Here is a 273045-nt window from a genome sequence, read left to right on the forward strand (position 1 = left end):
TGTTTGTGCGTATCGGTGTTACAAAGCGGACAGACCTGAGCCTTACTATCCACCGAAATAACAAATGATTTTGATGTACTTGAAGAGGGTATATTTTTTGGCGAAGGTACTTTGCGTTGGCGAATATTTCTGTGTTCAATTGACGGTAGATGAGAATTTTCAGGAGTTCTAGCATTAATTTTGGCTTGTTCCTTTATAAATTTAATAAAATTATCAAATGTGGGTACCTTCTCAGAGCGCATATAATTTTCATATAAGCGAGCAGTCTCCTTATCTACCTTTTTTAAAGCTAAATATAAATAAATAAAGTCAGCTTTATTTTCTATGTTCAATTTTTCAAACGCTGCGATTGATGTTCCACAAACGTCTAAAAATGAGTTTAAATTTTGCGATGATTGTAACTGTTTAAAATTAAGAACTTGGTCTAAGTAATTATAACCTAAAGCGCGAACATCCTGGTATTTATCTACCAATGTTGAGTAAATAAGCTCATAATTATCTCCAGAGGGTTCAATCCCTGCTATGGAGGTTAAGGCGGCATCTGAAAGCTGGCCTAATAAATAATGTAATTTTTCAGCATTACTGAGTTCTTTATTTTCGTGAATCGTAGTATTAAAGCACTCATAAAAGATAGTCCATTGTTTTATATCTCCATTAAATTTATGTAACGTTATAGGTGGCAATTTTACTTTAGGTTTACATGACGTCACAGCTTGACAACAATCTGGAGTCTTTAAAGTCGATGTTGAGGGCGAACACTCATTCAACTTAAATTGAACGGACGAAAACAGCTCTTCGAATGCAATTAACGATTGAAAATTCGCGACATAATCTGGATTATTTTGTATACGAGCAATATTTAACTCCTTAACAAGGTTTATGTATTCTGTGCGTAAGTTATGTATATTAGCGGCTTTTGACAGAAAAAATCTAATTTCATCTTCACTTTTCGTATTTTGAGACGCGTTAAAAATAGATTGCATATTTGCGAAATAAGCTCCAACTTGAGCCTCCAATACCAACACTTCCGTACTGACCTTTGGGGTAGGACATTCTCCTTTCGGCATTTTGAACTACCGAAATGGGCAATCTCCTTTTTCGCGAAATAAAAAAGGTATTTAATACGTAAAGTGAAACGAACTTCGCGGACACACTACCGTGTGTCTTGATTATAAAATTATACAAAGTGAAACGAACTTGGCGCGGACACACTACCGTGTGTCTTTATTATAACATTATACAGGTAGGTAGATAAAAGAATTACGTACCTGGCTTGCGAGACAAAGGTATGTACTTACTTATTTAATTAATATGATACGTAGCCAGAAATTTACTTATTAACTAATTCTATAAGCAAGTAGGTAAAACTAGTAGGTAGGTATATATCGAATTACGTTACTAGTTAGTTAATTTAAAATATTCAATTCCTATAATATGACGCGGAAGGAATAAACTTATAAATTGTAAACTTTTAACGTGTAGGTAGGTAACGACAATCTGGCGTAAGTATGGAATATTCCGATACGATGTACCTATTACCTAACTCATGCGATTTAATGAATTTGTAAGCGAGTTAATTTAGATATACACTGCACTTTATCTAATATTGCACTGTAATTAAACTGTACTGTAAGAAAATCTTTCCTGTATTTTAAATACGATATATTTATCGTTTTATTGCGTTGCGTAATTAACTATAGTAAGTAGGTACACTCAAAACTCCACTGTAGTTTGCGTAAAGCGAAATAAATAGGTATACTAGAATAATGAATGATAGAATCGAAGGACCTTGCGTTTTTATATTATGATGAAATATGCGTTAATGGATTAAATGCGTAAATAGCGTGAATATTATTATAAAAAGGTACTGGGATCATCCAAGGTTCGAAGTGACCAAAAATTTGTTTGCGATTTGCGATAATTAAGGCGATATTATATTGCGAAGTTTCGAGTGTTTGTGAGATACAAATATGGCGGAGAGCCGATCGAGCGGAGTGCAATGCGATGCGGGAATAATGCGTGGGAAATTGGGTAAAGGCTTATGCATAGGTACTCACAGGACGTAAGGCTTCGAGTCCACAACACTGGAGTGATCACTGCACGTCACCTTCCACTTTATTTGCGTAGAACACAGATTTTCTTCACAGCTTGCGTGGCGTAGGTTTAGTCGCGGGCATGCATGCCGTTTGTTTCAAGATGGGTCAGTAAACGCCCGGCGCGTATGAGTTCAGATTGCAACTAACTGCGTGTGCGATTCTTTTTTGTAGATGCGAAGTGAAAGGAAGTAATTAGGAATGTAATGCGATAGGAAATGTGTATTTATAAGGAGCGTGAGGGAGAAGGTAGTAGGTGTTGGTTTGGCGCGTACAACCTCTTTATGCAAAATATAGAATAGATAAATTTAAAAAAAATTTATGTATACAAAGATTTATTCTATTTAATTTAGATATTAATATAATATTATGTATTAAGTAGGTATATTTTTGAAAAATAAAATATTCATCACCGCCAATGTATGATATAAATAAGAAGAAAAAGGCTTGTATTTAAATATTATAGTATATCACCATAGGAGCCCTAGAAATTTAACCGCGCGATTTCCCTGAACATTTCTGTGATAAACAGAAATTGAGTGCCAGTGGCTTCATACAATGTCCATAATAAATTGTCAAAGAATTCTACGGTAAAAATCGCGCGGTGAAATTTCGCAGTGTGGGCTTAACCGAATAGTATGCAAGCTACAAAAATATAAGGGACATCTATACCTACTCTAATAAAACTGTAACAGGTCCAATTCTGTACATTGAAGATATTTTAGATTTTTTTCGAGGGCACTCTATAATCGATAGAACACAAAAATGTAATTTTTCATTTTTGTCTGTCTGTCTATCTGTATCACAAATTTCAAACCCCTATTTCACCCCTTTAGGGGGTTGAATTTTCAAAAATCTTAGCGGATGCCTACGTCATAATAGCTATCTGCATGCCAAATTTCAGCCCGACACGTCCAGTAGTTTGAGCTGTGCGTTAATAGATCAGTCAGTCAGTCCATTTCCTTTTGTATATTTAGATTATTTATCAAACACACTGTACAGTCTCCACTTACCTATACCTACTATAAATTGATATCTGAGGTAGACAATTTTTCAGTGACAGTACCTACTCTAGGAAATCTAGATTATAGAGCGTCAATCGTTCTTATTTTACACTTTGTTAACCATGTCGCTTACAAAATAAAGTAATTAAGTAGGTAAGTAATGGTTAATTTTACGGTTTAAAGGGATATCTCTTATTTTTTTATCGTCTGTTTATTTGTTGTTCATGAAAATATTATTGTCAATAATTTATTTCGTTGTGAAATGTGTACATAATTATTATTATTATTGACTGCATAATTATTATAATTGCCAAAGAACAATTAAATATTAATAATCATCTAAAAATTGTTGTTTTTATTTTAAATCTTACCTTTAAGTAAAACAATTTGATTTACACAATATCATTTGATCTTACTCGTAGCTTCCTATTTCCTAGCCATAACTAAGCAACAAAGTGCTTTCGATAAAACTTTTCCGTTCGGCCGAAAATTGATTTTAATAGACTGAAATTAATTTTACAGCTTTAAACTAAAGTCGAGTACCAAGTAGATAATTATTACGACTTAATTATAGTGTCACATTAGAATTGATTTTATACCATTATACCAGAAATTACTTTTTGCTTGTAGGAAATCTGTTTTTTACCCCGAGACTGAACGAGTCCAAGGACTAAATTTAATGAAATATTGCTAACGAGGTTTTCTTTTTGACTATAAAATAGCTCACTTGAACTAAGTATTAAACATATTTGAATAAGGTTTTTTTTGGATGTAACATCGTGACACGAAGTAAAAATGACTGCAATCGATTCTATGACTGACTAGCTTATGCTCGCGACGTCGTCCGCGTGGACTACATAAATTTCAAACCCCTATTTCACCCCCTTAGGGGTTGAATTTTCAAAAATCCTTTCTTAGCGGATGCCTACGTCCTAATAGCTATCTGCATGCCAAATTTCAGCCCGATCCGTCCAGTAGTTTGAGCTGTGCGTTGATAGATCAGTCAGTCAGTCAGTCAGTCAGTCATTCAGTCAGTCAGTCAGTCAGTCACCTTTTCCTTTTATATATTTAAGATTCTCAACAACTTTCAGGTTTTGCGTAGGTATACTAAAACTAACGTTGTAAGTATATCTCTGATCACGACGCGATACAGTGACACGTTGCATGTAATTCAGTGGCCCTACCGCGGTTGTTTGACAGCTACAATGTCACGATCCCAATCATCTCTGATTGGTTAATGCTCGCTCACTATTGGCCACAATGCGTTCTTGCAACAAGAATCGCACAAATTCAGCCAATCAGCCCCCCAATTGTGTAAGAATAACCATTTCATGGCTATCCCAATCGTCAAGAATTCTGCCCTTTGATTGGCTGTGAAAAAATGTAAAAAGCGAATCAACCAATCAAAGGGCAGAATTTATTGACGATTGCGATAGCCATGAAATGGTTATTCTTACACAATTGGGGAGCAGAACAATTTAGATTGTAATAATGATTGATGCAGGTTTTAGACAATCGCCCTACTGGCTTTAATTGGGTAGGCAATAAATTGGCATAAGCCAGAAACATACACTCGTAACTTTCTAACGAATCGGCTTTACCTTTGCGTTGGCAGTTTGGATTTCTAGCACTTTTTATCACGTAAAGTAACGTGATCAAAACCATGTTTAACCTAACACGAGCATGTACCTATTACTTAAAATAAATAACGCAATAACAGGTACAGAGAAAAGGCTTTTTTACTTTTCATAATAGGTACCTATAGTTAGTATGAAAAGTATTATTTAGGGTCATAAATACTGGCAGCGCGGCGGTGTATAAAATAAGGGTAAGTACATAAAAATGATGTAGAGTCAACCAAGGAGTATTTCAAAATTCTCATTGGTAGGTACCTACATTATAATCAATACACACATAAATTTGACGACCTCCCTGACCCAGGGGTAAGCACTGTGGTCTTATTAGTGGGAGGTTCCGGGGATCAACTCCTGGCAGGGGTTTGGAATTTTATGATTTCTAAATTTCTGGTCTGGTCTAGTGGGGGGCGTCAGCCGTGGCTAGTTACTACCCAACCAGCAAAGCCGTGCCGCCAAGCAATTTAGCGAAGCAACGCAGTGCTGACTGCGGCAGCGGTGCGACACCGCAACGCAGCGGCAACGCATCGTGTGGCCTTCGCTTAGACGAAAATATCCGATGTAATTTCACCGAGTCCGGATTTTATATTCCGTCTGTCAACCCTAATCGTAAGGTTATTTATATATCATAGCTGCGTAGAATATAATCGCACGGTTCACTTCAAAACTATCCTCATTTAAACTTCAGAGTTGCCGTGCTAGTTCTACTTTCAAGGCTTGGAAGTGAATCGATGTCTGACTTCTTAAAAGTTTAATCACGGAACATTTATATTCGTGTTCTGTTTTATGAGAAAGAAAGTTTTGAAAGCAACGTAGCTATGTAGAGAACTTTTGGGAAGAAGAAAATGCATCGCAAACGACCACAATGTTGTGACTGACTGACTCACTGACTGACTGACTGACTGACTGATCTATCAACGCGCAGCTCAAACTACTGGACGGATCGGACTGACATTTGGCATGCAGATAGCTTATGACGTAGGCATCCGCTAAGGAAGGATTTTTGAAAATTCAACCCCGAAGGGGGTGAAATAGGGGTTTAAAATTTGTGTAGTCCACGCGGACGAAGTCGCGAGCATAAGCTAGTCTAATATGTAATTGTTTTAATTTAGATACAACTTAGGCCTTGACTGCGATCTCAATTGGTGGTAAATGATAATGCAGTCTAAGATGGAAAAAGGCTGATTTGGAACGGGTATGGCAGTTTCATTAAACTCATACCCCTGATCGGTTTCTACACGTAATCGTACCGGACGCAATTTGACGGCCCAGCTATCTTAGGAAACCAGAACTACAAAAAAGCTAGATGATTCTAAGGGCGGTTTCAGCCTAGCGTTTTATACGCGCGTATGAGCTCGTTTTTGGAAGCGCATGTAGGCGCGCCTTTTGGTACACGCTCAACTCGTACGAGCGTTGACGCGCTTCTAAGCTCGTATAAGCGCGAGCCGCGAGAGACACCTCCCCGCAACATCACCGGCTCGAGCGAACACGCCGAAATATGCCCGTATACGCGCGTCCGGTTTTTTGAAGCGCGTAATGTAGCGCGCGTGTAAGCGCGTATGCTGAAACGACCGTAAGTATACGCGCAAAAAAATACGCTAGTCTGAAACCGCCCTAAGAGGTCGTTGAAAAACTCGTGGACGGATTTGGTAGGTTATACCCTGGATTAACACATAGACTACTTTTCATCCCGGAAAATCAAAGAGTTCCCGGGGGATTTTGAAAAACGAAAATCCACACGGACGAAGTTGCGAGCATCACCTAGTAGAAAAATAAATGTCGGTTTCAACAAATAAAACCAATACAAAAATCTAGGACGAAAAGGAATCAAAGTTTACTGCCTGGTGGGATTCAAATCTTTTCTTTCAATGTAATAAAATGTGTCGAAAAGGTTTTCAGTTAAAGATATAAATGTTAGATCTTTTTACTTAAACTTTGTTGTATCAATCAGTCAAATCGAATGATAAGATAAGGTACATTCGGCAGGAAATATTGTACATCAACTATTAGAAAGAGATATCGGCTTCGTAGAGTCTCTGTCACTCATACCTCTACAAAACCGCTGGTCGTTGTACAATATTTCCTGCCGGCTATTGTATTTTAAATTAGCAGCAATGAAATCTAAATATGTAAAAGGAGAAGCTGACTGACTGACTGACTGATCTATCAACGCACAGCTCAAACTACTGGACGGATCAAGTTGAAATTTAGGATGCAGGTAGCTAATATAACGTAGATATTCGCTAAGAAAGGATTTGTGAAAATACAAGAGGGTGTAAAATAGAGGTTTGAAATTTATGTAGTTCACGCGGAGGAAGTCGCGGGAATAAGTTGGTATACGAATAAAACCAAAAAAATATTTCTACCTGTGTCTGTAATACACTTTGAAACCATCCAACCGATTTGCCCCAAACTATTTTCATTAGAAAGGCAATAATGAGAGGATGGTTTTAGAGTGTTTTTTTCTTTAGGTAGACTAGATTGCCAAGTTTCTATTAAGGTGGGTCCACACCTCATCTTTACAGCGATCAAGATCCCTGTTGGATCTCTCCAATTGGATTCAGGTCTTTAAAACCCATAGGAACTCTTTAATTATCGGATGAAAAGTACTTTGTCTCTCAGATGTTAAACTATAAACAATCACACACTGTTGCATTTTTTATTCACGGATGTGATCGGCGAATTACCTGTTAAGGCTAGAACAGCATGGAAACAATTATCGCTGCGTTTCAGATACGCGTATCTTAATAGGTACCTACCTACGGAAATTAGGTATAAGTATTTACAATTTAGATACAATACTAAAATCACTAAACCAATTAATTGTAAATGATTGGATGGATAGACAATCGAGCTTCGTACCTGTAGGTAAGTATAGAAAAACTGAGCATTATGATATGCGTGCTTGATACGATGATACATGATCGTGATTGCCAAAAATATCAGATGTGGACTCACCCTAAGTTTAAACTTACTTTGTACAAAGTTAAGTTTATTATGTTTCATAACTTGGCATCACAATGAAAAATATTTTTCTTTTTCATAACTTGGCATCCACTTATCGTATCTCAATTCTTTTACCAACAAAGCTGACTGACCCATTTATTCTCTGTACCAAACTAACTTAGATTTTTCTCGTTTATATTTGCTGCAATATGATTTACAGTTTGAAATCCATGGCTGTAGATTTTCCAATATATCACTCTAAAAGCCCGCAGGGTGCTGGATGTCAATATTTATAGAGAGAGAGCCTGTGAGGGCCAGGCCTTCGTTATTTTAAAAAAGCTGAAAGTTTCTCTGCGCATTGTCCCTAGCAGAAAGAGGAACGATCCGTGACTATGAAGTTTAGATCATGGTGACTTTGACAGATAACAGGTAATATAGGTGAAAAAAATCTTACGTCAAAGTTTATACTTTATAGTGTAAATTTTGACGTAAGATTTTTATACCTTTGTTACCTGTTATCTGCCAAAGCCACTATGATCCAAAATTCATAGTAGCTGATCGTTCCTGCCTGTAGGACAAAGCAAAGATTTTTTTTTAATTCATAGACTAGCGCTTGGCTGCAATCAGACCTGTTGGCAAGTGAGTGACCTGATAAACTTTGAGCTTTTATAAAATAACGAATGTCTGGCCCTTGCGGCTCTTAGTCGATTATAGAAGGCTGACATTGCAAATAGCTTCGAGGCAAAGTCCGTGAGGATTAATATCGAAGCCTTCGAATAGAGCCACGCTTTGCAGTTGTTTGTTTTGATTAAAGTCATGCAGGGATTACACCTACGTCTTTATTCACAACATAGAATCCAAACTAATAATTATAATTCAAAAGTGTTATGTCTGGCTTTTCCTCCTTTTTTCACGGCCCACTCGTTTAACCGATTTTGGAGAAACTTGTAACCCGGAGACGAACATGCAATATGCAAATGCAGCAATGTCGCGGCAGCAATGTAGCGGAACATTGCTACCTAGCTCAGAATGTAATGTCATATAAGCTTATAGAGATTGTATGGGGACCAGTAGTGCCGCGACAGGACTGTGACAGCTGGTGACAGCACTGTTGCGGCAGCGCTGCTGCGTGCAGCGTGGTTCGGAATCATACCTTAAAGAAGTTTTTCTTCAAAAATTCTTGAATCATGCTACGCCGTAGCAGCGTAGCCCAGTGCAAAATATAGTCTACAATGATGTCTAGTTGCCAAGAGACTTGTACAAATGCAATTTTCAAAGGATAAGAACGAAATGTAGGACAATGACTTGATGTTCTCTTTCTACTAGAGAAAAGGAAAGGTCACAATATCTTTATCTAGGGGATATAAACTTTTTATTAGTCACAGATAGGACAAAGAGAGAAAAGACAACAACAAGCTGCAAGTCATCATAATCATCGTCATCATCATAAGCCATCGCCGCCCCACCCACCACTACTCCGGTTACTCTGGTTTTCTTGCGGATTTACTCATTACTGATTTTATCACGTCATAGAGAATTTCCAAGCATAGTCTTTCCATTGCTCGCTCCAACTAACTATAACCCTCATGTCACGGTTTGACAACTCTACTTCGCTCAATAATGTAATGATGTAAGGAACAAATTAACACTAACATACAGTTAAGTAAAAAGAGGAGTATCAATATCCACTCTACTCATTAAAGTAAACATCTCTACGTAGACACGAAGATAAGAGTCAAAGAAAGTGCAGTAGTTTTATTACAGAAGCTGTGCAGCGAAGCGCTTATGTATGTGCTTTGCACAGTTCGACGACCGGGGAAATTGTACTTTGCATTCCCTATTGCGTTGTTTTGCTGCAGTTTTGTGCGACTGACCGACATAATAAAAACAAAAATATATAAATATATAAATTGCTGGCAATCTTTTAAAACCGTGTCAAGAAACACTATCGCTGTCGCTGTAAATTTAGATTTTCTGTCATAAGTAATATAGTATGTTGGCTATGTATTATTTATTTAATTATATTATATTGATTTAATCATGCGAGACCAATAATTAATCTATGGATTTAATATATTATTTATATACATGTATATAATATAATATATTATGTTTTATAGTGCCTGAAGACGAAAATCTTTAACCAGTGTGTTCTTCCCGTCCTCACCTATGGTGCTGAAACGTGGACACTGACAAACGGCCTTGTTCACAAATTAAAAGTGGCTCAGCGAGCTATGGAGAGGGCTATGTTAGGAGTTTCCTTGAGGGATAAGATCCGAAATGAGGAGATCCGCAGGAGAACCAAGGTCACTGACATAGCCCAAACTAGGGAAGGCCTATGTCCAACAGTGGACGTCCACAGGCTGATGATGATGATGATATTTTATAGTATGTATCTATTAGAGTGTATGTTTACCCATTATACCCATATATTTAGCTGAATTGCGACTCCCCGTCTTACAGTTCTATAAGTTCTTAAGTATGGGTTACCTGGAAGAGATCACTTTAGTGATAAGGTCGCCCTTTGTTTTTGTAAGTGTATCCTGTATCCTAACTCTCTGTAATTTTGTTAACAATAAAGCTGTTGTTTAAATAAATAAATAAATAAAAATATGCATTTAAGAAATTAATTGTATTTCTATCGCTGCTATAACAACAAATAAAAAGATTTTCAAAAGTACCACCATGAAAATTTATAGAAATTAAAAAGTGTTATTTATTCTACGATGGAATATAATAAAATACGTACGGGAACCTTCGTGTGCAAGTGTAACTCGCACTTGACCGACGAAAATGAAAGCCATCATGATCCAAACTTCATAGTTGCTGATCGTTTCTCCCTGTGTTGGGGACAATACGCAGATATAAACTTTCAGCTTTTATAAAATAACGAAGTTCTGGCACGCGCTGGCTCTCTCTCTCTAATAGATTTTATCCCCTTTACATTCAATGAAACATAGATTTTATACCCTTTACATTCAATGAAACATAGATTTTATCGCATACCGACATAAATAACTCTGCAGTGACACGCTCTCTACCGCTTAATATATTGCTCCCAGGGGTCACGGAAGTCAGAATAAGTTTGGAAATGGCCACTTGCAACGGAAAGCGCAGCATTAGAAAACGCCCCCACTAGGTGGACAGACTGCATCAAATGAGCCGCAGGGAGCCTCTGGATTCAGGTGTCATAAGACCGTGGCGTATGGAAATAATGGAAATTGCGGGACTTATAACGGTTGATGCCGATGAAATAAATGGTAAAGATAAGTGCGAGCTTATCACCGTGCAGTAGGTAGTTATTGTAAAGGCATATCTAGGCACTTATTGAATTGAATTTTCAAAAATCCTTTCTTAGCGGGTGTCTACGTCAATTTCAGCCTGATCCGTCCAGTGGTTTGAGCTGTGCGTTGACTGATCAGCCACTCCGCAGAACGCTAGCAAAAACTTGGCGTTATTGTTGTACTACCTAAACGCAATCCAATACCAATAACCATTTGCCTCATTTTGTAGTTTTCGTGATTTAGTATTTTTCAAACCCACAATACATCGAGTATTATGGGTTTAAAGTTGAGTAATGAGGTAATAGAGAAGTGTGTGTGTGGTTTTGAGCTGCTTACGAGTAGTAAACTCGTAAGTTGCTCAAAACGAAAATACGTTATCCGATATTGCAATGACAGATACCATATCTATACTATACATAATTTAAATTCTGTGGGTTACATACTAAAACGATCATGACTCGTAAGATACGAGTTAGGTACTTAGATTTAACTTAGTCTCTCATTACAAAAGAGTAACTTTAGTGCTTCTAGTACTAATGTATAGTGGGCCATGAAAGTAACTGGAATTCTTAGGTAAAATGCATACGTTTTGAGATCTCACTCGCCATTTTAGCTTTATGTGTCAACTGTCATGTCAACAGTACCCACTATCAATTAATGTACATGAAAGCAAATAAATAAAATCTAATCTAATCTAATCTAAAAAGTACGATTTTAGTCTTTAATTTAAAGGCGAATCGTACTTTTGACACAAAACAACAGTGAATAGGCACCTTTTAGGCAAACGCGTCCCATCTTAGGCTACATTATCATTTCCCATCAGGAGTGATCGTGGTCAAGCGTGCGCCTATAACCAACAATAAAAAAGGTAGAATCATTACCAAAATTAGGGAAAAAATTATAATTATGGTTATTAAATTATAATTATAATTAGGGAAAAAATTATGGGTCATCCGACCCATTCGTAATTAAATAAAAGCACCAATGCGAAGGGGTTGAATATTTTCTTGACTGGAAAATTATAATAATTTTAAGTTAATTAGTGTTACGTAGAAGCGAAATGCGTTTCCATTGTTCGCGTTAAACGAACCGATAACGGTTGGCATCATAAATTTCAAAGCCTCTACCCTGATATACTACATCCAGGATATACAGTAGTTCTTTACAGAATATCTTGAATGTAGTTCAACAGTACCTATAGTACGCGACAGGTTGAGATGGCAATTTTATAGGGGTATGAGGCGGGGGGACGCCCCTCACACCCGCACGTCACCCACGCTATCTCGCACTGGGTTAGTTACTATGTTGGACTACACTATCACTTACCACCAAGTAATGGAATAAAAAAGTAGGTACAGTAAATCTTCACCCCTTTTATTTTGTTGACGGGGGGAAAATCTTCTCAAAATAGGTACTTAACCGATCTCTTTCAAAGAGAGGTCGGATTATGGGGATTTCTACCCACTAAAAACTGCCCCTCGGTGGCCATCCTCTGGGAACTCTTACGAACGTGCGCCGGAGCCTCTCTTGCGTACCGCCCAATGGGCTCATTTCTTCACCCCTAGGAAGTTCTCGGCATTTTGGTCATGCAATTTGAACATTATTGAGATCTTAAGCTCTAAATAAACAATTTTCGGTGTAGTAAGTATTTCTTGGGAAGTGTACATCTACGGTTTTTGATAGCCGGTGCCGCTCATTAATTTGTTTCATTAAAACTCAACAGTGCACAATGATGAAAGCTCATGTTTCACGAAAAATTAATTACGATAGAGAAATGTAAACATAAAATCTATTTTAATATTATAAATCACAGTTAATTAGTTTCATTTTCTCTTAACCATGTTTTAAATTCTAACTTGATACCTAGAAGGTATTTGAACCTGGTAATATACTTAGGTACATTGATATTCAAACCAGGATATTATGTATTTGTACTCATTCGCTGTTTGAGTCTGACAATAACACCTATATCTTGATATTCAAATTCGAAACTCAGTTATTATGACTTATGAGTAGATTCATTACAATTTTAATAACGCATAAATAACACTAGCTTATGGTCGCGACTTCGTCCGCGTGGACTACACAAATTCCAAACACCTATTTCACCCGCTTAGAGGTTGAATTTTCAAAAATACTTTCTTAGCGGATGCCTACGTCATAATAGCTGTGTGCTTGCAAAATTTCAGCTCAATCCGTCCAGTAGTTTGAGCTATGCGTTGATAGATCAGTCAGTAAGTCACCTTTTCCTTTTAGGATAAATAATAATATGACACCATTTCTTGAAATATTCTTGCTTTATTCGAATTCAGTATGGAAAACTTCCTTTTTAAACTAAGAGCCAGTGCGTGCCAGACCTTCATTATTTATATTATGTACATAACGAGCGAACACATGAATGTCGATGCACGGATAAACCTGATCAGGTTTTTGATACACCGGAATAGTCATTGTAGTGTTGTGAAACAGGCCCTAATTATTAATTACTTGCTTCATCTTGATCAACCCATAGCCGGCTCACTACAGATCACAGGTCTGCTCTCAGTATAAGGGTTTGGCCATACTCCACTACGCTGGCCAAGTGCGGATTGGCAGACTTAACACACCCTTGAGAACATTTTATAAGAAGAACGCTCAGGCATGCAGATTTCCTCACATATTTAATTTTTCAAAACGCACATAGCTCCGAGGTGCGTGCCCGGGATCGAACCGCCGACCTCCCGAATAGGAGGTAGACGTTGTAACCACTAGGCTATCTTGTATACTTCATAATTTTGTGAAAAACTAATTTATAAGCATAATATTATTTTACTCAATAATTGAATTAAATACTATCTATACAAAGTCTTTGAACTTCAAAGTCGTGTTAATTGTACCAACGATACTTACTTAATTACATGAAGCTTACAATTTTACTTCCAATTAGGTACATATTTAATACATTTTATTTGAGATGATTAAGTCTGTAAGGGCATAAACAGATTCATTTGACTACATTTTGTTCAATTAATTTCATCAAAGAATTACGGTCGACTTGGTTTTTAGAAGGTCGGCAATAATTTAAATAATCATAATCAAAATATTATGATTATGGTAAAATAATATAAGATAATATATAGTTAATTAAAGAATAATAATAATATAGACTTAATTAAAGAATAATTAAGTTACTAGCTACCGTTTCGACTTGATTTTTTGAATGTGTATAGTTAAACACCCAGGTAACTCCAAAGTTACTTTTATCCTGAAAAATCAAAGAGTTCCCACGGAAATTTTAAAAACCTAAATCCACGCGAACGAAGTCGCAGGCATCAGCTAGTAGGCTATAAATTACGTCAACAAAGTCGCGGAAAAAAGCTTGTTTCTTATGTTTAGCTTAATTAACTACATATGTTATAGTACGCGACAGGTCGAGATGGCAATCGGGGTGGGAACACCCCGCACGCCCGCACGTCCTCCACGCTAACCCGGTGTGGAATAGCGCGGGGGCCATGCGGTTGTGCGGGGCGTCCCCCCCGCTTCATACCCCGATTGCCATCTCAACCTGTCGCGTACTTATGGTTATTATTAGTTCTAAATAAGGGTCATCATCATCATCTCTATATTTTCTATAGCTAATGTGAGAATATTTTATTACAATTTCATTCCTTAGCACTACACAAAATATTTGCCAAGTACAAGAACAAGTGTCCAAATCCCCACGTCCCTCTGAGAGTCTTTCTGTGTAGAGCCTACGTGACCACGGCGCAATGTCTCCTCACACCCATATTAAGATACGCTCAGCTCATACCGCACCCCCGACACTATGGGTGAGATCTATAGAGCGCACTCTTACTTTGCTTAGACTTAAGACAGAGTCAAAACGAGACAGATGTATATCTCTCACATAAATCTGTCTCAAACGCTCTATAGATCTCACCCTAAGCCTGGCCGCCCACGAGCCACATGCGACGGCCACAAACGCCGCCACCTGAAGTTAGAAGCAACAAAGGTGGCTGACGCGTGCGACAGCTATTTTTAATACAATTTTTTTGCGCATGAACATTTTAATTTTATTTTTGTGATGTAACCACAAATTCACAAATTCACGGTTTTCGGATTTATTTCTTTACTTGTGCTAAGTATAAGACCTACCTACCTACCAAATTTCATGATTCTAGGTCAACGAGAAATACCCTATAGGTTTTCTTGACAGACACGACGGACTGACGGTCAGACATACAACAAAGTGATTCTGTAAGAGTTCCTTTTTTCCTTTTGAGGTACGGAACCCTAAAAACGTAAAAGAAAAACAAAGTAAAGAACGATTTTTTTATGCTAACTAAATGGCTACGAATCAATCTCTTTACCACTGTATAGTATTACTTACAACTGCAAACATTTGTAAGGAATTTATTCTAATCAAGTAGGAAAATAGAGAAAGATTTTTTGTCGTATATTCAGAGATTTCTGTACCCAGTGACAATAGGAATCGGTCGCCATTACTATCTTAAGGGTCAGCTCCTAGAGATATAGTAAAGTCAGAAAATAACGAAAAGAAAAGCGCTATGAGCGATATCTTCAAGTATCCAATGATCAAATTGTATCACTATTTGTATTCCTTGCCCCGCTTTTTATTTTATACCTACACTAGGATGTTTATTACAGAAAAATAATAATAATTTTGTATCTTAATTGGCTTTAGATCCGCATTTATCGCAGATAAAATAGAATAGAAGATAAAATAGAAGAGAATAATTGTGGTGGTTGTGTTATGTAGATTTTTACAACTATACTTACCTAAACTAATAATATTAACTTGCAAAATCATTTCTTGCAATAGGTAACATAAAATTTTTTTGGAGCAGGGTATATTTTGAGAGAATAGAGTTTAATAAAATTATCGAGTCTCAGTTGCATGACAGACGGTTAAAATTACAGTAAGCGTTAATTTTTTCCTAACTTATGTAACCAATTTTGCTTTTATTGGCGATCTAATTTTAAATTGATATCTAATCCTAATATAACTTTCCCCGTGTTACCTGAAAGTAGCGAAGAGACGAAAATATATTATTTTCTAAGGTCATAATAGATCGTAAGATATTATATGCTGTTATTTTATATTATGTCTACACACATAATAATTTTATGCCGCTTTCAAGATAATGAGACTATTGTCTCTATATTTAATATGCGCATTATACGAATGATGCTTGTGTTTAAAATGTGCAACAATTAACACGGTTTATTGAAAACGACCCTTAAATCCTCGCCGTGTATTTTATTGCTTAACTTTGAGAATTGATGCCAGCCGATAGCAAACCCAGAGTTTTGGGTCGACTCCAAAACTAGTAATATAAGTGTTCAATATACATAATATTATTATAAGCTTTGAACCGGTATTGTCCGTATATTGTGTAAAAAAACCTTTAAGGACATAATAAAGCTAAATAGAGTTAGCTGTTTGAATAGTTAAGCATTAAGTATCATACTAAGAAAACTCCTACCATTGTGATTAATAGAAAGGGATCACGTCCTCAGCAATGAGAAATACGACGCAACGAGAGAAAGCCAAAAGCGCCGCAGAAAAAGTTTATCTACTTATACTAGCCTGCGACAGGACGAGATGGCAATCTAGGTATGCGCCGGAAGGGACGCCCCGCCCACCCGCACGTCACCCGCACTATCCCGCACCGGGTTACCGCAGGGGCTGTGTGGGTGAGCGGGGCGTCCCCACCCTGATTGCCATCTTGACCTGTTGCGTTCTATAGGTACCTAGGTGCGCCGCCTGAATCCAGCGGCTCCCTGCGACTCACCTGATGTCATCCGTCGACCTAGTGAGGATCTTCCAACGCTGCGCTTTCCGATGCGAGGTCGCCATTCCAGCATCTTGGAACCCGACGCATATTGGTTTTTCGAACTAAGTGCATTGCCCAATGCCACTTCAACTTCGTCACCCGCTGGGCCATGTCGGTTACTTTGGTTCTCCTACGGATCTTCTCATTTCTGATTTGATCGCGTAGAGTAACTCCAAGCATACCTCTCTCCATCGCCCGCTTAGTGACTCTGAGCTTTCTTATGAGGTCCATAGTTAGCAACCATGTCTCGGATCTATATTTCAGCACTGGCAACACGCACAGTTCGGTACCTATATGAATAAAAAAATATATTTAAAAAACCGACTTCCAAAACCACTACAAAGTAAAAACCGGCCAAGTGCGAGTCAGGCTCGAACAATGAGGGTTCCGTACTACAGTCGTATGTTTTCGACATTTTGCACGATAATTCAAAAACTATGATGCATAAAAATAAATAAAAATCTGTTTTAGAATGCACAGGTGAAGACCTTTCATATGATACCCCACTTGATATAGTCACTCACTTCGAAAGTTGAAAATACTAATTATTAGTCATGACCACAATTTAATTTTTTTTGTGTGATCCAACCCTAAATTCGCGGTTTTCAGATTTTTCCCAAATGTCAGCTATAATATCTACCTACCTGCCAAATTTCATGATTCTAGGTCAACGGGTAGGTAGGTACCCTGTAGGTTTCTTGACAGACAAACGGACAGACAGACAGACAGACAACAAAGTGATCCTATAGAGGTTCCGTTTTTCCTTTTGAGGTACGGAACCCTAAAAATAACTTTTGTTGCTAGTTTCTACACGTGCAGGTAATTTCTAGTTTCTTTTATGTTCGCCCGACTTCATACATAAGTAAATAAATAAATAAATAAAATAAAAAAATCCCAAATCTCTCCAAAGCTCCCTATCTCGAGCTTTCCTCATCCAGTCCGGTCCTACATTTTGGGCAAAAATATCATCTTACATAAGTACATACTAAAAAAAAATAAAAAAATAAAAAAAATTGTAGTGTAGAAAAAAATTTGCTGATCAGTCGAGAAACCTGGAAAAAATCGATGTAATACATTTAAAAAAAAGAGCCGAATTGAGAACCACCTCCTTTTTGGAAGTCGGTTAAAAATTAGATTGTAACTTTGTAAGTACGAGTACCTAACGCAACGGAAATTACCATTCATTAGATACGGAAGTATGAAGTATCAAATTACTCGACAAAATATGATCGCTCTTTATGAGGTGTCTCGCAATAAATCCTGTTGTGAACACACTGTTCCTCTGGCCCGCCGCCAGAAAATGGTGCGGTGAAATTTATGGCACAATACAAACAAAGTCTATCTCGACTGAATGCCGTATTAGGAGCTTGAATAAGTACATTTTACCGGTCTCTTGTGAACACGGAGCTGGGTTTCAGTGATTTTGGCATGAAACCTAAGAAATAGAAAGAAAAGACATTTATTTTCTAAATTCCGGCGCGTCTTCCCCCTTCACATTAAAATCACTTCGCCCTTCTGACCACTGTCGGAACTGTACGTCCGTTACCATTTACCACACGATTTGTTGACTGAGCATCAAGAGTTTTAATTCAGATAGGTACAAGTTAGTCCTTGACTGCAATCTCGCCTAATGGTAAGTGATGATGCAGTCTAAGATGGAAGTGCAGGGCTAACCTGGAAGTTTTTATTTAACCCATACCCCTTTGGTTTCTACAAGGCATCGTACCAGAATGCTTTACCGTTTGGCGGCACGGCTTTGCCGGTAGGGTGGTAACTAGCCATGGCCGAAGCCTCCCACCAGACAAAATAATGCAGTCTAAGATGGAAGTGAGCTAGGTTGGAAGGGTAAGATAGTCTTGTTAAACCGTCGACCAGACCAGAGAAAATTTGGAAATTATAAAATTCCAAATTACCCTTGCCGGGAATCGAATCCGCAACCTCCGACTAATAAAACCACAGCGCTCACCACTGCGCTAGGGAGATCTTCGAAAGGTTAGACTATGCGTAATGTTGTCCTTACATATTTTTTATCTTAGAAATTAGAATAATAACAAATTTCACGCCGACGAAATCGCTGGCATCAGATATACATTTTCTTAATATTATGTGTGTGAAGTGACCAGACAGCTTGATTAAGTATGTGTGCAGAAGTCTACTGTTTTTCTCAGGCCATACATCAAGTTACGGCCAAACCATTACTTACTGTATCCAGGTTACCGTGTTTAATTTATTTTACTAATAAATACATACCCGTGGTCAAACAAAAACATTTCCCCAACAAAAAAAAGCGCAAAAGTGCCCACAGCACTTCCTGCTTACCCTATACAAATATCACGGCTAAGAAATATTAATCTTAGGGCTTGTTTGTATAAATATCAATACAGCCCACGCTTTTTAGGACCGGAGCATACTGAAGACTTTTTGTTTTACATTATTTTGTAAGCTAGGTATGATAAGACAAGGGCAGTTCATTTTAAAATATATAATAGCGCGCTTTATCTAAATAGCTATCAATCTTCTAAACAGACACAATATCCAACAATTGATACACAGGGTATTTTATATTTACTCATCTGATGACAGAAGGGCGCCGCTGGCTCTTTTAATCCATAGAGAATCAACCTAGCTAAAGAAATGGAGGCAGTATTCAAATGCCACCATTCCACGTAGGTATAAACATAGGTACAGTACTTAATTAGATTAAGCTATCTGTAAGGTTTATTGTAAGTTTTGTAACATTATAACATCAACAACCTTTTAGTTCCTCAAACTTTCACTCTACATCAGTGATGTGGTTATCTCATGCTAGGTCTACGTTAGGACTACTGCAGTATGCAACGTAAGGAATTAGCAGTATTGCCCTTCTTGGCCACCTATAATAGAGATAAGACGTTATATTTTTATCCTATGTCATATCTAAATAGATACAAGGCAAAGGTCATTGACTGACTGATCTATCAACGCACAGCTAAAACCACACGAGTAGATATGGCTCAAACTACTGGACGGATCAGGCTGAAATTTGGCATGCAGATAGCTATTATGACGTAGGCATCCGCTAAGATTTTTGAAAATTCAACGGGGTGAAATAGGGGTTTGAAAATTGTGTAGTCCACGCGTACGAAGTTACGAGCATAAGCTAGTCGTTAGTAAAATACTAGAACATTCAGTCATATTTTACGTGTAATGGAACTTGACAAATATTAATTAACAGCACAAGTTTGAACCCTATGCTCGGCAAAGTACGAGTAGGCACCTACATGTTTTCGTGAGAAGGATTTGAGCAACTTTTGCTCAGTAACAACTGTTAGAAATCATGTTATAAATATTAAAATTTGTAATGAGTTAAATACTATGGCCATAATTAATAGAGCGCATTAAATATAATATGAAGGAAACATTTGATTGAATGAAGAATATTGCAACCTAAACTTCATGTGATTCATTCAATCAAATGTTGTTGACAATACACATCCCTAAATTGCATATCTATTTAAAGTAACTTACTTACTAAGCTTGCTAATCGTTAAAATTACTAAAATTATTTATCAAAGTAGTATTACATATATTTGTTTGTTAACATAATAATGACTTTAATTAAGATATTTTAAAACGACTCTTAAGGAATTAACCAAGGTAACTTCACGTCATTTCGATTAATATCTGAGTTCATTCATGATAAACGATATAAAAAGCCGTGTGGCCTAATAGGCAGGTAGTTCTGTAATGAAAATCGACAAATAAACTTGTGAAATCGTCTTCGAGTTATTTTTCCTTCGTGGAGGTACACAACTAACAATAATAATATGTCGTTAGTGTGACCATAGCGTTCGTTCGAAGTTGTTTGTTGAACAACTATCAATTATTATGTTTACGGCCTACATGTTCATAGTAATAGATCTTCTTAATACGCACGTATGAATGGGCCGTAATGGGCTTCATAAAATATGGCTACGGGGAAGTCTGCCCAATTATATGCTAATGCTGTGGTATGGCTGATATTGTAACAATAAACATAGTTTGCGGCGCGGGCGAGTAGTTTTCTTATTCTTTATTATTCCTTGAAAAATATTATTTTGTATTTTGTACTGATGCCCACGACATTTTTCAAAATCCCGCGGGAATTCTTTGATTTTCCGGAATAAAAAGTAGCCTTTGTCTTAATCCAGGGTATAATCTATCTCCATTCCAAATTTCAGCCAAATCCGTCCAGCAGTTTTTGCGTGATTGAGTAACAAACATCCAAACATCCACACTTTCACATTAATTATAATATTAGTAGGATTAGTATCATCCAAACCCCAATCATCCTAATCCTAATGATTAGGATTAGGATGATTGGGGTTGTTGCCCATTGCCATTTCAGCTTCGCGACCTGGATCTTATGGATCTTCTCATTTCTACATCACGTAGAGAAACTCCAAGCATAGGTCTTTACTAACTTTAGTATAGGTTCAGTGATCGCCTGGAAAATCATATTTTTTTTTGTAATACATATATTTGCATCTTAGTATTCAAATGTTATTGGGTACAAAATGTTTCTACATATTATGTACTTAAATGTTTTGCCGTGTAATAAGCCTAGAACCCGAAAGTTAAGCCTAAACAGATAATTGCTACAATCCAATTTCTGCTCCCTAATCTGCTCCCTCCTTGTGTTCCCGTTAGGCAGTTAATCCTACGCAATATAGGTATGTACCTACCGCCAAGTTACTTCAAAAGATTCAATTGAAATTTTGTACTTATACAAGCTTTTACCAGCGCCATCATCCATAAAAAGTGCACTAAATAAGGATAAATAAGGATAAAAACATAATCATCCGCAATACATACAATTTATACCTACTAGCTGATGCCGATAACTTCGTCCGAGCGAATTTAGATTTTATAAAATCCCGTGGGAACTCTTTAGTTTTCGGGAATAAAAAATTACTGTAATTATTTATCTATAGAAAGGGCATTCCGATTCAGTGGTAGATTCATTTGATGAATCAAACAAAAGCACTAGTATAATTATTGAATAAAAAATCTTTCTGTTTATTTAGCCTCAATAGCTCAACGGTTAGAGGAGCGGACTGAAATCCGAAAGGTCGCCAGTCCAAACCCCCACCCGTTGCACTATTGTCGTACCTACTCCTAACACAAGCTTAACGCTTAGTTGGATGGAAAAGGCCAATATTAGTCATAACTGACTAATATTCTTTAAAAAAAATTAGGACTTGGTAGCTGGTACTAACTTAGTTATACATAACTAGCCTATGCCCACGACTTCGTCCGCGTAAACTACATCAAATTTCAAACCCCTTTTTCACCCCTCTCGAATTTTCACAAGTCCTTCCTTAGCGAATATCTACGTTATAATAGCTAGCTGCATCCCAAATTTCAACTCGATCCGTCCAGTAGTTTCAGCTGTGCGTTGATAGATCAGTCAGTCAGTCAGTCAGCTTTTCCTTTTATAGATATAAAAGATATATAAATATAAACAGTTCGTCCGTAGAAGTCGAATTTTTAACTCGTTAACGGCACGTGTAAATTGGTTTTGGTCAAATCGAATTTACTTGCAGCTTCACAAATTGAGTTTCACTTTCAACTAACCTGTATTGTAATGTAATCCTATCTTGCCAATTGTGTTTGAGAAACTTGACGACTGACGGGTCCTGAGCAAAATGTAAAATGAGATTCAAGGATCACATTTTATGTTTGTCTTGTCGAGGCAAGGATATTATAAAACTCCAGCTGAAGGGCAAAATTTATACAATTGAATTTTTAATAATAAAAATAAAGACTTTGTATGTTTGTGTGTGTGATACATACCTACCTACTTGTAGCGACACAGATTATATTTATATAGATATTGGCGTTGGCGTTACGCTACTTTTGACACTTGAACCTTTTTTTAACGCTGGAAAATGCGTTTACGCATCACACCCTCCTGGAAGCCAGCCAGCTAACCAGCCAGCCAACCAACTGGAGGGAAGGTATGTGGGACTCGCCGGCCGAGAGGCAACCGGAATACCTACTTAAACCCAGCGGCGCTTCTGCGGGTCTTCAGATTTTATAAAATAATGAAGGTCTGGCCCTCACCGGCTCTTAGTCCATTAAGTCAAAAGCGGTGCGTGAAGTCCATAAAATTGCACCGAGTGCGATGAACTTCGGCAATTTATTTACGAGGGTGCTTTTACGGCCCTCTAACAATTCACACTCATTTCCTCTTGGGCTTAGGGAATTTCCTCAGTATTTAAAGAGCTTACCTTATTAGGGACTTATTGTTTTTACACGACTGCCCAACAAGAGTAGTAGGTATAATATTTTCAGGTTCATGTATGTGAGTCTTTGTTTAAAGAGCTTAACTTCGACAATTTATTTATGAGGCGCCTTTACGGTCCTCTAACAATTTCTACTATAATAAGTCAATGAACAATTATTTACACTCATTTTCTTCCTTTCACTCGGGCTTAGGAAATTTCCTCGGTATTTAAACAGCTTAGCTTATTAGGAACTGCTGTATGAACATTACTATTTATCCACGAATGTCCAAAAAAGGAGTGTAATGTTTCAGGGTTCATGTACTTACGTGAGTTTTTTCATTCCACCATAAATTCTAAATGCCTGAACTGATTTAGATAATAATATACGAGGTATCGTAAGAATCCTTACATCATTCCTAATGATACTGACTAAAAAAAAACCGAAGTCAGCGGTCACCATAAATTGGGTACAGAGGCTGCCTGCTTGCTTTTCTTTTTATACGGGAAAATCAATGAATTAGTTTTCACATAATTTAAGAAAAAACCCTTGTTTACGTCGCCAGGCATTAGTTATAAAATAAATCTTACATTTTGGAAATTATTGCACACTTTATCAATTTGATTAGCAGAATCAGCTGATGGGTTTAGGTTAGCGTAGAATATCCTACTAACATTATAAATGTGAAAGTGTGGATGTTCGGATGTTTGTATGTTTGTTACTCAATCACGCAAAAACGGCTGAACGGATTGGGATGAAATTTGGAATGGAGATAGATTATACCCTGGATTAACATATAGGTTTTTTTATCCCGGAAAATCAAAGAGTTCCCGAGGGATTTTGGAAAATGTAAATCCACGCGGATGAAGTCATGGGCATCAGCTAGTATATAAGAAATCATCTAGTCAAGAATTGACTTGAAGAAAGATTGAGTTGCCAAAACCAAAGATGAAAAATATTATATTTTGGTAGGCGTCAATAAGATAATTAAACGTAATAACACCGTTAAAAGAAGCCATTCGGTAAGAACTCTGAATACAAGTGGTCAATTTTACGAGCGTGTGGTCAAGCTATTCCGACAGAAGAAAAGCCATTAATACCTACGCACAAAAGAAAATCAGTGAATCATGTAGGTAGGTATACTATAAGAAATAAAAAAAAAATTACAAAAAAAATAAAAACCGACTTCGATACACAAACACTAAAAATTGAAAAATAATTTAATTTATTACCGAATATATTATGTATACAAGAGTTGATATAGTTCCATAATAATATTTTTGGTGCCGGTGCCAATTAGCTTCAGCTGCGCGAATTCGAAGTCTAGACGATTCGCGCAGCTGAAGCTAATTGGCACCGGCATTAGCAATTTGCGGGACCTATAAGAGCGATTACGCACTGCACTGCCGCTATCCGAGTTCTCTCCGTCATGCGTGAGAATATCTCGGATGTGCCTCGGATTCAAATCTGACATAAAAATAATAAAATAATATGACGTAGGTATGTCAAAGATGTCCACTGAACAGCTTGGATTCGGATCAGAGATCGGATTAGTGCATAAGCAATATCCAAGCTCGGTCCGATTTTTTCATATCCTTATTTTCACGGAATCGGATCGGATGAGTGTGTGAGATTTAGATAAAGAGAGAGAAGTTAAGACAGTGGGCTTTAATAGTGATGATAAATTAAATCCAATGATTACTAATGAAAGTTATCATTTAATTATTTGTCAGGTAAGGCCAAATACTAAGTAATTAAAAATCAAGCAAAGCATCTGCTGTATTATTTCAAAGTAAGAATCCTAATCATCTAAACAGGCTTCTATAATAATTAGAAGCTAACAACCTAGTGTTTACTTTTATCTCAATGTATAAAATAAATAGCACAAGAGGGTAGGTGATAAATACAGAAGTAAAACCAACCAAGTCGAATAATAATTGAATTGTATTGTTCAGCATTGATCTATTTATATTAAAATGAATCTACCACCCGTTTCGCTAAGGTGTTTAGTCATGGAGAAGAAAGGGCAAAGAAACTCCATAACACACATCTTTTTAAAACATTAGAACGTTGAGTAAAGTAGTAGGTACATATTTGGTACACAGTTACAACAGGTAACCTATAAAAGGCAAATGATTACATTACATTATAATAAAATATAAGAATACTTAACTTCAGTAAGGTCCGCTGTGTTTGCTCTGGGCTGTCGATACAAGACTGTCCCCTCTCTGTCGAGGTAGGGTACTTTTATAACACTGCCATCGCAAACAAGGCGGATATCGACTATCACATGATCTTAATATTAATCATTATTTATTTTAGGTTTGTTGACAAAAGGTATGTTGACACACCCAATTTACAATAATAAAATCAGTGACATTGATGGTCTACGTATTAATAATTTACAATAATAATAAGCGACTTAAATTGTCAGTTTACACAACATTATTATTTCACATAATAGCTATTGCCAACTGTATGTTGACAATAGCTTAATATAATGTCACTCTTAGTATATTGACAATATTTAATTTACAATGAATAATTAGTGACATGTATTGATAATTTATATAATATTATTTTTCATATTTTCATATTCCTAGATACCAAATTAAACAAGAATAAACAATAATAGTTTTACACTATTGTATTGTATGACGACAGTAAGAAACTAGGAACATTGACATTGTATCCGGAAACGGAATAACGATTCTGTTTTAAACATCACAACAAACATTTACTTCAGACTCCCAAGTTTATGATTAGATGAATTTTAGCATAATAATTATGTATCCAATTTTATCGTAATATAACACGGCCATACTGACAAGTACTTCGCTCCCGAAGTACATAGGGAAATACGGAGAGAAAGGAAAAAAAATCCTTATGTTTTGTTTTTTTTTTTTTTTAATACCATTCGGCAATAATAACATTTGTCCCTTTTAGGATTAAAAACTCTTGTCCCGTTTGGGAATCTCAACGTTTGTCTCATTCGGACATCTCAAATTATTTATTATTATTATTCATATTACCATTATAAATTTACTATAATAGGTATGTATTTATTATTACATTTACCATATTTATTTATTTTATTTTTAATTTATTTACCTTTATTATTATCAATATTTGTTCCATTCGGAAATCTCAAGCTCGTCCCATTCGGGAATCTCGATATTTTGTTCCATTCGGAAATCTCAAGCTCGTCCCATTCGGGAATCTCGATATTTAGTTCCATTCGGAAATCTCAAGCTCGTCCCATTCGGGAATCTCGATATTTAGTTCCATTCGGAAATCTCAAGCTCGTCCCATTCGGGAATCTCGATATTTAGTTCCATTCGGAAATCTCAAGCTCGTCCCATTCGGGAATCTCGATATGTGTTCCTTTCGGAAATCTCTCAGTTCGTTCCTTTCGGAAATCTCTCAAGTTTTGTTTTTTTTTTTTTTGTTTTTTTTTTTTGTCCCATTGGGAGTCTTAACATTTTGTCCCATTGGGAGTCTTAACATTTTGTCACATAGTGAGTCTTAACATTTTGTCACATAGTGAGTCTTAACATTTTGTCCCATTGGGAGTCTTAACATTTTGTCACAATATAGTGAGTCGTAACATTTTGTCCCATTGAACTTTTTGTCACATGGTGAGTCTTAACATTTTGTCCCATTGGGAGTCTTAACATTTTGCCACATAGTAAGTCTTAACATTTTGTAAATTTTTTTTTTTTTTTTTTTTTTTTTTTTTCTTTTTCTTTTTTTTTTTTTTTCCCTTTCCTTCCTCTCCGTTCTCCTTCTGTCATTTAGCATAAATTATTAGTATGTTTTATTATAATTCGGCCATCTTGATAAGTACTTCGTTCCCGAAGTACATAGGAAAATAGAAAACTGCAGCCCGTGAAATTAAATCAACTACGGCAACAAAAGCACCGACACAAAAAAAAAAAAATAAGATTGTGCCATTCGCAAAACAAAATTCAATGATTCAATGTCAATGTTACTGTCATAAAAACTAGGATAGACGTCAGACCGAAATTAGAGTAGAAGAGAATATGTTTTCTTTGTTGATTATGTCTTATAAACAAGTGTAGTGTATGCAAACCAACTCAAAACAAGAATAAATTGATAACACGTAACGTAGGTATTTATAAAATTAAAATGTTCTGATAGCATTACTGAACAGAAAAAACTTGAGCAGGTAATCTGCCTTACGTTGCTAAAAAAAGTAATTTAGTTAAATAATAAAAGTTACTTGAATGGACCATCTCTTTTGTGTTGTTTTAAGAGAAGATAAATGGTAGAGTTATTTTAAGAAGCAAAATAAATAAATAAATATAGTTTATGTTTAAGTTACATAAATCAGAATAAGGTAATTTCTTCAAGTTTCGAGTTGTAAGTACGATGCAATTTCTCAAAAGCAAACCTACTGATTTGATTATTATTATTGTTTCGGTATATCATAACTTTCTAAATGATTTCACATTGTTATATACTTTATCAAAAACCGTTCGGCCAATCTGACCTCTAACTAGACTTATTCTTATCCAAATAAATTATACCACAAACACGTGGTTTAACGTTAAAAGTTGCACAAAGTTCACTTTAAAGCAGCACATAAATACACTTCACTTATCTTTCAAAATTGAAGCGACGTTCTAACCAAAGGTGCCACACGAGCACCAAGTGCCGATGACAAAAGCGCTGCAGGGTGCTTTGGGATCATCGGACACGAACACCACGTGCCGCCGACGACAGGTGGCAGCCTGTCGCTTCGAGGAGAGGCCACATCCACGATTACTGAAAGCATTTGAAAAGTATTAGTATTGCGACAAGAAAAGAATTATCGTATCCCACTTCTGATGTGAGATTTAGATAAAGAGAGAGAAGTTAAGACAGTGGGCTTTAATAGTGATGATAAATTAAATCCAATGATTACTAATGAAAGTTATCATTTAATTATTTGTCAGGTAAGGCCAAATACTAAGTAATTAAAAATCAAGCAAAGCATCTGCTGTATTATTTCAAAGTAAGAATCCTAATCATCTAAACAGGCTTCTATAATAATTAGAAGCTAACAACCTAGTGTTTACTTTTATCTCAATGTATAAAATAAATAGCACAAGAGGGTAGGTGATAAATACAGAAGTAAAACCAACCAAGTCGAATAATAATTGAATTGTATTGTTCAGCATTGATCTATTTATATTAAAATGAATCTACCACCCGTTTCGCTAAGGTGTTTAGTCATGGAGAAGAAAGGGCAAAGAAACTCCATAACACACATCTTTTTAAAACATTAGAACGTTGAGTAAAGTAGTAGGTACATATTTGGTACACAGTTACAACAGGTAACCTATAAAAGGCAAATGATTACATTACATTATAATAAAATATAAGAATACTTAACTTCAGTAAGGTCCGCTGTGTTTGCTCTGGGCTGTCGATACAAGACTGTCCCCTCTCTGTCGAGGTAGGGTACTTTTATAACACTGCCATCGCAAACAAGGCGGATATCGACTATCACATGATCTTAATATTAATCATTATTTATTTTAGGTTTGTTGACAAAAGGTATGTTGACACACCCAATTTACAATAATAAAATCAGTGACATTGATGGTCTACGTATTAATAATTTACAATAATAATAAGCGACTTAAATTGTCAGTTTACACAACATTATTATTTCACATAATAGCTATTGCCAACTGTATGTTGACAATAGCTTAATATAATGTCACTCTTAGTATATTGACAATATTTAATTTACAATGAATAATTAGTGACATGTATTGATAATTTATATAATATTATTTTTCATATTTTCATATTCCTAGATACCAAATTAAACAAGAATAAACAATAATAGTTTTACACTATTGTATTGTATGACGACAGTAAGAAACTAGGAACATTGACATTGTATCCGGAAACGGAATAACGATTCTGTTTTAAACATCACAACAAACATTTACTTCAGACTCCCAAGTTTATGATTAGATGAATTTTAGCATAATAATTATGTATCCAATTTTATCGTAATATAACAAGTGCGTAATCGCTGTAAGCGTGTAAATATTCATAAATTTAAATAATTCAGAATATAGTATCAAGAGTGCATTGTGACAAGATTTGTCGGCCTTATTCTGTCTGAACTGAATTTGGCTAACTTCCTTTATACTCCGGAAGTAGATCTTGGTACTGGGCCAAATCTGAAATCTCGCCAATTTCCGTTGTGATAGCTAACATTAGAGAGCATGTCTCATGCCTTTTTTAGAGTCGCTGTCCTTGCACTATCAAACATTAGTATGGAGTCATTTATGTCAGCATTTTAGTTAAAGTATTCGGCCTGTGGGTACGGTAATGTTATCTATAGTCAAAAACACGCTACAGACACAATCTAAAATCTACTTAGGTCAGCTGGGGCAACTGCGACGTAGGTACCTACTTTTTAGGGATCACTTTGTTGTCTGTCTATCTGTCTGTCGGTCTGTCAAGAAACCTACAGGGTACTTCCCGTTGACCTAGAATCTCGAAATTTGGCAGGTACCTAGGTAGATCTTATACCTGACATTTGGGGAAAAATCTGAAAACCGTGAATTTGTGGTTACATCACACAAAAAAAATTGTGGTCATGGTCATGAATAATAATTAGTATTTTCAATTTTCGAGGTAAGATAACTATATCAAGTGGGGTACCATATTATGAAAGGGCTTCACCTGTGCATTCTAAAACAGATTTTATTTATTTTTATGTATCACAGTTTTTTGGATTATCCTACAAAATGTCGAAAAATACGACTGTACTACGAACCATCGGTGCGCGAGCCTGACTCGCACTTGGCCGGTTTTTTTCTCACATACACAAAAAAGTTTATTTAGCGAAAAAGCGAAATTGATTTTTTAAATAAACAGATGTTGACTGAAATCACTAAAATGCATTCGAATGCAGAAGCTTTTACGTACACGTCAGAAAGAGTGATTGTTTAAAAGAATATAATTGATGACTTACGTACAGACAGTCAGCTTCGGTACGGCACCAGTAAATGAAAAATTAAAAGGTATATTATTAACGTTCACATAATAATATTTACTCCGTGTTTTTAAATAAAATGTTAGACATACAGAAACACTTTTCTATTTATAATACTAGTATGTATGCTTGCTGCCCTGCGTTTGTCCCGGAAAGTAAAAAGTTTCCACTAGATTTCTGTCTACAGCGACGGTTTTATGGGCGTGATCTATTTAGTGCAGAGATAGCTTGCATTTCGGAGACTTATTAAGTAACATAGGCTACTTTTATCCACGAAAATCAAAGAAATCCTACGAAATTTTTAAAAACCCAAAACTTAAGTCGCGGCATCATTTAGTACATACATTCTTTTAATATTATTATAGCTCAGTGAGATTCTAACTACATCAAATTCGATATTAGAAATGTATGAAAAATATTTGCCTAATCTGAAGCATCCTAAAAGAAAGTGCAGAAGAATAATTGGCACATTTTCAAGCGGTTAAAGACGGATATAGAGAAGTAATGTCACATAAAATTACTGGAAACTCTGCTTTGAACTGTTTGTTGTCACATTCGGGCTGTCTGTTAGGATAAGAATCAGAGCAAGAGGTAGGTAATGTTCGCTGTGAATGGTTTTTTGTTAAATTGGGGATATTAGGATTATGGATTTGATCAAGGGGTAGGGCAAACGCTGCAAAGCTGTGAACGTTTACGAATATTAGGGATAATTAGGGTTAAGAATAAGATATAGGTGTAGGTATTTATATAATATACAAAAATATTTATAATATTTCAATATAAGATTTTTTATATTATTTAAATATGAGAGCTTAAAGCGTTTCAATACATTTTTAAACTCGATATTAGAAATGTATGAAAAATATTTCCCTAATCTGAAGCATCGTAAAGGAAAGTGCAGAAGGATATTGTGGAAAAATTGGCACATTTTCAAGCGGTTAAAGCCGGATATAAAGGAAGTAATGTGACATGAAATTACTGGAAACTCCGCTGTGAGCGGTTTGTTGTCACATTAGGGCTATTACGAGTAGGATAAGAATCAGAGCAAGAGGTAGGCAATGTTCGCTGTGAGTGGTTTTTTGTTGAATTGGGCATATTAGGGTTAAGAATTAAATCAAGGAGAATATTATAAAAACACGTTTTTTTTTTAAAATATAGATATATGTATTTTTTAAATATAAGAGCACAAAGAGTTTCTAAATATAATATTTTAAACTCGATATTAGAAATGTATGAAAACATCGTAAAAGAAAGTGCAGAAGGATATTGTGGAAAAATTGGCACATTTTCAAGCGGTTAAAGCCGGATATAAAGGAAGTAATGTGACATGAAATTACTGGAAGTTTGTTGTCACTTTGGGGATATTACGGTTATATCACTCGATGTCTTAAATGCCTGGGGACCCAGTTGAGGTTGTTTTGACCTAATTGCGTAAACAAAATATGGATAAAGGATTGGGCATTTAAAACGCTCGACGGAAATTACTTGGCAGGACGTGGCAATATACGATTTTAAATACAAGCAAAGAAAGAAATAAAAAAACCTGCCAAGTGCGAGTCAGGCTCGCGCAATGAGGGTTCCGTACTGCAGTCTTATTTTTTCGACATTTTGCATGATGATTCAAAAACTATGATGCATAAAAATAAATAAATATCTGTTTTAGAATGCACAGGTGAAGACCTTTCATATGATACCCCACTTGATATAGTTATCTTACTAAGAAAATTGAAAAAACTAATTATTAGTTTATGACCACAATTTAATTTTTTCACGGTTTTCAGATTTTTCCCCTAATACCAGCTATAAGACCCACCTACCTACCAAATTTCATGATTCTAGGTCAACGGGAAGTGCCCTGTAGGTTTCTTGACAGACAGACGGACAGACAGACATACAACAAAGTGATCCTATAAGGGTTCCGTTTTTCCTTTTGAGGTACGGAACCCAAAAAAGAAGGAATACTTATTTTTGCACTAATAGACTGGAATCACCACGCTGCTGGGCAAACGGATTGGTGATCGCAGTAGACGGTAGTAGTAACACAGAGGACGCTGCTGCATGTTCTCCGTTATATTCCCTTGTGGGAAGAGGAGGGGTGGTGACACCTGTATTCTGATCTTCCGTCACCACACGACACACAGGTCCAAATGTTATATGAGCTAATGAGTAAAAGAGACTATACTCCACAAAGCCAAAGCTGCGGATTTTTTTCTGAAATTTGATGTGTAATCTTTCCTGCCGGGTGGGCAAGTAACTGTTCATTAGTTAGTAGACTGTGCGTAACTACGGTATGACTCTATAGTCTATACCTACCAACGTAAGTACTTTCTGCCGTTTGATCGTCTTCACATAGTCCATTGTTAGAAATAACGTCTGATATTTCAACGTCGCACGTTGTGTTTATTCAAGCCTTTAAGATTAGGTCAAATTGCTGTTATACGCTCGCTTGCCTCAGTTGTAAGTTTCGAAGTAAACAAAACAGCATTAATCAGCAAAATTAACTTGTTTAAGTTAAAGGTCCATATTTCAAAGGTTTAGGGAGTCCGAAGGTCCTGAATGGTCCGAAGGTTAACCCAACCTATTAATATTATAGCTGGCAAAAGCGTATCAGGTCAGTCTCTCTGTCTGTTACTTTTTCATGACCCATAGTTACATTAATCAAGAGTATTGTTTTTACGAGATATTTAACCGCGATTAATACTCATCTGGTGACAGAAGGGCTGGCTCATTTTTTGCGCAACGGATCAGCCTGGCTGTCCAGCGCGGAAATGCAGCCAGTATTCTTGGCACCATTCCACGCAGACATAATTTATATAGTAATTAGATAAGGCCTAGCTTTATTAAGTTTTATTGTAATATTTTCATTTATAAAAAATCAAGAGTAGAAATTAATTTATTTGATACTTAGCTGATACCCGCCGCGATTAAGTGCGCGTAGATTTAGGTTCTTAAAAATCCCTTCGGTGTACTCTTTGATTTTCCGGTATAAAATAATTAATAATAAAAAAAACCGACTTCCAAAACCACTACAAAGTAAAAAATAACTTTTGTTTCTAGGTTCTACGCGTGTAGGGGTATATTTATGTTGAAGTCGGGCGAGCTGGACGCTTTGATTTCTAGTTTCTTTTATGCTGTTTATAACATATGTTTATACCCATAAAAACAACAGAGTGAAATCACACTCTTTGTTAAGACCAAGCCGTCACTCGGGCTGCCTACAAATTCTCGTCGGTTAATTTCCGCCTAATTTCGAGGAAATAAAGTATAAATTTTTATTGAGCCGTAAAAGTTCCCTCGTAAATAAATTGTCGAAGTTCATCGCACTGAGTGTAATTCGCACAATTTTATGGACTTTACATCTCGTTTTTGACTTTATTGGTCTTATGCCCTAGCTGCGTAACCTTATGAATCGTTATTTTCATAACAATAAAGAAAATACTGTTGGAAAATTGAAATTGAGTGTGATTTATTGTTATTATTACGAACTTAGGAAAATTTACCCTTAATGTTTATTTATAGATTTGCGCTTGGCTGCAGTCAGACCTGCTGGCAAATGATGATGCAGCCTCAAATGGTTATGAAACGCCTATTGACTATATTCACTCTTGTCATGAAGGTCCCATATCCTAGCCACACGAGTAGATAGTGTCTTAGCGGTTCGAATTAGAAACGAAGAATTAAATCTATATATATAAAATTCAAAGTCCTGACTGACATATATATCAACGCGCAGCCTAAACCGCTGGTCCTAAAGACTTAAAATTTGGATTGCATATTCTTTGTAAAGAGTAGGTATCCACTAAGAAAGGATTTTTCAAAATTCCACCCCTAAGTGGGTTAAATGGGGGATGGAAGTTTGTATGAAAGTCCGTCATTTTTCAAGTTATTTGCATGAAAATTGGTATTTTGATTTTCGGTTACAAATACAGAAATACGTGTTTCAGGATTTTTGGAAAATTCGTCCATAATGGTTGTAAATCAGGAGATGAAAGTTTGTGTATGTTTTAATTATTGATATCTTGAGATTAGGTGTCATCTAAGCCGCGAGCAGAAGCTAGTCGCTTATACGTGTCTGTTGCATTTCGATTACGTACGGACACAGAATAATATAATACTACGGGGGACTGCGGGGATTACGGACCTTGACTATACCTTGCGGTACTATAGTACCTAGGTTTACCTATAGTAGATTTTTTGCATGGTTAAAGATCTGGAGAGAACTTTTACCCCGCACTACTACTACTGGGTACTGTACTGTACTAATGTAGGCTACTTTTTATCCCGGAAAAACAAAGAGTTTCCACGGAATTTGTAAAATCCTAAATCGCAGGCATCAGCTAGTGTATTATAATACTATGATGCTATTCCTTGTGTACCATGGAGCTCCAATCCACAGTAGCGCCTGCTTCTGTTTTTCAAAACAATAATTTTTATTGCTGGGCAACATACTATAAATTGTCAGCAAAAACAATTTTATAGCCGGTTTACGAGACATTAAGGCCCAAGCACCACCATGGTAAATAAACGCACTAGGTACGCCTATGGTAGGTGTCACATGACATTGACGAGATGGGTCTTCGCATGGGTTATACATGATTGCACTATTCTTATTATACAGTCAGAATCTAAATATATAAAAGGAAAAGGTGACTGACTGAGCTCAAACTACTGGACGTATCGGGCTGAATTTTGGCATGCAGATAGCTATTATGACGTAGGCATCGGCTAAGAAAGGATTTTTGAAAATTCAACTCCTAAAGGGGTGAAATAGGGGTTTGAAATTTGTGTAGTCCACGCGGACGAAGTCGCGAGCATAAGCTATATAGTAACTTTTAATTTCTTGTTTCCTTGTTTAACTTACGTACACCCTTTTACCCTATCTCACTAGTCATTATATCCCCTGTAACGTGGTTGCCTGGCACAGATCCTTTCAAAGCGATAAGGCTGCCAAAATTGTACTACTATTTTTGATGTGTAGGTACCCTCGTACCCGGGTTTCTTGACAGACACAACAAAGTGATCCTATGAGAGTTCAGTTTTTCCTTTTGAAGTACGGAACCCTAAAAAGCCCATCTCTCTACAAATACCGGATGTTCCCCTACCGAGAAAAACAACTCCGACCTTGGCCAACCTTGACTTTCCGGGTCCTTGCAATGCCAAGGGCGTTTACGGGCGATTTCATTTGCGCTTTCCGGGATCCCTTCCTTGTTGTCAGAACAGTTTCCGATAGCAATATCTCCGTAACATGTTAGGGTACAAAATGAATGAATAACTGCTATAGACTAAAAGAGAAACATGTGAATCGAAATCACGTACTCTTAGTCGAGCTGTATAATGGAAGGATCAGGGAATCTAACGCATTATTATTCTAAGAAAACTCCTGCCATTATATGATTAATAGAAAAGGTTAACGACCCTCAGTAATGAGGAATTGCTTCTGTCGGGGGTCCAACAAAACCTCACGACTTTTTATTAAAAGAAATGAAAATCATCTCGATACGTCCATACCACTCACCATCACAAAAGTTATTAAAATAATAATAATATTTATAGTAATATCAATATTATTATTATTTTAATAACTTTTTATTCGCCTATGTCAAACGATAGACGTCCAGAGCTGGACGTAGGTCTGGATATTGGGACATAATGTCTCTTGTAAGCTTTCGACGGAACATGGTATAGGTAAGGTGTTTGTAAGTTTGTTTGTTGTTTGTGTTTGTGTTGTGTTTGTAAGTGTAAGTGTATGGCAGGTACTTATTTTACGTATCCGTATCATTAAAAGGTGACAAACAATAGACGGAGATATATTTCCGTTATTGAGATAAGCCTTTACAGTTTACACACGCATTCAATTTCTAATCTAAACTGCTAGGAGCATTATAATTTGAAATTCCTGAATCAATAATCCTTTAATTTGATAACTTTATAATAGGTATTATGATAGCCGCAAATTGTCCTTCAGTAATTTTACAAGTAGTTATGCATTAACTATCTTGTTTTAAGCCCTTCTATTAATAAACTTAACTAATACGGGGCCTAAACTAACAAACTATATATACATTGTTTACCCGTTATCAAGTTTTCGATATTATTAGACGTTGTTTTGTGAAGTGCAAAAAAGTTTCGGTTGACCTTATTAATTTAGGTAACATTATTTGGTTAGTACTTATTTTTCTTTACGATGGACAGACAGATGGACAGACTGACGGACAGACAGCGGAGGCTTAGTAATAGGGTCCCGTTGGCACCCTTCGGGTACGAAAAAGATATTCGCGCACGAAGTCACAAATATCAAGTAGTTTTCAAAGAAAATTTAATTGCATAGACAGCGAAATATAAATCATTGCGCGTGAAATGCACGAGTTATCAAATTGCTTGACAAATGAAGTCGCTTTACGAGGTGTCTTGCAATGATGCTGCTAATACCAGCTATAAGACCCACCTACCTACCAAATTTCATGATTCTAGGTCAACGGGAAGTGCCCTGTAGGTTTCTTGACAGACAGACGGACAGACAGACATACAACAAAGTGATCCTATAAGGGTTCCGTTTTTCCTTTTGAGGTACGGAACCCAAAAAAGAAGGAATACTTATTTTTGCACTAATAGACTGGAATCACCACGCTGCTGGGCAAACGGATTGGTGATCGCAGTAGACGGTAGTAGTAACACAGAGGACGCTGCTGCATGTTCTCCGTTATATTCCCTTGTGGGAAGAGGAGGGGTGGTGACACCTGTATTCTGATCTTCCGTCACCACACGACACACAGGTCCAAATGTTATATGAGCTAATGAGTAAAAGAGACTATACTCCACAAAGCCAAAGCTGCGGATTTTTTTCTGAAATTTGATGTGTAATCTTTCCTGCCGGGTGGGCAAGTAACTGTTCATTAGTTAGTAGACTGTGCGTAACTACGGTATGACTCTATAGTCTATACCTACCAACGTAAGTACTTTCTGCCGTTTGATCGTCTTCACATAGTCCATTGTTAGAAATAACGTCTGATATTTCAACGTCGCACGTTGTGTTTATTCAAGCCTTTAAGATTAGGTCAAATTGCTGTTATACGCTCGCTTGCCTCAGTTGTAAGTTTCGAAGTAAACAAAACAGCATTAATCAGCAAAATTAACTTGTTTAAGTTAAAGCTCCATATTTCAAAGGTTTAGGGAGTCCGAAGGTCCTGAATGGTCCGAAGGTTAACCCAACCTATTAATATTATAGCTGGCAAAAGCGTATCAGGTCAGTCTCTCTGTCTGTTACTTTTTCATGACCCATAGTTACATTAATCAAGAGTATTGTTTTTACGAGATATTTAACCGCGATTAATACTCATCTGGTGACAGAAGGGCTGGCTCATTTTTTGCGCAACGGATCAGCCTGGCTGTCCAGCGCGGAAATGCAGCCAGTATTCTTGGCACCATTCCACGCAGACATAATTTATATAGTAATTAGATAAGGCCTAGCTTTATTAAGTTTTATTGTAATATTTTCATTTATAAAAAATCAAGAGTAGAAATTAATTTATTTGATACTTAGCTGATACCCGCCGCGATTAAGTGCGCGTAGATTTAGGTTCTTAAAAATCCCTTCGGTGTACTCTTTGATTTTCCGGTATAAAATAATTAATAATAAAAAAACCGACTTCCAAAACCACTACAAAGTAAAAAATAACTTTTGTTTCTAGGTTCTACGCGTGTAGGGGTATATTTATGTTGAAGTCGGGCGAGCTGGACGCTTTGATTTCTAGTTTCTTTTATGCTGTTTATAACATATGTTTATACCCATAAAAACAACAGAGTGAAATCACACTCTTTGTTAAGACCAAGCCGTCACTCGGGCTGCCTACAAATTCTCGTCGGTTAATTTCCGCCTAATTTCGAGGAAATAAAGTATAAATTTTTATTGAGCCGTAAAAGTTCCCTCGTAAATAAATTGTCGAAGTTCATCGCACTGAGTGTAATTCGCACAATTTTATGGACTTTACATCTCGTTTTTGACTTTATTGGTCTTATGCCCTAGCTGCGTAACCTTATGAATCGTTATTTTCATAACAATAAAGAAAATACTGTTGGAAAATTGAAATTGAGTGTGATTTATTGTTATTATTACGAACTTAGGAAAATTTACCCTTAATGTTTATTTATAGATTTGCGCTTGGCTGCAGTCAGACCTGCTGGCAAATGATGATGCAGCCTCAAATGGTTATGAAACGCCTATTGACTATATTCACTCTTGACATGAAGGTCCCATATCCTAGCCACACGAGTAGATAGTGTCTTAGCGGTTCGAATTAGAAACGAAGAATTAAATCTATATATATAAAATTCAAAGTCCTGACTGACATATATATCAACGCGCAGCCTAAACCGCTGGTCCTAAAGACTTAAAATTTGGATTGCATATTCTTTGTAAAGAGTAGGTATCCACTAAGAAAGGATTTTTCAAAATTCCACCCCTAAGTGGGTTAAATGGGGGATGGAAGTTTGTATGAAAGTCCGTCATTTTTCAAGTTATTTGCATGAAAATTGGTATTTTGATTTTCGGTTACAAATACAGAAATACGTGTTTCAGGATTTTTGGAAAATTCGTCCATAATGGTTGTAAATCAGGAGATGAAAGTTTGTGTATGTTTTAATTATTGATATCTTGAGATTAGGTGTCATCTAAGCCGCGAGCAGAAGCTAGTCGCTTATACGTGTCTGTTGCATTTCGATTACGTACGGACACAGAATAATATAATACTACGGGGGACTGCGGGGATTACGGACCTTGACTATACCTTGCGGTACTATAGTACCTAGGTTTACCTATAGTAGATTTTTTGCATGGTTAAAGATCTGGAGAGAACTTTTACCCCGCACTACTACTACTGGGTACTGTACTGTACTAATGTAGGCTACTTTTTATCCCGGAAAAACAAAGAGTTTCCACGGAATTTGTAAAATCCTAAATCGCAGGCATCAGCTAGTGTATTATAATACTATGATGCTATTCCTTGTGTACCATGGAGCTCCAATCCACAGTAGCGCCTGCTTCTGTTTTTCAAAACAATAATTTTTATTGCTGGGCAACATACTATAAATTGTCAGCAAAAACAATTTTATAGCCGGTTTACGAGACATTAAGGCCCAAGCACCACCATGGTAAATAAACGCACTAGGTACGCCTATGGTAGGTGTCACATGACATTGACGAGATGGGTCTTCGCATGGGTTATACATGATTGCACTATTCTTATTATACAGTCAGAATCTAAATATATAAAAGGAAAAGGTGACTGACTGAGCTCAAACTACTGGACGTATCGGGCTGAATTTTGACATGCAGATAGCTATTATGACGTAGGCATCGGCTAAGAAAGGATTTTTGAAAATTCAACTCCTAAAGGGGTGAAATAGGGGTTTGAAATTTGTGTAGTCCACGCGGACGAAGTCGCGAGCATAAGCTATATAGTAACTTTTAATTTCTTGTTTCCTTGTTTAACTTACGTACACCCTTTTACCCTATCTCACTAGTCATTATATCCCCTGTAACGTGGTTGCCTGGCACAGATCCTTTCAAAGCGATAAGGCTGCCAAAATTGTACTACTATTTTTGATGTGTAGGTACCCTCGTACCCGGGTTTCTTGACAGACACAACAAAGTGATCCTATGAGAGTTCAGTTTTTCCTTTTGAAGTACGGAACCCTAAAAAGCCCATCTCTCTACAAATACCGGATGTTCCCCTACCGAGAAAACAACTCCGACCTTGGCCAACCTTGACTTTCCGGGTCCTTGCAATGCCAAGGGCGTTTACGGGCGATTTCATTTGCGCTTTCCGGGATCCCTTCCTTGTTGTCAGAACAGTTTCCGATAGCAATATCTCCGTAACATGTTAGGGTACAAAAATGAATGAATAACTGCTATAGACTAAAAGAGAAACATGTGAATCGAAATCACGTACTCTTAGTCGAGCTGTATAATGGAAGGATCAGGGAATCTAACGCATTATTATTCTAAGAAAACTCCTGCCATTATATGATTAATAGAAAAGGTTAACGACCCTCAGTAATGAGGAATTGCTTCTGTCGGGGGGTCCAACAAAACCTCACGACTTTTTATTAAAAGAAATGAAAATCATCTCGATACGTCCATACCACTCACCATCACAAAAGTTATTAAAATAATAATAATATTTATAGTAATATCAATATTATTATTATTTTAATAACTTTTTATTCGCCTATGTCAAACGATAGACGTCCAGAGCTGGACGTAGGTCTGGATATTGGGACATAATGTCTCTTGTAAGCTTTCGACGGAACATGGTATAGGTAAGGTGTTTGTAAGTTTGTTTGTTGTTTGTGTTTGTGTTGTGTTTGTAAGTGTAAGTGTATGGCAGGTACTTATTTTACGTATCCGTATCATTAAAAGGTGACAAACAATAGACGGAGATATATTTCCGTTATTGAGATAAGCCTTTACAGTTTACACACGCATTCAATTTCTAATCTAAACTGCTAGGAGCATTATAATTTGAAATTCCTGAATCAATAATCCTTTAATTTGATAACTTTATAATAGGTATTATGATAGCCGCAAATTGTCCTTCAGTAATTTTACAAGTAGTTATGCATTAACTATCTTGTTTTAAGCCCTTCTATTAATAAACTTAACTAATACGGGGCCTAAACTAACAAACTATATATACATTGTTTACCCGTTATCAAGTTTTCGATATTATTAGACGTTGTTTTGTGAAGTGCAAAAAAGTTTCGGTTGACCTTATTAATTTAGGTAACATTATTTGGTTAGTACTTATTTTTCTTTACGATGGACAGACAGATGGACAGACTGACGGACAGACAGCGGAGGCTTAGTAATAGGGTCCCGTTGGCACCCTTCGGGTACGAAAAAGATATTCGCGCACGAAGTCACAAATATCAAGTAGTTTTCAAAGAAAATTTAATTGCATAGACAGCGAAATATAAATCATTGCGCGTGAAATGCACGAGTTATCAAATTGCTTGACAAATGAAGTCGCTTTACGAGGTGTCTTGCAGTAAATCCTTGTTATAAACACACAGTTCAGCTGGATTGCCGCCAAAATGTGGCGCAGTAAATTTACACGATGATCCATTGAGTTCTAGACAGTGAAGCGTAGAGATGCAGTTCTCACGCATCAGCATCTGTTTTGTATCTTTATCATCATCAACCCATCGCCGGTTGACTACATGGCTTTACGAGGTGTCTTGCAGTAAATCCTTCTTGTAAACACACAGTTCAGCTGGATTTCCGCCAAAATGTGGCGCAGTAAATTTACACGATGAACCACTGAGTTCTACAAAGTGAAGCGTAGAGATGCAGTTCTCACGCATCAGCATCTGTTTTGTATCTTCATCATCATCAACCCATCGCCGGCTCACTACTGAGAACGAGTCTCCTCTCAGAATGAGAAGGGCTTGCTCATACTTAGTCCGTTTTGGGAACATTACAGGGAACTTTCACGAGACGCGAGGTCACGGGTTGAGGAAGGGTGCGGTTGATGTAAAATCAAATCATTCAACGTCGCTTTGTCACTCTATAAGATCGTTTGTGATAGGTTGGTCATTCAATATGGTTAACGCCCACTGACTTTTTTTTTTGTCATTTGTAAGGGATTACGTAATACCGACCAGTCACCTATCAAGCTACTTGGCACTGGTGAAGTGCATTGTGCTGGTCTGGCATTACAAAAAACCACCAAAGAAGTAAGAAAGAGAGAGCCTTATATCAGCTTCTCTCCATGGATAAAGTATAGTCAAGTTAACGTCATTTTTCGGGGCAATGCTTACTCTAGTATATGGCACCTCTCTGCAATGAATCCGAAAAAATTAATCATCCTGCGCGTCGTGTTTTGATTTTCTTGTAAAGAACAACAAATTATACATAGTTGTCTTGTCTGAGCTGAGATACTTTTAGATTCCATCTATTATTGTATGTTATTTAGGTGTTTATTTAGATAATTGGACAAATTAATTACTTTTCCTCTTAGTTCTGGCATGTTCCTTGAAATTAATCAGGTTATTGCGAACTGGGATACGCTAGGTTCTGCACGAAATGATTGTTATGATTTCTCAATATCATCATCATCATCATTTCAAAATGAGGAATATCCTTAAGTCCCAGGGGTTCCTCAAGTGCGGTACCCAGAGATATATATATTAGATATATATTAGAGGTATATATTAGATAGATAAACCCAGGTAAATAAAAAATATAAAAAGTTTCAACTCAATTTATGAACAAGGATGTGCGAATGCATACAACTTATATTAATTTTATTTATGCATATAAAAAGACTTAGTATCATGACCAATATGCGAAAGCCTGTTTGTTTGTTGGTTTGTCCTTTATTCACACCGCAAAGAAGCAAAATGGATCGTCGTGATTTCTTACATGGATGTAGTTAAAGATTGGACTACATTTTATCTCGCAAAATACCTACAGAGTTCCTATTGAATTATAAAAAATAGAATCCACGCGGACGAAGTCACGGGTATCAGCTTGTAAGAGGTATATAAAAGTAAGAATTGTTTTTAAAATTTAAAACCTTTTTTACAAAGCATGATTATAAAAAATACAATCATTATAGGTACCTACTTTCTTATCTAAATTTTTTTAAATAGAGGCATAATACTCGTAATATTCGAGGTGAATAAAAACCAAGGTGAACCCTAAACGTAAGAAATATTTCTCAATTTCCTTTTAATTAAAAATAAATGAGCCCTTTCATAGTAAAAGAGAGAGAGCCAACGCGTGCCAGATCTTCCTTATTTTATAAAAGCTGAAAGTTTCGTAACAGTGGGAGGAACGTTTGTTTGGATCATGTGGTGGCTTTGGGAGATAACAGGTAATAAAGGTGTAAAAAATCTTATGTCAAAGTGTATACTTTCAAGTAATTTTTTTTAAATGTTTTCTTCTGAGGTAGGTAGGTCATGCATTGCCAGACACTAAGTGTCGTGGGAACCCCCACCAGACACCTTTAAACGTTAATAATTTATTAAACTTTAAAGGTGTCTGGCAGGGGTTGCCAGCATGCTGTCTGGCAATGCATGACGTGATTTCTAATACTATGCTATTCTGACCAAAATATTTAAAAAAATAGACTTTATACTTTGACGTAAATTTTTATACACCTTTGTTAGGTACCTGATATATCCCAAATCTCCTCCCAGTGTTAGGGATAATACGTAGGGAAACTTTAAACTTTTATAAAATAAGGAAGGTCTAGCACGCGCTGGCTTTTAGGCCATAACTTTTATGTTAGACTCAGTTAAAAACATAAAAAATGAAACTATTACATTTTTAATGGCAAACTAACAAAAGTCACGCGATCAGCGTGACTTTATTGTTAATAACCTCCAACGCAAAAAAACGGGTGTTATAAGTTTGAGTTCAGGAGATAGGATAGACCTACTCTGAAATTTATTTTTTCAAAATTTTAATTTCACTGAGTGTAGCGGTAATAATAATTAGTTTTATAACTGCAGTAAATTTTTGTTTATTTTTAAAATGGTCGTGACACACAGACAGACGGACAGATAGATTGGACGAAACTTTAAGAGTTTCTTGTCGTACCTACTACAGGACCCTAAAAATGGCGTAGTCTCTTGAGAGTCACAGTTGATTGCAAATGTCTCAGTCTGGCAGTCTATAACGTATTATTTATTTATTCATACAAACTACAAAGTGAACCAATCCGTTTTCCTTCGGCGACTATCATGGAATACAACAAAATATAATACGAGTAATAAGCCTGAAAGATGATTCCTTTGATCTTGTCCTTCTTTGACGAATAAGTACGCAATATAAGAGTAGACCGTACAAGCTGTGATAGTCTAGTGGTTAGGACGTCCACCTCCTAATCGGAAGTCGGAGGTTCGATCCCGGGCACGCACCTCTAACTTTTCGGAGTTATGTGATGAGAATTTTGTCTTGAATGCGATGCGATGTCGCACCGCAGTGTTGTGGCCTCGACCTTAAGACGCGTTGCGGGCGACCGAGAGGGGTAGTCTGGGCTGCTCGAGCGCAAATTTTTTGCACACTTTTTATAAATATATTTTTTTTTTAATATATTTATATTTAAAATTCTATGTGCTCTTTTACCATAAAATAATACCGTAATCCCTTAGTTTATTAAACGTTGAACGTAAATGCGAAATTTTATTGAAATTGGTTTTATATCAAAACTGGTTTTTCTCCTAATGGTTGTGTAAAAATATATTATTATTTTGGGGAAACTTCGCGATTTTTTCTGTAATTATTTTTTTTATTAATTATAGCCAAATTGTGCCAATCGTGTTTTGGTTCTTGTAATTTACTAAAGAATATCTTTAATTTTTATACCTAATATTAAAAAATAAAAGACTTTGTAGTTTTTGAGGTCAAAACTTGATTCTTTGAACATACGATAATATGTGTCTCAAAACCGTTTTTTGGGTGCATATCGCCTTAAGTTCCTACCTTTGTTCTTAAAAAGTAATCTGTAGATTAATTTATTGACTGCGTGCATGGAAGAAAAAAGAAAAATAACACGAAATCTGAGTTATCATCATAAAGCCAGCCACTGTAACGATTTATAATATGGCCACTACCCGGGCCTTTTTATACTTATGTGGCCTCTTTATGGTCACATAGGAACTTTTATCTACGGATAATGTCTGGCCCCGCCCTTGACTGACCTTCTTAATGTATCCACATAGCATGTCCTGTCGGCAAGTTACAAAGGAAATTGGGGTCTGAGATATTTTTTTCGGTATCTATTTTAACGCATCGTGTAACATGTGGGACCGGTTTCTTTACTATCATTAGTAGTATTATTAGTATTATACAAATTGCGATAAACCAAATTAAATTTGAATTTCGCGGGCAGACCGTGTCTTCCACATATTTTAAGTTAGGTTATAGGGTATGACAGAGGGTGGGTGCACTCGCAGTGTTAAGAGCAGCAACCTCGCCTGTAGGATCTCGAGGGCGGCCTTGCGGCTCAGGTACGGCATGTGCGCCTGGGTGAGTATTTGAGATATCGAGAGTCTCTGTGCGCCACCCGCTGTCGTCGTAGGGCTGCCCCTTCTTGTCCTTGTGTTCGTCGCGTAGGTACTTGAGCAGCGCGTCAAGGCAGGCTTGGTTTTGGCCGCCCATGCTGTCGAGGCAGTGGATCTTCTTCTCGCGGATATGTCCACCTTCTTGGTCCACCTTTTGAGGCCAGCCTGGCCGCTCTGCATGAGCTTGGGGTAGAAAAATGTGTTAGTAGCGCAGACCCGCGGCAAGTGCTTGCGCTCGTCCCTCCGCTGCATCAGCAGGTTCATGTAGAAGTTAATCACTTCATCGTTTACTCAGTTTTGTCCTGCCAGGGTTTGGACGTCGCGCCTGTATATCCTTAAATTAAATTTCTCTACTAGTAGTAGACCGCCCGGGCCCGGTCCGAATGCCTTTTCTATGATTTATTCTTGTTCAAGAGTTAAAGTAGGTAACTCTACTGAGTCTACTGACAGTACTGGCTGATCTACTGGCTCCTCTATTTGACTCCATGGTAGACCAAGCAAATTTTTAATCTTATCCTCTAAATGCTCTAACTTATGTTCATAATTCACTTTGCCAACAAACAAACCAACAAACAAACGCAATTTCGCATTTTAATATAGGTAGTGGTTCTTTATTGAACACATAATATGAGAAGAACTGAAATAAAAGAAGATGCAAAGGCGGCATTATTGCTAAAGCAATCTCTTACAGGCAACCTTTATGATCAGCGGGGATGGTGCTCAAAGAAAAATACAGAGATAGTATGCATCCCGAGGAAAGACATAGGCTACGTTTCATCCCGGAAAACCAAAGGGCTCCCACGGGATTTTTAAAAACCTAAATCCACGCGAACGAAGTTGCGAGCATCAACTAGTCTTGTAATAAAATAAAATAAAAAGTTAAACTAATGATCCACAAAATTTTGTGCCAGTAGGTATAGATAATTTCAGTCGGACATAAAAGTTATAGCTTATTAGGACAAAGTTCAAGCCTGTAGCTGCTTATAGAAAACTAAATCTAGACCTATAGGTACTTTTCCACCCGGATATAATTCAACATTCAATAGAGGCCTGTCACACTATCAATATTTTCACGCGATAAGTGCGCGGTCATTCAATCACATCACACCATCGCTCGATGCATCATACTAACAATATTATGAAGGCGAAAGTAAGTTGTGTGTGTGTGTGTTTGTGTGTGTGTGTGTGTGTGTTACCCTTTCACTCAAAAATTACTGAACGGATTTGGCTCAAATTCAGAATAAAGATAGATGAGGTATACCCTGGATTAACACTAAGCTACTTTTATCCCGGAAAATCAAAGAGTTCCTACGCGATTTAAAAAAAACCTATATCCACGCAAACGAAGTCGCGAGCATTAGCTAGTCTTAATATAAGTAAGTTATAATTTGGTTTGTCAATGCTGAATTGGTACATTGCTCATTTAATATAGCAACATAGTATAGTATTATATCTAATATGATGGAAATGGCATATCGGTATTGGTATCATTCCGAACTCATTCTCTCTAATCTCATACGAAACTCTCTTGAAAAATTACCACCTCTTAAATAACCTTTGACTGCTCAACGATATTGCGATCCTGTATCGAGGAAATATTTATTTTTTTATTCATGTATCAATAACTTAAAGTTAAAACTAAAACATATTTTGTAGTGGATACATGTGACAGAATGTGATGTCAGATATTGATGGTATTGACAGTATCGCAATATCCGGATGTCCTTTAAATCCTGCGATACGGGGATATTGATTAACGGGGACAGTGAGAAGACTGAAAAGGACCAAATCTTTTGAGTTAATGTACCTATAGTGATAAGTGATAGTGTACATAGGGTAAATGCGGAAAGAACACGTGAACAAAGTGTATCTCTAATCATGAAAGACTAACATGCGTCAATGGACAATTTCTTAGTATAAAGATAATTTAGAAGTTTAGGTTAAAATAAAATTACTTATTAGTCATAAATTAGGCTAGATCGTAATACAATTGAGTAGCTAATTGGCACTCAATAATAAGGAAAAAAATACGGTATTGATAGTGTAACAGGCCCCATAGAGCGAACCCGGTACAAACATTGGAGTGAACGCACTTATTATTACAGGGAAAGTAATTCTGGAGTCCCTATGGGGCTTATCGTGGCCGGTTATTTGGCTGAAACGGTCCTTTTTAATAAGCTTAGAATTAGTGGAGATTGCCGTCTTGGCTTTACTTGGCCTGGCCTTGGTTTTTTCATGGAGTTCGTTTTATCTCAGGGTACACTAAGATAATATTGTAATATATTTTTATAATTTGTACCTATAAATTCAGAGTTCTGACTGGCTGACTGACTGGCTGACTTATATATAAACGCACAGCCTAAACCGCTGGTCCTAGAGACATGAAATTTGGAGGGTGTGTTCTTTGTAAAGAGTAGGTATCAACTAAGAAAGGATTTTTAAAAATAGGCTACTTGACAATTTTTTTAAGTTGGTCTTAAATGGTTAATATTTGTCCTATTATATCAAAAAAATTAACACTATATTTTTTTGCGCCCTAAAAACCGTAAAACTTTAATTTAAAAAAATATTTTTCTTAGACAGGTGAAAACACTGTCGGCCATGTTTGGCCGATAGATTATCTGTGCTCTGACGTCATGCATTTGTAAACAACAGTATAACCCTGTGGTTATACTGTTGTTTACAAATGCAATTTTACGGTTTTTAGGGCGCAAAAAAATATAGTGTTAATTTTTTTGATATAATAGGACAAATATTAACCATTTAAGACCAACTTAAAAAAAATGTCAAGTAGCCTATTCTATCCCCAACTGGGTTAAATGGGGGTTCGAAGTTTATGTAGTCCACGCGTAGCTAGTCATTGATTTTAGTTAATAAATCAATGAAGCTAGTAATCAATAGAAGCAGTGATAACCTAGTCACTAGTGGCTAGGCCTTTTGTTCAAGGAACCTGGAGTTTAGTATTGGGTACGCGCCTCTAACTATGTTATGTACGAGTTATGTCTGTTTTAAGTACTCACTTGCAACCTCATGTATAGGGGTCGGGGCTTCGAACTCAGGGTACCTATGTATGTACCTACTTACCTACATCTAACTAGCTGGAAATAAAGCGTTTTAAGCAACTAATAATATCACTGCTTTACATAATGCTGAAGGAAAATATTGTGAGCAAATAGATATGCATGCCCGAGAGGAGATCCGTCCTTAGCGGATTTGCGATTGGCGATGGGTTGTGATGAAGTATGACGATGTTTTTAGGGTTCCGTACCTCAAAAGGAAAAACGGAACCCTTATAGGATCACTTTCTGTCTGTCTGTCTGTCGGTCTGTCAAGAAACCTACAGGGTACTTCCCGTTGACCTAGAATCATGAAATTTGGCAGGTAAGTAAGATCTTATTGCTGACATTCGTGGAAAAATCTGAAAACCGTGAATTTGTGGTTACATCTGACAAAAAAAATTAAATTGTGGTCATGAACTAATACCTAATTAGTATTTTCAATTTTCTAAGTAAGATAACTTTATCAAGTGGGGTATTATATGAAAGGTCTTCACCTGTGCATTCTAAAACAGTTTTTTATTTATTTTTATGTATTGTTTTTTAATGTTTTTGAATTATCTAGCAAAATATAGAAAAAATACGACTGTAGTACGGAACCCTCATTGTACGAGCCTGACTCGCACTTGGCCGGTTTTTTTAAGAATTTTCTCACGTAATATTATTTCCACCAGGTATTTTTGTCAATTAGCGTTGACAATCAAAGCAGTTGATTGGACACAAATGGGTCAAATCATCAATTTTAATCTAGCAGCTACTGAATATTTATTTGCTACCTTTGCCTTGCACGAGTAGCCTTTATAACTATCAACGAATCTATGTGTAATGAAACAAAAATAAATATTTTCCAATTTTCTTTTACCAAGGCAATCAGTAGAAAAGTATCAAAAGAAAGACAAATTATTTTTCGGTCAAAGACTAAATGGTTAATTTTCTAGAATGCCTCGTGCGTCATTCGTTAGCCCAATCTTCTGTATATATAAAAATCAAAGTCCTGACTGACTGACTGACTGACTTATATATATCAACTCACAGCCTAAGCCGCTGGTTCTAGAGACATGAAGTTTTTAGGGTGTGTTCTTTGTAAAGAGTAGGTATATAGTATCGACCAAGATTTTTTTTTTGAAATTTCACCTACCTAAGTGGTAAAAATCTGTAAGTATAAGTTATTTTGGAAAATTCCCCGTTAACGGTGGTAAACTAGATGGATTGCTAACTTGAAATTTGGAAGGTAGGTTATTTTTAAGGGGTAAGTAAGTATCAGCTAAGAAAAGATTTAGCGAAAATGTCAAATGTTGGTTAAAAGGTTGTGAGAAAGTCATGTGTTTTTGAAGTTAGAAATAATATGAAAATCGGCATTTATGTATTCTGCGTTACCTCGTACCTTAAAGTAAGACAGGGTGTGTAATGTAAGTGAGGACTTTTGCAGCGGGAAAATTTCTTGTCTCATGAGAAACCAGAAATTTTACACAGACGAAGTCTCGGGCACCTACTAGTCTCACACAAAATTCAGTCCAAATGTTTCAGTCATTTTCATTCAATAGGTTCATAAAATATGAAGACCAGAATACTACGACTAAAGTAGTTGCGGACGAAATCTCATAATACGATCTATTTCATATACTTACAATATTATTTACCTACCTTCATTTCAAATTTCACATTCGAATAAATCCAACCATGATACCATAACAAGCTTAAAATATGAAAGACTCCAATCTTAATTCTGAAAGATAGGAGTATTTACAGAATATTATTCGCACAAAAGCAATCATTTGAAATCACTCGCTGTAAGAAACAAGTTACAAATGGGACCTATGGAAAGTTATTTGACTGAAATATTTCGGTTAGCGTGGTATGAATTTGAGACTACATTGCTATTATATAAGAATAAGTTGTTATTCATTGAGTGGAAAACTTTACGAATTAGGCATCGTGTTTGTAAATATTACTATGGAGAATTTAGGACAGGGAAGCGTAATTCCATTTACGAATAATATTGTATTCAGCGAACTGATATAAACCAATCTTGATTTACATTTTAAGGCCCGATTTTTCAATCACCAAATAATTTTTAACTGATAGAAATAAATTGATTTTTAAAATACAATTGTATGAACTTTGCCAGTCTGGAGTTTTATAATAATATCATTGACATAGATGTAATAGCGCTTTACTAGGGGATGTGGCCGAGTCTGTTCTACAAAGTTCGCTGATCCGTCGTATAATATATGAAATGGTCAAGCAAATGAAAGTTCATTTTAGCGCCATTTTATTATTCTGTGAAAACGTGGCTGGCATGACTGATGTTTGAATAAATAGTTTGTAAGTAGGTTATTTCATTTTATTTGCTAGGACTCTCTTGTTTCACTACAAGAATGTTAATGTCGCTATGTCGGTAGAAAAATAAAATATTTTTAGTATATTTTCTGTTATTCTTTCTGGCCACCTAACATCCCCGCTTTCCTTGGCTTTACATATGTTGCGGTTACAGAATTTTAATTACCTGGCAGTTATGAATCAAGTCCTAAATAATGTCAATTAACAGTAGCACTTAGGTATACAAATAGTAAAGTAAATTAAAATAGTAAATCTTTTTTAATTATACGCACTGCAGATGTCCCATTAGTCATCTGCGACAAGATCACACTCCATTACTATTTCTATACATAATCTAAATTCTTTGGTAGTGATGATTAATTAACTTTGTTATATCATAGCAGGGTTAACTAACGAACTTATAAATAACCATTATACAACTTATTAGTATTCAAGTAATGTATTCTCCCTTCGCAGGGTATGTTAAGATGTTATGACATCCATGTAAACAAACCTGGAATTTAGCAAGTGATTGCATTAATATATGTTTCATGCATGGAATATATCATACAGGGTGGTATATTGAGATTTATACCCAATCTATTATCATATTAAGCTGCAATAGCCTAGCAAGTAGGACGTTCGCCTTCTAATCGGAGGTCGGGGGTTCGATACCGGGCACGCACCTCTAACTTTTCGGAGTTATGTGCGTTTAAAGTAATTTTAAGTAATATCACTTGCTTCAACGGTGGAGGAAAACATCGTGAGGAAACCTGCATACCTGAGAGTTCTCCATAATGTTCACAAAGGTGTGTGAAGTCTAGCAATCCGCACATGGCCAGCGTGGTAGACTATGGCCAAAGCCCTTCTCACTCTGAGAGGAGACCCGTGCTCTGTAATGAGCAGGCGATGGGTTGATCATGATGATGATTATCATATTTAAAATACACAATTCCTAAAATTAACTAAAATAAATGATCTAAAAATTCAAACGTTTTTTTTAAGTATCCACTTTAGGTACACTAGTTACAGCTATTTCACCAAAAACGGTGATTAAGAAAGAACTACCTACTACGGTTTCAAAGTGTAAACCACTGTAAGTTTTAAGATGGCCATAAAACAAGTTGATCTTGTTCTGACAAGATGAACACTATTTTTATGTTCACCAGAAAGGTGTTGTGTACTAGAGGCAATGATGTCCCACAAAACCGCTTCACAGGTTCAAGTCACTGGTGATAAAAACCGGCCAAGTGCGAATCGGATTCGCGCACTGAGGGTTCCGTAGTACAATAGTATTTTATCGACATTTTGCACGATAAATCAAAAACTACTTACTAGATCTCGTTCAAACCAATTTTCGGTGGAAGTTTGCATGGTAGTGTACATCATATATATTTTTTAGTTTTATCATTCTCTTATTTTAGAAGTTACAGGGGGAGGGACACACATTTTACCACTTTGGAAGTGTCTCTCGCGCAAACTTTTCAGTTTAGATAAAATGATATTAGAAACCTCAATATCATTTTTGAAGACGTATCTATATATATATAAATACCCACACGTATGGGTTTGATGAAAAAAAATATTTTGAGTTTCAGTTCTAAGTTAAATTTTGGGGTTCCCCATAGGGAACCCCAAAATTTATTGTTTTTTTTTTCTATTCTTGTGTAAAAATCTTAATGCGGTTCACAGAATACACCTACTTACCAAGTTTCAACAGTATAGCTCTTATGGTTTTGGAAAAAAGTGGCTGTGACATACGGACGGACAGACGGACAGACAGCGACATGACGAATCTATAAGGGTTCCGTTTTTTGCCATTCGGCTACGGAACCCTAAAAAGGACTAGTCATACTTTTTGTCATGCAGATATAAGTGGTGCTGGATCTGTAGGCCTACCCTGGAACCCTCGTAGCTTTAGTTTTAAGTACGTAATTAATTAACCACCACATCATTATTTTGACCATCAGTAAGCGTAAGATACTTATTCTGAATAAATAATTTGACTTTGCCTTTGACTTCGACTTTATCGTCGTAATATGACAATCACACTCACCTTTGCTTATCGATTCTGAAAAAACTGCATCAACAATCTCAATTCGTGTAATTGATTGAATTGATGGTATTTTTGTTGCAAAATTAGATGTAAGCTTTTTTATGCCTTTTGTATGAGATCTGTTTCTCTATCGTTTTTAACTCAACGGTGTTCACCTCCATAACTCCGCGACATTATAGACTATTGTCTGTAATAGAAAGTTTTATTGGTAGCGTCTTGGTAGTTGGTAGTTTATTGGCGCATTGACCGGTCTTGTTTTCATGGAGTTTTAGTAGGTACTTCCTATTTAGAACTAAGAAAGTGCGAAATGTGATAGGTACGTCTATATATTTTACTAGCTGATCCCCGCGGCTTCGCCCGCGTAGATTTAGGTTTTTAAAGATCCCGTATAGCCTATGTCACTCAGGAATAATGTAGCTTTCTACTGGTGAAAGAATTTTTAAAATCGGTTCAGTAGTTCTAAAGATTACCCCCTACAAACAAACTTAACGACATTACCTCTTTATATAATATTATTAAACGGGCCGTGCAGCAGAAATCGTAATATTTTAATTTCGCCATAACTTCAAAACCAAACGTCCAATTTTAATCATTCAAAGACCAAATATTATCTCCATAAACTGTTCTTAGTGATGAAATCATTTATTTTGATAAGCATTAATAGCATGAGTAAAATAAACGCGTTTAAATGTAGTCCAAAAAAAATTCAAGATTTTTAAATAAAAAAATGGTTGCTGTGCCTCACTCGACATAGATGGGTATAGTGTGTCGCGGACTTTTTTGTAGATATTTATAAGATCTACAATTAATTAGAACATTTTATGGTTCTATCTTTTATAGTTTAGGCAGCGTACGCAAAATAAGTAACTTTTCTGGTTGATTTTTTACACCTTGTGTCCGAAAAACCCAAATATCTTACGGAACCCTATTTTTTTCCAAAATAAAATATAGCCTATGTTACTCGTGGATAATGTAGCTTTCGAATGGTGAAAGAATTTTTAAAATCGGTCCAGTAGTTTTTGAGCCTATTCAGTACAAACAAACAAACAAAGTTTTCCTCTTTATAATATTAGTGTAGATGTAGATGTAGACTAGCTGCCCTGGCGAACTTCGTTCCGCCTAACAGTCGATTCAATTTTTTTAAATTTTTCTCTTCATAAGAACCATCCTCGTACTTCAAGGAATATTATAAAAAAAGAATTAGCGAAATCGGTTTAGCTGTTGTCGAGATTTGCGATGACCAACACATTTAGTGATTCATTTTTATATTATAGAAAGAAGGTAAGTCTGCGCAATGATTTATTACTTAAGTTTTAAGGTATAAAAATATAACCTGTGTAAGTATTCCAAGATAGACATTTGAAGTCTATTTTTTTTTTTTTTTTTTTGTAGAGACAAACAGTTACAATTAGTTAACTAGATAGTCATTTTAAAGTCTCCATGTAGAGCTTATGTAAAATATGGTAAGTCTGCTAAAATAATCCAGCCGGTGCAGCCAGCCGGGAAATCAATCCTGCGACTTTTTTTTCCAGGGCAGCAGGCGGCGATCTCACGCAAGCCGCCGCCTGCGTCCGTTTTTCGCTTTCGTCCACTGTGCCATTTGCTAGTCAGAGGGACACGCGGAGAACCCCCGAAAAGGGATCAGCAGCACCCGAGCACGCTGGGAGATTACCTGGCTGGCACCCCAGAGCATGTACAGCTACCATATCTAATAAATAATATCTAACTAGCTTATATACGCGACTTCGTCCGCGTGGACTACTCAAATCTCGAACCCCTATTTTACCCCCTTAGGGGTTGAATTTTCAAAAATCCTTTCTTATCGGATATCTACATCATAATAGCTTTCTACATGCCAAATTTTAGCTAGATCCGTCTAGTAGTTTAAGCTGTGCGTTGATAGATCAATCAGTCAGTCAGTCACCTTTTCGTTTAATAGGTATATTTAGATTATAATTCTAAGACCAGCTGAGTTTATAACATTTTAATTTTAGCTGAGGATTATTAACAAAAATTAATTTGGAGTTGAAAATTTTCTTTATTTAGAAAATTTTTTCGAACAGAAAAAAATAGAAATGAAGTCGAGTATAATTAAAGGTGTAGTCTACTCTTTTAACAAGGAATGGAATCCTAGATCAAATAGATACCTAAGTGTTTAAAGGTTTAATTCTCTAAAGTGCTTCTAACGGGGTTTTAATGTGCCCTTTCACTAAGTAAACTTAAGGGTTATGACTATATTGTTATACCCCTTATCATTAAGCCAGTTCTTACCGGAAACATTATTTTCATACTAACTAGGTGCTTACGCATAATTTATTGAAATGAACAAGGTTTTCTAAATAAGCAAAATTTAATGGTATTAGCTTTTCTTAACTTATTTCCTTCTGTTAATATATTAATTTTAGAAGTGTGTTATTATATGGTTTGGATTTAAATTGTCTAAAAATGCTTGGACGCTTATAAAAGCTCCTTGCCTATATTATTTTTTAACTTACAAGCGCCACTGGCCGAGCCGAGGTAAACTATTTAGAAAAGAGGTAGACTCATGAATGAATATCAGTCACGTTTAAATTTTATGACTAAATTATATTCTTTAATAAAAGCTCTACAGATGAAATTCTAATAAAACAGAAAATATGTTTATTAAGAAGAAAGAGCAGTAAAACTATAAAACACAAACGGTAACAATTTACACATCATAGACACTTTTATATGATTCACTTCGACACTTCCAAGTTTATCTCTACGCAAGTATTTTAACTTTTTAGCACTACTTAAGGGCATTATTATCATATCGGAGCAAACAATAGTGAACTTTAACTACAGCGGGCATAAAGACGATATCAGTATGAATAAAAGGGGAAACTGCGCGTAGTCTATGTGAAAATAACCAGGGTTGTCAGTTTTAAAATAAAGCATGATTTTATTTTATTTGGAAGGAAAAAGGCACTTTTTGTTTGTTAAGAAAAGAAGTGATACATTTTTATATTCTCGCCAAAAAGATTAGTGTACTTAGGTACTTTACGAGTATACCTAAGTATTATACTTACTTAATAAAAAATGGTGATAAGCAAAAACTTATAAAACTAGTCAATTCAAGTAATACATACGGCATTATTAAAGAACTTACGTACCTACTTTTTACCAGAATAGCGCATAACGACAAAGGCCATAATCGTCATACTTGAAACAAAATAGTAGGAAAGGTAATAATAATTACAATAACTAACATTGATAGAGAATTGGCATAAATCACATAAAAATAGTCACTCTGACTCTACTCTTCAGCTTTTAGTTAGCAACCTTTATTACATTAGCCGGCTAGAAATATTGTACATCGACCTTTAGAATGAGATTTGAAGAGCGGTGTCTCCTTCACTCATACTTATGTGACGTTTTGTCGGTATCAACGAAAGAGACAACGCTCTATGAAACCGTTGTGTCTTTCTAAAGGTCGAAGCGATGTTACAATATTTCTGCCGCGCACTGTACTTTAATTTTTCTCCTTGGTGACAACCCTTATTTACTTCAGTTTTCAGCGTGAAGCGATTCTGAATACAGCTTTTGTAGACGACGCACGCATGCACCGTGGCGAATAGCGATCGCGAATTGAAGTTTTACGTAGTTGTATTAAAGAATACTTTCGCGGAAACTTTTATTAAGATATCCGTATATTGTGTGGTAACTCTATAATATTAAAATTAAAAAGGAAAACTATTTGAAAGAAAACTTGACTGTGTATATTTTGATTTGAGTGTTGTTGTATTTTTACTATAAAAGTGTGTGAAATAAGTTTTATTCATATAAATGTTTAAAAAAAACTTGTGTTATTACTAAGAATGTAATTAACAACAATTGAATAAACTTATAAATAATTTCTGCTCAAAGTGCTTGAAACTTTGAAGTTATTCTAAGGTAAGTTTGAATATATTAAATACTAATAGGTCAGTTGAAAACTGTACGACTACGGAAAACATTCTAAAGAAATTCATCTATATTATTTTCTTGAATAACCCGCTATTTAGCAGGTCGTTTAATTTCACAAAACACAAGCACCCTCCCCGGCTTTGCTCGGGTAGAATTTCTGGGAATTATTTACTTAGAATCAAGTCAACTGTGTAGAAAAAACGTACATGCAAAATCTGAACTAGAGTGTATAATGTACATGCCTAAGCGGTTTGAGCTTGTAGTAAGCGAGGTAAAAACCATTTAGACGGTGTATAAATTTTTATAAATATATATATATATATATATATATATATATTTATATGATAATTTTTTTTGTATGTTTTATAGACGAGAGATAGACTTTACTATGTGGATAGATACTGTTCTAAAATTATACTTTTCGGTGTATATATTATTATATAATTATTAGTGATAACATTTTTTTCATGTAGATATACCTATATATTATATAGTTTTCTTTTTTACCCAGCTACGGCAAAGCCAAAAGGAAGGGTTTATGATTTTGGCAGTCTCTGTATGTATGTTTGTTTGTATTTATGTGTGTTCCACTATAGCGGCTAAACTACTGAGCTGATTTTGATGAGTGAGATGTCAATTGATTCTTTGTCATGGTTCGGGTGACACAGGCTACATTTTATACGAAAAAAATCGATCTGACGGATTTTACATCCAAAAAAATTAGGGGTCTCAAATTTTTTTTTTTGCTATTGTATCGAGTGAAATGTCAAATGAAAGTGAAAAAAATACTGTGTTCATAATAAAATATATTATAGTATACTATTAAAATATACCAAGAGACCGAAACAGAATTTTACTATAATATTTCAGCGTTTATTAAGACGACGACCGTAGTCGGGTTTTGGTTTTCAACTTTTTATCTTATTTCCTCAGTATTGTTACAAACCGTGTAATCATCTATTACACGTGAGATATGAATTTTGGGATCAAACTCAGCCTGGTATCCTGAGTCCGGTACTGGGGATATAGAGCATTTACCGCAGTTGATGCACGTATCGTCATCCATAAGTGCCACCACTTGCTTAGTATTGCCCAAGTTCTTATACGTTTCTATGTAGGTATACTTATCGCGATGACTATTTATTTAAATATATTTTAAATATTTATTCATGAAAAATTGGTTTTTATCGGTTGGTTTTGGGTGGGGAAAAAATTGATTCTTTAAAATCCTTCTAGTATAGGTACTACTACTCTCCTTTACTTCTCCTTACCTACTCCTTTGTTATGCCGGAATAAATAGTATCCTATGTAGGTAGATTTCCTTTAGGTAGATTGGGATGCTAAGAAGGGAGTAAGATGCAAACAAGCAGGCATAAGTATTTTTTATAATTTTCATAATAGTGTTTTTCTACACTTCAAGGAAATTTCAAGGAAGCTTATTGAGCTGGCATACTTTCGGACTTATAAGAAGATATTTAGTACAGTTTACGAAGATTATGTCATATATAATATTATTTTGGTTGCTATTTCCTAGTCGGAAATAATAATGAGTTCATCAGATGTAATCAATACTCATAAATACTTCTATTACAACGCTTCTTTGATCATAATATCCTTGTATGTAATATTAAGGTATTCTTTTGAGAGTATCTTGCTGGCTCTTTCTTCTTTTTGGGTCTTTAATCTTTTCTCATGGAATGGAAACACGATTGGATACAATTTTCTCGATAGAAATAAATTACGAAAACTGCTCCAAATATTTATATGTTACTACTTGATGCCAGCGACTTCGTCTGCGTTGATCTAGGTTTTTAAAAAATCTCGCGGGAACTCATTGATTTTCCGGGATAAAAATTAGCCTGTCTTTTCCCGGGATTACTTGGCCAACTACCTTTTTAGGGTTCCGTACCTCAAAAGGAAAAACGGAACCCTTATAGGATCACTTTGTTGTCAAATGATTTTAATGATTTTAAGCTTATTTCGTGGTTTAACGATATATTTTAATGTATATAACGGGTACATACCACGATTAATTTTTGTTTTTATTTGTCGATATTTCAACCCAATTGCACGGGTCGTGGTCACGACGGGACTGCTGCGAGAGACGAAGTTCGAGCTGTCAAGGGCAGTAGCGAACTGCCCTCTTTCTTGTTCTTCTCGCTGGAACTTCACAAGCTGTCCGGCAAAATACACTCACAACTTAGACGGTTGCCATCTCGACCTGTCACGGATTATACGTACCACCGAAGTATATACCTACCTAAAACATGTATATGTAAGACCTCTTTACATGCATTTGCTTTTAACTAAAAAGTAATTCCCTTGTGGTAACAGAGCATTGATCCAAAGTATAGCCAGTAGATATACCTACATATCAAATTCAAATAATACAGTTAGAACCAAAAACAAGCAAGTAAAGTACAAAAAAATACCAAATCAAATAACAAAAAATAAATTTCAAGGGTGCGAAAATTGCGTCTCTGAAAATAAATACTTGATAGACCGTACTGAACAAAAAAAGCAAATTGTCCGAATAGCTCGCAAAGAAAAAGGCCAGCTGAAGTTGATTTTTCAAATACCTAAACCAAATCTTTTTAATCAAACCTCCCAAACGTTTCGGATGGTGAAAAAATCTCCTCACGTGACCAAAAAGGTCACCGAAACCAATTTGTTACGTTCCAATCAACTCGAGTGCGTAAACTGTTGGTTTTTGTGTTGCTTGCCTATTAATTAATACCTAATATTAATTAATTGTACCATAGATTTCAGATTGAAATACTTTTTTGGGGTTCCGTACATCTAAAGGAAAAAGGAACCCTTAGAAGACCCTCACTTCGTTGTCTGTCTGTCTGTCGTTCTTGTGTCAAGACCAATCAAGGAAATTAAAACCTATAGTTTACTTCCTTGACCTAGAATTATGAATTTTGACCGATTATTATAGGTGTAGTATCACTTGCTTTACCTTACAATGCACAATTGCAAAGCCAAAAAAAGCAAAAGCATAGCAATTGACTTTGCAATTGTGCATTGTAAGGTCTACATCTCCTGAGGATGCTCCGGTGTCGGGGCGAAACGTGCGTCGATTGTGTTTGGGATTTGTGTGGTGCTGCGTGGTGGTGGTGCGTATTGCTTGCCTGGTGGCTGCTTCTTCCTGCATGTTTAGCAGTGGGAGGGCGATACAGATTCGACCTGGTTCAGCGGATTACAGCAAATTAAGCTTTTGGTTCATTGGAAGTCATTTTCACCCAGCTATTATATTCAATAACGTCAAATGTCCCATTTCATAGTCTCGTGCATTTGTGAGGCCAGGGCCGGAATCTCATAATGAGTCGCTTACGGCTCCTCGACCTAGGCATTCAACGGGAAGCGCGCCGTTTGAGGCAAATTACGGATACAAATCGACGGACCCACTGACTCCGACAGCTATTAATGTTCTGTTGTTTAGATGTTTATGGTTCAAAGCCGCTTTTATAAAGGAACTAGCTGATGTCCGCAACTTCTTCGGCGTGGACTACAAAAATCCCTATTTTACCCCCTTAGGGGTTGAATTTTCAAAAATCCTTCCTGAGCGGATGCCTACATTATAATAGCTATCTGCATGCCAAATTTCAGCCCGATCCGTCCCGTGGATAGCTGTGCGTTGACAGATCAGTCAGTCAGTCAGTTAGTCAACTGTTGCTTTTATATATTTAGAAGATAAATAATAAAAGTATAATATAAAAATAAAATAAATATATTAATAATATAAAAACAAACTCACTAATTGGATGCCATTACTCATGTAACTCTGAATTATGTGAGTGATATCCAGTGATGATATCCCATCTATACTATAATTTTAAGCCAAATAACTGTATCGCGGCAAGGTACCCAGAGTCCAGACTACTAGAAGGGAAACCTCTTTTTTTTTTTTTTTTTTTTTTTTTTTTTTTTTTTTTTTTTTTTTTTTTTTTTTTTATTCTTTATTGTACACCAAAAAATAAAAAAAAATAAAAAGACACAAAAAGAAACATGTACAAGAAGAACATACAATCAGCGGCCTTATCGCTGTGAAGCGATCTCTACCAGGCAACTAGGTTGAAGAGGATTTAAGGGCTAGTGAAAACTGGGTTTAAGGTGTACGTAAGTACACCTTAAACCCAGTAAGTACACCTCATTGAATGTCTAAGCTGATTATGCTGGCCACCATAACTGGCAACTGCCTTCCGGTCACTTGTGTACGCAATGAAACTGAACAACAGAACTCTACAAAAGGATTTCTTTTCCACGCCCCACGATGCCGAGATTCAGTTGGTCTGTCTCTGTATTGTCCAATACAATTTTCCAATTTAAAATATATTGGTCTCTGCATAGAAGAATAGATGTATTATAAAAGACGTGTTTGAAGAAGGTCATCAGCTACCCGCTTCTCTTATTTATACGTTAGTATGATCGCCGATGCTGATGCTCTTCGACGCGTCTTGATCTTGAAACTCTACAACTTTTCGTACTTATAATTTTATAATTATCCATCATCGAAATTTGTCCGGTGATTTCAAAAATAAACGTTTTTTTCTTTCTGTGATTTATGAGCGTTTTTAATCGAAACTCTAATAGCGGTTCGGAAAGCAGATTCAATTTTTTTGACAAGAAAAGCCGGAAAAAATTTAGCAGTATTTGCTATTTCAAATAAACACACTATAATCATTGGGCTTATGCTTAGGTGGAAGAAGCGCCGGAATAACCAACACTTAGTTTTAAGAGGTGAAGTGTGGCACGGTTTGCTAAATAAACGTCTTTTCTTTCTTTGTTTCTTTCAATCAACTGACCTTACGTGATGTCAGCTTAGTGCTCAACGCTTAGCTCAACCCACAGACCACCATCTATAGACGCCTAATAGCCGGACATCCCCGATCGCCAAGCTTAGGCAGTTGCTCAGCATAATGGTACGATTACACCTAACGAGTACAGTGGCAAGTCAGTGTCCTCGGCCGAGTACTCGGTTGGTATAAACACTTTAACGAATGCAATTTCGCCAATTTCTCAGCCACAACACTGTCTCTGTCATTTTACTGTCTCGCTTAACTACTTGGTAGGTGTAATCCCGACTATAATAATATAATTAAGGCGAAAATTTGTATGTGTGTGTGAGTGTGTTTGTTACTCCTTCACGCATAAACTACTGGACGGATTTGGCTGGGAGATATATTATACCCTGGATTAAGACATAGGCTACTTTTTATCCCGGAAAATCAAAGAGTTCCCGCGGGGTTTTGAAAAACGTAAATCCACGCGGACGAAGTCGCGGGCATCAGCTAGTCGTACCATAAAAGTCAGCCCACGCCCGTTCGGTACGCTCATTCCGTACATTGTCTTAATTACGTGACTTTTGAGTCCATCAATCACAACAAAGCATTTTCCCCTGTCCCCCTCTAACATTTTACGATTTTGTTGTCATGCAAAACCTTGTATATACTCTTGAGGTACTTCTTTGTGGCTCAACCTCTATAATGAACGGATATAACGTAACCAGAGGCATAAATTAGTAAAATAGAATGTACCTAGATACTGTGTTATTTTGGCCAATGCAAATAAAGGACAAATAAGCAAACTAAACGGAAGAGACATAAAAGTTGGATAATAATCTGGAATCAGCTAAGTGTACGACCTACGCTCTTGGCATGGTGTTATCTGCGATATAGTACTCGGCTACTCGCAGAGTTCTAGGAAAAAAGCGAAGTATAAAAGAAAATAACGTAGGTAACAATATAAATAATTATCTTGATTTTTTACACAGAATAGATCGGAAAATATAAGAAGAAAGTTTAGGTATGTACCACGTTTTATTAGGGTTCCGTACCCCCCACTAGGTAGACGGACGACATCAGAGGAGTCGCAGGGAGCCGCTGGATCCAGGCGGCGCAAGACCGTGGCGTGTGGAAGTCCCTACAAGAGACCTATGTCCAGCAGTGGACGTCTATTGGTTGATGATGGTGCAAAGGATTGACGTGGTTTTTTGCATGGGTATAGATAAAAACCTGGAGAGTGACATAGGCTATTTTCATCCCGGAAAATCAAAGAGGTCCCACGGGATTTTTAAACTCCACGCGGACGAAGTCGCGGGTATCAGCTAGTGTTAATATGATATTCGTGGGTGAACTCGAAACATTACACATCAAGTACAGAATATGATCATTAGGGTGGCTTCCTCTGGCAAATTGAATTTATTCTAGAGAGAGATAAAATACGTTACAATTTCTGTGGAGTAGCTTGAAAGCGCTTCGCATAATTACCTCCGCCGCCGTGTATCATAATATGAAACAATATACCTACCTACCGTCATCTCGGGAAAATCCTTGATTTCCCGAGATAAAAAGTAGCCTACGTCCGTTTCCAAAATGCGGACTATCTCTGTACCAAGTAGTTGATGCCCCCGTCGACTCTTTCCACATGGGTTTAAGATATTTAGAAGTCCCGTGGAAACTCTTTGATTTTCAGCGACAAAAAGTAGCCTATCTCCAGGATGCAAGATCTGTACCTATACCAAGCATCAAAATAGGTTAAGCGGGTGGCCCGTGAAAATGTAACAGAACAGACAGACACTATTTCTTATTTATAATATTAAATCAATTTATGTAATACTAGATGATGATGATGAACTCTTTGATTTTCCGGGATAAAAAGTAGCCTATGTCCTTCCCCGGGATGCAAGCTATCTCCGTACCAAATTTCATCAAAATCGGTAAAACGGATGAGCCGTGAAAAGCTAGCAAACAGACAGACAGACGGACAGACAGACAGACAGACAGACATACTTTCGCATTTACAATATTAGTATGGATTGTGTTCGGAGCCAAAAAAAAAATTAAATTTTTCTCTCCGTAAGAACCATCACAATTTTACTTCAAGGAATATTATTAAAAAAAGAATTAGCGAAATCGGTTCAGCTGTTCTCGAGATTTGCGATGAGCAACACATTTAGTGATTCATTTTTATATCATAGATATAGAAGAAGAATAAAATATTCTTGATTGTCACCGGATATTAGAATACGCTAGCTTAGTAGAAAACGCCTTTCCTTGTAATATTCTTACGAGCACAAAAAATATTAAATGGATTAGAATGATAGAGATAAAAGCATTAAGCTAGATAAGGTACATATTTAGAGTAATACACGTCTATCTATATATTTGATTGTTTGATCTAAGCTTTTGAGCTACAGGAAATGGGAACAGAGGGGTTGTGTGACTAAATGACGCGTGGGCTATTTCGGTATATTTTCTGGGCAAATAACCCCATAAGTCCTGTACCTATTTAGTTTTAGAATACGGTTCCAAAAATTTTAGATTTGCCATTACACAAAAAAACATTGCGGAAAACACACTTATCAAGTCGAAGCTATTATCTGTATATATAAAATTCAAAGTCCTGACAGACTGACTGACTGACTTATATATCAACGCACAGCCTAAACTGCTGGTCCTAGTGATATGAAACTTGAAGGGTATGTTCTTTGTATCCACCAAGAAATAATTTTTCAAAATTTGACCCCCAAGTGGGTTAAATGAGGGTTTGAAATTTCTGAAGTCCGCGCGGACTAAGTCGCGCGCATAATCTAGTATTAAGTAAGTAAGATTCTTTAGTGACAAAATTGCGTGGAAGCAACCGGCTGAACTTTCAGTTGCAAACAAGATGGTGTAGTTGTGAAAAGAGCAACTACTGAGGTTCTTACCGGTCATAATAGCTATCTGCATGCCAAATTTCAGCCCAATCCTTCCAGTAGTTTGAGCTGTGCGTTGATAAATCAGTCAGTCAGTCAGTCACCTTTTCCTTTGATATAGGTACCTAATATAGATTTTATGTTTGATATTGAAGATAAAATTACCTATCTAAATAATTGAAATCTTCACCGTAACTTATCCGAACAAGATTAGATATTTCATACCAAATGAGAACATAAAAGTGGCTTAGTGTACCTAACTTCAGAAACAAAATAAATAAGCTTCTATCCTCTAAGTAGCCGAACTGGGAGTGACTTTAGCTAAAAGCCAATTAGTATAATATGATATTCTTGCTCTTACATTTCGAATAATTTTACGTCATTAGGAGGTTCCTTGTGGCTATTCTATATCATAAAATCATAATAAGTACTTTCAAACAAATTTGCTGTAAAATAACTCAAACAGTCATATTATAATATACTTTCTATATTAAGTTAACACAGTGCTCAGTAAAACCGACTATGGTTTTTGTGGTACTGAATGTAGCAGAAATAATAATATGTAGTTTTTATAAGTTTAATAATAATAAAAATAAATCAAATAAAATATTTATTCAAGTTATAATTTCTACAAAATCTAATTTGAGTTTTTAAAATCAATGCGTTGGCTAAGAATCTATCATTGGTTTAAAAATTCTACTTCTTCTTCTTCCTTACCTTATCCCACGCTACGTGGGGTCGGCACAACATGTCTTCTTCTTCCACTCATTCCTGTCATTCGTCAACGTATCATCCACTTCTTTTTTACGCATATCCTCTTTCACGCAATCCATCCACCTTTTCTTTGGTCGTCCTCTCCTCTTTTTTCCTTCCACATGCATACTTAACATTCTTCTAGTGACATGGCTTTCTTCCCTCCGCATTATATGCCCATACCATGCCAGCCTATTACCCCTCATCTTTTCTACCACTGGCGCTACTTTCAAACTACCCCTTTTATATTCATTTCTTATCTTATCCATCCTTGTCACACCACACATCCATCTCAACATTCGCATTTCAGTCGCATATACTCGCCTTTCATCCATCCCTTTTACCGCCCAACATTCTGAACCATACAATGTGACAGGTCTAACGACTGTTTTATAGATTTTCCCCTTAAGTTTAAGGGGCATTTGCGGGTCGCATGTAACACCTGAGACCTGTCGCCATTTCATCCATCCCGCATTCATTCTATTGTTCACGTCTCGGTCAATATTACCGTCTTTTTGGAAGAGCGAACCGAGGTACCGGAAATTGGAACAAACAGGTGAGGTTATGCCATCTAGAGCAATTTCAGAGAAACTGGAGGGGCCACCGAAGTCACAGAACAAATGTTCTGTCTTAGTTCGGCTGATCCTTAGGCCAACACTTTCCAATTTCTCTTGCCAGCTACATAGTCTGTTCTGGACTTCGGTCGCATCTTCTCCGACAAGCACAATGTCATCGGCAAACAGCATGCACCAGGGTGCCTGCTCCTGTATGTTTGACGTCAGAGCATCCATTATCAGGACAAACAAGTAAGGACTTAAAGCCGATCCCTGATGCAAACCTATTTCCACATTGAACCTGTCTGTAACTCCAGCTTCTGACCGGACCCTTGTGCTCGCTCGTCTATACATCGCTTTCACAAGCCTCACGTACTTCCCAGGCACTCTCTTTACTTTCATAGCCCACCACAAAACATCACGAGGAAAAATGGTTTAAAAATTCTACATACGACTAAATAAATTATATCATCACTAGCTGATGCCCGCGACTTCGTCCGCTTGGATTTAGGTTTTTAAAAATCTCGTGGGAATTTTCCGGGATAAAAAGTAGCTTACGTTCTTTTCCATCCTTTCAACTATCTCTATGCCAAAAATCAAGTTGATTGGTTGCTTAGTTAGGGCGTAAAAGAAGGACAAACAAACAAACACACTTTCGCATTTATAGTATTCGTATAGATGTATATATACCTCCAAAGAGAATTTGCTTTAAAATAAATAAATTAAAAGCACTGCTACCTACTACTAAATAAATTCTAATTCTAATTATTATTTTATCTGTTTATTACACGAAATTCAACTTTTACAACAACAAGCTATGATAGCCTAATGGTTAGGACGTCCGCCTTCTAATCAGAGGTCGGGTGTTCGATCCCGGGCACGCACCTCTAACTTTTCGGAGTTATGTATGTGCGTTTTAATTAATTAAATATCACTTGCTTTAACGGTGAAGGAAAACATCGTGAGGAAACCTGCATGCCCTGAGAGTTCTCCATAATGTTCTCAAAGGTGTGTGAAGTCTGCCAATCCGCACATGGCCAGCGCGGTAAACTATGGCCAAAACCCTTCTCACTCTGAGAGGAGACCCGTGCTCTGTAGTGAGTCGGTGATGGGTTGATCATGATGATTACACGAAAATATATTTATTGTACAGAAAATTTGTGTTTTCGGGTTAATTTTATACAAAAGTAATCTATCATCTTAAACTTTCCTCACTCGCTCATCTTACATTTTTCATGATATTAAGACAACGTACAATACTACGCAGAAGCTTTTGAATTTAATTTAGCCGGATGTAGTTGTTGGATATCTAGAAAGCATACCTACTTACTAGAATGACACAAACAGCATTCTTAGAAAACTTGCTCTATAAAGCATAAATAAATATAATTAAATAAAAATAGGTATAATTTGTATTTAATGTATCCTGTATTTTATCTAAACCCATGCAAAAAATCACGTCAATCCGTTGCACCGTTGCGACGTGATTGAAGGACAAACCAACAAACAAACAAACTTTCGCATTTATAATAAGGGTACTGATTATGGTCTGGTCATCGAATATACTTACTACTTGAGTACTTATATTGTTTCGATAGGTCTGAGTGAAAACAAAATCAACATGACGGATGTTATGTACCTACATCCAAAACAGTGGGGGTCTATATTTTTGTGCTATCGTATCGAGAATCTCGAGTCTCAACCTGTCGCGGGCTATAGATAGAAGTAAAAATTATAGACAGATGTATATCCGTCTATAATTTTCACATCGCGCTTCGTTGTCGAGATTTGTGTCCAAACCTTTATTTAGATACTAACTCTAATTTTGCACGAGGAATATTAAATTTTCATGGTAACTTTGAGCTACAAGAAACAATAATCTTGAAACCGTAATGTGGTTTACGCCCCCAAAGGGTTGCGTAATCATCACCTACTCCGTATCAAAACTGGCAGCCTGCGAAATGTAGCCTAGAATATTAAACAGACCGCATAGTTTAATACCGAAAATAACGGTAGAAAATAATAAACTTCGCCCTAGAGAACCTTGGACGATTTAAGAGAACTGGTGAAATAGTTACAATTTACGACTTTAAGTAATTTTTCATCTCTTTACGAATATTATAATTAATTAATTTTATCAAACAAGATTTTAAAAAAATAACGATATTAATTTACGACATTTATTTTCTTTCAATGCTTAGATTTTAGTAACCACACCCATAAACATGCACTGTAATTGAAAATTATTAGATAGGTACCTACCTGCTTAATTTAGTAATCAGCGCCCATGCGCTCTCAGGCATCTACTTACTTCGTGTTTTGTTTTCATTATAACAAGATCAACCATAAGTATAATGTCAAAGTACATTAGATTTAGTTCTTAAAAAAACTCGGGTCCACTCCATTTTCGTAGCCTTTCAACTCCAACTAGGCATAAGTGTCTACTTAAAATAAGTTTTGAAATGAATTTTCTTATCTTCTTCATTTTACTGATGAGTATGCAAGGAAGTAAGTAAAAACTCTTTATTATACACAATTAATTTACATTCGCAAATTTGAATACCTTCATGTGAAATGCTCATAGCATAAATAATTCCTGCATGATGACATGTGTGGGACGTGTACCTACGAGAGAATTTTCCAATTGCCATAACTACTCCTCGCTAGCACATTCCATCTTCAATTTGAATTCTCTTTGCTGAGGGTTGTTTTAAGGGGTTTTTCAGGGTTCAATATCTCCAGAAAAAAAGGTTATAGAATCACCTCGCTGTCTGTTTGTCGTGTCTGTCAAAACCCATCAAGGGAATCAAACCTAATTATTTTCAACACATCTTGTTGTCTCATATACCTACATCTGACAGGAATGCCTACAATTATTTATCGGTAAGTATCGATTTGCACCACATCAAAAAACAGGCAACACACGAAACGTCATTTTTGTTTCCGGGGTTAAAAATTGACATGCAGTGATATTACTTACATGCTATCGAAATATCTAATAATTCATCAGAAATATCACAATTAGGTACAGCTTTTTAGTACTGGGAGCCTTTGAGCAAGCGCGCCCCGAAAGTCGCGGGCGAACAGATGGATGGACGGACATGGCAAAATTATAATAACTCCTTGTAGACTACGGAACCCAAAAAATACTTGCATAATATTATAATATCGAATCTTATTTCGAACAAGTCATTTCGTAGTGACACGATGACTAACCAGAAGTCCTTATCAAAACAAACTGCAAACGTCCTACAAACATGGGTAAAATAAAAGAGAAAAAGGCGCGTGGATCCATCAACAAAGAATTTTTATTTGTACTCCGTCCCTTTTTCCGAATGCCCAGCTTGTCATTGATTAATTGTATGTAGGAGTATTTTGTTAATTTGATAAATACCAAGAACAACAGCTATCGCTTATGGCAACAGGGATGATGACTACTAGTTAAATCACCAACTTTTTATTAAATTTCAAAAGCTTGTTTGAAATACAGTGGAAACTCTATTAACCGGACAAATTGTTGTCGTTAGGGATTCCGATAATCGAAAATCCGAATAATCGAATGTATGAAGAAAAGCGGGTTTTGTGCATATTATGTACTTAGTTCACTATAATAATATTTTCAATTTTCAAAGTAAGATAACTATACCAAGTGGGATATCATATGAAAGGGCTTTTTGCCCGTACATTCTAAAACAGAATTTTGTTTATTTTTATGCATAATAGTTTTTGACTTATCGTGCAAAATGGCGGAAAAAATACCTGAGTAGGTACCTATGGAACTTTCGGAGCGCGAGTCTGACACGCTCTTGGCCGAAGAATTTTCGGTTGGTAGTCCGGATAATCGTGAATCCGTATAACTGAGGGCCGGATAATCGAGTCTCTACTGTACATAGATGTGACGTCATAAACATTTGACGTTATTAATTGACTTACTTACTTTTTAGTTTAATAGATAATAATTTAAAATTGTTTGCAAACTTAAAACTAGGAGTGGATGTGGATTTTATGAATTTTGGAAGATCCTCTATTTAATGATTCGAAATAATCTATTTTAACATAGACTTCCCCATTCTTGCTTCGTTATGTTCATTAAAGAGCTTTACCTTACTACCTTCAGTGGAAGTTAATTAGTAACAATTGTGTGGCAAAAACAATAACAGCTATAGTTATACGTAGGTACCTATAGTTTTTTTTGTCCTGTGTTTAAAGCTGCAGCGCAGATGAACGCGGGTAAACAATGAGGCAGATTAAAAAATAACCGTTTCTCGCTTCAAACGTGCTCTTTTCAACGTTTTCCATCTACGTAGATACTAACTTTTAGAATTTATTTTAGTATTTATACATGAAGAGGGTTAGTAAAATTACTTTCTACTGTCAGAATCTAAAATACACTCATCTAAAAAGTAGGAAGAAATAAAGAAAAATGTTTCAATTCGAGTCATTAGATAATATTAGGTACATGTAGGTACTAAAATAATCAGTTTATACATAGTGCGGGCAATGTCCTCTTGTACCGCAGTTCAACACCTCCAACATCTGAAGTACCTACCACACGCCCCAACTCAGATTTTCATTAGCCGCCATTTTATTTTTCGAAACGTCAAATAAATAAATTAAAAATTTATGTAAAATGCTTTATGGCAGGCCATAAAAGAATAAATAAAACAAAAAGACATATAATTAGTTTTTTTGTATAAATAATGAAAATAATAGAATAAGCTCACAAGGTAAGGCCTGATTGAAAAAGTGATATTTGGTAATTTTAAGTATAGGTGTACGTTTATCCAAAACTTGACGCGAGCTTTTCTGCACAATATTAATTATGCAGCATCTACTAATCATCTATCTTTGGCTGCACGTTTTCCTTATACAAATTAAAAATAAAAGAGGGCCCGCAAATTACTAGCTCCCGAATCTAATTTATCAACGACAACCGCCAGTCTTCAAAAGAAGGGTCCAAAACAAACAGATACCGAATATTTTTTGGATAATCACGCCCTTTTCTGTTTTATTTAGCCCCGTTATGATATAGATATGAGCTTATTTTGTTGAGAAGGGAGATTGCCTATTTTCTTAGGAACTTTGGGCCCCCTTATAAAATTATTATGTCACCATGGTTTTAATTTTATATTGTAGACAAATAATTACCTTTTATATTCTGCAAACGATTTTCATTTATTCACACTGGTTTTAAATAAATCTTATTTTTATGTTGCTGATATCGAGATTATATTATTTAATTAATACTTCTTCAAAATAAATGGATGTTTCAATTCTAACTGTAATTGTGGATATTTTCAATAATAGAGTAAAAGAAAAGTTGCCACGACACGATGCCACAAAAGAGGGTCCGTTCACGGGCGATCTCCTTTACACTCATACCATATTTTATTGATAGCATTATATGATTATATGAATGGACGATGAACTTTTCAGTCATACTCTAATCGATTTTTATCACATTCATCAGATCAGATCTTTAGTCAGTTTTTGATTTACAAACAACTCGTCTAAATAATATAAAAGGAAAAGGTGACTGACTGACTAGTCGACTGGCTGACTGATCTATCAACGCACAGCTGAAAATACTGGACAGATTGGGTTGGAATTTTGTATGCAGATAGCTATTATAACGCAGGCATCCGCTAAGAAGGGATTTTGGAAAATTCAACCCCTAAGGGAGTAAAATAGGGGGTTGAAATTTATGTAGTCCACGCGGACGAAGTCGCGAGTATAAGCTTGTTGAATTATAAATTTACATTATCATCAACAACAACAACATATCGCCGGCTCACTACCGAGCACAAATCTCTTCTCAGAATGAGAAGGGTTTGAGCTGAGTCACGCCAAGTGCGGACTGGCAGGATTTACATAATATGTTTGAGAACATTATGTTGAACTCTCAGGCATGCAGGTTTCCCTTCTATATCACACTTTTGTAATATAAGTAAGTTCCAAAAGAACTTTATTTTCCAAAATTGCTTGTCTTCAAACTTAAAGACACGTGACGACAAGTGCACAAACAACAAAACGAACTGCTCAATTATGATCTAACGCACGTTATCTCTGCTAATACGAGTACGAGTAACTAGTTACGAGTTGACTGAAATACAAATAAAAAGGAATGTGTTTTCCTAACAAACAGTTCTCTTTGTTCGTGCCCGTCCCTTCTCCAAAACTCCAGCAGTTGTCATTCGTTAATTATGTTTGGGGATAACTTTGTCGTATTAAATCAGATTTTTAATCTTCTTATCAAGAGCAAAGTTTTCACTGAATTATGTCGTCTCCGGCCTTCGCCCTGAAGCTCTTATATTATATTCTAAGCGCCAAACATAACAAAAGTTGTTCACTGTGATTAGTTCCATAAGTATTTTTTTGTGGTGAAGTACTATAGGCTTAGGCCAAACGTATGACATCTACATTGGCATAATCTCAGTCACCTCCAAAAGTCTGGCACTCTCACTACGCTTACTAGGTATAGTAGCAACGAGATTACCATACATTCAAATAATTTTAACTATTCCGAACAGTGGTAGATGTTAAACTTTTACAAGTACTTTTGCATCGTCCAAAGTTAAATTGAATAAAAAAGATTTTTATTTTACTTAATTTTTATTTTATGTAGGTAGGTATGTACCAGAATGTTCATAGTTTCAGTAGGTACCTAGAAAGGTCACAGTGAACAATATGAAAATAGTTTTCACGAGAAACCACATGAAGTACCGGCAATAATATAAATTAACTTTCTAGATGAGAAAATTAACATCCCTCCACGGAGCCAAGAACATTACAAACATTTCGTGAATATTGCTACTTTATAATAATAGAGATAGCTAATGTTAGATTTTCTCGTTATAAGTTAGAATAACTGTAGACCACAGACAAGTCTGTTAACAATGACAGAGGAAATGTCTGGAAGGCATACTAAACTTATATTCAGAATAGATGATGCCCACGACTTCGCGTGGATTTCGGTTTTTGAAAATCCCGTGGGAACTCTTTGATTTTCCGGGATAAAGAGTAGCCTATGTCCTTCCACGGGATGCAAACTATCTCTGTACCAAATTTCATCAAAATCGGTTGAACGAATGGGCCGTGAAAAGCTAGCAGACAGACAGACAGACAGACACACTTTCACATTTATAATATTAGTATGGATTTAAAATGAAAAATAAGAGGCAAACAAAATAATAAAATTTTCACTCCTCATGCTCATATTATCTTACACGAGTATCACGCTACGAGGCTTATTATTTATTTGGTACATCCACAATTATTCCACACCTAATCTCATCTTGCCGAGATGATGCGGACATTTTCTAGCACCTTATAATATAAATGTATCTTCTGCATATAATTTCACATTTTAAGGATTCCGTACCTCAAAAGTAAAAACGGAACGCTTATAGGATAACTTTGTTGTCTGTCTGTCTGTCTATCAGTCTGTCAAGAAACCTACAGGTTTGGTAGGTAGGTCTTATAGCCGACATTAGGGGAAAAATCTGAAAACCGTGAATTTGTGGTTATATCACACAAAAAAATTAAATTGTGGTAATGAATTAGGAATCGAGTGGGGTATCTTAAGAAAGGGCTTCATCGGTGCATTCTAAAACAGATTTTTATTTATTTTTATGCATCATAGTTTTTGGATTATCGTGCAAAATGTCTAAATAATACGATTGAGTACGGAACCCTCGTTGCGCGATCCTGACTCGCACTTGGCTGGTTTTTCGTTGTTACTTCTTATTTCGAAGCCGTAATTAATAGAATATACTAAGATTTACCATACAGCTTAAAACTTAGAGACTTGCGATTTACGAATTCTTTATAAAGTTCGTAAAAGTTTTAATCACGTTCAGCTCGATTGAAGAAACACCTAGAATGCAGGAAGCCAAGCTTAAGATTCTTACAAACACTTATATTAACTTTGAAACTAGTTGTAAGCACTTTTGTATATATTACACTATTCCTTTACACAATTTGCTACTCTGAATTTTTTTCAGTAAGGGGATGATGATTCATCGAAAAAACGCAAACCTAAAATTTATATATCTAAATAAACCTATAAAAGGAAAAGGTGACTGACTGGCAGACTGACTGATCTATCAACGCACAGCTCAAACTACTAGACGGATCGGGCTGAAATTTGTCATGCAAATAGCTAAGAAAGGATTTTTGAAAATTCAACCCATAAGGGGTTGAAATGGGGTTTGAAATTTGTGTAGTCCACGCAAAGTCGCGAGCATAAGCTAGTTTAATACACTATTCCTTTACAAATAGCACAATTTTGTTACTCTGAATTTTTTACATTTAAAAGGAATGATGATTCATCGAAATTATAAAAATAAAATGAGGATAATAAAAAAACGCTAACCTAAAATTTATAAATTATTTAATAATTAAATAATTTAAAAAAACACAAATCAGAGTTCATTCCAAAATATCGGTTATTTTTTACAGTAATTTTTAATTTTTTTAGAGGAAAGTCTACTCGTACTTTTAGGTCAGAAGAATATACGATTACAACAATTGTATTCATTTATTTACACATTTAATGTGAAGGTAGTTGTAATAATTCTCAATTAGGTCCCACATCGGGTACAGTCCCCCTCAAAACGGCCGTAAAGGGCTTATCCAAATTGAATTGGGATAGGTACATAGCATTCGTTAGTTTTTTACCTAGCGATACCAAATTTCTTTGAGGCCGCCATTTTCAGCATTGAAAGAAAAATAGTATAAGGTTTTTGGCGTACTAATTTTTTCCGAAATCTTAGTTTTTGAATTGAATTGTAGTTACAAAGTATTGGAAATGCTTCTAAACAGAGCTTTCTTCCAGCTTCCTATACAATGTTGTGCGTAAGGCTTACTACCCATCTAAATATAGGTATAAGAGAGAAATACCACTCACTCACTGACTGACTGACTGACTGACTGACTAATCACGAAATCTCAGAAACTGTAAAGCCTACAAACATGGGAATAAAGTCGCGGGCATCGCAGTTGGTCTAATACATATATAAAAATAAACTTTTTTCAACCAAATTAATATACCAACCTATGAATTATATGGAACTTTATCGGAAAATTAAGAAAGCAGTCATGTCTGAAATCCACAAGAAGGTCATAAGTCCCAACTTTGGTCCCAAATCATCTCTGATCTAATTCAATTTGGGGACCTCATTTCTTTTATGCGTCTGCTTTGCACAAATCATTTTTATATTTAGAACTTTGAATTATGTTCAGTATTTTACGTATATTTATTTTTATATTTTATTTTTGTTTTTACTTACGATGTTTTTACCTACATACAGAAAATGAATAGCATAATAATTTTTAAAGCCTGGGTAATAGACTAGATGATGCCCGCGATTTCGTCCGCGTGGATTTTCGTTTTTCAATATCCCGTGGGAACTCTTTAATTTTCTGGGATAAAAAGTAGCCTATGTCCTTTTTTTTTAAGAATATTAGCCAAGTTAATTGCTGACTAATATTCCCCTTTCCCCTCCAACTAAGCGTAAAGCTTGTGCTAGGAGTAGGTACGACAATAGTGCAACGGGTGGGATTCGAACCGGCCACCTTTCGGTTTTCAGTCCGCTCCTTTAAGAGTTGAGCTATCGAGGCTATAAGCTAACTCTGTACCAAATTTCATCAAAATCGGTTGAACAGTTGGGCCGTGAAAAGCTAGCAGACAGATAGACAGACAGACAGACACACTTTCGCATTTATAATATTAGTATGGAAGTATGGATAATGGGCACTGTAATTATAATTTTTAATAATCTGTAATAGTTATAATATTTTAGCTTTTACGAGTAGCTCAACTCGTTTCTCGCTAATCGTTGAGGGTGAGACAAGTGATTCATAATATGGGGATTTCATCCTTCAAGCTATGAAATCTCGACTCCCTCCAAACCTCCCAGAGTCCAAATTAACGAAATATAAAACTAAGGCTCCCATTCCTGTGCAAATACGGAAATTTCCGCAAACACCGTTTCCTAATCCGTATTTGTTCGCCCGATAGGTGATGAAATTAGGTCATTAAGAGCTGACACGTGTGGAATTAGCCTCAATAGCTCAATGGTTAAAGGAGCGGACTGCAATCCGAAAGGTCGCAATTCAAAGACCACCCGTTACATCATGATGAACCTTACTAATATCCTTTAAAAAAACACTAAATCATTCGTTACTTAGCATAATAATTGTTCTCGTTTAGTAAATTATTTTTCACGTTTTATAAATGCTCAATAGTTTCATTTTTAAAATAAAAATTCAGGAATGGCTAAAATGATGGGCTAAATGTTTTGAAGGTTTATAAAAAAAAAATCGAAAGCTTCAAATTGTCAAACCCAAAGCTACTAAGTTATTTAAAAATGACCATACTTTTTTTAATGTAGATTAAAAAAAGCGCTCAAAAGTTCCTATCTAGGTTGAATATTATAACATCCAAAGTCCAAACATGTCATCCAGTTTGAATCCCGAAATATTATAAAGTTTGGTCATTGACAAGCCGACAGACAGCATCGCACAATATCCAAAGTTAGTATTTAGTGACGATTTGAGTATATTTTGCTTACATTTCGCTGGACAGCTCGTGAAATTCCAGCAAAAATAACAAGAAAGCGGGTAGTTCGATACTGCTCGTGACAGCTCTAAATTCACCTCTCGCAGCACTGCTGAGTCCCGTCGCATCGTGACCACTGGGTCGAAATATTGATATTTATTTTAAAACCATTTAGCATTTTGCACTTAAAATAGATTTTCTGAAAATAAATTTTAGTAATAGTTTTCTAACAATTTTAAAAGACAATGCAAAAATGCAGTGCTTTTACGCCGTGCAATGCTTTTTTGTTTGAAAAATTCGTTTATAGTAGTTCATTACAGAAACATTGATTTTTAACCTGCTGCCGTACTAGCAACAGGTATCTACTGCGAATATAACACGTTACTTAAAGCACGAAATAAGAAAGTCTACCAAATGAAAGTGGGTCACAAAAAAATTAAACAATTACAGCAGGTCGATTCCGGAAAACCTGCATCAATCAATATTACAATCGCAATTGTTGTGATTGGCTGGCATCGATATAAATGACGAGATAATTGGTCAAGCGAACAAAATTTTTCACTGTTTAGGAACCAAAACATAAATCAGCGCCACCTCTTAAATACTAATGAATGACCCGTTTGAAATCCAGACGTCACTGAGCTTGCATTGGTGCTAAAGCACCACCGAGTCGGTGCCATTTTGTTTGTTCAATAAATCTGTCCATACGCAGTAATAATATAAGTCAATGTTGCCTGGATTTATGGTATTAGCGAGCGCGTGTTGGTCCATCAGACGTGATTGCGATCGTCACATTGTAGCTGTCATTTTTACCGTAATCGAACCCCGGACAAATCAATTAATCAATTAAATCATTCATTTATTATTCATTCATTAATTCCTAATTAAACGTTAAATAAATCATAGGCAATGTTAGCACCTGTTCCCCAACAGGGCTTCGAGGATGAAATTTGATAACATCGCTTTGTAAATTACCGATTGAATAACTGTCAAATTGATTAATCACATCGGCCGCGATTGTACAAAACATGGGAAAATAACTCATATGTTCTAGCAGATAAAGGCTATTATGCATATGAAAAGGGACCTATATTTGGATTTTATTTTACCCTACACACAGAATTAATAAGTAGGTACTAAGAATGATTACTTCCTAAATATATGTATTTACAATGCTTAGATATCTACCTATGTATTAAAATGTCAATAAACCGATTATTTGTGAGCTGTGACCTAGTTCATACAATAAATGATTATGATTATGATTACTATAATTATGATCACAATATTACCTATTTGATAGGTTTAATATTTGATAGATATAAAAACTTAACAAATGATTATTTCTGCCAATCCGTACTTGGCCAGCGCAATGAGCTATAGGTATATGGCCTAACCCCTTCTAATTGTAAGAGAAAAGCCGTGCTCAGTAATGGGGAAACCGATAGGTTGAGATTATGAGGATGATGATTATGATAAATGAAATGAAAATATTGTATGCACCAAAAGATTATTTCAGAGACTGTTTTTATTATTATTATTCTAGAGTTGCCTATTCAACCTTTTCTCAAAGGTTTTTATAGGTACGTGGTAGGAAACACGGATGTCAACGGCATTTCACAAACTTTGAGCAAAAAGTTTTATTGACCGTATGGTGTGAATTCAACATTTTGGGCCTGAAGGAGTACGTACTATTATATATTATATTCTGTGCTGAAGGGTAGATTGGATGGCGACCATGATATTATAAGGATGTCAACGTTCACGCAGAAAGAGATGTTATTATTTAGTAGGTATATACGCAAGTTGTTCAAGGAAAACCCTTACAGGCGTAAGTGCTCAAACATAATACACCGGCGAAGGGAAACCCCGTATCTATTACTCTTAACGTTTGCCTGAAATAGAAGCGCCTTGGCCGTGAACCTTACTAGAGCGCAATCATGTAGATCCTATCACATAACATAAATTTTGTTTTTTTTGCTAACTACATTTATTCCTTTTGTATTAATTAATAAAATATGAATACTTGCAAAAGTAGAATTTATTATGAAGATGCTCGCAACGTGAATTTATGTTTTTAATAAAAAATCCCCTTGATTCTCCGGAGTAAAGAGTAATTATTTTCTCTGTAATTATTTTCGTTCCTAACAGACGGACACACTTTCGTATTTTATGAGTACTATATACATAGCAATAATTATTGTGGTTTTTTTTTCTATCCAACTTCATAACTAGCTGAGGAGTAATAAATCTTGGTCGATCCTGTTATAAGTTTATTGATATTACAGATATCCAGGCTCATCGATAGGCACATCAAAAATAGGCAGGCTTCTTCGATGATGCCTAATAACCACTTTTATTGATTTTATTATATACCTAGATGTCCTAGATATATACCTAGCTAACCCGCATTGGCTTCATTTGGGTGGAAATTCCGAAAATATGTAGGTAGGTAGTACCTACTAAATTCTAGACACAGTGGTTTTAACTTACGTTTTTATTTAATAATAAATAAAATAATTACAAAAAAAAATAAAAAATTACAAGACATATTATGTACAACGTACGGTTCAAAGTTCAAACTACTGGACGGATCGGATTGGCACGCAGACAGCTATTATGACGTTGACATCCGTCTACATCCGCTAAGAAAGGACTTTTTAAAAATGTAACCCTAAGGGGAAAAAATAGGGTTTTGAAATTTGTTTAGTCCACGCGGACGAAGTCGTGGGAATAAGCTAGTTGATTATAAAGTCACAATAAGCCCGTTATTCCTAACAAAGTGGGCATTCCCTTGCATAAAATATATAACTGAACGAAATAATTCTCACTTATATTAAGCTCCAAAATTAAATGAAGCTTGCTACATTTTATTCCCAAACTAAGAGCTTCAATATTGCATTTTAATAATGTACTGCACTCGCTTATAACTCACGTCACGAAAGCGGTGCAATACCTACACCCGCTACGAAGAGTGACAGGTGTGATTTAATCAGAAGCAAGAAACTGCGTTAAACATTTAATGAAACCATATTAAACTCTATTGTTTAAAATTAAGGTTCATATTAGCTTGCATGTAATCCTGACTGTATCACTTGTCAGGAACATTTTCAGAGCACACTGCACTGTATAACGCGCTTAAATCGTAGCATTTCGCCGCGTGTATTTAATTTTAGCTACAAATGCAGATTAGTTAATTCCGTTGGTTATATTTTCATTATTGCTCACAAAGACTGTTCAAAATAAAGAAAAAGTAGTACCTATTGTATCCCAGATAAAAAAAGAGAAATAATACCTATAAAAGTTGTTTTAGTTTGAACTTTTAAGTTATGAACTTCACAACTTAAATGTTTAAAATTAAAATTGTTTTCAACAAAAGGTTGAACTTTCAGTTTCCGAGGCCTTTATTGCAGAAATGGAGACACAAGCAAAAAACTATTTTCTAAAAACCGAATTCCGTACAAACAATCGTGAAAAAAATTATTTCTTAGGAGTGACTGTCACGCGTCGATTTCTCTTTTCTTGCTCGCCACTCTTTAATTTTATTATAAGTAGTGTAGAAACATTAATTTAAAAAAATATTTTTTATTGTGTAGTTAATTTTTTTAATAATTATTCCAAAGCCAAAAATTATTATTTTTGCCATTGGAAGTCAGTTTTTTGAAAAAATATTAATCTCTTTAGTGTATGAATAAATTCACAATCAGCATTTTATCAGTTCCCACAGCTCAGTGCAGTAATTTGCAGAACTTTATCTGGTAAGTATTCATCATATTAATATTAGATCCTAGACTTTACATACATATTATTCTGTAATCAAAAACTTATTTGCACGAAAATCTCTATTAAGTTAGGTGGTTTATCCATTGTTTAAGTGTAATTACAAACCGGATGCGAAGTGCTTTATGGCACAATGTGGTACAGATTTATGCCTCGAATTAATCTCGTGGCACAAACAGAATTGTTAACAGCTACATTATACAATTTGGGGAAAACAGCTTGCAATGTTGAAAACCTTTCTTATATAATTAACATATTATACTACTGTTACTAAATAACAAAGTAATTGTTTGTATGTTAATAAAATAATAAAACTAGCCTTCTCGCATGACGAATGATAGCAGATATCATCATAATCATCAACCGATAGACGTCCACAGCTGGACGTAGGACTTCCACATGCGACGTCTTGCGCCGCCTAAACCCAGCGGCTCCCTGCCACCTGCAGCTGTCGTCTGCCCACCTAGTGGAGAGTCTTCCAACGCGCTTAACGGTGCGAGGTCGCCATTCCAGAAACACAGTGAATAATATTACAGAATAACACCGCAACTCATATTCTCTGTCTTTTCACTTTTTTTCAAAGAATATTAGCCATGTTAAATGACTAATATTCCCCGTTCCTTTCCAACTAAGCGTCAAGCTTGTGCTAGGAGTAGGTACGACAATAGTGCAACGGGCGGGGTTTGAACCGTCTACCTTTCGGTTTTCAGTCCACTCCTGTACCCGTTGAGCTATTGAGGCTCTTTAACATTAAATATTATGGAGAAATACACCATCCACTTAAGGCTTTTGTATGAGTAAATATCAAAACCATGTCGGTATGGTGTCTCTTTGTTTAAAACACTCCAAGATCACTCCAAGGAATGATATATTGCGGGTGCTCGAAATATGGTATGTATATACAGCAAAAATATTTTTGGTTTATCATCCCCAGTCGTTTTTGCTTTTGATATCATAACATGGAAATTCTTGTTAAATTATTTGTGCGATTTATTGTAGGTACTTACAGTCTTTATTATGGCTTTGCACGTTTGGGCTTAACATGGAATTATCTTAATTATCTAAGGGCCAATACAAACGATGCTTTTAGCATTCATCATCATTAACATGATCAACCTCTCGTAATGAGAAAGGCTTAGGTAATAGTCTGCCATGCTGAACCAGGTGCGGAACTGCAGACTTCAAACATCTTTGAGAACATTATTAAAACCTCAGGCATGCAGGGTTCCTCACGATGTTTTCTTTCACTGTTAAAGCAAATGATGGTCTTCTTAATAGCTTAAAACGTTAGCCGACGATGAGTTGATGATCATGATGATGTTGAAAATGAGACTGCATTAGAAAATAATATCTGAGTATTATAGTAATAAGCTGTGATAGCCTAGTGGTTAGGACGTCCGCCTTCTAATCGGAGGTCGGGGGTTCGATCCCGGGCACGCACCTCTAACTTTTCGGAGTTATGTGCATTTTAATTATTGAAATATCACTTGCTTTAACGGTGAAGGAAAACACCGTGAGGAAACCTGCATGCCTGAGAGTTCTCCATAATGCTCTCAAAGGTGTGTGAAGTCTACCAATCCGCACATGGCCATCGTGGTAGACTATGGCTAAAACTCTTTTCACTCTGACAGGAGACCCGTGCTCTGTAGTGAGATGGGTTGATCATGATGATGATTATAATAATACAACTAGAGGAAAACACCGGGGCCGAAGAAATCTCTATATTATTTATAAAATGCATAGGATGTCTGTCCGGCCGACTTGTAACTCGAGATCCCCTTGATGGATTCTAATGTGTTTTTCAGGATCGTGACTGTAGGCCATTTATTTTAGAACATCATTTGGATAATATCATGTTTATTTGAGCTAAGATTACGGAGTTAGCATGATATTTGTTTATTTAGCTACTTCTTCTTGAAATGCCGTCTCCTATCGGAGGTTGGCAATCATTAGGGCTATCTGCACCTTGGACACTGCTGCTCGGAAACGAGATCGGGTACTCTTCCCGTACCATTGGCGTAAATTCTTTAGCCACGATGTTCTTCTACAGCCTGGTGGTCTTCTGCCGGTCTATTTTCCCCTGAATAATGAGCTGAAAGAGGTCGTATTTGTTATTTCTCATAAAGTGGCCGAAGTACTCCAACTTCCGCACTTTTATGATCTTTGCTTAGTCTTTGTAGTACAGTTGCATTTTTGACACGCTGTACCCAAGAGATTCTCAACATTTTTCTGTATACCCACATATTTTCAATTTAGCTACCACTAGCTGATGCCTGCGACTTCATCCGCGTGGATTTACGTTTTTCAAAGTCCCGTGGGGACTATTTGATTTTCCGGGATAAAAAGTAGCCTATGTCACTTTCCAGGGTATAATCTATGCCCATACCAAATTTCAGCCAAATCCGTCCTGTAGTTTTTGCGTGATTGAGTAACATAAATTTAAACATCCAAACATCCACACTTTCACATTTATAATATTATATTAGGATTAGGATATTAGGATTAGGATATTAGGATTAGGATATTAGGATTAGGAACAGTATTTATAGACCGTACCTAATTCGAAGTTGTTTCAGTCCACCAAGACAAAATGCCTGTAGTCTAACTGTTATTCAGACCGTAAGAGATGTATTGGTAACCTATAATCAATCTCATCGCCTGACTCAACAAATTGCTAATGGTACCTACTGTCGAGTATTCGGTCCAGTAGTCAGGATTTATTGGAAAATTTTACCATAAATACCTATTATTCACTTGTCAGCGAATAAAAATTAATTATTATTGGACATAAAAATGTTTTTCACAAAATTATTTAGGAGGATCACAAACAGCTCTATGAATAACTGTTTATTATGTCCGAAATAATAGTTAAGCGTACTTCAGAAAAAGCTTTAGTTGTGCTAAGATCTATCTGTCAAATTTCACGATTCTAGGTCAACAGGAAGTACCCTATAAGATTTAGAAGACGGATAGACAGACAGACAACGAAGTGATCCTATAATGGTTCCTTTTTTCCTTTTGAGGTACGGAACCCTAAAAAAGGTAATAGTATTCTGTTGTCCACAGCTGAAGGCAGGGCAAGATGTGAGAACACGTCATGGAAGAGGCGTGTGACGACTGCGGCATCTACTCGCAGCTCAACGGGACCTTTTACGCGAACGATACCAAAAATGTCACACGCATCAACAAGTTTTATTTTTATCAGGTAAAATAAATAAATCCATACTTCTAAATATATAAAAGGAAAGGTGACTGACTGACTAACAGACAGACTGACTGACTGACTGATCTATCAACGTACAGCTCAAACTAGACGGATCGGGCTAAAATTTAGCATGCAGATAGCTATTATGACGTAGGCATCCGCTAAGAAAGGATTTTTGAAAATTCAACCCCTATCGGGGTCAAATAGGGGTTTGAAATTTGTCTAGTCCATGCGAAGTCGCGAGCATCAGCTAGTCAGTACCCTTATTATAAATGCGAAAGTGTGCTTGTTTGTTGGTTTGTTTTTCAATCACGTCGCAACGGTGCAACGGATTGACGTGATTTTTGTATGGGTATAGATAAAGAGCTGGGAGTGACATAGGCTACTTTTTATCCCGGGAAATCAAAGAGTTCCCACGCGATTTTTAAAAAACCTAATTCCACGCGGACAAAGTCGCGGGCATCAGCTAGTAGGTAATAATTATGAAAAGACCAAGAGTTAAGGATTTATTCAGAACAGAATTATTACAACTAGATTTTAATGAAACATAAAATATTCTTGGATATTAAAGTTAATACAGTTTATAAATTGAGCGTCGTAACGTAAGTTACCGTAAAAGGATGCTAAGAAGGTTAAGAAAGGGGCAATTTTCCATTAATTTCGCTCACTAAACCCATTTTGCAGCGAAACAGACTAGAAGTTAGATTAGAACATACTGTACCCTTAATAAAACTGTATCTATAAATAAACCTGTATAAGGATCTGCGCACATTAGTCTTTGTGACTGACTGACTGACTGACTGATCTATCAACGCACAGCTGAAACTACTGGACGGATCGGGCTCGGCATGCATACAGCTATTATGACGTTGACATCCGCTTAGAAAGGATTTTTGAAAATTCAACCCCTAAGGGAGTAAAAAGAGATTTGAAAGTGTAGTCCATTACTAGCTGAAGTCCGCGACTTCGTACGCGTGGATTTAGATTTTTAAAAATCCCGTGGGATAAAAAGTAGCCTATGTCACTCTCCAGGTCCTCAACTATACCCATACAAAAATCACATCAATCCATTGCTCCGTTGTGACGTTATTGAAGGACAAACGAACAAACCAAGAAACAAACACACTTTCGCATTTCTAATAGGGGATAGTAATAGGGGTAGTGAAGGGGTAGTGATAACATTGCATTCACATAAAATATCTCTTAGCGCAAATGTCAGTACTTAATTGGCATAATAATTTGAAGTAAGTACCTAGATACTGTACTGGCCTGGTGCTTAAATAGCAACGTACCCAAGTATCTAATAAAGGTCATTAAGAGGTCTTTCTCAGCACTAATTAAGCCGTTACAGGTAAAACATTTCTTGGACCCTAATAATGTGTGCACAACCTAAACGTTTGATCTTAGGTAGTGCCGAGTCGTAGAAGAAAGTCGTTTTGCTGATATATTATATTGGTCTAGACTTACATTCTGCTTTAAATCACTATTTAATTGTTAAATAAAGGTGCAGTAAGGTTTCAGAATCATTTATGGAGTTATTATTTATGTATGGTTGCAAGGTATCTAAAGCCTGATCTACACTCACGCCGCGAAAGCTCGCGAACGTCACGAAACAATAGTGCGGATGGTGTCGCTTTGTATTCGGGGTCCGCGACTTTTCCTACCTGCACGTCGATTCCGTAAAACTTGCATCATTCATTGTTACAATCGCAATTGTTGTGATTGGCTGAATTTATGGTATTCTTGTTCCAACAATGAATTGTAGCCAATAGTGAGTGAGCGTTAACCAATCAGAAGTGATTGCAATCGTGACATTGTATCTGTCATTCTACCGCAATCGCACAGCCAATGTTGGTTTTGTCATTCGATACAAAGGGACTGTCAGTTGTCACGAACATACATACCTACGCGGCAAAATAAAATGTACATCGGCCTTTAGAATGACATTTTGGCTTTGTAGAGCGTTGTCTCTGCGCTCTGTCACTCATAACTACATGATGTTTGTCGGTCTCAACGACAGAGACAATGCTCTACAAATCTGCCATCTCCTTCTAAAGGTCGATGTACATTACTTTCTGCCGCGTACTGTAGTCTGTACCTACATTCTATTTGGCAACGTTTGCGGGCTCTCTAGTTGGGCGGGAATTTTATACAAATCAAAATCAAAACTAGATATTTTTATGGAAATCTGGCAAATTATAGACAATTCTATTTCTTTGGGGTCTTTCTGGCTTAATGCTAATGACATCATTCGAATTTTGAGGACTAAAAACTCGACTTCTTGCTGTTATGTGGGTCTTGCGGGTCTTTAAATATTTTTTCAAGATTCCTTCATAATAAAGTTCCTCAAATTTGATTTGAGCTTTATTTTTTCATCTTAAAGTGGTTAATTTCTTATGCGAAGCACTTCCCTCGTTTAATTTACAACGGAAACCCATTAGCGGCACTGGTCTTTTAAGTTCTTTGTAAACCGCATGAAAACATGAATGACCTCGCTCTCGGCTCTATTAAACAAGCTTTGTTGTGGTTGAAAGTTTATAGAGTGCATGACTGTGAAATCTGAAAGTATTCGATTGTCTGAAATGAAACGTCAGGAAAAAACAACTAAGTATAATCCACGACAGGTCGAGATGACAATCGGGGAGGGAACGCCCCGCACACCCGCACAGCCACCGGTGCGGGTGAGCGCGGGTGACATGCGGGTGCGACCAATCCATACTAATATTATAAATGTGAAAGTGTGTCTGTCTGTCTGTCTGTCTGCTAGCCTTTCACAATGTCACTCTGCTGTCTGTATGTCTGTCTATTTTTATATAAGCCATTGTATTACTAGCATTTGTTAAAAACTAAATCCATACTTAATATTATAAATGCGAAAGTGTATCCGTCTGTCTGTCTGTCCGCCTGTCTGTCTGTCTATCTGTCTGCTAGCTTTTCACGGCCCATCCGTTCAACCGATTTTGTCGACGTTTGTACAGAGATAGCTTGGATACCGGGGAAGTACATAGGCTACTTTTTATCCCGGAAAATCAAAGACTTCCTATGGGATTTTTGAAAACCTAAATTTACTCGGACGAAGTCGCGGGCATCATCTAGTATTTCAATAAGTTTGTAATTATGTTTGTTTGTCACAGAGCACCCAGCTGGCAATACTGTGGGTACTGCTGGCGGCGATCGTGGCTGGCAACGCGACGGTGGTGCTGGCCCTCTTCCTCACCAAGTCCAGGAAGAGCCGGATGAACTTCTTCATCATGCATCTTGCGATTGCAGGTAAAACTATAAATATTCTACCCATCATCATCATTATCATCGGCCCACCGCTGAGCATGGGTCTCCTCTCAGAATGAGAACGGCTTAGGTCACAGTCCGCAACTCTGGTCCAGTGCGAAAACGTTATGGAGAACTCTCAGGCATGCAGGTTTCCTTGCGATGTTTTCCTTAATTATTAAAGCAAGTGATAACTTATTGCTTAAAACGCCATAAACTCCGAAAAGTTAGAGGTGATAAAATGTTACCTACTTTGTGATTAAGATTTTTACAAAGTTATTAGATTGTTTTCAAAGATTTTCAGGAGAAGAGAAGACCTTAAATTAAAAATATTGGTTGAATAAGCTTGAAAGTATATATTTATAAATATTAGACATTTCAGTAAACTTTAAGGATCCGACCTTGACTAAGGGCGATGATAATATTTACATACTTACCTTATTTTTTAGAATAATTTATTTACCAAAAATTGCAATCACACAGTAATAAATGAACTGGGATTGTGAGAGCTTATCTCTAATAGAATATTTATTCCAACTCTGCAAAACTAGTCAAATCTGCTTTAGTAACTAATTATACTTACTTCTAGTTATAGTTCAATCGACCTTTTAGCCTCATAATCTAATAATTTATCAAAATTCTACGAACTGGTTACAAACTGCTCGTAGAGTTATAATACTTTGATTAATTATTTTTAACGACATACTTGTCGTGAATAATATTCTATTCAAAAAGGTACCTATGAACAACCAATTTGTAATCGTAGCTTTTGGAGCCTTATTTTTGTTTCTCTTTGAAACACATTATTATTATTGAATTAAATACAATAGCTAAGCTGCGAAAGCCTAGCGGTTAGGACGTCCGCCTTCTTATCGGAGGTCGGGGGTTCGATCCCGGGCACACACCTCTAACTTTTCGGAGTTATGTCTTGCTTTAACGTTGAAGAGAAACATCGTGAGGAAACCTGCATGCCTAAAAGTTCTCCATAATGTTCTCAAAGGTGTGTGAAGTCTACCAATCCACACATAGCCAGCGTGGTAAACTATGGCCAAAACCCTTCTCACTCTGAGAGGAGACCCGTTCTCTGTAGTGAGCCGGCGATGGGATGATCATGATGAAGTACAATTTAGTTTAATATTCGTATTTTCTTACAGATTTGTGGGTGGGGTTAATAAGCGTCCTCCCGGATCTAATCCACAGAATAACGATAGCGTGGTACGCCGGCTCAGTGATGTGCAAATTGATGAAATATTTACAGGTAGGTTTTTAGGGTTCCGTACTCAAAGGGTAAAAACGGAGCCCTATTAATGTCACTCTGTTGTCTGTATGTCTGTCTATTTTTACGTTAACCATTGTATTGCTAGCATTTGTTAAAATCTAAATCCATACTAATATTATAAATGCGAAAGTGTGTCCATCTGTCTGTCCGTCTGTCTGTCTATCTGTCTGCTAGCTTTTCACGGTCCATCTGTTTAACCGATTTTGACGAAATTTGGTACAGAGATAGCTTGCGTCGCGGGGAAGGACATAGGCTACTTTTATCCCGGAAAATCAAAGAGTTCCCACGGGATTTGTAATAACGCGAACGAAGTCGCGGGCATCACCTAGTATTATATTTTCATATTTATTTCACACCCACGGAACTAGAATGCTGAAAATTTTATACAGATTCCTTCTATAAAGTTTTTTTTAACTCCTTCTACGATCTTATGACGGAGATTCTTTAACACTATTAGAGTAAAACTATTAGAGTAAAATGATTAGATACATATTATATTGTTTAACCAAGGTAATTTTTCTTACATTTTGTGTTTTCTCGCCAGTGTCGAAAAAAGTAGTGTCTTTTTAAGTTTAATTTTTTATTCCAATATCTCACACGATAGCAAACTTTTTTCCTAACTAAAACTGATGTTTTTGAATCTCGATAGGTTGGTAGGTAGGTACGCTGACTCTGTGATCAAACTAATGAAGTATTTGCAGGTACTTTGATCTAAATTGGCTCGAATGTCCTTTATTGGTTTTCTCTGTTAAACAAAGCCTTGTTTCTTTGACCTAACTTTGTAGTCAAATACAATGCCGTGCATTTAATCATTAGACAGTAATCAATTGCTTCGATCTATTTAGATATTTATTATAATAAGAACGCGAAAGAACTAAAGCAAAAACATTGCCAATATACAAAAATCTGTTTTTTTTACTATCAATTTATATTTTCTTAGTCTAGTGGCAACCGTAGTAAACACAGTTTATAGGTTTGTTTTGTTAATGAATATGTAACGTTGGATTCGTTTCTCAAAAGTGTTTTATATATTGCTATCTCTTGAGTGTCCTTGATGGTCTATATACAGTAATAATAATATTATGTGGATATGTGACCGTAAGCGTGAAATACAGAGCGCGATTCAAAATACGTCACACTCAGAGCGCGATTCAAAATACGTCACACTCAGAGCGCGATTCAAAATACGTCACACTCAGAGCGCGTGTATGTACTTATTTGCAAATATATATGTGTATGTTTGTGTGTGTGTGTGTGTGTTTTTAGCACTACTTTGAGACTTCGAGGTAGAGATAATATTGCCCTCTCACACTAACGCGCGGGACTTTGTCTAAAGGGTGCAGGAGAAAAAGATTCCAAACAGTTTCTTGGTTTACAACTTCTAGGAGCCATGTTCGTCACGTTACCAGTGCGCATTGTACCTATGTGTTACAGGTTTAAACTTCTTTAGAAAATTTTAATAAAAGTTTTAGTATCTTAAAAATTACAAGCTGGAGGGTAAGATAAAGCAAATTTTATGAAAATCGGTCGCGTCGGTTATCTGGGATATTTTAGAAAAAGCTGACTGAAGACTGCATTCTATGTGCACTCTTAGTGTGAGATCGTCACTGTTTTTTAGTATAACATTTTGTTATTATCACTTAGGAGCAAGCATAATAATAATTTTTGGAGTATAAAAATATCATAAAATACAATTTTATTTTTAATCGGAAGCTAAAATACCATCAGTTTTCATTGATATAACTTCAAAAATGACGGACTTGCATACAAACATCCATCCCCTATTTACCCCCTTTAGGGGTGGAATTTAAAAAATCGTCTCTTAGTGGATATCTACTCTTTACGAAGCCTTTCATGTCTCTAGGACTAGCGGTTTAGGCTGTGCGTTGATATGTATGTCAGTCAGTCAGGACTTTGAATTTTATACATAAGTATAGAAGATTTATATGGTGTTAATGTTTTAGGGTGTAGTTACATATTCCTCTACCTACGTGTTGGTTGCGCTAAGCGTCGACCGATGCGATGCCATTACACATCCGATGCGGTTCACTGGAAGTTGTAAGTATTTGTTTCATATCTATTTACTTACCTACTTAATAACTCTTTCACACAAACACATACACACACACACACACACACACACACACACACACACACACACACACACACACACACACACACACACACACACACACATACACACACACCACATGTATTTAGTGGTTAGGACGTCCGCCTTCCAATCGGAGGTCGGGGGTTCGATCCCGGGCACGCACCTCTGACTTTTCAGAGTTATGTGCGTTTTTAAGTAATTAAAATATCACTTGCTTTAACGGTGAAGGAAAACATCGTGCGGAAACCTGCATGCCTGAGAGTTCTCCATAATGTTCTCAAAGGTGTGTGAAGTCTACCAATCCGCACTTGGCCAGCGTGGTAGACTATGGCCAAAACCCTTCTCACTCTGAGTGGTAATACATTCTGTGGTAATACTAGTCACTTACTGGGATGGTCCCAATTTCTACGTACTAGAACCTAAGTAAAATTGTTCTGCCGAAATAAATATTTTCTAAATCAAGATTCCGTATCAGGGCTGAATTGTTTCAGTATAAGTTTGCACTAACGAAATGTTTACATACACACATTTTGAAAACCCTGTTTTCTGTTGATGAATCAAACGTAATTTGCATTGTCGTATAATTTGTTGAAGAGGAACTTGTTTGACATTTCAATTAAATCTGGTTTGACATTTCAATAAAATAAACTTGAAATGTCAAAGAATTTTCCCAATTTTCTGAATTGCGAACTTAAATTCAACAAAACAAGCTATGAGATTCGGTACATACGATGACCTGTCAAACATTCGCAAATGTTTTTTCACTCACGGTGATTTATGAAACATTTCGCAAACTACTTTGCATTAAAGAACTACTTATAGAATATTCACAGTTTTTCAAACCATAAAAGGGGTATCTTAACTCATCGACAAGTGAAAGTCTAGTGAACAAAGCACTGGAACAAAGCGTCAATATACCGGTTAAGTACATTGTTTTAGGTAGGTACCCCCACGACACAGGACAGTGTGGGTACCATCAGACTGTTAAAATTGACAAAACTGTTTTGTTAAATTAATATTGTTCATTTTTTCATCGTTATAAACAATTTTACTATAGAATCTCGCCTGAAATTAGGGAAAGTGTAATGCCCAAACAATTATTAATACAAATAATATAGCCGATAAAAACGGACCAGAAGATTTTATCACATAGCTAGCTGCCCCGGCGAACTTCGTACCGCCTAACAGTCGATTCTTTTTCAGGATTTTTTTAAATTTTTCTCTCCGTAAGAACCATCCCCGTACTTCAAGGAATATTGTGAAAAAAGAATTAGCGAAATCCGTTCAGCTGTTCTCGAGATAATAATAATGTTTAACTATGATGACAACAATGACATCTTTTTTCGGGCTCCTTTCTGACAGACTTCTTATCTTCTTCTTTTAATATACCTACATATAAACAACAAAAAATGTTTCTAAGTGCCTGTGTCCGTTATGGACTTTGAAACCATCCAACCCGATGTGCTCCAAACCAGTTTCATTAGAAAGGCAATAATGTGAAAATAGTGTGAGAGTTGTTATTTTAGCGTCGTCACACGTCGGGTGTTTGCTAGTTATAGATAAAATTAATACACGTTAATATTACGCAATTTATTCTACAGTACGCGGCCGAAAGTAATGTACATCGACCTTTAGAAGGTGATAGCAGATATGTAGAGCACTGTCTCGGTCGTTGAGACCGACAAGACGTCATATGTATGGGTGACAGACAACGCTCTACAAAGCCGAAATGTCATTCTAAAGGCTGATGTACATTACTTTCTGCCACGTACTGTACACTTACGTACGTAGGTACTTACACTTGGTTTTGTTCCCAGGGCGACGCGCACGCGCACTAATACTGGGAGCTTGGGTACTGAGCTTCCTCTTTTGTATGCCGATGTTAATTTTGTTTGACGAAGCCAACATACAAGGTACGTTTGAACTAGCAACATTAATGTAGTTAAATTAAATTGTAACAGAACTAGCGAACTGCAATAAACTACATAGCACTTAGGTACACTATATTTTACAATAGGTAAGTAGTATTTTTAGGGTTCCGTACCTCAAAAGGAAAAACGGAACCCTTATAGGATCACTTTGTTGTCTGTCGGTCTGTCAAGAAACCTACAGGGAACTTCCCGTTGACCTAGAATCATGAAATTTGGCAGATAGGTAGAGCTTATAGCTGGCCTTAGGGGAAAAATCTGAAAACTGTGAATTTGTGGTCACATCACACAAAAAAATTAAATTGTGGTCATAAACTAATAATTAGTATTTTCAATTTTCGAACTAAGATAACTATATCAAGTGGGGTATCATATTATGAAAGGGCTTTACCTGTGCATTCTAAAACAGATTTTTATGCATCATAGTTTTTGAATTATCGTGCAAAATGTCGAAAAAATACCACTGTAAAACGGAACCCTCGGTGCGCGAACCCGTTTCGCACTTAGCCACTTTTTTACACTAAAACCAATCCAGATCTTTTGTTTTTATTGCAAGATAGGCTTTTGCCTGACGATAATCATGCTTAATAGAAACAATGATGAGGTCTAGATACCTAGAAGATGACTATTCATTCCTCAAGCTTGTTTGCTTACTTTCTAGGCAAGTGCGCTTAAAAAAGACAGAGAGGCTACTTTTTATACTGTAAAATCAAAGAGTTCTTACAGGATTTTTAAAACACCTAAATCGACTCGGATGAAATGGCCGACATCATCTAAATTCTGAGTATTTAAAAAAATTGATTTATTAAATAACCAATATCCCCCTTTGACCTACGCAAAACGTGCTTGGATAATAGTCCAGTCAAAGTAGGCATTCAAGGTTACATTGAATTCGCATAGAGCTGAAAATTTGTACTAATGTTTGGAACATATATAACATATAGCAATAAATGAAATGTGAAAAGTCCCCATCGATCCTACTTTTGCAAAAAAAAAGATATTCAAGGTCAAAATTCACAAATATGGGTTTATTGCGTTTTTCAGCCAAACGGTAAGTCTAAATAAATAACAGGAAAAGGTGACTGACTGACTGATTGACTGACTGATCTATCAACGCACAGCTCAAACTACTGGACGGATCGGGCTGAAAGGCATTCAGATTATTAGACGTAGGCATCCGCTAAGATAGGATTTTTGAGAATTCAACCCCTAAGGGGGTGAAATAGGGTAGTATTCTTGGCACCATTCCACGCGGTCATGATTTATATAGTAATTAGATAAGGCTAGCTTTAAGTTTTATTGTATTAAAAAAAAAAAAAAAAAAAAAAAAAAAAAATAGGGATTTGAAATTTGTGTAGTCCACGCGGACGAATTCGTGAGCATAAGCTAGTTTTATCATTGAAATATGGTGTACCAAATTGTAGATCATGCAATTATCTACAAAAATTAACATTACACTTTTTCTCCTAAGAGCCTCCGTTCCTACGATAATACAATAATTAGTAAGTAAACAATGTACCGAGTTTCAAGATCTGGGCCTATGAACTTTCGGATTTCACTTTGTTCTTTGAGATATTGAGGTGAGGCCTCGAAGGTTTGCCTTCTGTTTACGTCTACGTATTTGTGGGCAAAACTATTGAAGTAATTTCATTAAAGTTTCAAGATTCAGTCAGACAAATAATTACCTACTTAGATCTCCAGAGCTTTGCGTGTAAATTATTGCATGGAAACCACTGATGGAAACTCATCATTGCAGTGTTAGAGAGAAGTGTCAATGTTTTGTTTTGTTTTGTTTTGGAAGTGGATGGATGCAAAACTCTTTTTTTTTAACCGACTTCAAAAAAGGAGGAGGTTCTCAATTCGTCTGAATCTTTTTTTTTAGATACCTACTATAGTCGACGCATTTTAAACTGAGTCGTCGAGTTATCTGTCTGTTTCGCTCGCTCTTACCTACGACCTGTAAGTGCGACCGAAACAGACAGATAACTCGACGACTCAGTTTAAAATGCGTCGACTATAGTTAGACCTTAACTGCAATCTCACCTGGTGGTAAGTGACAATGTAGTCTGTAAGCTGGAAGCGGGCGAACCTGATTCCATACCATAAACTATAAGGATTCTTCGTTTTTTGCTACGGAACCCTAAAAAGAGATCCAAATAATGTGCCCTCTTTGATACGGTACCTAAGTGGAATACAAAAACCAGTCTAAATGGAAGCGGGTTTATCCGCGAAGTTTGTCATCATAAATCCAATATGACGGGTGCTCAGATATCAAACTACTTTATTCTAAGATAGAGGACCTCACTTTATTTTGGTATCCTCTCTCGCCTGCTGTATCCTTGATAGGTATCAAATAAAACTGGACAGCTAGTAAAAGAGAAAAATATTTTCACTTAATATGCGTCGAAAATATTTTGTCAAATCTGATCATGTCTGTTAAAGAGCTCCGGTTGGTTATTCCTGAAAAAGATGTGCTTAAATCTTGCTTAAACAGACACAAAGCGTGAATGACGGTGACGTTCAATAGTAACTGCATTGCATATGGCAGGAATTCACAGTAAACGCGCTCCTACGATTTCTATAATACACATATAACACATCCCATTACAGTGCGTTTACACTACGAACTACGTTCCTGCTTACGATGGTTACGCACTTGTCCGATCCGAGTCCGTGAAAATACGTTCCTTTTTGTTTTGTATGGGAGCTTAAGACATGTCGTAATTGCTGGTATCCTCACGGATGAGGGATAGAACTCGGATGACGGAAGTGCAATGCGTAATCGCTGTTACACTTCATACCTAGGCAGCTCGCTTTCCTTTTCTTATACTTATTTTTATAGCTATTACCTTGCACTTAGGTATACATTCACCATCGCAGCGCGGCACGCCTTGGCCATCTGCCTTCGCGGCTCATAATATTATTATCATCGACATATCGTGCGAAATTTATCTGCTTCGCGATTGAGAACCAAGACCAGAGAATATGTTGTGTGAACTGATAGCTCACGTCACGTTTGCCACTCAGTACCTACCCTTTTTTGCGAATGTGTAAAAACACGTTTACAACTTCTAAAAAAACTCATTGATATCTCACCGTATGACCATTGCTCGATGCGTTGAAGAAACTAACAGTGCAATATCTACAGTAGAATTTAGGGACATGACGGTCAAGGGGCTTGATGGTAAGCACGTAGATTTTTGCTTGAGCCAAGCATGTTGAACGTTTTTAATGTTTGCTGATGCTTGAGTCAATCATTTACGTGCTTGGTCGTGATTGATGAGATTTTATATTTTTGCTTGACACGACGTTGGGGCAGTGTTCGAGACATGAGGAAGTGCCTTTTGCTGGCTCAAGCTACTTGACGGGCGCATCAAGTTGCTTGAGCAATCAAAACAAAACTATTGCATCAAGCCACTTGACCGAAAGCCTTTTAGGCCTATGAATGTTTTTTTCTTTCATCTTAGAAACTTTTTACCTGTATCTTTTTATCTCTGTCAGGCACTCCTCAATGCTGGTCAAGCATGAACCAGCTGCAGTGGCAGATATGGATGACGACGGTGTTCGTGTCGCTGTTCGTTGCACCGGCGCTCACGATAGCAGCGTGCTACGGAGTCATCCTCGTAAAGATACAGCAGAAGAGTCGAAGAGTTCTCAGCAAGAGAGCGGCTGCTAGACAGAGTGAGTGTTTCGTGGTAGGAGAGATATTCTTCTTTTTCCTCTTTCTCCTCTCTGGACTGATTTCCGCACTTAAACGTTTTGGTCTTTGTGAGTTCATTGCCCGTACCCGCCAAAGTCTTTACTCCAGATATCCTCCAGAAACTGGTCCGCCCCGGCTTCGCTCAAAAGATTTTTTTTTAACTGTGAGGGTGGAATTTCCAAAAATCCTGAAATACGTATACCTCGTACGCGACAGGTCGAGCAATTGGGGTAGGGACACCCCGCACACCTGCACAGGCGGGATAGCGCAGATGACGTGTGGGTGCGCGGAGCCACCACGCGCGCGCGCAGACACCACGATTGCCATCTCGACCTGTCGCGTACTATACCTATTTCTTAATGTCTTTTTCTTAATAAATCAGTCAGTCATGACGTATTTTTATAAGTGTAATATCTATAGATACATTTTTATTAACCACCGCCCACATGAGAAAATAAATTAAGAAAGTTCTTTCGCAGGCAGCGATGACTTGGACAGTCGCAGAGCGAGCAGCCGAGGAATAATACCGAAGGCGAAGATTAAAACGGTCAAGATGACTTTCGTTATAGTATTCGGTAAGTAAACTGTTCTTTCCTAAAATTTTATCATGTCACAGAAAAGACCTCGATTATCTAAATATTAAAATAATTGTCTTATAACGGAGTTCGCCGACTTTTAAAACGGACGTTTTTAATGATTTTTTACGCTGTTTTAATGATTTTTTAATAGTAATAAAACATTAAAACAGCCGATTATATCAGCCGTTTTAAAAGTCGGCGAACTCCACCCCTAATAGCTCTTTCTATCACGATTTATCTAGAACATCAATGTTTTTTTTAGTAATGTAGTTTTTGTTGGTGTTAGGAAACGAGACACGCATCTTCTTCCGCCATTTTTTTAAAAGTTTGAAGTCCTCGCCTATGTAGCTGTAGGAACTATGTAGATTCTATAACCTTACTTAATCTCAGCTTTACAGCTAGAGTTTTCGATTGAAACTTTAGTGACAGACAAACAGACACTAAATTGCTTCTACTAGTATGACATTTTACTCTTTAGAGTAGGTATGCAATAAAACTAAAACGAATGAGTAATTAATATTGAAGTAAACATCTTAACTTGAATCAATTTAAAACTTTATAAAATTAGGATTCCAATTTGTACGTACTTCTACTAAGTATATTTTAATTACTGAGGCCCACTTGCCTGTTCCTAAGTTAACTTAATTTACTCGGAGTTAACTGCTAACAAAGGGTTAAATGAATATTTTTTCTTGCCCCATCAAAAGTAAACCTCAAGTTAATTTTTTAAACATTTAACCAAACTATGTGGGATGGTTAAGTGGGTTAGTGAAGTTTAATGTCAAAATATTGACAGGCTCGTGACACGAAATTGATTTCACTAAACGACCAAAATGAAATGTCTTTGAAAGTCTTCAAAAATAAAACACATGAGACAGTCATAGGCAGGAGCGTTGTAGTGCAAAAGAGACGTGAACAGACTTCACTCATTCATATTTGACCGGATTATTTTGTGACAGATGTTACCAACCTCTAAAAGCGAAGTGCCGGGTTAACTGACTCCGTGTTAATTTTCATTAACCATTTAACCCGAAGTTACTAAACCCGGTGTTATGTCATTTAACCCCGCTCTTTGACGCAAGCGGGCCTATGTAAATCATTTTATTTTCAGTCAGTTTAAAAGCGTTCTAAATATTTCATTAAAATCATTACAATACAATCCAATTTCGAATACTTTTAAGTACTTTTTGATTTCGGTTGATTAACTCGAAAACGATATCGGTACATTCTGCAAGAATTTAATGGAATGGAAACAATTTTCAATTAATCATTGGAATAAATTGGAAATTCGCAATATTTCACGTTTGTTTTTCAATTAGAGCAATTACACACTTCCTGAAAATAAAGCACATTTTCTGCATTCATCAATCGAGATAGGTATTTGTAAATACTTATAGTCCGTACAAAACGACTCGTCACGCGCCATTTTAACTCTATGGGTCATACTCTGTCATGTTAAAAGTAAGTACGGGTTCACCTTTCAGATAAGGAATAAAATCGTAGTTTAGACATGAAATTTAGCACAAAAAGTTGAAATGGCGCGTGAGGGGTTAAATTTTACGCGTTATACGTTGATTTAGTAAAGCCGGAGTGTCACTTTACTTACGGTTACATATCTTTTATTGTTATTAAGGATTAAAAATAAGGATTAAAATATCTACTTAGTATTGTCAACAATAGAAAGAGGATCTAAAAAGGTTATAACTATGGACATTTTTCGACAATAAGCTATCAGTATGATAATAATTGTAAATTAAGGGGGAAACAATCGACCCATTTGATAGCTTCCGTGGCGTGCGCTTCGTAAATAGTTAAAATTATACGAAAACAATATACCTATAGTGAAATAGTTCCTCTTGAGCTAACCGTGCGAAGCCAGGGCGGGTCGCTTGTGGAAAATAAAGATAAGCTTGAGTTGCTCTCATGGTCAGTTCAGGCCACATTAAGGTTAACATCAATGCCCAACAACGCTTTAATCAACGTCATAACTCCACCGATAATAATCAACGTGTTAAACTGCGTGGCCACACTTGAACGGTTAACGTCTATTGTCAATTGAATTGGGGTTAGAACTGTTTAACGCCAAACAGCAATGTGAATGCCGCTGTAAAATTATCGCGTTACGTCATGGCTACACCTACGGTGTATCAACGGCGTTCTCCGTTAATGTAGCCGGAGCATAAAGATTCGTTTTGGCTCTGCCAGTATCTGGCTCGCCCCTAAGGCGTTCATTTCTAGCTCTCAAACCTTGAACTTGAATCCTGTAACTAACCAATAAACTGTTTTCAGATTTTAAAGCCAATTTTAAAAAAAGTCACGAAAACATATTATTATCCAAGCTCAGAAAACTTTATTGGCGTAGTAAACATTTTATTAGGTCACAACTACGCGTCTATAGTTTTACACGCGATCGTATTTTTATACTTTTTAAAATACATGCATGACCTTATTACTCTAAAGATTTAGATGCTGTCGTAAAACGTGATTTCGCATTGCTGGATGTTAATTTGAGCGTCATTTTATAGATTCTCGCTAAGAACCATAGAAATAATACGTTTATGCTAAGAACTCGGTTACAAAATTATTTATCGAAATAATAGTAAGTAGGTAGGTATATTATAGAAAAGTATATTCATCATGTTACTTTTAAAAAAAGTCATAAGGTGTTGGAATAGCAATATTGCACCGAATAGCGCAGCGTTGGAAGACCCCTTCTTTTTTATGCCTGGGAAATCAGCTGTGGAGGAAGGGTGGGATTCGACTGGAATACCCACTAAAACCTAACGGCGCTCCTGCACGTCGACGCGTCGCGCTTGACGACTGGGTCACGGGAACACCGCGGCACACCGAATTATTCGACCGCAACCCACCCAATGACGTCCGCCGATCCTCCACGACCCACGTCTCCTAGCGATGTCCCCTCCACCACACGTTCAACGCACGCACCAACGAAGTTCGCCTCCCGACCCGGGGACCCATCCTTCGCCTCGTCCACTGTGCCCTCAGAGGGACACGCGGAGAAACTGGAAGACCCACCCTAGACTAGTGGTGACAGACGACATCAATCAAGTCGCAGGAAGGCGCTGAATTCAAGCGACGACTCACGTATGACCATAACATGTGGAATCTCTACAAGAGACTTATGTCCAGCTGTAGACAACTATTTGTTGACGATGATAATGATTATTATACCGAAATAGGTACCTACTTACTTACATAAAAATAAAAATAAAATCTTGACTCACTGACTGACTCATCATCGCCCTGCCCTTTAGATCTAGAAAACTAAAATTTTTCACAGAGATTCCCTTTATAATGTAAACTAGCTTATGCTCGCGACTTCGTCCACGTGGACTACACAAATTTTTAAGCCCCTATTTCATCCCCTTAAGGGTGAATTTTCAAAAATCCTTTCTTACCGGATGCCTACCTACGTCATAATTGCTATCTACATGCAGTGGCGTGCAGGTCATAGAGGCATAAAAGCACTGCTTACCTAGTTGAAAGGGCTATGTGCTCATTTTTTCATGATGACCTGTAATTAAATAGGTAGTTAGCTAACTAATGCTTACCCTAGGTTGAAACCCTGTGCACACCACTGTCTACATGTCACCTTTTCCTTTTATATATTTAGATTAAAAGTACCTAATGTAAGTTCAAAACTATAGCAGGTTTTCCTATTTTCACCGTGCGAAGCCGGGCGTTCCTTAGTGTTACAAATTACAATAAAACTTTGAGTTAAGTTACGTATAAATATCCTCATCTGACCTCATAATCACTGATTAAACTTCTCGAGGACAAAGATTAAAAAGTTCGTCTCGGAAGATGTGACTCCCTGATACCGATTTTAAAACTTTTAAAACTTTTTGTCTTCATTGAACTGACTTTATTTTTGTAAACGTCTTTTATCTCAGAGATATTAAACTGATTCAAACTCAATGTGTTCATTGAAGTATCGATGTAAGTATATTATTATGTGTTTTATTATACTTTTCAATCTAGGTACCTAGTTAGGTAGGTAGTCTAGGTAGGTACTTATAATAAAACTGTATGATTTCTGTTTTTCATTATAATATACTTATGTTTTGAAATTTTTAATCGGAAGTAAATTATTATCGACATAGAGCCCAAAGTAATAGGTAGGTACATAATACTATGTATTATAAATGTTATTTGTGTTATAAAAATATTATTTTTAAATGAAAATTTCTTTAGACGTATCGGGCGTTTTTGGTATGAGTAGAAATTTCAAACTCGCGTCACCGACATGTTAATTTTATTGGCTCTTAAATTTAGCAAGTTACTAAGGTTCAATTTTAATAGAATTGTAAGTAGGTATGGCTCCGACGACTTGTTATCAATTCTGTCGGCAGTCACCAATAACTGCCAATTATTTTTTAATTTTAGCAGTACATATTGTTACTATATGCATGTTTTAGAGTTCTCCATAATGTTCTCAAATGTGTGTGAAGTCTGCCAATCCGCACTTGGCCAGCGTGGTAGACTATGGCCAAATACCCTTCTTGTTCTGAGAGGAATCCCGTGCTCTGTAGTAAGCCGGCGATGAGTTGATTATAATGATAGTGATGATTATCACCGTATGGCATTATTCCTCCTATAAAAATGTATGCAAATACATTTTAAACACTTTCATACATAAATACCTACATCATTTTGACTACATTGATGTATTGTACCTACTACATAAATAACGCATTATACTCAATAGAGTAACGACCTGAAAAATTAATGCTGAAAAATTTACATTAAAAGAGTTTTCTGAAAGAAACATGCTACATGATAGCTAAAGTTGGCGATAAAAACATTTTTATGATCCCTTCCATTATATTCTAAGTGGACAAAACTGCCACTCTAATAGCTTCTTACATAAAATGTTTAGACATTATTTATTTATATAATCTTTAAATTTAGATAAAACGCTACGTCTGTTCACATATTTTCCAAGATTCAAGGAAAGGATTTTAATGGTTTTCTATGTATGTCAATGTTCGTAAAACGTTTACTTCGGATGATTTTAGAATATCTATTTTAAAATCCATAAATATTACTCGTACTACTTATAGTACCTACTCATAATTTAAACCGACTAGCGACCCGCCCCAGCTTCGCAAGGGTAGCATATTATAATTTTCACAGAGATCTCTGATTTTTTGAAAATAAAATATAGCCTGCAATAATGTAGTTGTCTACTGCAAAACAACACACACAAACAAAATCACAAAATCGGTTCAGTAGTTCCAGAGATTACCCCCTACAAACAAACTTTACCTCTTTATAATATTAGTATAGAAGTATAGATAGACAACCACAGCTGGACATAGGTCTCTTGCAGGGGTTTCCACAGTGTACCTACACGCCACCGTCTTTTGCCGCCTGAATCCAGCAGCTGCTACCATCGATGCCTGTGACTCATTTGATGTTGATGTGATTGATCTTCTTCTTTCAAGTTCCAACCATTTCCAACACTGCACTTTTCGGCCAAATTAAATGTTTTCCTAAATAAAAAGAGTTTTTCGACTCTCCTGAAAAGAAACAAAATATTACTTGTACAGTGCCTTCTAATTGCTAAACTTTTTGAAAACATAAAAAGTGAACATTTAAACAGTCCATTAGGTTAAATTTTCCATTTAAATAGTTCTTGCCTCTTCACGAAATACCGCGCAACGTTGAAGCGGCGATAATATTACTTTTACGAGGATTTTCCCGCAGTTCGGGGTTTTAATTTTCCGTGGAAAACTCTGTATAAACGAATATTTAATTTTCCTTATGAACACGCCCCTAGCTGCCTTTTGGCTCCCATAAGAGCTTTAGTCGAATCTTTGAGCCTCAATAGCTCAACGGGTAAAGGAGTGGACTGAAAACCGAAAGGTTGACGGTTCAATTTTCTGTTCCGTGGTTCAAACCCCACCCGTTGCACTATTGTCGTACCTACTCCTAGCACAAGCTTGACGCTTAGTTGGAGAGGAAAGGGGAGTTAGTCATTTAACATGGCTAATATTCTTTTTTAAAAAAACTTTATAAAGTAAATATAGGTACCTACTGTCGTTTTAAGGATTCCGTAGTAAAAAAGAAACCATTAAAGTACAAATCCGTAGCCGAGTACAAGCAGCAGTAGGCGACATGTCACCTGACATTAGATTTTCCTTTCGGATTTTGTAATACTGGCCCTACTGGCCGTTACAGCGTCACCGGTGGGTTGGTACGAGGCAGAAAATATTGTACATCGACCTTTAGATTGAAAATTGAATTTCGTAGTGCTTTGTCTCTGACAAAATATCACATAGGTATGAGTGACAAAGGCAACGCTCCACAAAGCCGAAAACTCATTCTAAAGGTCGATATACAATAATTTCTTGTTTAAACCGTATAGGAGGTTTGACTGTCACTTAGGTACCTACCTAATATGTAGGTACAAAGATATTTTACTTAATGTCTTTAAATAATAATATGTACCTAGACCAATGAGCAAGGGAAGTCGTCAAAATAAAGCCCACTTCCAATAAACTCTAAAGAAAGCCTAAAGAAAGAGTACCTAGTTGAAACAAACACGGATAACACGTAAGAAGTTTTTAACTTGAAACCGATAAAAGATTCTAAGCCCATTCGGAGCAAACACAACCAAGGAAATCTCATACGATTTTACATTTTACAATAATCTAGGTCTCTCACGTACAAACATCCCCACATAGTGGGGCAGTCCTCTCGGAATCTTATAAATTCACAATTTGATACGTGACTCGACTCATAACCACATCGCGTGGTATTTAAACTTAGGGTCGATTCAGACGGACCGCATCACAATACAAACGCAGAGAACACAACAGCTGCGTTCGTAATCACTATTCACATTATAAATGCGAAACTGCGTTTGTTTGTTAGTTTGTCCTTCAATCACATCGCAACGGAGCAACGGATTGACGTGATTTTTTGCATGGGTATAGGAGGAGTACCTACATATATAACTATTTGGTATGTACATGGAGAGTGATATAGGCTTCTTTTAATCCCGGAAAATCAAAGAGTACTCACGGAATTTTTTAAAACCTAAATCCACGCAGACTAAGTCGTGGGCATCAGATAGTAAGATAATACCTGAGTCTTAGTGTAACTAAAAATTACACCAGAACTTAGGTGTCACTTTTTAGCACAGCAACTGGTCTGGTAGGTACGAAACGATTTGCTTCCTCATTTCTAATTCGAACCGCTAAGGTTTGGAACACCCTTCCAGCATCAGTTTTTCCCTCCAATTATAATATGTGTATCTTCAAGTCAAGAGTGAATAGACATCTTCTAGTCAAGCGCGCTCTATCTTAAGCTGCATCATATCTTGCCACCGGGTCTGATTGCAGCCAAGCGCTAGTCTATAATTTAAAAAAAAACGTGTAGTAGAACTACACGTCTTAACACTAATTTGTGTCTGGCGACATTTTTGCTGTTGTGGCTTGTTTTATATTGTGGCGCGCCTGAAAGGAGTCTATTATTGCTTTTACGCTTATTTTACGAGTAAATAGAGAGTAGTATTGTCGTGAAATACGACTGAGATAATTCTACGACATACAAGGAACTACATCCGCCAAAACCACAGACGCCAAAACAGACCAATCTGTAATAGTCAAGCAGCATGCAATATGCACCGCCCTTCCTCCCACTACTAAATAAGCATGAAAAGTAAGCAATACACACCATCAAACACAAAACGTACGTTTCACTCCAACACCGTAGCATCCTCAGGAGATCTGTCGGAGATCGCTGATGCCCGCGACTTCGTCCGCGTGGATTTACGTTTTTCAAAATCCCGCGGGAACTCTTACGGGTTGAATTTTCAAAAATCCTTACTTAGCGGATGCCTACGTCATAACAGCTATCAGCATGCTAAATTTCAGCCCGATCCGGCCAGTTTGAGTTACGCGTTGATAGATCAGTCAGTCAGTCACCTTTTCCTTTTATATATTATGATGATTGGTGTTCCTTGAGCAATATCACAACCTTTGTTACAGTTTTCGTCCTGTGCTGGTCGCCCTACATGATCTTCGACCTACTACAAGTGTATGGCTACGTGCCGAACACGCAAGTCAACATAGCCATCGCCTCGCTCATACAGAGCCTTGCGCCCTTGAACTCCGCTGCAAACCCTGTCATATACTTCATCTTCTCTAACAGGATATTTATCAGTCTACGGTAAGTACTCGTACCAGAATTATCATGTAAGTAGGTACCGAACAGCCGTACTCAGAATCGCTAATCGTTACTTAAGATTGAGTTAAAACGAGACAGATTTATGTGGGAGATATAGCTCTGTTTCGTTTTAACTAAACTTAAGTAACGATTAAGCGACTCTGAGTACGGCTGTAAGTGTGTTTTACATAATTTTCTGAGTATCTTAGAAAAAAAATTATAATGTTTTCAAAGAATCATTTTTCATATTTTGTGAAAAACCGTTGCCAATAAGTTAAAGTAAGTAAGTAGGTAATAAATTCAATTTGATTTTTTTTTTTAATTTAAGTTTATTAATAGTTTATTTGTTAACCATTGATAATAAAGTATTTAAATAAATAAAGTTAACTTATGAATTAAAAAAAAAAAAAAAAAAAATTAGAAAACTTAGCTTTGTTTGCGATTGGTTAAGTATAGGTACTAGGTAGTGCCCACTGAGATTTTTCCCTTTATAATTTGTATGGGATCACGTAACAGAGAAAGATCTCGTAAGTTCTTTCCGCGAATAGAGTATTTATAAAGTTTGTGCAATACCATCATGTAGGTACAAGTAGTAGGCCAGTAAATAAAGCCGTTTTTTTTGGTCAATCTCGCACTATGAACCGGTTTTTCTATTTTGGCCGATAACTTTTAAAATATCGGATTATTCAATAAAAACCGGTTCATTAAATCGCCCATAAATCGTAAACGGTAAGTTTTACAAAAAAGTTTATAGGAAACAAAAGATTTGAAATTTTATTTTCTACACTAATAATTTTTTAATCTTTGCCTTAAAGCGAATAGTTTCCGAGATATCGGCCAAAAACTTTCCTTCAAGATTGCGATCGAAGCTCCACCTGGATCTGTCAGCATTTTGTGATTTTATAGTTAGTAAGTGACCCTTGACCTAAAAAAAATTAAAATTGGTTAAAATTAGTGCGAGATTAAATGCTCTATTTACTGGCCTATAGTATGCACTATGTTATCGTTAACTAAACAAGCAGCATGATTTACCACGTCAGCCATTAATAACTAAACCAATTACGCGTCAGCGTGGGACAGCCGTATATCTTCTTAGATGCCTCTTAATTACAATACTTCCCCGTTTCCCTCCCAGTCTCAGCGAAGTTTCAGCTTGTACACTGTTAATGATTTACGATTAACCGTTAACTTGTTAAGAATTAACGAGTTATTACTTGAAATATCGTTATAATTAGGAAATATTTCGGATTTATTAGAATTGTAAGCTGAAACAGATTTTTGGTAACTCATATTTTAATGTACTTAGATAACGGGTACATACAACGATTAATTTAGCGTTTTTATTTGTCGATATTTCAACCCAATTGCACGGGTCGTGGTCAGGACGGGACTGCGGTGCTGCAAGAGATGAAGTTCGAGCTGTCAAGGGCATTATTGTTCTTTTCGCTGGAACTTCAGGAGCTGTCCGGCAAAATACACTCACAACGTCACTATTAACTTTCGATGTCGTACGATGCTGTCTTGGTTTGCATAATTCTACCACTGGATTAAAACCATCCTCACGATTCAAATTCTGGTGTTTGCGAAGTTCAATCGCTTCGCGCACTAGTCTAGTGGCGATCTATGGAGGTAACTCGAGGATTATGGAGTTCAATCCAATGTTTTGTGCCTGGCTGTAGAATATTTTCTTCAGACTTCGGAGGGTCGTTGTTTCGCACTGCTTTGGCCCGCGAAACAACGACCCAAGGCAACCTGGCTCTCTAGCGTGGAAATGCAGTCAGTATTTCTGGCACCATTCTTTGCACTAACTAGAAAAGGCTAGCTTTAAGTTTTATTGTAACATTTTCAATATAAAAAATATTGAAATGTCTGTAATTTGTTTGCCTATAAGGAACATTCCGCCATACAAATGGCTGTGGTGCATGAAGACGGAAGACAGCCTAGCAGGCAACGAGTCGCGAGCGCACACGGAGATGCTGACGTCATCGCACCGGCGCACCAGACACGAACTTACTATAAGGGTAAAATCATCATCATTATCATCAACCTATAGTCAGCCCACTACTGAGTAACGCACTGCACTTCCGTAAAAAAAGGACGTATTTTCAAGGACTCGGATTGGATGTCGATGATGATCGTCTCATTTCTATTGATAGATGGCCCCGCCGTCGCTCAACATTTCGTATCACCAAATAGATCAATAAATCAATAAGTCACTGGTTCATATCCGGTTCGAAGGACCAAAATGTTTGATGTGTTCATGAAAAGATTTTAATTTTTGGCACTGGTTTATTGACTTTAAGTACAAATAATAGACACGTATAATGTGTGCGCCCGACGCACCGCGAAGAGAGAGACAAACAGATCTAGACAGACAACGAAGTAATTTTATAAGGGTTCCTTTTTCCTTTTGAGGTACGGAACCCTAAAAATATGATAATTGAATGAGAAAGTCATAATATGCGAGGACATAATAATTTTGTGAACCCACGTACCGGAAAAACTTTCGTCGCAAATTTGGCTCCGAAAGTTTGGAAAAGGTCACAGTGGGAAGTGACAGTAATTTGGTTATAACTCACAACGATTCATCAGACCTACTTATGTGACAGTAACTCCATTTTGGTCATATTCACGATTCGCCGTAATATTCTACAAAAAGCCCAATGGGTTGCGAAGCTGAAGTTTTTTTGTGTGATGTAACCACAAATTCACGGTTTTCAGATTTTTCCCCTAATACCAGCTATCACCTACCTACCAAATTTCATGATTCTAGGTCACCGGGAAGTGCCCTGTAGGTTTCTTGACAGACAGACGGACAGACAGACAGACAACAAAGTGATCCTATAAGGGTTCCGTTTTTCCTTTTGAGGTACGGAACCCTAAAAATTAGTACCTGTTTAATTGATTAAAACGCACAATATCGCTCATGTTACAAGGATACAAGACTTTTTAAAGACAATCTTTTATATTTATTACGACAGTTAATGACGGTAGACATAGGTCACTTACACATTTCTTATTCAAAAAAATTCCTCCTACTCCTCCCCGCGAAGCCATAAAAGGTTGGTAGAATGCCAGGATAAGGCCCAAAATTACAAACCGTAATGAATATTTACTATGGACCTATTTTTATATTCATGGCCGTTTTCGTTTCATTATATCGAGATTACTCAGTATTACTAGTACTAGATTTTCGTTATTGTCTGAATCACTCCTTTTAGCTCTATTTTATTCATTTATACAAAGTAGTATGGTACTTACTTATGTATATATATTTTTATTTATTGATCAAACATAGGTACACTTAAACATACTTACTTACGAGAACTAATACATAAAATACATAATAACAAAACCAATTTGTTAAGTAGGTAGGTATACAGAAAAATCGACTGTCCCTAAGCTAGGTATACACCTGTGTTTTAGGCGACAGCACTCTCCTTAAAATTGATGGCTCATTTTATATACAAAAGAAAAGGAATCTGCATGTAAGGTAGATATTATAAAATTTAACATGTTTACTATAATTATTAGAACTATAACTATTAGTGAGTGTATGTGTGTGTGTGTGTGTGTGTGTGTGTGTGTGTGTGTGTGTGTGTGTGTGTGTGTGTGTGTGTGGGTGTGGGTGTGGGTGTGGGTGTGGGTGTGGGTGTGTGTATTATATATTTATTTTGTAAATAATAATGTACATTTTAATAATATATTGTAATATATATTTGATATAATATATTATATTAAAATTTCCAACAGCTTTTCAGTCTCCGAATATGTTCGTGTAAGCAACCATTCTTTAACTTTTTTTTTGCATTCGTTTTTATTTAAGGGATAAATATTTAAGGCTTTATTAATTTCATTATAAATTCTACTACTAATGATATAGTATTGTCTCCCTGCAAGTTTACTTTTATGTCTACCCGTTTTAAATATTAGATCCATTCTTCTCTTTTCTAGGTTTGTATCGAAATTTAGGGAATTATGTTTACGTATTATAATTTGTAGTAAATAGAGCTGGCGAACCGTAAGAACCTTGCAATCTCTATATAGATCTATTGTTGGGAATCTAAAAGGTCTGTTTGTCATAACTTTTAAAATAGCTCTTTGTGCTCTCTCTAGCTGTAACAGCAATGTTTTATTGCTACCTCCCCAGACCGATATGCAATACATGAGTAGCGATTTTACTATTGCAGAATATACCATAAAGATAGTACACTTATTTGCTGACGACCTAAGATTTTTAAATATATATATCAATTTCCTTATTTTTGATGTCAAATTAGATATGTGCAATTTCCAAGACAAAGTATTATCTATAAGTAGCCCAAGATATTTTATATTAGTAGCATATTCTACAACAGGGCATGAACAAAATGAGTTCTTAACAAAAGAATTGCATGTATGCGCTTTCAGTACGCATTTATCGGCGGAAGGTTGAGAGGTAGCTGAGGGTGAAAAAGTGAGGAATTTAGTTTTACTAATATTTAAGCTAAGCAAATTAGACGCCAACCAAACTGATACTTTTTTTAAGGCAATCTCGGCATTTTCGAATGCTTTTTCCCACGTATTGCCTGTAATTAATAAAACGGTATCATCTGCATAAGTTATAATTTTGCAGTTCGGAATAGACAGGCGACAGAGATTGTTTATGTAGATAAGGAATAGCGTAGGGCCCAAAATGCTTCCCTGAGGAACACCATAGGAAAGTGGCATGTCGTCGCTAAGGTATTCATTTACCTTAACTTGCTGCGTACGGTTTGTCAAGTAGTCTTTGAAAATGTCCAGTGCTATTCCCCTGATTCCTATTTTATCTAATTTTCCCAGTAGTATGGGGATAGAAACAGTGTCAAAGGCTTTGGACAAATCCAGAAATACACCAATGCATTTTAATCTCCGGTCTAGTGATCTAGTAATGCTTTCAGTAAGGTCAAGAGCAGCATCTTCCGTAGATTTATTTTTCCTGAAACCATATTGATTTGGAGATAAGATATTTTGATTTTCTAAGTAGTTGATTAATCTTTTATTTAAGGCCTTCTCAAATATCTTTGAAAGTGCTGTAAGCATAGATATAGGTCTATAATTGTTGACACTGCTTCTATCGCCATTTTTATGTACTGGTGTAACTAATGCCTTCTTGAAACAGTTCGGAAAGATACCTTTTGACCAAGAGATATTACAAATTTTAGTGATAATTGGAGCTAAGGTAGAACAACTTAATTTTAAAACCTTAGTTGGAATACCATCATATCCAACTGCACTATTTAATTTAAGACTCATTATAATTGTTTCTATTTCTTTTTGATCTACTGGTAAGATCCCAAAAGAGTTAACAGGGGAAAGGTAATCATCCGTGTTGTCAATTTGGGAAAAGTTCGGTTTTGAGAGTATTTGTGTCGCTAAACTATTTCCCACATCTACAAAATATCTGTTTACAGAATTGAGAGAAGTTTTTGGATCAATTTGAAGTTGTAGTAGTTCATTTGGAGGAGACGATGTAGAAGTAATATTTGCAACTTTCTTAATAACCTGCCAAGTACCTTTTGAATTGTTCTTAGTTTTTTCAAATTCTAGCTTTTCATAGTCTCTCTTTAGTCGTTTTAAAAGATTATTACAAAAATTTTATTGTAAAGTTTGTAAGTAATAAAGTAAGTATTGGAAGTTAGAACTGGCACAATATACATTATACATACGTATACCTGAAAATAAATGTGTATATTTATACCTGTAAAAGGTTTCTGCCACCCTAACTGATTGACTGATCCTTCAACGCAAATCCCAAATGGTTTTTATCGAGGTGTCTATATTTGGAGCATACTCGCAGCTCTATAAAATATCTATAAACGCATTAAACATCCCATAACATAGTGGAAAATTTCATATCTTTGCTAACTTAGCAAACTAACGTCCGATTTCAATAGATATTAATGAATCTATCCTATCGATTATTTATCTGGAGATAAGTTACTTAGCATTCTGTGTATTTCAAATGTACTCAACTGAAATTTCCGTGATCAATAAAAAAACCGGCCAAGTGCGAGTCAGGCTCGCGCAATGAGGGTTCCGTACTACAGTCGTAATTTTTCGACATTTTGCACGATAATTCAAAAACTATGATGCATAAAAATAAATAAAAATCTGTTTTAGAATGTACAGCAGAAGACCTTTCATATTATGATACCCCACTTGATATAGTCAATCACTTCGAAAGTTGAAAATACTAATTATTAGTTCAAAATCCTTTGATCTTTTATCGTTTTGTATTTTGTCTTTTTTCTTGTACCTTTATTTGTATTTAAATTTATTATTAATCATCTAGTTAGTGTAAGTGGCACTGCAGTTCTAATAAGATATAAAAAAAAAAATGACCACAATTTAATTTTTTTTGTGTGATCTAACCCTAAATTCACGGTTTTCAGATTTTTCCCCAAATGTCAGCTATAAGATCTACCTACCTGCCAAATTTCATGATTCTAGGTCAACGGGAAGTACCCTGTAGGTTTCTTGACAGACAGACGGACAGACAGACAGACGGACAGACATACAGACAGACAACAAAGTGATCCTATAAGGGTTCCGTTTTTCCTTTTGAGGTACGGAACCCTAATAACAACGTTGTTATATTTTGACAAAAAAATTATGGTGTTTTTGACAAATAACGACGTTGCTAAGTAACATAACTACAGATTACAGCTAGATTGAATATTGAAAACGAACTTAAGTCAATTGGAAAACACGTGGGATGGAATGAAAAATTTAAGAAAAATAGAAAAATTGTAGTTCATAATATGAGTGCGTTTTTTAATGCACGTCGAAAAGCTATCATGCGAATGAGGCTTAATTATTCTAAGGAGACGAAATCGCGAGTAAATGTTCATGCTGATATAAATGCGAAAATGTGTCTATCCACTTACATATTTGTCTACTTAATTATTAATTTATCTATTTATTATCTTCTCACTGCCCGTTCGCTTAACCAATTTAGACAACATTTACCTAGTGCAGAGATAGTTTATATCTCGGATACGGACTTAGGCTATCTTTTTATCCCAGAAAATTAAAGAACTCCTACGGGATTTTTAAATAACCTAAATACATGCGGACACATTCACAGGCATTATTTGGAGTAATTTAATGAAGAAACTGACTGACTAACATATTCATAGCAAACAGCTCCTTAGCAGCAAATATCGTACAGCTTAACGCTTGGTCTAGATACTTAAGATTTTGCTGCAGGTTCTCTCTAGAAAAGATTTTTAAAAATCCCACCCGAAAGACGTCGCGGCGAGTGAGCTAGTAGAAATAAAGTTCACCATCTCAAAGGCCCTCATTCAAGTTCAAGACAGGGTCCTTTCTTGTCCTTGACAATGGAGGGCCCTAAGCGTCAAGCCAGATATACTTGAACTGACAACTTTATATATAAGGCTTACCCGGACGTACGGACGTTAATTTAGTGCACAATACCTCGAAAGTTAAGGGAACTTCACAGAACAATAGAATAGACTGAAAACAGAGCGGAGATAACTTCACAATACGACATAACAATTATTGGATAGAGATTCACCCCCAAACTTCATGTTTATTAGTACCTCTAGTACTAGAGTGCCTAGAGGCTCTATTTGTACTGTACCAAACTGCGTATCTCAATGGTATTACTTATGGAAAACAGGGTACTTGATATCTACGATTTACGCACAGTGTAACTTGAAAACTAACTTGCACAGTACGCGGCAGAGAGTAATGTACATCGGCCTTTAGAATGACATTTCGGCTTTGTAGTGCGTTGTCTCTGTCACTCATACCTGTAGGACGTTTAGTCAGTCTCAACGACAGAGACAACGCTCTACAAATCTGCGATCTCCTTCTAAAGGTTGATATATACATTACTCTCTGCCGTGTACTGTAACTCCTTAGTTGTGACGTTCTGTATCTAAACTGAAGTACCACATATAACTTTTAAGCATAAATATCGTCGTCGTCAACAAATAGACATATTTAAGTCTTTGGTAAAGACTTCCACCGGTCTTACTTGACGACTGCGACTTGTTTGAAGTTGTCTGTGTACCTAATGGGGATCTGCCAACAATATTTTTTTTCATGGTAGGATTCGGAATCCCCCGAAATCGATTTCTGACTACGGACTGTCTGCTGCTGCGCTTTCCGGTGCGAGGTCGCTAGTCTAGCACCTTGGGGCCCCAACATTTATCGGTTCTTCGAATTCGGTTCTGGTGGGAGGCTTCGCCCGTGGTTAGTTACCACCCTACCAGCAAAGCCGTGCCGCCAAACGATTTGGTGTTTCGGTTTTATACCGTGTAGAAACCAAAAAGGCATAGTTTATTAAAAACTGCCATACCCCTTCCAGGTTAGCCCACTTCCATCTTAGACTGCATCGTCACTTACCACCCGGTGAGATTGCAGTCAAGGGCTAAATTGTATCTGAATAAAATAAAATCCCATAGCATATAGAATTAATATAGCAAATTTTTTTTTTCCTACCATAAAGCACCATTATAAAATGGCAGCTTTATTGCTACTACCATCTAGTCTATGGGCTAGTGAGTAATATTATTCTAGCTTATGATTAATTTCTAAATCTAATTTACAGTCCAATCCTTAGTTTATTCTAACACGTACTTACAGTTCACTATGTTCTTGTGACCTAGAAAAAATAAAGTAGCACAAGCACTATTACACGCAATTATTATGTACTTTTTAACACTAATTCGAACGGCTTGGTTCTTTTGAGCCTCCTTTTGATGTCCATGTTATCTAGAAGCTTCACAGCCTCCAAATTAACATGATGGCGAAGTTGATGTCGATAGCAAATTATAGCATTAATATGTGTATTTTATTAACAGATGAAAGACAGCAGCATCAAGAACCAAAGGCAACGCTTGCACCAGTACAACGGAAGTTCGCGTAAAGTTCGCATGAACCTGAACCAGCTGCAGACCAACAACAACTGCCACCCCGACGCGCACAGAAGACCTGCTGACACTTTTCTGTAAACAAAACGTATCAAGGAACTAACTGCCGCACTCAAGAGTCGCTTAATCGTTACTTATAAGGCATTAATTAGTATCGATAAGGAATGCCTTAAGTAACGATTAAGCGACTCTGAGTGCGGCTGTAAGTAATCTTCTTGCTAATACTATAAAACACAAAAAATGTTTCTACCTGTGTCCATTGTAAACTATTCAACCGATGTGCACCAAAACGGTTTTAATAGAAAGGCAATAATGCGAAGATGGTTTTAGAGGTTTTTAGCGTAGTAGCACACGCCGGGCACCGCCGGGTATCAGTTAGTTATGTACTAGCTGACTCCCGAGACTTCGTACGCGTGGATTTTGGTTTTTTAAAATCCCGTGGGAACTCTTTAATTTCCCGTGATAAAAGTTTAGACCTGGAGAGTGACATAGGCCACTCTCCAGGTCTTAAACTATACCCATGCAAAAATCACGTCGATCCGTTGTTCCGTTGCAACGTGATTGAAGGAAAAAACAACAAACAAACACACTTTCGCATTTGTAGTGATGTCAAGGGTCTTAAACTATACTCATGCAAAAACCACGTCAATCCGTTGTTCCGTTGCGACGTGATTGAAGGACAAATCAACAAACAAACACACTTTCGCATTTATAGTTATGTCAAGATGTCAAGAGTGGCAAATTCAAACTTCATAATTGCTTCGTATAAACTCAGAGTGAGCAGAATCCTTCCTTCTGAATCGTAAATCAGTTGCCTCAGGATATCTAAAAATCGTTTCAATGACTTTATGATGTCGTTAAATAAAGCTTGTGACTTGACTGTAGAATAAAACCATCCGACCTAATTTAAGAAACGTGAGATAAAAAGATACTTAGGTATTTCTTTATTTTTTGTAATATTGGTATCATGCTAAGTTGAACGGGCTCAACAATTGGTATCTAAATCTTTGGTCCATGTAACTATTGATTTTAATGGAAATCTAGTGAACCACAGACATAAATATTTGTTTCTAGAATAGAACGTATCTTTATAATTTTATTGAATTTCATTGCTTCATTTAAATGATAATCAAACGTTTGTATGGGGTGCGCTCAGAAGCGCTCGAGGTAGACTCCTGATGAAGCAGATTTTGAAAATTTATTTATATCTAATAAGAAATCTAATAACTATAGTGGTTTCAAAAACGTCAATAGGCAACAGAATAGCAACTGAAACCACTCGAAAAACAAGCACAGTCTGCGGCAGAAAATATTATTCATCGACCTTTAGAAAGAATTAGGTAGCGGTTTTGTAGAGCATTGTCTCTGTCGTTGAGACCTACAAAACGTCACATAGGTATGAGTGACAGAGACAACGCTCTACAAAGCAGAAATCTGTTTCTAAAGGTCGATGTACATTATTTTCTGCCGCGTAGGTACTATAAGATAATATTATGTAAAAATGTATATTTTAGCATTTATACTATCGTGAGTGAATTCCATTATAAATATTGTAGATGCTACCGGCTCGACCCCTTCCGAGGTCCTTTTTCACGGGAACTAGTACCCCGGATGGGTTCGAAACTATTCGGGCTGACGTCGACTAACCACGTAAGTACAGCCGGGACCATCTATATTTAAAAATGTATATATTATCTGAATAATTTAGATTACACGAATGTTACTTACTGTACCTACATCCTTTTTAATAAGATCTGTCCATTTCTGTGTAATTTTTATTAAGATATAGCAATGTTATCGATGTATGTGTTCATAGTTAAGAATTTAATAAACATACCCTCAAACATAAAAACCAAACATAAAATATTATTATTTTAAAATTTTCATACAACAAAATGTCAAAAACCGGTCAAGTGCGAGTCGGACTCGCACACGGGTTCCGTGCCGTCGCGGTCGTACAGAAATAATTTTAGGGTTTGTAGAGGTTTTTTTTTTATTTCTATTGTAGTAATACGGGTAACCTGTGACCAAAATTAAAATAGGCAAGCACCTATCTATCATGTAAGAAGGTTTTGTGAAAAATTTTGAATATTTTACGAGATTAATAGTTTCACTAATTTTAAAGATTATACCTACATGTACCTAATACTAACGTGTTAGACTAAAATACTTATTTTTTGACCTTTGCTATATAAATTACTAATAATATAAATTATTAAGTGTAAAATAATACATAATTTAGGAGTTTTAATATAATTAACTAACGAAAAAAATACAGGGAATATGTATTTATTAAAAGTATATATCTAGTTAAAAGTATTTGGCAACATTTTCGTGAAACTCACAATTATTACAAGTTCAATGGCATATTGTTCATTCCTTATATTAAAATGTAATAACTAAAGTTATATACCTAATTGTTTAATAATTGATTAAATATGTTTGCACAGTGAACATTATTTAGATCTGTGATTTTTTATTATTAATAGGTAGTTCTAGAGTAAGATGTATAATAAAATCAAAACCGTTTATACGAAAACTTTTCCAGTGTTAGGTATTCTTATTCGTCGTTGTTAGAAAATAATAACTGTCAAGTGTGTGTCGGAACACGCATATGATAGGGTTCCGTATATATTACCTACCCAGTGGGGTACCATTTGAGGGAGTAAACCAAAAAACACTGAAAAGTATATATTATATTTTTAATTTAGTAGGCACGCGGTTTGTGTAGTGTGTAACATGTTTCTAGAAATGTGTTTTCAAACTTTCCGCTCTAATAGTTCCTTTTAATTTTAAAATAGTTGTTTATAACATACGCACGGCTGTCCGTTTGTTATAAACAACTGGACAGACTGGATGAAACTGTGAAGCATCCTTGTTATACTACGGAACCCTAAAAATGTAGATAAGGGTATAAAAATAATGGTGCCAAAAAGTTTTGGAGTCAAACTCTAGTCATTTTGTTTAATTTATGATATTTACAGTCAAATTTAGTTAACGGCTCTTTGAAGGAAGACTTCCGTGGGTCGCACCTGAAGTTACTGATACAAAATGCGACAATACGGTATGCTACAAAATATGGAAACATTTGTTCTGCCTCCTAAAACGGCATGCGTCCTAAAACGGCATACTGCCTACGGAAGTCTATTATAATATTATTATATAAATTATGCCGAGATAAGTTTGTGCTGTAGAATTTTAAACTATGATTATAGCATGTTGCCCTGTGGCATGCCTCTATATCGCACTGTGTTGCTCTGGCGTAAAACGGCCTTAACACATGCGAACTTAGATAATTTAGTAACTTAGTAAAGTTTGGTCTGGAATGTCGACCAGGTTAATCTCAAATTTTCATCTATGAGTCTATTTTGTGTCGTCCCATCCGATTTTCAAAGACCTTTTAGTATAGCATTAATTAATTTATTTAAGTAATCGAATGTACCCTACTTTTATAATAGCTGATAATTAGCGTATTTTGTAATAAGCTCAGTAAATAAATGTATAATAAAAAGTCATAGTGGATTTATTCATTTCAATTCTCTTTAATTTAATAGGAAGCCAACGGTAGGTATACAAAATTTTTTTTTATATCTAAATATTTTTTTTTTAAAAAAACAATATTAAATTAAAACTAAAATAAATTAAATTAAATCTAAAACCACATCGAGACCACCGCAGCGAGGCATTGTACCCAAGATGCTGGCAGTATTACCCCTTTGGATGGCTTAACTAATTCTTTGACCAAGGTCAAAGCCACCTCTCGGGTCCCCGGTTGACTTGATAACCCTTTTTGAAATTTGATAAACTAATCGACTTGATTGTTGGCATAGAGATAGTTGAAAGGACGTAGAGTAACTTAAGCTACTTTTTATCCCGTAAAATCAAAAATCAAAGAGTTCCTACGTGATTTTTTTGTAAACCTGAATCCACGCAGTCGAAGTCACGGGCATCATCTAGCATCATCTAGTTCTTTACAAGTGTCACTATATTTCGGTACAGCAGGGCTATTCACTAAAATAACATCTCGATATCGAGGCTCACTCAAGTGAGATAGCTGACTTCGAAAGCAAACTCACTTCACCTTGGTTTGGTATTCTGTAAACATCTGCTACGCACATGCGAAGTGAAGTGAGTTCGGAATGCGAACTCGAACGACTAGGGATGTGTCCTCTATGGTAAAGCGAATCGGTAAAATTTTTAAATCCGTCTTTTATCAAAATACGTACACATTTCTAATAAAATGTATGATTTATAGTTTTGGTACAAAAAAATGTACACATAAAAAAATAAATCTCATTTTTTAACGTATAAGATACCGAAATTACATTTAGCACCTACCGGTCTTTGTCGCAAGATGGCTGCGAATTAAAAAGTTTTAAGTTTGTTTACAAACCAAGTGACATTAGTGATCGAATTCGAAATTGTGGATTAAAAGTAACTATTGTTTTGTGGATTTTAAAGGATTTGTTGAGGAAAAAGTTTCCAAAAAATGAAATAAGTATTGTAATTTTGCTCTTTAGTTACAAATTATGTTCATATCTAACAATTCGTGTCTAACAAGATTACATTTCGTAATACAGCATCACGGAAAGAGCGTCGCATCCTTCTCGGGCTCAAATTGAGTCTCTTTTGGAGTACTTGGAGAGAAACCCACGCCTTGCAAAGGGTTTCTCTAAAGTACCTAGTGCAAGGGACGCAGCCCGAAGATCTTGGGAGGCACTGGAACTCCAACTAAACAGCCTTGGAGGCTGTGTTAAAACTTCAAAACAGTGGACCAAAGTTTGGAGATAGATGCTCCACTGCCACAAACAGAAGTAAGTGAATGGTTTACATGTAAAGAAGTGAAACATTGTTTAAAAAACCCTGGTTACACTTAAGCTGTTGGTCCCGGTTATTAGCATTAACATCTCACCTAATGCTTTGCCTCAATGGTGTGACATTAAAAAAAGTATTTAGTGTAGGTAACTAATTCTGTTGTACATAATCTACTAACTTTAAAAACCCCAACTAAAATTTGGGGTCTAAACATTATATTATCTCTTTCAAAATGCTCCCTGTGGTAAACTTGTTAGATGTATTTATATAACAGAATAGCTCAAGTATTGTATTTAAAGTAATTTATTTTTAAACAAACATCTGTCAGTAATAAATAGAAATACTATATTATGCATTTATTTACATTTTATTGTTTTATTCACATTATTTAAATTTGTTTTAGGACCATCAATGTTACAGAAGCACTCCGAGCACACTATCAGATATAGTCATTTCTGCTAGGGTAAGGCTAATTTGCTATTGATTTTTTTTTAGTTGAGTTAGTTACTAATAATATCTTATCAAATTTACATAAAATATACATATCTAATATTATTATACCTACTTTTTTCAGAATCAGAGTGTTCTGCCTGTACCTCCTTCCCCACCGCACACCCCACCAGCTGGAGTTAGTGGACCACCGCCTTTGCCTACAACACCCTCGGGCTCGGGTGCTCATCCCTCACGGCGCACGCTTAATGCCCAAAGTTGGCTGTTGGGATCACCAGCACAGAACCAGCCACCTTCCCCGATGACAAGTAATTATAATTTACAAGATAACTAGAAAATGCGATAGATTTAGAGTACCTACCCAATAATAAAATTATTGTTTGTGTCTGTAAATATACCAACAGATTTGAATAAGGATAGATTGACTTTAACTTAATAAATTAATATAAATTCTACTAAATTACTTACTTTATAAATTCTACTAAGAAGTTATTTTTGTTCTAGCGCCATCCAACCGTCGCCAAAGACGCCAAACAGTGGCATCTCCAACTCAACGGTGGTCTCAATTCTCCAGAATGACAGAGAGATTTCTGGCAACCCCAATACCCCATAACTAAATTTATATTAGTTAAGTTAGGTAATATTGTAATTAGGTAAATAGTTTAGGTATAAGAATAAAGGAAAATAGAATTATAATATAATACATGCATACTTCTGCGTAAGTACCTACTAAAATTAAAATATGTACAAAATTTTAGTTAAGTGAATATTATTATTATTTTTGAGAAAATAAATATTCCTTTAAACCGAAAATAATATTTGGTAAACAAATCTTGATGTTTTATTTCTTCCAATAAATGTTCTTCTATTAACTCTTCGGAGAGTCGGTAATTAAAAACAAAGTCTCGAGTAATTATTAAATAATAGTAAGTGAATTACGAATCTCATTCGCTTGACGTCGACTTTTTTCGTCGAAGACCCTCCACTAGGTGGACGGACGACATCAGACGAGTCGCAGGGAGCCGCTGGATCCAGGCGGCGCAAGACCGTGGCGTGTGGAAGTCCCTACAAGAGACCTATGTCGAGCAGTGGACGTCTATTGGTTGATGATGATGAATAAGAAATTGAACACAATCGAGCCATGGTAGTAATAATTCTATAGGTACCTACTAACCAATACTGACTAACAAAATGTAACTGATAAACTAATTATTTTACTTAAAACAACTTATCACTTAAATTAAAGCTTAAATGTTTTATATAAAATCAATTAAAATCACTAAAGCAAAAATTCACTCCGAATTCGATAGCTCTCACATAACTTTATATTTGACAAGTGGATTCGAGCTTTGAGATGACGTAATTCGACAATCGAAGCTCGATCGAACCAAGAAATGGCGTTAGAGAATACCACTTGTGCCTCATTTATCCTGACCAAGTAGTTTATCTCACCGCCGCATTCGTCAATGCGGCACCACCTGTACTATCGAGTTTTACAGAATACAAATGATCAAACTCATCGCGAATTCACTAGTCGAATTACGAAAAATGCTTTACAGAATAGCCCTGCTGAGCTAGTACAGAGACACAATAATTGAACGCCCGAGGCGAGGACAGCTCACTTCAGTGAATCGGTTGTAGACAGATTGGTACAGATTGAAATTGGAAATTGTTGTCACTATCGCGTTAGATGCAGTTTCAATTATATATTTGTCTCTAAGTATATTTTCATGAGATTCACCCTCAAGTAATCCCACCATCAGTATAAGAATCATCATCATCATCATCGTTATTATCAACCGATAAACATCCACAGCTGGACATAAGTCTCTTGTAAAGACACGCCACGGTCTTGCGCCCGCCTTCCAGCGGTTCCTTACGACACGTTTGATGGCGTCTGTCCACCTATGTGGGGGGTGTTCTAACCCTGAGCTTTCCGGTGCGAGGTCGCCATTCTATCACCTAGGGACCCCAACCACATGAGTAGATTGTGCCCCAACGTCTATCGATTTTCGAACTATGTACCCTGCCGACCATAAAATCTAAATACTTGCATAAAAAGGAAAAGGTCACTTACTGATCTATTAACGCACAGCTCAAACTACTGGACGGATCGAGCTGAAATTTGGCATGCAGATTATGATGCAGGCATCGGCTAAGAAAGTATTTTTGAAAATTCACGCGAAGTCGCGAGCATAAGCTTCAAGTCATAACGTGGCAATTTTAATTCCCAAAAAATAACTGTCATTTTGTATGGCACACCTCTTCCAGCGTACTTGTAGATATACATTATTATGTCCATTTCAGTGAACTCATAAATACCCCTCTTTTTGTGTCGGGGATAAAAAAATACTAAAATCATTTTTTATGTTCAAACACTTTCGAATACTCAAGATAATAATATTCTCTATTGTGTTTTATACACAATAAAAATAGCTATTTATCTTACCCAATAAATAATTCAACTTGAACATTGAAAATAAGAAAGCAAAACGAGGGATAAAAAAGAGATTTCTAGAAATCCTTATCAATTTAAAGGAACAAGCGAACAGTCTCGCTATACATTTATCTAGAACAGGATTGAATGCCCGGGTCTAGTGTAAGTAGTTTTTTTTCGATTGGCTTAAATTGAAAACCAGAGATTGGCCTTGTAGATTTAAAGATAATTTTCTCGTTGTCAATGACCTTTCTCTATTTTTTAGGATTCCGTACCTCAAAAGGAAAAAGGAACCCTTATAGGATCACTTTGTTGTCTGTCTGCCTGTCTGGCAAGAAAGCTACAGGGTACATCCCGTTGACCTAGAATCATGAAATTTGGCAGGTAGGTCTTATAGCAGATATTAGGGGAAAAATCTGAAAACCGTGAATTTATGGTTATGTCACAAGAAAAAAATTAAAACGTGTTCATGAACAAATATTGCCATTTTCGACTTTCAAAGTAAGATTGCTATACCAAGTGGGGTATCATATGAAAAGGCTTTACCTGTACATTCTAAAACAGATTTATTTTAGGCATAATAGTTTTGATTTATCGTGCAAAATGTCGGTAAAATACGATTGTAGAGCGGAACCCTCAGTGCGTGAGTCTGACTCGCACTTGGTCGGTTTTTTTAAACTCAGGTAATTAACGAGCTCGCCCTATAGGTACAAAACAGTAATTTATCAAGATTCTTTTTGCATTTTCCCATTGATTAACGAATTACAACCCAAAACCCCTTTTTCAGGCTCCAGCTGACGTTTATTGCGCAGAAGAGATTGATTGAGAAATATTTTGCAGTAGAAAATAATATGCCTATTTTTTTTTCGATTACAAGCTAGCCCTTGAATGCGATCTCACCTGGTAGTAAGTGATGATGCTGTTTATAAATTAGTTTGTGAGTTTGTATGTAGGGCATAGTCTCCAAAACTAACAATTTGGTTCTGAAAATACTTTCACTAACATTATGAATAGATTTTCATGAAACAACAAAAATAAAAATAATTATACACGCTTTCGCAAAAGAAACCGGGTGTACCCTCTCTATCTACCTTTACCAGATACACCTATTATTACAACATTAATTCTTTTGTAAGTGTAATACCCACCAATGAATAAAATAAAATTATTCTTGCGTACGAAACGGCCCAAAAGTTTCCGATTGATTGGTTCTTTACACATCCTCTATAGGGAAGGATCAAACATCCGGGGCGTATTGAAAATATTTTTCCCGACACTCAATAAAATGCAAATACCCAAATAAAGTTACCAGGTAGCGTATGAATAATAATGTAGTAATGTAGGTGCTTACGAGTAAGCCTGAACCATACATATCGAGGCTCGACGTATCTGCGCAGCATGCGGAACTTTTGGACGTGCGCGGCGCTTACAGTATCCGGCAAGAAATAGAAATAGAAAAAAAATATCGTAGAGCGTTGTCTCTGTTGTTAAGACCGACAAAACGTCACATACATAGGTATGACTGACAGAGACAGCAATATTACCGTGACAACGTTCTACGAAGTCGAAATATCTTTCTAAAGGTCGATGTACAATATTTCTTGCCGGCTACTGTACCTACAGTTGGTTTCAGGTGAAAAAGAGTTATGCACAACAGTGGAGGAAAAAATAACCGTGTATGCTTTTATAAGAATATGTGGGAAGCAAAAGATAGGCTGATGAACCAACTGCACAGCGGCACAGATATAACATATTGGTAAATAAACAGATAGATAAATCCAAAATCGCTCACTGCGTAGGTTAGATTTGATTTTTCGTGATGCCAATTGTCATTGAAATTGTGCCCATATGCGATAAGGGAATACTCTAAGCTACAGTGCGCGACCGCAGCTGCGCGGCGTCAATGCTTGTTTCATAGCGTAAATGCATACATAATTTTGTTTTATTTTATTTTATTTATTAAATTTACTAACGGCTACTTACACTAATACATTTAAAAAAAAAATTAAATTCTGAAAATATTACTTACTAAGTGCAGTCGCCAATTATAAGTTAATACAACATTTACAAACATATGAGACAAAATAAAAAACAAACATCATTAAGATTACTGATAATACTTCCTACTCAAGACTTCCAATATGCAAAGATCTTTTCCCGAAACTTATATAAATTGTTATGGTTCCTTGTATTACCTGCAGCTTCTGCCACGAAAAAGAAGTTACGCGTTCTATTTGTTTCAACCTTTAGATGAAGGTGTTGAATTATTCAGCTCTCTACCATAGGATAGGCGCCATACTATTTTTATTGTTTGGCACCGTTATCGAAAAATGAATAACCGAAATATAATAAAAAACAACAGCTATCCAGTATCCACACTTATTATATTTTGCAACCTTGTTAAATGTGTAGTAAATTCTTCGTAGCAAATAGACAGCTGTCGGGAAGCTTCGAGATGTCTTCTCGTTTTCAGACTAGTCTTCGAACAGTGCGTGTTGCCAGTGATGATATAGATCCGGGACATGATCGCTAACTATGCGCCTCATAAGTAAGCTCAAAGTTACTCAGCGGATCATGGAGAAAGCTATGCTAGGAGTTTCTCTATACATAATCAAATTAGAAATGCGGACTCAGAGTAACTGACATAGCTAAACGGGTTGCAAAGCTGAAGTGGCAATGTACATGGCACAATTCGAAAAACCAATAGTTGGAGTCCCAAGATGGTGAACTCGCACCGGAAAGCGCAGCATTGGGAGCCCACAGTAGGTAGTCAGACGAAATCAAACGAGTTGCAGGGGGTTGCTGGGTTCAGGTAGCGCACGACTGTGGCGCGTGAAAATCCTCACAAGAGACCCTTATCTAGCGGTGGACTTCTAAAGGTTTATAATGATGATGAAAATTCTACAGAAATTACACTTGAAAGTTAACCTATACCACAGTTTAAGTTTTTAAGTAAACTAATGTAATATGAGGTTAATCGTTAGTATAAACAGGAAAACTTTATCTTTGGATAACATCACCATAATTTTTTTTTAATTACGATTTGTTCTGAAATCTTTATAATATTTTCAAGTTTTCATGCTGATCAGCAGCTACAATAAATTAAATCAAAAAGTTAAAATCCTTTGCAAATTTCACGCCAACCAATCAAAGGGATTTGGCAAGCTCGGAGCATTTTTTTAGAGAGTTGTACCAATATTCCTTCAGCATTTTCAGCACAAAATTCTCGTTAGAATTTTGCATCAATTGCCAACAAATCACTGGGCTTATTGGGGATGTTCTTACTTTACGATATCTATATTTTGGCATCATACTGAATTTAAAAGGATTTAGAATTAAACAGATCGTATTCTGCTTTAATAGTGCTAGTATTAGGTAATATAAATGCTCGTTAACGCTGAAATGGCTTAACAGATTTGTATAACAACTAGCTTAAGCTCGCGACTTCGTCCGCGTGGTCCGGAAAATATAGCACCCCTATTTCGGAAATACACAAATTTCACACCTCTATCTTATCCCCATAGCAATTATTTTTTTAAATCCTTTCTTAGCCCTTAGTTTGGATGCCCACGTCATAATAGCTACCTGCATGCCAAATTTCGTCCATTAGTTTGAGCTTTACATTGATAGATCAGTCAGTCAGTCAATCAGTCAGTCAGCTTATCCTTTTATATTAATAGATTTATCTATTACAACATGGATATGATTACAATAGGTATATTACCCCTCCATTTTTAATGCGAAAGTATTTATTACTGAAAAAATATAATTTATAAAACAAATTAATTAATTGCTTACCTACCTACTAAAAATTTATTTTCAGGAAAATTATAACGGACAAAGTTGCGGGTAAAAATTAGGTTTTAAAGTTAAAGTAAATGCATGGTTTATATTCGGTCAAATCAATTTTAAAGTGTCTTATTATGGAGAATTCACGGGAGAATCAGCAAATGGTATGAACGATCACGATTCGTCTATTATTAGGTATTATCTAGAAACAACATGAGGTTAAAGGGATCAACTTCAGGGCTCAGAGGCTCAATAAATCATTTTGGCCTCGATAGCCGCTGACATCTGCAAATTGCTTCCTTCCGCCACTCTTGAGCCGTTGTACCTCATTATAAGCTGAATGGGGGAGATAAAATAATGACAATCGCTCAACTTCTACGGCACCTTTTATAGGGTTCCGTATATCCAGAGAAAAATCGGCCAAGTGCGAGTCAGGCTCGCGCACCGAGGGTTCCGTAGTACAGTCGTATTTTTTCGACATTATGCACGATAAATCAAAACCCGTGATTTATAAAAAATAATAAAAACCTGTTTTAGAATCCACAGGTGAAGCCCTTTCATTATGATAACCCACTTGGTATGGTTATCTTACTTTGATAATTGAAAATACTAATTATCAGTTCATGACCACAATTTAATTTTTTTGTGTGATGTAACCACAAATTCACGGTTTTCAGATTTTTCCCCTAATGTCTGCTATAAGACCTACCTACCTATTTCATGTACCCTGTATGTTTCTTGACAGACAGACAGACAGACGGACAGACAGACAACAACGAAACTCTATTTACGCAGATGTAGTTTCTGAACAAAAAATTGTGCCCGTACCAAAATAATAATAATATTCTCATGGCATCTATATTTTCCCTAACAATTGTAGAATGTCAGCCATCCGGGAATTACGTTCCAAATGGATCCAAACAACACTACTTACTACTTGCTCTGCAGCTGCGGTTTATTCAAATTTGCTGGACTGTTCCGTAAGATACGGTGACATCGCATCCAGCGTAAATAATACAGGATAGCTTTTAGTATGAAAGGTTTACGTTCACTGTTAGAAGCAGTTAGAGCTATGTGTGAACTAGCTATTTTCTGTACGTTTTCTGTCGTCTACGTAGATTTTTTTATTTTTTATTCTTATTTCTTAGTGAAGGCCTACGTTGTAAGGTGAACTTACCTAAATAGGTAATGTAAATTGGGTATATGTAAATTGAGATTTTGTATGTATTTTGTAAGGTGAACTTACATACAAAATCTCAATTTTCTAGACCCAACGGTTTGAGCTGTACCTACGTTGACTAAATATATAACTTATCCAGAACTAATCTCAAACAATATTCCGCCATATCTAGATTAACAAAAAAAACCGGCCAAGTGCGAGTCAGATTCGCTCACCGAGGGTTCCGTATTACATCACGTATAAATCAAAAACTATTGTGCATAAAAATAAAAATAAATCTGTTTTAGAATATACAATTAAAGCCCTTTTATATGATACCCCACTTGGTAGAGTTACCTGGAGTTCCCGTGGAATTCAAAAAAATCTATGTCCACGCAGAAAAGTCATGGGCATCATAATATAGTTAGTAGATGTATATTGATAGGTAGATATAACGGGGATGCCTAATACAAAAATATGATTTCAAAAATCCCACCCAAACAGCCAGGGAGAGTCAGCTAAAAATATACCTACCTACTTTTTCCATCAAGTTCAAAATTGGTAGTGACCACAAGTCCCTTGTGTGGCGAAGCACAAAGACTTTTCTCGCGAGGGTCGCATCGTGTAAGCGTTACTCATAATATATATATATAATATATCCATGACCCATGTAAATCTCAGAAAAATTCCTGCCTATTGTTAGGGAAGATGATAAACTCATAGCACTTATCCCTAAGGGACTTTCTATCCACGTTCGTCGTTTGTCTTTCAATAACTTACTACACCCACGCAATGTCGCCGGACCTATAATATCTTCTACCATGGTGCAGTTGTGAGTGGTATGCTGTGGTAGGTCCCGGGTTTGATGCCCAGCAAGCGCAATTTGAGAATGTATAACTTCTGATCTAGCTTGCTGAGAGTCTTAGTTCTGTGGCTAGTTACTATCTTACCATTTAATACTCACCGCCAAGCGATTTAGTGTTCTGGTGCAAGCAAACGAGCATTTGGGTCACCTGATGTTAAGTGATTACCGCCACCCACTAACAATTGCAGCACCAGAGGAAAAGCCGATGCGTTGCCGGCCTTTCAGTAATTTGTATGTTGTAATCTAGTGGGAACAACGCCGATGGGAGTTGATTCCACCGTTTGCATGCGCGTGGAAAAAAGGATCTATGGTATGGTATGGGTTTAATTAAACCTGACGTAGGACCCCTTCCTAGTTAGCCAGCTTTTATCTTACCGCCACCATGTGAGATCAATTCAAGAGCTAATTAAGTGTCAAATTAATAAAAACCACACGAGCGAAGGCGTGAAAGGTAATTTAATAAAAGATTATTATTGCAGTATCGCTTAGGTAAATACTAGGCACTTTTAAGTCCTGGAAGTGTAATTTTTATTATCCGTAGGTACATAGAATTTTATCACCCTATAAGGATTTGTCTGTTACTTATACTGTGAACGTACATAATATAAAAGAAAGGTCAAAGGGCAGTCCCTAGAGACTACAAGGTCACTGCCGATCACGTCGTAAAACGAAACTGCGAAAAATATTATATGCCTATAACGTGTAGAATAGAAATCCTTTCTGTCTTTAACCCTTTTGTAGTTTCATTAGAAGCTCGTATCTTCAAGCTCTGATCGTCTCATATTTTTGGCCTCCAATTCCCTATCGAGAATAAAACCCGGGAACACCCATTGATAAAGCCCCAGGATGCAGGCGACTGCACCAAGAACATAGCATAATCGTCATTCAATAGCTCTAAAATCTAAAACTAATTTTAATATTGGGCTTTAAAACCAATGTTTCATGCATACCTACTATACCTACTTAAACCAGCAAAATAAAAAAAATAAAAAAGCAAGGCATTAAAAAACTGTTAAAATAAATTCTCTTTGCTAATTCAAAGATTCGAACTTACAAAAAGTTGTCAAATTCAAAAATCAATAATTCATCTTGTCGAAACAGGCTTGGAACGGGCAATACATTTTATTTTTATTTTCCAATCCAAAACCCATTCAGAAATAAAACAAACACAAAAATGTGCTTTCAATAAGAAAAGTAAATTGATCAAAATTTGCATAAAAATGGCCGCCTAAATTAAAATTACGCATCAATCAACGTCAGCTACCGATAAGGCACTCTCAATTTCGGCAAGAACCAACAACGATGGATAAGGATAGCTTTGGTGAGCGTAATAATAAAATTATATTAATAACGGATGGGCTAAGTAAAAATATTTCGTAGGCATAAAATATGAGTAGGGGCGATAACCGTTGGGCCGAATAGTCATAGAGTCAAGACTAGGTAGAAGTAAGCGTATAAGTCCCGCAAATTGCTATTGCGCTGGAACCATGTCTCATTAACATCGAAATGAGGTCATTTTGACGTATATTTAAGTAAAAATATACCATCAGCTCGAAACTTGCTGATGTCACTAAAATGGCGGCCACGCGCATTAGCAATTTGCGGGACTTATAGGGTGGGGCACGACAGACAGACGATCATAATATAATAAAGAGGGTGCCGAGAAACTCGTGTGCCGAGAATTTGCCAAATGAGGAAGGCTGAGGATCGAAATAGTCGTGCTAATTAGAGAAGGCCTATGTCCGACGGTGGACCTCCAAAGGCTGGCGATGATAATGACACCTATACTAGCAATACCCTTGTAATTATACATCATCATGGTCAACCCATCGCCGCTCACCACTGAGCAAGTGTCTCCTCTCAAAAAGAGTCGTGAGCAAAGCTAGTAAATACATCTTTACATAGTATAAAATAAAGTCGCTTCCCGCTGTCTGTATGTAGGTTTGAACGCGTAGATCTTTTAAACTGCGCAACGGATTTTAATGCGGTTTTCACCAATAGATAGAGTGATTCAAGAGGGAGGTTTATAAGTATAGTTTCATATTGTTTTATCCTAATTTGTTGAAATATGACGATAATTGTTCAAGAATTCGGAATAAATCAAGCTGACAGAGCTTTCATCGAAAATGCTGTCTTATTGTTTTGAAATATAACAAAATAACCACAGTGACAACATTAGTATCTACATTGCACCCCGTGCAAAACCGGGGCGGGTCGCAAGTAAATAATAATCTTAGGTTATAAATATTACAGAAAACGACGCTCTTGACCTATCAGACGTCACTGAATCTTCTTCATCCTCCAAATCTGGCTTATTCCAAGGCAACCAGCCATTCGTGCTAGATCTCCATGACATAAAGAGGGAACCAGCAACAGAGAGAGTGACTCCAGTATCCAAAGCCAAGAAGAAGAAGCGACGTGGCCACCCTGTTGCTGGGAATAAAGCTGGTTCAAACACATCCTCCTCTGCGTCGCTGCCTACTACTGAGGCTGCTGGTAAAGAAGAGTTTTATGATGCAGGCGGAAGTTTCCATGACGTAGCAGGTTTAAAAATCTACTAAGTATAACGGCAGATGAGTGAATTAGCAATGTTTAAATTTCAAAAACTCAAGCATTGATTCAAAATGAAATTCAAATTTAGAAGGAGATAGCAGATTTGTAGAGTCTCTGTCGTTAAGACCGACAAAACGTCACATAGGTATGAGTGACAGAGACAACGCTCTCCAAAGCCGAAATATCATTCTAAAGGTCGATGTACATTACTTTCGGCCGCGTACTGTACCTTACTCTGAAAAGTTAAACCGCCTACCTCCGATTAGGAGTTGGATGTCTTATTAACCACTAGGATATCACAGGTTTACCTATGATAAATTCTGTGTGATGCTTATGTATTTCAGCGAAAGGTGGCCAAGCGAAACCAGCAGCGGGACTTGCTTTGGCTCTGCAGCAATCCGAACACAACCAAGACCCGAAATTGAATCCTGACACAACTACTCGAAATTCAGCCACACCGCGAGAGCCGTCCAAAACTATAACTGTAATTTCTTACTCATGTTTTAAGCGCATTGAAAAGCTGTTTTTAATTGGTCTAATTATGATAAACTATATACCTACTCGTATTAAACCGGCTTCCCACGGTGCGTGATATTGCAGACGGACGCGGACTAGCCCGCACCGACGACGCACATAGTTATAAGAAGACTATAATGCGTACAAAATGAGAACTTACTCGACATTTTAACTCTGTGGCAACTGTCATGTCAAAGGTACGGTCTTGGGTCGGCTTCACCTTAAAAATGAGAGCTAAAATCGTACTTTTAACATGACAGTTGACACACATAGTTAAAATTTGGAGTAGGTCTCAGAATAAGGACTGTTAGAAGTAGCCCTATTGTGACACTTACTGTTAGAGCGAGATAGCTAAATGCATTTAAGCTCTTGTTAGAACGTGACAAAATGATTATGCTTTGTCCTTAGCAAAGTGGCCACTTTTTTTGTTTGTCAAAATGTATTTGTACGTGAGTATTTTACAAACAACGTGAAGTGTAGAAGGAATGATATTTCACAAGTAAGAAAATCTGCTTGAGCCAGAGGGACTGAGGGGGCCACGCTAGTTGCAAATCTGGACATATCTGTGGAGTAGGTTCTCATTTTCGTCCGTGGTAGCGCGGACACGTTGTCATTGTCATCTGAACCTTGTGCGCGTTGCGTGGCTGTTCGTGGTTGGTAGTCAGCCGTCCGCAGAATCACGCACCGTGGGAAGCCAGTATTAGTTAGTTGAGGACTTCTTTTAATTTTTTGTTTCGAACTAAAATTTTGTTTTTCATTTTTTTAGAAATCTGTCCTACCTCCTGAGTGACTGCCAAACAAGAAACCGATTCGTGGTGTGTTTTTTTATTATTTTGTTTTATTATCAATCAGTAGGTATATTATAATCCGTAAAAGATATATAATGTCAAATGTCATATCAGGTGAGTTGCGGTGCGTTTTAAAATCCGTATATATGAATTTAAATCTATCAAAATCCGGTGCGGAATTCCACAGTGCGCGCGCTTCTATGAAGTTCTATAGTTCACAGATTTAGAGAGGAAAAAACGTACGGATATTTGCTGTGGTGCGCGCTAGCTCAAGAGATGAACCGCGCTTTTAACAATTGACCCATAGAATTAAAAATGGCTCGCGAGAAGTCATTTTGTACGGACTACACTTAGATATATAGATTTTATTTCTTTACAGATGGTGACAATCTTCACAGAGAAAATAAAAACAAACGAAGAAAATTGTATATTCTGGAAAATAAATAAATAGTTGCAGATTGCCTTTTATTTAAAAAAAATATCAACTCTATCGCCATACTAGGTCAATTTCATAAGTGTTTAGTCCAATGTTTTTTTTTAAAAGAATATTAGCCATGTTAAATGACTAATATTCCCTTTACCTCTCCAACTAAGCGTCAAGCTTGTGCTAGGAGTTGGTACGACAATAGTGCAACGGGCGGGTTTGAACCGTCGACCTTTCGGTTTTCAGTCCACTCCTTTACCGGTTGAGCTATTGAGGCTCTATATAATGTGCGGGTACCTTGAAGGATTCGTTGAAGAAGTGAGGAAGAAGAATTACAGGGTGTCTTGAAAATAGTTTTCTAAAGGTTCAAACGCACTTACACTTGCACTGCGCGACGCGGCAGTGTCTTGGTCCATACAAACTCAAATTATATTTGCCGCGATGTGTCGCGCAGCGTCGCTCTAGTGCGCTTTGCTCCATACAAACTCGTATATCTAAATAATTATATAAAAGGAAAAGGTGACTGACTGACTGACTGATCTATTTACGCACAGCTCAAACTACTAGACGGATCCGGGGCATGCAGATAGCTCTTATGACGTACACATACACTAAGATAGGATTTTTGAAAATTCAACCCCTGCGGGTGAAATAGCGGTTTGATGTATCGGACGAAGTCGCGAGCGTAAGCTAGTATATTTGACGTGCTGCTCCTCGCAGCGCAGCATAAGTGCATTAGGACCATGGCATTTTTATAAAAACAAGGTATTGTATCAGCGGATCAGCCTGGCTGTCCAGTGCAGAAATGCAGCCAGTATTCTTGGCACCAGTCCACGCGGGCATGATTTATATGGTAATTAGATAGGTAAGGCTAGCTTTATGTTTATTGTAATATTATTTTTATTAAAAAAAATATTGACTAAAAATCTCAAATAAACCCGAACACTTTACGCTCCTTGCCAGAGACAGTAGAATACGTCTATGGTTTTACTATAGAAAATACGGAAAAATTGGGAAAATTGGGGATCTCTATGGCAACATCAATAGCATGTCATCCATTCTGTTCAGTAATCAGTTGGTCAGTATATTATTGTGACATATCTGTGATTGTGACAATAAGCGATAAATTGTTTGCTTTGTTTGTTACTAAAATTATTTGAGTGTTTACAAAACAATAAGTACACTAGCGGCACGCTATGATGGCCGGTTTGACACATTACAATAGTGATGTGGAATGTCAATTTATTCTCGAACAAAAAACAATTAAGTTTTGTTTTTGTACCTGATTAAATAGGTTTAATAAAACAAAAATGTATATGTTTATTTAATTTATTTGAACGAACTGAATATTTGAACGAAAATGAATATACATACTTTATATGCACACAAGAAACATATGAATACAAAAGATACCGAAAAAGGTGCCACAAAAGGCCATAATTAATCAGATTCGTCCATACTACTATTTTCACTGTCGTCACTGCTATCATCACATACATTAATAATTATATGTTCGTTTTCTATAATATTATCTATTTTCACATCTCTTTCATAATCTTCCCTTATTAATTTAACAGTTCTATTCACAACCTTTTCCCAGTCTCCTTTAGTCACATGTTCACAAGCTTCTTCTAATAATTTTAGCATTTTTTTTGTGGTAAATGGGGGTTCTGTATTGTGTCTTGCAGCATATCCCTTAATTTGAGCCCACACCAACTCAATCGCATTATACTCACAATGGTAAGGCGGTAACCGTATAACTCTGTGCCCATGTTCTAATGCTATTTCGTCAATGACGTATCGGATCTTGGTTGGTTTGTTTTCTTTTAAAAGACGTACTAATTCCGCTTTTAACATATTCATGTTTGCATCTACGCCATTTTTACGAAGCCATGCGACGATATCAGCTTTCTTTTGGGATTGGGCAGGTGGCTTGTCAATTTGCATCGAGTGGTATGGGGCGTTGTCCATAATTATAATAGATGGTTCAGGGAGGCTACACAACATTGAGGTAAACCATTCAGTAAACTTTTCTCCATTCATGTCTTCATGATAGTCTCCAGTGGTTTTTGACGCAAAAGCCATGAGAGAACCTTCGACAAACCCGTTGATGGTTCCGGCGTGACAAATTATAAGTCGCGATCCTTTTCCTACAGGAACTTTGGAAGTAGATGCTGCTGTGTCATCGTTCCAAGAACGGCCTACAGTATGGTTAGCATTAAGCCATGTTTCATCCAAGAACACAACATTTTGCCAATTTTTGATTTCTTTCACTTGCCGTAAAAAAGTATACCTTGCCATCGCTATATCAAATCTTTCCATCAATATTTTGCGTTTGTTACATTTTTTGTATCGAAATCCAATGGTCTTCAAAATCTTCGTTAAAGAACTTTCCCCACCGAAGAATAATCCAGCTTCCTTCAGTGAATGCACCAACTTTTTTCTTGTTGGATACTCCTTCTGTAAATAGTAGCCGTAAACATGTCTTCGGATAGCATCGGCATCAAAGCTATCGATGCCTACGACTGGTTTTGCTCGTTTTCTCTTTTTTGGTGTGTGAAGTTTATTTTCTTCTGTGCCAGTCTCGCCATATTTTTTTTTAGTTATCCGTCTAACAGTTCGTTGTCCAATATTAAGCGCATCAGCTACGCGTTCAACCACTGACGTTATAGGTAAAATTGGCCCTCCATTTTGAGCTTCACGATCGAAATAGTTACGAAGGCGTATTAGGAACTCACGTGTCTGACTATTTAGAACAGTTCTCTGCGTACGTTCGGTCATATCGACGAAATCCACAACAAAGGGCTTGAACAGAGTCCAAATTAACGAGCAAGGGTCAACAGTAATGCAGTATCAATATTTGAAATCCAAAGCCAGGTCAAAACTATATCACAATCGCATTGCACTGACAGTTTATACTTTTCGAAGCAACGTCAATTCGAAACTGCTTTGTTTTGCATTGAGCATTGACGCGAGTTTGCCGGAGGTAGTAGTTGTGCTAGCCAGCGATCCTATGTGACGATCGTATTAGATTCCATTTTTAAAAATTTATTGATATTTTTTTGCGATTTCAGAGGTTTGTCCACATAGTGAAAATTGTTCATATTCACAAGTACATTCACCCCTTAAATGGTGCAAACTGATTTTTCTACACTTGTATACATTTAAGAAATCAATTTAATAAATAAATTTTGAGTCCTAAACCTAAAACTACATTCGATAAAATTTATGAATCTCTGCACATCACTATCGTCAATAAAGTAATACAATTATTTCCTTCAAAGTCGTTATCAATTAATACGGAACTTCATGAGCGGACAAACGTCAAACCGGCCATCATAGCGTGCCGCTAGTTTAGAATATATTGGCTAGCTTTGGTACATCTTCGGAAGTCCCGTTGCTGCGGGGCTTCTCGTAAAGCGAAGGTACTTATCACAAAATACTGTCAACTTCCGTAGTTTCAGGACAATGCTTTGTTGAATTTTACCGTGCTATAATTACATGACTGTTTTGTTTGCATACCATTTCTAAGATGCAATTCTGAGACTTATTAAATTTATACAAGGAGCCTAATAGCTTAATTTACTTTAATCTGCTGAACCAGACAAATAAATTGTATGGTGCAACATACAGCATAAGTACAGCATGTAATATGCACCGCCCGTCCCCCTACTGGTAAACATGCAGGAAAATCCAGCCACCAACCAAGAAAATATATCGTACTAGCTGATGCCCGCGACTTCGTCCGCGTGGAATTAGTTTTTTAAAAATCCCGTGGGAACTCTTTGATTTTCCGGGATAAAAAGCCAATGTCACTCTTTAGGTCTTTACCTATACCCATGTAAAAAATCACGTCAATTGGTTGCGACATGATTGAAGGACAAACCAACAAACCAATAAACCAACAAACAACCAAACTAACAAACAAACACACTTTCGCATTTATAATAAGGGTACTGATTAAATTACAGTTAAATATTACCAGCTGATAAAAAGCAAACGCAATTCTTAGACACAACGCACATCGGCAGATTAGGATGAAGCCAAAACCTAGCGTTTTTTGATAACAACTCAAAGCTTTTGAATCTCACCGTGTTTAATTTTCATTATACTAAATTAAAAAAAAAAAAAAAACACTCAGAAAACAATTTGGGAATTTAATATACACGTCGGTTATATTGATTATACTAAATTCAACCATACCTATACCAAAGTAAATAATGCTTTGTTTAAGTTAACCTATGCGCAGACCCTAAAGTATTTTCGTAAATATTTTGTCATTTTACAGTAATGGACAGACTGGTTCATCGTAAAACTAAGAACAAAAAACCAGCACCCAAACCCAAAACGACGAAGAAACGGCAAAGCGATGGTAACACTTTTTCTTAAATAATTTACTGGAGTTAAGTTAACCTAAAGTAAAAGTAACCTAGTTCGAGTAGTAACCGTCCGCGGATTCACTCGATGGAAATGTAAAATTCCCTTTATTCTTTATCCCGTGAGAATTTCGAAATATCCGGCACTATTACTTGTGTACATTATTAAGGAAACCTCATGTGCATGATTTCAGCGTTCTAGATCCAAGGGTCTAGATCCAACTGGTCGTTGATGAGATAGTCAGTGAGTCAGGACTTTTGTTTGTGTAGGTATAAATGAATATGGAGTATATTAAAAATAATATACCTACTTTTCAATCCTAATTCGTACTAATATTATAAAAATGTGAAAGTGTGAATGTTTGGATGTTTGGATGTTTGGATGTTTGGATGTTTAGATGTTTGGATGTATGGATGTTTGTTACTCAATTATGCAAAAACGGCTGAAATTTGGAATGGAGATATATTATACCCTGGATTAACACATAGGCTACTTTTTATCCCGGAAAATCTAATAGAATAGAATAGAATGTTTTTTTATTCATGTAAACTTTTTACAAGTGCTTATGAATAGCCAGGTAGTTTTAATTTACCACTGGTTCGGAATGCCAAAAAGAGTTCCCACGAAATTTTTAAAAACCTAATTCCACGCGGACGAAGTCGCGGGCATCAGCTAGTAGTTCATAATAATATAGTTCATAATAATAAATCATTTTATTTATACAACAGGACCAACTTGTTCTAAGTTCCTGGCTGAACTTTCCAGAAAGCTTGCTCTAAAAAAGAGACAGGAAGAAGAATCGCCAAATAGCATTGTGGGTGAGTAAAGTTTTTGAAACTTAATGTTAATTGTAAGTAATAGACAAAATGTACTGATATATCGTTGTATTATATACTTATTATTATTTTTATTGCTGTCCAATGTGTTTTTTTCTTTCAGAAACAATTATCGAAAGCATCACTAATGCCCTGCCAGTGAAATTTTCGAAAAAATCTCCATCGAAACGAGACTCTCCTATGAAAATTGAAACTTTACAAACATATGCTCCTGAACTTTTGCCAAATGATACTTTATCAGTCCCGCCTTCAACTCAAAACATTAAAACAATTCTTCCATCAAATGAAGAAATGCATACAATAAGTACTGAAAAACTAACAAAAACTAGAGGTTTTCGAATACTAAAAATGCCTTTCGTTAGCAGCGAAGTTTTTAAACAGCCTGAAATTAAGATAAAGGTGGTAAAAGAGGATGTAGCTGTGAACACTGGCGGAGAACATGATGTTGCAAGTGAAATAGCCAAACACGTTGGTACTTTGCGAAAGATATCGTTGATAGCAGAAGAATTTAATCAGAAAACAGGTAAACACGATTTTACATCTTAATATGTACTTACATTTCATTTTGCGTGAAAAGACCGCTGACTGACATAGAATATGATGTAGGGATATGTGTGAACATACGCAGACATACCCCTACAAGCCCCTACCCATGGGAATTAATGTATGAGTATGGTTGTACCGGTCTTACTTACAGTTCACGAAAGGAAAGATTGACCGAACCAACAAATACGCACTTGTATAGACGCTATCACTATCTCTGCTCACTTAGTACTACGAAATAGATTTATTGGTCTCTTGCGCAGGTACAAGATGAACGGTTTATTTAGTTGAAACAAACTGTAATAATATTATATAGAAGCTTTTCGGTGTGATATTATCCACGATCATTTTGTACGATTTTATTTATATTCTTTTTGTTTTTCCTTTTTTTAAACATTTACCAAGTCCTTGTGTCTTTTCCGGGTTGCAAGCAGTAGTTGAGCCGTAAAAAGATACATTTTTAACAATAAAAGTAAATCAATTAATGTTCAATGATGTTCAATATGCTATTATAATTATTTGAACGTTTCAGCTAAAAATTTAAAAGAAATAGTCGAAAGTGTTCAAGAAGACCTATTGAAAAAACTAGAAGAGGCACAAGCTGAGCACAAAGCTTCAATATTAGCAAATCAAATGTTGATGGATCAGCAAAAAGAACCTCAAGAACAATCATTATAGAAGAAAACATAGAAAACTAAGTGACAAGAAATGAATTGCCATTGCTGTCAACCATGATGTAAAAGAAAATAACAACAATGTTCGGTCCTTCAAATTTTTTTGTAATATATAAAAATAAATAAAACAACACCGTAAAATCAGCTTTTAAATTAATTTGTATATACCTAATGAGAATTCTTAATTACCTTTAAAAGTAATTTAGAATTGCTCGTCTATTCAACAAATAGGCTTATTTGAAAGGTTTCCTAGACTGAAGTATAAAAATGGATGCACCAGTTGATCTTCGACTATTGGGTGCTACAAAAGATTGTATAGTAGCATTCGGGCACCTAAAACTACTAAAAGAAAGAAACAGCAATGGTAAGACAGTGCAAATTTATTATCACCGTCATTATCATCGTCAGCATTGACATTCGCTGTTGGGCATAAGCCTTCTTTAATGAATGCTAACTACACCAGGTCTTCAGCCTTCTTTATCCTTATCTTACATACGAACTTCTTACTTTTTTCAAACTATAAAGTATAATAACTGCCATTATGCCTATCACACACTTTCCGCAAATTCTCACCCCCACGTATACAGCAACGAACAATACGATACGATTTGCGTAGGTATCGTAGCAAGCAACGACCTTTGGATTTCTTTCTGTTTATTGCATGTTTTGTGTACTGAACTGTAGCGTCCCTGGCCAAATCCCTTTTAAATGAACACCTTGGACGTGGTTAATTCGTCCAAGTTAAGCACGCGTAACGATTCCTAATTTATATAACTGTTGACTAGATAAAGGAAAACATGAAAATAAACAGATGAAAAAACCAGTATCAAGCAGTTTACATCGGAATGTAAGATCTATTTCAGCCTTTAGAAACCCCAAGAATAATGGAAAAGTAAATATTAGTAGTATACCAGGTAATCAGAATTTTTTATGATATTATTAACTATAGGGATGAATATATTTTATTTAATTGAAACTATGTTTATTTAGGTAATGCAGCCGGGACAAGCCAACAATTATATTCAACCGTAAAATCAAGAACTGGTAGCTTAGGTAATTTATGTAATGTTCTTAATAACTATATTTTATGTCAACATTCTCGATTATTCGGTAAGCTTGAACTTTTTGTAGGAGGGGAAGAGAAGCCTAAACCAAGTCAAATACCTCGACGAAAATCTGCAAAAGAATTACCTACAAGATGCCCTAATAAACGAACAATAAATAAAAATATACCTAAAGGACCAAAACTACTTATAGCACCAAGAAATAATGTACAAAGAGTGCAACTTTTAAATGTTGATCAAGGTAAAAAATAAAACGTATTAAAGAGTTTACGAAAAATAAAACTTAAGTATAGGAATAGCTAGAAAATGAATTGTTTAAGTTTTACATACCCTTACAAGACTACTTGCTCATCTGAGCTTGTCGAGGGTTCTCTCGCAATTCCTTTTACTGCATGGTATTCTTCCAAATTTGAACCCTCAACAAATATAATAATTCTCATGGCTTCTATTTTAGCTCGTAACGTAACTTAAGGGTATCTTTAATTAGATATTGTATACATTTATTCTTTAGATAAGCGGTTTTTAAGAGTCAATTTGAATAAATTTAATTTTCATTAAAAAACAATAATAACATTTTCATTGAAAATTATAGATTTCTGTCCTGCGCCACAAAATTCTGTACTAATAACATCAGCTAGACCTATTCCAAAATTGGGGCATATTTACAGACAGGACATACGCAATGACAGTTTCACAGGTATGAAATTAAAAATCTTGGATATTTCACATAAATAGTAACATAATAATATAACATATTTCGTACTAGTCGCTAACTATGGGCCTCATAAGAAAGCTCAGTCACTCAGCGGGCGATGGAGAGAGCTATGCTTGGAGTTTCTCTACGTGATCAAATAAGAAATGTGGAGATCCCTAGGAGAACTAGAGTAACCAACATTGCTCAACGGGTTGCGAAGCTGAAGTGACAATGGGCAGGGCACATAGTTCGTACAACCGATAGACGTTGGGGTCCCAAGGTGCTGAAATGGCGACCTCGCACCGGAAGACGCATCGTTGGAAGACCCCCCCTCTAGGTGGACGGACGACATCAGACGAGTCGCAGGGAACCACTGGATTCAGGCGGCGAAAGACCGCGGTGTGTGTGGAAGTCCCTACAAGAGACCTATGTCCAGCAGTTTATCGGTTGATGATGATGATTATGACGATGATTTCGTACTTTCAGATTGGTACTTGGAAGCTATTAGTGAATATATGAATAATCCACAAGGTTCTACTGAATCCAATGCAACTGTAAATACAGCTGTACGTATAGAAAGCGGATGCACTACTAAATTCAACGAAGACAGTTCTGTCAATAGTATGTATTAGCTATCTAAGTATACTAATGTAGAATTCCAGAAGTGTAATATTTTTTTGAGCACATCAAAAATCGACGCACACATTGCACTAATTGAGACGATACTTTTGCGGTTGAATGTTAATAATAATTGGTTTTGGAGGTTCTCATTATTTAAGTTTAAGAGGTAGCTCACACCAAGGTGCGGTGAGTTGCGGTGCATTTTAAAATCCGCAAATTTGAATTTTAATCTATCAAAGTCTTAATCGGACTTAATACGTGCACTTCTATGTAGTTCTACAGTTCACAGATTTTGCGGAAACAAACGCACGGAAATTTACCGTGATGAGCGCTAGTTCTAAGTAATTTTTATTTTGTATTACAGATAATATTTTAGAGAAACAAGCCACTGTAATAATAAGCAAAGCAGACACAAATTCTATGAGGGCATCGACGACCTTTACTATCCCGAAAGTGCACACCGATTTCATACCGTTGGCAATTTCAACAATAGGTAATGCTTTTTTAAACTGCAACATGGAACTTACTATATCTCTCAATCTGCACTGGGCCAGAGTGGCAGTTCTCATTTTGAGAGCTCAATAGTGAGCTGGCAATGGGCTGATCATGATGATGATGATGTTGCAATTTACTGTGAACCTAACCGATGCGTTGTCGTTGTCAACTAACGATAGACGACTAATGCTGGACATAGATCTTTGTAGGGCCTTCCACTGCTTGAATCTAGCGGATCCCTGCGACTCGTTTCATGTTGTCTTTTCTGGTGTCAGTTCGCTATTGCAGGATCTTGGAATGCGAATCTCTATAGCTTCTTAGAACTATGTGTCCCGCACATTAACCACTTCAACTTTAATACACTTTTGGGTTATCATAACTAAGGCATCCGCTTCCGTCATCGTTATTTCTAGGGCATTCTCCTGAATCACAAGTTGCCATCAAATAAAAAACAGGGCATTTCAAATGACGCCATACACATTTTCAGTGCCCAAAAATTAGTCTCTAGCAAAATTAACTTAAAATACAATTAAATTGATTTACAACGATCGTATATTGTACAAAAGTTTTTAACTTTTTTTCTTATTTCAAGATACCCACAAGCCTCTGAAATATCCGTCAGCACCAAACCCATCTAGGAAACCAGAAACAAATAAAATTCCCGTCCCTTCGTATGTCGAATATCCATCAGAGGTTTTACAAAGAACTACCAATTTCGAAACTGAAGGTAAAATAGTTTTACAACTAAAAAAATAACAAAATCAAAACAAGAATCTTAACATTTAAAGGTCCGTTTCCACTAAAGCGAAATAATCGTAGGTACAACTATTCAGATTATTTTAAATCCATATCTCGTCGTCTTCAGTGGAAACAATGTTGGCAATTAAATTCTAGTTGAATGATAAGCGATTAAAGCTACGTTACGGTTAGCTTTAAGCTTTGAAAAAAGCAAAGTAGGTTGCAGAAGCTAGTAATTGTATGCTTCCATCATAAAGGTTGAAGGTAAAATAGTCCAAAGTTAACAAATCTGAGTTGTGTAACCCATTTTGCTTTTATTGACGACAGTTTAACTGTAAAACGTAACGTAACTTTACCCACCTATCATGCAACTGCACCTAAAAGAAGAATTGTCTTTAAAAGAAAACTATACAATATTATATAACAGGAAAACTTAATAGAAAGCTTTTTAATATTTAGCAAAACTCTGCTCGGTCACTTTTGGTACCTGCCTGTGGACATTATAATAAACAAGTGTATGTGCAAACTTTTTTCATGATAGCTGCCTATGCAATATCAAGCAATAACGCAGGACCTGATCAAGATAACGATGATAAACTAAGTCAGTGGACTCTTGATCACGTGGACGAAAACAGTGCTTCTACAAATGATACGGTCTGGTCACGGCCGCAAAGTTCACGGGATAATAATCTGGTAGAATCCTCTAAGACCTACCTTACAGAGAAGATGTGGCGGGAACCTAATATTGATGATAAAAATGAAACGAATCGAACTATATGTCCAGGTAAGATGAAGTACTAATTTTTATTTAATTTTTATTCACTATAGGCACACGCAAATATATGACAAAGTTGCATGGAAGTAACCAGCTATCCACAAGATACTATAAAGGTAGCTACATATTATGGTACTGCAAAACTGCATATGAACAATCATTTTGTATAAGCTTCCACTATAGGCTACACACTGTACAAGCCATCTCGAGCAGCATTTAGTTTTTGCTTGAACGATGGACGAAGTGATTTTACCTGGTAGAAAAATTACTAGTAAAGAACTTAAAGAAGGGCTGTTTGAAAGAAATTAATTGAGTAGAAAATAGAACGTATTCTTATAATGTACCTTTATTCAGTGCAGTAAAATTTACAAGGAAACCAATCAATTTTATGTAAAGTAAATATTTCAGATCAATTTAGTAATCATGATTACTTCAACAATTACTGTTCGAGGAAGGAAGTCGTGACGAAGGACATAGATGAATATCCATGGCGCTATAGAGGGAGGTGCAAGAATTATCAGAGATATAGAAAAACTCCTGTCAGGAAGAAGAGTAAGAACATAAGAATAATAAAATAACAGGGTGTAATCAGAACGACACGACCTAGTCTGCCTGTATGTGTATGTCTATGTGTCATTTTCACGGCCCATCCGCTTAACCGATTTTGACGTAATTTGATATAGAGATAGTTTGTGGCGCGGAGACGAGCATAGGTTTTTTTATAATTTTGGGAGCTTATTCCTTTTGGAATATGTCGCTCCGTTATTTTTCTACATTTGTTAATAACTTATTTACGTAGGGCCTTCTTGTACAGCCCGAGCCTGACGAACATAGGTTACTTTTATCCCACGCATATATTTTTCCGTGTAGTGCGTCAACCATATCAAAACTTGAAGAGCCATATCTGGATCGGACGTAATAATAAGTATGGATGGAGTCGTGTGAGGAAAAGGACCATTGAGCAATGGGCGCATTGGGCCAGGTCTACGTACGGGCTAAGAAAACGTAAGCAACAACCAACCACCACTGTCCACTAGTATTACAACTTCTAGGAGTTGCATAAGACACCTTGCCGTAGCACGTCGTCGTCGCTGTAAAGTAAGTCCCGCAAAGTGCTAATGCACGTTGCTGCCACGCGCGTCAGCACTAGACTGAAGTTTTGAGCAACCAGTACTAAGTTTTTTGCTGATGGTCTATTTTTATTTCGGCTGTCAACGTCAAAATGATGTCATTTCGATGTTAACATGGTTCATGGACATGGACATGGTTCCAGCGCAATAGCAATTTGCGGGGCCTATAACGCGTTGTTTGAGGCCACAAATATAAATTATTTTATTTTCAGTACGTATGGATGACTTGAAAAAGTCTTTGATATGGGACACCGCGAATGTGCAAACTGCCATACTCGTCTATCGTGAAACAGGTAATCATTTACAGACTAATTTGTTTTTACGGTTGACTTTTCTTCCTAAATGTAGAAATGGTTATAGAGGAGACGCCGAAGTAAACCATTTGTTATAACTTAATTGAACTAAGTATACCTAAAGAGGTTGGTAAATAACTTAAGTTATAGAAAACAGTCATGAAGCACATAATATAACCCTTAGAGTTTAGAGCAGCTTCTCTCAGTCCTAACTTTGGCTAAGTATACGAGTACTTATTGCATAATATAATATTGAAGTGAAATTATTGTGTGGAAAAAAGTGAAGAAAAGTACGTGATCTGAGCTCTGATGATAGGTATACAGTAATAATAACTTACTTTTACTTAAGTGTTCACCATTGCCAGAACCTTTCAAAGCAGTTTGACTTCTCCAAGGGATATAATATTATACTCGATCTAATGCTCTATTAGTAACAAAAGCAAAACTTGTTTTCTCTAGAAGTGTCCGCTGATTTATGATCTTTCACTCCAGTGCGTAATTGAACTAAAACTTGAAGTAACTATCTATCTTAGTTAAGTACTAACTTTTGATGTTACACTTAGGTTCACGGCCTGAGAGTCCGTAGGCAATTTTGAAGTAGTGCTTGCAGTAAACACTGAAAGATTGTTAGGTTTGGACAACCTCCTTGGCGCAGGTAGAGAGCAATATGGTCTTATAAGCGGAGGTTCGGGTTCTATCATTGTAGTGGAAATTTAGAAGTTCATAATTTGTAAATTGACTCAGGTTCGGTTTGGTTGAGGGTTCAGCCGCACCTAGTCACCATCTTACCGGCACCTTATAAAAAATGAATGTGTATTGTGTCATCGCCCTGCTCTCGCTACCGCTCTTGCCCTGCCCACTGCTGCTGTCGTTGAGGCCGAGGCCTAGATACCTAAAAGATTGCGCCATAAAAAGCTTAAAATCAGTACCTAGTTGAAGCTCATCCATCCGTAAAACATTAAACAGGGATAAGTACTCTCCGTCATAAATCGTAGGGCTATTTCCTCTCAGAGGGCCGCGACACGCTTTCACTTTTTGCCATTGAGCTATAGACCATAGAGACATTGTGGCTAATTCAGTTGTATACAATCTCTAAACTAAACTAAAATGGCATCTCTAAACCTATTGCTATCCCTTTCATAATGTTGCTTGCGGAAAAGGATAACACTAGATTTAAACCTGTTAATTTAGTTTAGTTTAGAGATTGTGTACAATAGAGTCGACCCCATTGTTGTGTAGACCTCGCATATCTCTAAATATGTAAAAGAAAAAGGTGACTGACTGACTGATCTATCAACGCACAGCTCAAACTACTGCACGAATCGGGCTGAAATTTGGCATCCATATGGCTATTATAACGTAGACATTCGCTTCGAAATGATTTTTGAAAATTCTACCCCTAGGGGTTAAATAGGAGGATTGAAATTTGCGTAGTCCACGTGGATGAAGTCGCGGGCATAAGCTAGTATCTCAAAAAAGACCTGACTGTTCTGACCCGCATCGACTTCGTTCGGGTTGAATTTCTAAAAATCGTTTCTTAGCGGGATCTACTTTATGAACAAACCGTGTGCAAATCCTCAAGTTTCTAAATAAGACCCAGCGATGAGCGATTTGAGCTGTATTTTGATATGTCAGTCAGTCAGTTTCTCGTTCTATATACCTACTTAGATAACAATATTATTGTCAAAAAGTAGTAACATGAAAGAGTAAAATATGTGTATTATACTATTATATATACCTATATGTGTACCATATTACTTTAATGAATAACAAAAAGCACACAGGCCCTATTGCTGTCCACTCCAAAAACGTTTTTGAAACATCACAGTACTTCTAGAGTATGACACCTCTATGTTTTTAGGCACGGATGCAGTAGCGGAAGAACAAAAATCCGCCGAAATTACCACGTCTCTAAAACTCAACGCGAGGGCGTCGTTCTGTAACAATGGCAAGTACGAAAATTTAACTGACCCAAAAAAATGAAATAAAATACCATAAATCCACTTGGACTATTTTGCGGGCATCAGCTAGTTAATTATTTTTTCCGTAAGGCCGTGGCCGTTATATAAATAAATACATTCTATTCGTATTTTTACGGATCCGTAAAATCACGGATGAGTGCACAAACGCCCTCAGGGTGTAAAAACACTAAATTAGACTAAAGTTATAAATCTAATCTGTGTGTACCACGTCGTTCACTGATATCACGTGTTCGGTGTTTCACGTAACTGAGTTGGTCCCTTCAGAATTAAATTACGCGGTAGGTACACTCAAGCATTTCGTATTTAACATTGTGGCTAATTCCGTTGTACACAAACTCTAAACTAAACTAAAATTACACGTTTAAATCTATTGCTATAATGCTATCCCTCTCATAATGTTGCTTGCGGAAAAGGATAGCACTAGATTTAGATTTTAGACCCGTTAATTTAGTTTAGTTTAGAGATTGTGTACAAGAGAATCGGCCCCATTGTAAAACTGTTTTGGGATATTTATCAATTTAACTAGCTTAATGCTGCGACTGTGTCCGCGTACACTATACATATTTTCAAACTCTGTTACCCCTTTTGGGATTGAATTTTCAAAAATTCTTTCTTAGCGGATGTCTCCGTCATAATAGCTATATAGCTGCATGCCAAATTTCAACCCGTTTCGTTCAGTAGTTTGTGCGTTGATAGATTAGTCAGTCAGTCAGCTTTTCCTTTGTCCTTTACTTTTTTTCCTGTCACTATTCTCAAAAAGCAACCGTCAAGGTAGCTTGCTGGCTCTTTTTTCTTAAGGATAGGCATTCCGAACCAGTGAGTGGTAAGAATCTTTTGACAATTCAAAGGCATATTTTGTTAAAGTTTATTTGAATTGCAAAATCTATTTCTATTTCTACTTTGCCTTCGGTCAGTCCTGGTAATATCGGTAATAGTCTGACCTGTCAGTGTGCAGTGGTGAGAGCTGTGGTCTCATCAGTGGTAGGCCCCGGATTCGATTCCCAGCACGTCACTAGCAGCACACGAGTATAGATATCCCTACTGGCAGCAGGCGAACCGTGGCCTAGCGGTCAGAGCGTCGGGCGCGATCCCAGAAGACGCAGGTTGGAATCCTGCCGGTTCCGCAATTTTTGATATGTATTAATTATTTAAACGGCTCTACTTTTCAGGTTCCTCGTCAACTTCAGCAAGAAGTACCAAGTCGCCAATAAGACATGTCAACATCGGGCCGTCCATGTTTCCGTTCCTCTACTATCCATGTAAGTTCTAACTTGTCATTTAATTCTCTAAAGAGCCTTGTTCACATTGGCCAACGCACTCGGCCAATGTTCTTGTCGAAGGTTTTCATGGCAACGTGACGTTGATTGGAAACTTGGCTGGCCAAGCTGGCTGTTTTCAAACGTCAAAGATGGATCTTAGCGCAAAAAGACAAAGTTTTTACAATGGCCAGCATTCAGCACTACACGAACTTTAAAAAAAAATAAGTTGTTCCAATAGAATGTATCACCATAGGCTTAGCATTAGCTTTTAGAAGTGTAGCTTATTAAGTCGGAAGTATATTTGACTAACGTGACAGCCCTTTCACACTGCGTCCAGTTTTTTGCAGGATCCCGTTTTCTGCAGGCTCCCGTTTGATAGCGAATGTGTGTATACTGTATATGCTAGCGAGCATCCCGAATGCTGGATGCTCGTGTGAACGCTAGCATACAAACACATTCGCCATCAAACGGGATCCTGCAAAAAACTGGACGCAGTGTGAAAAGAGCTGACATTACATGAGTTTAGAAGTTTTACCTTTACTGTTACAACAAGTGATACTGAATTGATAAAAAAGCACATAGTTCCAAAAAGTTAGAGGTGCATGACCTGGATTGAACCGTTTGAACATCCGAAATGTGTCTCAATACCGCTTTTGGGACGCATTTCGCCTTAAAGTGCTTTACACTTTTTTCAGCTACGGTGTTCGTTGAAATGTCTCCAATGATAACGAAGCCACCATTACCCAACACTCCCAACAGCTCTTGTAATGCACGAGACAGCAGAGGTTCAAGTAAAGGTAAGTTTTTTATGAGTTCTAATAATTATTGGAAACTAGCTTATGCCCGCGACTTCGTCCGCGTGGACTACACAAATACTTCAGTGATAAAATTTTCAAAAATCTTTTCTTAGTGGATGCGTCATAATAGCTATCTGCCCCATCCATCCAATAGTTTGAGCTATGCGTTGATAGATCAGTCAGTCAATTAGTCAGCTCTTCCTTTTATATAATATGTATTAGGTATAGAAATTATAATATGATATGATATTATGTCTTCAGTGACAGGTGCTAATTATTAATTGGATTTTTGTGTTAAACACGTGCCAATCCATACTAATATTATAAATGCGAAAGTGTGTCTGTCTGGCTGTCTGTCTGCTAGCCTTTCACGGCCCATCCGTTCAACCGATTTTGACGAAATTTGGTACAGCGATAGCATGCATCCCGGGGAAGGACATAGGACTACTTTTTATCCCGGAAAATCAAAGAGTTCCCACAGGATTTTCAAAAACCTAAATCCACGCGGACGGAGTCGCGGGCATCAGCTAGTTAATAATAATTATTATATTTCATGAAATTAGCAATAATAATGTCAATCAGCGCGTTTAAGATAAAACTGGTCAATTTTCACTACACGACTCATCGTCGACATTATCCGTTCCCACGGGATTTTTGTTAAATAATTCCGCACGGACGAAGTCGTGGGCACCATTGACGAAGTATTTAAATCATTTACTTACTCATAAGGTTTACCATAAAACTTACCTAAACTGATATTTTTGCAGCAACTGACATAAAATATGCGCCTCCTGTAATCAACGAGTCTATTACAATCACGAAATCTACTGACGAAGATTTCTACTATGGAGTTGATAGAGGTAAAGTTGGAGTTCTCACTATTCCCGTTAAACTTTCCCGTTGACGGTAATACTTATACTATAGTCGACGCATTTTAAACTGAGTCGTCGAGTTATCTGTCTGTTTCGGTCGCCCTTACAGATCGTAGGTAAGTGCGAGCGAAACAGACAGATAACTCGACGACTCAGCTTAAAATGCGTCGACTGTAGGTACTTGTATCACTATAAGTATTCCAGTTGCGTTTTTAAACTGCGACTATTCGCGACCAAGAAAACGCTTGTCAATTTCAATAATATTCTAGACTCAATCCATACTTTCATACTAATATTATAAATGCGAAAGTGTGCCTGTCTGTCTGTGTACTAGCTTTTCACGGCCCAACAGTTTAACCAATTTTGATGAAATTTGGTACCGAGTTAGCTTACATGCCGGGGAAGGACATAATATGCTACTTTTTATCGGAACTCGTTGATGACAGACACACTTCCGTATTTATAATATTAAGAAAGTTTGGATATGTATCTTCGAGAGAAAACAGGTCCTCGAGTCTATTTGGATGAATTTGCACTAGTCCGTACGTCACACGTCAGCATAGCTGAGTGGACTGTATGTGATAGAGGAGTACATTTTCAGGAACAGAGATGATCCCGCCTTTAAACAAATCGCAACGCTCGATACCAGTCATGACATCCAAGGGAATAATACAAGAATTGACTCATAAAGGTACCTAACAAAGTCAACGCCTTTTTCGAACGCACGTTGACAACGCTGCAAATCGCATTGCGAATTTAGGTAGATATGTAAAGCAAGGCACATAATTATTTACTATGTAAAGTCGCACAGGCTGAAAAATGCCTTATAAAAAACGTGGTGAAAACTTTCACCACGCTCGCGCGCTTTTGCTGCTGCTTTCTCGGGCGAGTGTAAATTCCAATTTTTAAAAATTGAATGAAATGTGTACATTCCATACCCTGTATCTAGCCTGTATACCGGACAGTATTACAACTGTCCACAAAAGTAAGTATGGAATTTCATTTCTGGACAGTAGGTATTACAATAGCTGTCCAGAACTGTACCGAATAGCGCTTTCAGCACACAGCGCGGTTATCCGTACTTTATCGGATTTCTTACAGCACTGCGAGCGTCATTCGGATCAAGAATTTAAAAGTTAGAATTTTTTTTGTCTTCATATTATTATTAAAAGGCGCGAATTGACTGTTCGTTTTAAATTATTTATCAAAGAAGTTATAGTCCGCGACAGGTTGAGATGGCAATCGCGGTATGAGGCGGGGGGACGCACACCCGCACGTCACCCGCACTGGCCCGCACCGGGTTAGGGGGTGTGAAAGACGTTCCCTAAAAAATTATTACTTTGTATAAAATTTCAAAATCAGGAAGTGTCAAGCGGACCCATGTGGCATATTATAATTACTAGGTACTCAATAGTGTTAAAGGTATTCCCAGAAGGGCTATTTCCAATAAATGAAATTTGGTCATATGTTCCCAAGGGATCAAACGTAGGGTAATTTGAAATTAAATGTGGTAAGTATTAGTACCATGTAATTAAAGTGTAATTAGTTTCGTCCATTCACTCCAATGCATACAAGGATGTACAAATATCTATAACTGCCGTACTCAGAGTCGCTAATTGTTACTTAAGATTGAGTTAAAACGAGACAGATTTATGTAAGAGATATAGCTCTATCTCGTTTTAACTTAACTTAAGTAACAATTAAGCGACTCTGAGTACGGCAGTGAACCACACTAGAATAGAAATATTGAGAAAAAGATAACACTACATTTTAAACCTGTCAATTTAGAGTTATTTTGTTTAGATTCTGGCTATACTCGTGTTCAGTCAACGTAAGCCCGACTAGTTACGAACCCATCCGGGGTCCTTTTTCACAGGGACTCAGCACAGTCAGAAGTGAGTAGGTACCTGTAGCCGGAATCGTCTTTATCTATGATGGAATCATTAATTAGTAATCACCTATACTGTATTATCGCGTAATTAAAAGAAAACCGGCCAAGTGCGATTCAGGCTCGCGCATTGAGGGTTCCGTACTACAGTCGTATTTTGCGACATTTTGCACGATAATTCAAAAACCATGATGTATAAAATAAATAAAAAGCTATTTTAGAATGCACAGGTGAAGCCCTTTCATATGATACGCCATTTGATATAGTTATCTTACTTCGAAAATTGAAAATACTAATTATTAGTTCATGACCACATTTTAATTTTTTGTGTGATGTAACCACAAGTTTACAGTTTTCAGATTTTTCCCCTAGTGTCTGCTATAAGACCTACCGACCTGCCAAATTTCATGATTCTAGGTCAACGGGAAGTACCCTGTAGGTTTCTTGACAGATCAACAGAGAGACAGACAAACAACAAAGTGATTCTATAAGGGTTCCGTTTTTCCTTTTGAGGTACGGAACCCTAAAAATATGAAAGTTTATTACAAACTGTTTTATTTATTTTTTGTAGCTCTATCGACTAACTTGGTGACCACCAAAGACACGGACTGTTCGACCGCTCCATCACTCTACCGCAGCTACCTTGAGGAAGTATGCTTGGGTCAGTAATTTTGACATTTTAAAAAGTCATCACAAGCATCCATCAGGGTTTAAATTTATTGTAGGTATCTACCTTTTTTGTGCACTAGATTTAAATTTTTTTAATGTGCAACATTGTCTTGGTTGAATAAATTAATTTAATTTAATTTAAATTTAATCTAAATCAAAATAATGGGTAAGTACTTACCTACTCTTATTTCAGTAGGCCACACTATGTTCACAAAAAGGGTACAAATCCATACTAATATCCATACTTATATTATAAATGCAAGAGTGTGTTTGTCTGTCTGCTTTTTACGGTCCAACAGTTTAACCGGTTTAGATGAAATTTGGTTTATAGAGTTAGCTCACATCCTGGGGACTGACAAAAATCAAAGAGTTCCCACGGGATTTTTAAAAAAACGTAATTCCACGCGGACGATGTCGCGGGCATCAGCTAGTTAAAAAATAATTTATATCAATATTGCTATCATCATCCCCAACTAAGTCTCAGTACTGAGTAGTGATGTTCCGGATATCCGTATCCGTATCCGTATCCGTATCCGCGGATCTACATTTTTAATGATCCGGCACATCACTAGTACTGAGCACGGGTCTCCTCTCAGAATGAGAAGGAAATTGGCTACTAAAAAACCCGAGATGTTTCAGACATAAATTTTCCCTCTACGCTACAGAGTTTTATAATGCAATCACGGTAACTCAAATTACTGGACATCGGTGAAACTAATTAATACAGAATTTCCATTAACAGGTACCGACGAGTTTCCCTCAGTTATCAGTGCAAAATCAACGTCGTGCGCTGAATTCAAAATGTTTGCAGATGCTGGTAATTTTTGATCTCTTCCACAGTCATTCGTACCTATCAAGAATACCTACCTGCCTGATTTTGTTTTGAGCTCAGACCAGACATTAACTCTTGTAGCTTCAAATCTAATTTAATTTAATTTAAAACATCTTTATTGCTTATAAAACAATGATAAAGAATAAAAAATACAGAATATGCTTAAAAACAAAACAAACATAGTAGCTTTAGTTTTAATTTGTTAAAAAATGTTATCACTCATCACCTACCATTAGACCGCAGTTACATTTGTAAATTTTACTCATGAAAGTAGCTTACATGATTAACTTACGACTTTACTAATGTTGCTCTTATAATTGTTAAATTTACCTTAGTGTAGTCAATTAATTACGTAAGTTACTTACATGAGTACAACTAACAGGTGAAATCGCGGCCTTACGGCCGGAAGGAATACGGCAAAAAATTCAAAAAAAAACTTGTAGTAGATACCTATTTGAAAAAATATAATACGAGATTGAGTTTGAACAAAAACAATGTAAGTATTTAATGTATTTATAGTGTATTATCTATTTCAGGTGTATCGACTTCTAATTTGGTCGATAGAGCGTCTTATAATGGGGGTTCCTATAACTCACAGAATAGTTTTTGTACAGGTACGTAAGGTCTGCAACTATCTTAACCAATAACTAACTCTCTAACTACGGTCTTATAGTGGCAAAGATCTTCTTAAACCTCTTAAAAAGTCTTAATAAACCAAAAAAAGTGAGAACACTAAAAAGATTTATTGTACACCCTTATCTAAATTGGTTTAACTAACGTTCTCTCTCATTCCTGCGTGTCGCTTTAGATTAAGAATACTAATATTTTCCATTTTTCACTATGTACGCGACAGGTCGAGACGGCAATCGGGGTGGGGGCGCCCCACACACCCGCACAGCCCCCGCGCTAACCTGATGCTGGGTAGCGCGGCGACGACGACGTGTGGGTGTGAGGGGCGTCGCCCCACCTCATACCCGAATTACTATCTCGACCTGTCGCGTACTATAGGTATATGATATTACAAAAAAAATAAAAACCGACTTCGTTACATAAACACTAAAAATTGAAAAATAATTTAATTTATTACCGAATATATTATGTATACAAGAGTTAATATAGTTCCCTAATAATACTTTTTGGTGCCGGTGCCAATTAGCTTTAGCTGCGCGAATCGTCTAGACTTCATATTTTTATGGGACTCCACAATGGCACCTCATTGGCACCGACCCCAAAAAATATTATTATGGAACTATATTAACTCTTGTATACATAATATATTCGGTAATAAATTAAATTATTTTTCAATTTTTAGTGTTTATGTAACGAAGTCGGTTTTTATTTTTTTTGTAAAAATTTTTTATTTCACAATTTTTAGTGGCCCCATGAAATTATGCTATGACTGGTTAAAAATCTACTGTTTACTAAGCTATTACACTGATCGCGAGCAATTTACTCTTATCCGTTGAGGAGTTCCAGTATCTATCTTCGAAGATGTTCATCAGATCTTCACCAAATTGAAATGGGACCAACTTTGAAGTATACCCTTTCAAACAAAAAAAGAATTTTCAAAATCGGTCCAGGCGTTTTTGAGTAATCGGGGAACATACAAAAAAAATAAAAAAAAAAAAAAAAAAAAAAAAAAAAAGATTCCGACGAATTGAGAACCTCCTCCTCCTTTTTTTGAAGTCGGTTAAAAATATACATTTGAGTCATATTCAGTAAATAAAATATTGTAGGTAGGTGTAGGTACCTATATGGTAAGAAAACCGGCCAATTTTTTTGATTCTGTAAAATATAATCTACCAATCGAAGACCTCTACCTATCACTTTTTAGGTCTACCCTATAAAAATATTTTTTTTAAATTGTGAAATAGGCTTGCGCTTGACGGCAATCATGCCTAAGAAACAGCAATGATGAGGTCTAGGTCAGAGCGCGCTTGCCTAGAACATGCGTATTCATTCTTGCCTTGAAGGCATTCGATTTATTTCATTATAGGTACTTATACTTACTAGTTTCTCGTTATTTTAGTTATCCATCCAGAATGTTCATCCGTTTGCATAAACACTGATGTAGAAGTAGATCAGCTGGATTCCAAGTCCGTGGGTACCGGAGTATCATTTGATAGTCGATTCAAGAATCGAAATAAGTCTACAAACGATTGTCACGTTCAATGCAGCGAGTCTCTATATAGGACAAGTAACGGTTAGTAAATTTTGCGGTACAATTAGAACAGTTATCTCCGTGTTCCTTTAGACACAGATCGTTACTCTGTGTTTTGTACTTTTGTTTTTGAAATCATCTGCCCTTGCTGTGTCGTCGGGGCATTTGTTTTTAATCAGGCGTTAGAAGCAAAAGAATTAAGATATGAGGAGCACCGTAGAAGAAGCAGAGTAAGCGACATAGCCCAACGATTTGCGAAGCTGAAAGAACATCACACATACAATCATACACACACTGTTGTAATTTTATTTTATTATTGTATATACCTACATTTATTCTAACTCTATTCTGTTAAAATAGTTTAATTATAATTTTAAGTAATCTCTTTTGGCCTTCTGTTATACCTAGATTTAAATTTAAATAATAATTATGTATTTACGCTGTTGATTACTTTCAAATAAACAAAAAAAAAAAAAAAAAAAAAAAAAAAAAAAAAGCACAACGGGTGGGCAGGCCGGCAATACGACATCGTAAAGATAACATACAAAATAAAAAAAAAATTTATGTGATCACGATCAGCGTATTCTATTATCATTATTTTTTTATCACCATTCATAGTGCGAAGAACTGATAGACATGGGGGTCCTAAGGTGCTGGAATACCGAACTTACACGTATTCAAGCGAGCGAGCATCGCTGAACGAATATCGCTGAGCGAGTTTATTTTTGAAAGCTAGTAAATCGAGTCGTCGCCGGCAGTGTGAACAGTCAGAGAGCAACTTTTGATATTATGCATCTCTTTAGTTTACACGGAATGTACATTTATTGTGCGTTTCTTGAGAGAGAAAATCGCCGACAGTTAGTCGTTTTCTCGCTGGAGGTCGGACCACTGCCAGGAGGTAAAAAAATTTCGTCCACGTTGAATAATATACAATGAAAAATTATAAATTTCAGAAACATGGGATAGTTCCCGTTACGTAGCTCGCATCGGGCGCAGTCGGCTTATGTCGGTGCGCATGCTGAGCGACTCGGTCACCGAAACGGCGACTCAAGCGCAGCAGCCTGTCTTTCAGTGCGCAGGTTTGTTTGCCATAACGACTCTTTTTACAAGGTAGGACAAAATCCAATGAAACGTGCTCAAAGCCATATAAAGTAAATTAAGAAGAAGATTGTTACTAATTCCTCCCAATTTAATCTCTATCGAATTAGGCTAGCCTTAGGTTATACTAATAAAATAAAACTTAAAATAGATTAGTTTTGCAACGAACTTGCTTAGGATACCTACTACAAAGATATAAAGATATTACTATTATTATTAATTATAATGTACCCATCTAATATCTATTTTGATTAAAACTACGTTTAAAGAACTCCTATCCTTTTTGTTTATTGCTCTTTGAGTCCCCAATAGGCCCCAAGCTGGGGAAGGACATCAAATAAGACGTTCCTATTTGAGCCAATAGAGCTGTGACAGTTTTATATCATCCGGATTCAATCCAACCGAATATCAAACTTCCACTTCCGGTCGAAAACTCCTACCGCTAATCTAGAAATTTTCTTTAAAAAATAAAATTTCAATTTTATTTATTTCCCGAATTTTCTTCCTACACACAGTTGCGTAATGTCTCGGAAATGAAGATTACACGGCAGGTAGCGCTTCTAAAGGTCTGGACAGATAGGTATCTACATGGCGACGACGGTAACGTGTCCAACTCGATTCTTAGAAGTTATAAGCCTGACGACCTCCTGGCACCAGATTTTACCACGGTTGTTAATTGACAAAGCGTTGCAAAAGCCGAAACAAAGATAATAAATAATAATATTATGTAAGGTCGCACTAAACTGTGCTTGGGATTTGGGAATCTACAGTACCGTACAATTATCTAGGGAGTGACAGATGCTCCCTACCGACTCGCGTTGTGTCTGTCTGGAGCTCAGCATTATTTTTCAGTGTCTCTTTGGCATTTTTTCGTAATTTTGTGTACATTTTTTCGCACTTTTTCCTCTTAAGCCACTTTGCTAAACAATCTCGCCGGGCTTGCTTAATGACATAACAAATAAGAAAATAACATTAAATTATACTTGGTCGTAAATAAAGTCCTTCCGTCTTTTCTAAAATTCGTAAACAACATTCCGTAAGCTTTTCTATCAATTATGAAAATAACTAAATAAGTTTGGACTGTTGTATAGAAGCAGGCATTACTTTGCGGAAATCCATGAACCAAACCAATCAATGAACCAAAAGCTTAATTTGATATAATCCGCTGAAACAAATCAAATCTGTATGGTGCAACATATAGCATGCGACATGCACCGCCCGCCCTCCCACTCCTAAACATGCAGGAAAAACCAGCCACCAGGCAAGCAATACGCACCACCACCACGCACCACCACACAAATCCCAAAACACACTCGACGACGCGACGTTTCGCCCCGGCACCGAAGCATCCTGAGGAGATATTATAGACCTGACAAAAATTGACTTTGCAATTGTGGATTGTAAGAAAGAATCGTCTGTCTTTCTTCTTTTATATTATATACTAGGTATTATGATGTCTTAAATCAGTACCCTTATTATACATGCGAAAGTGTTGGTTTGTTGGTTTGTCCTTCAATCACGTCGCAACGGTTCAAACGATTGACGTGATTTTTTACACGGGTATAGATTAAGATGGAGAGTGACATATGCTACTTTTTATCTCGGAAAATCGAAGAGTTCCCACGGGATTTTTAAAAACCTCTTTCCCCGCGTACGAAGTCCTGGGCATCAGCTAGTGATGAAAATAAAATAGGTGCTTGCTACTAGTCACTGTCTCAAATTTCGGACACGCTGGGGTAGACGAGTGCGCGGTAACAGCTAGCAAAAGTCCGTGGTTTAAATGCATAATAATTTCTGTTACAGAAACGAATACAGCCTTCGAACAGAAAATATCTGCGTCAGTGTTCACATCGCGCTACGCTATAGGCGAGCCTCTTCGCTCGAGTGTTCAAGTACAACCTAAAGATACAGGTTTGCGGATTTACTGACGTATTTACTTATTTGTCTTTACCACTGCCCTATCAATCAATGCGTCCCACGGAATTTTCAAAAAATAAAAACCCTCTCCAAGCGCATGGCCTCATGCACTTGGCCGTCTCGTTGTTAAAATTGATTGTTATTTTATTACGTAGTAGGTACACATACCGTGGAAGTAGACGTTATTTTTCTTTCAGAACACATTCTAACATGCCATTGCGCCAACACGGCATGCCGTACTAAACCGATTGACGCCAAGGAGAGGAGGTCCCAAGCGTTCGCACCTGTTCGCAATGATGTTGCAAGTAAACCTTATTTTCTTATTTTTTCTTAAAAAACCTGTCACGTGCGAGTCAGACTCGCACACGAACGGTTCCGTATCATCGTACCTACAGCAAATAATAATTTTGACTTTTTTTGTGATGTAATCACAAAATGGTTTTTGCATTTTTCCCTTTACTGGAGCTTTAACACAGTGCTACCTATCAAATTTCATGGTTCTAGGTGAACGGGAAGTACCTACCCTTTTGATTCCCTTGACGGGTGTTATCAGACACGACATGATGACATGATCCTATAAACAGTTCATTTTTTCTATGGAGAAACAGAATCTTAAAAATTAAGAATTCCAACCTATTTACTTGCTTTCTAGTAAGCGCTTTGGGCTCAGGTTTCTGATTCGATTTCAGGCTGAATTTGTAAATTTTAAACTCATGACTTTTTGTTAACCACTAATTTTATTGATAAGTAAATAATGTTTTATATTAATAACATTCCAAGGTAAAACAAACAGTGAAGTGAAATCAGTTTCGCAGCTAACGACTCGAAACGAGGCAGCGAAGCAAGCAGCTTCCAACGCTGAGCCAAACTTTGTTATATCAAGCAATTTGAACGCCACTAAATGGATGAAGGGGTGCACCAAGGAGACTGACAAAGGTAAAAGAGTTTACTAATAGATAAAAAATGTTCGTTTGTTTTGATCACAGCTTACTAACTATTTTATAAATCTTTATTTTCAGTACTTATTTGTTGTTTAAATACGGTATAATATGGTACATAATAATATACTGAAATTTCATATTTCTAACTAGTTTAGTTTTTGAGATAGCCCCATCACAAAAATGATCTAAGATTGACAACTTTGATGGCCCCCCCTTTTCCTTAATTTTTAAGATTAAAAAAATAAAAATATAAAATATGCGCACTCTACTCAATAAGCTCTAGTCATAAACAATAATACGCCTAATACGCCACAAGCTAGGGTAAGAAAAAAAATCTCCAGCTCCTTTTCATATAATGGGAGCTCCTTGTAAAATAATTTAAGTACCTACTTGAAATTCAAATTCCATATTCGATTTTGGGTCAACGTGGTTTACACCAAATACCAAACTTCAGGGTTTTCACTCATTTCGTCTACGAGCTAGAGAGCCGTGACACGCGGACAGACAGACTAACAATGAACGCCTTCTTAAATCTATACGTACCCTTGATCGGGTTCTGATCGTCATCTTACCAGTAGGGCGTAAAATCTGCACCAATCATTAATACAATCCCAATTGTTGGCTGAATTTGTGCTATTATTGTTGCAACAATGCATTGTAGCCAATAGTGAGCGAGCGTCAACCAATCAGAGGTGATTGCGATCGTGTCATTGTAGCTGTCATTCTACCGCAATCGCGCAGCGGAACGCAAAATTACTTGGCGGCTTGGCTTTGCCAGTAGAGTGGTAGCTAGCCACATCCAAAGCCTCCCACCGGACAAAATGCATTGGTTATTTTTTTATTGAACCCAGCACCGTCCACTTAAAAAGCAGCGCATATCACTGAACCTCAAAGTTGTAATAAACGCCCATAATTCTTTTCCAGACGTCCAATTTGTAACCAGCATCAGCGGGACAATGGTAACCGAGGACCGAGTGTCATTGGACATTGCGACCTCGAAGGACAGGCAAAGTATTGGCGAAATTAAAAAGCTGTCAGAAGTTGTAATAAATCACCAGCCAGCCGTTGCTTGCGGTGAGTAATAATACATTTTATCCTATCATCATTTCAACTAGCTGATGCCCGCGACTTGGTCCGCGCTTCCGTTTTTCCCGCTAGCTATTTTTTTTATCTTCAAAATATCAAATGTTTTGCTAACCTAGCAATCATTTAACTTAAATTGTGCAAAAGTAAAATTACTCATCTAATTAAAATAAAGCCTCAATAACTCAACCGGTAAAGGAGTAGACTGAAAACCGAAAGGTCGACGGTTCAAACCCCGCCCGTTGCACTATTGTCGTACCTACTTCTAGCACAAGCCTGACGCTTAGTTGGAGAGGAAAGGGGAATATTAATCATTTATCATGGGTAGGTAATATTCTTTAAAAAAAAAACAACAATGATATTGGTAAATCTGCAGTAACTACGCTGGGTTATCATCCAAGTTCATCTCAGCTCAGCATCACAAGGATGCTGCCCACTAAGGACGGAAATAGTGAACAAGACAAGAATACATTCAGCAATCAACAAAGTGATAGTGACATAGTGATTGACAATAAAATTACGTTAGGTACGAAAATGTCTATACATTATCCACGGAGAGAAGTTAATTTAGAGCTCTCTGTGTTACGTATGTACAGTGCGACAAGGCTCTTTTGGCGCGTGGCGAAAATTGGAACTAACGTTGCCATCAAGTGTCCCCTTTGTTCTTGTTTGAATAGTCTAAGCCTTTGTTCTCCAACAGCGCCCCCCTGTCAATGTCATCCAAGGGCCAAAAGAGCCTTGTCGCACTGTGATCCCACACAAAATGTCAAAGACAGTCGAAGACAAAAAGGCAGTAGCAGTAATTATTCATTTCGAGCGACCAACCAACCACATAAACGCGACTATGTTTTCCGTACTATACCGACGCAAACATAAGTTAGTATGGAAAACATAGGCTGGTAAGACAGATAGACACACTTTCGCATTTTTTTTATTTGTACCAAAAAAAACATTAGTAGGTAAACTATGGACACCGAGTCCAGATTTAATATCTATTAGATATAACTTTAAAAAATAATATGATGTTCAAGGATGTCCAGAAAACCGAGGAACTGAGCCTCAGTAGCTCAACGGGTAAAGGAGTGGATTGAAAACCGAAAGGTCGACGGTTCAAACCCCGCCCGTTGCACTATAATAATTGTCGTACCTACTCCTAGCATAAGCTTTACGCTTAGTTGGAGGGGAAAGGGGAATATTAGTCATTTAACATGGCTAATGTACTTTTAAAAAAAAAGTCAAATCGAACTGTATTTTCAGGAACCGGTTCTGATATTATGACAACTTCTAAAACACAATCGGCATCCGTCCTAACATCCCGACATATTCTGCCAAACCAGCCTAGATGTGGAGATTCTAGTAAAGGTTAAAATAGTTTTCATCATCATCATGCTCAACCTTCGCCGCGCCGGCTCACTACAGAGCACGGGTCTCCTCTCAGAGTGAGAAGGGTTTTGGCCATAGTCCACCACGCTGGCCAAGTGCGGATTGGCTGACTTCATACACCTTTGAGAACATTATGGAGAACTCTCAGGCATGCAGGTTTCCTCACGATGTTTTCCTTCACAGTTAAAGCAAGTGATACTTCTTTAATTTCTTAAAACGCACATAACTCCGAAAAGTTAGAGGTGCGTGCCCGGGATCGACCCCCCGACCTCCGATTAGGGCTGTAACTCTTATTAGATAGAGAGCTAAATTTTCACAGAATGTGTATTTCTATTGCTGCTATGACAACATAATTATACTAAACAACGCCATGAAAATTTAAAAAAAAAAAAGTGTTATTTTTTTACGATGGTACGGAACCCTTCCTATGTGAGTCTGACTCGCATTTGACCGATTCGTTGTATAATAGACTCCGAAGGAGAATTCGGCAAAATTCTGACCGTCTCATTGGAGATGGTCAGAATTTAGCCGAATCGGAATATCGTCAGTATTATCAGTAGTACTACGCATAAAAGTCCATATAAAAATTACTGAAGGTTCCATTTTACCATTCTGGAACAGAACCCAAAGAACAAAATATATATCTATCAGAATATTTTCGAAGAAAAATAGCTGTTCGGGTGTTTTCAGATACCTCTATTGTTATCTAGAATGACACATAGACCCATCAATCTTGCATCTTGTCTACAGATTTTTCAATCGCTGCAAAGTTCTAGTCAAGTTTTGGTATATTTTATGCGAAAACGACTCGAGTAGTAAAAATATGAGCCATCTATCTTACTGAGTCAGCCAAAACATGAATAGAAACTGCATTCGATTCTATAATAATTTTTGTGTGTCCCTTTTTACACATTTTTATTTAGATTTTATTACATTTTCATGGAAGTATAAAGATATTCTCATGGAGATGAGTGTTAGGTAAATAGTAAAAATGTAGATACCTACTGTAATCAGTGGGTAATAAAGGGATTTTTATAGGTAGATGGATCATGTAGAACAGATTAAATTATATTACTACGATTTGTATTGTTTTCTAACAATTTTTAGACCCCTTACAGGATCACTTTGTTGTATGTCTGTCAAGAAACCTACAGGTATTGTAGAATATATTGTAGAAAAGGGGACATATCACGATTCATTTGGTGAACAATATTATAATAATATGTCGTTTAGCCTCGATAGCTCAATGGATAAAGGAGCGGACTGAAAACCGAAAGGTCGCCGGTTCAAATCCCACCCGTTGCAATATTGTCGTACCTACTCCTAGCACAAGCTATACGCTTGATTGGAGGGGAAAGGGGAATATTAGTCAGCAACTTGGCTAATATTCTTTAAAACAAAACCTTACATCATTAGGTAATATGGCTAATATTCTTTAAATAAAAAATCCGTTTTTACGATTATGATATAGGTAGGTTAGTAGGTAGACTTAATCCTCTGGCGGTCTATGCGAGCGGCTTATGCGGCAGCAATTTGGTTGGTATTAACCGACTTCAAAAAAGGAGGTTCTCAATTCATCGGAATCTTTTTTTTTACAATTTATCTCCTTTTCTCCTTCCTCCTTTAACCCTTGATTTAAGAATTATCTTTTTTTTATAATTCTAACAGAAACCTTGTTTAATTCCAGATTGCATATTCGTGTATGACCGTCCGAGGTGCATTGTCCACAGCTTCCGCGCTGACGCCGTGGTCCAGACGGAAATACTCGAAAACTCGGGTAATTCATCAATCGAGTTAAAACCCAATAGAATAGAATAGAATAGTTTTTTATTCAAATAAAATTTTACAAGTGCTTTTGAATCGTCAACTAGTTTAATTTACCACTGGTTCGGAATGCCGTTTCTACCGAGAAGAACAAGGAAGAAACTCGGCGGTTGCTCTTTTCAAGTTGCCCGGTTAGTAAGTTACACGGTATCGTGCCGGAACGCTAAATCGCTTGCACGGCTTTGCCGGTACGGTGGTAACTATAGCCCCGGCTGAAGCCTCTAAATTATAAAATTCCAAATCTCTGCCGGGAATCGAACCCGGGACCTCCCACTAATAAGACAACAGCGCTTACCACAGCGCCAAAGGATCAAAATATCTTCATTATTTGAAATTATTCTAGAAATCCCGTCCAAAAAGCATGGAAGCATGTCAAGCCGACCCGTCGGTCAGGCCTTGTCTTTTAACCGACGTCCGTCGTGTTCTCACCCGAGGACTAGTGTTGGAGAGGTTTTGTCGCCGAAGGGTATTAATTATTATTGATGTGTAAAATTAAATTTATTTAATCTTCTATTATAAATAATATCCATCCCGGCTGTACTCACGTGTCTAGTCGACGTTAGCCCGACTTGTTTCGAACCCATCCGGGCTCCTTTTTCAAGGGAGTCCGTTCGCGCACGCGCCGCGGTTTTGACTGCGGGTCGCGCGTGCCGCAAAGGGGTTGATTTTTCGAAAATCCTTTCTTAGCGGATGGCTACGTCATAATAACTATCTGCATGCCAAATTTCAGCCCGATCCGTCCAGTAGTTTGGGCTGTGCGTTGATAGATCAGTCAGTCAGTCACCTTTTCCTTTTATATATTTAGATTTATTATGTTGCAGTTTATAAGGTTTTATACGATACAACGAAGCTAATAGCGAAAGAGGGATCGGAGTCAACAACGCCAAAAACTAGTACAACAGTTAAACAAGAATCCGAAACAACTGTACCAAAAAGTAGTAAAACTGGGAAAATGGGATCCGAAACTATGACACTAGACAGCGGGTCCACTCAACCTATTTCCAAAAAAATAGGTTATTCTCATTTTGGGTTTTGTAGTTTCAAGGCCTACTTACATACGGTCTGTATATTTTATCTAAAAAAAACCGTAATAGCGTAGTTAGTACGTTAGTAGCGTAGGTAGTTAGGACGTCCTCCTTCTAATCGGAGGTCGGGGGTTCGATCCCGGGTACGCACATCTAACTTTTCGGAGTTATGTGCGTTTTAAGTAATTAAATATCACTTGTTTTAACGCTAATGAAAAACATCGTGAGGAAACCTGCATGCCTGAGAGTTCTCTATAATGTTCTCAAAGGTGTGTGAAGTCTATATCCGCACATGGTCAGCGTGGTAGACTATGGCCAAACCCCTTCTCACTCTGAGAGGAGACCCGTTCTCTGTAGTGAGCCGGCGATGGGTTGATTGATCATGATGATGATTTATTTTGGACTGCACAACAACTGCAAAATTGCAGTTTGGGTGCAGCACACACTTGCTGCATTAATTATTTTAGATTTCTTATTAGGTAACTATAGTTTTAGTTTATATAAGGCTGCTTTGAAGATTGAGATTGGCCGCCGAAATTTGGTCAAAAGAACATTATAATGATAATCCTAGTAGGTACTCGTAAATTATAGTTCATCATCATCATCATCATCATCATCAGCCTGTGGACGTCCACTATTGGACATAGGCCATCCCTAAAGAGCGCCACCACACCCGGTCCTCAGCCTTCCTCATCCAGCCACTTCCCGCCAGCCTCTTTATATCGTCGGTCCATCGTGCTGGAGGGCGTCTCACACTACGCTTGCTTAAACGCGGTCTCCACTCAAGGACTTTCCGGCTCCAACAGCCATCGCCTCTACGACAGGCATGACCTGCCCACTGCCACTTCAGCTTGCTAATAGTTTGGGCTATGTCAGTGACCTTGGTTCTCCTCATTTCGGATCTTATCCCTCAAGGAAACTCCTGACATAGCCCTCTCCATAGCTAAATACTTACTAAGTTTTGCAATAGCAACTAGAAGATGCAATAGCAGCTTCTAGTTCGCAACGTAAAGCTATGTCTCAGAGGTCGTCGTGCATGCTCTGTGCGCCTGCGTATTGCTATTGCGCACGATATTTGGATACAGGTAAATGTATAGTACGCAACATGTTGAGATGGCAATCGGGGTGGGGACGCCCCGCAGATCCGCACAACCCCTGGGCTAACCCGATCGCGGGTGACCTGCGGGTGGGGCATCCCCCCGCCTCATACCCCGATTGACATCTCGAACTGTAGCGTACTATAGTGTCTGGCAATGCATGACGTGATTTATATTCTGAAGAAAATATAAAAATTAGACTACACTGTGACGTAAGATTTTTACATCTTTTTTACCTGTTATCTCCCAAAGCCACCATGATTCAAACTAACATCCAAACAAACGTTCCTCCTAGTGTTGACGACAATTCGCAAAAACACTCAGCTTTTATAAAATAAGGAAGGCCTGGCTCTTAGGCCATAAGATGATGAACTATAACTATAACTCCCATATAGTACCTACCTGTCTATCTATTGACTATTTTTTTTTCTTCACAGAAAATGTGAATAACAGATCAATACAAACAGTGACAGAACTCGTTTTGCTTTGTCCTCATTGCAACGCCCGATTGTCACGAGCACATGATATCGATCGAGGTATGTAAATAAGTCCTATACCTACCTAAAATCTATCCTTAGCTGTCCTAGGGCTAACTCCCAGGTGGACCTTTGCACTTACCACCACTCCGATGACGCTGTAGCGATCAGTAAGGCCTATGCATACCATACTCATTATAAATGTAGAAGAATCCGACTTTATTCACTTAGGCTATTAAGTCGACGTAAGCCCGACTAGTTTTGAACCCGACGCGTTTGCGAGCTGAGTCCCTATGAAAAAGGACCCCTGATGCGTTCGAAACTAGTCGTCGACTTAATTAATACATGAATAAAGTCGAATTCTTCTATATTTATATTGGAAATCACTCACGATAGTTTAAATGCTAAAACACCTAAGCTAAAATAGCATACCTACCCAATCCGAAAAAAATGTTTATGTTTTTCAGAGAGTATGAAAAGTCGATCGATTCAAGCAGCTGGAACTTCCTTACTTAACTGCCCACAGTGCAGCGCTAACATCGCTATTCTTTCAAACGACAGCCGTCACGGTAGGTCTGACGACAACAACAACAACACAACAACAAGTTTGTCTGACGGTTCGTCCTAGTCTCAGAAACTGCGAAAATCTCGCTACTTGAAAGCTTTATAGAGCTGCATAATCTGTTACATTAGTTTTAAAACAATGCTACCTAGTGTGGAAATGTTTTTCTCAAATACTTAGATCTAAAATAGATTACAATGCTATATACCTACCTACGTAATTCTTCTACCAGGCCAGGTCTTTCTTCAGCCAGGGTCCGCAATATAGCAACATTACGCGGCAGAAAATAATGTACATCGGCATTTAGAATGACATTTCGGCTTTGTAGAGCATTGTCTCTATCACTCATACCTATATGACGTTTTGTCGGTCTCAACGACAGAGACAATGCTCTACAAATCCACTAAACGTCGATGTACATTATTTTCTGCCGGGTACTGTACCTACGTAGTGTTATCTTCAAAGATTTACAATAACCAAAAATACTATTGATCGTGAAAATCTGTGGATAGTTGTCTACCCGTGCAAAGCCGGGACGGATCTCTAGTCATACCTTCTAGTACTAGTCTAGTAATTAGTAATTACCTATGTTCAGTCCAGGATATTCTGATACCCCACCCCAAATTCCTAATCTTTCTGCTTCAATAGGTAATAATTTTCGGTCAGCAGATTGAAGAACTACTCAATAGACCTTAAAATTACTGTTTTTCAGAATCCGCAGAAGAATGCATACAGTCCCACTTGGTGGCTTCATGCCGATACTATAGCAATCTACTGACAGTAAAACTAGCACAAGTTAAAGATAATTGTAAGCAAAACCACTAACTTGGCCAGCTGACGCTGACGCGCGCGCTTCGCACCCTTAACGTCATAGCGGGGAAAACTGACCTGTTTTGTTGTGCTCTGAGTGAATTCACAAGAGTTGCATTGGGGACTATCTGCTACGATAGTGGGGGTTTAATATAAGTTTTTTTTTAATTTTTAGTTTAATATATTAATTAGATTTAGATAATATTTAAGGCTTAATCTAGTGCATTAGGACCATTTCCTGTAATGCTAGATTTAAAGAGTTGAATAAATAAAAATAAAAAAATAAAAAACTTATCAGTTCTTCTATAACCTTTCAATTAGGTATAAGGTAGGTAGGTGTACCTACTCATAGGTAGGTAAGTCTAGTAATAATCTTCGTTTTGAATAAGTACTTGGTAACTTATGAAAAGAAGTTAAGAAAATATAATAATGTAATTTCCAGGTTTTCGCAGAACTTTGAAAATAAATTACAATAAAAATTTAAAATAATATTTGATTTCAGTAAAGAAGCACATAGCGCCACCTATCGCAGAAGCTATGTACCAAGCAGCCGCTATACCAAACAATATCTTCCACCGCACACCCTCAAACAATATGATTTTCACCGAAGCGTGCACAATGAAACCGAGCGGTGGGCGAGACGAAACCTGCGAGGCAAGATTCTATACAGCAAAACTAAATAAACATTCCCTTTTGTATCCAGCTCTGAGTCTCACGGATGTGAGAGGACATGATAAGAACGATTTGAAAAACGTTTATTACATTCTTACTGCTATTGAAGGTAGAGTTCGAAGGTTGAAGAGCAACTTGACTAGCTAGTATGGGATATTTCTAACAGATGGCGCTAGTACAATTTTTTTAAGGTAAAGACTGGCTCCATGACGCGTTGAAACGTTTCTTGTGCATAATATTAGGCCTTCCTTTTGTGAAAAAGCTGCTAACCTAAAAAGTGATTAGTGAGTTATCGCCAGCAGAAACACGGGAATATAGGAAACAACATTTTTGTACTTATGCTAAAAAAAACGTGATGAATAATATAATTTTTATTTAAAAAAAATATTAGTTTAGCGCGCATTATAAAACTTGGTATTTTTTAGAAACAACTACATTTGTCCTTTTAGCTGAAAAAAAAGTGATAAATAATAAAAAGATTATTAAAAAAAAATAGATCAGTAAATTTTGTAACTTTTTCGAATTTAGTTTATTCAAAATCTTGTGTATTTTAAAGGTATAAAATGTAAGAAATAATAAGAATTTTTATAATATTATCTTATTTGTTTTATTTCATTTTAAGTCTTATAATATTTTATTATAAATGCTGTCAAAGATATTAAATATTACTAATTATTATCTGTGACACAAATATTACAAAACGTCGAAATTAAGATATTAGTATTATTTATTATTATAGAGTGACAGTCCGCGAGGGCCAGACCTTCAATATTTTATAAAATCTGTAAGTTTCTATGCGTATTGTCCCGACACAGGTAATTTTTTCATATTTAAAATATATAATAACTAATTCACTTTATACTTTGACGTAAGAATTTTTACACCTTTATCATCTGTTATCTGACAAAGCCACCATGATCCAAACTTCATAGTCGCTGCTCGTTCCTCGTGTTGGGGACAACGCAGACAATCTTTCAGCTTATATAAAATAACGAAGGTCTGGCCCTCGCAGGCTCTTAGTCCATTACCTAATAAGTAATAACTAAAATAGGTAACCATTTACAGTAATTAAAACCAATAAAATGTTCACCATATTTTTATGATTAAAATATCAAACCTAAAGGATTTTTTAACATTATAAATTCGCTCCGTATTACAAATTAGTTTAACCAAAAGTAAATTAATATATGGGTCATTAATACTGAAGTAATAGTTACTACCCATATTATAAATGCGAAAATGTGTTGTTTGTCCTTCAATCACGCCACAACGGAGCAACGGACCAGCCGGATTTTTTTGCATGGACATATCTAGGGAGTGAGAATTAGTCTACTTTTATCCCGAAAAATCAAGGAATTGCAACGAGAATTTTAAAAATCTAAATCCACGGGGACGAAGCTGAAGACATTATCAGGTAGTTGACCGAGCGAAGCGAGGTCTTCGAGTCTACATGAGTGAAATTGTACTTGTCTGTCTGTCACAGCCTTATGACTTCTGAATTACTGAACGTAATTACTTGTTTAAACATAATATTATGTAAACTGATAGCCTTCAGCCGAATACTGCATAAAAATATAAAAAGCTTTATTTCAGGGTGGCTCTCATACGAAATGGCGGGCTTTAAAGTGGGGATTGAATAAAGTGGAAAGACGTGATAGAAACTGATATCCTGTGCTTGAAAAACAAATACTAAAATTAGATAAATGTTAGAAAGAAACGATCTTATATCATTTTTAAAACAAGAGTTAAAATAAGCATTTAATTTTTATATAATTAAACACAAAATATACTTAAGTAAGCCTTTCAATTAATATTATTTACATTATTAACAAATACAATAACAACAATATAAGCTTTCTATACAATAATTAAAATATAAACATAACTTATGATAATTGGAAATTCAACCTTATTGGTTTACAATAAGATTTTTATTAGTCTATTTACAAGCTCGCTTAAATGAAAATTTATACGTAAACTTTAAAAAAAATGCATGAAATATTAAACTGCACTGTTGTTTAATACAATAATAACACGCATTTCATAAGATTTTACACAAGTCTGTAAGTTTAGGTTCAAGGGACATTGCGCGACAGTTAAGGGACGCGAAGCGCAAAGAAAATTAACTTGCAAAGAATTATGTTAGGTACTATGATTTCCAAACGTGAATACCATCGGCAAGGTATTTCGTAACTTTTATATCAAATATTTATTAGCTATTGGTATTTAGGTTTATTATACTCCCATTGTCCATTTGTTCGTTTGCTCCCTAGCGTTAAGGTTGTCTGGAAGAGAACGCTATTTCGCGATAAGACCGCCTTTTTGTACCTACTTTTTAAGATTTATTTTTGTAACCTGTCATTTGTGTTTTTGTGTTGCAATAAAGTATATACATACAATATACATATTTACCACTTGCAACATTTTTTTTCGCCTTCAGTCAGCCTTCTTTAATTTTTATTATACCCTCTCTACCCTAAGGTTGCCTGGAAGAGATCGCTATTTAGCGATGAGGCCGCCTATTGTACTTTCAAACATCTTTGTTATATTTCTTTTCTTTTGGTTTTGGTGTACAATACAGAATAGTTTACTTTACTTTACTATTACTTTATAACATTTTAGAGTAAACGCGTCGCTTTTGCCGCAATGTGCCCTGAACCTTATTGCGTGCGGCACTTTCTGTAATGTGCTATAAGTGCTCATACTTATATCTAGTCCATTCAATATTTCGTTGGCACAACTTTTAATACTAATAAAAAACCCACACTTTTCCGGTTTTTCATACCTGCACACTTACCTTTAGACCCTGTTTAAAGTACCTTAAAAAGACAAAAAAAATTGAGTTAGTAAATTATTTTTATAAAAAGTAATACGCTCCATTAAAATATTATATAAATCTTATATCGATTCCACCTCCTTTAACAATTAAAAATGGAAATCAGTACCCATATTATAAATGTGAAAGTGTGTTTGTTTGTCGATTATTAATTTGTTGGATTGTTGGTTTGTCCTTCAATCACGTCGCAACGGAGCAACGGATTGACGTGATTTTTTGTATGGATATAGTTCAAGACGTGGAGAGTGACATAGGCTACTTTTTATCCCGGGACATCGAAGAGTTCCCACGGGATTTTTAAGAACCTAAATCCACGCGTACGAAGTCGCGGGCATCGGCTAGTCAGTTATAAATTTAAAAAATCAATAATGTGATAGTGAATTTGTATACAAGAGAATAGTGAATTTATTTACAAGAGAAAAAAATTACACAGCTCACCAAAGAAAAAAATGCTCTGAAATTTTTTTGATAATTTTTTTAAAGATTTTTTTCTTAACGACCTGCAAAAACGTTCTTAATACGATACACTATTTTATAAACGCATAAACATAGGCACACTAGACTACAGAGCTAAAACTTCAAATAAGACTGGACCCAGGGTCCGCTATTTCGTGATAATTCAACGCATCCCAGTCCAAGTATGAACTCTTCTGCATGTTTCTGCTAAATTAGAGATATGAACTCACTTGTATCTCACACTAGCGACTTGAGTGTGAAAACATGCACGAGTCTCACCCACAGTCCGTTATCTGACGAGGCCTCAACGCATTCCAGTCCAGGCCATTATGTAAACTCGGAATAGTGACGTGTATCTGTTAAAAAAGGGTTATAGACTGACCTGTATCTCACACAGTCCGCTATCTGGTGAGGCCTCAATGCATTCCAGTCCAGGCCATTTATGAACTCGGAATATTGATGTATTGTTTCTGTTAAAAAAGGGTTATGGGCTGACCTGTATCTCACACAGTCCGCTATCAGATGAGGCCTCAACGCATTCCAGTCCAGGTAATTTATGATCTCGGAATAGTTTCTTTTAAAAAAAGGGTTATGGGCTCACCTGTATCTCACACTAGCGATCTTGGTGTGAAAACATGCACGAGCGAGTCCCACCCACAGTCCGCTATCTGGTGAGGCCTCAACGCATTCCAGTCCAAGTTACATGTGACTCGGAATAGTGATGTAGTTTCTCTTAAACAAGAGTTATGGACTGACCTGTATCTCACACTAGCGACCTCGGTGTGAAAACATGCACAAGCGAGTCCCACCCACAGTCCGCTATCTGGTGAGGCCTCAACGCATTCCAGTCCAAGCCATATGTGAACTCGGAATGGTGACGTATTGTTTCTAATGGATCACAGCCACGTTTTAAGTCCCATATCCTGCAAAATATTATTCAATTATATTATTAGCACTGAAAAAAGCCTACAATATGTAGGTTATCCTATCCTACATTTTTAATGTTGTTCTTGTAAGTTTGTTTGCAGAGGGTAATCTCTGGAACTACTGTACCGATTTTGAAAATTCTTTTACCAGTAGAAAGCTAAGTTATTCCTGAGTGACACATGGTATATCTTATTTTATGCAATTATAATTACAATATAACAAATATTTTTCAATTTTTATCATACAAAATATTTTCCCGTATAAATTACTATGTTAAAAAAAATTGAAAAATTGTCGTTTACGGATTGTGACGTCATTATTATTCGCCTTCCGTACAGCAGCGTGACGTTCATGTTAAAAAATAAATAAAAATCATGATTTTCTTTAAATTATTTTCTTTAATAATTCTAGCTCCACAAACTACCGCTATACAAAAAATCAATTCATTTTATTACTACAGTCCAAGGTAAGTTACAAAATATACCTACAGTAAAAAGGTCAACTCAGCGGTTAAACGTTCATAATGTTAAAGACTTATCGCGACCGTCCTCGCAGATTGTACAAATCTTGTTAGTGTATTACGATTTACGCAGCGGCTCGCTTATATAAGACACTCGCTTATGTAACAAGTACGTAACAACGCATTAGTCATCAGTATTTTAGCCCACTATATAACGCTAAAAATCTAACATCAGAAGTGGGATTCGATATGGCTTTGCCTGATCAAAATACTAATACTTTTCAAATGCTTTCAGTAATCGTGGATGTGTAACAAGCTGAACTATGTATTGGTTGAATACAACTACGAGAAGATAGTATGTGTTTTTTATTTTTTCAGGAGAAAATGATGAGAGACTTTTTAAAACAATAAATCCAGTTTTGAATTATTTTTTCTTATCAGAATGAAAAAGTTGATATTTTTTTCGAAACTTCGTAAAGCCTGGAGTCTACTTGCGGGGTGATTCACTAACTCAATATTCAATACTATTTAGAGGCAACGGGATATTGCGTTTTCGACGTTTCTTTGTCAAATATCATACAAGTACAAGTTGTGTGCAAGAGGCCACATAATATTATTTTATATGTAACTGACAGATGTCAAAAACACTAACTTAAAACAGTCGCACAATAAATGATAGCCACCGAGCTTATTTGACATTGGTTCGCACTACATTGCTTCTTAAATGAGTGATATCAAAATATTTATTCGTAGACAACCTTCAATGGATTCAAAATAACTGTCAATTCAGCGTTGAACACTGAGTTAGCTGAGGTGCATAATTGAGCCGAAACGAAACGCACTGGCTAAAGCCACGTTGGTATATCTACATAATTATTTTTTTCACTAACGAAACTCGTCCAAATTCAATAATATTTGCGGATGCCTAAAAATATCTAAATATATAAAAGGAAAAGGTGACTGACTGACTGACTGATCTATCAACGCACAGCTCAAACTACTGGAAGAATCGGGCTGAAATTTGGCATGCAGATAGCTATTATGACGTAAGCATCCGCTAAGAAAGGATTTTTAAAAATTCAACCCCAGGGGGGGTGAAATAGGGGTTTGAAATTTGTATAGTCCACGCGGACGAAGTCGCGAGCATAAGTTAGTTAGAAGATACAATTGTACCCGCGACGAGCGCTGATGCCCGCGACTTCGTCTGCGTGGATTTACGTTTTTCAAAATACCGCTTGAACTCTTTGATTTTCCGAGATAAAAAGTAGCCTATGTGTTAATCCAGGGTATAATCTATCTCCATTCCAAATTTCAGCCAAATCCATCCAGTAGTTTTTGCGTGATTGAGTAACAAACATCCAAACATCCACACTTTCACATTTATAATATTATTAGGATTAGGAGTAGGATTAGGATTAGGATTATTGCGTATATTTACCTAGTGGTGAAGTCATAAGACACCGCCGCTATGACAGACGGCGCGTGCGGCGAAAACTGCACTCTGCGCACTGCGCACTCGCAACCTACAAAAACACATGAATAAAATGATCAAATTAATTTTCATCAAATATTGCGACAGTTCGTGATAGCAATCGGGGTGGGGAAGCACACCCGCACAGCCGGAGCGGGATAGCGCGGGTGCCTTGCGGGAATGCAGAGCGTCCTCCCGCCTCATACCCCGATTGCCATGTCGACCTGTCGCGAACTTTAACTAAAACCATCTTGATTAAACCCGCATTTGAATAAAAACCGTTGCTGCACCATTCGTCAAATTCTTGAAAGGCCGGGAACGCATTTTCGGCTCCTCTTCAATATCACAATATACTAATACTTTTCACGCTAGTTCGTGTAGTGTATTGGTTATTTTATTTTTACACGTGACGAACAGGCAACTGTACCCGTAGTATAAGATTTTACGTCTCACCAAACGTTGCTAGAATTCGAGAATCGAAATACTTCCGCGTTATAGTAAACTGGATCTTAAACGCCTTGGTTTAAAGCTCAAGTTTGTCTACACATCTACAGCCAGCGCTCCAAGCGGAAACATTGCGAAATTAAAATCAGTGGCATTGAATTTTTGACTTCAATTCAAGGCTCTTTAGGTTCATTTTACTTTGATGTTATTGTGTTTCGACTCTCGAATTCTAGCAACGTTTGGTGAGACGTAAAATCTTATACTACGGGTACTGAAGTCATATTTTTCAATACACAAAACTACAAGCAAAATCGAATACCGATTCGAATAATCGAAATCGATAAACGCGGTCGATACGGACTCGCGCAACACTACCCTCCTCCATGACTCACCTTATAGCCTAATTGCCATGTCGACCTGTCGCGAACAGTAACTAGGCCACACATCTATCACGTATTAAAAGTTTTTAACAAAGTAGAAACTTAGGTACCTTTTAAAGTAAACATAGGAGATGTAAGTCTTCTAAGGTCCCAGCCTCGAATGAGTCCATCCGAGCCGGCCGTGGCGAGCGCGTGCGTCTCTATTCTGCTCCAATCGCACGATAATACCTGCGAAGGAATATCATTCTTATTTCACGGGCATAAAGTTGTTGTTTGTTTGGCAGAACAGAATTAATCTCTTTCAGTTGGACAATAATATTTGCGATAGAATATCACACTTATTCACAACAAATAGAGTTGCTTTTAGCTTGTATAAGTTCAAAATAGCTTATATTCGATAAACCGCTAGTAATCGGCTTTAAAAGGACGTCAGCAAAAAAGTGTCTTATGTCTTAAAAATAAAAAATGTTAGGCTATTGTTTATTAATTTTTATATAATAAGGTCCTAGAAATTAATAAAAATATTGAACATTGGTTATTTCAATTTTTTTAAGATGTCACTCTTCGACTGAGAGTTTATGTCATTTTAATAACTACTTACCTATTGTTTTAAATAGAATGTTTGAAGATATAAAATTTTTACTAAACATCTATTTCTATAGGGAAACTTATTTCAAGCTTTTAATATTAATTTTGAAAAAAATGGGTTAGACTAGTTTACAATGATAGCTTGATTTGACACAATTATTTACTTTAAACCAGTAAACATAGGTATCCCACATTGCTATAAAGCTAACACAAAATAGTTTTTTTTTTCTACTGAATAGGAAACGGAATACGTCAAAAATCCAAAATCTAAAAACAGTGGTGGTAAGTAAGTCCTTTTTTTGTGAATTTGTTAGTTATTTTCCCACTGAAATGTCCTCAGAGAGAATGTAGCCGTGTAGACCAGTTGATAGTGACCCGTGAATGTACTGAGACACTTCTGATTTGGGGTCATACTGAACTGGACATAGTTTGTTTACCTCTGCTTCATGTGCCTTAACAACCGCAGCCGGTCTGGCAGGTTCCGTACACGTCCATAGCTTCAGGTGACCATCACCAGACACTGAGGCGAAGGTGGCCGGCGAATGGGGCGAGAATGTAGCCGTGTAGACCAGTTGAGAGTGACCCGCGAATGTACTGAGGCACACTTCTGATTCGGGGTCCCACTAGAATGGACATAATTCTTTAGTTGTCAGTTCAGCACTTGACAACTTATATCTTGTCTGATGGAAAATGATTAGGCTAAGCTGGGAAGAGTATCATAGATTTTAAACTTCATATAAAAGAGAGGCATGTCACATATGGTAGGGTTTGTATGGAACACATGGGCCTAAAAAATCAATAAAACACCACATTCTAAAAAAATTTGCTTACAAATCTTTTACCTACTACAAATAATTGTTTTGTTCCCAATCGGCTAAATTAGGGAATCTGTAATTGTGTATCAGGTTTCACGATTCTACTAGATTTCGGACTGCAGCAACAACACCTACTTCATCATTGAGACTCTACAGCCCTAGGTTAGCCTTGTCTTGGTCAATCATCAGATAAAACTGTCACAAACCAGGAACAGAAATGCATGGTCAAGTTCTGCATCCGTACGTAGTCGAAATTCTACGGTCACATACGAACCGATTTGTCTCCTCGTTTCTAATCGGAACCGCCAGGATATAGAAGGGCTTCCAGCATCAATTTCCATATCCTGGCGTTCAGTTTCAGTTTTCTCCTCCAATTTTAATATAAGTACCTTCAAGTCAAGAGTAAATAGGCATCTTCTAGGCAAGCGCGCTCCATCTAAGGCTGCATCATTACTTGCCAGCAGGTCTGCTTGCAGCCAAGCGCTAGTCTATAAATTTATATAAAAAATCTTACCAATTTGACAGTAGTATCCCAACTGGCACTCAACAAATGCGCTCTCGGCCAATCCACAGAGCAAACTTCGCTGTGATGTGCTCTCAAAACCCTTAACGGCGCGGCGCAACCTCCTCGCCACACTATGACAGCACCGTCGCCCGCACCACACGCCGCCACACCATCGGCCGTGCCTGACCATGTCTGTGGAGGGAAAAACTTAGAATAATTTGCTTGCAAGAATTTGGCCAAGCATGTGGCAACTACCACGATAGTCGGCACTATCACCCGAATCTTGCACAACTAAACCGTCGGCCGTGCATGTCCACGTCTGAAGATAGAATAGCCTAGAATTATTTGCTTGCAAACATTTGGGCAACTATGACGGCAGTCAGCACCGACGCGCCACTTCACCGTCGCGTCGGTTGTACCCGAACATGTCTATTGGTGGTTAATAGTGAAGGGTCAGCCATGTCGGTGATTGCGATCGTCTGCCACACTGACAGTTGTCAAACTATGATACTGCTGCTCGATTGCGGTAGAATGACAGCTACAATGTCACGATCGTAATCACCTCTGGTTGGTTGACACTCGCTCACTATTGGCTACAATGCCTTGTTGCAACAAGAATAGCAAAAATTCAGCCAAACACAACAATTGAGATTGTAGATAATACCTAATGATTGATGCAGGTTTTACGAATTCGACCTACTGGAGTATCTATCACATTGCGATAATCGCAATTGTCGTACTTAATTAAAATGATTATGATTACTCAACTGTGGATTTTAGCCAATAGTAAGAGAGTGCCAGCCAATAATTAGAGTTATTATGATCGTCACAATTAAGCCGCTAAATATTGTAGGTAGCTCTTTTGAGAAATTGACTAGGCAGATTGGTATTTAACCTAACCTAACTAGGTAGGTACTTATATAAAAAAAATCTATGCCTGAAAAATAATATAAATACTTTTAGACAAATAAAAACGTAGGTAAGCCTATTTAGTGCTTTCGTCAGAGTGTGTGTTCGCATAACTTCATTGCTAAGGCTTCAATATACTAGGTTTTTCTTATGAATAACAGTATAATAGGATTATAATGAAGATGTACAAGGAGATTGAACTGTGGACTAGATTCTTAAGCCTTTTCGTAATAAATACTGACACACCCATTTTTTTGCTCTTATTAACTAAAAATGAAGTCTAATGAGACTTGTTTTGCTAATATATTATATAGAGTGAACCTTGTCTTTGCTCAAATTTAGAAAGAGACAGATATATGCCAGCTTTAAAACGCAGTCTTGTTTTAACAGTGTTTCAAGTATAAGCAAAGTCAAAGCGTGCTCTATAGATTTCAACCTTAGTTTTAAAATTGTTCATAATGATAGTTACTTTGAAATAAAACTTCTTACACATCATTTGGAATAGGGACTAAATAGAAAATATTATAATTTGTACATAAAATAACTTGAGTCTTTATGGAATTTTACTACCTTCTAAGCCAACCATTCAAAAAAAACCTTTTTTATTTTGTATTTATTTATTTAGAAATTTTCATTGCACAGACAAACATATACATATACAGCCTATATGCCCTCTCCATTGCCACTTCAGCACCCGTTGAGCTATGTCGGTTACTTTAGTAATTCTCCTATGGATCTCCTCATTTCTGTGTTCTCAATACTTTCTTCTTCACTCAGGGCTGGTTTCTGCACTTAAACGTTTCCGTCTGTTGTGCGTTTCTCAATACTTGTGGTTGGCTGAATTTATTGTATTCTAATTGCAACAATGCATTTCAGCAAGTGTCAGCCAATCATAGGTGATTGCAATTGTCACACTGTAACTGTCAAACTATGCCAATAGGCATCCTATTTCTAGATTATGTTTAGGGAAATACCTATGTATTTTGTTTTGCCTAGATAATAATATAACCTAGAAATCTTACCACATCAAACAATCCATCAGCCCATTCCAACTTCTGCATTTCCACCACCGTAGCGCCATCTGGTGATAGTTCCAGGAAGAACAGAGTCCCTCCTCCAGCCAGGCCATAGTATTGACTAGTAGCCACTGCCAGCGCGTCAGGCCGTGTGCGGGAGAAGCGGACACTGTAGCCATGCCGGCCTGGTGTTAGGAATGTTGGCATGCTGAGCGTGTAACTGGAAATGTTAGTTTTCATCAATTGAGAAGCAATGAAAGCCTGGTGGTTGTGACATCTGCCTCCTACTTGGGAGGTGGGAGTTTGATCCTGGGCGGTCAGTTTTCGGAGTTATGTGTGTTTTAAGCAATTTAAATATCACTTGCTTTCCGCTCCTTTGACCGCTGAGCTATCGAGGCTCTGAATGTAATAATCGCTTATCGCATAGAATTACATCTAGTGTACAGAATTAGTTACTACTTAGGCAGACAAAGCTACTTTTTAAAGTACTTAATATTTTTATGGCACCTTCATCAGGAACACTCAACTGTTCACAATGTTCAAATAAGACCCTCTTTATGAACAAGTTTCCTATGTTAATAAATATTAGGTACTTATACATTTAAGATTAATTAAGTAATACTTAAATGTAAATTAATCTACAATCTACAAGACTACAGAAGAATACCTACTTAATGTTTATAATAAACTAGCTTATGCTCGCGACTTCGTCCGCGTGGACTACACAAATTTCAAACGCCTATTTCACCCCCTTAGGGGTTGAATTTTCAAAAATCCTTTCTTAGCGGATGCCTATGTCGTAATAGCTATCTGCATGCCAAATTCCAGCCCGATCCGACCAATAGTTTGAGCTGTGCGTTGATAGATCAGTCAGTCAGTCAGTCAGTCAGTCACCATTTCCTTTTATATATTTAGATAATTAAGTACATGGATATTTTAGTTGATGGGTAGGTACCTACATAATAATTTTATTTATTTAAGTTAAGAAATTAATTAATAAATTAAAACGTACATAACTCTGAAATGTTGGAGGTGTGTGCCCAGGATTGAACCCCCGACCTCCAATTAGAAGGCGGACGTCTTAACCACTAGGCTATTACAACTGTTAGTGTAGCTTTAATGGTGAAGGAAAACACCGTGAGGAAACCTGCATGCCTGAGAGTTCTCCATAATGTTCTCAAAGATGTGTGAGGTGTACCAATCCGCACATGGCCAGCTTGGTAGACTATAGCCAAAACCCTTCTCACTCTGAGAGGAGACCTGTGCTCTGTAGTGAGCCGGCGATGGGTTGATCATGATGATGATGATGAAGTTAAGAAATGAATAGTGATTCCAATAACATAATTTCCTGTTAGAATCCTAGAACTGTACTTATAAGGATTAGTAGGTAGTTCAACAGCTAAAACACACATTTTCGGGGTTAGAATTGTTGTAGAATATAAAGTATGTATTCCAAAGGTAGAAGGCAAGCTAAGCTAGCCCGCAAGAATGTGTTTTCTCAAAATTTACTAATATTTGGATTTTTTTTCGATTTATAACTTTATGGTTAATTCACTTTAAAACTCAGTACAACCTTACTTTGTTAAATCAGTTTGAAGCCAAGTACATTTTTATCTTGCACACGAATTCTCATTTCAGTAAAATAACAATATTTATTCTGAATTTAATAATCTAACTGGTATAAAAATCGAATCACAACAAAAACAAACTTGAAAAGTGAACCCTTTTTTGGAACTGTCAAAACAATTTTTGACATTTCCTTGGAAGATTATAAAACATCGAATAGTGTTGTGGCGTTACGTTATCGATTTTCATTATGTTACCGTCACACGATTTTAATCCAATTTGTCCTCCTACGTACTAAATCCTATTAGAATGCCATGTAAGAAACCTCACAGGTTGCCAATATATATAAAGGCAACATATTTAACGTCGACATTTCTGGTGAGCGCTTCAAACTCACACATTCCTTATTAAACTCCAAACAATTGATTCAAATCCTTATCTAAGGAGAGTGTAGTACTCCTTTTCTCCAGTCTCTTTTAAATCTACAAAAATGCTTGACTACCTATCCTTGGCTTTTGTGGTGGCGGTGAAAGTTTTTAAGAAAACTACACCAAATGGAAAAGTAACGGTTTACCTGGGCAAGCGGGACTTCATTGATCATATAGATTACTGCGACCCCGTAGATGGAGTCGTGGTGGTCGATACCGAGTACCTGAAAGGGCGAAAAGTTTACAGCCAGGTATAAAAGTGATATGTGATTTAAGTGTCCAGTGAAATAAGTGTTTTTGTGGAGTGATTCTAATTCTAACCAATTTATCCTTATCCAGCTAGTGACCACGTACCGATTCGGTAGGGAGGAAGATGAGATTATGGGAGTCAAATTCTCAAAGGAAATGGTCCTTGGCACGGAACAAGTTGTACCAATGGTCAACGCGAAAATGGAACTGACACCTGTCCAAGAGAAGTTGCTGAAGAAGCTGGGACCTAATGCCTTCCCATTCACTTTCTCCTTCCCTGAAATGTCACCCGCATCGGTAAGTCAATACAATATTAAAGCGTTTCCATTATATTAATAATTATTAACAATAAAATGAAATTTATACGAATTTATATTTTTCTAGGTGACACTGCAACCATCTGAAGAGGACCAGGGCAAGCCCATGGGCGTTGACTATTGCGTACGAACCTACGTGGCCGATAATGAAGACGACAAGAACCACAAGAGGAGCTCCGTAACTCTTGCCATCAAGAAGGTTAGAGCTACTGAAGAATTTTATAACAAATCTGACAATTATTATTTGTAGCATATACCTACCTAGATACTAATTTTTGTTTCTTTCTTATTTAGCTGCAACATGCTCCAGCCTCCCGTGCACGACGTCTTCCAAGCTCTCTAGTTAGCAAGGGCTTTACTTTCAGCAACGGGAAGATAAGCCTTGAAGTAACTTTGGACAAGGAGATCTACTACCACGGTGAAAAACTCGCGGCTAATATCATTGTATCGAACAACTCCAGGAAGTCGGTACGAAACATTCGCTGCATGGTCGTTCAGCATGTCGAGATTACCATGATCAACTCTCAATTCAGCCGCCATGTCGCGTCTCTGGAGAGCCGTGAAGGATGCCCAATTACACCTGGGGCAAGCCTTTCCAAGACCTTCTACCTGGTGCCTTTGGCTCGTAGCAACAAGGACATCCGTGGTAAATAGCAGTGCTCTTAGAATGAAAATTACTATAAAGCGTAGATTTTCAAATAAAGTAACGTTTTACTTGTGCACAGGTATCGCTTTGGATGGACACCTTAAGGAAGATGACGTTAACCTTGCCAGCTCTACTATGGTCGCTGAGGGCAAATGCCCAGCTGAGGCCATTGGTATTGTGGTATCATACTCCGTACGCGTGAAGCTGAACTGCGGAACCCTTGGTGGCGAACTCGTTACTGATGTGCCATTCAAGCTTCTACACCCAGCTGAGGGTATGCTTATAGCTGTTCACTGTTTTTATTATGAGCATAAACAGTATGTTGTAATGGGTTTTTCTTTATTCAGGCTCCGTTGAGAAACAACGATTCAACGCGATGAAGAAGATGCAGTCCATTGAGCGACACCGCTATGAAAACTCTCTCTACACCAATGAGGAGGAAGACAACATTGTTTTCGAGGACTTTGCTCGCCTCAGGATGAACGAACCAGAATAAATCATTTGGGCATCGCAAATCTACCAAAAAAAATTGAAAAAAATCCACAAAAGTACAAAAAAAGTAATCAAGCAATATTGAACCTAAGACCACGAACCTATGCTTACCCATTTGATTTGTTGGAGTTGTATCATTATCATTCATTAACTATTATTATTGGTTTAAAATTGGAAACATCATAGTTTGTGAAAAATAAGTTATAAAAGTTATCTATTTTTAACACAGTCAGCTATACGGATAGTGTGAGTTTTCATGGTTTAAGTACCTATACCTAATTGAGATAAATACTGTAATCGAGAATAATTTGTTATTGACCAAGAAAAAAAGTATCACTAACTGCTGTAATTATCCAATCCAACTTACCTTATCCTCGTAAGCTTATGAGAAAATTAATAAAGAGCTATCACCAGATTTTTTTTTTTTTTCCTTTTAGTTGCCACTTTCACGAATTGCTTTAATATCAATACTAACCTCATGTTTTACTAAGATTATCGATAGGATTATGGATAGGTACTACATTGGATACCTACTTATCCATTCAAAACAAAAAACGTTTGCTGGCTCCATCTCACTTTCGTTTATAACTAAAATAGGCAATGTTAATAAACACTGCCTATTAATTAGTTATAAGCAAAAGTTTGAAGCTTCATAGAACACGAATTTTGTTCTAAATAGCCGTTCTATACAATATAATATCATAGGTACCTAATTCAGTGATCAAACATGTTTCTAATTTAATGATTATCGATAAAAAACAAAATAACCAACCCGCACTAGGTTTTCGTTACCTGACATTGGCTAATCTGTGTAAAGCCAGAAGAAGAAAAAAAAAAAAGGTTTTCGTTATATCGAAACATTTAATTTTTAATCTGTGGTCTCTCTCAAATGACAAATCCTCTCCAAATCCAAATCCATACAGAATGCAACACAGGCGGGAAAAAAAAAACAAAAAAATAATGTTATAAAAAAATTTCTCTCAAAAGTAATTGTCGATCACTTCAGTTCTTCTATAAATTCAGGGAAATAATTAATAAAACTTTTTGTTATAAAGGTGATAAAATTTATCAATCCGTAAGTACCTACTGTAAACAAGTAGGTAGGTACCTAACAATAGCTCGAAGATTTTTTTTCTGGCGCGTGCCAATTTATTTATCGAACGGGTTATCACACAGGGAACGATCGGAAGCCCCTTTTTTAAATAGGTAGTAGGTAGGTACTTAGTAAAAATTACGAAAACTCAAGTTAACATATTATTATAGGTATTATGTATTGTGGGAACTTACTTTTTTTACCTAATAAGCTGATGCCCGCGACTTCGTTCGCGTGAAATTAGTTTTTTTTTAATTCCGTGGGAACCATTTGATTTTCTGGGATAAAAAGTAGCCTAGGTATGTCACTCTCCAGTCTTTAACTATACCCGTGCAAAAAATTACGTCAATCCGTTGCTCCGTTGCGGCGTGATTGAAGGACAAACCAACAAACAAACACACTTTCGCATTTATAAGTAATATGGGTAGTGATAATAGGGGTAGTGATTGGATAACCTCATGAAAAAGCAATCAATACAAAATAATCTCATCAGAGGTAATTAGGTAAGTGTAATTTTAATTTAAATATTAGGTACCTACCCAAAATAAGCTAATAGCCTATGTCTTACCTTTGTCCAATAATAACAATTACCTCACTATTCTTTAACTTTTACCATCTGTTACGAAAATTGTCACTAGATCACCAAATTCTACAAGGAAAGGGGCATCTAATTTTATATTTATTTCGTTTAATTTCTAAATTATATTAAATTCTTAGATGTAGACACTCTAACCACTTGCGAGTTACTGGCATTGCCCTTATCTAGCTGGTCTTCCTCGCATGTCTATTATATTATTATTTAAATTTAAATTCAAGGGGTTGTTACATCCCCACCGTGACCTATTGTTTATCAAAGACGTTTTTGATTCCTTTTGAGAATGTTGTTTTTGTGTATTTACGTTGACCTTTGCATCCATCAGCTCTTGTAGATAGGTAGGTAGTATAGTACGCGACAGGTTGAGATGACAATCGGGGTGGGGGCGCCCAGTACACGCGCACAGCCACCGCGCTAACCCGGTGTAGGATAGCGCGGGAGACTTGCGGGGCGTCCCCCCACCTCCTACCCCGATTGCCATCTCAACCTTTCGCTTAATATCCTAGGTAGTTAGATAAAGGTCAATTAGAAAACTGTTTACCTAGATAGGTACTAGATAGGTAGTAGTAGGTAGACCTCCTCTAAATAGTTTCACGGCACTGACTCTGATAAATCTGAACGTTTTTGTTTTACGAAATTTCAGAACTCATAGATGAGAGTGATTTCCATAAGCAGATCCTTCCGCATACAGCTCGATAAGAGACAAGAGTATGAGGCTAAAGATCATTAGTAATAATAACCAGCTGCTCGATTGCGGTAGGATGACAGCTACAATGTCACGATCGCAATCACCTCTGATTGGTTGACGCTCGCTCTCTATTGGCTACAATGTATTGTTGCAACAAGAATCGCCCAAATTCAGCCAATCACAACCATTGAGATTGATAGATGCAGGTTGTACGAAATCGACCTACTGGACCAAGCGGGCATAATTTTGATAATCAATAATTTTTGTATCCTATCCAGTAAGTACCGAGTAATTCCAACAGAAGTCTACAGCTGAACAATGGTCTCTTGTAGGGTCTCCCATTCGCCGCGGTCTTGGGCTGCTTGGATCCAGCGGCTCCATGCAACTCGTTTGATGTCGTCTGCCCACCTACCAAGAGGGGCTACTGCACTAATTTCAAGACCGAGATCGCCATTCCAGAACCCTGGGGACTCCAACGCCTACTGGTCCTCGAACTACCTATGTGTCCCATCCATTGCCACTTCAACTAAGCGACCCGTAAATTAGCTACCTATGATAGTCACGATAAAAAGACAACAAACTCACAAGACAAAAAAAATTAATCAATGGACAATGATTAAAAAAACTGCAATGTGTAATTCTAAAATCTAAGTCACTTTCTCATGACCGAACTGGTCAGACAGGTTATGGACAAAAGGAACGGACGAGGAAGACCCGGGTCCTTTATTTTTATTGCGAAAGGGGTCCGTCCAAAAACCTGTCTGACCACTTCCCGGTATGGGAAAGGACATTCGATAAATGACCCTTTATTTGCATGTGAAAGTATTATAATAGTTTGCTTGGGACACACAGCTGTATAAAACTTCTAAGGTGTGTTTAAATTTTTTGATAAAATATTAATTAACAAAAACCTACTTAGGTACTTACTCATAAGTTAGATAATAATTAATATTTATAATCATACCACTAAACACATGTATTGTAGTACAATATGTTCAGTGAAATAAATAAACTAAAGAAAGAAATAAATAAACACATACCAGAGTAGTAGGTATATATTATATTTATACCAAATCACATCTAGCTAGGTAATTAAGTAAGAGGAGAAAAAATGTTTTGAGAAAATATATACATAATTGAATTCTGTCATAAGAAAGAAATCGAACTTACATAGAAGAATCAGTAGGTAATCATTCTTGAGAAAAAGAGGCAGAAAACAAGAGTGTAAATAAAGAAAATGAAGATGGTAAAGAAATAAATGCACCTAAAACTAAACTTCCGTATGTCAGACACAATTCTTATCAAATAAAGCACCCTTCTAACGAACAAGTGCAAAAAGGGACACCTTTGCCCATTCAATACAATAGGCGCCAAAAGACAACGCACTAGCATTGCAAAGGGACAGTTTATTTTTGCCAATAAAATTATTGAGAACCTTATCGTTCTAGTGATAAAGTTTCTTATCGAAACAAAGAAAGGGTAGCGTGTATAGATAGACAGGATTCCCACGTCTTTAACTGGTCAAACAGGTTTCTTAGAAAATGGCAAGGGTGGACAGGGGTATCCTTTGACCCCCAATCATTATCTTTAGGAAAAGGTACCTACGTGATATCGGCCGTTATAAAAAGATTAGTCAACGCAATGTGGGAACCAAAAGCAAATAAAATTTACGATAGCAATCGTTTGCAAAAAAAAAAAAAAAGATTCCGACGAATTGAGAACCTCCTCCTTTTTTTGAAGTCGGTTAAAAATAAATTTACAGTTTTACGATCATAACAGCTGTGTTAGATAGTAACCCTATAAATACTTATGCTTTAAAATGATAAGCAGACCAATACAAGAAGCATAGGTATGTACTAGAATAAAGAAGAATTCGTTCTGGCTAGAAGTACCTAGCCTGGCTAAACTTTCAAAATTTCTTCTTTTCTTCAGAATTTTCTACCGACAAGTTAATTATTACCTAGCCAATATAATAAGCTAGCCAACTGTCCATATTTTTGGTTTAGAATAAATTCGACAACACTTCGATAATTTTATTTAAATAGTTGATTAAAGTAACAATGAAATTGCTAAATCTTTTCCGTACGTATTCAGAGGTGATAAAATAAGTACTCGTAAATACCTACTACATCAATGGTAAAAGTAATATTTACACATAATAACAAAAGGGCCAGCAGCCCGCTTCGTGATATTTATTTCTTTGAGTATTTTTTCATCCTAGGCACGTGCTCCCATTTTATAAGCTCGTTGTGGCGTTATACAGGGAGATCATTTCGTACCCTTATAACGTGGTCCATGGCGACAAAAAAAACTGTGTAATAAAAACGGATGTTTAAATGTAGGTATGTTAGGAATGATGATGAGTTATAATGAAAAAACATACCGACCTACTGTTTATCAACCAGCAACGTGCTAATTGAATTTAATGTGAATATGGAAGTAGATATTATAAAGGTTTTTCTGTAAATGTTTGAGTCTCATAATTAAATCTTCATGGTAATGATTTCTTATCATTATGAAAGGAGTTCACAATTTATTCTGATTCTTTTATTAACTATAATATCATAAACTTTACATAATTAAATAATAATAGTATAGGTAGGTATGCATCTCACGAATTCTTATTTAACTCTACAAAATACATCCCCCCATCTAGATTCCAACTATTGTTTTACAGTCATAGAAAATAAATAAAGAGACACCTTCCGAGATCAATCTAAAGATAGGCTTGAGGTTACCCGCATGCAACGGAAATAACTGTACGATAATGGGTGACCGTTGTTCCCGAAAAATGCAACTATTGTTCTAAAAATATACTTAATAAAATAATTGTTAGTGTGGGAAAGCTTTTTTTCGAATCACCATTTGGCATCCATCGAAGACAGAGCAACTCAGCAATATTTTTTCATCTCTAAGCTAAAGATTTCGTAGGTAACGAGTTAAAATCTAGTGCGTGGTCGTTTGAAAAGGCTTATAGAGACCTGGTCGACCAACCAACACCTGGAGGAGGTCCATTGGGCAGATCTGAAAAGAGTGGGACTCTTGTGGAAGCATGTCTAGATAGAAAGGCATGGAAAACTATGTATTTCAGCAAACTATGTGCCACAGAGGAAGAAAAGATTCAGCATCACTATCATCACACCTGCAGATGCAGCTGGGACAGACGTGATCTAGAGTAGAGAAAATTGCGCAGTAGGACCTTACGGAGTGCAAACCTGAAGAAAGAGGTGGGAAGCAGTAGGCTAAAAGGCAGAATATATATTGTAATCATATTTCTTATTACGTACAAAATATACCTACCCAGTGTTATAAGAAAATATTATTAATCTTTGGTGGTATCTCTATAAACTATAAGTTCTTCATTCAGTAAATGCAACCTACCTAGTCGCCTTTTAGCTTTGTGACTTTTTCTCGTACGGTCTACCTAGGTACATACTTTTTGCATTGGACTACTTTTATTTTGAAGGCGTGACGTAACAGCAACATTGCTCTCGATCTCGAATGACCTACTGAAAATGCCTTTTTATCAATCATTGCTATTTACAAAAGATCGAGAAATGGAATGTTATATTATAAAATAATTTCTTGAAAGTAAAAAACTAATAGAGGTTATCAGGAAATGCCAAAGTATCAGTAGAGAAAGAAATTTGATAGTTAGCACGAACTCTCACATTACTATTTACACACATTATTATTATTATCACATTATTATTTTTAGCATCAATTCCTACCTATCTGCATTATCAATTGAAAGCTTTGTTTTAGCAGATAAGTAGGTACATGATAATTTTATTTCATCCGCGTGGATTTTGGTTTCCTAAAATTTTTGTGCGATAGTAAGTAAGTAGTCTGTGTACTACTACTGCACTTTCCAGGTAAAAACACATCAATGCATTGCTTCGTTGTGGCGTGTTTAAATACCTAACATACCAAAAAACAAACAAACACACTTTCGCATTTAAAACATTACAGTAGGATAGGAAAGGACAGGGGCTCTCTGAAAATCTTGTCTAACGGTGAATATTATACCACGATACGATCCACAGAGGGTCAAAAATCAAGAGTTAAGAGTCAAAAGAAGCGTACTTAACGCATATAAAATACTGAAAATAAGTCTGACGTAAAAAGAAAAATTCAGTAGTAGGTATAGAGAGCATCGAAAAAATGCAAGAAAGACATCAGAGGTCGGCATTGACGTGACCTCAACTAATGCATTTCACATCTCGCGTGACGCTGCTGACGACAGTCGCATTTTTAACCGACTTCAAAAAAAGGAGGAGGTTCTCAATTCGTCGGAATCTTTTTTTTTTTTTTTTTTATGTATGTTCCCCGATTACTCAAAAACGCCTGGACCGATTTTGAAAATTCTTTTTTTGTTTAAAAGGGTATACTTCAAAGTTGGTCCCATTTCAATTTGGTAAAGATCTGATGAACATCTTCGATGATAGATACTGGAACTCCTCAACGGATAAGAGTAAATTGTTCGCGATCAGTGTAATAGCTTGATAAACAGTAGATTTTTAACCAGTCATAGCATAATTCCATGGGGCCACTAAAAATTGTGAAATAAATTTTTTTTACAAAAAAAAATAAAAACCGACTTCGTTACATAAACACTAAAAATTGAAAAATAATTTAATTTATTACCGAATATATTATGTATACAAGAGTTAATATAGTTCCATAATAATATTTTTTGGGGTCGGTGCCAATGAGGTGCCATTGTGGAGTCCCATAAAAATATGAAGTCCAGACGATTCGCGCAGCTAAAGCTAATTGGCACCGGCACCAAAAAGTATTATTATGGAACTATATAAACTCTTGTATACATAATATATTCGGTAATAAATTAAATTATTTTTCAATTTTTAGTGTTTATGTAACGAAGTCGGTTTTTATTTTTTTTGTAAAAAAATTTTAAATTCTCAAGCTCTCGCGTGCAGACTGCAAGTCCTTACAGTACGCGGCAGAAAATAATGTGCAACCTTTAGAATGAGATTTCGGCTTTGTAGAGCGTTGTCTCTGTCACTCATTCCTATGTGACGTTTTGTCTGTCTCAACGACAAGGACAATGCTCTACAAAACAAGGTCGATGTTACGATGTACATTATTTTCTGCCGCGTACTGACCTACTTATTTTTATAACGCCTATCAAAATTAAGTAGTTACATCTACTAAGTTTTGCATCACTGTTGTTTGTTGATAATAATATTTTGATGGGAAATAAACAAATAAACTCAAGTTAGGTATATTATTTTGTAAAGATTAGATAGTTTAGTCGTAACTATTGCGTTATTTGTGCGTCCTTGACTAATTACAATTATTATTACCTACAATAAAGGTCAGTTCAGTTGACAACTGCTTTGGTTAGGTACGCTAATTAAGAAAATTGAATTTTGTAATAAGTATATTAAAATAATAATGAACCCTACCTCCTTAGTAAACTCTAGTAAATCTAATAGCCTACCTAGTGAAATCTAGCAAATCTAATATACATTATCTTCAACATTAAGAAAGTTTTAAGTAGGTTACGTAGATTATTAAATATAAAAAGGTATTTTTAGTAAATAGATAGTCCTAAAACTTCTATATCAAATCACGGTCTAAAGGCAAGCAACAAGCACGTTAGCTTTACAAAAACTATATAATATTATAAGTCAATGTTTACAAGCTTTTTTTGTTTTGATCTCCTTTACTGACTGAAAATAATATTCTTTTCCCCTTTCTTTCCCTATTGGTCCATATAGCAAAATCTCACAGGTCGCCTATATCTTTAACGTTGGACATACAATACTTACGTACTCGAAATAGCTGGTGTCTCGAAGGGATTTCCACAGTCTAGTTTTCTGCCGCTTGTATCCATATTCGGAAAAATTCTCACTACATCGGAAATCGGAATTCCGTCTAATCATCTAGCCATAGTGTGTTTTTCTTTTGTTGTAAAAATAAAACTCATAATATACAAAATATATGTTTAATAAATAGTTTCTTGCCTTATAGGTACTTATTTTAATAAATTAATTATATTTTCTATCATGATATACTGGTTGCAAAACATACGCTTGCCCCGTGGCTCTATCAATAACACGACCTGTAGAAGACTCCAAAAAGAGCCTGGGTACAGACGCAGGAGTAACTTGTTTATTAAGATGTCTGTCACCAGGACCATCGTAATTATTTTTTACATTGTGATTAACAACTAAAACAATGTGATTTTTCTCACTCGGTTGGTAAGTTTTTTCATGATAATATTCACGTGCATGCCTTTGCGTGTTACCTTTTAAAGACATTTTCATTAAATCTACATCAAAATTATCTTGACTATCTATATTATGTCTTTCAATTTGAGTTGGTTCAGCATTTGCTCTAAATAGTTTAGGCCGTTGTTTTTCTTCATAGTTTCTTTCACCTTTCTGTGCTTGAATTTCGAATTTAGAGTTTTCTCTCTTAGGTCTCGCACTTCTCTCGTATTCAGATGCATCTGGATAATATTCTTCACGTTCATTGTTAGCTTTTTCTTCGGTGTCTGGATAATCTTGTAGCTCTTCACTATAATCATCATCATCATCATAATATTCATCTTCTTCTTCTTGTTTTCCAGCGTGACCTGCATGATTCAAATCCCAATAGTGCTCCCCGTATCCACCTTTCTTATCACCCCATCGTACCTGTTTGAAGAATATGAAATTATGTTTATATGTTATTTTGTAGCTTAATTGGTCAAAATGATAAAAATTCAATACAAAGTTTGACAATTGAAGACACCGTTAATGGTAATGTTAAATACGTAGAAAGAACATGCATATTAGCATCATATTAGACAACTAGCTTATGCTCGCGACTTCGTCCGCGTGGAATACACAAATTTCAAATCCCTATTTCACCCCTTTAGCGGTTGAAATTTCAAAAATCCTTTCTTAGCGGATGTCTACGTCATAATAGCTATCTGCGTGCCAAATTTCAGCCCGATCCGTCCAGTAGTTTGAGCTGTGCGTTGATAGATCAGTCAGTCAGTCAGTCAGTCAGTCACCTTTTCCTTTTATATAATATTAAGATAAGTAAGTCTACTAAGTCTAGATGGTAAAATTATGCAGACAAGTAGGTACCTATAGATGTTATTGTAATCTTTCGATTGAGGTTCCTAGTCATCGGAATAGTTTATTATAAACAGAAGATGAATGAAAAGTAAACTTGCCCAAATTAGGTATGCCGTAGGTACGTTAAAAAACTTGAATTACTTAGTTTTAAATCAACAACTCGTCACTAAATTTTGAACAAATGGACTGTTTAGTTACATTCATTAAAATTCGACAGAAAACAACTAAATTTAGTGGAGAGTTAATTTACCTATTGAAATCTTAGGGGTCCAATAGACGACAAGTTTTGCTGCCAGATTTGCCATAGACTCTTTTAACCATAATCATAATCATTTATCTGATGGATAATAAATATCTAAATCCGGAGGTGGGCGCCGCTATTACCTACCGTTTCCCTAGTGTTTATGTTCATGTGTAAATTTAAGAATAAATAAATTAATTAAATTAAATTAAACCTACCGCCTTATACAATTACCTACGGATATTTGCATGAAAATATTTGGATAGATCCACTATGCAAATATCAGTCATGATTAATGCGACCCATTTTGCTCAATTAATAACTAAGTAAATCCAGAACATATTATAAAAGCAGAAGCAGCGTACTTTAGCAGAGAACAGTCCTGCAGCTGGTCTGGATCTCTCATGCCTTTCTATGAAGTGGCGATCGTTGCCAAGCCGGTGTCCTTGATCGAAGTCTTCTGATGTGGGCAAATGCCTGTACCTTCAGCCAAGCCAAGCGAAGCGCGACAGAGAAAGAAACATAGACAGGTTAAGAGTAGGGATGCAAACAATACATCGATGTTTGTAAAACGATATTTTTGTCAGAGAACATCGATGTCGATAGTGTGAATAAAAAAGCAACGCAGCGTAACATAAGTACATACATACATAGTGTATGTTTTACTTAGTTTGATTATTTAAATATGTACCTAGGTACTTATTTGTTTTTTTTTATTTTGTGTAGGTATGACATCTGCATTTGTTCATAGTAGCCTCGTCTCTTAGGAGTTTGATCTATTAAGTAAGTTGATTTTTTAATATTATGGAAATACGGAGATTAATTTTGTTTATTTATGTGTTGTAATTTTGTAAGTGAATTTAACTTATTACAAAATAAGTAGGTAATTATTTGAGTAACATTTGTTAGATTAACAATAAATGCCTTACGTTTACTGAAATATTTTAAAAATATTTAAATTTCAATATAAAAACAACGTTATTTTCAGCAAAGATTTTTACACACATCGATGTTTTTCTAACGACGCGACGTTTGCAATTTGCATCCCTAGTTAAGAGATAAAAGCGCAATGGAGGCAAAAATGAAACTTTTACTTTTCCCATATCCCTGTGGTTCTTAAAGTCCTTCTTCTCATAGCGCTGCTCCCACGTGTGAGGGTCCTCGCAGACGTGGCCGAACTCTATCTTGTATGGACTCAACTGTACTGAGAAAAAATCCCTATAAAGCAAATTTTATCGTCTACACTTCGAGGTTGTACTATTTTTAGGGTTCCGTACCTCAAAATGAAAAAAGGAACCCTTATAAGATCACTTCTTTGTCTGTCTATCCGTCTGTCTGTCGCCTCTGTCACGAAAACCTATAAGGTTGACCTAGTCCAGTTGACCTAGAATCATGAAATTTGGCAGGTAGTTAGGTCTTATAGCACAAGTAAAGGAATAAATCTGAAAGCCGTGGATTTGTACTCGTACAAAAAAATTACAAGTTAATGAACAAATAATCGGTATTCTCAATTTTCAAAGTAAGATAACTACACCTACAACTACGATAAAGTACCTGTATATTCTAAAGTAAGTAGACTTTTATTTATTTTTATGCATAATAATTTTTGATTTATCGTGCAAAATGTCTAAAAAATACCCGAGTGCGGAACCCTGCGGTTCGCTAGTCTGACTCGCAACTGGCCGGTTTTTTGTTTCAGTTTTAGACTGCGGTCTTTTGGTAAGTGGGTAATGATCTAGATTCTAGATGAAAACGGTGTAGATGAACTGGAATTGATAGCTATGACTTGGCATGGACCCATCGAATTCATCAATGACCTGTCGATATTATCGGCAATACCGAACTTGAATTCCTAAACTAGACTAAGTACCTAAATAGAACCCACAACTGGTAAGCTGGAAAAAAGATACTTTGTCAGGCAGATCGTCATAAATATATCTGATGGCCATGGTATTAGTAGGTAAAGAATAGTGGAAAATATAATAAATTATATGAAGTAGGTACCCTACGTGAAATTAGGTTACGTCTGCAGTCTTTTGGCAAAAGTAGCCTATACAAAACAATAATTGTTGTCTCCGACTCTATTGTTAATTTTTAATATTGGGTACATACCGTAGAAATTCTATTGAAGTACGATTTCTTCGACTGGGTAAGTTTTTTGTCAATTTTCAGATTGATATCTACCTAAATTATAATCTATACTCTATACTAATAAATAAAATTGAAGTGTCCGTCTGTAATTTCGAAATAACTACTTACCTCATATTAAGCTCATATGGTTATTTGAACTGTACCATAACTAAATATTTAAATTTAAAAAATTTTGTCTGTCTGTCTGTCTGTTTGAACGGGCTAATCTTCGGAACGGCTAAAGCCATTTTATTTAAAATTCGAATCTGAAAATCTACATTGAATAATATCTTTAAGTAGGTACATAAAAAAAATAGACCTTACTGAAAAAATTTCGCCTGTGTTTCAATCGTTGACGGGATCTTCTCTGGACTGCGAACAGTGACACTGCTTACAGGGCTCCAAGCTGGCCCAGAGCTTAGGACCAAGACACACCAGACCCATTTCTAAAAGAAACGGAAAGCAATGTTTGTTATCAATATGGTTAGAAACTTGTGTTAGGAAACTGCAGACAGTAAGCACTGACACCAAAATTTGACTGATGTACTCTGACGATCACCTGTTCACTATATGCATAGAATACACAGACTAGGTATTAATTGAAAATTCGAATTCTCATTGAGACACCCCTTACCTACTAGAATAAAAATCTACGGGTATAAAGTACAAGTAGTAAAGATTTCTAAGGCCGCAATTAAACCTGTAAGTTTTACTGACATAAGAGTAAGAGAATAAGAATAAGAATAATTTATTTTGAACATAATACACATAAGTGGCTTACATGAAAAACTAATGTACCTAAACACTCTTTTAAGTGTCATTTACCTTGTAAATTTGTTGTCAATTATTTACATAAGCTAGAACTTACAGGTGTAATCGCGGCCTAATAAGAAAACTATTCTCATTGATATAATTGGAATTATATCAATGCGATTGGAATTATATAATTGGAATTATATCAATGAGATTATAAGAAAGCCCCAAAGCTTTTTCCTTACAAAAAACCAGAATATAATAATTTGATTATCATAATATATTTATAGGCAAAAGCGTAGCTAATCGAAACACAAACAGTAGATTGATAACGGCACAATTTACCTACAAACACTTTAAGACATTCACTTTCACTTTAGTCACTTCAGAATATAGTTACTTATGGCACGTATTCTGTACCTACGTTTGTAAATAAACAGATTCGATATTCGGTTTTTTAGAGAATTCAAATTCTCTCTACCTTCTAATCTCGTAGACATAACTCTAATAGTCACTTTCACTTTGATCACTAATTCTGAATTTACTTATTGGATTTTTTCTGAAACTACTGTAAATAAACAGTTTCGATATACCGTTGGGTGCAGTCGACTTACGATTTATCTCGAGAAGAGTGTACGAGCAGTTGTAAGTAAAAGCACCACTTCACAGCCAAGTATTTTTTTTAATTCAATCCACTCCCCTAATCAAATTTTTACCTTTGCCTTTACAGTGTACAAAAAAAGTCCTCCGCACGTAAATACTATTAAACTTAACTCGAACATTCACTTTCACTTTGCATCTACTTTTACTTATTTTACTTTTGCTGAAACTATTGCATGTTTGTAAATAAACAGTTTTGATATACCGGTGGGTCCCGTCGACTTTGCGATATATTAAAAGGCTATAGAGTAATCACTTTATTCACGCATACATAGGTATCACCACGATCACACGTGATAGTAAGTGATGATGAGGCCGATGGGATGCGTTTGCCTACAAGGTGCCTATTCACTTTTGTTTTAGGAAACACTGATCTCGGAAGAGTATTCCAAACAACCACTTTCACTTTAACCACTTCTGAATCTACTTATTGCACTTTTTCTGAAGATATTGTGTGTTTGTAAATAGACAGTTTTGTTATACCGTTGGGTCCGGCCGACGTTGTGACATCTTGAGGTTTTGACAGTGGGTGAGCTGAATGGACAACGCTAGATCGTTTTATAGAGCGCGTTGAATGCCATCGATGTCGGTGATTGGTAACTCTTTCATTAAAATTACTGCGATATGCTTTTATTTTCACAGAATAGGCCTAATTATAAAAGAAAATGAATAGGTGCCTACCTACAAAGCGTTTTTTGATTGACCTGAAAACTGAAAAAATCAAAACATTGGAAATTTTGACTGTAGGTATAATTATTAGTATGACCTGAAAACTTTTGACTGAAATTATTGGCATGGTAGTTCTTCTGCAGTGCCTGTCTGCAGTCATCTCACTAAATCTAATACATAGTTTGTTGTAAACTGTAGAGTGTAGCGGTAAGTTCAAGACTGCGTTGAGTAGATGTCATAAATTCAGTCAATATGTAATAAATTCACGAGCTCGGTGCTGATTGCGCTGATTTCAGAAGGTTTATCTACCTCCTTGGTGTACTTTCATCGTTCATCATCATTATCATCATGATCAACCCATAGCCAGCTCAATACAGAGCACGGGTCTTTTTAGGGTTCCATACCTCAAAAGGAAAAACGAAACCCTTATTGGATAACTTCGTTGTCTGTCTGTCTGTCTTGAGAACCGTGAATTTGTGGTTACATCACACAAAAAAATTAAATTGTGGTCATGAACTAAAAACTAGTATAGGTATTCAATTTTAGAGTAAGATATAGCAATATCAAGCGGGGTATCATATGAAAGGGCTTCACCTGTGCATTCTTAAACAGATTTTTATTTATTTTTATGCATCTTAGTTTTTGAATTAATATACAACTGTAGTACGGAACTCTCGTTCCACGAGCCTGACTCGCACTTAGCCAGTTTTTTTCAGTGTGAGAAGGGACTGGCGATAGTCCACCACGCTGGTCTAGCGCGGATTGGCAGACCACACTAGCCCAGCGTTCACCAGAGCCTATTCATCAGAGCAAAGTGTGAGTAGTTACAAAACACTGCAATTGCCAAAACAAACATCGTCTTGTTCACTAAATAGGCGTCTGTGCAATGCTTAAACATTTTTTTTGTAAAGTAATATCTTACCTGCTGGGTGTAGAAAATTTACTGACGAAACACAATTCTACAAACAATTACCAACCAGAAGAACTTCTGGCCTTATTCAAAAACCCGCACGCCACTCGCGCTTGCCCGCACCGGGTTAGCGCGGCGACACTGTGTGATTGCCACCTCGAGGTGGCAATCACACAGGTCGACCTGTGGCGGACTATAGATTGGTAGGTAACTAGAATTCGGAAAATAAAGAAAAATTCCATACGGACGTAGCCAGAGTAGAAGTTATTAAATATCGAGCCAACTTTCTAAATGCAAGTAATAATTATACATAATTATATTCTATAATATAAAACTGAATCACTAAATGTGTTGCTCTCAAATGTAAATCTCGAGAACAGCTGAACCGATTTCGCTAATTCTTTTTTTATAATATTCCTTGAAGTACGAGGATGGTTCTTACGGAGAGAAAATTTAATTCAATCTCCCCCTCAGTTTTCTAAACTCCACCCAAGCGAAGCCGGGGCAGGTCAGCTAGTATATAATAAACATGCAACAATTTATACTGACCAGCTTTAGAAATATTGAAACTTATATTAATCAAAGCACGGACTTTTACGATAACTATTTTATATAACCCTTTGTAGTTCTGCATGTTGCCCAATTTGTATATTTGAATTTAAATTGTATAATTTATTATTTAACCTTCGTCGTACTGACATACTTTCTACATTAACTTAACAATAGTTGATTGTTTTGTTGAATCCTAAGAGCTGTAGGTATCTACTTATCGTCCTTCTTATAGTAATCCTAACCACTTGGCTTTGGATTAATTTTTTACCTATGTACCTATAGGTATTACTGTACCAAATATGGTTTTATTTTTCACTTTCTCTATTAAGTAAATGCACATTAAATACAATTACATTAATTCAATTTTAACCCATTCATCACCTAGAGTCAAGATAAATTTAATGCCAACTATAAGATCTATCAAAGTAAATAGGTTTTGCGGTTAGATTTGTTTTAACTTTTAATTTTCTTGTTAGAACAAACTTTCTTTCGTTGTTTAATTTGACATAGATTAGAGTAAGTAGGTAAGTAGATAGATTTTGAAAAATGTTCTCAAGCTTAAAATATTTTTTCGAACTTACTTATTTAAAAATCAAATCACAAAATCACATCGTAATCAAGCGAAAACCTGTCTTAACTTTTCAATAAAAACAAGCGAACGAAATTGCATTAAGAGGCCTAACAAATAGAAAAAATGATTTCTGTGTTCATAGTTTTTACCAGGAAGCAGCAATTACCTATCCAATGTTACGTGACCGCCATCATTCGAGCATGATTAGTTCCATGGTTTTTCACGGCTTTTGAAGGTTCGGAAGCTTTGCGATGAGAGTTCAATTCCTAAAACTATCATATTATTAAAATAACTTTTAGGCAGAAATCTCGCGTATTTTCGGTGCAATGCAATGTATATGGCAGACGTGTGACATGTATCTTGTGATCCAATATGTACTACCTCCTGATATCTTTATTTTATCTTGTGAACCAATGTGTACTCCCTCCTGATATCTTTGTTTTATCTTGTGAATCCATCTGTACTACCCCCTGATATCTTTATTTTATCTTGTGAACCAATCTGTACTACCGTCCTCCTTATCTGTCTTATAAAGTATGTCCTTGGTCTTCTTATTCCACGCCTTTGAAATACGCATTAGGTATTATAAAGTTAAGTCGCCTGTTGTGTAAACTTATTTATCAAAGTCTCCAAATAAAGACATAATAATATAAGTACCAATATTTAAATAATATCTTACAATACGTACCTACCTACTCTTACTTAAGCATTGCAAACTTACTTTGCAAGTTATTGGAACACTTTTATTTATTTCTTACATAAAGCAACTATCACAAAAGTTTAATAATATCATTCATGTGACCTTTGGTTGGCGAAGTTAACATTTTGACTGAATGTATTGAGTTCATAATTATCAGATAAATTATAATCAGTCTTTTATTCTGCACGATTTGGATTTAATTTAATTTTTATGGTAAACTAGGTACCTACCTAATTAGAATAATTGCGTCATTTTTATACTATTGCAAAAAAATTAGGCTGGTTTTTAATCACTGAGTAGTGTCATGTAGCGTTTAGGGCTCTTTTTTCTCATAGGTAACGTGCTCCAACCTAGACCTCATCATATTTTATAGGTTACTTAGTACCTAGTTACCTACAAAATACCTACCATAAATGTTTATAGGTAGGTAGGTACATATATCGGAAAAGTTTTGATTAGAACATCAGTCCTATACTGTTATTATCACAAAGTTTGCGAGTACCTATTAATCTACACTAATATTATAAAGAGGAAAACTTTGTTTGTTTGTTTGTTTGTTTGTTTGTTTGTTTGTACTGAATAGGCTCAAAAACTACTGGACCGATTTTAAAAATTCTTTCACCATTCGAAAGCTACATTATCCACGAGTAACATAGGCTATATTTTATTTTGGAAAAAAATAGGGTTCCGTAAGATATTTGGGTTTTTCGGACACAAGGTGTAAAAAATCAACCAGAAAAGTTACTTATTTTGCGTACGCTGCCTAAACTATAAAAGATAGAACCATAAAATGTTCTAATTAATTGTAGATCTTATAAATATCTACAAAAAAGTCCGTGACACACTATACCCATCTATGTCGAGTGAGGCACAGCAACCATTTTTTTATTTAAAAATCTTGAATTTTTTTTGGACTACATTTAAACGCGTTTTTTTTACTCATGCTATTAATCCTTATCAAAATAAATGATTTCATCACTAAGAACAGTTTATGGAGATAATATTTGGTCTTTGAATGATTAAAATTGGACGTTTGGTTTTGAAGTTATGGCGAAATTAAAATATTACGATTTCTGCTGCACGGCCCGTTGTCTACACTAATATTATAAAGAGGAAAACTTTGTTTGTTTGTTTGTTTGTTTGTTTGTTTGTTTGTTTGGTTGTACTGAATAGGCTCAAAAACTACTGGACCGATTTTAAAAATTCTTTCACCATTCGAAAGCTACATTATCCACGAGTAACATAGGCTATATTTTATTTTGGAAAAAAATAGGGTTCCGTAAGATATTTGGGTTTTTCGGACACAAGGTGTAAAAAATCAACCAGAAAAGTTACTTATTTTGCGTACGCTGCCTAAACTATAAAAGATAGAACCATAAAATGTTCTAATTAATTGTAGATCTTATAAATATCTACAAAAAAGTCCGCGACACACTATACCCATCTATGTCGAGTGAGGCACAGCAACCATTTTTTATTTAAAAATCTTGAATTTTTTTTGGACTACATTTAAACGCGTTTATTTTACTCATGCTATTAATCCTTATCAAAATAAATGATTTCATCACTAAGAACAGTTTATGGAGATAATATTTGGTCTTTGAATGATTAAAATTGGACGTTTGGTTTTGAAGTTATGGCGAAATTAAAATATTACGATTTCTGCTGCACGGCCCGTTGTATTATATAAAGAGGTAATGTCGTTAAGTTTGTTTGTAGGGGGTAATCTTTAGAACTACTGAACCGATTTTAAAAATTCTTTCACCAGTAGAAAGCTACATTATTCCTGAGTGACATAGGCTATACGGGATCTTTAAAAACCTAAATCTACGCGGGCGAAGCCGCGGGGATCAGCTATATTATATAAAGAGGTAATGTCGTTAAGTTTGTTTGTAGGGGGTAATCTTTAGAACTACTGAACCGATTTTAAAAATTCTTTCACCAGTAGAAAGCTACATTATTCCTGAGTGACATAGGCTATACGGGATCTTTAAAAACCTAAATCTACGCGGGCAAAGCCGCGGGGATCAGCTATCTACACTATAATATTATAAAGAGGAAAACTTTGTTTGTTTGTTTGTACTGAATAGGCTCAAAAACTACTGGACCGATTTTAAAAATTCTTTCACCATTCGAAAGCTACATTATCCACGAGTAACATAGGCTATATTTTATTTTGGAAAAAAATAGGGTTCCGTAAGATATTTGGGTTTTTCGGACACAAGGTGTAAAAAATCAACCAGAAAAGTTACTTATTTTGCGTACGCTGCCTAAACTATAAAAGATAGAACCATAAAATGTTCTAATTAATTGTAGATCTTATAAATATCTACAAAAAAGTCCGCGACACACTATACCCATCTATGTCGAGTGAGGCACAGCAACCATTTTTTTATTTAAAAATCTTGAATTTTTTTGGACTACATTTAAACGCGTTTATTTTACTCATGCTATTAATCCTTATCAAAATAAATGATTTCATCACTAAGAACAGTTTATGGAGATAATATTTGGTCTTTGAATGATTAAAATTGGACGTTTGGTTTTGAAGTTATGGCGAAATTAAAATATTACGATTTCTGCTGCACGGCCCGTTGTATTATATAAAGAGGTAATGTCGTTAAGTTTGTTTGTAGGGGGTAATCTTTAGAACTACTGAACCGATTTTAAAAATTCTTTCACCAGTAGAAAGCTACATTATTCCTGAGTGACATAGGCTATACGGGATCTTTAAAAACCTAAATCTACGCGGGCGAAGCCGCGGGGATCAGCTAGTATTATATAAAGAGGTAATGTCGTTAAGTTTGTTTGTAGGGGGTAATCTTTAGAACTACTGAACCGATTTTAAAAATTCTTTCACCAGTAGAAAGCTACATTATTCCTGAGTGACATAGGCTATACGGGATCTTTAAAAACCTAAATCTACGCGGGCGAAGCCGCGGGGATCAGCTAGTATTATATAAAGAGGTAATGTCGTTAAGTTTGTTTGTAGGGGGTAATCTTTAGAACTACTGAACCGATTTTAAAAATTCTTTCACCAGTAGAAAGCTACATTATTCCTGAGTGACATAGGCTATACGGGATCTTTAAAAACCTAAATCTACGCGGGCGAAGCCGCGGGGATCAGCTATATTATATAAAGAGGTAATGTCGTTAAGTTTGTTTGTAGGGGGTAATCTTTAGAACTACTGAACCGATTTTAAAAATTCTTTCACCAGTAGAAAGCTACATTATTCCTGAGTGACATAGGCTATACGGGATCTTTAAAAACCTAAATCTAAGCGGGCGAAGCCGCGGGGATCAGCTAGTAATTAATATTGACGGAAGCAGTGAGATTTTGGACGTACCTACTAATAAAATCTTTTTCTATAGTTATCTTATCTTAGGTATAAGTAGGTATGTATTGACTAATATCACGGAGGCACCAACGAGATAACAGATCGATATGATGTTTTTAGACATTTCTTTACAGCTTTATAAATACGAATGCAGGTCAAAGCCACTGTTCAAAAGTGGTCTTGTACCAATTAATGTTTCAATTGCATCTACAGCTATGACAATCTAATGTTTTTATGTTATTTTAATCACCATAAACTTTCAACTGATAAAACTATTATAATTAATCCTCGGTTAAAACTTATAAAGGATTCAAAAAATAGCTTTAATTAATTTAATTTAATTTAAAATAACTTTATTGTTAATAGATTTACAGAGAGTAAGAATACAGGATACACTTAAAAAACAAAGGGCGACCTTATCACTAAAGTGATCTCTTCCAGGCAACCCATACTTAAGAACTTATAGAACTGTAAGACGGGGAGTCGCAATGCAGCTATAAATATAATATAGATATATAGATATATATATATATATATAGGTATATATAAACACATAAACTCTACTTTAAAGTATAACCTAACAAGTACCTACCTAAGTAATTAAGTATGTATAATAAGTAATTAAGTCCTACTACGCTGGCCAAGTGCGGAGTAGCATAGAACTTCACTTTTAGAATATTATACAGAAAATTCTCAGCTATGTTTCCTCACGACGATGGTTTCCTTCACCATTAAAGCAAAAGTATTCACTATAAATAATTATATTATTTGGAATTATAATACTCTTTACTTCCTTTGCTTTCAATTATGTGTATTAAGACTTAGTAGTTAGGTACCTACTACTTGCGAGAATAATGATGTAGTAGTAGCTTCGTAACAAGCAGAGTTAGGTATTTAATCTTATCGCACCTTATTCTAAATATGTACCTATTACTTACCTAGGTAATGATGGTGTCTATTAATGGAATGAGCTACTTTAGAAAGTAGCGGCCATAGAAATGTTATGTACTGTCTTTAAAACCAGGTGGGTTTATCACCATTCACCAATATCGAGCATAAAAATACTTAATTTCATCATTATGAACTTCGCTATCCGTCACCATGCCCACTACTAGGAACTGGTCTCCTCGCAGAATGAGAAGGGCCACAACAATTTAAAGGAACGCAATTTTTTTTAAATAAAAATTGCAATCAAACCAGCAGGTGGGTCACCTGATGTTAAGTGATTACCGCCGCCCATGAACATTTAATTTAGACTTGTCATTTTAGTTATAAGTTTTGTTGTAACAAAACTAGCCATTAGGTAAGAAACACTCACGCTAGTAGACATTCCTCAAAATCTCCGAAAAACCGTTTGATTGACCTAATTAGGAATCGAACCCGGAACCATCGGAATCTTTTAACGAAGGCTTAGGTATCGCTTGTACCAAAAATCTTTAATCAATCCATCATGTGGGTTGAAATTAAAATCTTGTTCTTGCAAAAATATTATTTGCAACTGAATTTTTATCTTTATCTCATTATGCAACCGAATGATTGCTTTTTAATAAATAATTCTGATTATGTATCTTACACCTTTCTTATTTTATGACTGCATGTTTATTGCATTATTAATTAGATTAAGTTACCTATTATAAATATGAATTACTTATGTCACCTGTGTTAGTTAGATACAATGATTTTAAAATATGAATTACGAAATTTCAAGTTGATTATAGGTAGGTATAATTTTAAATGTTAGGTAGGTATTTGGTCTTCGTACAACTTTTATTTAAAGAAATATAATATACTCATTCTATCTCTGCTCTTCCTTTATAAAGTTAGCAGCGACGAGTACCTACCTACCAAATATATTGATTTGCAGGCAGATTGACTTACCTCAGGCTCAAAGTCACTAATCATAGTTGCTAAAAATATGGGCTGAATGATATAAGTATATGGCCTTTATAAGAAACCTCAGTGTCACTCGGGTGATAGACAGCCCCCGCAAAGTGTTTCTACGTGGTCAAATAAATTTTAGATGGAGAGAAACGTAGAAAGACTCACTCTATAAAGACGAGTCGTGAAGCTAAAGCACAGAGGAGAAAAAGGCTAAAGTGTCAATAAATTTGTGATCTCGAAGGATCGACGAACCGTGGACGTTGCAGTTCCTATCCATACAACCCGAATAGCGACTACCCAGTGGAAAATTCAGTTTTGGAAGATACCAAACGATGACAAGTGCTGAGAGTCGTTGGACACGGGTGATGGAAGCAGTCGGTTTTGCATTCTGCATCCCACAAGATACCTAGTGTAGCTTTACGTAACTATGTACTCTCTCTTTTCAGTAGAGTCTGCTTTCCGAATCGGTGGTAGAATCCTGCGAGCATAATGGCACAACCTGTCCAACCTGAAATCCCTACCTATGGTCAGCTGAGAAGGACTGTGGGTGTGGATCATTCTGACTTCAGTACTGAAGCGTTTGCAAAGTACCATTTTCATATCACTTAGAAATCGGAGATGGATCGTGAGATTTTGAGCAGAATTTTACTATGCCATAAGTTACTGTAACTTCCGGGAAACTAATGTAACTTGTACAGCTATGATTTCGTAACACTGACTCGTAAATAGGTACCTACATAGTAGATTTATTGTCATCTTAAACAAATCATTTATAGAGACAGATCACTTGAACCGGAGCGCGGGCGTCAAAGCGTAAAATCGGCATAGAAAGTGTTCTGTTTTCTTTCTACTTTAAAAGAGGCTGTTCGACCTTACACCGACCATTACTGTCCCGAATAAGGCTGATAATATGGATTGCTACACTTTGGTAAGTATTTTTTTGTGTAATGTGAATTGTGACTTGTGATGTTTCGCAAATTCTGGTCTGGTTTTCGAACTTGTGGCGAATGGAAGTAGGACTGGACATAGCATAAACGATTTTTGTACGGTCAGTGTATAAAATTGCAGCCACTGCTATAGGTAGACCTTTGCGAATTAATCATTATTGAAATGAAATTTATTCATAAAAACTATGTCAGTTTACAATTGTTCTGCATCTGTATAGCTGCCACTAATTGTAAAGCTGTTCTTATTTTTAATAGTTTCACGCTCTAACCACAAAATAATGTGCTATAACCTAGACCTCATTATTGCTTTCCATTAGGCATGATTCTTGCTATCTCGTTACCCTAGTTAACCTAGCTTGTTTGCCTACAGCGAAATAAGCACTAATGATATCTAATTTTTGCATCACAGATCTAAGTAGAACAGAAAAAAAAAGAATTCTGTTCAAGAATTTGGTACCTAACAAGTGCGATACAATCGAAGCGTAAATTCTAAAATGTAAATGTAAACTGAACTCTTGTCTCTATCTCCACCAAATAAGTAACGAACATACCTACTAATAAGAAACAGAAGGTAAATAGAGAATTAGATATTTCTGAAAATGTGTAGGTGGGTAAATGATGACATTTTCCGATAATGAGTACTTTTATGATTTTATTGAATTTGCTAACTGTACCAACATGCTATAGATCGTAAATTATGAAGGCTAAATAGTTTCCGCAGAACGTTATTGGCGTTAAATTATAGAGCAGAGCTACCTATTGCTGTGGGTATTAATAATAATGTGTGATATAATTTTGTCGATGTTACAACGTAACGCTGTAATGCGTAGACACTGTTCTGACTTGTGACTGTAGAAGAGCTTACAAGAAAAATAGGAGGAATAAAAGAAAAAGAATTAATTATAGAAAGAATAGCTGATGCCCGCAACTTCGTACGCGTGGAATTAGGTTTTTTTAAAATCCCGTGGGAACTCTTTAATTTTCCGAGATAATAAGTAGCCTATGTCACTGTCCAGGTCTTTAACTATATCTATGCACGGCAGTAAGGTGGGTCTTATAGCTGGCATTAGGGGAAAAATCTGAAAACCGTGAATTTGTGGTTACATCACACAAAAAAATTGTGGTCATAAACTAATAATTAGTATTTTCAATTTTCGAAGTAAGATAACTATATCAAATGGGGTATCATATTATTATGAAAGGTCTTGACCTGTGCATTCTAAAACTGTTTTTTATTTATTTTTATGCATCATAGTTTTGAGTTATCATGCAAAATGTGAAAAAATACGACTGAATTACGGAACCCTCGTTGCGCGACCCTGACTCGCACTTGGCCGGTTTTTTATTTTGTATAAAGTCGCAGTTGATTTGTGAATAACAACCTACCTGTTGTTTATTACTTAAGTTCTCATGTAAGTGAATTCTATATTCTAATTGAGAATAAAGATCTCTTTAACCGTAAAAAACTACTGTAGCTTTAGATTCCAATCGATTTTTCGTCCTACATCTAATTGAGCCTGGACCCTCAAAAGGCTGTATCAAGCAAAGGCTGGCCAAGGATTCTAATGATGAGAATATCGATTTTCATACAAATATTTGAATGCTAATCAAATTATGGTATGCAGCATCACTTTATGTTTAGTGTGCCGCCGAGGGTTTTACTGGTTCTTCTCTGCAAGCCGGATATTTGGAACCAGTGATAGAAACACTTTACGATTCCAAAGAATACTGTAAAAGTTTATCTGAATAGAAACTTTTTTCTTTCTATTTCAAGGTTTAAATATAACCATTTATCAGTTCCTATAGAGCTTACTTATCTTAAATCCAATTTTGATGGTAAGATCAAGTTAATTAGTAACATTTTACATTTATTTTGTGTTCTTGTTATTTTTTACGTAACGTCAAAACACAGTATAATCATGTGATGCATTTTAATGATACAATTAAGTTGCACGGTGCAGTGCATCAGCGTGACACAAACGTGATATAAACATATGAAACGAAAGAGAAATTTACTTTTTACTAGCTTGTTACGCCAATTTTTTCATCTTATTATATAATTGCTTATTTGTGACACATCCCATAAGTTCCTAAGATAATTTTCAATTTTATAAATAAAATAATAGAATAAGTTTATTATATTGCATAAAGTACCTATCGTATATCTAGAGTAAGTAGACCCCAACACTAATGTGGAAAATTTCTACTTGCATTCATACTGTCACAAGTAAGCGGCAACAACTCTTGTAAGGTCGTGGTTTAGATGATTAGTGATTTCCTTCATTTAATATTAGTAGAATCGATTATTTCTAATATTATCAAACACATAAAATAAAATAAATAAATAAATAGTCTTTTATTTCAGACATCCAGAGTCCATACTTTTACAAACATTATTTACTAGAGTTAAGTGTGTTAGTAACAATATTTCCTTATAATTACACATTACATAACATTGCTGGAAATAATAATGGCCGAAAGGACCTGAAATCGTCAATTTGTACTATGTCAAGTGAAATTCTAACAGTAGTTGTTATAAACCTAGCATTTAACTTGTATTGTAATGGTGGTATTTACCCGTTTTATACAATATCGTTAAACCACGAAATAAGCTTAAAATCATTAAACCTAGTGTAATTTATTAGTCAATAGATACTAAGTTAATAATGTTCTATTCTCTTCTTCTTCTTCTTAAAGTTTTAGATTCAGATACTTATTTTTTATTTCAGGTAATCCTTGCAAGTGTGGCCATGCTCGCGTCAGGGTGGTCGTTTCCTTTCTTCCCGGTACATAGAGTTCCTCAATTACGAGTCACCAGATTCGCACCGATACCTCATCCTCAAAGGCTTCCAAGTAAGTCCTCAACATCTTCTTACCAAATGCCTTCTATGATGTTATTACAAAAAATCTATAAATTCAACGTGGATAAGTAGTTACTTATTTGCCAAAAAAAAAATTGATGAGTTTCAGATCTCAATAAAATCTTTGAATGTCTCAAATCTGGAAATAGATCCTCTATTTCCAGATATTCAAAGAGTTGGTACTATAACTTTTATCAGTTTCATCATTAGTAGGTAAGTACAATTCTTTCATAATCTGAGCCCATCTATGAATCGTTTTAACTTGGGAAACATAGATGGGATGGAATTTGACCTTAACACTCTTAATTAATGATCTTCATACAGTAAATTCATCAGAATGGCGAAAATTTTAATAAACATGCACTTACTTAGCAATAAGCTAAGTTTACATTAGTCAGTGAAATAGATAAAAATCTATAACATATCTAAGCATTTACGTATTATAAATAGGATCTAAGTAAATATCTCTTTTTTTATCTTATATTTTTTAAGCAATAAGATTTTAATTTCTACGCTTACACTTAATACACTTACATTACACTTAATTCCGTTGGACATCCAAAGTCGGGCACCTATGCAGTTACCGACTTGGGTCAAAGTTGCTTAACAATCGCACTCGATTGATATACGTTGCCAGTTATCACAGATAGGCCACTCATTCCTCTTCTATATTATCTTAACTAGTTTATGCCCGCGACTTAATCCGCGTGAACTGCATTGTCAAACCCCTGTTTTACCCCTTTACAGACTGAATTTTCAAAAATTCTTTCTTAGCGGATGTCTACGTCATAATAGCTATCTGCATGCCAAATTTCAGCCCGATCTGTCCAGTAGTTTGACCTATGCCTTAATAGAGCAGTCAGTAAGTTAATGAGACAGTCAGCTTTTCCTTTTATATATTTAGATTCTATAGGAGAATTCTACAACACAATTTTATTTTCAGATCGACCGGAACTATACGTAAGACATCCACCTAAACCAAAACCGGAGCGTCCCAAACATGATTATGATGATTACGAAGACGAAGAAGATGATCACGATCATATTAATAATGATCATGATCACAAAGGAAATAGTGGTGTGATCGGTCCAGTCCATTCATTTGTGAAAACGGACAAAAATGCAAACTACAAGTGGGGTGTTCGACACCACGTCGGAAACAAGCACACTTCGTAGCGAAGTGTTTTTGATTATTGTTTTACAATTTATTTGATTGTAGCTATAGATTTTTTTGTTGTGTTTTTGTTTAATTGAAACAATACAGACTTTGTATTTCGTGTTTCTGTTAAGTAGTAGGTAAGTAGTAGATAGACATTCTGGACAAAATCTACATCTATACTAATATTATAAAGAGGTAATGTCGTTAAGTTTGTTTGTAGGGGGTAATCTCTGGAACTACTGAACCGATTTTGAAAATTCTTTCACCAATAGAAAGCTGCATTATTCCTGAGTGACATAGGCTATATTATATACACGCGGGCGAAGCCGCGGGGATCAGCTAGTCACTTATATTTTTTCAATGTTGAGCCACTTTATCCATGTGTATTTATGGTTTTTTTTTTTGAAAATACTATGGTAGCTATTTAATTCTTTGATTTTCTGGGTTAAAAAGTACATTATGTCCCGTATCTCCAGGATCTATATCTGTGATGGCAAATTTCGTCAAGATCAATTTCAGCGGCAGCCATGAAAAAGAAGCTGACAGACCTTTTGCATTTGAAATGTAAGATCATCACTAGAAATTAAAGTTTTCTGGGTCTCGGGTTCTAATTATATTGATTGTTTTCAATAAAGGTAACATGGGTTTTGCATTTCCTAGTTTACAATTAGTTATCACTTAGTAAGTTGAAGTTGATTAGGTAGTTAGTAAGGGTTAGATTTTTTATAAATAATATAAGCGAAGTGTATAATGCTGACTAATAATCCCCTTTCCGCTCCAATTAAGCGTAAAGCTTGTGGTAGGAGTATGTAGGACAATAGTGCAACGGGTGGGGTTTTGAACCGGCGACCTTTCGGTTTTCAGTCCGCTCCTTTAACAGTTGAGCTATCGGGGCTCTAAGTTTCGATTAGGTTAATAAAATTCTACAATAAGTGGGTAGGTACGCATTTCTATTATATTTTAATGAATTATACAATATTACAAACCAAAACTTGTTTTATTTACTAAGAAAAACTTTATTGTAAAGTTTTTCTTTTTTCCTAATAATTTTCAGTTCCAAAACTAAGCGTTTTTTAAATCTTACTAAATTCTGACTTTTTTATCTTGGAGGCTTAATAATGAAAGAAATATTTCCTTATTCAAATGGGTGAACTTTTAAAAGCGCTTTTGAATCGTCAAAAGACTTTACCACTGCACTGGTTCGGAATGCCCATGTAATCCTTGATATACTTACCTAGGGTGTAAATTACATGACCAGGAAAAGCATATAATATTTGTAATAAAAGTCAGCCACTGAAAGTATTGGATTACGAGAGATATGCAATGTATATCTTAATGCATACAACAAGGACAAAGCTTCCTTTCTCCAGTTGCGGTAAGATAATATGGTGTAGAGTCACCAAACAATTTCTAAAGAGTTGGGTACATAGGTTAGTAACTATGTATCCAATCCTTTAGGACCTAGTGGTGATTTATTTGAGATAAAATCTTACTTTTATTGGCTTCCGATAGCACAGGGAATCCTAGTTTGGGGGCCAGGAACTTTGCATTGCTACTACCAGGGTTATGTACTTATATATACCTTGTAAATTTTTATCAAATAAAGATTATTATTATTATTATTAATTTGGAAAAAATAAATGGGTAAGGTAAGAGGTAGGTAATATATTTTGTAGGTGAGTAGTATAAATAGACATAAAATTAGAAAAAGTTACTTATTACAATCTAGATGAGTCCTCCAACCGTAGAAGCGCATATTTTTTGGATTACTTATTATAAAGTATTTTTATAACAAAGCTTATAATTATCAGTTAGGTATCCTTATTTTTTTTATTATTATTTTTTTAATACACGTCCGTACATTTTGAGACGTAGGTACTTATTTTAATTTTATGATTCGATTCGAATACTGCCGGTTCCGGAATTTTTAATATGTAGTTATTTAAAATTATTTAGAACTAGCTGATGCCCGCGACTTCGTCCGCGTGGAATTAGGTTTTAAAAAAATCCCGTGGGAACTCTTTGATTTTCCGGGATAAAAAGTATAAGCCTATGTCACACTCCAGGTCTTTATCTATACCTACCCATGAAAAAAATCACGTCAATCCGTTGCAGCGTTGCGACGTGATTGAAGGACAAACCAACAAGCCAACAAACCAACAAACAAACACACTTTCGCATTTATAAAAAGGGTACTGATTGTACCTATATTCTTAATTCAGATGATCGGAGATATTCTTAATTATTCATCCGAGAATACATTTAGTTACTGCAACGCCGTAAATGTTCCTAAATTCTCTGTACCCTTAGTACGAGATTTTATGTCTCACCAACGTTGATAGTATTCGAGTGTCGAAACATTTCCGCTTTATAGTAAACTGGATCTTAACTGCTTTGTTTTAAAACTCAATTTTGTCTACAGATCTACAGCCGCGCTCTAGCGGAAACGTTGCGAAGTTAAAATCAGTGGCATTGAATGTTTGACTTTAATTTAAGGCTGTTTAGGTCCATTTTACTTTGACGTTATTGTGTTTCGAATCTCGAATTCTAGCAACGTTGGTGAGACGTAAAATCTTATACTAAACGTACAGATAAGAAGTTAATTGGGCAATAACACTAATTAAACATTGCAATTACCTACACGGTCGGTATCTTTATCTACCTTTGGTAATTGATACAATTAACTAAGTATATAAATATTATTCGGACGATCTCTTCTATTGCTCTCAGGACCAATAGTAATTATTATTAAGTAGGCAAATATAGGGAACCTAAATCTAGGTATGTGTATAAAAAAGAATTTAAGTAAAGTTATTTAATATCGCCCTGTCTAAGTAGGTAGGTATAGGTACTTATTTATTGAATACCTAGTTGCAAGCTACTCTATTTAGGTCCTAAGTTCCGCTGGTTCTTAATTAGTAAGTCTTTAAGTTGGTTATTAATTACTAGCGTATGCTTGCGACTTTGTCCGCATGGACTACACAAATTTCAAACCCCTAGTTTACCCCCAGGGGTTGAATTTTCAAAAATCCTTTCTTAGCGGATATCTCCGTCATAAAAGTTATCTGCATACCAAATTTCAGCCCGACCCGTCCAGTAGTTTGAGCTGTGCGTTGACAGATCAGTCAGTCAGTCAGTCAGTCACCTTTTCTTTTATATATTCAGAAGATTTAGGTATCATTGCCCTTTTCGATAGAAATTGCGAGTTGCAACATACAAACTCACACGTTCTTACAATTACAATAATCTTATCCACTGCAGCCCACGAACAAGCTACACCCGAATACGTGGTCGGTGACGTCATTGACACGCGTGACCTGCGCAGATACCTCCACGTAGCTCAACGCTCCGCGTGCTATCGGCGATGCAGATTGCAGAGAGGTTTGGTTGATCGAAGCAGATTGCACGCGTCACAGTCCACGCGGCACACGATTGCGTAGCTTCTCGCGTAGTTAGGGAGCTGGGACTGGGGGCACCAAGCGACTCGAATGTTTCGGAACTATCCGGATTTTTTGTCATGGTTTTACATTAGAAAGCGTCTATCAGTAACCGTATTATAAATGCGAAAGTGTGTGTTGTTTGTTGGTTTATTGGTTTGTTGGTTTGTCCTTCAATCACACTGCAACCGATTGGCGTGATTTTTTGCATGGTTATAGTTAAAGACCTGGAAAATGACAGAGGTTAATTTTTATCCCTTAAAATTTAAGAGTTCCCACAGGATTTAAAAACTTAATCTATGCGAACGAAGTTACGGGTATCAGCTAGTTGGGATAGCTCTTTGGGATACTACCTGAGTATTTTTGCGGCACCATAGAAGAATTATGAGAAATTCCAACTGGACCTTTATAAAACCTGGACGAAATCGCGGGAGTCAGGTAGTAAGTATATAAAACCGATATTGACCTTGACTTAAAGGAGGGTGTATCGTATCTTTGAATTAAATAAATACTTAACACTAGTTTTCTGAAAACAAGACGTTGTCCGTAGTTTTCATTTTTGGATCTGGTAATCCTAGGCGAGATGGGAGGGGAAGCGCCGTTGTCCGCCATTTTGTCGAGCATCGTGCACTCGCGTGACTCGTGAGTGAACCAGTTGACTACGAACGACGTATTTTTTTAAATTGAAGTGAACGCGTATTTTGTCTCATTATGGAAACTTTAATAGAAAAAGTTAAACAGTACCCCTGTTTGTGGAATATGAACGATATTTACTATAGGGACACTGGTAAGAAGGATGCAGCTTGGGATCGTATAGCTAAACAATGTGGACTTGTAAATGGTAAGCGCAAATTATTATTATTATTATTAATAATTTTAACCGACTTTCAAGAAGAACTTACCTACTAAAGAAATTATTCATGAATCAATTCAAAATACCTACACTGGTTTGCTATATCAAAAACGTGCCAGCACTAACCATAAACTATGAAAAGTAATTCATAAAGGTAGGTAGTTATCAAAAAATTATACGCTGCGAGGTATTGCCCACCTAATAGGGTTTAAGGATTTGCCGATTGTAAATTATTTGTAATTAATATCGGTGCTAAATACCTACCTACAGACTTTTTCATTGAACTTAGAGTTCAAATTCTTCAATCCTTATCCAAAGTTGCGAGGGTGTAATTGATACAATAGGTAGGTACCGGTAGGTAGGTATATACCGTTTTTGAAGATCTCATAAAAATAGGTAGGTAGGTACTTCTGAGAAAATATTTACTTATGCACACTTATCATGCTGGAATTTCCTTAAATTTTTCTTTTATAGGTAGAGAAGCTAAAAATCAGTGGAAGAAATTACGAGATAGCCATAGAGAAGCTTTGAGACGTCGCAAAACTGCTACAGTGCAAATATTGAGACCCTGGAAATATGAGGCCCTGATGGAATTCGTATTACAACAGAGTGAATATACAGACACAGTTTCAAGTCTCCCAACATTACAAGACAGTCATCATGACACTCAGAATTCCTCAGATGTAGGTCAGTTACCTGAAAGCTATAAATTCATACTTCGTCATATTTTCATGAGGTCACTATTACCAAATTAATTCTAACCTTAATGTTATAGAATCTACGCCCTCTCCGCCGAGATCCCCACATCCATCTTCATCGTACATAGAACATGAGAACAGGAAACAAAAAACACTTGAAACGTCAAGTTTTGATATGAACCGCGTACCACAAGACGCACTATCAAACTTGTTTGCAAGTTTGTACCAAAAGACACGTGAACTTCCGAAATATTTACAATTGCGGGTACAGAGAGAAATTTTTGAATCAGTAACAAGAGCTGAAGAAGAAGCCATGTCCCTTGATCCGTTGAATTCTTACTACAGTCCTGCTGTTGCCAGAAATTCAACTGCTCTTCAAAGCAGCCCTTTCTCTGATGCTTCAGCGGATACCAAACCTCAGCCACCGTACACAAAGTGACCTTAATCTGGTGTTTATGAAGAAAACTCACCACAACTGTCACGCAGAAGCAGCTGTTCACCTGGTCGAACTAACTTTCTACGAAAATCTTTTATTTTATGGAAAAAATTTATTAAAAACTATCTAGCCTAATATAATTTATGTACAAATCATACCCATATAAAAGAGTATTATTACATGCGCACCGTATATCTGTGAACAGCTTACGTAGCAATGGAACACCACCTTTATTGTAATACATAACGCCTTATCATTATTATCAGCAGAACTAGATCCGGTTATATCTATTAACAATGTAGAGCAATGAACTGACCCTACTTTATATAATCTATCGATTTAATTTCTTTATGCATCTATAATAATCTACCTACAGTGAGTTTTCAATTAGGTACTAATTAGAATATTGGGAACTGCAATTTTAATACTTAAATCAGGCTATTAGGTGGGTATATTTATTTTTATATAATTTTGATTTATCCTGTCGATGATATTATTGATTAACATTTTATTTTACGGTTAACCAGAGACAAAACCTGTAAATTAATTAATTTAAATTAAATACCTACCTAGGAAGATTTTTTCTTGAAAAAAAAAGCATTATGCTGACTATCGAATGTACCAGGGTTATTTCGCCTACTCAACCCATCGCAGACTCATTACTAAGGACGGATCTTCTCTCAGAATGGGTTTAGTTAGGCCATAGTCCACCACGCTGACCAAGTGCTGATAGGCAGACTTCACATACCTTTGAGAACGTTATGCAAAACTTTCTTGCATGCTTATAGGTGTTCTCGCGACGATTTCCAGCTTTTCCTTCACCGTTAAAACAAGTGATACCTACCTATTATTGAAGTGAGATTGAATAATTAGTGGTGCGTGAGGATCGAACCTTGAATTTTCCGAACATCTTAACCACTAGGCTATCACCGCTTTTTAGGTCTGTAAAACTCTAACACTAAGTACCTAGTTTGATACTCTGTGGAATATCGAGTTGTATTGAATAATGTGAATTTTGAAACCGAATGTGAAAATATCGATGTCCTTCCTAAATAGACTCCTATGCCTATATATAAATATAATATAAATCCGTAAGTGAATAGATCAGGCCAGGGCCTTCGACATAGATACCTACAGAAAGACTCGAGTTACGACTGTCCATATTATTATGACTAGTGTGATAAAGTTACATACTAGTATAATACCTACACTGGAATATTATGACAATCGACAAAAAGTAAGTCAGTTTCAACCTAAGGGAAGTACCTACCCTATAGATTTCTTGCCAGACAGACAGACAAACAACAAAGTGATTCTATAAGGGGTCCTTTTTCCCTTTTGACTTTTGAGGTACGGAACCCTAAAAACCGCACTGAAATGAGAATCTCCTCCTTTTTGGAAGTCGGTTAGAATACTAAAATATTCACATACGAAAAAGACCTGCTGTCCAATCAAATCGGGTCGGCCAGCTTTTAATCGTAATGGTCGATACCTACTTACTTCTTATCAGAAGTGACATTTTAGTTTCGTAACTAACCCGAGAGGCACTCGTCACCCAAGGTAGGTACGTGTAATATGCTTGTAATATGATCAAAGTCTTGGACAGATAAGTGAACGGAACGACATCGAAGTGCACGCGCGCATACGTGTGTACGATTTGTAGTAAGTAGGTAATAACTAATAACGAAATTTCGATCACCGCGTCTAATCCATTAACGCGGAAGATATAGTGCTGGCGTGTTTCCACTTGAGACCGTCATTAGGATTAAGTCGTAGGATTAGGTAACAATAGGATTAAGTCGTGGCGGGTGAATTCAAAAGTATCAACACTGGTTGGTTTGCAACAAAATAATGGTTATATAAGGTTGAACCGGCTCCTTTAAAAATAAATAAGCTCTATGAATGTTTGGTTTATTACCCCTATTTTTTACGTGGCATGTCTATTGTTATTGCTAATGGTATACCTGTAGAACACAGGTGCACTCTCCATTCCCTCATTCTCATAGCCCGATGAGCGGAAATATCCGACACGACAATGGGAGAGATCAGGCGTAGAACTCACGAATAGATTACATTGTAATCTCCGAGTCTCGGAGATAAAACATCGCAAACTCCTATATCTACCCTAGTACTGAGAATCTCTTGACAAAAAGCCCTAATACTTGGGAATCTAACCCAGGACCTCGTCGTTTTCAGTCAAAAGTGCTAACCATTAGACTAACGAGGCAGTCAAGGCAGCCACGATTTGTAGTAAGAACCTGTATATTATATTGAGGAAAATCACGTGGCTGCAGCCCTGCAGCAGTCCCCATAGACGACTGAACTATGAACCACAGCTGTGAACACCGGAATACTGGGATACCTACTAATAATATTAAGTACAGTTAATTGTAGGTACTTATGTAAAGGCCTTTAGACTAGGGACGTCGACCGTAGTTAATTTTTCCATCATTATATTCGTATAGAAAATAATATGATACCTATCTCCTTTTTCGTTATGAACCCATCGCCGCCGTCTCACCACTGAGCACGGGTCGCGTATCAGAATGAGAAGGGTTTGGCCACAGTCCTAGGCATGATAGGTAGGTACTTTCTAATTATTTGTGCCTTAGTTCTTAACATTTAGGATAAACATTTTGCGAATTAATGTAGGTCGCGGCCTCTTGATTTAGGCGTGGCTAAAATACAATGTATAGATATAGTAGAGTAACCATAGTATTAAAAAAACCCGGCCAAGTGCGAGTCAGACTCGCGCACCGAGGGTTCCATTATGCATAAAATCTTATACCCCACTTGGTAATCTTACCTTGAAAGTTGAAATGATTGACTGACTGACTGATCTATCAACGCACAGCTAAAACTACTGGACGGATCAGGCTGAGATTTGGCATGCAGATAGCTATTATGACATAGGCATCCGCTAAGAAAGGAAATCCAACCCCTAAGGGGGTGAAATAGGGGTTTGAAATAAGTGTAGTCCACTGTATAAATATCAAAAATTTCGCACGCCGCTGGCAGGGACTAAAAAATAGTAAGAAATAAATATCCCAAATTAAGCTGAAAAACCTGTATCTATTTCATCTAATAGATACCTAGCTGTAATCAAAGATTGTAATCTAAGTATGATGAATTATTGCCAATTGACCAATTGTCATCACTAGGCCTTGATGTCTTAATCTAAACAGACGATTTAAACATTCTTCGAAATATTTTTTCTGGTAACTATGGATCAATGCGACTGCAATTAAAGAAATAACTGTGGCTCAATTATACGTGGTTTCGTTGCAATTTTTGAAACGAAATCAGACGGCCACAGATGAAGTAAAGATGAGAGGCGGCCTGATTCTATATATGGGGACCATCTTAGATTAATTATTTTAACTCTGAAGAGAACCTATTTCTCCAGGTCCTTTCTATCAAATCATTTCTTTTCATGAAGTTGAAAACTCATATAAATTGAGTTAATTATTGCCAATTAATCACAAAAATCAAAACAGTTAAAAAAAAATCTAAAATTGTGGCACACATTACATCTTATAACTAACCGCCGTACCGTACTGAGAGTCGCTAATCGTTACTTAAGATTGAGTTAAAACGAGACAGATTTATGTGAGAGATATAGCTCTGACACGCTTAAAACGAGAGTTTTAACTAAACTTAAGTAACGATTAAGCGACTCTGAGTACGGCGGTAAAAGTTGATTATCCCGACGCTTTATCGCTAAGGTGCTAAAGGGGGTTTATCTTGCTGAGTGTGACTGTGACAATTCTGCAATTGATGCAGGGACCTATCGTCTAATAAACCCTTTGGGTAACCAAATCACAGGTCTTTGGCTGCAGCTATCACGCCACCGACAAAGCATACCTACCTTTCGTAAGCCATCAGCTAACGCATTCTACCCAACTTCGGTAGATACATGTAAGCTTTTTGAAAAGTAGACGTGTCCTACGTAAGAAAGGATAATTATGGCTACCCTTGTATATTATATTCGTTCTCAAGCTCATATCAAGACATTCAATTGTAGCTATTAAATAAAATCAGTCACGACTTACAAAGTTATTGACAACAATAGGTAACTTACTAAGACACTGCAGCAGAATATAGTACGCGACAGGCTGAGATGGCAACGTGAGTATGAGGCGGGGGAATGCCCCGCACACCCGCACGTCACCCGTGCTCGCCCGCACCAGGTTGGCGCGGGGGCTGTGTGGGTGTGCGGAACGTTCGCTCCCCGATTGCTATCTCGACCTGTCGCCTACTACATTGATTAGACGATTTGAAATTGAAGGAAGGTGCCAGTTTTTATTCGTTTTTCGTACTCAAAAGCTGACAAGACAGGCAAGTACGAATATAATCGTACTTACTCAAGAGGGTTTCATACCATTACTTATTATAATTATTTTCTTAACATTAATTTTCATTGCGGCCATTTTATTTGTTTTATTATTTGTTTTTATAGCGGCAATAGAAATAGACATTCTGTGAAAAATTCAACTCTCTGCCTAAAAGCTTCCGACACGGTCAAGCGACTTGACGTCAAGTAGATACGTGGAGTTTTTCTTGAGTCAAGCATTTTGACCGTTTACAAAGTTTGCTTGATGTTTGAGTCAAGCATTTACCTGCTTGAAGCGTGCTTGATGCGATTTTATTTATTACGCTTGACGCGAAGTTCGGACAGTGTTCGATGTATGAGAAAAGTGCCGTTTGCTTGATCAAGCCGCTTAACGGGCGCATCAAGCAAAACAAATCTACGTGCTTCACCGTGTCGGAAGCTTTTAAGTATTACGGTTGACGAGATACAGCCCGCTGACAGACAGATAGACGGACGGAAAGCGGAGGCTTAGTAATAAGGTGCCGTTGGATAATCTTCCTGCCGATTTCTTTTGCACAAATTAATGTAGCACTTATTTTCTTGTCATTAAATTGGCACAATTCCTAATGGGATCCATCTAATAGTAGGTAGGTACCTAAGGTGCCTATTTAATATATTTTCTATGGATCTTTCTCAAAAAAATAATGGATACCACTTAAAACTACATGCCAATAAAATGCATGATTCACACTAAAAAGGTACTGCTCCAGTTTTCGAATCATTTACAGGCCAGAGTGCCATACTCCCGCCCTCACTACTTACTTAGAAGGGGTGTCTCTATATAAAAAGTGAGAGTAATCTACACGTAACACACATCGTTGTGATTCCCGCGTGTGTGGTGCATTTTGGTTTTTTAAATTAATTTTTTAATAGGTTATTTGAAGTGTTGTGTAATGTTGAGTCAGTGTATTACTCTAGCGGTGTTGGGGTGTGCTTTCGCGAGTCCCGTAGCTCAATACCAGCAGGTTAGTAAAATACTTTTTCAAATCTTTTAAAGCGTCCTGAAACGTTGCCGGTGATGTGATTTTGTGACTACTAAAAAGATTAGTGAAAAGCACCCGAAAGTTTTCGGTGTTAGGTATGTGCTTTTTAGGCAATTAAATTGCATGCCTGAGATTTCTCCATACTGTTCTCAAAGGCGTGTGAATTCTAATTTCTACCAATCCGCACTTGGCCAGCGCGGCGGACTATAGCCTAAACCCTAACTACTGGTTTTTAGTTTAAGGTAGGTATAATTATTTAGTTAAATCCTAGTTATATCTGTGTAATCTAGAAACCTAATTAAACGAACTTTTCCAATTAATTTTAAAAGTTCTTTTACTGTAGTAGGTACCTACTATATTATTTGCCTATCTTGGAGTTTTTCCGACAGCTAGGTACCTACTTGATTTCATTCTACCATACCCTTCATTCTATAGAAGGTAGTCCCTTCTCATTCTAAGGGGAGACCCTTGGCAATAGTGGTCCTGGGACGAGTTGAGATGAGGATAATGACCTTTATCAAGAGGCGCCAAGATCTCCCGGTCTTGTGCCGTGCCAAGTGCTTTTCCGACTGAAGTTGAAAGGACACCTGTTCAAATGTGTCTGTATTTGACTGTTAGGTACTTAATGTTAAAATTTAAAAACAGCTGTTCAATTTTCAATATCGTGAATTAATAATCCCATCATGGGTAAGATACGACTTTTGTCTGTAAAAAAAGACAATTTAATTACCTACATCCATCATTTTATAAACAGTTCTATAAATAGTGCCTGCAAAGTAAGTTAAAATTCAAACGAATTAATTATTAATTTGAAGCAAATTTGAAGCTTTGCGTTATTGCTAGTTTAGGTTTTCGTGCGGTAGGCTGACCGCCGACCATAGAGCTATGCTATGAGTCAGCTTAGCTTAGTGACAGATTCTTTCGCATACGACTAACTACGAACGAAGTGTACGAGATATTTTGTACTACTTAGCTAAAATCCGGGCATCCTCAGCTAGGTGGAACTCGGTGGAAGCGCTGATATTTTGACATCCAAAAAGTGACTACAAAGCATGGTTTGCAAGGCAAGCCGGACATAGGTAGGCTTTTTGCTTGCGTGTCCGGCCAAAATAAACGGTGTCCGGCTTGTCCGGCTTTTTACATTTCGCAAACGAGCGTGGCCGAGCGCAAGTGAATCGACTGTCGGTCGCTCCCGCAGGCGGCAGTGCCGCCCGACAACAAGATTTATGACAATAATAAAGCTTGATTTTACATTAAAAAAAATTGTTGTACCTATTAATACTAAGACACAAAATCCTCATTAATGTAGGGTGTCCGGCCTTTCTACCCAAATGTCTGGCCAAACTGGCTGGTCTGTCCGGCTATTAGGTTTGGCGACCTGGCAACCCTATGCGCGGGTATAATCGGTGCTATTAAATAGGCCTGTGTCCTGCATATCGTGTCTAACAGTGTCCTTATATTTGCTGGTGTAATGATAAATAACACGGACACAGTAGCATAAATGGAAACCATTCAAAGTCACGTTAAAAATCTCCACTTTGACGTAACTCGACCGACCAGCAAAGCAAATTGGTCGCATGCAACAGTGCTTATTGAAAAATAATGTTCACTTCATGTCCATTTGCATAACATGTGTTACATTTAAAAAGTGCCCCAAATCGACGTAACCGGTCGCATTGTTACAGTTACGTCATTTTAACCAAGAATTGGGTTGCACATTAAACATATCATAATAATTGGCAGTTTGACTTTTATTTTGATGTTTTTAGTTCATTACAATAATTATTATTATTAAGAGCCGTGATAGCCTAGTGGTTAAGACGTCCGCCTCTTATTCGGAAGGTTGGAGATTCGATGCCGGGCATGCACCTCCAACTTTTCGGAGCTAAAGTTATTAAGTTTAATATTACTTGATTTAATAATGAAGGAAAACATTGTGAGGAAACCTGTATGCCTGAAAGTTCTCCATAATGTTCTCAAAAGTGTGTGAAGTCTGCCAAACTGCACTTGGCCAGCCTGGTGTACTAAGGCCTAAACCCTTCTCATTCCGAGACGAGACCTGTAAGAAACTCAGCGGTTGCTCTTTTCAAAGATGTGATACCTAACTATTAACGATAAAGGAAGGAAGGGGCGTGGTGTCGATTAGAAAATTAAAACAGTTTTTTTTTTAATAATGTCATAAAAGCAAATCAGATCTTCCATCTCTAATAGGTAGTTTATGGTTTCGGTCGAAATTTATTTTAATTTTTTTATGGCGATCCTGTTGTATTTTTTTTGTTATACCGAAAGTAGAAATACACATTATGTGAAAAATTCAACTCTCTACCTAATCACAATTCACGAGAAGGTACAGCCCGCTGACAAACAGACGGACGGCCGGATAGACAAGGCTTAGTAATAGCTCCCTTTGACACCCTTACAGCGATCACGTACTCATCCGATTAGAATCCGTGAAAATACGGATATAAAAAACTATACAAAACAAAAAGGAACGTATTTTCACGGACTCGGATCGGATGAGTGCGTAACCACCATTAGGGTACGGAGCCCTAAAAAGCTCAGCTAGTCTGTATCGCCTGCATCAGAGAATTAACAATGCTCACTAAATTGTCAGCAGGATGAAGGAATTCCTCCACATCTGCTGAGACAGTACATCGGCGGTGGTCAAGCTCAAGCACAGCACATACCCCGCCCCGCCCCTCAGCCCACTCCGGCGCCTGCACGACTTGTAAGTCATTGAAACCTACATACTAATTATGTGACTCAGAACTTGACTGACTCGTTAGTTCTGTCCATTATTCGGCTACGGGTACTATAAAATCGCGACGCGTGTTCAGATTTCGAGCCCCGAGTGACATTCAAGGAGGCTTGTAATGAAAATGTGGTTCTTTCCTTTTACAGCCCTACAATGTACAAGAAGAACAGTACCAGCCCAGAGCGCAATACCAACCTCAGCCTCAGCCCCAGCCGCAGCAGCAGTACAGGCCACAGCAACAGCGGGAGCCCGAGGAATATGAGGTAAACCTTTTTACCCGCCCGCGTAGTTTATAGAAGCAAGCTGATTACAGAGAATTCAACCTCAAGAGTACGCATATACCTACAAGGTTTTGCATGAAAACAAAATCGTAAAATTCAAATCAAGATAATGTGCGGAATGAGGGTACCGAATCTAATAAAGACATAACTATAATATTAGGTAGGTACTTACCTATACTTACATAATATTAATATCACGCTAATGATAAATACTAATATTGCCGACTGACGACTCCCTATCGGGTTTATCTGCATTCCTAATACTAAAAGCTGAAAAGTTACTTGAAAGAAGTATAATTTTCCGTTTAAGTTAACTAAACTGCTTTCACAACGTTCATTGCCCGTTTCCGTATAATAATACTGTTGGGTATATCTAATACGTGCGGATCAGTTATCGTGGTAGATCGGTCGCCGACACAAGTTTAACTTTCACTCTAAACTGGATTGTCTCGTTCGTATACAGACCAGGCCACACATAACGCGCGGCAGCAATGTGTCCAAAGCAGCTCCTAGAAGTTTTAGTACTTGTTATAGTATAAGGTAAAGCTATCATCCATGTGGAGTAACCGTAACAGCTGCGCTGCAGCATCGTTTTCATTCTGCACGTTGACGTTGACATGCTTCACACAGTTTCTTGTATTAGAAATCAATAAATAGTACACGCATATGCAGGCGTAGATCTACCATGCAGTGCTGTGACAGCGTGAGTTGCAAGGAAAGTTGTATAAAGCACGTTACTCAGCGATGGTTAAAGCGTGGCTCCTATTAGTGTGAGGTAACACATTCATAATATTAGAGTTCCTCGAATAACAACCATACTTTCAGAAGTTGCTACCGTCAAGCGTCATTGCCGGTACGCACTTTATTTGACCAGAATTAATTCACGTTTGATAGGCCAATTGGACCACTTTTGCGAAAAACAGAATGTCTGCTTTTATATCTACTGTGCCTACATAGTATGCAAATTGCAATCTGCTGCAAGCTTGCAAGGAAATCATTTTAATTGGACTTACAGAAAATAGAAAATTATATCGAACTCCATGCAATGAGATATACATTTACATGATAGTTCAATGACTCAATGTCGGAAATTGGTCAATAAGATTTTATAAAATCCGTTCCATTTGCCAGTCATCAGTCTAAGATAATGACTTTGTAATTTGGGAGGATAAAAATATTCCAGTCAAGTCTCGACATCAATTTATAATTTTTTAATTATACCTACTTAATAAAGCATTTTTCTTCCAGCCTAGTCCTAACTACCAGTTCGGTTTCGACGTAAGCGATGATAAGTTCACCAACTACCAAAACCGCCAGGAGCAGAAAGACGGTGACCAAATCAAGGGATCCTACTCAGTCGTAGACAGTGACGGCTTTATCAGGACTGTGACTTACACTGCTGATCCCAAAGAAGGTTTCAGGGCTGAGGTGAGATTTTTTTATTTATTTACTTTATTTATTGACATACACGTTAGCCTTTGACAGTAATCTCACCTGGTGCTAAGTGACGATACAGTCTAAGATAGAGGCGGACTAACTTGGAAGGGGTATGGCAGTTTTTAATAAACCCTTGCCCCTTTGGTTTCTACACAGCATTTGTTTCAATCCATACCCGTATTATAAATGCGAGAATGTGTCTGTCTGTCTGCTAGCTTTCCACGGTCCATCCGTTTAACCGATTTTGACGTAAGGTACAGAAACAGTTTGCATTCCGGGGAAGGGTAGGTATGAGCTTCTTTTGACCCTGGAAAATCAAAGAGTTCCCGCAGGATTTTACAAAACTTGAATCAGGAAAATTCAACGAAGTTCTCCCAACTAAATTACTACAGTGGCTAAACTTAACTGAAACTCAAACTTGTTTTCGATTTGATAAAAATATTTTAATAATCTATAATTTGTTTTGAATAGATGTAGTATTTTGATCCTGTTATTTTTGTCGTTAAAATCCCAAAGATTTTAACTAAGCGCTTAGGTTGGCATTTATTTATAAGCATCGCCTGTAGTTTTATTCTTTGCAATATGGTTACCAATAAAGTTGTTAAAAATTAAATTAAAATTAGACTCATCTGTTCGAGCTACTTTGATAGATGTCAGTCAGTCTGTCATTTTATTTAGATGAATTTAGTTCTTACTCAAGCCTTACTCCATATTTCTAGGTTTCCCGTAAACCTACGGACATCGTGGTCAAGTACCCGACCCCCAAACCTCCAGGTCTCCAGCCTCAAGGTCCTCAGCAGCAACAGGTCGCCTATCAGCCAGCTCAACTTCAGCAACAACAACAACATCAACAACAACAACAACAACAGAGACCACAGCAAGCGAACCCACAATACTACCGATACGAATAAATAAATTATTGATATAGTAGGTACTTACAGAAGATAACTGATTATTCGGAGTAAAATGTTACACCATGAGTTATATTAGTTTACCGAATTTGTATAGAGTTATCAAAATATACACTATAATCTTGGACGAAGAAAACACGTCCGTAGTCTTCAAGGCTCAACTGAACTCATTGATATCCTTCTTCTTCTTTTCTTTCTTAGTCTTCTAGTGATCACATCTTATCTTTTAAAATGCTCAGATTCTTACGCTACAAAACACTGTTATATTGGGTAAGTATCCAGATAAGGAATTCCGGATAGTCAGGGTTTCTTCTGTACCTATTTGTTTTGTCTAGTACCGCACAGGGTACAGTTTTAGGACCATAAGTGTTCCTGCTTTATATCATTAACTCAATGGTTAATAACGATATTGAAAGTTGAAATCGATGTTTTCATTTGTTATTAATATCTACGATCTTAAATTATGAATGTTAAACTTGACAAAATATATTAATTAATTGTTTTGATAATGTTGTAGATATTTGTAATGGATGAACATGTATTATTAAATTTAGCGTAGCTGTTTAGGATAGAAATCTAATTGCGAACTATTAGGATAGGATTTTGAAATCTAAGTCCCAGTGAACGAATAAAGTTTTTTATTATATTTTACAAGTTGCTTTATTTTGACAAACCTATTAAGTATGTACCTACTTAGATACCTTTATAAATTAAAGTAGTGCCTGTGTTTTAAGAGAAGTTTTTCAATAGAAACACTAAGATGAACGTCTGGCATACAATTTTACCGTCGTTGCGTTATTGTTTATTAAATTAGTTAAAAAACGCTTATTCCTACCGGTACGTAATGTCATCAATCATCATCATCATGCTCAACCCATTACCGGCTCACTACAGAGCACGGGTCTCCTCTCAGTGTTTTGGCCATAGGTGAACGTCAGGATGGCCGGTGAGGTCCTGGAAAACTGATGAAATATCTTCCAAATAATTGTACCTAAATTGTACGATTTAGTACCTTTATTAAGATAATTAGTACCTTGATCAATTAAATAATAATGAAAGAATCTCATACACCGGCCATTCTGACGTCAGGTTCGCCGTTGTGTTTTTGTACCTGGCTTATAGCTACGATTATCATTCTAAAAGTTACGTAGATAAATTGTACCTACCGAAACATCCAATGCATAATGAAAATCTCACCAAAATTGCACACAAAATAATATTTGTTTCCGCGCCATACAAATATTTAAGGCTCCCCCACACAGGCGCGATATTATCGATCTAGAATAACGCCAACGCACGCAACGCAAGTCTACCACGCTGAACATGTGCAGATTGGTAGACTTCACACACCTTTGAGAACATTATGGAGAACTCTCAGGCATGCAGGTTTCCTCATGATGTTTTCCTTCACCGTTAAAGCAAGTGATATTTAATTAATCCGTAAGGTAAGTATCCTTAGGGGAAAGCAGGTAGGATTCGTACAGAGGGAGCATTCGTACAACAGTCATATCTACACTATGCTACATGGTGACGCGTTTGTGTTTTTGTATATGTGAGGCCCGCTCATATTCATAAGCTCACAGCTAAGTGCAGTGGCTGTACAACAGTCAGTTTTTTTAGAATAAGTCAAAACGTGTTTTCACACCGCGAAAATAATTTTTCGACTCATCTTTGACGACATTAATTCGTAATAAGCTTGGCTCAAATTGTTAAAGTAACATAAAATAGTCTTTGGATAAGTGCCTTAGATTCATGTGTAAACATTAATTTTGGGATAACCTTCACCGTTATTTTTATTTTAAATTTATTATTTGATTTTTTTGGTTGGGGTACCTTCGTGCAGTTAGGAGTGGGGTGGATTCGTACTTTACGAATGCACCCCGCGTGAGTTCAGATCGTTTTTGCACTAACTGGGTTATGGGATTCCAATTCTAAACCACTCCCAGATGATAACATGCAACAAATAGTGGTGGTGCCTACACTAGCAGAGTAGAACTAAGAGTGAAGAAACTCTCGGTTTGATCCTGAAATCGACATCTGCTAAATATTAGGCTAGGGGTGTCGTTAAATCAAAAATACCTAGTAGTTTCATAGCCTACCGAGCGTCAAATATAGGCGACATTTGACGCCTGCCTGTGTGGGTGAAACCTCGATGTTTTTTTACAAGTTTCATACCTGTCGTGAGCTGCGCTATAAGTCAAATTAGCAACTTCTTATCAAACGTCAAAACGCTGGCTTAGTATGGCAGCTTGTATTAAAGATATACATAGATATGACGTCATAAACATTTGACGTACTCATTGACGTGACAATTTAGAATCAGTTTAGAATGGTTAAAACTTACAATGGACGTGGATTTCACGAAATTTGGAAGACCCTCTGTTTAATAATAATTACTAAGAAATCGTTTATTTTTGACATAGGCGCTATCCCAATTCAACTCCCAAAGAAATAACTCTTACTCAACAAGATCTATCATCAAGATTGCCACCTCCATCACCATCTACATCAACTGTGGGATGATGACGCCAGAAATTATGCAACCTTAGCCTAAAGTGAATGAGAATGCACCTAAAAAGACACAAAGAAAGGAAAAGTATTAGAAAAATTAAGGATTTAACATATAATCCCGAAAAAAATAGACTGATAGAAAAGAAAAGAGCAAAAAAGATGAAAAAAGAAGAACAAGAGAGAAAACAGAAGGCTAAAGAGATGAAACGCGAGTTACTATAACGGTAAATTTGAATGTTGATTAATGAATGACTTAAATTGTAACAAATTGTTTGTATACACCATATTGTTAATTATTACTATGTGTAAGGTTGATTCTGTGTTAATTTTGATATCAATAAATGTTTAATTTCATATAAAATAGCCTTTTTAATTGCTGTGTACGAAGGCTCCCCACTATGTACGAATGTACCCTAGTCGATGTACGAAGCTACCTCGCGTGTGGGGTGCTTTCGTACGATTTCCATTTTTTGGGAAATTCATCATAGCTTTGTCATCTTACTTTGCATCAACACTGAACTACACTATAATTAAAGCCAGATAACTAGGTAATCCAGCAGCGTTGAAATTATTTTGAAATATTCATTAGTTTTGTTTTTACATGACCTAGAGTAAAAAGTGTACGAATCCTACCTGCTTTCCCCTACCTATCTTTTGATTAAGATGAAAGATTGAAAAAAACATCAGGATAAAATTAAAAGTATAGATATTAAAAGGGCAATGCACTCGATATAAAAATAAAATTATACGGGCTGCTGGGCTTCTACCTTATTTTTCGGTTGAGATAAGAGCAGGTAGGTAAGGTAGGTATAGTATGCGAATAATAAGTATGTTTTTACCTATTATTAAGTAGGTATTATTAATAAATGAAACGTAATCGAAATATTTTATTAATTTTTAATTCTTTGTTACATTCGTTGCTTTGACGACACTTAAAAAGTAAAGGCGCTAGGTATAAGTCCCGCAAATTGATAATGCTCGTGGCCGCCATTTTAGTGACGTCAGCACTAGACTGAAGAATGACGTCAAAATGATGTCACTTCGATGATAATGAGACATGGTTCCAGCACAATAGCAACTTGCGGGACTTATGTAACATTTAAATAATCTGCAAATCTATTATCATATCAATAATAATTTAAAGAATAAAGAATAAATTTACATTAACAATTCAGTCTATAAAGTTTAATAAATTAAAGAACCCGAATGAAATACTATTTTGGAATATTATATTTTTTTACGTCAAATTCGAACCAGTCTTCAACATTTCCACTTATTTGAGTAGAAGAACCCCAAAAGAACTAGGTACAATTAAGGGTTCGTCCAGATTATGTAACATTTTATATAAATTTCACTGCATAACATGTAGTTTGGTCAACGTTACGTAGGTATAACCTTTGCTATAACATTAATTATTATTATGTTTTACAGTCTGGATGCCCCGTTAATCTATATTGTAACAAAATAAATAGGTCTAGGTACCACCTATTACATTTGTCTTTTCAATATTTTTATAAATAATAAATACAAAACAAATATTAACTTGTTCAAAATAACACTGTCCCAAAATATCAAGGCACTCAAAATATCTATCTACCCTACTTTTTTGATTTAGGAGATCGCACGCAGCTGTATGATCCACAAGACCCTCTGGAGGCGCAAGACCGGCAAAAAGTCACATTTTCTAGTACTGTAGTTATGCAAATGGTGTCAGCAGTATAAGGAGTATAGCATTTCTTCGGTTCCATTGACTTGGCCGAATCTTGCTGCTAAATTAACACGCATTTCCATCATTGAAAAGTATACTGCGTGCACCTAATGGCATACCTACTATCACAAAAAAATATTATTATTTAAAAAAATGCATTTATAGAAAATGCTTTTATTTAACAATTTAAGTATATAATAGTTTTATAAATATATCTCTAAAAATAGTAATTTTCATTTTCTATTTTATATTTTAATATTGTCTAACAAAAATAAAACAGGTTAATTGCATCGATCTCAAGTTGCATTAAATTTTTAATAAATTAAATTCGTATTATTTTGAGCATAATATTATTAATCTATATCTACTATACAATAAACTTAATGAGGGTGTCCAACCTTTTAAATTTCCTTACTAGGAAACAACATAAAAGAAATATACCTACGGTCAAACAAAGCATAGCATTCCATCACACGAGTAGATATTTAAATCAAATATGTAAGTACCTACTTTGTATTAAATGTTTTATAGTTTGTAGTATGGCGACAGGTCTAGTCTATCTCAAACCTTCAAATTAATGACTCGTCGTTTTTAAATAAACAAATATACCTAGTAGTAATAACATTCAACTAATAATCTACACACAAGAGAACAGATGGTATAAGGCTTTAATTATAACTACCTTAAGCTCGTGACTTCGTCCACGTGAACTACACAAACTCTGAACCCCTATTTTACGCCCTTAGGGGTTGAATTTATAAAAATCCTTTCTCAATAGATGGCTATCTGCAAGCCAAATTTCAGTCCGATCCGTCCAGTAGTTTGAGCTGTGCGTTGGTAGTCAGTTACACAGTCAGTCACCTTTTTCTTTTATACATTTAAGAAGATTAACTCAGCTTTTAAACTCTAGATATCCAAATGATAATATCTTGCAAGTACCTATTTAACGCAATATTTGAAGAAAAGGTGGTAGTTAGGTTTTGAATGACAAAAAATGCTTGAAGTTCGGTATTATTCCTACAGCTGATTTCTTGATTTAGAAAATCAGGTCCTAGATTGTCACAGATATTGGATACTATGCGTGTATACATTTTACACCTATCGTCTCTATTACCTTAGGGTGTGTTCAGATTACGTAACATATTTTCTTTAATTAATGGATTATCCCAATATTAATTTCACAACCTTTTGGTTTGTTTAAACTTTCATTTTTAAATAAAAAAGTGATGATAGCCTAATGATTAAAAGTCGTCGATGGCATCCTATTAGAGTGGTCCAGGGTTCGATTCGAGGCACTCACCTGTGCGTGTATAGGGTGAACCCAAAAACGCGCGCCCGGAGAACTTGCTATGTCAAATCCCTTTTGGGTTGGTTGGACACCCGCCGTAATCAACGTTGATAGAATAAGTTAGTCGAAACACAATAACCTCAGAAGATAATGAACCTTAGGAATCTTGATTGAACGTCAAAAATCCAATACCATCGATTTTATCACAAGGTTTCCACTTCGAGCGCTGGCTGTAGATGTATGGACGAAGTTAAGCTTTATACAAGATGTTAAGGTCCACTATATTTCTATGCTCAAGTGCTTGGACGCTCGAATTCTATCAACATTGCCAGTAATCTAAGGCCTAGTTCACACTACAAGCTACGGGATAGGATCAGGCCTGCAAACACACCCCGACTCGACCAGTACGTAGTCTTGCCCCGTCAGTGTGACTGGGCCTAATGGCAGCACGAGGAACAAATAAGGCACGTACGTCTGGGTACACGAACCCCGTACTACCGAGCACTCGCTTGACCTGGAAAGAAACAATAAACTAATTAATATTTTTTGCGCAGTAGTATGTATTGTGGCCTTATAAGTGGGATATCGCAGGTTCAATTTCTTGGGTCAATTAGAATTTAGATGTATTTTTCATATAATACAATAAATATTTAAAAAAAAAAAAAAAAAAAAAAAAAAAATACGTTGTTTCTTGAGTCAAAATTTAAAATTTTCAAATTGAGCCAAATAATTGAAAAATCTAATTAGATCTGGTAAGGCGCAATGCATACCTGCAGAGCGCAGATAAAGCTGCTATCAAAAATATTTGAGATTAATATTATGTCAGCCACAAAATGTCACATATATACAGAGACGACGCTCTATGAAGTTGATGCTACTGATTATCTCTTTCTAAAGTTAAATGTATAAATTATGCTGCAGATTATTTTTCTTTCTAAAATTTAATTTAATTCTTTCCTGCTGCATACTAAAATAAAGCGCTTTTATCAATATAGTCAATACGAACGGCGAACGCTACCGAGAGAGAGAGCTAAATATAATATATTTAGCTCTCTCGCTTACATTTTCACAAAAGAAAGAGTTAACTTTGAATGAGCAATGCAACTTTGTACTATAGGATTATGTTACTTAATCTGGACTCACCCTAAGATAATAGAGATGAAAGAACATAAAATGGTTTCTTAGTTCTTAGATAGTTATTTATAGTACATGAACTTCTGCAAGAGCGTGTCGGCTGTCGCTAACGTCGTCGGGACAACCCGATACTATCCCGATGGTGATGGATTGTCCCGACTCCCGATGCACTACCGTACAGTCCGCGGCGGAACGTAATGTACATTGTGCTTTAGAAGGAGATAGCAGATTTGTAAAGCACTGTCTCTGTCATTGAGACCGACAAGCCGTCATATAGGTATGAGTATGAGTGACAGAGACAACGCTCTACTAAGCCGAAATGTCATTCTAAAGGCCGATTACTTTCGCCCGCGTACTGTACACATAGCAGATTTCTTCTTTCGTCTTCTTTAATAAAGAATATTAGCCATGATAAATTCATACTAATATTATAAATGCGAAAGTGTGTCTGTCTGTCTGTCTGTCTGCTAGCTTTTCACGGCTCAACCGTTCAACCGATTTTGATGAAATTTGGTACAGAGATAGCTTGCATCACGGGGAAGGACATATGCTACTTTTTATCCCGGAAAAACAAAGAGTTCCCACGGGATTTTTAAAAACTAAATCCACGCGGACGAAGTCGCGGGCATCCTCTAGTGACTAATATTCCCCTTTCCTCTCCAACTAAGCGTCAAGCTTGTGCTAGGAGTAGGTACGACAATAGTGCAACGGGCGGGGTTTGATCCGTCGACCTTTCGGTTTTCAGTCCACTTCTTTACCCGTTGAGCTGTTGAGGCTCTAATTGATAGTAGGTAATCAGTGACACTTACTCGCAAACTTCGAATACGACCTGCTGCAGAAGGTCGGGGAACTTCTGCACGATGGTGACGGGTTGGCCCGACGTCAGCGAAACGCCGTACATCGGCGCTGTCGTGTTGTACCGCGTGCGACACAGCCGGGTTCCACCGCATGAGTTTGTGTTGCCCGGTGTCAACCCTGGTAGATTATTTGAGGCGCGAGCTGGAATGTGACAAGACTAAGCTAGGCGATTAATTCTTCCTGAACGAATTTTGGCCACGGCCGTATATTTTATCGAAGACTAGCTAACAACGGGGGGTGGTATAACTTATTCCCTCACTGGTAATAGTCCGATAGGAGGGCAATCCAACACTGTCAAAGAGAGATCAGTTGGTCGATTTCGTATAACCTGCATCAATCATTATTACGAGCGAGTTTCTTTGTGAGTTTATTATAGTTTATAGTGAGTTTATTATAGTGAGCGAGCGCCAACCAATCAGAGGTGATTGCGATCGTGACATTGTAGCTGTCATTCTACCGCAATCGAGCAGCAGGTGCAGGTACAGTGCGAGAAGGCTCTCTTGGCACTTCAATGATATTGACATGGGGGCGCTGTTGGAGAATAAAGGCTTAGAATATTCAAACAAGAACAAAGGGGACACTTAACGGCAAGGTTAGTTCCGATTTTCACCACGCGCCAAGATGCCTTGTCGCACTGTATGAGAAGGGGTCATCGTGGGTCGGCATTTTCCACGAGGTCAAAGGCATCAGACTATACTCTGTCTCACGTTGTACTGTATTAAAAGTATGCACGCCAAGAAACCCAGCGTGCCCAGTATCATTGCCGCCGATTATGGTAATTACAAAAGAAGCTGAAGCAATAAAAACGGTTGCCACTTAGAGTGAAGAGAATGCAGTAAAATGAGGAAGTTTAAACGACACACATAATATTCCCTGCCCGCCTGCATGTCGACGTAATGATGCCGAGCCGGTTTGAAATCAGCGCAACGTTGTTCAGAGATAGATGCAACTGGATGCAACATAATGTAGGTACGAGTAGGTACGTACTTAAATGAAGCTACGTAGGAAATTTATCTGCCTACTAACTTATCGGTCTAATGAAAACGACGACGAAACGACTTTCCTCGCCCGCAGCGTGTTAGCGCGGGGGCTGTGCGGGTGTGCGGGGCGTTCCCTCCCCGATAGCCATCTTGGCCAGTCGCGTACTAGTTATCTTGTACGATGATACAGAACCATATGTACGTGTGCGAGTCAGACTCCCAATTAACTGGTTTCGTACCTCAAAAGGAAAAACGTTCCGTTTAGGATCACTTTGTTGTCTGTCTGTCTGTACGTCTGTCTGTCTGTCAATAAACCTACAGGGTACTTCCCGTTGACGTAGAATCATGAAATTTGGCAGATAGGCAGGTCTTATAGTACACATTAGGGGAAACATCTGAAAAGCGTGAATTTGTGGTTACATCACACAAAAAAAATTAAATTGTGGTCTTGAACTAATAATTAGTATTTTCAATTGTCAAAGTAAGATAACTATATCAAATGGGGTGTCGTATGAAAGGGCTTCACCTATGGATTCTAAAACAGATTTTTATGTATTTTTATGAATACGATAAATCAAAAACTATGGTTTTTGATTTATCGTGCAAAATGACGAAAAAATACGACTGTCCTACGGAACCCTCGGTGCGCGAGACTGACTCTCACTTGGCCGGCTTTTTTACCACGAGTTAATAATAATAATATTATATCTCACCAGTTCTGTTGCTGCTCTGAGGTTTAACAACGCCTTCCGAATAACCAGCGTGGGCATCCAGCAAGGCCCTGCGCATCAATGCTGGGTCTAGCGTTCGAGCCGCTCTGCCTTGCCGCGTCTGACCCCATGAGGATTTTAAGGCTCGGTTCACTAGGTGTCTAGAACAAAACACAAAAATTGAAGCCTTCAAAGTTATCCAGATCTTTTTCGGACGGAAGGTTCGTGTGACTTCCGTGCGTAGGTATTTAAGTTAATTTTAAACTTTCAACCAAACAGAACAGCTGTTTTGAGGTCGCCATCTTTTATTGAGATGTTTTAAAGTAAGCAGGTACCAAGAAGGTAATATTATAGACAGTATTTACAGGTCCATGGTTATAGATTAACATCTGATCACAAGAAAGGGAGATAAGATAAGAGTTAACGCGATAGAAAGAAAGGCAATTATAAAATTTTTGGCCGCAGCCGCAGCGCTGTATGAATTGCACTTTGCAACATCGTAACAAAAGTATTTAAACGTCTTTGCGGAGTGATCATTATGTATCCACCTATCTGGAAGTTGCTATTAAAAATATTCTGTGGTTTTCTTCAACCACGCGTAAAGGCTTGTGGTAAAGTTTACAGGCACTACTTTTTAAGAGACTGCACTGACATAAGATTGACGCTATAGAACCTAATACCGTTATTTTCACTCAACGGAATCATTTATTCAAACATCTTGGGGAAGTTCTCACGGACCCGTTACCTCTTGCTGTAGTTAGATTAGTTTACGCTCACGAGTAAGTTTAATGCGATATCAAAATTATCTCCATTTGCCGCCATTGTTCGAGCGTGGGAAAAGTTTCGCGCCTTCTTTTTGCGATTAGTGATTACGGAAAATTGACTAGAGTTGAAATGCTGAAAACTAAATAAGTATAATTTTTACGAGTTAGGTAGGTACTTGTTAGATTATTTATCAATTTAAAAAATTGATTTTGATACCTTTTTTTAGATACAAGTTAGCCCTTGACTGCAATCTCACCTGATGGTAAGTGACGATGCAGTCTAAGGTGGGAGCGGGCTAACCTGGAGGGAGTATGGCAGTTTTTATTAAACCCATACCTTTGGTTTCTACACGGCATCGTACCGGAACGCTAAATTGCTTGGCGGCACGGCTTTGCCGGTAAGGTGGTAACAAGCCACGGCCGAGGCCTCCCACCAGACCAGACCAGAAGTTTAGAAATTATAAAATTCCAAATCCCAGCCAGGAATCGAACCCGGGACCTCCCACTAATAAGACCACAGCGCTTACCACTGCGCCAGGGAGGTCGTCAAATTACAAATTAGGTACCTCAAGAATTACATACCTATTAGGATTTATTTTAGACAATAGGGTCTGCTTCAGCCCATTCAGATAATCATTAATGATGATGACGAATGACTGATGAACTGTAAACTTAGGTAGGTACAGTAGGTAAGTAATGTACATCGACCTTTAGAAAGAGAAAGCAGATTATTGTAGAGCGTTGTCTCTGTCGTGGAGACCGACAAAACGAAAAAAATTTGATATGAGTGACAGAGACAACGCTCTACAAAGCCGAAATGTCATTCTAAAGGCCGATGTACATTACTTTCTGCCGCGTACTGTATCTACTGGATGATAATGTCATTTGATTGAAATTGTTGCTTAGTTATAAATGAAATAAGCTGAAGCACAACTTGGGACCTTGAATCAGATCATTCAACAGTAGCTAATAAAACCGCATTCCGTAAGCAAAGGGCAAAAATAAAATTGTCTCAATAAATATTATTTTTTACTTAGACATTTTTATTTGCGATTCCCTGTAGCAATTTAAAGGAAAATATACTAAAATTAAAAGAATTATTTAAAGTAATTTTAATTTAATTGCAGGTGAACACGTTATTCTGAGAGTTCAGGTTCATTGTCATCGTCCATTCTTTCGCCATCGAGGCTATTGTCAACATTACCCGGCTCAGATTTGATAAAGCTGCAAGAAGGTATTAGAGATTCTTCCAACATTAATTGCTCAGGATTTTTTCCTGATTCTTTCTCTTTTAGAGCTATCTTTAAATCAGTTTCAGTGTGAAGATGGTCGTATTCAACCCGCGTCATGAATGTTGCTACACCTCTCCTTGGATTATAACCAAAAATTGCCTCGCTAGGTGTTCTCCGGAGTTTTATATTAAATGTACTGTTTAGAACGTATTGGACATACTTGACCCCTTGATACCATTTCATAGAACTATTCTTCTTCAGCCAATCACCTATCATCCTCAGTATATGCTCGTTATTCTGGCCTTCGAAACTGGTTATATCCTGCTTGTTGTCAGCACTAACCACTTTTATTTCCGGGAACGCGGTATACATCCGTCGGCAGATTTGTTTCGTTACAGATACTCCATTTTTTGACTGTAAAACGTTAGGCGCGCCGAATACTAGGAATATTTCCAAAAGAGCTTCAACCGTCTCGTCAACGTTAATAGTTTTTAAAGGCTTCAAATGGATGTAGTTTGTAACCAGGTTTCTGTAGACCATTAGATATTTATAGCTTTCGTTTTTCGCCACTGTAACGTCTAATATATCCATTTGCCCGCGCGAATACAGTTCTGGATACAGCTTGTCGTCTTCATCAAAGCTTTCTTGTAAATCACAATCAGAAATGTCATCCCTGGCGCTATTTCCGCTAGTTCCTAGAGGATCAATTTTTAACTCTACTTTAAAATTATGTCCTATTGGCGAGGAGTCAAAGACTTCTTGTGAAGCTTGTATATCAGTTCGTGGGATCTTGCTCCGTCGAATCACTTTAGTTTTGCACCCTTCACAAAGCGACAAATAAAGCATGACAATTGAAGTCGTAATGTTTCTGTACTTCAATTTTATTGCAGTCATCAATCGCGATCTGCCTGCGTGGTTCATCCTCAAGTGGTATTCTCGTATAATGTCGTATATCTCCTCTAATTTGACGAAAAGCTGTTGGTTTTTTTGTCCGGGTGATGGCGCCACAATGAGTCTTTCGCCGTCCGGCGTGTTCAAAACGTCGAACCTTTTGATTCGACGGTAGTCTGCTGGTGTCTTCTTTGTTTTCGTTTTCGCGTTTTTCACTTGTTCGATGAGTCTTGTGTATTTTACTGCCGTTTGTAGGAACGTGTTCGGCGCGGTCACGCTTAGGAGTGTTTCATTAACTCGTTGGTAGAATAATTCCCGATCAACGTCGCCCGACATCGTGTTTGATTCAAGTTATATTCAAATGAAAATTTACAGAACAATATAGACGTTATGGACCTTTGCAAGATAAAAACTTGTTATTACGCGTAATAACCTCAAGGAGCGGGCACTACACAGCTCTGTCGAGTCTGCTAACGCTATCATGACATTGCCAGGTCAAAACGAGATTGCCCGACGGCCCACGATCGCACAGCGCGCTGGAGAAAGACGCATATTGACTTAGTCAAAGCGTCTCTCTCGCCCGTCCATATAACGCGTTTTATCCAAATATCTTTAGCGGTGAATTGGCAATGTGACTCTTAATTCTGTAGCAGTAAGTTCGAGAATCGTAACTTTGTCATCGGTCAAACCATTGATTAAATGATATTCAGCTCATTTATTTAGTAGGTAGGTATGCAACGAGAATTAGATAACCTACTTACAAAAATATAGGTATTTAAACGATACGAACGAACTAACTACCTAACTACCTAAGAAAAGATACACCAAACACACGTTTTTAAATTGTCTATGTGTCCGGGCTAATCTTCAGAACGGCTGATCCGATTATGACGGAACTTTCACAAGCAAGTAGCGAATTATAAAGAACCTCTGAGTGTGACAAGAACTAAGAAGTGATAAAACGTTAAATAATAAAAACTGGATCTTTAAATTAATTAACTCCATGACATCGCGGCATCGATTATCCACGGCCACAGATCTTTTCGTTGTCTCTGCTATAAGTGCACAGAATAGGAGTCACTCCTAAGTCCTAACTTCAGCTTATAGTTAACACTTTGTTTAAACACTTTGTATGGAGACTTAAATACCTACTATATAACTAACTGGCATAGAATGTGTGGCACAGCTTTCAAAAATAAACGTTTTTCTTTCTTACCTAGGATAAGGCGTGCCATCAGGCCCAGGGCAGTCAGTGCCTTCGAGTGCGTCTCCCCAGGCATATTTCAGTCGCGGCCCGCAATCGCCGACCACGCAAACCGCCACCGTAGCCTGGAAATTGATAAAAAAAAATGTAATAGGTAAGGTACTGGAAGTTAACTTGGAAGGGGTAGGTAAGGTAAGGTATGGCTATTGGTTTTTACACAATATTGTACCGGAACGCTAAATTGCTTGGCGGCACCACTTTGCACGGGTCTAGCATCTCACGAGACCAGACCAGAGACATACATACTGAAATTATGTATGATGCCGGGAATCGAACCACCCTCCCATCTATAAGACAACAGCGCTCACCACTTCGCCACGGAGGTCATCACACCTGTTGTTACTTAGTACCAACAAACAAACAAACACACTTTTCGCATTTATAATAATATGGATACTGATTTTTGTAATCTCTTCTATTCTATTCACAGATAACAAATTTTAAACAGGTTGCTATAATAAATTAATAAGCAGTCAAAACCATAAAGTAACTGGTCACGCAAAACCGGACGGTCGTGACTGTAGGCTGTAGCGTAGAAGGTAGGTAGGTATGTGTGTCGTGGCTGCTCGTGCCCCAATGACACAGTTCCACACACAACAATGCCGGTCCTTTCATGGGTCTAGCCGAACTAGCCCCTTAGCACGAAAGAAAGAAAAGAAAGAAAGAAAAACGTTTATTTTTTAAAGCAGTGCCACACATTACTTATATACTTGAGCAGTAAAGTCAAAAGACCTCAAGCAGAAGAAGCGCCGGAATAAACTATGTCATGTGTGGCACAAACCGAAAAAAAAGGTCCCGACTCAGCATAAATGCTATACCTATGTCTTGCACAAGTACAAAAACATACACCGCTGGTTGGAAAGCTGTTATTTGGTTGTGATTCATTGGATAGAAGCAGAAGCACTTTGCGGAAGTCAGGCAGGCGTTTTTTGAAGACCTCCCTGGCCTAGTGGTGAACTCAGTGGTCTTATTCGTGGGAGGTCCCGGGTTCGATTCCCGGCAGGGGAAATTCACAATTTTGTAATTTCAAAAAATTTTCTTGTCTGGTCTGGTGGGAGGCTAGTTACCACCCTACCGGCAAAGCCGTGCCGCCAAACGATTTATAGCATTCCGATACGATGCCGTGTAGAAACCAAAAGGGTATGGGTTAAAAACTGCCAAACCCCTTCCAGGTTAGCCCGCTTCCATTCTAGACTGCATCATCATTTACCACCAGGTGAAATTGCAGTCAAGGGCAAACTTGTACATCTGAATTAAAAAAAAAAAAGTCCATGACATTATACAGCAACCAACAAGGAATCAGCATCTTTTTAAGATAACCGACGACCTGCGAGATGATTCGCCTAACGGTGGGTATCATTCAGTGTTAGACACTCTAACACTGAATGATAGCCACCGAGCTCATTTGACATTGGTTGATCCTACATTGCTGCTTTACTGAGTCGTATCAAAATAAATCATTTTTTATTTATTTATATATAATTTAATATAAAATATATACCCAATAGATTTCTTGACAGACAGACAGACAGGCAGTCAGTCAGACAGACAACGAAGTGACCTATAAGGGTTCCTTTTTCATTTTGAGGTACGGAACCCTAAAAAGACTAAAATACTTACCCAAGCATTTACCGTTTGTAGTTTGGACAAACGGTATAACTCGTTCGGAAATAATATTACAAAGATATTGGATTTTGATTTTTTAATTTTAAAAAATACCGGGAAATTAAGAAAAGTAGTGATGTGCGATGAATCGTAAAAAGCCCTCAAGAAGAAAGTGGCAGTGTCACATTTCTAGGCCAAGTGTACATGACATGTCAATGAACTGTTGGAAACGCCAGATGGGTGTCAAGTGAATAGGTTCACGTTTCACGACTGTCGCATCAGATTGTGTATTTTTTTAAGTGTCGCAAATCGCAATTATTGATTAAGCATAATAAAACAATGTATTTAAGGGTATCTGTACCAACTTCACTCACAATTTCAGAAAATTTTAAAGACCTCTGTAATTTTAACAATACATAATATAATATTTAGAAGATCATCATCATCATCATCAACCGATAGACGTCCACTGCTGGACATAGGTCTCTTGTAGGGACTTCCACGCGCCACGGTCTTGCGCCACCTGAATCCAGCGACTCCCTGTGACTCGTCTAATGTCGTCCGTCCACCTAGAGGGGGTCTTCCAAGTGAGACCTTGGGATCCCAACGTCTATCGGTTTTCCAAACTGTGTGCCCTGCCCATTGCCACTTCAGCTTCGCAACCCGTTGAGCTATGTCGGCTACTCTAATTCTCCTACGGATCTCCTCATTTCTGATTTAATCACGTAGAGAAACTCCAAGCATAGCTCCTTCCATCGCCCGCTGAGTGACTCTGAGCTTTCTTATGAGGCCCATAGTTAGCGACTATGTCTCGGATCCATATGTCGTCACTGGCGACACGACTTTCGAAGACTTTGGCCTTCAAGCACTGAAGAATTTTGGACAATAAGCTCGAAGCTTCCTGAACGCTCCCCAGCCGAGATTTTAGAAGAGCATTTAGAAGATAAAAGGAATTAAATCACGATATAGGTAATATGAGTATAAGATGCCATAACCCTGCCCAGGGAGTTAGGTAGGCTAGCTCATTGTTATTCTTATCGAAAAGGCTTAACGCATCGGAGTCATCGATTAGTACAAAAGTGAAAATAGGTAGGTAGTATATTCTACAATATATACTATAACTACATAAAGAAAAAGTAGCGAAAGTATCTTGCGGTCTCTTAGGCCCATTGATCGTATGGAGGGCACGTAGGCAAGACGGTCAAGCGACTTGACGTCAAGCACGTAGTTTTGTTTTGCTTGATGCGCTTGTCAAGCGGATTGATCAAGCAAACGGCACTTTTCTCATTCATCGAACACTGTCCGAACGTCGCGCCAAGCAAAAATATAAAATCGCATTAATCACGCGTCAAGCACGCAAATGTTTGACTCAAGCATGAAGCAAAAATCTTCATATCCTTCATTTTAAACAACCTTAGGTACGTTATCTATGTTTTATTGTTGAAGGATAAAGAACTATTCTTGCCTTTGAATTGATTTTATTTTAATTTATAGACTAGAGCTTAGCTGCAATCAGAGTTCTGACCTGCTGGCAAGTAATGCAATGCAGTCTAAGATAAAGTACTCTTGCCTAGAAGATGCCTATTCACTCTTGACTTGATTTCGATAACATCCTCACGTTTTAGGTTTTAAAGCAGTGAAAGTCTCATTCGATGAAAAGTTTACGTGACAAGTACCTATAATGTGAAAATAAATAAAAGATTTCTACGTTATTCCGCGCAATACGAATTTTATCATCTCATGTAGGTATGTTACCCGCATATACCTACTGGAAATCCACTGATTATTTTGTGAATTTTGTTTTGCGAATTTCGGTCAACCACATTAGACTCCATTATGATGCGTCTGAAATTAGTTTGAATGTCAAGTAGGTAACTATAGTAAGTAGGTACCTACCTATATATAACTATAATCCTATTCCATCGCGAGGTAAATTTTGCCTACAACTTTGTCCATCTACGTCTCGCACATGATCGGGTGCGATCAAGCTAAATTCTAGGTACTTACCTAAGAGGGTATAGGTAGTACCTAATTAGGTAGGTACCTACCGCGGTTGACCAAATTTTATTGCATCAAATAATAAAACGTACCTACCTACCTATTCTTTGTATTTGTTGCTTATTTTTTATTTGCTGCAAATACTTAATACTTCTTTCAAAGATATTTGGTTGAAGCTGGTTTTAATTAGTACCTACCTACCTTGCAAGTTACCTATACCTATCTATAACAATCCGTCTTGGATATTCCTTTAGGTAGGTATTTGGCCAGGCTAGTATTCTACCTGATATTTTTAGAAGATTCAGATGTTTGGATCAATATATATTATTATCCCATAAATTATTATAATCTACTCTGCATCCAATTCAAAGAAATTTGATAGACGTACGATTGGCAAGCCATAATAATTATTATAGTTCTACAAGATCTCGGTCAGCCACCTTTGACTAATGACACGTTATAATGCGCTAAGACAACGAAGAACTTGCGCGTAACAGTAAACGGATGATAAACTTCACCCGCAGTTTCCTATTTTTTACCTATCTCCCTGAACGGTCCGCTCCGAATGCATGAGCAATGAGTCAGTCGACCATGTAGGTAGTAGGTATTAAAACTTATAGGTTCTTTAAGATTAAGTTATGAGATCGATTTACTTAGCAAAAAGATTCTCTGTACTTGAGTAAGTATGTACCTACCTACTTTATGGAATTGCAGCGCTTTTGGAATAAGTAACTGTAAATTACCTATCTTTACTTTTTGTCTGCATCTTAGAAAGCTAATAAAAGCTTTTTAGACTTTATCGATTTGAACGCCTGGCTGTAACGGAAAGGCGTTTGCAAAGAAAAAACTCTTGGGTAAAATAATTTATTTTGTGCTAGCTAGCTGTAGGTATGTATGTAATGCTACAGAAAGTTTACTTTTTAATAAATTATTCAATTATGAGGTTTAAGTTTCGCAGTCATTCGTGTATGAACTTTAAAATGATAAAAACTAGATGCGTTTCCGGGATGCAAACTATGTCTATACAAAATTTCAGTTAATAAGGGTTTTGAAAGGTAATAGACAGACAGACACTCTATCTATTACTTTGAATAGATTTAGATTATATTATTGTACCTAGTAACCCTTATAAGCTGTTTGTTAATTTTAAAATAATCCAGGAATAAAATCTAATTAGGTAACTTAAGTACTTAATAGTCTTGTTAGAATTTTATGTTTCCATTAAACTTACCAAGTAAATATATACCGATATATTTTTCAGGCACATTTTGTGAATTTATTTGTTTTAATTAGGTACACTAGTAATACAATTATTTTATTGTTGCGGTTCACTTAATGCAAAATCTTGTCCGAGTGTGAAAATTATACATTCGCGTTAGTAGAAGGGCGTGCGATCGGCGCACTGCCCGCGCAGACAACAAGTGGTTTTCATTATAACGGGAGTTCGGCCGGGCCGGGAGTCCTACGAGCAGGCGCCTACTTTGCGTCGCCCATCGAAAGCTCTCTCTTTGAAATTTGAAATTAGCGCCATCTACTCAACTATGACGTAGTGCTTTCATACCTTATCGGTTAATATACCGGTTTTATAGTTTACCGATTATATTGACAAGCTATGATAAACGTCAAAGTCAAACGAAATGAAAAAAAAAAACATGGCCGCATGGCATGCAGACAGCGGCTGTTTCGAAATCACGAAACAAAACAATTTAGAAAGCTTATTATCGGAAACTTTTACGCCTGAAAATAATAGTGATAAAACATGTTACTCGTTTATAAAAGAATTTGGAAGTTTAACTGACTACATTCACGTGAAAAACGAAGCGATAAGTGCGACGTCGGAAAGTGAAGTAGTTCATAATAATAGCACGAAGAACGTATGTGGAGATGTATCGTAAGTAAATTCGTTGTGAACTCACTTAAAATTCAGTGTGAAATATCAATTTTACTTGTTAGTTACCGCGATTTATTATCAACAATACAAGCAATCAGCTGTTTGTCAATATGATCGTCTGTCCCTTTCGCTCCTATGAAATTTCATATTAGTGATCCTTTCGCCGTGTTTCACTTTTGGGCATTCTATTTTGGTACATTACCATCACGATGCGGTTTGGATATCCTAAATTTGTGTTCTCTAATGACTTGTGTACATTCTTAAATGATGATTGGAAGGTAACTGATACCTTAATGCCTATAAACTGTATCCTTTGGTAGCTACACAATATTAATTGCCTTAGGAAGTAATTTGCTGAACTTTTGCAGCTTATGCCTGTAATTGCTTGCTTGTTTTGTTTACAGTCTGAAATCTGATTCTCTTTTTTATTATAAGTAGGTATTTGGAAAATCGGTGTACTTATGTAGTGTTTGTAGGTGTTTCTTTCAAAGAATTAACTAAGTGATACTGAGTATAGATTTTGATATATATGTATTAAAATATTGTACAAATGAATAATATATTCTTTTGTAATTTAATAGCAAACCTTTATGTGTAATGTTATTTTAAATAGTAAGTCACTATTAAATCATAGAATGGCCTTTTACATTTTAGTGCAGCTGTTATTTTAAGTAGCTTTACCTACATATTAGGTATATTTTTAACTATATGTATAAAATAACCCCAAAACCCCCATCCCAAAGTGGGGGCCCTAGGGCATCTAGTTTCGATAGCATGTAATTGTTTGTATCATAACTGACTCAGCCAGATATTCCACATTTAGTATGCAGAATATCTAGTTGAGTCTCTAACCAATAACTTTAACTCTTACAGATTTACACATATTATTATTTTACTAGCTTATGCTCGCGACTTCGTCCGCGTGGACTACTTATACAAATTTCAAACCCCTATTTTACTCCCTTAGGGGTGAATTTTCAAAAATCCTTTCTTAGGGAATGCCTGCGTCATAACATAATAGCTAGCTAATCTGCATGCCAAATTTCAGTCTGATACATCCAGCAGTTTGAGTTGTGCGTTGATAGATCAGTCAGTCAGTCAGTCACCTTTTCCTTTTATATAATATTTTGATTGCTTCTCACTTATTCTAGGAGCAGCAATGAGAAACTACAAGATGTGCCAAAGCAAGACGTTGAATCAATACCAGCCAATGATAGCAATAAAAGGAAGGTGGAATACAATAATTCGAGATATAACTGTGAGTTTGAAGGTTGCCAGAGAACCTATAGCACTTCTGGCAACCTACGCACCCACATGAAAACACACAAAGGTAAACTGTAATGCTTCTTTACCTTCGGTACCATCCAATCCTTACCTTCCTTCCTATTTTCCTTTGATACCTTCAAGGCAAGAATGAAGAGGCATCTTCTAGGCAAGCACGCTCCGGACTTCAACCTAGACCTCATCATTACTTTTTATTAAGCATTATCTTATCTCGGAATAAAAAAAGCTTACTGTCTTGAAGTGCAAAAAGTAAACCAATGAATGCAGTGATGAAACACACCTGGGTAGGGTATATTGTCGCTCATATGAGAGAGTGAGACAGAATACAGAAAACTCAATAGACATTCATACTGTTAAATCCACAACAATCAGTATTAAAATCAAAATCAGCCTACTGATTCACTAACTCAGTGTCTTAACACTGATTGATAGCCACCAAACTCATTTGACATTTACTATTGATCCATTGAAGGTTTTTTACGAAAATTATTTTAATATCTCTCAGTGAAGCAGCAATGTAGAACCAACCAATGTCAAATGAGCTCGGTGGCTATCATTCAGTGTTAGACACTAAGCTAGCGAATCACCCTGCAGGAACTGCTGTGTGGGAGCATTACAAATTAATTTCATTTTTTAAATATTGTTTCAGGTGAATACAGGTTCATATGCCCAATGGAATCATGTGGAAAAGCATTTCTCACGTCATATAGTCTCAAAATTCATGTGCGGGCGCACACAAAAACCAAACCTTTTGCCTGTGATATTGACTCATGCGATAAAGCTTTCAACACACTGTATAGGTTTGTATAGCTTTTACATTGTTATTATTTTTTGAAAGTAAGAAAAGAACATAAGATTAAAATATCTATTAAAAGTATGTTCATGAAAAGAGCATCATAATATTATAATATTATAAATGCGAAAGTGAGTTTGTTTGTTTTTCAATCACGTCGCAACAAAGCTACGGATCGACGTGATCATGGGTAGACACAATATTCCCTGCGAAAAAAGATAGCATTACTTAGAGATCCGTCTACAGTATGTGGCAGAAAATATTGTACATCGACCTTTAGAAAGAGATAGAGGTTTCGTAGAGCGTTGTCTCTGTCGTTGAGACATACAAAAGTTAAAAGTCAAATGATTTATTCAAAATAGGTAATAAATTACTTGTATTGATGGTCTGGTATGGTGTTAGATTTGTAAGATATAGTGGTGATAATTATTACGCAAACTTAAAACTAAAGCTACGAGGGTTCCAAACGCGCCCAGGTCTGAGAAGAGCCCACAACAAACTCAGCATTTATACAAACACAACACAACATACAAAACGTCACATAGGTATGTGTGACGCTCAAGTTTTTCTACGGTAGCTATGAAGTGCTCGAATGGTAAATATCTCATAGACGTCTATTTTTTTAGGCTGCAGTCTATGCGAGACGAATTGCGCTTTATTGCGTCGTAACAAGAGTCGTTAAACATATTTGTGGAGTGAACCTTTTGTACCTGGTACAGGTACTATTAAGTATATTAAGTACCTACATATACTATGGTGAAAGAAGCAAAAGTCACCAAAATGGGGTCCTGCGTAAATGGATAAACCAGTAGAGAAAATGCAGCTTAAAAAAATTACTTCCTTTGGACTGTTTACTAATAATGAACAACAACCTCCCACCCACACATCTTGAGTCATAAAGATATATTACTCCAAGGCCTGCACTTGACCTTTTTTTCATTCATACACATTTTATTATGCAATACGTAAAGGCTGAATTGTTTCTAAAACCCAAATATCTAAACAGCAACGTGCTAAGTAACTATCTGATTTATATATGCCTGGAGATATGCCAAAAGATGTTTTCGACAGTAGATATAGAGATATATGTTACTCGTGCATTTGTCATTCCATTTTGAACTCTATGTTAATGGAGCATGTACAATATTTTAATAAATAATTTTCTATAAATTTGGTCGGAATTTTTTTCCAACAGCCGGAGACTTATTACTTACAATATAAATTACTATTTGGAAGATGTTTATGTATTTTTCTAGTGAATCTATTTTTGTACAGTATCCGATTGTGGATAAGTATTGACCGCACATGACTGAAGAACAGTATGTTTAAAAAAAAAAAAAATCGAAACTGCCCCCCAATTGTGTAAGAATAACCATTTCATGGCTATCGCAATCGTCAAGAAATTCTGCCCTTTGATTTGTTGATTCGCTGTTTACATTTTTTCACAGCCAATCAAAGGGCAGAATTCTTGACGATTGCGATAGCCATGAAATGGTTATTCTTACACAATTGGGGGGCTGAGCAGGCGATCAAAATACCATTTTGTTAATTCGGACGTTTTTAACACACTCAATACAAATCTGAACTCATATCCAAGCAAAGCGGTTTAAGACAGTGATAAAGTTGAGTCCAAATTCTCCAAAGCCTCAATAGCTCAACGATAAAGGAGTGGATTGAAATCCGAAAAGTTGGCGGTTCAATCCCCGCCCGTTGCATTTCACAAGCTTGACGCTTAGTTGGAGGGGAAAGGGATTACATATACTATGGCGGCATTCCGAACCAGTGGTAAATTAAAACTACCTGACTATTCATAAGTACTTGTAAAAAGTTTACATGAATAAAAAACATTCTATTCTATTCTATTAGTCATTTAACATGGCTATTTAAAAAATAAAGTTCGTGATTTCGATCACTGAATACAAATCTGAAATTATCAAGAAAAATTGCCTACAACTGTGATAAAACTGAGTCCAAGTTCGTTATTTCGATCAAAACGGTAGGTATAATTATTATGCAAAGTTTCAACAGCTTACATTCTGTAATCGTGCAAATAATGCAATTACACCGTTTTGTTCGCTAGCTCCTCAATTCATAATTTATATCAGTTGTTTTACTGTCTTTATATTAATCTAATCACTATCTGCTGCGAGAGATGGCAAATGTGACAGTTATTAATATCCTGTCACAAAAGATTTGGCTTGGCATGAGCGTCTGTTGCATGTCTGTTTTGACTTGTTCATTTGGACAAAGCTGCAATGTTGGCAAATCATGAGCACTGCCAATTTCTTAATGGCTGTTTGTGGAACTGACAATTTCTTGTTGAGCGTCCAACTTATGACAGATTTACAAATTGCAAATTGTATACCTGTGTTAATATTCCCAGAGAGATGTGGGTCCGATCCCGCCGGTTCGGTTCCATAATTTTTGATATATTTTTAAATTATCCAAAACTAATTCTACTTAACAAGTACCTACCTAATTAGATTCAGTTATGGTACAGTTCAAATAACTATATTATGAGCTTAATATGAGGTAGTTATTTCGATAATACCGACAGACACTTCAATTTAATTTATTAAGTATAGAAAAAATATATGTGATTTTTGGAAAGGATCTCTACCCTGGGCAAGGAGGATAATGACAACAGTATGACGGGTGATTTAAATTGTACCTACTTGTTCCAGATTACGGGCGCATCAAAGACTACACAGCGGCGACACGTTTAATTGCAAAGCGCCTGGGTGTTCGAAATTCTTCACAACGTTAAGCGACCTGAAAAAACACATTCGCACACATACTCAAGAGCGGCCTTATAAGTAAGTAAATTTTCAAACGACTACTTATTGCTTTGTGACGTGTCGCAATGCGACAGAAGTCGACTGAAATTGTGCGCAGTATCTCAGGTAGGTAATATAAACCTGAGCATAATAATAAGAAGATCTTCCTCTAGGTTGGTTCTATCGTTGTATCTTAGAACTTGTATGAAAATGGTACTCTCAATAGAGAATACTCTGTTGGCGTGATTTGAAACGCGTGGTGAAATCTAGTACAGTACGTGGCAGAAAGTAATGTACATCGACCTTTAGGAGATAGCAGATTTGTGGAGCATTGTCTCTGTCGTTGAGACCGACAAAACGTCATATAGGTATGAGTGACAGAGACAACGACCGAAATGTCATTCTAAAGGCCGATGTACATTACTTTCTACCGTGTACTGTACTTTGTTCGTTGTAGCGTGCGCTATGTGGGACACCCGGTTTATCACAGTCAATCTAGATCCTTGTTGCAAATACCAACCTCATAATCGCATAAAATATAAGCGGTCAAGTAGTTCGTACGCACAGCGCAGTTCGCGCGTCCACGAGATGTACGTTGATACTTAAATAGTAACGGCATTACTGTTAAATTAACCACTTTCGAGTTTCGACGTATCAAGATAAACTTTTCTCGTAATACTTTTATTGGTGTAATTTCCAGATGTATAACAGACGGCTGCGGTAAGTCATTCACTGCTTCGCATCACCTCAAAGCGCACGCGCGCACGCACTCCGGCTCACGGCCGCACGCGTGCGCCGCGAGCGGCTGCGGAAAGCTGTTCTCCACTGCGACCAGTTTGCGGGCGCACGTCAGGAAACACCAGGTGAGTGTATTGAGAATTTTGATTGCTCTACACCTTTCTAATGTCTGTGTGTGGAGACCACCTGCGTTTCATTATAAACGAACGTGCCTGCACGCATATTATAGTCAGTATGTATGCCGCAATATGGATCTAGTTCGCAGCTGCAAAGCGCGTTAATACGGAAAAATACGTTATTTTACACCAAGCGTGAAAAAAAAGTTGGTCCTAGCTGGAGGACTCCAAAAACGGTCATCACTTTTCAACTTACACAGTACATTTACACAGTATACTTAAAACTAATGCGGGAATAAATATGCTCCTTGTTTGTGTCGTTACATGTTACAAAGGACAAAATCGATACTACGTCCTCAATTCCTATCATATTTCAACATGTACCCACATGCATCTATAAAAATGATACTTTGCAGATTGAAGCCGAGACACCGACTGTAGAGGTCATTGAAAACGAACCGACGAAACCCGATAATGACGTCATGATCTGGGACAGCCTCCTCGAGTCCTTTGGTAGGATCACCACGGAGTCCAACTCCGACGACGGCAGTCTCGAAGACATCACCAGTGTCAACCCCCTCTCTAACAATAACATGGACATAACAGAATTGCTTTTCGATAACGCCACTAACAACACTAAATTCGACGATACTAACAACATAGCTGTAGATTACGACCTGAGTAACCTAGAAGTGCTTTCCCCCTTTAACGTCGAAAAAATTGTCAAAAAAGACAACAATGACAACACTTGGGTCGATGATGTACATAACATACAACCGATTCCATTGCCCACTCCTAAAATGGAAATCGAGTCTAAAGCTATGCAATTAGCACTGGCCAATGAAATCGAAATACAAGCGCCTTGGATCGATGTTACAGCCTTAGCGTCTTCCATACAAGAAACCCCAGTTAGCATCAAAGAAAATGTCCCAGAGAGCATATTTACTCTCGCAACATTTGTTCCAACACATATGCAAAGCTACATAGACTTGAACACTGAGGCCGTACCGACAGCTAACCTTATGACCCAAAGTTCCTTCCATTTAGATACACCGAACATTCTAGACGTCAGCGATAAAGTTTTCAATGACAGTGAGCTGGTAACGAACAGTGATACGATTAAGATCGATACGGATATTGATTTTTTGAAAAATAACGTCGAAATTTTAGACGACAGATCACTAAATACACCTCCCCCGAATAAAGTCCAGCACAACATTGAAATAAATCCGTCTAATTCCGTTCTATTTAACACAGATTTGGCACTCGAGGACACCTTGCTATTTGATAACGAACCCCCTTCTGATATGTATGTTGTAAAAACTGAGAATGTTTTCGGTAAGAAAGGTAAAAATCCTTTAGAACAACTGGCGGCAGATGCCGGCATCTGCTCTTGCAACGATTGTGAGTGCGGGCCGAATAATGGCGAGTGTAGGGACTGCCAGAACCACGAGTTGCCCGAATCTACAGGGTGTGGAGACGACAAATGTTCCTGCGGCGCCGATTGCGAGTGCGACCACGCCGAGATGAAGTGCGCCGTGGGCTGTGGGCGCGCCACAGATACAAACCACAACACCTTCTTGCACTATCACAAAAGACATAACAACTCCAACCTTAAGGACTTCGGCGTTTACACCCACGAATGTGACGAGTCCTTACGTGGAATCATTGAAAATATAAAATGTCCGTGCAGCGGCACAGATAAATGTTCTACGGAATGTGGAGAATCAGATGAGGGTTGTACAAAACCAGACGCGAGTCATAGTTCCCACAAAAAGTCGTGCTGTGTCACAATATGCTTTAAGAAACTGGATGCGTTTAAACAGTTTTTGAATGATCCCAATGTGTTGAATGCTATCAAAGCGAACAATTTAAATCTGACAACTAGCTTCTAATGCTGCTTACCATTAATTTATTTTGCATTTAATTTTGTACAAAGCGAAGAAAAGCTAATTCCTTTGTACACAATCTCTAGACCAAACTAAAATGGCACGTCTAAATGTATTGCTATCCCTTTCATAATGTTGCTTGCGGAAAAGGATAGCACTAGATTTAGATCTGTTAATTTAGTTTAGTTTAGAGATTGTGTACAAGAAAATCGGCCCAATAGGCTACTTGACAATTTTTTTAAGTTGGTCTTAAATGGTTAATATTTGTCCTATTATATCAAAAAAATTAACACTATATTTTTTTGCGCCCTAAAAACCGTAAAACTTTAATTTAAAAAAATATTTTTCTTAGACAGGTGAAAACACTGTCGGCCATGTTTGGCCGATAGATTATCTGTGCTCTGAAGTCATGCATTTGTAAACAACAGTATAACCACAGTACCTACTGTTGTTTACAAATGCATGACGTCAGAGCACAGATATATAAATTTTTAACATGAATTTTAATGACTGTTAGAGCGGTTATGCATTCATCTGATCAGAGTCCGTGAAAATACGGATATAAAAAACTCGGACCGAACTCGGATATTGCTTACGCACTAATCGGATCTCTGATCCAAATCCTTGCTATGCAGTGGACATTTTTTACATACATGTATTTATGTCCAATTTGAATCAAAGGCATATCTAAAATATTCTCACGGATGACGGAAGTCGGAACTAGTGCGTAAGCTACGATACAAATAGTTCTAGGACTACTTCGGAACGTATTTTCACGGACTCGGATCGGATGCAGTGCATAATCGCCCTTACTTGTACATATTTAATACAAGGTGCAAAATTATTTAATTGTTTTATATTACGCTAAAACTGTTTTTATTTATCTAATTTTAGAGTGTATATTATACTTATTTATATACAAATGAATATTAATTATGATTGCCAATGCAATATTATGTGCAATAATGATTTTAAAAGAAATTTTGATAATAATGATATTATACCTATTGAATATTGTTCTAAGTAAATATTTACCTATATTTTATTGTTACATAGGTTTAATAATAATAAATAGTCGAAAAAAATATGATCACAACAATGCACACTTACTTTCAGAAGTAACTGTATCCAAAGAATTAATAGTTTCTTCTAGGCTTAGGTTAAAAATGCCATATTATTGAAATTGTTTTTCCTTTTCAACTTAGTTGAAGATTAGTTAGGTACAAGACAGAAGTGTGAATTACTAGTAAAAGTGTGATAATGTGGCTAATTCCTTTGTACACAATCTCTAAAGTAAACTAAAATATCACGTCTTAATCTATTGCTATCCCTTTCATAATGTTGCTTGCGGAAAAAGAAAGCACTAGACTTAGACCTGTTAATTTAGTTTAGTTTAGAGATTGTGTACTAGAGAATCGGCCCCATTATGTACAAATGGTCCTCGTGCCTTTTTAAAATTGCCTTATTTAAAATAGATAATAATTCACGCTACGTAGTGCAGGAGGTGGGCTGATGGCGTCTAATGAGCTCGGTTCTTGAACCTGCGCAGTGGGTGATTTATCTATCTATTTGGCGGTGCCGTGAATCAGGTGCACACAACTGATTATGGAAGTGTTTAGACAAATTTCAATGTAGATAACGGGCCGGTACATACCACGATTAATTTGATGTTTTTACATTAAAATATGTCATTAAACCACGAAATAAGCTTAAAATCATTCGTTTAGACAACTTGATATATTAACATATTATTTTGGTGCTATATTTATAATCATAATCACAAAAAAGAACCAAGTGCCTTCAATATTGTTCATGTTAAGTACTTACCTGTTTTTAGAATTTTTGAGCTTGTACAAATTGTTGAAATGTAATGAGATTATACTTATACTGATATTGTGGCTGATTCTGTTGTACACAATCTCTAAACTAAACTAAAATAACACGTCTAAATCTATTGCTATCCCTTTCATAATATTGCTTGCTAAAAAGGATAGCACTAGATTTAGGCCTCTTAAATTAGTTTAGTTTTAACGATTGTGTACATGAGAATCGGCCCCATTGTTATAATATACTTACCTAAGCAATAATAAAATGCTGTAATTTTCTAGTCCATGTAACAAATAAAAAGCTTTTAGATATTAATTTGTCTTTTATTTATTGAGATCAGTAGCTCGATTGCGGTAGAATGACAGCTCCAATGTCACAATCGCAATCACCTCTGATTGGTTGACGCTTGCTCACTATTGGCTACAATGCATTGTTGCAACAAGAACTGCACAAATTCAGCCAATTAGAACAATTGAGATTGTAATAATGATTGATGCAGATTTTACGAAATCAACCTACAGATTTACCTATCCATACTTAATATTATAAATGCGAAAATGTGTCTGCTAGTTTTTCAGTCAAACAGTTCAACCGATTTTTTAAAAATTTGGTACAGAGTTAGCTTACATCCCAGGGAAGGCCATAGGCTACTTTCTAAATAAGATGAAGTAAAGACAGGCAAGTTAGCATAATATGAACCTTGCCTGTGATATAGCTTAAGGCCTGCAATCCACCAAAGGTGAGATGGGTATAGATATACTTGAATATAGATTGAAAATACTAATATTTGTTCATGAACACATTTTAATTTTTTTCTGTGATGTAACCACAAATTCACGGTTTGCAGATTTATTCCTTTACTTGTGCTATTAGACTTACCTACCTACCAAATCTCATGATTCTAACTCAACGGGAAGTACCCTATACGTATTCTTGACAAACAATGGACAGACAGACAACAAAGTGATCCTATAAGGGTTTCTTTTTTACTTTTGAGGTACCTAAAAAAGTATGTCAAAGGTTTATGACGTCACATCTATGTATTTCATACAAGCTTACTATTAAGTAAGTATAAGCAAGTATTTTGACATTTGATAATAAGACGCTGATTTGACTAGGAGTCATCATACCTAATTGCACTTATTTCTATGTTTATAATTTAACGACGTTTCTTCTTGTCATGTCTTCTAGCACGCGAGATGGTAGCTCTATGGCCTGGTGATGACTGTTCAGAGCTGCATTCATCACTATCAGTATATGCCTGGAAAAAATATCATCAGCACTATTGAGAACGATTATCCTCTTGGTTGTGTTAATTTGTTGAAATATGACGATGTTTGAACAAAATGTCGGAATAAATCAAGCTTCCATTGAAAATTGACAAATATTACGAAAAAAGTAGGATAAACTCAAAATCTACTAAACTGATTTTAAAAATTCTTTCACATATTATTATTATTTAATTAATATTGTGAATTAAGTCTTAATCTCCCCTCCCTGCCACCACATTGGTAACTACATTGCACCCATGCGAAGCCGAGGCGGGTCGCTAGCAGGTTGATCAATCTGCGTGCTTGACGTCAAGCCGCTTGATCGTCTCGGGTCCCGTTTACAGAAGACAAACCAGTAGTGGACGACGTCTATTGTTGACGACGACTAGGAGTTTGCTAATATTTATCTATCTGTTTATTGGTTAATTATATTAAAATTTATACCTTCTCATACGGATGTGATTCGCTCTGTTCATCCGTAAGTGTTACACAAGCTAACAAGCAGATTAGTTGGAATGCAGCTCCAATGTAGAGGCCGTATCGAATCACTGTACTCATCATATCTTCGGCGAAGATTTCATTCGGTATCATAGTGAGAATTCAACTGAAATTTAATAATTTACTTCACTTTAAGTTTCAAGGTTTACTTTAAGTTATAACGAGCAGTTTTTGAATGTTTTCACACAGAATTATCAAAAAAATTAACAAACAAAACAATCAATAATATCGCCAAAACATCCATGTAACAGCGATATCAGTGATGCGAAAAAGAAAACTATTTTTTCATTGACATCAGTGTTCCAACTTACGATTTTGATTTTTACCTAGTTTCCATAGGAATTTTCCCTAAAATACCTAAATCTTCATCAAATAGGTAGGTATCATTTGTTTTAGGTGCATTACCATTACACTACATTATACACAATAATATTTCACTTTAATTATTATTTAATAACACTTTTTAACATTTTTGATATCACAATGCTAAATTTTATGTCTTGTGACGTAGAATCATTTTAAATTCATAATCAATCTCAGTATCATACGAAAAATTAATATTCAGCAATTAGTTTGTTATACCTATTAATAAAAATATGCCGCAATGCAAAATGAAAAAAAAAGCATGAACTTCTGAAGTTTGATTTTACCCCCAAATGCCCCCAATATTAACCAACCTTAAATCTCTATTAAACATAAAAACGCACTCAGCTGTACCTAATAATAGTCATTTTGCCCTAAAATAGGGTGAATTGCGAAATCTCTAAAAGTGAAACACTGATTGACATGTCAAACTCAAACGTCAATGTCAAAAAGGGTAAAATATCTATGGTATGGTAAAATCATAAAGTAAAGAGGGATACTCTGTGCTAATAAGAAGGAAAGAAAATAGATATTTTACTTTGTCATTAATAATTATTATAGAAAAGACAAAAACTAGCATATTATAATCATTTATAAATTGCTAAACATGTGCTAAACATTGATTATCGCTATTTCAACACAGGTCCCGCCACCTATTTAACATAACATTAACTAATAGTTAATGTTATGTTAACTATTGTCGTGGCGCCTCCTGTTTATGCTTAGTTAGACTCGGCTTGCCGCCCGGGTTTGAGGGTTGAAACCAGAGACGTCACGAAGGCTAGTTTGTGAATGTTTGATTATGCACTCACCCTTGCTCGATGCGCAGTCTGCTTGCGCGTGCGACACCAGGTTAATGCGCCGTCTCCGCGGCACTGAGGCGACGGGCGAGGAAGCGGCCTTCCTCCCCGTCGCATAGGACAGAATCCACTGCCTCGCACTCTGTAATACATATATGGGACGGGCAGATTTCGCCTAGACGAAATCTGCCGGGGCTACTGTCTTCCTCGCCGCTAAGCGGGGAAGACCAGGGCTGACTAGCACTAAATTAAAGGAGGAACGGTTCCATCATTAGCCCAGCCATTAGGATTATAATTGGGTCCCATTGACCTACCGCGTTTCGGTCAGGTAACTGGCTATTCGTGCCGGCTCAAAGTGCCACACCTTTGCTTGCTACTTACGCCGAGAGTTAGCCGGGGTCGTCACTGACGTCGAGAGCTAGCTGGTCTCGTCATCTGTATCGAGAGTTAGCGGTTCGACGCTAAGGCCTGCCACCCGAGGGCCCCTACGACTCTCGATACTGACGGATTACTTTCTCCCAGCCAAGTCCTGCCAACAAGGGTCCCAATGGCTCCCGACGCTGACGATTTACTATTCCGACTAAGGCCTGCCAATAAAGGGCCCTTACGACTCTCGACGTTGGCTACATGGAAACGTTCCTTATGCACACAATTAATAGCAATCAAATATAGTTACTTATAGTTAGCCACTTACGAGTAATAATACAGGATGCGAGGCACCGAACTGATGACGGCAGGCGTGCTTTGAGGCGAGGCTGCCGTGCTCGGATCCAGTCAGTTAACAAAATGGTGGGCGCCGTGGTTTAAGGCTTCGACCACAGACAGTCGGCGTCGCGTTTCAAGTATAGACCATTAGACCCACAGAGTAAAGTCACAGACAACTTACCATAGTATTTTAAGCGTCCGGCTCTGGATTCCTCTCCTTCTAATCTCGCTTTGCTCGTTATTGTAATTAGATATTATAATTGGATGATTTAATTTTACGATGATTACTATTTATATTTTGTACAATTAACTATTTCGCGACGTTCGTCGCGACACTCCCCAACAACGGAAGTTACAATAAGACGATAAGATTCTGCGTCCACTCCTTAATCTTCTCGAGGGCCCTGACAGCCGCTTCTCTCTTGGGTCTTGGCTCCTCGGAAGAAAGGTCTACTTCGTTTTCGTTAGTAATCTCCTCTGGCAGAAGTTGATCCTCTAACATCGTCTCATTATGGTCTTGTATGGTGTGATCATTTTCCTTTTCAGGTGCATCGATTTCACCACTACGTATCTCACTGGTTTCTCCAGTGGTTTCTTCGTGCACTTCTCTTGTTATGCGTTCGGAAGGTATATAGTTGTAACTTGGTCTAGGTTTGTCAGCTAGAGCGTGAGCTTCTTGTTCGTCCATTTCCAGTGGATATAAGTGTGAAATGGATCTAATATATTCGCTATTATCTACTTTTACTTTCGCTGTTCTGCTAAATCCATCCTTCCCCTTCATAAGTTTTGTTATTTTCCCAACTCGCCAGCTTTCCCGATTAGGATGTTCCCCCTTTATCTGGACTATTTGTCCTTCTTGAGGTTCTAATTTAGAAGTGACTCTTGGATCTCTATGTGAATGCTGGTATCTTTCTCGAAGGCTGAGAAGGTAACGATTAGAAAACATTTCTCTAAATTCTTCCTGGATTTTAAGAGCTCTTTTCCAACCTTTAACTAGTTCCGTTTTTGTAACGGTTCCTTCTGCTAAAGGTTCCTTCCGGGTAGTCTCTACTGTTATACATTTTCCTACAGCCAAGAAATCAGCTGGTTTCAATATATGATCCAGCTCGGCATCTATATGGGTGAGTGGACGTGTGTTTACCACCGCTTTCAATTTCCTTCGTTACTGTAGATAGTTCGCGATCCTTAAGACAGTGCTTTTATAATGTTCTTGTTCCTTTTCGTTTATTCTATATTACAGAAATAGTTTCATTAATTTCAACTTCCTCATCTTCACTATCATTCGGAAGAGCCTCCCGAAACAAAAAGGGATCACTATTCGTTGCCCTTTGTGGCAATGTATCAGATGCTTGTAACAAATATTGAGATCCAGCTAATTATTTCGCTTTATCTTGACAAGCGCTGTAAGGTTTTGTTGCTACATCTGCTGGATTTAGGTCTAAGGGAACATATCTTATGATCAATTCTTTGTTTCGTTCAATTTCTTGGATTCTCCTTGCTACGAATTGTGGTAAAAGTTTAGAAGACTTTGCACCATCCGATTACAATTTGGCTATCGGTCCAAAGAAATTTATGTGTTACTTTTGCAGAAAGAAAGTTCCGAATACATTTTATAAGACGACTTCCAATTAATACTCCGAGTAATTCTAATCGAGGAATTTTCAAATTATCCTGATCCTTTATAGGTACAAGTCTAGATTTTCCAATGACGAAACTGATCTTGTTCTCATTCACTATATATACAGTAGCTGCTGAAGCTTTGAGAGACGCGTCGGTAAAGCAATGCAATTGAACATCGTTATTTTGAGCATTCGCCATATAACATCTGGGTATTGATATTTCTTTAATCTTGTTTAGTTGTTCACGTATTGTCGACCACTCTTCCTTCATCTGTTTTGAAAAGGTGGTGTCCCATTTAATTTTGGTTTTCCAAAGCTCTTGCAGAAATAATTTAGCAGGTAGAATATGTGGTGCGACAAATCCGCAAGGATCGTATATTGAAGCGATCACTCTCAATACTTCCCGTTTATTGTTCGCATTAGAGTCGATCTTGTATCTCAATTGAAGTAGATCTTCCTTTAAATCCCAATCAAGTCCTAATATCTTAACACGGATTTCCTTTGACGAGTCTGGGATTTGTGTCATAAATTCATAAGAATTAGAACTGCACTCCCTTAAGTTCATAGACATTTGTTTAAACGCTTTTTTGGAGTCGGTATATAATTCTGATGGTTTTCTCCTTCTGATGGACACAATGATGCAAGTAATGAACAGGATGTTCTTCCTTTTCAGATTTCGCGTTCACAACTGCTGTTTGAAGTATAGTAGTATCCTTGGTATCTAATTGCATTAACGTATTAGTTGATTCGTTTTGTATTTTTATTATTTATATAATCATTTATTATTATTATTCTTATTTATTATTTACATTCTTATTTATTATTTTTATTTATTTATTAGTTGTTTCACTCTCCTTTTGTAGATTTTTAGGACAAAGTGCCCGATTGTGAGATCCAATCTCGTTACAGTGTGCACATTTTATTTTTCTCTCACATATCTTTACGGTATGTCCTATGCGAAGACATGCGTAGCATCGGTTAATTAATTTATTTTTCCTTTCTCGTAACGTTGTAAAGGCTTTGCATTGATCGTTAAAATGGTTCTCCTGACAGAAGATGCAGTGAAGTTTTCTTTTCTTTTCGTGTTGCCTTTCTTGGTTTCCTACTTGCTCTTCCCATTTTCTTTTGAATTGTTTCTTAAAACTTCCCTGACAACCTTGAAATAATCCCCGATTTTTATTTTGAAATTTTGCTTCGGGTTTCTTTATAGACTTTCCTTTATTTGTTGGCCTTTTGGATTTTACTTCCATATTATTGTCGTCGGATGCATTCGCATGTAGAGATTGGGTAGTGTAATTGTCTTCAGATTTTCCTTGGATAACTCTCTCTGCGTCTTCCCTAGCCGTGATAATGACTTCGAGGCATTTCCTTATCTCCTCGATGGACTCGGTGTTTGTTTTCATTTTCATTTCGTAAATGATTTCTTGCGGGAATTTTTCCATGATTAGGAAACGTAGATGGTTGTGGTTTATGTCCTCGCCCAGCGATTTAAGCACCCTAAGATGTCGTTCGATCTCGTTCAGTGTTTGTCTCACCTCCGTGACATTCATTGCGGTGGAAGCCTTGACACGATACAGCGCTGAGTAGTGTGCATCAATTATGTGGTTTTCCTTCCCATATCGATTTTTTAATGTCACTAGTGCTATACTGTAATTCTTGTTTGTTGTCTCTAAGCCTTCCACGATCTTCTTCGCTTCACCTTTCAATGAAGCTTTTAAATACAATAGCTTGTCGACATCGGTTAAGTTTCGTTTGTCAATATTTGAGCTGAATTGATCCCAAAATGTTGACCATTGCAGGATATCGCCGTCGAATTCCGGTAAACTCAGTTTCGGTAGCCGGCTGTTTAGATTCGGATTCGTATCCCTGTTGACTTGATTTTCTCGTTCAATTACTTTAATCTTTTCTTTAATTTTGACTTTAAGTTCACACAATATATCTTCGGCTTCTAATTGTACTGTAGATATCTCGGATATGTCATCAGGCGCAGGATCGTTGCTTAATCGAAAGTAGTTGGTCAATTCGGAGCTCAATCTATTTAACAAAGTTTGTAATTTCGAAGAAATAATTTCTGCTTCTTGTATAATCGTTGGAGATTGAGTGGTTGGATCATCAAGAGTTTCTATTATTTGAGATGCGTTGGTTGATAAATTTTGTAATTTTGTTTTCATTGAGTGCAATATCGCCAAGAGACTTTGATCCATCTTGTCGGTATGTTCGAAATATTAGTAGATAAAAGTTTCCTTAAAACGGGTTAGTTGTTTAAGGTTTTTAGAATTTTAGTTGATGTCTTCGTTGTGACCGGGAACTTCGTGGCTCGTCTCTCTATAAATGAAATAGCACCGCTTAGGAGAAAAGCGAGAGAAAAAGAAAGGAAGCGGATTGGCCAAAACAAAAAAAAAATTTTTTTTTTTTTAATCTAACTAATTTTATTTATCTGTGTCAGTATCGTAGATCTATTTATCAAATGATCGTTCATCTTTCATTTATTTCACTTTAAAGTTCATTTAAAACTTCTATTTAGTTGTTGTGTTACATCAATGTCCTATGGTTTGAATATTCATGGTGACCCTTGTTCTATAAATCTCATATATTCATCAAATAATTTATCAAATAAATTTCAACGACTAGTTATAACGAAATAATTTTGTACCGTTGTTGTTGTAGAATGAAATTAATTAGTATCGCGGATAAAGTAAGTAACCGACTTTATCATAAATCAATTTCATAGTCCGGCCCTGTCGTCATAGTGTGACAACGACCTTATCAATAATTGTCAGTCATCTGCCCACAGATGTGTACACAATTCCACTAACATGCTAGAAGGGTTATGCCTACCCTTGCAACAAGATATAGAATGTAGTAAAATAGAGTAGCATTATACCTCTATTCAATAAACTTCTACAAATATTCTTAAATCTCTGTACATTCTACTGGCTTTTATTTCATGCCTAAGGTTCGTATTGCTAAACCGGGTCTCAATTTTAGTATTTAATCATCTCAGTTACTAGGTATGCGTGGGCACACACACTGTGTGACCATTCAGCATAAGCATTCAATGATTGACCCCTTCGTATCAAAATTGTATGATCATAGCAATCTCAAGTCGGGTAGGTATGTGTGTAACTATTTAACCGTTCTAGCAAGTCCAGTGTGAATGCACCGGCAAAGGTCAGTGTACTATCGCAGGTGACTGCTCTAGGTACCTATCGTCTATTGTTAATGTCCATATCACTTCACTGTTTCATTCATAAAATTTGTGAAAAAAAAAGAATTTCTTGCGCACCGAAACCAAGGGTTTTTTCACATTTATAACTGTTATACAAGAAACGATAACCTTTAGAATTGATTTTCTTTCTTACTAGGTGCGGAACCCTAAATACTTTTGAAATTGACTCATCTTTAAGTCTCTGTTGAATATGATATTATAATAATCTTAATTTGTCAGAATGTTGATGCGAGCTCAAACTTTTATTTTAATTGATTTAGTCCCACATGGATCAACATAATTATAATAATTATTCCACTAAACTGCAATAACAGTGTCACTTTATTGTGAATATAATAATTCAGAACGTTGGTAATACCGCCGCATCATTACAATTAGACTTTAACAGAGAATGAGGTTATTCTTAATTTTCGGTTTCCTTTATTCTATTATAGGACTATACGCACAGCATCCTCCTTTATTCTTCACATTAGGTAGGTACCTATCCTTTATTAAATTAAACATTGAACATTTGTCACTATTCACTACAATGTATTGTAGGTATTTATATTAAAACTGTCTAAGAAAACGTTAAAATCATCAGTGAAATGCAACATAACTTTGCTTATTTAAAGTAGGTATTAGAGTTTAAAGTGTTAGTTATAAGTAGAATTATTCATCACCTGTAGGTAGGTATCAAAACTCAATAGTAGGAAAAATAATTTTTATGTGTAGGTAGGTAGGTCATTTACGCTTAAGAATAATCATATTCAGAACAAATCACATAGCTACGAGAAAACAAGACATGAAAATAACCTATTAAGGTCTAATGGTCTTTGCCGCTCTATACGTGTCGAGACTTGTCGAGACATGTCTGATTTAGGTCAGTGCATAACAACATTCACAACTTATTTGACAACCCTCTTTCTTTTAGCATTTTTTGCTGAAAGCTCATTTACTGATTTATCAGATCCCAGCACCTCCACCATGTCGTGGCGCCTCCTGTTTATGCTTAGTTAGACTCGGCTTGCCGCCCGGGTTTGAGGGTTGAAACCAGAGACGTCACGAAGGCTAGTTTGTGAATGTTTGATTATGCACTCACCCTTGCTCGATGCGCAGTCTGCTTGCGCGTGCGACACCAGGTTAATGCGCCGTCTCCGCGGCACTGAGGCGACGGGCGAGGAAGCGGCCTTCCTCCCCGTCGCATAGGACAGAATCCACTGCCTCGCACTCTGTAATACATATATGGGACGGGCAGATTTCGCCTAGACGAAATCTGCCGGGGCTACTGTCTTCCTCGCCGCTAAGCGGGGAAGACCAGGGCTGACTAGCACTAAATTAAAGGAGGAACGGTTCCATCATTAGCCCAGCCATTAGGATTATAATTGGGTCCCATTGACCTACCGCGTTTCGGTCAGGTAACTGGCTATTCGTGCCGGCTCAAAGTGCCACACCTTTGCTTGCTACTTACGCCGAGAGTTAGCCGGGGTCGTCACTGACGTCGAGAGCTAGCTGGTCTCGTCATCTGTATCGAGAGTTAGCGGTTCGACGCTAAGGCCTGCCACCCGAGGGCCCCTACGACTCTCGATACTGACGGATTACTTTCTCCCAGCCAAGTCCTGCCAACAAGGGTCCCAATGGCTCCCGACGCTGACGATTTACTATTCCGACTAAGGCCTGCCAATAAAGGGCCCTTACGACTCTCGACGTTGGCTACATGGAAACGTTCCTTATGCACACAATTAATAGCAATCAAATATAGTTACTTATAGTTAGCCACTTACGAGTAATAATACAGGATGCGAGGCACCGAACTGATGACGGCAGGCGTGCTTTGAGGCGAGGCTGCCGTGCTCGGATCCAGTCAGTTAACAAAATGGTGGGCGCCGTGGTTTAAGGCTTCGACCACAGACAGTCGGCGTCGCGTTTCAAGTATAGACCATTAGACCCACAGAGTAAAGTCACAGACAACTTACCATAGTATTTTAAGCGTCCGGCTCTGGATTCCTCTCCTTCTAATCTCGCTTTGCTCGTTATTGTAATTAGATATTATAATTGGATGATTTAATTTTACGATGATTACTATTTATATTTTGTACAATTAACTATTTCGCGACGTTCGTCGCGACAACTATGGCTGCATTTCCAGCGCGGAAATGCAGCCAGTATTCTTGGCACCATTCCACGCGGTCATGATTTATATAGTAATTAGATAAGGCTAGCTTTAAGTTTTATTGTATTAAAAAAAAAAAAAAAAAAACCTAAAAAAAAAAAAAAACTAATAGTGCAATGTTGTAAACTTAGATGGCGTTAGCATACCCGGAAACGTAGCGGAAATATGAAAATGTGGAAAAAGCGCCAAAATTCAAACAAACATCTGGTTTTCTTATTTATAATATTATAGTTTAAAATAATAACGTGAACTCATAAGTCATAACTATTTATGTAAACCATAGACTTATTTAATTAGACCTAGTAGATGTAAACTATAAAAGTGATCGAGTGGTTTTGTTATGGGTTTTGTTATTATTTTGATGTTTGACGTCGTAGAATCTTATACTAAGAATAACAATATATTCTATATTCGTAGTAGTTACCTACATAGAGTAGATTGAACTTTGATTGTTCATTGAACACGTTACTAGATACACCTACGTGTGCTAACTCTGTACCTATCTAATGTGAGTGTGGACAGGATTAAAGAGCAATAAGCAAACAATACCATGAAATTACATAACAATAATTTCTTAGTCCCATAAAAGGTAATTGATTTCAGATTGTAAAGCTTGTGTGTTTAAAATCAATGATCAAAATGCTGGATTAATATTTGTATAGATTAACCAAGATGAATTTTATTTTCAAAAGTAAGTAAAATATATTTATGTCTGTGACCACCTCCTGGCGCAGTGGTGAGCGCTGTGGTCTTATTAGTGGGAGGTCCCGGGTATAATTCCCGGCAAAAAAATTGCTATTTTATAATTTCTAAATTTCTGATCCGGTCTGGTGGGAGCCTTTGACCATAGCTTGTTACCACATGTCGTGCCGCCAAGCGATTTAGCGTTCCGGTACGATGTCGTGTAGAAACAAACGGGGTATGGGTTTAATAAAAATTGCCATACCCCTTCCAGGTTAGCTCGCTTCCATCTTAGACTGCAACATCACTTAACACCAGGTGAGATTGCAGTCAAGGGATAACTTGTATCTGAATAAAAAAAACTAATCAAAATAACGAACTACAGTACGCGGCAGAAAGTAATATACATCGACATTTAGAAGGAGGTAGCAGATTTGTAGAGCATTGTCTCTGTCGTTGGGACCGACAAAACGTCATACAGGTGGGTATGAGTGACAGAGACAAAGCCGAAATGGCATTCTAAAGGCCGATGTACATTACTTTCAGCCGCGTACTGCGGTCCATCTTACACTACTCATGTCTGGGTGATTTATATTTTTCTTTTACAGTTTATATAGTGTCAATTTGTTTAGCTGTGCTGCTGGCAAAGAAACACAGGAAAGGGATTAAACGAGAAAACGAGGATAGTCCCGAAGATACATCCAACAGCCGCATTGACTTGAGAGGGAATTTGTTGAAAACATTATTTGTGGTAAAAATGATTTTAACGTGTATTTGCACATGTACAACATCAGCTTTACTGTGATTTAACATGTTTTTCAGATCTCTGAATTTCTCGTAATCAGTTTTTAGGGTTTCAGATACCAAAATGGTAAAAAATTCGCATAATTAACTAAATTGGGTATTAGACTCTATTTTTTTTATTACTTTATTGTAAACTAGAATAAAAATAATGACGTAAACCGAAAAAACTAATTAAATCGATCAAATAACAAAAAAGTTACCCAAGTAGTACCTGAGTAGATGGTGCAGTCCGTCATTAACTTGCAGTGTTTGACATAAAAGTGTATCTTGTTTGATGGCACGGAACCCTTAGTGTGCGAGTCCGACTCTTACTTGACCGGTTTTTTTATCAGCCATTGCTTTTGAGCATACCCACTGGCCACTACGCATCTCTCACTCCTTCCTAAGGTTGATTGGCAGTTAAGGCCCTTTCAGCTCACAGAGAATTTAACTCCTAGAGTACGCATATACCTACAAGGTTTTGCATGAAAACAAAATCGTAAAATGTTGGCGGGGGTCAGGGGAGAATGCTTTGTTGTGATTGGTGGACTTAAAAGTCACGTAAGCAAAACAATGTGCGGAACGAGGGTATCGAACGGGCGTGGGCTGACTTTTATGCTAAGCAAGTGCCTAAGCTTGGCGAGCGGGGGTGTTCGGCTATTAGGCGTCTATAGGTGGTGGTCTATGTATGAGCCTTAAGTCCGCCTTTTATATAACTCTAGTTGTGCAATAAAGTTTAAAAAACCTCGTGCATGCCACTGCTTACATATACCTATTTTTAATAATATTTGTTTTATCATCAAGTTCTGTGGTCACCCAGCAGAGAACAGCGTATGCTCGCCACTGTCAGCGTTGATGCCGCTGGCAAAGCTGGCTCTAGGAGCTGAAGGTCAGACCCAGGAAGAACTTATACCAGCTTTAGGCGTTTCCAGGATGTCTAAGGTTCGCCTGTATTTTTAACCGACTATGGGTGTGGGGTAAAGCAAATTATCAACTAACTACGTAGGTAGTTGATTCCAGTGTTTTTTAATTCCTTTGAAATATCTCAAAGACTTTTTTAAAAGTCCTGTGGGAACTTTTTGATTTTCCAGGATAAAAGTAGCCTAACTCTGTATCAAATTGCATTCAAATCGGTTAAACTGTTGGGGCTGTGAAAAGCTAGCAGACAGACAGACAGACATTCGCATTTATAATATTAGAATGGACAGATAGATGGATTTAATTAACTTTCAATGGTAATTTATAGATCCGGAATCGCTTTAAACCGCTTCTGGTGGAGTTACGGTACCTGCCTGGAGGCAAGCTGGATATAGCGAGTAGACTATACGTATCTCAAACGGCCCACCTACATAGACCTTTTGTGGATCAATCCAGGGACATATTCGGGTCCAGTGCGGTGAAACTTGATTTCCAGAACTCTACGTATGCAGCAGAAGAGATTAACTTATGGGTAAATCTGTTTTTTTTAAATAGGTCAAGAAAATGCACGTAACTCGTAAATTTTACCTACCTAGCTACCAACAATGAACCTTCTGGTGCCTGGTGCAAGGTCCCCATTCCAGCAACTTGGAAACCCAACTTATATCGGAGTTTCAGACTTTTAGACTACGTGCCCTGCCGATTGCCACTTCAGCTTCACAACCCGTTGTGCTATGTCGGTTACTCTAGTTCTCCTACGGATTTCTTCATTTCTGATTCATTGATCACGTAGAGAGACTCCAAGCATAGTTCACTCCATCGCCCGCTGAGTGACTCTGAGCTTTCTTATGAGGCACATAGTTAGCGACAATAATGTCAATGTAATGGCGATAATAATATTTTATTGAAGGTTTCTTCACAAACAAATCACATGATAAAGGACATCGTGGCACCTTTTGATATATCTCCAACGACTTCTTTGGTATTGGTCAACGCTGTATATTTTAGTGTAAGTAGCTATCCAAACTTACTATGTACTATCATCCATCATCATCAACCCATCGCCAGACGAACACGGCTTATGACATAGTCCACCACTCTGGCCAAGTACAAATTCGCAGACTGCACATAAAGTCTTTGAAAACATTATGGAGAACTCTCAGGCATGCAGATTTCTTTACGACGTCATACTTCACCGATAAAGACTCCTCGAATAGGCTTAATCTCTGACAGCCACCAATTCTTACTAATATCACAGAGTAAGGATTCATATTAATTTATCATTTACTAAGTAGCTTATGTTTGCGATTTCGTCCGCTTGGACTACACAAATCCCTATTTCACCCCCTTAGGCTGCCTGTCGACTGATGCGGAGCGGAGCGGAGATGTGTATAGTTGACCAATCAGAGTTTTGTCAGACGGCGGAATAAAATCATCACGTTATTTACCGACAATCTGATTGGTTTGCTCAACACATCTCCGCTCCGCTCCGCACCAGTGGACAGGCAGCCTTAGGGTTGAATTTTTAAAAATCCTTTCCTATTGGATGCCTCCGTCATAATAGCTATCTACATGCCAAATTTCAGCCCAATCCATCCGGTAGATTCAGCTGTGCGTTGATAGATCAGTCAGTCAGTCAGTCACCTTTTCCTTTTACATATTTAGATTTATCATCTTCTTCTAGGCAAGTGCGCTTTACCTATAAATTGATAGATCATAGATCTCATCATTGTCATGGCTTTACATAGAGTCATGATTGTCAAGCGTGAGCATTTTTCATACTTGTAATAAATAAAAAATCAAATAAAATCTTTAATTGATAAAAAGTTATACCGATCATAGGGCAGATGGAAAGAACCATTTGATAAGGTCGACAACAAAACCTTTTATAGTCCGATGGGTTCCATAACAGTACCAATGATGACTAGAAGTGGCTATTATAACTATACTACGAGTGATGCATTAAGCGCTGAAGTAAGTTCTTAATTTTTACAAGTACTTATGCTATAAATGCAAAAGTACTATATGTTTGTCGGCTACCTTGTGACGACTCACCTGTTTAACCGATTTTAGCGAAAGACAGAATTACCTTACATTTACCGTCGCTGACTTCATCTTTTTATTTAGTTCAGAGATAGCTTGCATCCTGGAGACGGATAGGCTACTTTTTATGCTGGAAAATCGGAAAGTCCCATGGGATTTTAAACAATCTAAGTACCTACTTATTTCTGGCGGATAAAGTCGGCATCATCTAGTATTTTAAAATAATTTTACTAAAGTACTTTTACCTGAACTTATAGGAAACTCTGAAATAACCATGATCAAGAAATCCCTAGAGCGTAGAATTAAAATGTCTAACCTACTTTTAATCTCTATTTTTAACTCATTTTAACTCTGTCAATACGCTCTATATATCTTAGCATTAAACCCGCAATGTATACCGTGCAAACTCGGGTCAAAGCCCCGCATATGACGCGGCAATGAACCTACATGCGTCGGCAACGTTCTTTGACCTCTAGCATCAGTCAGGTGTTTTATTTGCAAAACGTTGCAAATTTTTTAAAAATACTTACAGGTCAATTTCTTGTGTTACTTATTTTTTCAGCACTATGACCTGTCTTTGTTTTTGCAAGCTTTTTAATTACACCCTGTATGCCTGGAGTCTGTAGATTCCGTGATTTCAACAGATAATTGAAATACCTTACCTGGGAGAAAAGGCGTCGTTCGTCATAGTTCTACCGACAACGCAACTTGGGCTTTCAATATTACTGAGTCAGTTGAAACTAGCTCCAGAATTGTTGGACTCTGCGATGGCTAGCATGCACGAGACGAATGTTGACTTAAACGTGCCTAAGTTTAGGATAGAATCCACATCTAATTTGAGAGAGCTGTATGAAGTGGTAATTTTGACTTCGTTTTGGTCTTATTAGCATTTTTCTTTTGACTTTTTAAAGACGCGTTTTTTAAAGAGCCCATTCTTGGTCTTATTTTCTTCGAAATAGTATGAAATAACATCATGCATTGCCAGACACTTAGTATCGTGGCTTAAATCTGAAATATTTCTTGGTTGTCTGGCAAGGGGGTTGCCACGATACTAAATGTCTGGCAATGCATTGTTATTTCTAATACTATTCCGAAGAAAATATAAAAAATAGACATAATACATTGGCGAAAGACTTTATACGTTTTTGTTAGCTGCCAAAGCCACCATGATCAACACTTCATAGTCACTGATCGTTCTTATACTTACCTATGTTGGGGACTATCAGACCATGCGCATAGAAACTTTTAGCTTTTATAAAATAAGGAAGGTCTGGCCCTCCCGGGCTCTTAGTCAATCACTAGGAGATACAAACTACTCTGAGCTTCGTTGATGTAACAATCGTACGTCAAAAAGTATTTGACTATTTTCTTAACAAGTAGTTTAGGCACCATTATGATATTTTTGTTTAAATACGCCCCTATAGTTTGAAGCTTGCGATGTGAACTCTATGTTCTGATATTATAGGTACCTACTTATTTTAATGATCTTCAATCATTTGTGTTTTCAATTCAGGCAGGTGTAAAAAAAATTTTCGATACTAAGGATTCTGGTTTAACGAAAATTACGAGAGATGGAAGCGTATACGTCACATCGGCGAAACAGAAAGCTTTTATAGATGTTCACCAATTTGGTTCAGAAGCTGGTGCTTCTTCATGTAAGTCCTAGAGTAGACGATTTACAGTTGCCGTAAAGAAAAAAAAACATAGGTATATAGTACGTGATATCGATATATTATGGTAATTGGTGTATGAGGAGGGGAACGCACTCGCACGTCACCCGCGCTATCGAGAGGACTGTGCGGGTGTGCGGGGTGTCCCCACCCCGATTGCCATCTCGACCTATCGCGTACCATTATTCCCTATCAAAAAAAAACTCGTTGTGATTTTCATATTAAACACAAAACTATTTTTTGTTAAAGTGAATAAGTTTTCAATTTCCATGTCTTTAAGGACCTTGAAACTTGAAAGTCAGGACCTAATACGGGAAATTAGAAATCTGGTATTACTGATTCGGGTACCTACCATATTATTATGACTCGTACAGCACTGGCAGTAAGTGTGCTAAATTAATGCAATATCCTGACTGTTCACGGCTCGTCCGTTTTAAAAAATAAGTTTCAAAAAATCTCGTGGGAATTTATTGATGTTCCGTGATAAAAGTTGCATATGTCGTCAGAATTCAGATCTTCAAACTACACGCAACCAAAAAATCAAGTCGATCCGTTGCTCCCGTGCGACGTGATTAAAGGACAAATCAAGAAACCAACAAACAAACACACTTTCGCATTTATTTGTGGAAAATGAAATACAAAAAACAACGAAAATATACCTGAAATAATAATATAGTTATTTTTTCTTTTCAGCAATTTCTATGTCGAAGTTGTCTTACCAAAAACCGTTGAGGTTCAACGCTGATCATCCTTTTCTGTTCTTCATTTTAGTGAAAAAAGAACAGCTCTTTTCTGGAACATTGTTATATCCACCATTAAGTAATCAAGCGTCTTAATCAAAATTAATCACAAAATATTTATTATGCAATAATGGTAAATCATATTATTGTTTATTTTCTCTAAATTCTCCCCCGTAGGATTCCCCGTAGGATATGACCACTTTTAGCATAGGTTTATTCAAGTCAAGAGTGAATTAGCATCTTTTAGGCTAGCGCGCTGCATCTTAGGCGGCATCGTCACTTGCCAGCAGGTCTGCTTGCAGCCAATCGCTAATCTTCTAAATATATAAAAAGAAAAGGTGACTGACGGATCATGCAGAAGTTTGGCGTGCAGATAGCTATTATGACGTAGACATCCGCTAAGAAAGGATTTTTGAAAATCATACCCCAATCCACGCGGAAGAAGTCACTAGCATAAGCTAGTCTATAAATTAAAAAAAAATCTTAGCGTTTCATTTTAGATGAGTTCTTAGAAGTCCATTTACATCAATGCAATGCATCATGATGGTAGGCAAGGTTGGCAGCAAAAACTATCCTCTAATGGACTTCTTAGAGTAAACAAGACTATTCTTCGCACAAATCGGAAAAATACCTTTTTCATCAATTCAATGAAAAGCCTCAATTACTCGACGGTCAGTGGGTGGAGTGTGGACTGAAATCTGAAAGGTCGTATGTGAATCTACACCCACGCGTTGCGCTATTTTGAGACATAAGTATCTTCTTATTACATGGTAAACCAATTCCACCTCGAAAAAACTGCCTGAATACCTGAATCAGTGGGCAAGGCAGTGCCCCCGCCAAGACGAGCCAAACTAAAGGACGGGGCACTACGTACCTTTTCTCGAAGCGTTTCGTCGTATTTTCGAGCAGTCATAGCTTCGTTTTGAATGACGCTAGAAAGCTGAAATTTTTAGGATTTTATTTACCCGTGGACAAACAGAAATTCAGGATGCGTAACATTGTCAACAACCTATTTGAGTGAATTGCTTTCTTTCCATACATATGCCAAATATGATATATGAAAATATTACTTTTAGGGACATCACCCACGGCGACTTTTTGTAGCGATACAGCCGTGCGTAACTTGAACGCGATTCTGAATCACAATAGTACCTAGCGAATAGCGATACAGAATCGTCGGCAAAGGTACACGGGCCAGCGACGCATCGCTACTGTTACCTTTTTGCGGCTGTATCGCTGCAAAAAACCACTGGGGGCGATCTCATAGATTGACAAACTTTCAAACTTACCACATCCATAGCTTTCTAATAATTGATGATAGCAAGCTCTTAAATACCGATTCATCAACATTCATTAGATCTCAAACTTTGTTTGTGGATAGAGTAACTTAGACGCATGCGTGGCAAACTTTCCCGTTTTGTTTTCGTTCACCCTTCAACCCCTATCCCCAGTTGGACTGCAACCCTGGTGGTGTGAACATCTATATAAATGCAAATGAGTTTGTGAAAAACTTTTACGTCGTCATTTTAAAATCTAATTTTAATTTAATCTGTGACATTATAAATGAAACATAAAATGTATGTGTGGTAGTTATAAACGGAGAAATCGAAAAGTAAATGGAAGATACGAATAAAATATAATGTAAACAAAATAAAAATCAGTTATGGAACATAATGGCAATAATGCCAAAGTTCTTGGTTTATTAATTTGTTTGAGCTCGTACCAGTGTATAAATGGATGTGCATTATTGGAGTTGTTTCCTGATTTTTCAAATACATTTGGTATTTTATGTACAGGGAGAGGACGGTGTAAAAAGTAAGTTCTATTTTCTTTTTTTATTTATACGGAACTGTTGAAATCCATTTTTGTTATCGAAATACTCACTGTAAGGAATATGTAAGTATAATATGTAGGTAATTATTTAGGTAAAAAGGAAAACAGTACAATTGAAAATTGTTTCCTAGTTAGGAACAGTTAATTTTCGAAAAGCCTTAAAAAACTAGCGTTTTAATCTACGATATTGAATAACATACGAGCATACTACATACATACTATGCGTTTCAAATGTGAATACTGGTTAAGGCAGTAAGGCACTTCGTAACTCGTACTTATCAAAATTTTTAGAACTTACAATTTTTTTTCCTAGATTCCCTTATATTTTAATTTTTAAAGAAAAAAGTACAAGTAGGCATTTCGTAAAATCACTTAGTAGTTTTCGAGGAATTGAATACCAGATTTTTTTGTGATGACAAGTTAGACCTTATCTGCGCTCCTATCCATTAGTAATATGAGTCTAAGATGGAAGCGGGTTAACTTATCTCAATCGGTTTCTACGCGGATCGTCCCCCGAACGTCGAATAGATTGGCGTAGTAACAAATCACAACCGAAGCCTCCCATCAGATCATACCAGACATAATTTAGAAATCATAGTTTTCAAAATGCCCCTGCGCGAAATCTAAAGAGAGAAGCCAACTCTTGAGACTATAACGCCAACCAATGCGCCATTGAAGTGGTCAAGTATTAAGATTAGTATCAATTTAATACTATAAGCTTACTTCAAAAGCTGGTGTATATTTTAGGTACTCAACATCGAGCAGATGATAGTTTAGTCGAAACAGACTACAAAGATGATAGCAAAAGACCACTAGACTTTCTTATGAATGTTAACAATGAAGCCAAAGATTATTTCCTACCACCTGTATTTCCAAGCAACGAGGAGGAGGAGGAGGAGGAGGAAGAAGATGATAATGAAGAAGACCATTCGTATTTAGATTATGATTACGAAAACAAAGAAGCTAATTATAAAGATTCACCTGAAGTAGCTACATCTAGGAGTAATACACAAAATGTACTACCAATAGATGATAAAATACCACTACACACTACTAAAGATAATTTACCTGTTTTTCTATTGGAACCTGAAAATACTTATGTTGTGAAAAATAAACCAGCCAATCTTAAATGCCGTGCGGCTAATGCACTTGAAGTAAGTTATATTTTTCATTTATCATCATCATCATCATGATCAACCCAACGCCGCGCCGGCTCACTACAGCGCACGGGTCTCCTCTCAGAGTGCGAAGGGTTTTGGCAATAGTCTACCACGCTGGCCAAGTGCGGATTTGCAGACTTCACACACCTTTGAGAACATTATGTAGAACTCTCAGGCATGCAGATTTCTTCACGATGTTTTCCTTCACCGTTTAAAGCAAGTGATATTTAATTACTTAAAAATGCACATAATCCGAAAAGTTAGAGGTGCGTGCCCGGGATCGAACCCCCACCTCCGATTGGAAGGCAGGCTACCACAGCTTCCTTCAGCTTCTTTCATTTATCACTTAGGTATATTTTGTATGTTGTAGTGGTTGTAACGTATTAATTTCTGATA

The 273045-nt window shown here is 36.8% G+C and overlaps 15 protein-coding genes, 5 long non-coding RNA genes and 1 pseudogene across 25 annotated transcripts; 14 read left to right on the top strand and 7 right to left on the bottom strand.

Annotated features, from left to right (window-relative positions):
* Nucleotides 1–56134: 56134 nt before the first annotated feature.
* On the top strand, nucleotides 56135–113146 carry LOC117982585 (cardioacceleratory peptide receptor-like). The gene is made up of 11 exons (XM_034968948.2): nucleotides 56135–56483; nucleotides 82909–83047; nucleotides 86182–86317; nucleotides 87469–87572; nucleotides 89558–89651; nucleotides 91524–91619; nucleotides 95136–95315; nucleotides 95814–95909; nucleotides 103931–104111; nucleotides 106000–106129; nucleotides 112961–113146. The coding sequence occupies exons 2-11, from the start codon at nucleotides 82940–82942 to the stop codon at nucleotides 113108–113110; spliced, it is 1275 nt and encodes a 424-aa protein (XP_034824839.1). The 5' UTR covers nucleotides 56135–56483; nucleotides 82909–82939; the 3' UTR covers nucleotides 113111–113146.
* A 4429-nt stretch (nucleotides 113147–117575) lies between these two features.
* On the top strand, nucleotides 117576–119118 carry LOC138402357 (uncharacterized). The gene is made up of 4 exons (XR_011236755.1): nucleotides 117576–117843; nucleotides 118248–118307; nucleotides 118419–118602; nucleotides 118799–119118. It is a non-coding gene; the product is annotated as an uncharacterized lncRNA (long non-coding RNA).
* Nucleotides 119119–127648: 8530 nt separating this feature from the next.
* Nucleotides 127649–130852, top strand: LOC117982591 (uncharacterized). The gene is made up of 4 exons (XM_069498661.1): nucleotides 127649–127865; nucleotides 128798–129088; nucleotides 129442–129581; nucleotides 130781–130852. Exons 1-4 carry the CDS (start codon nucleotides 127847–127849, stop codon nucleotides 130850–130852), a joined length of 522 nt encoding a protein of 173 aa, XP_069354762.1. The 5' UTR covers nucleotides 127649–127846.
* A 4260-nt stretch (nucleotides 130853–135112) lies between these two features.
* On the top strand, nucleotides 135113–137295 carry LOC117982589 (uncharacterized). Its single transcript, XM_034968952.2, has 4 exons — nucleotides 135113–135197; nucleotides 135931–136020; nucleotides 136142–136561; nucleotides 137114–137295. Exons 1-4 carry the CDS (start codon nucleotides 135116–135118, stop codon nucleotides 137257–137259), a joined length of 738 nt encoding a protein of 245 aa, XP_034824843.1. The 5' UTR covers nucleotides 135113–135115; the 3' UTR covers nucleotides 137260–137295.
* An 8926-nt stretch (nucleotides 137296–146221) lies between these two features.
* LOC138402414 (uncharacterized) lies at nucleotides 146222–148660 on the top strand. Its single transcript, XR_011236784.1, has 3 exons — nucleotides 146222–146306; nucleotides 147871–147963; nucleotides 148577–148660. It is a non-coding gene; the product is annotated as an uncharacterized lncRNA (long non-coding RNA).
* A 2034-nt stretch (nucleotides 148661–150694) lies between these two features.
* LOC117982594 (uncharacterized) lies at nucleotides 150695–161765 on the top strand. The gene is made up of 11 exons (XM_069498694.1): nucleotides 150695–150698; nucleotides 151275–151349; nucleotides 151901–151978; nucleotides 153394–153567; nucleotides 154479–154604; nucleotides 156427–156534; nucleotides 156738–156845; nucleotides 157321–157476; nucleotides 158406–158555; nucleotides 159822–159926; nucleotides 161635–161765. The coding sequence occupies exons 1-11, from the start codon at nucleotides 150695–150697 to the stop codon at nucleotides 161763–161765; spliced, it is 1215 nt and encodes a 404-aa protein (XP_069354795.1).
* Nucleotides 161766–164840: 3075 nt separating this feature from the next.
* LOC117982590 (uncharacterized) lies at nucleotides 164841–166592 on the top strand. Its single transcript, XR_011236747.1, has 3 exons — nucleotides 164841–164938; nucleotides 165644–165739; nucleotides 166244–166592. It is a non-coding gene; the product is annotated as an uncharacterized lncRNA (long non-coding RNA).
* A 409-nt stretch (nucleotides 166593–167001) lies between these two features.
* Nucleotides 167002–178973, bottom strand: Pex7 (Peroxin 7). 3 transcript variants are annotated; one of them, XM_034968951.2, is made up of 8 exons: nucleotides 178794–178968; nucleotides 177227–177440; nucleotides 175305–175487; nucleotides 174413–174598; nucleotides 173498–173615; nucleotides 172531–172615; nucleotides 170462–170628; nucleotides 167002–169232 (listed from the first exon to the last, which is right to left on the bottom strand). In XM_034968951.2, the coding sequence occupies exons 2-7, from the start codon at nucleotides 177425–177427 to the stop codon at nucleotides 170469–170471; spliced, it is 933 nt and encodes a 310-aa protein (XP_034824842.1). In that variant the 5' UTR covers nucleotides 177428–177440; nucleotides 178794–178968; the 3' UTR covers nucleotides 167002–169232; nucleotides 170462–170468. The 3 variants fall into 3 exon arrangements, 2 of the variants coding, with proteins under 2 accessions (XP_034824842.1, XP_034824841.1); XM_034968950.2 differs by having other exon boundaries at nucleotides 178799–178967; XR_011236780.1 differs by lacking the exon at nucleotides 167002–169232 and adding an exon at nucleotides 171117–171249 and having other exon boundaries at nucleotides 170497–170628; nucleotides 178799–178973.
* Nucleotides 178974–179137: 164 nt separating this feature from the next.
* On the top strand, nucleotides 179138–181333 carry Arr2 (arrestin 2). The gene is made up of 6 exons (XM_034968949.2): nucleotides 179138–179465; nucleotides 179554–179760; nucleotides 179848–179979; nucleotides 180075–180426; nucleotides 180506–180700; nucleotides 180774–181333. The coding sequence occupies exons 1-6, from the start codon at nucleotides 179277–179279 to the stop codon at nucleotides 180920–180922; spliced, it is 1224 nt and encodes a 407-aa protein (XP_034824840.1). The 5' UTR covers nucleotides 179138–179276; the 3' UTR covers nucleotides 180923–181333.
* Nucleotides 181334–189302: 7969 nt separating this feature from the next.
* On the bottom strand, nucleotides 189303–194690 carry LOC117982595 (uncharacterized). Of its 2 annotated transcripts, none has more exons than XM_069498586.1 (4): nucleotides 194659–194690; nucleotides 193087–193208; nucleotides 190998–191115; nucleotides 189303–189962 (listed from the first exon to the last, which is right to left on the bottom strand). In XM_069498586.1, exons 1-4 carry the CDS (start codon nucleotides 194683–194685, stop codon nucleotides 189312–189314), a joined length of 918 nt encoding a protein of 305 aa, XP_069354687.1. In that variant the 5' UTR covers nucleotides 194686–194690; the 3' UTR covers nucleotides 189303–189311. The 2 variants fall into 2 exon arrangements, with proteins under 2 accessions (XP_069354687.1, XP_069354686.1); XM_069498585.1 differs by lacking the exon at nucleotides 190998–191115 and adding an exon at nucleotides 191727–191850.
* An 8919-nt stretch (nucleotides 194691–203609) lies between these two features.
* On the top strand, nucleotides 203610–207802 carry LOC138402393 (uncharacterized). The gene is made up of 3 exons (XM_069498695.1): nucleotides 203610–203724; nucleotides 206473–206596; nucleotides 207548–207802. The coding sequence occupies exons 1-3, from the start codon at nucleotides 203707–203709 to the stop codon at nucleotides 207778–207780; spliced, it is 375 nt and encodes a 124-aa protein (XP_069354796.1). The 5' UTR covers nucleotides 203610–203706; the 3' UTR covers nucleotides 207781–207802.
* Nucleotides 207803–211854: 4052 nt separating this feature from the next.
* On the top strand, nucleotides 211855–213831 carry LOC117982136 (uncharacterized). Its single transcript, XM_034968430.2, has 3 exons — nucleotides 211855–212041; nucleotides 212528–212740; nucleotides 212829–213831. The coding sequence occupies exons 1-3, from the start codon at nucleotides 211912–211914 to the stop codon at nucleotides 213188–213190; spliced, it is 705 nt and encodes a 234-aa protein (XP_034824321.1). The 5' UTR covers nucleotides 211855–211911; the 3' UTR covers nucleotides 213191–213831.
* Nucleotides 213832–218376: 4545 nt separating this feature from the next.
* Cpr66D (Cuticular protein 66D) lies at nucleotides 218377–224572 on the top strand. 2 transcript variants are annotated; one of them, XM_034968699.2, is made up of 5 exons: nucleotides 218377–218524; nucleotides 221157–221270; nucleotides 221444–221560; nucleotides 222827–223006; nucleotides 223735–224572. In XM_034968699.2, exons 1-5 carry the CDS (start codon nucleotides 218453–218455, stop codon nucleotides 223924–223926), a joined length of 675 nt encoding a protein of 224 aa, XP_034824590.1. In that variant the 5' UTR covers nucleotides 218377–218452; the 3' UTR covers nucleotides 223927–224572. The 2 variants fall into 2 exon arrangements, with proteins under 2 accessions (XP_034824590.1, XP_069354677.1); XM_069498576.1 differs by having other exon boundaries at nucleotides 221160–221270.
* Nucleotides 224573–228660: 4088 nt separating this feature from the next.
* Nucleotides 228661–242413, bottom strand: LOC117982068 (uncharacterized). Its single transcript, XM_034968352.2, has 6 exons — nucleotides 242101–242413; nucleotides 237219–237331; nucleotides 233119–233276; nucleotides 231377–231566; nucleotides 229244–229947; nucleotides 228661–228782 (listed from the first exon to the last, which is right to left on the bottom strand). Exons 1-5 carry the CDS (start codon nucleotides 242134–242136, stop codon nucleotides 229794–229796), a joined length of 651 nt encoding a protein of 216 aa, XP_034824243.1. The 5' UTR covers nucleotides 242137–242413; the 3' UTR covers nucleotides 228661–228782; nucleotides 229244–229793.
* On the bottom strand, nucleotides 234899–236457 carry LOC138402320 (KRAB-A domain-containing protein 2-like). The gene has a single exon (XM_069498545.1). It carries the CDS (start codon nucleotides 236336–236338, stop codon nucleotides 235016–235018), a length of 1323 nt encoding a protein of 440 aa, XP_069354646.1. The 5' UTR covers nucleotides 236339–236457; the 3' UTR covers nucleotides 234899–235015.
* A 102-nt stretch (nucleotides 242414–242515) lies between the features above and the next one.
* On the top strand, nucleotides 242516–250730 carry MTF-1 (Metal response element-binding Transcription Factor-1). 2 transcript variants are annotated; one of them, XM_034968350.2, is made up of 6 exons: nucleotides 242516–242760; nucleotides 243912–244090; nucleotides 244694–244844; nucleotides 247522–247653; nucleotides 248315–248477; nucleotides 248885–250729. In XM_034968350.2, the coding sequence occupies exons 1-6, from the start codon at nucleotides 242522–242524 to the stop codon at nucleotides 250361–250363; spliced, it is 2343 nt and encodes a 780-aa protein (XP_034824241.1). In that variant the 5' UTR covers nucleotides 242516–242521; the 3' UTR covers nucleotides 250364–250729. The 2 variants fall into 2 exon arrangements, with proteins under 2 accessions (XP_034824241.1, XP_034824242.1); XM_034968351.2 differs by lacking the exon at nucleotides 242516–242760 and adding an exon at nucleotides 242934–243038 and having other exon boundaries at nucleotides 248885–250730.
* A 4398-nt stretch (nucleotides 250731–255128) lies between these two features.
* On the bottom strand, nucleotides 255129–256877 carry LOC138402336 (uncharacterized). The gene is made up of 2 exons (XR_011236740.1): nucleotides 255811–256877; nucleotides 255129–255258 (listed from the first exon to the last, which is right to left on the bottom strand). It is a non-coding gene; the product is annotated as an uncharacterized lncRNA (long non-coding RNA).
* A 1245-nt stretch (nucleotides 256878–258122) lies between these two features.
* Nucleotides 258123–259644, bottom strand: LOC138402394 (putative leucine-rich repeat-containing protein DDB_G0290503). The gene is made up of 2 exons (XM_069498696.1): nucleotides 258685–259644; nucleotides 258123–258161 (listed from the first exon to the last, which is right to left on the bottom strand). The coding sequence occupies exons 1-2, from the start codon at nucleotides 259642–259644 to the stop codon at nucleotides 258123–258125; spliced, it is 999 nt and encodes a 332-aa protein (XP_069354797.1).
* Nucleotides 259645–261750: 2106 nt separating this feature from the next.
* Nucleotides 261751–262617, bottom strand: LOC138402359 (uncharacterized). The gene is made up of 2 exons (XR_011236759.1): nucleotides 262433–262617; nucleotides 261751–261880 (listed from the first exon to the last, which is right to left on the bottom strand). It is a non-coding gene; the product is annotated as an uncharacterized lncRNA (long non-coding RNA).
* An 876-nt stretch (nucleotides 262618–263493) lies between these two features.
* Nucleotides 263494–269752, top strand: LOC138402395 (antichymotrypsin-2-like). The gene is made up of 9 exons (XM_069498697.1): nucleotides 263494–263512; nucleotides 264111–264253; nucleotides 265090–265227; nucleotides 265532–265735; nucleotides 266114–266212; nucleotides 267046–267177; nucleotides 267891–268103; nucleotides 268760–268901; nucleotides 269610–269752. The coding sequence occupies exons 1-9, from the start codon at nucleotides 263494–263496 to the stop codon at nucleotides 269750–269752; spliced, it is 1233 nt and encodes a 410-aa protein (XP_069354798.1).
* Nucleotides 269753–271128: 1376 nt separating this feature from the next.
* Nucleotides 271129–273045, top strand: part of LOC117982066 (netrin receptor UNC5B-like) — a 19759-nt pseudogene continuing 17842 nt past the window's right edge.

This window comes from Maniola hyperantus, chromosome 5 (genome assembly GCF_902806685.2).
Source record: "Maniola hyperantus chromosome 5, iAphHyp1.2, whole genome shotgun sequence".
Taxonomy (NCBI): domain Eukaryota; kingdom Metazoa; phylum Arthropoda; class Insecta; order Lepidoptera; family Nymphalidae; genus Maniola; species Maniola hyperantus.

Bases quoted from the DNA above. Each gene is read 5' to 3' on its own strand.
- LOC117982585 (XM_034968948.2), top strand. From the start codon at position 82,940: ATGGAAGAGGCGTGTGACGACTGCGGCATCTACTCGCAGCTCAACGGG. The intron at 89,652-91,523 runs GTAAGTATTTGT...TTTTGTTCCCAG, and splicing joins GATGCGGTTCACTGGAAGTT to GGCGACGCGCACGCGCACTA. The intron at 95,316-95,813 runs GTGAGTGTTTCG...GTTCTTTCGCAG, and splicing joins GAGAGCGGCTGCTAGACAGA to GCAGCGATGACTTGGACAGT.
- LOC117982591 (XM_069498661.1), top strand. The intron at 129,089-129,441 runs GTTTAAAAATCT...TATGTATTTCAG, and splicing joins AAGTTTCCATGACGTAGCAG to CGAAAGGTGGCCAAGCGAAA. The intron at 129,582-130,780 runs GTAATTTCTTAC...ATTTCTTTACAG, and splicing joins AGCCGTCCAAAACTATAACT to ATGGTGACAATCTTCACAGA.
- LOC117982589 (XM_034968952.2), top strand. From the start codon at position 135,116: ATGGACAGACTGGTTCATCGTAAAACTAAGAACAAAAAACCAGCACCC. The intron at 136,021-136,141 runs GTGAGTAAAGTT...TTTTTCTTTCAG, and splicing joins ATCGCCAAATAGCATTGTGG to AAACAATTATCGAAAGCATC. The intron at 136,562-137,113 runs GTAAACACGATT...TGAACGTTTCAG, and splicing joins AGAATTTAATCAGAAAACAG to CTAAAAATTTAAAAGAAATA.
- LOC117982594 (XM_069498694.1), top strand. The intron at 153,568-154,478 runs GTTAGTAAATTT...TATAAATTTCAG, and splicing joins TCTATATAGGACAAGTAACG to AAACATGGGATAGTTCCCGT. The intron at 156,535-156,737 runs GTTTGCGGATTT...TTTTTCTTTCAG, and splicing joins AGTACAACCTAAAGATACAG to AACACATTCTAACATGCCAT.
- Pex7 (XM_034968951.2), bottom strand. From the start codon at position 177,427: ATGCCAACATTCCTAACACCAGGCCGGCATGGCTACAGTGTCCGCTTC. The intron at 175,488-177,226 runs GTAAGATTTCTA...TTCCCTCCACAG, and splicing joins CTGATGGATTGTTTGATGTG to ACATGGTCAGGCACGGCCGA. The intron at 174,599-175,304 runs GTAAGATTTTTT...TGTCCATTCTAG, and splicing joins GGGATACTACTGTCAAATTG to TGGGACCCCGAATCAGAAGT.
- Arr2 (XM_034968949.2), top strand. From the start codon at position 179,277: ATGCTTGACTACCTATCCTTGGCTTTTGTGGTGGCGGTGAAAGTTTTT. The intron at 179,466-179,553 runs GTATAAAAGTGA...ATCCTTATCCAG, and splicing joins GGCGAAAAGTTTACAGCCAG to CTAGTGACCACGTACCGATT. The intron at 179,761-179,847 runs GTAAGTCAATAC...ATATTTTTCTAG, and splicing joins CTGAAATGTCACCCGCATCG to GTGACACTGCAACCATCTGA.
- LOC117982595 (XM_069498585.1), bottom strand. From the start codon at position 194,685: ATGTCACAACGTCGGCCGGACCCAACG. The intron at 193,209-194,658 runs GTATAACAAAAC...CGTTTCTTTTAG, and splicing joins AACGTCGGCCGGACCCAACG to AAATGGGTCTGGTGTGTCTT. The intron at 189,963-191,726 runs GTAAAAGTTTCA...TTCTTCAAACAG, and splicing joins ACCACAGGGATATGGGAAAA to GTACGATGGGGTGATAAGAA.
- LOC138402393 (XM_069498695.1), top strand. The intron at 206,597-207,547 runs GTAAGTCCTCAA...TTTTATTTTCAG, and splicing joins TCATCCTCAAAGGCTTCCAA to ATCGACCGGAACTATACGTA.
- LOC117982136 (XM_034968430.2), top strand. From the start codon at position 211,912: ATGGAAACTTTAATAGAAAAAGTTAAACAGTACCCCTGTTTGTGGAAT. The intron at 212,042-212,527 runs GTAAGCGCAAAT...TTTCTTTTATAG, and splicing joins ACAATGTGGACTTGTAAATG to GTAGAGAAGCTAAAAATCAG. The intron at 212,741-212,828 runs GTCAGTTACCTG...TTAATGTTATAG, and splicing joins TCAGAATTCCTCAGATGTAG to AATCTACGCCCTCTCCGCCG.
- Cpr66D (XM_034968699.2), top strand. From the start codon at position 218,453: ATGTTGAGTCAGTGTATTACTCTAGCGGTGTTGGGGTGTGCTTTCGCG. The intron at 221,271-221,443 runs GTAAGTCATTGA...TTCCTTTTACAG, and splicing joins CTCCGGCGCCTGCACGACTT to CCCTACAATGTACAAGAAGA. The intron at 223,007-223,734 runs GTGAGATTTTTT...CCATATTTCTAG, and splicing joins AAGAAGGTTTCAGGGCTGAG to GTTTCCCGTAAACCTACGGA.
- LOC138402320 (XM_069498545.1), bottom strand. From the start codon at position 236,338: ATGTCGGGCGACGTTGATCGGGAATTATTCTACCAACGAGTTAATGAA.
- LOC117982068 (XM_034968352.2), bottom strand. From the start codon at position 242,136: ATGTGCCTGAAAAATATATCGGTATATATTTACTTG. The intron at 237,332-242,100 runs GTAAGTTTAATG...ATCAATTTCCAG, and splicing joins TATCGGTATATATTTACTTG to GCTACGGTGGCGGTTTGCGT. The intron at 233,277-237,218 runs GTAAGAAAGAAA...GTTTTGTTCTAG, and splicing joins GATGGCACGCCTTATCCTAG to ACACCTAGTGAACCGAGCCT.
- MTF-1 (XM_034968350.2), top strand. From the start codon at position 242,522: ATGGCCGCATGGCATGCAGACAGCGGCTGTTTCGAAATCACGAAACAA. The intron at 242,761-243,911 runs GTAAGTAAATTC...CACTTATTCTAG, and splicing joins AACGTATGTGGAGATGTATC to GAGCAGCAATGAGAAACTAC. The intron at 247,654-248,314 runs GTAAGTAAATTT...TGTAATTTCCAG, and splicing joins ACTCAAGAGCGGCCTTATAA to ATGTATAACAGACGGCTGCG.
- LOC138402394 (XM_069498696.1), bottom strand. From the start codon at position 259,644: ATGGATCAAAGTCTCTTGGCGATATTGCACTCAATGAAAACAAAATTA. The intron at 258,162-258,684 runs GTAAAATCCAAA...TAATGCAATTAG, and splicing joins CCGACGACAATAATATGGAA to ATACCAAGGATACTACTATA.
- LOC138402395 (XM_069498697.1), top strand. The intron at 265,228-265,531 runs GTTCGCCTGTAT...GGTAATTTATAG, and splicing joins GCGTTTCCAGGATGTCTAAG to ATCCGGAATCGCTTTAAACC. The intron at 265,736-266,113 runs GTAAATCTGTTT...ATTTTATTGAAG, and splicing joins CAGAAGAGATTAACTTATGG to GTTTCTTCACAAACAAATCA.